General features: G+C 44.0%; 1 protein-coding gene across 3 annotated transcripts; it reads right to left on the reverse strand.

Moving 5' to 3' along the window:
- Positions 1–2,260: 2,260 nt before the first annotated feature.
- On the reverse strand, positions 2,261–142,672 carry creb3l1 (cAMP responsive element binding protein 3 like 1). 3 transcript variants are annotated; one of them, XM_033039215.1, is made up of 12 exons: positions 142,262–142,672; positions 65,587–65,794; positions 36,678–36,847; positions 34,445–34,523; positions 30,624–30,778; positions 28,369–28,518; positions 25,305–25,363; positions 16,522–16,590; positions 13,620–13,719; positions 12,101–12,227; positions 8,545–8,797; positions 2,261–4,342 (listed from the first exon to the last, which is right to left on the reverse strand). In XM_033039215.1, the coding sequence occupies exons 1-12, from the start codon at positions 142,358–142,360 to the stop codon at positions 4,306–4,308; spliced, it is 1,506 nt and encodes a 501-aa protein (XP_032895106.1). In that variant the 5' UTR covers positions 142,361–142,672; the 3' UTR covers positions 2,261–4,305. The 3 variants fall into 3 exon arrangements, with proteins under 3 accessions (XP_032895106.1, XP_032895105.1, XP_032895104.1); XM_033039214.1 differs by lacking the exon at positions 2,261–4,342 and having other exon boundaries at positions 7,368–8,797; positions 30,624–30,775; XM_033039213.1 differs by lacking the exon at positions 2,261–4,342 and having other exon boundaries at positions 7,368–8,797.
- Positions 142,673–275,153: the final 132,481 nt, after the last annotated feature.

Here is a 275,153-nt window from a genome sequence, read left to right on the forward strand (position 1 = left end):
TTTCTTCACACAGTAATGAGTGATGGCAATTATTACCAATGAGTCCTGTGGAAACATAGTTGTTCAGCACCTTCAAGACAGATGCCAGAAGAAGTTTTAAATATAAAGAGAAATCAAACATATGGGTTAGCGCAGAAAAATAGCACAGAGATAAAGGATTTTAAAACCGTTTGCGTTTAACAGTGGTGATCCTGTGCAAAAATCTACAGGGAAAGAAAGCAAGGTGGTGCAATGCAGCTGTGGAGCTGCTGTCTCATAGTTCTGGTGACGTGGTGTTATACGAGAATTTTCCCGAACAGTCTGTGACCCATTGCGCTGTGCCCATAGCGCTGCAGCCGACAGCTCTTTATTTAAATTTCCATGCGTTAAGCCAACAGCGCTCTGTTTAAACCTTTGCGCACCAAACCGGCACGCTGTGTGTGTTCCCTTTACACGTCAAGTCTGTAGCGTTGTGTGTACTGATTTGTATGCCAAGTCTGTAGCGCTGCGTATTGCTTTACGTGCCAGTCTGCGGCTGATAGCGCTTTGGTCCCAAGGGGAGGGGGCTTGCTGGGATGCAGTCTCCTCTCATTGGTTATAGTTTGAATTTGGGAGCAGCGCTATTGGCCAGGACTTACCGGCAGTTACTTCTTACCTGTATAAAGGCAGGCACCAGTAAGCCAGAAGTTAGTTCAAGTTCATGTATGAGAGGGGTTCACCGATGGACAGAGAGACAGAGAGAGGTGTGCTGCTGTAAAACTGGACCCTGCGCATACCAAGACAAGTATTGTTTTTGTCCTCTCTTGCCAATCAAACTGATTTACAACTGAACAGACGAGAGTGCCTTTTTTCTATTCTACTAGTCAGATCCTTGAACCTGTCTCTTGCAACACGTGGGTTCAATTCTAACCACCGGTGCTGTCAGTGTAGTTTAACAATCTCCTCGTAAATATATGAATTTCCTCCCACACTGTGTGTTTAGTTTTGTTTAGAGATACAGCACAGAAATTTACAATTTACACTTATACCAAGCCAATTAACCAACAAACCTGTATGTCTTCGGAGTGTGGGAGGAAACCGAAGATTTCGGCAAAAAACTACATGGTCACGGGAGAATGTACTAACTCTGTACAGATAGCACCCGAAGTTGGGTTCGAACCTGGGTCTCCGGCACTGTATGCGCTGTAATACAGCAACTGTAATACTGTAAAACTGTAATACTGCGCCATCGTGCCGCCCAGTGTGACTAGTGTGCGACTCCAAGGCTCGATGAAAAAGAATGCAGCAGCTGGAATTATGACAGTCAGAAAATTCTCGAGCTGCTCAGCAGATCAACCAGCAGCTGCTGAGAGAAGACATGGTTAACATTTCACACTGATAACTTTTCTTCATTTCTGAAATGTTCCTTCCATATTAGTTGAGTTCGTGGAGCGACTCTGTATTTAATCATTCTGTTATATTTGATTGTTAAATAATAAATCCCAAATCCATTCTGCTTAGAACAGTCACACACAAAAACAGACAGATTCTAATCTTTATACCATTGGCCCATTCGATCTAAACAGAACAGAAAAAACTATATTTCTGCACAACAGTGACCTGATTTTCATAACAATGCTGCTGCACCCGCTGAGTTTCTCCAGCAATTTTGTATACCTTCGATCTTCCAGCATCTGCAGTTCCTTCTTGAACACCTGCTGTCTCTAACAGCCAGGTGAAATGTATTTACTGAATTGAAAGGTTAAAAGTTAATGTGTAATTCCGGAAAACTTTAAGGAATTCCGCAGAGTGCAAGTGAAGTTATTGGAATTCTGTACAATGATAAGTAATTAGAAGGGAATGGTCTACTGCATATCCATAAAATGGGAAGAATTTAGGCCACTGGATCTCCGTACAGTGATTTGCAGATGGCCTCAATTGCATGCACTGTAAGGTAAAGGTAATTTTGTCTTGTTGTATTTTCTATTAGCAGAGCTATGAAATCAACTGTATCACATCAAAGTAAAACCATCAGGAATTTTCAGATCAATTAACTGAATTCACTCAGCAAGTAAGAATCAGACATGTGGGGTGGGAGATTGCAACCTTCACGTGGTCCACGCTGTTTCGACTAATGCAATCAACCCGACGTGCACAGACAAATAGAACAAGTTGGGACTATACCCACAACTTTAGGCTGCGCACGCCATACGTAAGAAAAAGACCAGACATGTGACACTTTACTCGTGAATTAATTGCAGACTTTTTCAAACTAATAATCATGGAGATTAACATTCAAAAGTTACTTGCACAAAGTATCCCTTAATTTTATTATTTTTCTTTAAATATCAAGATATAATAACATTTATTTTTCTGCATACAAAATCCTCAATTATTTCTCACAATGGCCACCAATCTACCTTCCCTCTCGATCAAGAGGAACCACAGGCACACCTAGAGTAATTTCATCAAGGTGCAGGTCATGTCTCGTGATTCATAGTGTTGAAATATTAGTCAATATACAGGAGGCCATGTGAGGTATAAAATCTATAGGCCAGTCAGAAGTCGCTAGGCCCAGAAACGGCCCATTAGGAACGTCAGTCTGCAGCATAGAAGATTTGGTTGGAACCCAAAACTTTAACAGTGACAAATTGCACATCTCCTTCCCCACACTGCAACTATGGGCTATCACAGTCACTGTTGAGAGACCTCAAATGATTAAACCCAGGTAGCAGCCATGGCTCGGTGAAGGTTGAAGGGAAATTGTCTGCTGAGCACCTTTTTGGGTACTTCTTTGGTTGAAGGTGGTTGGCTATACCTGACCTTTAGGTTTCCCTGTGAACCAAAAATTGGGACGCCAGAGGAGATAGAAAGTGGTATAGGGATATGCGACCATGAAATCATAACGTTAAGAATAAATATAAGTATTTGTAAAATCTGAAAATGAGGACTTTCTTTCTCCGTACAATCTAAAGGAAACAGAAAAACTCAGTGGCGATAAGTTCCATGACTTGCTGAGTGTGAGTCCCGTGTTAATGGGCTGGACACTGGTTTCACGTCTTACTCTATGCCTTGTGTGCAGAATGAAGATAAAGAGTGTGTGGAACTAGTGTTGCACCCTTCATCCCTTTGGTTTTGGAAGAACTGGTTGGGGTAAAATTGTCTCCTATGAATTCCTGACCTGTTCTGCTCATAGGAAAGCAGAAAAAAAAACCTTGCAAAAAGCACATGATTAAAATAGAATTTCATCAAAGGTAACAACCAGAAGAAGCATCAATTAACCCGATGACAACCTCATGAAATCAGCAAAGCTATCCCCTCCATGCCCTCTCCTCTCATTGGCACTCAGTTTAATTAAGATTATTACAAATTACTCCCCGTAACAATCCTGACATCGGGATAACTCTGTAAGATAGTTAACATTCCTACTTTTCCACTCAGGGTTATAAATATTTTCGTTCTGCACAGGTTTACAAGAAGGACTGGGGAAGGAGTACTATTGAATTTGGGGCTGATTCAATAACTCCGTCAAAGACCGAGTCGAGGCACGATAAACCAAAAAGGGTCCCATGATTGCAGAATAGCACCAGCCTCTGATTTACTAGGGGTTCCATGCTAGAGAATCGCCTTGCAGCTGCTGACCGTTCTGGCACTATGATTTGGCAGATATGTGACTTTGGCAGCATTGGGGAAAAGTCCTTGCTTTAGCTCAGGGGATCCAGTGAAGAATGCTACTCCAATGCACTCTCCACTAGATGAAAGGCACTACTGTAGAATTCCTATTGAAAGTGAAGCCATTTTAGCAAGGAGGTGAGAGCATAAGGGTCCGAAGATAGGCATGGGGAATATAGATTCATGGTAAAGCAGTGCAATTATCTGCCCTTTTTCTGCCCACCCAAATTCACTTCCATTCCACTCAACTGGACCAAACTTCAATGGGACAGAAAGCAAGGAGCTAATTGCATGATGCTAACACCCAAAACCAATTTCTACTGCAGTGTTTCTAGAATTTGGATATAAGAAACAGTATCAAAAGTTACAGCGAAGGAATGTTCTTTTTTTTTAAGCTTATGAAAATGATCTTTGCTTTTAGTCAGTTAAAACATTTTCTGTTTTTTTTCCCTCCCACTCTCCCAACTGGCCTCGCTGCCTACAGTACGGCCAAATGGTCCAACACAGTAAGTCCAACACAGTGTGCGCAGTGCGTTAGCAGGTTGGTATCTGATGTGTGCAGGGACGGGCAGAAACACTGGGACGGACTCGGGTCTGCTCTGGATAGCCTGCCGACACAAGCTGTCAGTCAGGAGTTGATCCGAGGCTTGCTCTAATGTAGCTCACAGCTGTTAATTACAAATAGTCTGCTGCACTACTGGATCCAATTTCCCTGCAAAACAAAAAAAATTGAAAAAAAAATTACTAAAATCTACTGGATCGGGACAAGAACAGCTCATTAGTAAATGCTGCACAGTTTTCAATGTTAGAGTCGGTTATTGCCTGTCATCTCACTAAAATAATTCTTCTGCAGTCAAGTTCCCTGGGACTTTATCTTGCTGGTTTTACCTTGTACTAAACGTTATTCCCTTATCATGTATCTATATATTGTAAATGGATCAATTTTAATCATGTACTGTCTTTCTGCTGACTGGTTAGCACGCAACAAAAGCTTTTCACTGTCCCTCGGTCCACATGACAATAAACTGGGACACTTTGTGATGTCACTCATCCCCTCTTGGAAAGGCTAGCTGAGACCTTCTAGCAAGAACAGCTAAGAATAGTTGATACAGAAAGTGCAAGAGCAGGTGTCTCCCTCATTCACCTCCACCATTTCCAAGAGAAGACCTGGAATTTGCACCACACCAGAATAGCCATGGTGCAACAAGGATTGGCTGCAAAGTGCAAGAACAGTTGTGTGTGACGTGGTGGGAAGTGGATGGTGGGTGCAGGAAGTATTTTTTTGGTAGATGTCTCTTTCTGTGGAGCAGGGAGTTGTTTTTCTGTTGAGTTAATGCACATTACACAACAGATATATAAAAGCAAAGTACGGCAGATTCTGGAGATGATCTGATCTGAAATAAAAACAAACACTATAAATACTCGGTAGGTCAGTAGCTCTTTGGAGAGAGAAACAGTTAATGTTTCAGGTCGATTACCTGGAGTTTAGATTTTCTACATTACAACAGCAACTTCAATGGGCACAAAAGCTCTTTCAGACAAATTGTATCCGTGAATAATCTATCTATATACTATTAAAACTCTGTGCCTGCCGCCTGCCGTCTGGCTGCCGTCCGGCTGCCTTTCGATTTGTTCCATCGTGTAATGTCACAATGCCCAATACTCGCAGATGTCCAATCGGAATGGCCGATGCTCGCAGATGTCCAATCGGAATGGATCCATTTACATGTACGGCAGCCGGCTGCATTTCTTCCTTTGATTCATTGCCACGCCGAATCCAGACGCTCAATCTCCGAGATCATTTCCATTTCGGTAGAGATTACGCTTTTCTTTCTAAGTATCCGTTCCTCATTACATTTCGTCGTGTTTAAGTACACGTTTTTAATCAAATCCTTCTCCCCCCCCCCCCCCCCCCCACCCCCCAATATTTCAAAAATAAACTGGCTTCTCACCCATAGAAGCAGCCATTTCGGTAGACATTTCACTTTCCATTCCAACTATCCACTCCTCATTAGATTTCGTTATGTTTATGTCCACATTTTTCATTAAAACCTTCTCCCCCCCCCCCCCCCCCCCCCCCCCCACTCACTCATTTTATCGCCTCCTGCTGGCCAGCAACCATAACGGCTGCTGGCGCCCGCATCTCGCCTCAAAGATGCCATTTAAAACCATCCGCACTGCTCATTCCTGGGCCGCTTGAGTTGGAGGACCACGTCTCCCGTGGGGGCTACGGGTAGGGAATGGCTGCGTTGGGGGAGCAGACCCAACCGGTGCCCTTGGTCTAGTAACATATAAATGTGAGTCTTTTTTTCTTTAGCAATGAAGCTGTCAGATCAGTAAAGCGTATCCCAACAGTGTTTAGTCAAATGTATGTTAAACAAACCAGTGGAGGAGGCAGTGATTAGCAAAACAGACTTTGGCTTCTCCTTTACTGTGACGTCATAATCAGTAGCATCCCAAAGAACTTCTACTGAGGGGAAAAAATACAAATTATTCACCTACGATTGTTGTTCCGCTTTTTTGGTGATCTAACCCATGAAGTGGGAATCGCAGGGCAAGCCTTGCTCATGTGAAATAAAGTACAGCCATTGCTTCTTCCCAGGATGAACAGTGGAAATGTTTTCTTTACTGAAAGGTTTGATCAGATAGGCTTAATCTTAAAGGCCTTCTTACCAGGTTGCCGTTGTGCCCTTTCTCTTCTGAACAACGATAATGTTTGTGGCTAGGCCCTATAGTGATAAGTGTTTGGAGCAACCTCTCCCTCCATGGATAAATATTACAAGCATGAGTTTTAGCTTGAATCCCAAGCAGATTAGCTCCTGGTGTATTCATTGAGGGTTCTGGTGAATGTTGTAACACAAAGGATCTTTGAGGGGAAGTACATTGTATTTTGAATGCGGCATCAAGGTAGAAAAGGTGGTCAAGAAGGCTTTTGGCACATTGGCCTTCATCAGTCGGGGTACTTGGTATAGAAGTTGGGATGTTATATTACAGTTGTACTAGATATTCGTGACGCCACATTTGGAGTATTGTGTTCAGTTTTGGTCATCCTACTATAGGAAAGACGTTTTTTTTAGCTGGAAGGAGTGCAGAGAAGATTTACAAAGATATTGCCAGGATTTGAGGATCTGAGCTTTAGGGAGAGCTGAGCAGGCTAGGACTTTATTTCTCAGTGCACAGGAGGATGAGGGGTGATCTTATGGAGGTGTATAAGATCATGAGGAGAATAGATAGGGTAGATGCCCAGTCTTTTACCCAGAGTAGTGGAATAGAGAACCACTTAAACCGACCATAGGATGTCGGTTTAAGGTGAGAGTAGAACGATTTAATAGGGACCTGAGGAGTAGCTTCTTCCACATAGGTGGATATATGGAACAAGCTGCTGGAAGGGGTAGTTGAGGCAGGTACTATTTAAAGGACATTTGGTCAGGTGCATGGATTGGAAAGGTTTAGAGGAATATGGGACAGGCGTGGACAGATGGGACACCTTGGTCGGCATGGGCAAGTTGGTCCAAAGGGCTTGTTTCCCTGCTGTACGACTCTATCCCATTGGAAATATGGGGTAGTAGGATAGGATATGATAATACCCTAGAAGCATGCAAGATGGCACTTGGCAGAGCTGCTGATCATTGTAGTCTGTCCGTAGTGCATACCTTCCACCACACCCTCAGTTTCAATCTGTTCGTGTGGAGTTTGTTACAATTCAGCAAAGAAATAATTACAGCAGCTCCACACAATCCGTTGAATGCAATGGGAAGCATTTATTTCTAAATAGCTGCTATAACATGTTAGCTGGATATTTTTTTACCACACTCTCCATTATCTCGCATGGCAGTTACTTTGTATTACAAAACTTCTAATTCGGCAAAGTGGAAATATTAACATACTATTGTTGGAAACAGTAATGTCCCCACACATCACCCCTATCGCAATGCCCAATTTATCTAAGCCACCTCAGTGGTTATTTTTATTTGTTGATAATACCCACAGCACGTGTATAAAAATAGGATGCTTCTTTAGTATTTGCATAATGTGATTTTTAAATTTCCATTCACGCAGTTCACCTTCTCACTTGCACATCTGCCTCTCAAGCTTTGTGCCATTTTACTCATGGAAGTGAAGGTCACACGATGCAGACATGAGTGAAGCATCCTGTACATAATCCAAAACCGCAAACCCCAGCCATTTACAGTGTGCTGATGAACACAGTGCGAACAATGAGTTTAGTTAGAACAGTCAGGAACTTGGTATTTTCAGCGGCAAACAAATTATGAATAGTGAGCATCAGGGAGAGCAAATTGAGGAAAACTGCATGTAGAGCAGGGAACAAGGTGACGTTAAGGAGATGGTGAGAAGAAATAGCCACGTTTTTAGAATCTTATTTTAAGAGCAGAAAAGAATGAAAATAGCTATAAATTCAGTGCTTTTGGTCAGATTTGGATTAAGATTGGTGAGAAAGTATGAGAAAGGTGAAACAGATGTTAATCAGTGCAGAATGAAAACCGTTGCATTAAACAGTGAGAAACAGAATTAGGATAATGGATAATTCAGTATTAATACCAAAGCAAAGAGTAAAGAACATCAAAGCATTGAAGATAATGAAGAGTGTGGAGTATGTAGCAAGTTACATGGCAAAGACAGTAAGGAGCATATGAATATAAGTACAGTGTTGAAAGTTGTTTAAGAATAGCAATTCATACACAAACATTCATACAGGGACACAATGGAAAACATTCACACATTGTCCACGTGTGCGCACACGTGTACACACATGCAAACATGCAAATACACACATACGCAGAAATATTGAACAATTAAGGCTTGCAAAATAGAACTATCTCTCTACCAAAGGGCTAGTTAAAGAAGTGGTCCAGTTACAAAGATTTTACTGTGATTACAGTCGCTGATGCCCACCTCTCATGATGTGCTTTCTCTTGGACAAACTTCCTGCGGTCAGTCTTATTGGAGTTGATCACCTCCATTTGGGCATTGCTTAGGTATTTGGATGCCTCTTGTGACCAGGCGATGTAATCATTTGACCTGTCGTGTGACCTCTTCTCTCTTGTATCCCTGGGTGGCGGTTCCCTGCCCTCTGCTGGGAAGAGAGTGGAATAATGATCTTCCAGGGACGACCCCTCGTCATAAAACAGCAGGCTCCTGGAACGAACTAGGAAAATTAATAAGTGATTAATTAGCAGGCTGAGTGATCCCGTGTTGTATATTTAGACAGCTCCCAAGAGATAGTTCAGCCAGACTGCAAAGGCTAGGTGTTCTACCTTGACTACAAAAGGACATCAACTGAGATGGTCAGTATGAAGGGATTTAGATTAAAAGTGGAGCGAAATATCACGAGCCAATGGATATGCTGTGGGACTCAATAGATTTTGGTAGCTTAGGTTGCCAAGGATTTTGGGATTCGGGTTCAATGAGTAGAACTTGGCTACAAATCAGATATGAATGATTGACAAACTCAATGGATTGAATAACCTACTCCTCTTCCAATAATAGGTCCTAATGGAGAACCATCAGTGGGGAGAAAACAGCCCATTAATGGTCTACAAGCAACAATCAAAAATGCTACAGCTTGATGTTAAATGGCTATGAACACTGCAGAGCAAAGTTTTACTTGGAATGTCACACATTCTGTCTTCAAAGTATCACTTTCAGCCAGTTAGTGATGCATTCACTGTACCTCAGCATTGTTAGTGCCGAATCAGAAAGGTGTTCCTCACCTCAAGGAGAGTCCCTGGACAGAAAGGGCAGTGAGATAATGAGAAGGGGCCTTTGTCTAACCATCTACCTATCCATCCCCCCCCCCCTCACCTATATCCACCTGCCACTTGTCAACTTGTCAGCCTTAGCCCTGCTCTCATCTCCTGACCTCAAAACATCACCTATCCATGTTCTCCAGAAATGCTGCCTGACTCGCTGAGTTACTCCAGCAGTTTTTTTTGTAAACCAGCATCTGCACTTCTTTCTGTCCCCCTCACCGCTTAGTTTGCTTTCTTTTCCTGCCAAAATGGCCAATTGCACATTTTCCCACACTATAAATCCATTAGCAAGATCTTTGCCCACTAACTTTCTAACCAGCCCGCCTACATCCTTTATATACGTTACAACCAGCAGAGGGCGCCGCATAGATCCTTTCGGAGCTCCACTGGTCACTGACCTCCAAGCTGAGCATTGTCTTTCCACAAAACTCCGTCTTCAATCAGTAAACCAGTTCTGAGCCATATGACCAAGTCATTGCTAATCATAGAAACATAGAAAATAGGTGCAGGAGGAGGCCATTCGGCCCTTCGAGCCAGCATCGCCATTCATTGTGATCATGGCTGATCGTCCCAAATCAATAACCCGTGCCTGCCTTCTGCCCTGTGCATGTTAATCTTCTGAGGCAGCCTACCATGGGGTTTTTATCAAATGCCTTACTAAAATCATGTCGACAATTCATATTGGCTCTGTTGATGGCTGAGGCTGGAAAAGGACTTTACTGTTATATCTAAAAGGCAATTAGTGCAACAAGGCAGCTAGTTCATGCACAACAAGTTCCCAAGGAAATAAAACGATTGCAAGCTGAAGGCTTGGCGTGTGACTATATAATATACTATATAATATACAGGAAAATACTGAAGCATTGGAGGTCTGAGGTATATGGAGGAAAGCAGCTCAGGGATGACCTAAGCCATGCAATGAAAACCCTTGTCTGAAACATTGTCTGTTTTCCAGTCGGACCTGATGAGTATTTCCAGATTTTTCATTATGAATATGAAAATACATTCGGAAGGAGCAAGAGACCTTGTGCCGTTACCAGGACAACACCATTACATCCCAGTGTACCAATGATTTTTGGGACAATTAAGGAAATTACAGAAACATTTTTGCCACTGCTGGCGAAACGTGCAGACTATTTAACATCCTTAATAATTGGAGGTTCAAAACTGGGCAATTTATTTCTTTGAAATTGATTGGAGTCTAAATGCAGCTCAGTTGGAGTTGGAGTATATTCTGACGGAATGAGAAACCCAAAACCCTTAACTATGGGTTTGCCAAATCCTGAAGCAAAACCTTGGACATTATTTGAGCAACCAGATCCAGGCAAGTTTCTGCAGCGATATTTACAAGAGTAAAACTTAAAACTAGCACATTTTTGTCACCAACCCACCACCAGTCACATCTTCCCAGTGTCACCCTTTTCCTCCTTCTGCCGAGACTGCCCGCCGCAACTCCTTTGCTCATTCATCCCTTCCCAACCTAACCACCCCTTCCCCAGGTAGCAACCCCGCATGAGATCTAACACTTGTCCCGATACTTCCTCCCTCACCTCCATCCAGGGACCCCAAAAGTCTTTCCAGGTGAGACAGAGGTTGGCATGCACCTCCTCTACCCTCATCCACTGTATACAGTGTTCCCGTTGTGGCCTCCTGTAAATCGGTGAGACCAAGCGCAGACTCGGCGACCATTTCATCGAACAAGTGCTCGGTTCGCCAAGGCCGACAGGAGCTCCTGGTTGCTTGCCATTTTAACTTCTCTTTCCATTCCCATACTGACCTTTCTGTCCTGGACCTCCCCCATTGTCAGAGTGAGGCCACAGACTAACTGGAAGAACAACACCTCATATGCCAGTCAGGCAGCTTACAACTCAACGACATTGAATTCTATAATTTGGGTTAACCACATGGACCCCCCCTCCCCCTCTCTCTAAAATCACCCCCTCTAAACATCCCCTTCCCCTATGCCCACCTGGACGCCTGGAAGTTTGACCTATTTCGCCCCTCCCCTTCCACTTACATTCCTTCCTCTAGCTTCACAGTTTGCATCTCTTTCGATCCTATTGTCTTTTCATCTGTTGCTTTGTGCACCATCTGCCTATCAATATCCCCCCTCATCTGCAGCAACCTATCACCTGTCAGGTTTTATCCTGCCCCTCCTCTCTTCCAGCTTTCTTCTCCCACCCCAGCCCCCCACCCCCCTCCCTTGAACAATCAGTCTGAGGAATGGTCCCAACCCAAAACATCGCATATCCATCTTCTCCAGAAATGCTGCCTGACCTGCTGAGTTACTCCAGCACAATGTCTTTACTTTAGACTGATGTTCCACACATGGCCCCACTTTGCTCTGGGGTGAATCCTTCCAAACACAAACAGCTCCAGTTGGACCAACTCTGAGATTTGATTGGCTTTTTCCACACACAATCTAGCCTTGGTATACGTTTATCTATTTCCATAAAATACATAGTTACGTGGATGGATAACTCTAACCATGGATATGTGATGGGCTTGTGCCCTAGAGCAAAATTATTTTCCTTTTATATGCACTCCTGGTAATGAAAGTTTTGAGCCCATGTTGCAACAGGTCTGGTTCCATGCTGGCAATATTTGACCAGCACACAACCCATGAGAGCCCATTTGCTCACAAGAAGAGGTGATGGATAAATGGAAGGAAATTGGGAACAGTGTGCAACAGTACTCACTCTGACTTGTGGTATAGGCATCAGGAGCAGACAATGGAGCTGTTTTGACTGTCTGGGAGCCGGTTGAAAATTCTGGGAGACAAGGCATAAAGGAACCCAAGACAAGGACAAAACAGACCATCACCACCTGTAATGACAAACAAAACAAAACAAGACAAATTAAAATGTCATGCACAAAACCTCTGTTTTTGTGGAAGGGAACAGATTACCAATAGATTGCCGATCTGGAGTACACTTGGTTTGAGATGGGCAAACACTGGATTGCTCTTGCACTGTGCCATCACGGACAGTGTTTTTAAGAACAGGCACACACCTGTTTACTGGGACAATGTAGATAGATGTAAAATGCTGGAGTAACTCAGCAGGACAGGCAGCATCTCTGGAGAGAAGGAATGGGAGATGTTTTGGGTCGAGACCCCTCTTCAGACTGAAAGTCAGGGGAGGGGGAAACAGAAATATGGAAGGGTAAGCTTTGATTTGTCATTTCACACCTGACCCTTCCATATCTCTATGTCTACCTCGCCCCTGCCTCTGAAGAAGGGTCTCGGTCCGAAACGTCACCGATTTCTTCCCTCCAGAGATGCTGCCTGTCCCACTGAGTTACTGCAGCATTTTGTGTCTGTCTTCGGTGTAAAGCAGCATCTGCAGTTCCTTCCCACACATACTGGCACAATGTGTTTACTGGTGCAATTCCATTGGATTTTGTAACTTCAGATGTGTCCTTGTGTTTATAGGCAATGATATACAATTATTTCATTTGCTCCCACATTTTTTCTTTTAAACACTACTTACTCTCCCATTGAGTCAAAAATCACTGATTTGTTGCAATTGGATTCCACCATTTTCTTGGGTACAGTTTGTTCCTGCTTTGCATCCTGTGCCAGGGAATATACCAGGCAGCAGCCAAGATTTACTGTCTGGTGAAATTCACTTCTAGGTCTCTGAATGTATGAAGTCTGTCTGCACAATCCTAATAATAATAATGGATGGGATTTATATAGTGCCTTTCTAATACTCAAGGCGCTTTACATCGCATTATTCATTCACTCCTCAGTCACACTCGGTGGTGGTAAGCTACTTCTGTAGCCACAGCTGCCCTGGGGCAGACTGACGGAAGCGTGGCTGCCATTCTGCGCCTACGGCCCCTCCGACCACCACCAATCACTCACACACATTCACACACAGGCAAAGGTGGGTGAAGTGTCTTGCCCAAGGACACAACGACAGTATGCACTCCAAGCGGGATTCGAACCGGCCACCTTCCGGTCGCCAGCCGAACACTTAGCCCATTGTGCCATCTGTCGTCCCAATCCTAGACCAAAATTATACTCATCGCCCATGATTTACTGCCCTTCGCATTCCACGGCTCTAAAAGAGCATCTCAGTGGCAGAAGATACAGGTGACAATGGCAATTCCCCCTCCATTCCCCACTCTGGGGTTACTGATACTCTCTTTGCAATTCCCTCCCTATTCTTCACCTTATGGTAATCAACGCTCCCTTTTCATGCTTGTTCTTACCATCAGGCAGGTTCCTGTTTGTGTTGATGCTATCCGGCAGGGCCGAGGCACTTTCCCAGCTACCAACGCCTGCAGCTTCTGCAGCTGTTGCAATAGAGTCCTGAAACAAGAGACATCCTTCACTAATGTAGCATTTTACCACTTGCACTGCGGGCCTTTCACCTACTGCTAGCAGGTCCTGCTGCACTTGCAGAACACCTCCCGCCTCTCAGTTCAAAACTCCTTTCCCTGGATAGACACAAAATGCTGGAGTAACTCAGCGGGACAGGCAGTGTCTCCGGAGAGAAGGAATGGGTGACGTTTCAGGTCGAGACGCTTCTTCAGACCTGAAACGTCACCCATTCCTTCTCACCAAAGAGGCTACCTGTTCCCGCTTGTGTTACTCCAGCATTTTGTGCCTATCTTCCGTGTAAACCAGCATCTGCAGTTCCTTCCTACTCCTCTGCCAACTTATCTTTAAATCAACTCACTCTTCTTAGCTTGTAGGATGGAACTGCAGATGCTGGTTTAAGCCGAAGATAGACACACAATGCTGGAGTAACACAGCGGGACAGGCAGCATCTCTGGATAGAAGGAATGGGTGACGTTTCGGAGTCTGAAGAAAGGTCTCCACCCGAAACGTCACCTATTCCTTCTATCCAGTGATGCTGCCTGTCCCGCTGAGTTACTCCAGCATTTTGTGTCTATCTTCTTGGGGTTGGTGCCTTTTAACTTAGCATTTGCCAGTCTGACAACTCAGCAGCATTGGTGAAGAAAAACATTACCTGAACACCTTATCCCAGTAGATGGCAGCCTACTGGCATGTTGACAATTTTCAGTGAAGGTGTATATGCCTGTTGTGGTTGTCTGTTAATTAACCTGGTTGGAATTTTGACAGATATAATTTCCTTCACTGCCTTTTGTGTTACTGGTTATGGGGAATAATCAGGATTGTCAATGGAACCCAAGTGATTATCGACTTCAATCATAATACCTCCTAGCCAAATGGAAACGAGCCCATTTTTGATCATTCCCATCTTTTCAATTTGCTTTTGTGACAAGTAACTGGAAGGTCTGAATTGGAGAACAAATATTATCTGACAAAGACGGGTGGAAGCAATTATCAGCAGATTAAAGAGCAGTATTGTCGAGATTCCCAGTTTAATGGCAGGAATTTTTACCGAAAATCTGGCACTAGGCACTTGGGTGACATGCAAGCGCAACTGTTAGCACAACGACCTCACCACTCCGAGAACCAGCTTACACAGTTCAAATCCTCATCCTCAATGAAGGAACTTGGTGCAGTCGAAGATTGGCTATTGGATTCCATAGGATGGATTCTATCTAGGCTTTCAAGCAGAATGGTAGCTTATGAAACAGTGACCATGGTCTATGCAGCTGCACCTGACAGGTGCCTGTTAATCAAATGCTGCCTCCCCTTCCTTGGTAAAGTGCTGATGCACCTCCGACCTGGGGAGTCCAGACCCAGGGGCCACAGTTTGAGAATAAGGGGTAAGCCATTTAGAACGGAGATGAGGAAACACTTTTTCACACAGAGAGTTGTGAGTCTGTGGAATTCTCTGCCTCCACAGTGGAGGATGGAGGCCGGTTCTCTGGATACTTTCAAGAGAGAGCTAGATAGGGGTCCTAAAGATAGCGGAGTCAGGGGATATGGGGAGAAGGCAGGAACGGGGTACTGATTGGGGATGATCAGCCATGATCACATTGAATGGCGGTGCTGGCTCGAAGGGCTGAATGGCCTACTCCTGCACCTATTGTCTATTGTCTATTGCTCCCTCTGAAAGGCAGAGGCATGCTGGTTTTGTAAAGTGCTGGATAACCAAGCTTTAACTTGATACTGTGACTGAAGACAGTGTTTCCAGAGGCTGGCATTGCCCAGCCTTACTTCCCACAAAGAAACTCAAAGCCTAAACATGCACCAAATTGAAGATCCACACCCTCTCCAACAGTCAAATTCTCGTTAAAGTATTGTGGACCATGAAGTGTCTCCCGGACATTTCGTAGCAGATCCCAAACCCAGGACCTCTGCCCCCTCGATGGGACATGGGAATGCCACCAACTGTGACTCTGCCTTCAAGATATATACACGCACATTCCAAATGTATATTCCCTATTCCATCTTCAGACTCCTGGAACTTCCTATTTATGTGCCGCAGAGTACTTTCAGCAGAAGCACTGCAAGAGTTCTAGAAGCAAGTTAGCATTATTTTCCCGAGGGCTATAAATTAAAAATGATTAGTTTTCCAATTTCACTGGAAACTGCTGGATTACTCAATGCTGCCAACAGAGGGAGAACTTGCTCATGTTAACCAGCTCACAATTGTGAATACCAACAACATGTGACATGGTGCTCTTTTTTGGGAGGCTCAGCAGGATGTGCGGGATGTCACCAAGTACAGGTAAGGCTTGGAAGTTTGGGAATCAATCTGCTAGATTTTGCAGCTAAGTGTGAACAAAGTAACTAATTGGAAAGGCAAAGTTGCAGTGACAACTCTGACCCCAATTTTTAACTTAACTGCTCAGTGAGAAGAGGATACGAGGTGGTCTGAGCCCTTTGGGTGCTTAGAGGGAGTGTGGAATTGGGTGGGCAGTAAATCATGATTCCTATCCCCAAGTTTGTGGGATGCCTTAGGTTAAATTAGACCCTTGTATTGGTGAGTCTCTTGAAGAGTAGGGGAACAGCTAGTGCATTACTTTCAACGGCATGGGACCCTGATGTTGGTGAATTCTTCGGTAAACTCAATAATGTTATCAACAACTGACATTTGTAAAGAACCTTTGATTCCCACAAACTTAATCTAAGAAAAATGACATGGCAAAGGAGTAAATACACGAGAGGTATGACTACGTTTAGTCACAGAGAATGAGGTAAGGAGCATGGATTGTACAAACACTCACTCACCGGTTTGCATTTTCCAGAGTCGCCACTTTTTTCCAGAGCTCATTGTTCTCTGAGGTGTAAGTCTCCACCCTGGCAAAGAAAAAAAAACCTGAGCTGCAAGATCACAGATACAATCCACTCATAATCCCTACATTTTAAGATTAATCATTCTATTATTTAAAATATGGGACACATTTTCTATTACTACTTTCTGAATGCACTATCAGCACCAAGACATCCCACCTCAAGTATAAGCGAGACCTGCCTGCATAGGCAAGACTCTGTCTTCAGTCCCTTCCAACATTTCTTTCTGAAGCAAAGCCATTCTTATTACCTATAATCTGGTAATATTCCTTGATAAACTGTATTCTATTATGAGTTTATAATTGGTGTGATCTTGAAGCCTGTTTTCTTGAATCAGAGCATCACATTGAGCGGTGGATCTAGATCCTGCCATGCTAGTACCTGAGGGATCTTGGTAGGGTGGATGTGGAGAAGATATTTCCTGTTGTCAGAGAGTCTAGAAATAAGAGTCACTGTGTAACATAAGTAGATGATAATAATTCACACTGTTGCTTAAATGATAAATGTACGAGCAGGGACAAGAACAGGCCTGGAATTTGCTGAATCCATATCACACTTACTGCTAAGCTCCTGGGGGTGAAATGTTATCGTGGGTAGGTAGGAATGTGTTGAGATTATGATCCGATCAGCCATGTTCTTATTTAATGGCAGAGCAGGCTCAAACGGTCAAGCGATGCCACTCCTAAACCTGATTTGTATGTTCTTATGTGGATCCACAGAATGGTGCTTCAAATGCGTGTCAGCTCCAGTTGAATCTGATCACGTTGGGTGTCTGTGGGGCCACCCCAATTTCCATGCACTCCCCTGCTTCATCCTTGTTCATCATAGACCCAGGTGAGGTTTGCTACTGGTGTCACAGGCATGTGATTTTACTTCGGAGTCACGTGAGTGACTACGTGAAGAAGGGCCGTCCGTCTGCGTGCGCGTGATTACGTCTGAACGCAACACGCACGACGGACTGGCAGGCACTGAGTCCTCCCAGGCCGTCGGGATGAGCAGGTAAGGAAAGTTGAATCACTTACCTGCGTTCTTTCGGGCTTGAAGTTTTTTTCAGAGCCCAGATGTCGAGGAGACGGCCCGCGGGGATGTCGGCTGCCGAAGACCGCAGCTTTCCAAATAGCGGGCGACGGTCTTGTTCCCGACATTAGCGCCGACAGCAGAATCGGCAGGAGACTTTGCGCGGGAGCAGGAGCTCCATGGTTGTCCTGCGGGACGTAATACCACCCGCAAGTCTAAACGAACCCGTTGACTCAGATGAGTCCAGGGAAGAGGGATACCCTCCCTCAACGGAGAGCGTCTGAGGATGATTTCTCCCACATGGAGCAACATATGGACAAGTTGCTCCAACAATGATCTGCTCCAAAGGAGGGAGCAGTATCAGCACGGCCTACAGCAGTGCCGGTGCCGGGAGCCTCGCACATGGGGCAGCCCAATGTCTTCCCCATTGGAGGGGGAACTACATGTGGAAGAAACCACTCTGAATCAGAGTACAAAGAAGAGGGGGGGGGGGAACCTTCCCAGGGACAAGCAGAAGAAAGGAAGTAAGTAAGTAAGTTTAACTTATATTGCACTGTTTAAGTCAACACCAAAATGCTTTACATAAAAGGAATAATAAGCTTCCATACAAACAAACAGAAAATAAGTGCTTCTGCAATCATCCAGGTTCCACTGGGTGCTTCCCTGGATGGAATCTAGCTCTTGACAGCCCGGGTATTATGGAGAACCCGCAGGCAGCAGCACCTGTTTTCAGGGCTGCACAAATGTCTCCTGCTCTGAATAGAGGAGCATTCATGGTCCATTTCAGTCTGACCAAAGCTAGAATCTCATTTAGGTCCACTGGAAGGGCCATGTCAGCACAGGTATCCTCAGGGGCCTGCGGCAGCACCTGATTTCAGGGCTGCCTACGAACCTCACTCTCAGTGGAGGGGAGTGTGAATGATCAGTAGGTAACTGATCTCGAATTTAAACTATGAACATACTGAAGCACATGCATATGGCCTCAAGAGCCAGCAGTTGGCAGAATATCCGCATAGGCGACAACACACCCCACACCTCCATAGGGGGTAAGCGGTTCACTGAATCCGGTGGTAGCTTGAAAGCTGGGCACGGAAATACGATCAGAGTCGTCTTCCAAGGCAGACTCAAAATAATGGCCAGAATTGTCCTACAAGGCAGACTCAGTATGATGAGGTTTTCAGACCAGACCCAAGCGGAGGTCGGGAGAAACATGGAATCCACACTCCTTACCAGTCCTACTCCCAATCAAGGAGAGAAAAGGAATCCGCATCAGAGGCCTTTGGGCTTACCACAAGACCACCGGTAGCCATGGAGGTAGGTGGGTCTGGGTTTACTGAAACAAGGGATTGTGGAGCAGTTACATGTTGGTAATTTACTCTTGTGTTCTTGTTCAAAATGACAATAACATGAAATTTCAGAACTGGGTTTAAAAAAAACCCCAAAAAAAAAAAAAAACAGATAATAACGTGATAATTTTACTGCACAACATACACAGGTTCCAAGCAGACTTGGAACTCGGACTGGAATTGTCTTCGAGGCAGGCCCAGTAATTTTGGGCAGGATTGCCATTCAGGACATGTGACAGATGGAGGATGTCACTTCATCCAGGTTTAACTCATTTGTGCAGTATAGACTTTTAGAAACAGTAATTTTGTTACGGTCTAACTACGGTTTTATAACAGCTTCCTATAAAATGGTCACATGGCATGCATCGACCTCAAAGATGCATACTATTCGGTGTCTATTCACTAAGAACAGGAGATATTTGAAGTTTAACTGGATGGTATGGATCTGCCAAATGGGTTGACATCAGCTCCTAGACTATTGACAAAACTACGGAAACCAATTCTGGGTCTACAAAGGTCTCAGAACCACATAGTAATGGCATATTTGGACAATTTCATTTTGGAGTGACCAAGAATTGGCAGAAGCATCAGTCAAAGCAAACCAAAACCCTGTTTGATAGAATTGGTTACCTCATCCATCCAGTTAAATCAAAATTGACACCTACAAGGGTAATTGATTACCTAGAATTTACTATCAAAAACAGTAAATATGTTGGTGACTTTGCCTAGGGGCAAACGACTATATTAATCAAGCCTGCTATGACCTGATAGTCAAATACTAGCCATCTATCAGGCAAACAGCGAGTGTAATTGGCAAATAGTAGCCGCATTTCCAGAAGTACATACGGGCCTTTGCATTACCAGAATTACAGCGAGCAAAGGAACGAATACTCAGATTCCATGCAGGCAAAATTGGCAAAACTATGGATTGCCAGCAGAGGCCTTTGTTGAATAACTACGGTGGATAACGAACGTGAGAAAGCTCAAAGTAAATTTGATTGAAAGCCATCAAGGGTTCTTCAGAACTATGCTAGCGGCTAAGGATGGGGAGCCACTAACACAGTCTAGAGCTGTGGGGGCAGATGGAATGAGCAGGAGTCTGTAATTCCATCAACACATGGAATCAATTACCCAGAATTGTTGGGGGCACAATTTGGACTCAAGGGCTTCTGTAGCAATATGCAACCGGTGCTTGTTCAAATTCAGATTGATAACACCACTGCGGTGGCACATATCCACTAACAAGGGTGGTGTAAAATCTGTATCTTACGATAGATTGTCGAACCTCATTTGGCACTGGTGTACCAAGAGGAATATTTGGGAAATCTACAAGGTAGATATAATACAGTGACAGATGCTGGATATGGATGTTTAATAACAACACAGAATGGATGTTGAATCAGGCAGTATTTAACGAAATAACTACACGATTTGGCATACCAGATTTGATCTATTTGCATCTAGACTAAACCATCAGTTACCCAGATATGTGTCCTGCAAGCAGGATCCAGGAACAAAGGCAGTGGATGCTTTCTCCCTCAATTGGGGAGGATTGTTTATGCATGCTTTCCGCAAAATTGTCTCACAAACCGATGCTTGACCAAAATTAAGCAAGACTAAGCCACAGGCATATTGGTAGTCCCAGATTGGCCTACTCAAGCCTGGTCCCCAAATATTTTGGGAACTATAGTCCAGCCAGTTATGGCTGTACCCAAGAGCAGGGACCTCCTAGTGAACCCAGTTACAGGGAGTAATCATCCACTACACGAACGTATTAACTTGTTGGTCTGCAGATTCTGAGGAGGCCATTTCAAGGCATAGGACTGTCCGAACAAATACAACACAGTTCGGATAACAGATGTCTTGGAGTTTCCTATCAACTCTGTACTATAACTATAAACAAAGTTATAGTGCAATCAATAGTGCCAGAGGCGCACTTTCCTCCTATCTGATGCTGCAAGCAGGGCACGGGTCGATACGAACGCACCCCTTTACAACAAAATCCATGAAGACAATTTACAATCTAATACCTCTAAGACCAAGGTACACAGACATGGGATGTGAGCGTGGTACTAACCCTACTTTGACAGTGGGGACCGCCTATAACTAACCCTGAAGGTGGTATGCTGACAAAGAGTCCAGATACTGCAAAAGCTACGGTTGGACCACATGACCACCAATATGAACAACATAACATTCGTAATCACGAACCTGATATAAACATAGCAGGCCAGGAATGCCAGGGATGGAGATCCAGTTCTTGGCATATCCAGAGGACCTACGGATGTGTGTGTGGTAACATACTAACACCACTATCTGAGAGTTACGGAGAACCACAGAGGCTCAGAACAGACCAGAAGGTGTCAACACAAACCATCTCCAGATGGTCAAAGGGGGTAATGGCGGTAACAGAGTGAACGTTCATATGGTTAAATCTCACTCCACCAGGGCTGCATCTACGTCGGCAGCAAGAGCAATGGACGTGCCTCTTGACAACATCCTAGTGGCTGCAGGATGGACGAATGAAATAACGGTCCACCGGTTTCATAACAAACCTATTACCGGACTGGGGGTGTTTGCACGTACCATTTTAAGTTCTGTCCCATAGTTTACCCCCAAGGTTGAGAGGGAAAACTGGTTTTAAAAAACTTTTCTTTCATTTAAAGCATCAGTGTCCTTACTTAACTACGTAATGTCTGAATGCTTTAATGATTACACGCATCCATGGTCAATCCATTCAGTGTGTGACGCCTGGATTCGTAACCGGCGTAAAATCACAGAGCTTTGAAATCTTCACGTAGTCACTCACGTGACTCCGAAGTAAAATAGTAAGATTAAACGAGAACTTACCAGTTTGAAGTTTGATCTTGATTTTATGAGGAGTTACGATGAGCGATTACGTGCCCACCGCTCCCACCCTCATACTATCAAGGTTCTAGTTTCTTCAATCTTACTATTCTCAGGTCTTCTTTTTATCTGTGATTTAACACCGCTGCTTTGAAGATTGACGCGCACGCAGACGGACGGCCCTTCTTTTTAGATTAGATTAGATTAGATTTCCTTTATTGTCATTCAGACCTTTCGGTCTGAACGAAATGCTGTTGCCTGCAGCCATACATGTAATAATAACAACACACAATAAACACAAATTAACATCCACCACAGTGATTTCACCAAACGCCTCCTCACTGTGATGGAGGCAAAAGTCTTAGAGTTACTGTCTCTTCCCTCCTCTTCTCCGAGGCGATACCCCACTGGGCGATGGTATCAGTCCCGCGGTTCAAGCTCCGCGGCCCGGGGGTGGTCGAAGCTGCCGCCCTCCAGTCCAGCGGACGCAGCTGTTGCAACGGGAGCTCCAGAAAACAGGCACCAGCCTGTGACCTGCGAGCTCCCGACATTGTCATCCACTGGCCCGCGGCCGAGCCCCGGATCCAGGTCGCCGCCGCCAGAACGCCGCCTCAGCCGCCGGAGCACCGTCTCCGCCCCGCACCGGGCCGCCCACACGGCAGCGTCTCAGCCCCGCACCGGGCTGCCCCCACGGGAGCGTCTTCCAGCCGGGAGCCGGTCCGCCCTCACCGGAGCGCCTTCCAGCCGGTAGCCAGGCCACCCACACGGCAGCGTCTCAGCCCCGCATCGGGTTGCCCCCACGGGAGCGCCTTCCAGCCGGGAGCCGGTCCGCCCTCACCGGAGCGCCTTCCAGCCAGTAGCCAGGCCACCCACACGGCAGCGTCTCAGCCCCGCACCGGGCTGCCCCCACGGGAGCGCCTTCCAGCCGGGAGCCGGTCCGCCCTCACCGGAGCGCCTTCCAGCCGGTAGCCAGGCCACCCACACGGCAGCGTCTCAGCCCCGCATCGGGCTGCCCCCACGGGAGCGCCTTCCAGCCGGGACCCAGGCCGCTCACACGGGAGCGCCTTCCAGCCGGCAGCCGTGCCGCCCGCACGGGAGTGTCTCAGCCCCGCACCATCCGCCCTCACCGGAGCGCCGAGTCGTGCCGCTGCCCGGACGTCGCCACAGCTTGAAGACGGCCAGCCTCGCGTTGGTGAGTCCTGGCTGGCTCTACCTCCGGACCCTCGAGGTCGGTCGCAGGTTGGAGGCCGCCAGCTCCGTCATTAGGCCTCAGCGCAGACGGGGGAAGAGAAGGGGGAAACGACAAAAAAGTCGCATTCCCCCGAAGGGAGAGACAGAAAGCCCTGTTTCACCCCCCCCCCCACACACACACATAACACCACCTAATAACCAAAAAATTTACTAAACTATACAAAAGAAACACAAAAAAGTAAAAACAGACAGACTGCAGGCGAGCCGCAGCCGTATCACAGCGCCGCCACACGAATCACGTAATCGCTCATCGTAACTCCTCATAAAATCAAGATCAAACTTCAAACTGGTAAGTTCTCATTTAATCTTACTATTTTGGGGAAATATGCCACATGGTGGCAGAGGATTGTGCAGGTTTAATAAATTAGCCAAATTTAATTTTGGACAGATTTCCAGGGTGGGTTTAAGGTTCATGAAGGGATGTAGTGCAGGGTTTATACTCTCTAGAATTTAGGAGATTGAGAGGGGATCTTATAGAAACTTACAAAATTCTTAAGGGGTTGGACAGGCTAGATGCAGGAAGATTGCTCCCGATGTTGGGGAAGTCCAGGACAAGGGGTCACAGCTTAAGGATAAGGGGGAAATCCTTTAAAACCGAGATGAGAAGAACTTTTTTCACACAGAGAGTGGTGAATCTCTGGAACTCCCTGCCACAGAGGGTAGTCGAGGCCAGTTCATTGGCTATATTTAAGAGGGAGTTAGATGTGGCCCTTGTGGCTAAGGGGATCAGAGGGTATGGAGAGAAGGCAGGTACGGGATACTGAGTTGGATGATCAGCCATGATCATATTGAATGGCGGTGCAGGCTCGAAGGGCCGAATGGCCTACTCCTGCACCTAATTTCTATGTTTCTATGTTTCTATGTAAAGAAAAGTCTTGTGCAGAGGAACTTTTCTCGTCAGTCTTTCTAATCAGAATGATGCATGTCCAGGTGCTCTACATAGATGGCCAGTGAACTTTAATTTTAGATCTTTCTTACATCCATGCAACTTCTGCTTTCACATTACAATATTAGCCTCAGTGCAACAAAGTAATGCTTTCAGTAAACACATTAGGAACTCCTGTCAAATATATATATATATATATATATAGCAGTAGAAAGATCAAAAACACCAGTGTTTGCAGTGAGCTGCAGCAGACACAAATCTTGTCCCAAAAACATGCAGAGTTTGGAAGAACACGATCCGGCCTGCACTGCTTGGGAGACGAAGATGCTGGTGGATGCTCCATTGTTGTCCTGCATCACCAACTACCCGACTGGACGACCACAATATGTCAAGTTACAGAACCGTGTCTCAGACATGGTGGTGAGCAACACGGGCCCACAGGGGACGGTCCTCTCTCCCTTCCTGTTTACCATCTACACCTCAGACTTCAGATATAACTCCGTCTCCTGCCACCTGCAGAAGTTTTCAGATGACTCTGCAATTGTGGGCTGCATCAGTGATGGGAGGGAAGCTGAATACGGAGGTGTAGTTAACGAATTGTTGAGTGGTGTGAGCTGAATCACCCGCAGCTCAACACCGACAAGACTAAGGAGTTGGTGGTGGACTTTAGGAGGAGAGGAACACCCCTGTCCCCCGTCTCCATCAATGGTGTGGCTGTGCCAGGGAGTACAAATACCTGGGAGTGTACCTAGACAGGAACGCTGAGGCCCTGTAAAAGAAGGGACAGAGCCGGCTGTACATTTTGAGAAGGCTCCGCTCCTTCAACATCTGCAGTGAGATGCTGCAGATGTTCCACCAGTTGGTGGTAGCCAGTGTCATCTTCTTCACTGCCGTGTGCAGGGGCAGCAGGGCGAAGGCCGCGGACATCAATAGGATCAACAAACTCATCAGGAAGGCTGGCTCCGTCCTGGGTGTGGAGTTGAAATCATGTGAGGGGGTCTGGGAGGGGACGATGCTCCTCAACCTGAGGAGTACCTTCAGCAACAGACTGGTTCCACCAAGATGCAGAACAGATTCTTCTTCCCTGTGGCTATCAAACTTTACAACTCCTCTCCTTTCTGTCATGGGGTAGATTGAGACTGACTCCCCTCTCTCCCACCTGCCCGCCACCATCCGCCCGCCCCCCTCCGCCCACCCCCCTCCGCCTGCCCGCCTCCCCTCCACCCCCCTCAATCTTTGCACATCCCCAAAGCCTTTCCACTCATCACTTTAATTTTATGATACACGTATTTTATGTTTGTTATGACAGATGGCAGATTAATTTCCCTGCTGGGATAAGTAAAGTTCTATCGTATCGTATCATAACCCCTTACTTTTTCTCTAGACTGTCCACGTATTCCTTCTTCTTCCTCCGGCTCTCTTGAGCGGAAATCTGAAGCAAAAGGAAAGAGGATTCACACAAACCCACAATACTAGGCTTTATTAAATTGTTAACTGGATGAATCTGGGAGTAAGGAGTGATTGTTGAATGTTGACAGTGAATAAACAAGTTATGCCGACTGCCTTCCTCCAAGGAATGAAGTAAGTTACAGGCTGGAATCTAATCAGTAGATTTGATACCTGGCAGTAAATGAATGATTAGAATCTAATTAAGTCATTTGGATGGTTTATGTATCGATTATTCGCTACATGAAAGTTAGACATAGGCTGGAAATTAATCGAGCCATTTGGGTTGAACGTGTATATTGAATAATTGATATGTGTGAGCTAGATTCAGTCTGCAATCTAATTGTGGCATTCAGATAGTTTGTACATCCAATAACCAACAGCTGTAAGTGAATTACAGGCTGGAATGAAATGAGAGGATCAGATGGACCACATTTTTCAAGCCAAAAGTCATGTGGGTCATTGATGTTGAGAACACTCCAGGCAGTGGAGCTGAAATGTCAGCTGTGAGGAAATGAACAGCAGTTTACCAGGCGATAATGTACAAGTGGTCAGCTGGAAGCAATAAGCAGTCTGAATGACAGCTTACATTGGGTAATAACAATCAATGTGTATTATATGTCAGATAATTAAGTTTAGATATTAAAAAGGTAATGACCACAATTGTTCATTATTTTACTATTGCATTAGTGTCTCATTATAAAACACTGAAAAGTTCAACCTACAAGAGAGATGTATGTTAGAGTGTGGCGTACATTTGGATTTAAGATTAATATAAATGACCAGGCAGGAAACATGCAGGATTAGAAGGAATTATAAAGTTGTATGCATTAAATTTAAGGAGCGCAAAATCAGAAATAAAGGAAAGCAAATATTGCATCCAATCCCATCAATTCCCCAATGGGCTGGTTAGTAAAATTACACACTGCATATTATGTCACTACAGTCTGTGGAGTATAATAATTTCATAGATTCATGCAGTATGAAAATAGGCCATTTGGCCTGTCACATCTTTGCTTGCCTATTTTGTAATTAATGGTGGCCATCCCTAACCTCAAAGAAAGTTGCTAACAGAGATTCAGTGATCTCTGCAATGTGTATAACCCTTCCCCAAGGTTATCTTAATTCTGTTTCTCACCCTAAAAGGAGCATTGGCATTGTGCAAAAGTGATATCATTTTGCTGAATACCTAAGCACACTGAAGAATTCTCATGGACTGCTGATCAAGATATAGTTAGTAACCAACCTTTCACATATTTTCAGATGTGAAATAATGATTGAAACAGACACTCGGTTAAGGCCAAAGCTGGAATATCATAATTGAACTCTAAAAAATATAATGAACAATTTTATAAAGCCATGGGCGTTTGAAATTAATATTGAGAGGAAATGAGATTGCACATCAGCCAGAGGTTATTTAAAAGTAATTGGGAATTAAGAAAAATAAACATTTTTTAATGAAAGTTGCACCTTTGTTAACAAGACTTTTTCAGGAGGTGATACAATCGGAACACTGCAAAAGTTAAAGTTTCTGCCTTTTCAGTGATTTCACAGACATTTCCATCTGCAAGCACTTTGATACATCTGGTGGCTGAGGCAAGTAGCACCAATGGCAGCTTCTGAATTTAGGCATCAAACTAACCATTTACAGAATCGGAAGCTACTGTTTCACAGTTCTAAGACAGCAGGTTCACGATCATTGCAAACACAGGATATAAACCAGTGTCTTGGTTTAATTATACATGGGAGAAACAAATAAAAGACACTTGCAGTAAATACCAGAAGGCATCTAATGTCCTTAGGCACTAGCCTCTGCAGATGATCATTGCATAAAAGACATAACTTCCCACACAAATACAATCAATACAGATTATGATAGTATGATAACTATTTAAAAGTTAATTACCACAGTTGTATACTGTGTTAATGCATTGCTGTGTTTGATTTTATAGCACTGCAATGTCAAATAGTAAGTAAATTAAATTGCCTTGAAAATGTGCTCATCGAGTAATAGAATCATACAGCATGGAAACTGGCCTTTCAGCCCACACTGACCAAGATACTCCATCTAAGCTTGTCCCATTTGCCTGCATTTGGCTCATATCCCTCTAAACCTTTCCTATCCCTTTACCTGTCCAAGTGTATTTTATATATTGTTATTGGACTTGTCTCAACTACCTGCTCATTCCATATACCCACCACCCACTGAATGAAAAAGTTGCACCTCAGATTCCTATTAAATCTTTCCCCTCTCACCTTAAACCTATGTCTTCTAACAAAAAACAAAATTTTTTACTGCACAGTATAACTGCCGGCTAATTCTGCTATGAAGTGAGAGAACTGGTGAGCAGTACTGCTGCCATCTCTCCATGATATCATGCAAAAAAAGTCTCTTGAAGCAAACCTGCAAATTTTCTGCTTTTCATTTTCCTTTAAATTAATTTTGTCCACAATTTTATACATCTCTTACAAGATCTCCCCTTAGCCTCCTGTGTTCCAAGGAATAAAGTCCTCGTTTGCCCAATCTCTCCTCATAGACCCTTGAATCCTGTAATATCATGCCCGTGATGCAGAAAACATCAATGAGAAGTGTGCACGCTAAACCACACCATCCCAGGTCTCCTTCCCCGAACTCCCTCTACGCGCTTCTGTCATCGTGACTTCCAACATTGCTCAACTTTCCAATTAAACTCTATCATCTTACATATATTGCACTTTGTATTACAGTTGCGCTATAATGCTAAGAACTATATTCTACACTGTATTTTTCTTTTCGCTCTACCTATTATAATTGAGTTTGGCTTGATTTTTGTTGTGTATAGTATTATCTGATTTGATTGAACAGCATGGAAAACAAAGCCTTTCACTGTACCTCGGTACACATAACAATGTTAAACCTAAACGCCACTTCTCCAACCATGATGAAGTACAAGTCCTGGGGATATTGTAGGCAGGGCCAGGGAGTGCAGGGACTTGGTTCTTTTTTTTTACCTTGTTCTTGATTTTTCTCCGGACTCTCTTGAGAGCTTTCTCCTCAGCCTTTGTGAGTGGCAGTTTGGTTGGGATAGGGTAGCCCTCAGCAATCAGGGTCCGCTTTTCCTCCTCAGTGAGCAGCAGGGGGCCTGATGTTCCTTGGAGCTTCTGGCAAGGGGCAAGAAAATACAACTCTGGTTCACAAGCCAATTTCCATCTCAGCTGAAAGTCATGAAGTCAACGGATCGTACAACTTGGGAACAGGCTCCTTGGCCCACGTTTGCACCAAACATCAAGCACCCATTTATAATAATCTAACACTAATTCAATTTTATTCTTCGCATTCTGATTAACTCCCCTCAGATTGTGCACTCACCCACGCACATTATCAAATCCCCTCATGATTTTATACACCTATCCTATACTTTGGCCCATGAACTTTATGCTCTCCCCTTAGATATCTATGCTCCAGGGAATAAAATCCTAGCTTGCCCAATCTCTCCCGATAGCTCAGGCCCTCGAGCCCTGTAAGATTACGCCTGTGATGCATAAAGTGTCAATGAGAAATGCATGCTAAACCACATCGCCCCAGGTCTCCTTCCCCGCAATTTACAATGGCCATTTAACCTAGTTACTTGCACCTTTTTGGGGATGTGAGAGGAAAACTGGAGCAACTGAAGAAAATTCACACAGCCATAGTGGGAGCATGTATACTCCACACAGACAGCATGCAAGGTCAGGATTAAACCCGATTGAAGCTGTATGGCAGCAGCTCTATTAGTATCACATTAAAAAAAAACTGCAAACAGCTTGGAAGGCATCTTTGCTCACTGCTTTCCCACCATCCTCAATAATATTACCATTTGACTGCCACGGTTCCTTCTGGTTTAAGTAACTACCCATTGCTCATTTTGTTCCAAGGTCGTTACATTTTTGTTTCTTAAGGAAATTCTGAAAGTGGAACCGAGGTAAAAAAATTGTGATGCTTCAAAGTTCATTATTTTCAGGGGAGGGATAGATTGCTTGAGCCTCATCTCAGCAAACAGTATATGGATGTTGTGGAAAATTAGGTTAGAATGGGATTAGGCCAAACTCATGCTTGAATAGCCTGCCACATGTTCACAGTCAAGGTTCACACTGAAAAAGGCAAAGACGTGGCTGAGCTACTGAGGGGTGAATGCTATCCATGGCAGGGCCGAGCAGTTGGATGCTCACTCCTGCCTTAAAAGACTATCTTGCCTGTCAGGTTTTTGGAAAGATAAATTGGCTTGGATATTGTAACCACCTACAACGGTTGTAAGAAATTAATTATTCAGTCAGTTAAATCAGCATTTGGATTAGATGATTGATTGTTTGCCTTTGTTGAGGGGAAGTGCTGGAAGACAGTTCTCTTTAGCCCACCGATCCTCCCTCGCACAGAAAGCAGTCCGTTCATGGGCCAAAGTCGACAAATTCCAAATGAAACAATTCTGGTGTAACAGGCTTCAGATCGCCCTTGCTTAATGAATAACATTGCCTGCTATTTCATCGGCTTCTGAAGCTATTCTTTTACAATAAAACTCCATTCCTCCCCTCCTCCCTCACATCCACAAGTTCCATCTGCTGCTACATTCTTACGGCCGTGTTTTCATTGGCTGCATTCCGCTTTCCTTCTGCCGCCGATGCTGAGGATCTCCTTGGAGTTCAGTACATTAAACAAATAAAGTCCACCATTTATAAGGCTTTCTCCAGACCGTGGGCTGCACCAAAGTGCCAATAAAGAACTTTTGAAGTGTACTCACTGTACGAAACGTGGCAAACAAGATGTGCCTGGCAACCTCTGACAAACATGAATGCAATAAAGATCCGATAATATTTAGTTATGTGCTGAGGGATAAATATTTAAAATGACACTGTGGAGAACACCCATCAATTTTCTAATGTTGTGCCATGAGCTCTTTTACAGTCTACTGAGAGGTGGACTGCAGTTAATATCAGGTCATCTGACAGTGCAGCATCCTTGCAAAGCTGCCTTGGAGCCTCCCGCCTGAACCATATGTTTACGTTTTTTTGGGCGGGACTCAGAACACATTCTCATCTAACTGAAGTGAGAGTGAGCCAAGGCAAAAAGGGTGGTTTCAAGTGAGTTACTCCAAGGTATGTCCAATGATTAGTTGCAAATGTTTTGCCTTGGTTAATGTGAATATTCTTCAAAGTACTCCCGAAGGCGGAAGACCCTGAGACTCTTCCTGTCATGGCATCTTATCTGCTAACTTGTGCATCAGTTGACATACGTGAGGAGCTGTGAGCAGAAGAGATGATGAGATGGCGCTGGAGGAGCGAGCCTGTGGTCGTGCTGGGCTGGATGGTGGGATGGAGCGTGGACTCTGCGAGCCGTCGCTGTCACTGCTGTGGCTGCTCGGGGGTGTAGGCGGCAGATGCACATCTGCTGGAGGACAGGAAAGAAAAGTCAAATCACAGCTCCCCGATTACACACCTCAGAGTTAAAGTCAAGGAGCAAGGCTGAAATACTGAGCAATCCCAACGACCTGGATGAGTTCTCTGAAATAATATCTTGGATGATTCACTTACATTAAGCAAACAGGATTTTTCCACAACTGCTATGTAGCACAATGTGTGGCAGGCTCACACATTGGAACTTATAACCATATAACCATATAACAATTACAGCACGGAAACAGGCCATCTCGACCCTTCTAGTCCGTGCCGAACACGTATTCTCCCCTAGTCCCATATACCTGCGGTCAGACCATAACCCTCCATTCCTTTCCCATCCATATAACTATCCAATTTATTTTTAAATGATAAAAACGAACCTGCCTCCACCACCTTCACTGGAAGCTCATTCCACACAGCTACCACTCTCTGAGTAAAGAAGTTCCCCCTCATGTTACCCCTAAACTTCAGTCCCTTAATTCTCAAGTCATGTCCCCTTGTTTGAATCTTCCCTACTCTCAGTGGGAAAAGCTTTTCCACGTCAACTCTGTCTATCCCTCTTATCATTTTAAAAACCTCTATCGTCCCCCCTTAACCTTCTGCGCTCCAAAGAATAAAGCCCTAACTTGTTCAACCTGTCTCTGTAACTTAGTTGCTGAAACCCAGGGAACATTCTAGTAAATCTCCTCTGTACTCTCTCTATTTTGTTGACATCCTTCCTATAATTAGGCGACCAAAATTGTACACCATACTCCAGAATTGGCCTCACCAATGCCTTGTACAATTTTAACATTACATCCCAACTTCTATACTCAATGCTCTGATTTATAAAGGCCAGCACACCAAAAGCTTTCTTTACCACCCTATCTACATGAGATTCCACTTTCAGGGAACTGTGCACAGTTATTCCCAGATCCCTCTGTTCACCTACATTATTCAATTCCCTACCATTTACCATGTACGTCCTATTTTGATTTGTCCTGCCAAGATGTAGCACCTCACACTTATCAGCATTAAACTCCATCTGCCATCTTTCAGCCCACTCTTCCAACTGGCATAAATCTCTCTGTAGACTTTGAAACTCTACTTCATTACCCGCAACCCCACCTATCTTAGTATCATCTGCATACTTACTAATCCAATTTACCACACCATCGTCCAGATCATTGATGTACATGACAAACAAAACTTATTTCAACAAGCTCTATGACAATAACTGCGTTTTGAAAATCAAATCCATTCTATAGGTATACTATGACATTTCCCTGATGAAATGGCCTGCCCCAGGCTGATTGTCCATGTTATTTATCAGGGGACAGGTAGGAAAACCTACAGTAGGTAAGAAGAGGTGACTGGGCCTGTGGCATATGATTAGCTTGACCGAAATGTACAATTTGCAAATTAGATACAAATATTTCCCAGGATGGATGGCAGAGCGCAGCAGAGCTCTGATCTTTTCTTCAGTTTCCACCAAGCCGAACTCCATCAACTTCAGGAGAGTCACAGTAAAAGTCAGGCACCAAGATTTCTGCATCCTCTCATCTGAACTCATGAGGGATGTGGGAGAGGCAGTGTTTCGCTCAGCTATTCAGAGCCAGGGTCAACATTATGGATTTAGGACAGAAAAACACAAAGGCGTTTGATAGCTTCATTGTGCCAAACTGTGTGTGGTACAACTTGTGTGTAACTGTTTCAGCTTTTCATCCCAAAATATTTCAGATTATAAAGCCACTTCACAGTCCAAAAGAAACTGGCTAAGATCAGAGTGCTGTCAGAAACGAAAAATGGACTAAAGACACATCCAAGAGTTTTGTGTGTCCTTTTGCATGACCAGACCAAATGACCAAGCAGATATGGAAAGGGTGACCATGGCCATGGCAATGCTACAGCTCAGCAATGTGTAGTCATCACAATCGCAGGAGACGAGCATCCATCATGAGCAGTGTTAGTACAGAAAGCCCAGACCATAGATTATTACTTCTGCCCACATACTTCACACCCAGTGGGAGAAGGCAGGAACTGATTGTGGATGATCAGCCATGATCACATCGAATGGTGGTGCTGGCTCAAAGGGGCAAATGGCCTACTCCTGCACCTATTTACTATATTTCTGTGTTCCTATGATATGATCAGCTAAAAACTGAAGAGACAAAGGTAAAGGGACTGCGAACAGTCATTGACCATTGGCACTGGCATTCAGCTTGATCTCAGTCAATGTTTAACCAGAGATCTTGAAGAGGGTAAATGACTAGGGTGGTTACGGTGGCGCAGCGGTAGAGTTGCTGCCTTACAGCACTTGCATCGCCAAAGACCCGAGTTCGATCCTGACTATGGGTGCTGTCTGTACAGAGTTTGTACATTCTCCCCATGACTGCGTGGGTTTTCTTCGAGATCTTTGGTTTCCTCCCACACTCCAAAGACAATAGGTTAATTGGCTTGGTGTATGTGTAAATTATCCCTGTCGTGTGTAGAATAGTGTTACTGTGTGGGGATGGCTGGTCGGTGCGGACTTGGCGGGCCGGAGGGCCTATTTCTGCATTGTATCTCTAAACTAAGAAAGTGGACAGAATGAAGGAAGGAGGGAAGAGACAGTTGGGTGATAGCAGTGGTAATCAAATTCCCAGTGAAATATCTGAAGTTTCCAAGATTAATTATCAGGACACCACTGTTAACAATTTAGAAAAGTTACCACACAGTGTTTAGTTCAGTTTGGAACTTGGAAACAGGCCCTTCGGCCCACCGAGTCCACACCGACCAGCGATCCCTGCACATTTACACTATCCTGCACACACTAGGGACATTTTTACACACTTTTTACACCTCATTGTTTTGAATACTTTAAATATCTTGGAGACGAGTGAATAATTAATATTCCAGCAGTTCTAGCTCACGTGATTAAAATGAGCTTATCTCACCAGAGTTACATCCACCAGTCTATTGCGTAAATTATATAAATAGTGGAACTCCGCAGCCAAATAATATATTCACTCCTATACCAGGGAGAACTCCAGAGCGTTCCAGATTCCCTTTGAATGTTTTTTTTCATGAACATGGAACACAAGGTTCAGAGTAGCAGCTTATCTGCTAGTCTGTACCTCTAGTGGTGAGGCATTCCTTCAGCACTGCACTCAAATGTTAGGAGAGGGTGCCTGTACCCGTTTCCAAGTTGGGTCTTGGAAAGCTAGGAGGCAAGGATGATGTTAGTTGAGTTTAGTTTAGTTTAGTTTAGTTTAGAGATACAGTGAGGAAACAGGCCCTTCGGTCCACCGGGTCCGTGCCGACCACCGATCCCCAACACTACCCCACACACACTAGGGACAATTGATACCAAGCCAATTTACCTACAAACCCGTACGTCTTTGGAGTGTGAGTGGAAACCGAACATCTCGGAGAAAGCCCACGCAGGTCACGGGGAGAACGTACAAACTCCGTACAAACAGCACCTGTAGTCGGGATCGAACTCGGGTCTCCGGGGCTGCAAGTGCTGTAAGGTTGCAACTCTACCGCTGCGCCACCGTGCCGCTCAGAACACACCTGATCTTAAACTTATTGAATACAGGCAATAAGTCTATCTTTTAGCCCAGTACAAATGGAGGCCTAAAATTAGAAGTGTCGGAGAGTGCCATGTGGGAAAATGCTGTCCTATTCAATTTCCTACCTGTGTGGACACAGAGGAACTGTTTGGATTCATTGGGTTCCACTTTGATTTGAGGCACGGTGCTTGGTTCTATCTGAGCCTGCGAAGAAGTAAACAGAGAAATTAGGATGACAATAAGCAAGTTCGGTATTCCAACTGCGCATGCCCAGGTCATAGGTCAATGGAGATTAACATTCTCGGCAGCTGAGCTACTGCATGTATACAGACCTGCACTTCCGGTCTACGGAACCGGGTCTCCGGCGCTGCAAATGCTGTTGAAATGCTACAGGAGTTAGTGACACTATTTCTCCCTTCTCCACTGGTCAATGCAGAAATCTCAGCAGTGACAATCTAATGAATCACGGTCCAGTCCCCCTCAGCCTGGCTGTATGGGTTCCACTCGCACTCGGGCTGCCCTCCCGGGTTATACAGGGTTATTATACAGTGGCGAACCACGCACCCCACTCCTGCATGACCCCAGGAGGCAGATTTGTGAGCAGTCTCACTACCGTCCCTGTCCCCTCCCGAGTGTCCCATCCCTGTCCGGTGGTGGCCGGAGATGTCCGGGGTGACCCTGGACTGACGGGACACCGGCCCGGAGCAGTGGAGGCCCCAGACTTACAGCCAGCACAGAGAAGAAGCGCTAACTCCAGCTCAACTCTGCTCCAACTCCCGAGGAACAAATGGAGAGAGGGATGGGGAGAGGGGCGGGGAAAGGGGCGGGGAGAGAGGAACTCGCTATCACTGCAGGTCCCAGACACCCCATCTCCGCGAGAACTTCCCGGCGCTAGGACTATCCCTCCACCACCCCACCCCCGCTCCAGTCTGGAGGGACTGGGGGACATTGCCCGCCGGCACTCCCTGGGAAATGTTAAACTAAACACATCTGTGAGCAAAACACAAACACACACGTCTTTCACCCTCCCTTCTCTCTCCCCCACCTCTCACCGTCTCTCCGCCGGTCCAGTCTCTCCCCGTCTCCCACCCGCATCTGCCTTCTCTCTCTTGCTGTTACACCCCGCTCTCCCGCTACCTGGCACCCCCATTCGCTTTTTTTCTCTCGACTGACCTTTGACAAATCCCATGATTCCTGGCGTTTTTCGGAATACCGAACTCACTTATTGAGCAAACACCCACTGAAATGCCTGGAGTAAAGGCTCCAAATTCATTTGTTTTCATTCTCTATTCTTTCCCACTTTTATACCCCATTAACAACACACACCATTAACCAGGTAAAAAAAAAGGGTATGGTAAATAACCAGACATTGCTTATGCATGAGAATAATGTGGCACTTGCAGGGTGGCTATAGGAGGCTATTTCCCCTGGTTGAGGAGTCTATAATACAGGGTCGTGGTCTAAAAATAACAATTAGGCAAGTAAGACTGAACTGAGGAGAAATGTTCTCACTTCAGTGGTGGGTCTTAGAATTGGGGCTGTGGAGATCAGTCATTGAAAACAGAATTCAAAACAAAATGAAAGTTACCAAATGAGACTAGCAGCCTGGACCATTCACGTGAGGATATAATTTCAAATCCTATCTCAACAACTGGGTTTAACAAAATGTAAGAAATTAAATAAATCTTGAATCGAATGCCAGTTACTCCAATGTCATTCATAACATCACCTGATTATCATTAAAGTTACCCATCTGATTCACTAATGTCCATTAAATATGCTGCCCTTGTGTGGTCTGGCGCCTTTATGTGACACCAGACCCACTAATATTGTTTCAGTCTTCACAGCCCACTAAAAATGGCCTGGAGACAATTAGGATGGACAATTATTGCTAAACAAATAATGTTCATATTCCATAGGACCGCAGAGCTTTTAATAGAAGGCTCTCTGTGTGCGGCACAGTGGCACAACAGTAGAGCTACTGGCTGACAGCGCCAGAGACACGGGTTCAATTCTGACTGTGGGTGCTTGTTTGTATGGAGTTTGTACATTCTCCCCGTGACCTGCGTGGGTTTTCTCGAAGATCTTCGGTTTCTTCCCACACTCCAAAGGCGTACAGGTTTGTCGGTTAATTGGCTTGGTATAATTGTAAATTGTCCCTAGTGTGTGTAGGATACTGTTACGTGTGCGGCGTGAATCTAATCAGTGTGGGCCGAAGGGCCTGTTTCCGTGCTGTATCTAAACTAAAACTAAACTAAAAAAGGCAGACAAGTAGAGGCATGGGTGCAGCTTCTGATAGAGGGATCTTAACAACAGATCCTGTGCCATTTTGCACTTTCACAGTCTCTTTAGACTTACCGGTTCCTCTATGGAGTCTGTCAGTTGGCTCAAGGCCATTTGCTCTCCAGAAGGAGCTGACGTCTGGGTTGATGGAAAAGCACAGCAAGACTCTGACAGCAGATTTGGCTCCTGTTTAATCATGATGTGGGTCAGGTCGGGGCCCAGCGCCCAAAGTCCACCATCAGCTTCTGTCGAAACAAGGAGAGGAGTCAGAAATTAGACAAATGGGAAAACACTAATATTTCCATAACAGATCCACATGCTCATGTTCAGGATCTGAACAAACCTTTGTATTAATGTGAAGTAATGTGAAGTATTTTCTGTCCGAAATTACAGCAATAAGGTGGCAAAGAGGTCAAGTCCGTTAAGAATCATTGGAAAATGAAAGTAACAAACTTGACTGCAGATTTTTAATGTGTAGGAAGGAACTACAGATGCTGAAGATAGACAAAAAAAATGCTGGAGTAACCCAACGCATTATCACCTTCATTATCACCTCTTCCACAGTCAACAATGAACCTTTGTAGTCTCCACCCATCCTTGGTCATTGGTGTCGGCTCCGATTTACAGTATCCTGTACCTTTTCATCCCTCTAGTTTTCCTCTCCCTTGACTCTCAGTCTGAAGAAGGGTCTGGACCCAAAACATCACCTATTCCTTTTGTTCAGAGGTGCTGCCTGACCCAATGAGTTACTCCAGCATATTGTGTCTATCACAAATCTTTAATGCTTAATAAACTCACCATATTTGTAACGCTCCATGGGTTGACAAGGGAAAATTTGTATTGTTATTAATTAGGAAAAGAGTGCAATGGCACATGATTTTTTAAAGTTCTCACCCAGTGTCATCCATACCTGTTATGAATAACTAATCCCATTCAAAATTCCCACCCTGTACAACACTCCACATTCCACATCACACTATGTGCATTTGCAGTTCCCTATTACATCCACTGCTAAATTCCCAATTCTCTCATTGTGCCACACTCTCGAATCTTATTTTTCCACTCCATCCCACTCCCTATTCCCAATTATGATTCACTGTCGTATTCAGCCTTCATAATTCCCACTCGGTGCCACACATATTTCCAGTCCCTTCACTGAGGGACTGGGAATTCACTGAGGGTCTGGGAATTTCAATTCCATCCTTCCCTTATCCCCTTTTCCATGCCAAATCCCGCGTTTCATCCTGTGCTAGGTTCCCATTCTAGTTCACCCCTGCTGCCATATTTGCCTAATATTGGTCTTATAAATGGCCGACCCCTTATTTAGGCTCTATAAAGCATAGTCTTTAAGACGGGCAGAATTTTCACTTCAATGTTATCTTTATTCTCTTTATGCTGTGAAAACAAAAAATTGTTTTGAATGAAAAAGCAAAAAAAAACAAACGTGTAGAGTGTTGAGCCAAAATATCATTGCAGAAGTGTGTGTGTGTGCGCTAACTATCTCTGGAAGCCAGTGAACAAAATGCTCTGATTAAATGGTTTAGAAATTGTTTTATGAGGGTTTTCTCACTGGCACTGAAGTGCCACCAATAACATTGGTGTTGGAAGGGTCTACATTTTTGAATTTGAGCATTTTTGAACACACAACAGCTCACACCAGGAGGTCCCCAAGCTGAATACCCAGTTCCAAACAGCATTTGGGCTTGTGATGAACTATTCCAGGGCCCAAAACAGCATTCTGTTTCCAATTGTCACTTGGTCCATCCCAAACATTGCTGCATAGTGCTTTTCTATCTTAAAGTTTACTTTCTAGATCCAATGTAACATTCTCAGTGTCTCCGCACCTCTTCCGAGAACTTCTGTTTCCACTGTACAGGCCTTGACCTCAACTCTGAACAATTGGAGACTTTTTAAATGAGCCACAAAAAGTCCTCTTTCAAATAGATGGCACTGCCCCAGAGCTGTATGTATATCCATTTTACAAACTAGCCGATCAAACTCTCTAAGTTCTACTGCCTTAGAGAGTTGTGTGATTATTAAATTGCTGAGCAAACTGAGGTGATTTTACTCGATGTGTTGGTAAAAACTCAGTCCAACTTAGTTATCTCATCAAAAGGCGGCACTAAAAAGGCAACTGAGTTCAGCACCTCAGTGGGCATATGTCTTAAGGCACTAAAGTGTGGTGGAATAAGCTGTTTGTGCAAACAGAATTCCCATCCGTCACCTTAGCTTACACAATCCTGAAATCAATCTCCCAACTTTCTTTTTAATGTTTTTACACTTTTTACAGGATCTGGGCATTGCTGGCAAGGTTAGTATTCACTGACCTTGTGGATTGATTCTGCTTCTAGTTTTTTTAATATATATATATAGATAGTAAATAAGAGAGAAAGAAAAAAAGAATTACAAATGTCAAAAAAGAAAAAAGAGTGGGATGAATTACTAATAATACGTCATTGGAGATAGGTTCGTAAATTATAAAGTATAACTTTAGCTGATCACTAGTTGCTCTCGATAAGGCAGCTGCCTTCCTGAACCACTGCACTCTTTCTGGTGATGGTATTCTCGTGTTGCTGTTTGGAGGAGTTGAACGGGCAGCAGACAACGAGAAAGAGGGAGCAGCCACACGGAAAGGGCTGGTATATCATTAGAGGTGCAAACAATGGTGAGAGAATAACTCTCCAGACAATAATTATACAGTCAGAGAGCTGTACAGCTCAGACGCAGGCCCTTCGGCCGAATTTGTCAATGCCGGCCAAGTTGGCATATTAGGTAGTCCCAGTTGCTGACATTTGGCCCACATCCACCCAAACCCTTCCTATCTAAATATATGTCCAATTTTATTTTTATGTCATAATTGTTTCCGCTTCTATAGTTTCCTCCAGCAGCTCATTCTAGACAGGGTCAACACTCTGAGTGAAAAAGTTGCCCCCTGAGCTTTCTCGTAAATCTCTCCCATCTCATCTCAAGCCTATCCACTCTAGTTTTTAAATCCTCAACTCTGGGGGAAAAGACCTCGAATTGTGGAGGCTGTGAGATAAGATAATGGCAATTGCAAGACTTTCTGAAGTGAAACATTTCACGTTGCATTGCTAGTTTTTAGCATGCCTCGAGTTCATCACATCACATCTTGCTTCCAGCCTTTGGTGGCCTGGCATGATGTGATCCACAGGTTAAGGGTAATGTGTACAGCCTATTTGATCACCAATTGGATTGTACTCATCTCTTCATTAGCCTCGCTTTCCATCTCCAATATTTTTTACTACTAATAAGCACTTATTTTAAAGAAACTAAAAGCAACTTCCGTTTAATTAAATGACCAAACAATTATACTGTATCTCTGGAATTGCAGTGAAGAGCTGTACTGGAGATTAACATTGAAAATGCTGATGCTGAAAATCAGAAAGAAATAGGGTGCTCAAAACATTCAGCAGATCAGGCATCATATGCGAAAAATGAAAGTCGGCATTTCAGATCTGTAATCCTTTGTCAGCATTGGAGATTATTCTTTAATATTGATGGAATACAGACCAGTCTTGAAGGATGGCTAATGATACATCATTAATCTCAACTGTAGAAAAAAGCATTAAAGCTGGGATTGCAACAACATTACATGTTCCTGCTAAAATGCTCTGCCTCCCTCCATGGGGCTTTACTTCACCTTGGCTCTGGTCCTTCCAGATATTAAAATGCCACAACTATGCGCACAATTTCTCTGTAATGTCGCGAGAATAATGTCATGCTTACCACTTGCATTTTGGTAAAATCATAAATTGATTTTGCTTTTGCCAGAATAGGAGATTTTAAAAATGCCCGTAGCATCCCTTCAGTGTGCTGCCAATACCATTGCTCTCCTTATTCAGTTTAATTCAAATTAGCTGATATTTCAAACATGACCTTACCTGCATGAAATAAGCTCCAGCATTTGAATGAGTAATATGCAAACTGAAGTTGGGATGAGTTTGAAGTGATGGTGTGCACATTCTACCCAGCAGGATTTGCTTCTAAAGAGTCAGGCACACTCATGGGCCTGTCCCACTTAGTCGAATTTTGGGTGATTACAGGCGACATGTTGAAAATTTTTCGGCGACATTGGTGACAGTTTTTGCTGTCGAAGGTTGACGTGGGTGTTGTCGTTGGTGCTGTTGTAGGTTGTCGCCAGGTGTCGTAGGTGAATTCCATTAAATCTCGTCCGTGGCAGTCACTAAAGAGTTGCCTAAGTGGGACAGACCCTTCAGTTTCACATCCAGCAAACCAGAATGCGTACACCATCACATCAAACTCATCCCAACTCATTGACAGCACACTAATGGATGCTCCGGGGATTTTTTAAATCTCCTACTCTGGAAAATATAACATCAATTTATGATTTTCACAAAATGCAAATGGTTAGCATTTCATAATTTATGCTATATTACAGAGAGATGGAGCATATACTTGTGGCGTTTGGATGTCTGGAAGGATCAGAGCCAAGGTAAAGTACTGCCCCTTGGAGGGAGGTGGAGAATTGGAGAAGGTCAAACCCAAGAATCCACCAAAAGCCCACACTTTGGAATGCTCCCTATTTCCCCGTTTTCTTCTACACCTAACATTCACTGAATATTATGAATTATCAGTATAAAACAGGATACAATGCGACTGATCTAACAGTGTTGTAGATGCTAGTTAATTGGACATCAGTAATTACTTGAATCTGCAGAGTCATAGAACTATATAGGATGGAAACTAGCCCTTCGGCCCAGCTTGTCCATGCTGACCAAATTGCCATTTTGGGCCAGTTCCAGTTGGCCCATATCCTTCTGCACCCTTCCCTACACCTGCAATTCAGTTAGCTGGTGGAATTATAGTATTTTCTGAAGAATTATGCCAACTGAACTAGCTTTCAAAGTATTTAAAAAGACGGGATCTGTGCATGAAAATTATATAATTTGCTGAAACATTTATTCATTTCCAGAATCGGATGAAACATCATTTTTATCCCTCATCGTTGTGGAGATAAGGATGGAAAATGATCAGAAGGGGGAAAGGATGACTCATAATATTGGCACGTGGCCTAATATAGGAAACCATATGGCTAATATAGATGCATTGGGATACATACGAAATCCAGACACCACTTTTGGTGTGTAATGCCCCTGTCCCACTTAGGAAACCTGAACGGAAACCTCTGGAGACTTTGCGCCCCACCCAAGGTTTCCGTGCGGTTCCCGGAGGTTGCAGGTGGTTGCCGGAGGTTGCAGGTAGTGGAAGCAGGGAGGAAGACTGACAAAAACCTCCGGGAACTGCACGGAAACCTTGGGTGGGGCGCAAAGTCTCCAGAGGTTTCCGTTCAGGTTTCCTAAGTGGGACAGGGGCTTTAGGATAAAGTCAAAGAATGGGTGACATTTCAGATCAAGACCCTTCTTCAGGTCTAGACCCGAAATGTCACCCATTCCTTCTCCCCAGATATGCTGCCTGTCACGTTGGGTTACTCCAGCATTTTGTGTCTACGGTTTAAACCAGCATCTGCAGTTCCTTCCTTCACACTAAGAGCACATTGTCATATGATCACGCATTGCACACCATGGTGGTAAATGAATGCTGAAATAATGCAGCTCAAATATATATATATATATCACAAGGAAATTTCTCACATGTTTATTCCACTGAGTTTTCAACTGTTAAAAAAAATCCTTGTACCAATTTCTATAATATTTAATTAATGACAAGGAAGGAAGTAAGAGAGAGGTATGGCAAGAATCTATCGTCTTCATCTACTATTTCTGAGATGAGTAACATCTGCTGGTGGTTTAATTTATTGACTGAAAGATTATTTACGATTGCTAATTTGCTCATATAAACAGCTATGGGCACTTGACCATCTCTCTGTTTCCTTTGTTAGTTCCAAGTGTTATAATCAAATATCCCTTAACCAGCTGCTCATAAAAAGTTAAAATCACTAGAGCAGCATCATAAAACACTATCCAGAGGAGAAGCACACCACAACCGCCTCCAGAATAGTCTTTTGTTCAGAGGATAGCACTGAATGTTGGGAGTCTCAGCAGATGATTCTCAGGGGATAAACACAAAATGCTGGAGTAACTCAGCAGGACAGGCAGCATCTCTGGAGAGAAGGAATACAATATATATCCAGAGATGCTGCCTGTCCTGCTGAGTGACTTCAGCAATTTGTGTCTGTCTTCAGTGAAAACCAGCATCTGCAGTAGTAGTTTTATTTAGAGATGCAGCGCAGAAACAGGACCCGAGTCCGCGCCGACCAGCGATCTCCGCACATTAACACTATTCTACACGCATGCGGGACAATTTACACTTGCACCAAGCCAATTTATTTACCTACATAGTTGTAGGAGTGTGGGAGGAAATCGATCTCGGAGAAAACCCCTGTGGTCACGGGGAGAACGTTCAAACTCTGTACAGACAGCACCCGTAGTCAGGATCGAACACGGGTCTCCGGCGCTGTAAGCGTTGTAAGGCAGCAACTCTACCGCTGCGCCACCGTGCCGCCCTAGTTCATTCCTACACATTGATTCTATGGGGAGTTGTTTTCACTTGTCACTCCCATCTCTTTCACAGGTCTAATCACAGTTATTCTGCAGACTGCTGCTGCTCTTCAAGATGGCAGAGGGAACCTTGCTGGCTCAATCACACTGGAATCATCCAGATAAGCATGTGCTCACCCTAATCAACAGAGTGCACCATCTGCAAATGCACTGCCATGACAAGCCCACCACCACCAACAGCACCTTTCAATCCAACAACCTTTGCCACCAAGTAAATTGAGGACACCAGGCACATTGGAACATCAACACCTGCAGATTCTCATCCAAATCACATGCCATTCAGTCTTAAAAATATATTCCTTCCCTTCATTATTGAGGGATCGAAATCCTAAAACACCCTCCCAACAGCACTATCGGAGTGCGTTCACCAGTGGAATTGCAGTTGTTTAAGGTGGTGGCTCACCGCCAGCTCCTGCAGTAGAGTTATGGGTGAACAACAAATAGTGGCCTTGCCAGTGACACATCCTGCAAAATGCGTGTTACACCTTTATCAATCCAGTTACGGATGCTGTGCACTGTTATTAACCTAGTTACACCATCTTCTCACTATTTTCCATCGAGTTACTAATGAAGTAACACCCTGCTGCTGAGAGTTACACAAATTCCAGCCTGTGCTCTCTATCCAGTCAGATTACAACCTGTCTTCGTTAATTACAGTCTGTTCTTACTATCTTCAGTCTAATTGCACTGTGCTCAATGTCATCATCTTGGTTACAGCCTCTGTTCACTGTTACAAGTCCAATTAAAGCCTACATTCATTAAAATGAGTCTAGTTACAGTTTGTGCTCAGCATTTTATAGACTGCACTTAGCCATCAGCTAGTTATAATATTTGGTCATGCTAATCAGCCTTGGTTACATCTGAATGCACTATAGTCAGCCTACTTACCATCATCAGTTTAGTTACATACTGTTCTCATTCTCAGACCACTTGGAACCTGTGCTCACCATAACCAGGGTGGCACGGTGGTGTAGCAGTAGAGTTACTACCTTACAGTGCCAGGGACCAGGGTTCGATCCTGGACGGAGTTTGTACGTTCTCCCCGTGACCTTTGTGGGTTTTGTCGGAGATCTTCGGTTTCCTCCCACACTCCAAAGAAGTACAGGTTTGTAGGTTAATTGGCTTGGCGCAAATGTAAAATTGTCCCTAGTATGTGTAGGATAGTGTTAAAGTGCGGTGGGGTGGACGGTGCGGACTCAGTGGGCCGAAGAGCCTGGATCTCTAAACTAAACTAGAGTGGTTTACTTTCATCAGTCCATTTGCAGCCTGTACTCTCTATCCTCAGTTAGCTTGCATTCTCTGGTCACTATTCTCTCTGATAAATCCCATATGACTAAAATTAGAGTCTATATTCATGGTAATAATCACCTAAATTACAAGATTGTGCACATTATCCTCAGTCCAATTACAATCTGTACCGTAAAAATAATGAATGAATTCAATTTTGTGCTCACCATCAGAGCCTCATAGCAAACTGTACTTACTACTGTTACTTGGGAACTAGAACGCCCAAGAATGAAGGAGATTACAAAAAGTGGTGAACACTGCCCGGTCTATCACGTGGTCCTGGCCATCCCGCCATAGATGGGACCTATAAAATGCCCTCATTTTACACCTACCATCAGGAAGAACAGACAGGTGTCAGAAACCTGCAACATTCAGGTTCAGAAACTGCTTCTTTCAAACAATCATCGGGCTATTGAACACCACGGACTCCAAGTAACCTCTAAACTGCCTGGGTTGCTCGAGGGACTCGGGGCTTTCTTACACTATATTGGATTATTTTACTCATTTAACCTTTTTTTTGTCTGTTGTTATTTATTGAGTACTGTGTTTACCAACCTGTTATGCTGCTACAAATAAGAATTTCATTGTTCCATTTCCAGACATATGACAATAAAACACTTGACTCTTGACACTAACCTCAGTTCAATTACAGTCCGTTCATAGTACGCAAGTTAAATTACTACCTGTTATGATCCATATATCATATGAAAGCTCATTCAGTCAGTAATCGCTGGTGACAACTGACATGCTTATGAAATTGTGTCTGTGTGGACTTTGCATATTCTCACTGTGACCGAGTGGATTTTCTCTGACTGCTCCAGTTTCCTCTCTCATCCCAAAGGCGTGTGGATAGGAGGTTGAATGGCCTCTGTACAATTTCCCATAGTATGCAGGAGGTGGGTGACAACGTGGGATAACATAGACCTTGTGTGAATGGCTGATCAATGGTCAGCGTAGACTCGTTGGGCTGAAGGGCCTGTTTCCATGCTATATCTCTAAACTAAACAAATCATGAGGAATTATGGAAAATGATGATGAACAAGGTGAATGGTAAACAAACATGATGAATGATGTAGAATGATGTTGGATTATGGTGAATAATAACGAATTATGGCAAGTGATAATGATTGTTGATAAATCCTACAATACAGAGGAGAGGATATTTCTGCTTTCTCAATATAATCTCCAAATATAATTGCATCATCTTGTGGGTGCCATACTTTCACTTGTCAAGAATCCATGGCCATGGAATACCTTCCTTAACATACCACTTCTCTACTTTTACGACATTCCATAAAGCCTCTCTTTTTGTTTTTTTTAGTTTAAAAGATACAGCGCGGAAACAGGCCCTTTGGCCCGACCAGCAATCCCCACACATTAACGTTATCCTACACTAAGGACAATTTTCCTACACTCTCAACTTTCTTCATTTACTCGTTTTCTTTTTTCACACACTATATATTTCACATCTTTCTATCCTTTACTATCTAACTTCTTTTTCTTATTCTAATCTTTTTTCAATGTAACAAAAAAAAAAAAGAAGTTGTACATAAAATGTATTATGAAAATATATATTAGGCACTTTGGTGCCATATGACTGTACTTACTTCTAATAAAATAAAATATTAAAAAAAAAAAAAAATCCTACACTAAGGACAATTTTTACATTTTTACCAAGCTAAATCAACCTATGAATCTGTACATCTTTGGAGTGTAGGAGGAAACCAAAGTTCTCGCAGAAAACCCACGTAGGTCACAGGGAGAATATACCAACTCCGAACAGACAGCATCCACAGCTAGGATCGAATCCGGGTCTCTGGCACTAAGTGCTGCGAGGCAGCAACTCTACCGCTGCGCCCCAGTGCTGCCCTTTGGCTAAACAATTGTCCATAAGCCATATTTGTTGGATAATATTCCTGTGAAAGGTCATGGACATTTTGCTATGTTGAAGATAATAAAGAAAATACAATTTAAATAAAAGCAGAAAGTGCTGAAAACCCTTATCAGGTCAGTTAGTATCTATAGAAAGAGAAAGTCTGGGATAGAAATTAAATTGAACATCAATTGGTAATGACTTGATGAAGAAGACAAAGTGGACAGGACCTTTCCTCAAAAATGGACATGTGAGTTTACAGCATTTTCTGCTTTTATTTCAAATTGTCAACAATTGTTGGAATCTGCATTTACAAATGTGGTGTTGTTGACAGCTTTGTGTTTCCAAATTGGGGAAAGATTAATAGTAGCACATGTTGACAGAGTTAGAAGAATGAATGATTGGGTTGGGAGGCAGGCAGTGCAGCTAATGTGGAGCACAAGGCAGACATGAACAATTTGACCAAATGGTCTGTATCTCAGTTTTAAATCTATACTATTACTAAAACTCTCATCTTGACCACTTCCGGTCTGCTTTGTATTTAACTTGCTCAAAAGCGATCTCCCATAGCGCTATGATTTGTGCAGCCTGTGGACTGCTTCCGGCTGGTCATGCTGGTCGCCACAGAAGCTGCTGAGTTGAACTGGAAGCCTCAGAGTGAAGCTGGAGTGGGACCGGGATCTACTGCATGAGGCCGAAAGCTGAAGGTGCGGGGTGAGCAGAGTGCGAGCCCCACCCCTTCCCCCACCCCCCCCCTTCCCCCTCCCACCCCCCGTCCCCCACGCACCCCCCTCACCCACACCCCCTCCCCCACAGCACCCCCCCCCTCCCCCACTCCCTCACCTCCCCCACCCCCCACCCCACATTCCAGTGTTGGGGACTGGGTTGCGTTGGGGGGACCAGGCCTCCCGTGTGACTGGGACCCAACTGGTCCAACGTAGTCTAGTAGTTTATTATACTCGCATTATCACTGACAATGTTATTAGTGAATAATAGCAGTGCTGCCAGTGAAACAGGGTTGCACAGGAAATATAAATGGGTGAAGGAGGTTGGTTATTACTTTGTCAACCAAAGCAGTTTTGCAAGTTGGCAAAGAGGACACTTGGTACTGTGTCCCCTGGTGTTGTGTAGGAGATTTTGGCTGGCATTGTGCAACTCCATCCAGCAATCATCATCATTCAGCTGACATATGGACTTATATTTATTTAGATTAGATTATTTATCGTCATGTGTACAGATACAGTGAAATACTTGTTCAGCATGCTATTCAATCAAATCATACTATACACGAGTACAATAGATGTGAAGGAAGGAACTGCAGATACTGGTTTAAACCGAAGATAGACACAAGAAGTTGGAGTAACTCAGCGGGTCGGACAGCATCTCTGGAGAAAAGGAATAGGTGATGTTTCGGGCCGAGATCCTTATTCAGATTGAGAGTAGGGGAAAGGGAAAGAAGAGATATCGACGGTGATACAGGGAGTTATAGAACAAATGAATGAATGAATATGCAAAAAAGTATCAATGATAATGTGAACAGGCCATTGTTAGCTGTGGGCATGGTGAAAACGAGTTGTAAACAATGCGACTCAACAAGACGACTTTGAACCTAATATAATAACTTGGGTGGGGAAGGGATGGGGAGAGAGAGAGAGGGGATGCAAGGGTGAAGCTAGATAAATCAATATTCATACCGCTGGGTTGTAAGCTGTCCAAGCAAAATAGATCCTCTTCTGGAAAAGCATGCAGAAAGTTCCCACTTTCCACAACTTCCAAGTCTCTGAAAAGTTCGATCTTGCCCAAGGAGATGCAAGATTTCTTCTTTAAGGCCTGGTGCCACTGGGGATCAATGATGTAGGGGATGGCCTACTCCAGAGTTATGCCATCATTTCCTTTCACTGCTACTCTTTGCAGCTGTCACCGGCTGCACTAACATTCACTCGCTCACCCGGTTGCTGTAGGGCCTTCTACAGCCGTCTCCACCTATACCACACCCCACAGTCACTACAAATGCACTGTCCATCCCCTCCACTTCCTTATGTTGGGGATGTCATGTCCCACTTCCCAGGTTGATCATGGAACGATAGGAAGCTTTCCGAGGATGAGATGAATTTGTGGACCGTTCACAGCTGCCGAAATTCCCCCTTCACCCTCCACCCCTGCCATCTTGGACGTTGGGGGTGGCGAAGTGAGGTGGCGAATAAGCAGCCTTGGCTGGCTAAAAACTGCCTTATTCTCCCAGAAGTGTCTCAGAGGCTATGTTAAACCAGAGATAAGTAAATGATTATCCACTCAGAACACAGCAAATCTTCCCATCGGCAAGAAGACAAATTACCAGTCTTTTGTCCATTAAGCATTGTTGTTGGTCACTATAGTGAGAGTGCTCCTTACCACCAAAAGCAGAATTTTCAGTATCCATTAGATTATTAGCATTTAAAAATATTACAAGAGACACATCTGTCACCAATCTGTCACCCAGAATATGTTAAAGACACAAAAATGGAAAACAATGGTGTTATGTATGAGCCAAGAATCAGATATGTACACATGAGATTCATATTAAATAATGTTCGATACTTTGAACTATTTTTACGGACCATACTCTGTCCATCAGATGGAAACTTGATGGAGTTTCCACAATGGCCTATAAATGTGCTCAGGACACAATCAGACTGCAGTATATTACAAGCAGGTCTGCAAAAGTGTGAGGGCATCATCAAAATAAACCTGAGGGTCTTTAGTATCCTAAATACACTACTATCAGAACTAAGGGTCAGTATGTGAATGCAAGATGATCATTGTTGCTATCACAAATATCAAAAGCCTATTGATTAGGCAATTTTTTCAGTGTATTGCTCTTGAGAATTAGAACCATTTTCCAGAGTAGAATGCAATTATGATAATCTTAGTTCAAATTTGATCATCACTTGGATTAGCAAATTACACTTAAGGACTGATGTGCCATACAGTACGATTCTATAGCCTTTGCGTGAGATTTGCAGAGAAATGAGTTCATATGGTGGTGAGTATCGTGGGGCTTCCTCATCGCAACCAAGTTTGTATAGTCGAGCTCCAATGTAAGTGGAATCCTGAGACACCCCAGCCTGACAGTGGGAATTCATCTCAAGTAAATTCCTCTTAATGTAATTATTTGCCTACGCTGCTTCACGCCCGCCACTATTACAGATTACAATTCTCAAATGGTCGTCAACCCTACTCACTGATCTCCCAAAACCATAAGCCCCAAACTGCTAGTTGTTGCTCACTGGCAGTTCCTAAACCCAAGGACCCAAAATGTAAATATCTTTCAGATCACAAGTGAACCAGCGCAACATCCGAGGAAGTTATTTGACCCTTCTCCCCTTAGACCCATCCATCTCCACCTGATAACTCAATCTGAAGACTTGACCCAACCTGAAACCCAATGGCCAGGCATCTTTTCACCCATCTGGCTCTGAGTACAGTCCTTACCAGCTAACATCCTTGGTACTGAGAGCAATGGCAGAATGTGCAAATTGAAGCAAAAGGGCAATCAATGTTCCAATATTTCAGTAGGACCATGAACTTTTATTGGATTTCTCGAGAGGCCGAGGAATTTCTAAGATCAACCATGTAACAAAATTTTAATCCAAGCTTATTTGGTGGCAGCATCACTTGATGTAGACTTGATGTTTTGGGTTCAATCTACACAACAGCTTCAGCACGCAATCGAGGGACCATGGGATCTGGCCTTGGCAGAGGTACCATCTTCAGAGTGAGGCCCCCTCCAGCTTCTCAGGTCAAGCTACAAGATTCCATGGGATTGGATGGAAGGAGAATCCCCCTGGTCCCTTGGCCAATATTAAGAGAATTTAAAATCATAATGTTTTCTATCACATTCAATCAACTAGGCTAAATTGTAGATCTGGCCAGCAATTTGAACAAAATGCCCTGATGTCTCTAAAGGGTTGACATTTCCTCTTGCCTTTAGTTTGATGATTCAATCTATGAGCAGGCATATTATGAGCAGGCATAAGATCTCTGTGCTCAGTGCTTGAGACTTCAAAAGTGGCACACTACATATTAGCATTTGCCAAGTTAAATAGAGCCTTGGGTGTATAAGTAGATCCACAGAACACCAATCTCCAGAGGAAGTAACACTGGCACTCTATGAAGCTGAAATGAGATCACACTTGGAACACAGTGTTCTGCCTTGGTCAATATATCCAGCGAAAAGTATAGCAACATTATAAAGGTGGATTGGATGCAGTTTCCACTCAGTGGGCTATGAAACACAAATCAGTGATACTAATGAGCCCCTTATATGAAAAATCATGTTGCTTTTTTTAAGGACTGTTTTCTCTCTTGAAAACCTAATCGTGGTTCTTAAAAGTAGACTTGAATCCTAAAAATAAAATCAGAAAATTTTCAATGGACTCTGACAGAAGTCTGTGTCTCAAACATTCGCATCTCTGCAGCAGTACTATTTTCCAGATGAGATATTAACCTCTCCTATTAAATTGATGTAAAAGATCCCATAGCATTGTATTGTTAAGGGCATGAGTCCCTTTCAGTATTCTGGCTGATGCTTCTTCTTCAACTCATATTAATAAAAATGCATTATCAGGTCATTATCATACAGCAAATCCCCACAAACAGTGCTATGACAATTTGACTATCACTCTTCCTTTAAGACAACAGCAACAACTTTCATTCATTATAGTTCATTTAATGTAACAGAGCAATTTAAAGTTCAAACTAAAATTTCCACAGGTATTAGGAGGGAAACCCAATCATAGATAAATTTCTTACAGAAAGAATTTCTTACAGAAAATACTGCAGCCTGATTATGCCAGGAGCATGTTACAGCGGTAAGGATCGAAGCATCTTGATCAGCATGATTGCTAAGTCGGTGCCATTAAAATTGTGTGAGGGAAAAGTCACCAGAATTAGAGGAACATTGAACTCTCAATGGCTTATTTGGCTGCAGGAGTTTACAGAGACTGAGAGCAGTGAGGCCATGGTGGGATTTAGGGGGGGAAAAAGGCACTGAAATGTTGTAAATCAACAGTCAACGTACACTGGATGATGGTGAATTGGACATGTTGAGAGACTAGATACAGGTCATTCCTAGTTTAAGAATGCCTGACTTTTGTACATCCTGTATGTATGTACACATGTTTGAGAGATTAACAGGATTGGTTTGAAGGCTGCTGCAGGTGACTTTTCTTAACACTAGCTTGATTTTTGCCACATCGAAACATGAAGAATACATTCCAATTACCATGTTGATGTTCATTTGCAAATCCTACCTAGAGACACACTGCCAGCAGCAATATTATAACCATCAATATCATGTAAAAACCTTGTCTACAGTTATATCTTTTAAAATAATATTATTACTAGCCCAAGATACACGGCTTAAATTTATTAACATCAGCGCTAATATTGATTACAACAAAAAGTGATTGAAAGCACTTCTGAAGATTATCTTTCCCAATAAGAAAACCCACCTCTGTAGGCATCTTCTGGCCGTGTGGGAATTTGGTACGCAGTCATATTTCTAACCTGCATTTATGGTAGCAAATGGTTATCGGGAATGGAAACATGCCATAATCAGGGGAGGACCTGTAGATGAGTGTGGACGGATTTGTTTCAGGAATGAAGAAGCCTAGCATTGGATCAGCTGAACTCAATAAGTGCCGGACATCCTATAAGCTGAGCTGAACCATGCGGTGTTAAGAGATGGAAACAGAAGGCATGGGCTTGTGTAATTGATTGAAAGCTCATCCTGGAGTCTGCTCAGCTGTAAAAGTTGCCAGTGAAAGAGATGAATACATCAGGAATTGTACCTGGATATCAAGATCTTATACATGTCTTGATGTCATGAAATAAGGGCAAGTACTTTTTTTTTTAGTTTAGTGTGGCTGTTTGCGAAAATCTAGTGCTGACCATGCACATGGTTGACGGTCAAACAGACACAGAGCTACTTTCTCAGATGACTAATCTGCAATCTTGTACCTTCATTCCAGTTGCTGAATTTCATTAATCAGGACTCTTAACAGGATACTGTTCATTTGAGCAGGAAGTGCCACTCGTGTGCATTTAAATCAGTATTTAAATGACCAACAACTCTCTTTAATTCAACTTTTTTATTCTCAGGAAAACTTGCAGGTGAGTCAATTATTGCATCCTGAAGGAAGCAGCTGCCAGCAGCTTTTGTAATTCTATTTATTGGTGCAGGTTATCAGAGGTGCATGATGTTTGAGAAGGGGTAGCCACAATGGTTATAGATGATAGACACAAAATGCTAGAGTAACTCAGCAGGACAGTTAGCATTTCTGGATAGATGGAATGGGTGCCGTTTCGGGCCGAGACCCTTCTTCAGACGGGTCACCCGTTCATTCTAACCAGAGATGCTGCTGGTCCCACTGAGTACCTCCAGCATTTTGTGTCTTTCTTCGGTGTAAACCAGCATCTTATCCACCAGGTGGCGCCGTACATGGCAGCCTCGCCAACAGCCTGTCTCGTCCCTTTCTTCTTTTGTTGTTTTTAGTCTTTTTTTATTTGTTTTAATTGTGTGTTTTAGTTTTGGTTTTATGTAGGGGTGGGGGAAACTTTTTTTGTCTCTTCCCCAACGGAGATGCGACTTTTTCCGTATTGTATTTCCGTCCATACTGCGGTCTAACATCGTGGAGCTGGCGGTCCCTTTGTTAGGGATCGACTTCGGGAGCTCCAACCACAGGAGCTTCGACCTCCCCAATCATAGGAGCCTCAATCGCCCCGAAGTGGGGGCTTCGATCGTCGACTGCGGGTGTTTCGATTGCCCCGACAGCGGGAGAAAAGAAGTTATAAGTTATTTGTCTTCCATCACAGTGGGGAATATGAGGTCGCTGAAAAAACAAGATGGACGTGTGGCCTACACTGGTGAGGACTAGGAGGGAGTGCCGTGAGTGCAGTGATCTCAATGTTTGCAGAGACATGGCTCCATGAGGACATCCCGGAGTCTTGTGCAAGTGTGGACGGCTTTCTGACTGTTCGGGGGGACAGGGACTGCAGAGAGAGTGACAGCGGTCGGTACAACTCTGGTCACATCACGGTGAAGGAGCATCATGGCGAAGGCCCGGAAATTGAACTGATGGCTGTGGGTCTCCACTTATGCTGTGTGCCCTGGGGATTCTCACACGCCACTGTAGTGGCTGTTTAAGTCTATGTTAACCTTTATGCAGTTATGTATTCTTGTTGCTTTGTTTTGTATGACTATGGCAAATCAAATTACAAAATGTCACCTCAGTACACATGACAATAACGCATCATTGAACCATCTGCAGTTCCTTCCTACACATGTTTATAAGGAAGATTGGGGGGGATGGTGTGCAGGACTGGTATGTCTCAAGACGGGCTAGAAGGTAGGCATGGAAGTAGGGTGAAAGATAAAGATAGATAGTTTGGTTAGGTTGAGAACTAAGGGTAGAAGGTTGAGGAAATAGTATTACGATGGGAGTAAAGGATAAAGGTGGTGAGGTGGGGGTGGTGTCAATTTTACGAGGGCATTAGGGTGGCTGTTGTGGCGAGATTAAGGTTAATAAGGGTGGAGATTAAGGTTAAAGGTAGAAATGGCCTATAGTTTAATGGATGGGGTGGAGGAGTTAAGGATGAGAGGTGGGCTACAGCAGGCCTTAAGATTGTGAGTAGGATGTAATCACAGTTAAGGATGAGAAGTGTTGAGGGAATTAGGGTTAGGAGTGGGATTTAGGAAAGGGTTAAGCAGTGGGCGGGGGGATAAAGTTAAAGTTCTGAGTAAGATAGAGTCAGGGTCAGCAATGAGCGGCGGTGTGGGGATTAGTGTTAGGATTTGAAATAGGAATAGACTAATGGGTTAGGAGGTAGTTTGGATATGGTTAAAGTTATAATTGGGGTGGGAGGTTGGAATACATTATGGGTTAGGGGTAGATGGGAATCAGGGTTGCCAAGCAACAGTGAACAAGATGAGAATGAGAATCTTCACTCCGATCTCCGAGAATGAGAATAGCAGATTGAATGAAAGCCACAGTCCTGGAACGTTTTACATTATAAATGTATTCTACATCACATGAAAGTGGTCATATTCCAGTGTTGCTGCAATCCTTTAAACACTTCCACTCTCCACAGCAATCTACTGGCCCTCATGCCAGGCTAACAGGCTTATTACTGATAATCAATTAGTGTCCTTGGTGCTAGGTGGCCTCATTAGTGCTTATCTAACTGTTTTACAGTGTGTTTGATCTGTAACTTTATTCTTTAATAGTTCCCAACAGAGATGCCTGGTGCTGACATTTTCATTCCCATGAGCAGTTTTTCCCCCACATAAAATGCAGCAGAAATGCTCCCAAAAGGCTGTGCCTGCTCGGCCATTTAGGTTAGGATAAAAAAAATTAAGTGAATAGAGTCGAGGAACAGACTGTCCATGATCTAATTGAACGCAGGAACACACTAAAGGGCGAATGGTGCATTTTGAATCACGCTCCCATGTACGATCACTTAGCCTTGACTGAAGCCAGTTGTATATAAACACCCCAGGCATCCTGTGTATAAATCTTCTAATTTCTCTTGTTGCAGTTGGCCAAATACCCCATATGTAGAACATGAGAGGAATAGATCGGGTAGATGCACAGAGTCCCTTGGCCAGAGTAGGGGAATCGAGGACCAGGGACACAGGTTCAAGGTGAAGGGGAAAAGATTTAATAGGAATCCGAGGGGTAATTTTTTTCACACAAAGGTTGGTGGGTATATGGAACAAGCTGCCAGAGGAGATAGTTGAAGCTGGGACTATCCCATCTTTTAAGAAACAGTTAGACAGGTACATGGATAGGGCAGGTTTGGAGGGATATGGACTAAGCGCAGGCAAGTGGAACTTGTGTAGCTGGGACATTGTTGGCCGGTGTGGGCAAGTTGGGCCAAAGGGCCTATTTCGACACTGTATCACTCTGTGACAATGCAAGTTTCACCTAAAAATTGGTAAGGCCCTCCTCATCCCAGTTTGTGCTTAATGTTGCCCTGATGTTGGTGCTTTGAAAATATCCATGGAGTTCTGATCTGCTTTATGGAAGCAAAGAGCCACATAAACTAATGAACCAAGCATTTATGAAGATATTACTGCATAGCTGTGGAAATAATCTATAATTTGGCACATTTCAATCAATAATTTCACTTTTGACTCAAAGGGAGGTGTCAATCGTTGATATACCTTGAAGCCTAATATATTTGGTTGCAGTCCAAAAACTGCAGCATATCAGTTTCCCTCTCCCCTGACTCTCAGTCCGAAGAAGGGTCTCGGCCCGAAACGTCACCTATTCCTTTTCTCTTTGCCTGCCCCGCTGAGTTACTCCATCATTTTGAATCTATCAAAGAACAGGCCCATCCCATCTCTGAAGTTCAACAACAAGGTATTTACATAGCACCTTCAAAGCAATAAAGGATCCCAAGACATTTTACAAGAGTATTATCACATAAAACTTGCCACTGACCTACATGAGGAGATAGTACAATGGATGACTCAAACTTTTGATGAAACCAATAGCTGCAAAGATTATTAAACTAGACTTGGGAAATGGAGTGATGGGATTTAGACAATCAGAAAAAATAATAAACGTGGTCCTGCCATCATCACCCACATCAAGAAAAAGTATTTTACACACAGAAAGGTTAGTTAGCTTTAGCACCTTCTGAACCATGCCAAAGGCTTGAAGAAGGTCAAGTCTCTTTAATTATAGTTCTCCCTGACCTCTATGGTCTGATAGAAATCAGAAGCTGAGAAATCACCTTAACACAAGCTCTGATAAACTATACTGAAAACATCCATCAACATACAGCGCATTCATATATTTTGGTAAGTAATCAAATGCAACAAGAACATTAGAAATCGGAGCAGGGAGTAGGTCACCTTGTCCTTTGAATGTGCTCTGCCATTTTCTAAAGAACATAGCTGATCTTCTACACAATTGAGACACCGCAGGCCTGTTGGTAGAAAACTCAAAGGTTCATCACCTTCTGAGTGAAAAAAATAATTGCAGACCTAAATAGTCCTCCCCTTATAATGAAGCTGTAACCCATGGTCCCATGTTCTTCATTCACAGGAAACATCTTAACCTGGTGCCTTTTAAGAACATTGTATGTTTTATTGAGATCTCTCATTCTTCTCGACAGGTCTATCTATTTAATCTCTTGTCATACAACAAGCCTGTTATTTCCCGGAATCAGGCTTGTGAATGTGTGTTAAATTCTCCCTATAGCAAATTACAGCTATCTTTCAGTAAGGAGACCATATTTATACATACAGTAATACTCCACACACACTCACCAAGGCCCTAAGCAATTGTAAATCCTCTCGTAATATCAGCTTACATTCCGTTTATACCCTTAATCACAAGCTGCAACTGCATGTTGCCCTGAAGCAACTACTGTGCAAGCAGTCCCTTTGAGCTTCAGTGTCACCTAATCTTTGATCAGTTAACAAATAGTCTGCTTTTCTGTATGTGCATTATCATGAATAATTCCACATTCCTCCACATTGTATTTCACTCTCAATGTTGTCACTTGCTCAGCTTGTCCATATCCCCTGTAAACCACCATCTGCAGTTCCTTCCTACACAGGGGAGTGTTGCTACAGAATAAATAGATATAACCATGAAGGGAGGGCGAATGGTCAAGTTCCCAGTGCAGTCTAGCTGATTCTAAGGGTTGAACAAGATTTGGGTGACTTCTACATTTAGAATAAGCAACAGATGTTGGCGTGGCCTGGAATAATCCTGAAGTTAGTAAACTAAAAGTGATCTCCATGGACAAAGACTCCAATTGTATTTGAGGTTGGAGGAGGTCAGCAATCTCACTGAAGACCAAGAGAATGCAGTTGGACTGTTGGCCACTTAAACAATACAATATCACAGGAAAGAGGGTTAGTGAAATATCACTCTGTCAGCAAATAAAAAATGTTGTTTGTCAAACCAGTCACATTGAAAATTTTATTGTAGGTGAATTTTGCCTGTTGAACAACTGTTTTTCTTTTTATGAAATGTTGGCCTAATTAAACGAAAATTTTTGAATTAGAAATCCTGTCCAGAAATGTGGAAATGAATTTGCTGACAGGTGCGAAGGCACCCAAAAACATGTACAACATTACTCTTATGCAGTTAGGCCACTCATCGACAGGACAGTACTGGTTTTATTCAATACTTTTGTAACTTTATCAGCGTCAAAAATGTGGTGATTCTTGTGTACTGCCCAGGTGAGGTCTGTTGTATGATTTTTTTACCAGGTTATATGCAAACACAAAGCATTTCACAGTACCTAGGTACATGTGCCAATAAAGTAAAATTGAATCATTATTTGGAGTTGTTGGATGGAATTCCTCATGCAATGCGGAAGTAAATATCAGGACAGACAAAGGAGAGTCAGTAGAAGTTGTTTACTTAGATTTTCAGAAAGCCTTTGGTAAGGTGCCACACGTTAGGCTGCTTAGGAAGATGAGAGCCTACAGTATCGAAGGGCAGATACTAGAATGGATAGCAGGTTGGCTGGATGGCAGAAGAGAAAGTGTGGCAATAAAGGGGGCTTTTTCTGGTTGGCTGCCAGTGACGAGTGGAGTTCCACAAGGGTCGGTGCTGGGGCCGCTACACTTCACATCATACATTAATGATTTAGATGAGGGGATTGAAGGCTTTTTGGCAAAATTTGCGGATGATACATAAAAAAGGTGGAGTGGGAGGTAGTGTAGAGAAAGTAGGGACTCTGCAGAAAGACGGACAAGTTGGGAGTGGGCAGAGAAATGGCAGATGGAATATAGTGTGGCAAAGGGTTGAGTTGTGTATTTTGGTAGTAGGAATAAAGGCGTAGACTATTTTCTAAATGGGGTGAGAATTCAGAAATCGGAGGTGCAGAGGAACTTGGGAGAGTGCTGGTGCAGGATTCCCGAAAAGTCAATCTGGACGTTAAATCGGTAGCAAAGAAAGCAAACTTAATGCTAGCATTTATTTCAAGAGGGTTTGTATACAAAACCAGGGATATATTGTTGAGGCTCTATAAAGCGCTGGTTAGGCAGCATTTGGAATATTTTGGGCACCATTTCTGAGGAAGGATGTGCTGGCTCTGGAGAGGGTCCAAAGGAAGTTTACACGAATGATCCCAGGAATGAGTAGGTTAACCTATGATGAGAATTTTTTTGGCAATGGGCCTGTACTCGCTGGTGTTTAGAAGAATGAGGTGGGACCTCATTGAAACATACAGTTAGTGAAAGGCCTGGATAGCGTGGATGTGGAGAGGATGTTTACACTAGTGGGAGAGTCTAGGACTAGAGGTCATAGCCTCAGAATTAAAGAATGTTCTTTTAGGAAGGAGATGAGGAGAAGTTTATTTAGTCAGAGGGTGGTGAATCTGTGGAATTGTTTGCCACAGAAGGTTGTGGCGGCTAAGTCAGTGGATATTTTTAAGGCAGAGATAAGGGCCTGTCCCACTGTACGAGGTAATTCAAGAGCTCTCCCGAGTTTAAAAATAAATCAAACTCGTGGTAAGCACGTAGAATGTACGTAGCGGTTACGTCGGAGCTCGGGACGTCTCTTAGCGGCTCGTAACACTAACGGCAGGGACTCGGGAAACGCGGTAAGCTCGTGAAGACTCGTGAAGATTTTTCAACATGTTGATAAATGTCCACGAGAGCCCCGAGTACCTACGAGCGGCTATTACCGTAATTCTCCGAGTTCGAATCAGGGGAAACTCGGGAGAACTCTTGAATTAGCTCATACAGTGGGACAGCCCCTATAGATATATTCTTGATTAGTACAGGTATCAAAGGTTATGGGGAGAAGGCAGGAGAATGGAGTTTGCGGGGAGAGATAGATCAGCCATGATTGAATGACGGAGTAGTCTTGATGGGCCGAATGGCCTAATTCTACTCCAATTCTATATGACATATATGACCAATGCTCCTGGCAACCTGGAGATACATCATCCTCTGGTTCTGCCCACCATTACTATGGAAGTGTCTTATCTCTATTTGTACGTGTCATTAATCAGATAGATGCCAGTATCACAACTGTGCTGGAATAGCTTGGCTTGAAGTGCAGCTTATCTGGAGCCCAGGTTTTCTGCACTATAGTCGAGGACACTGTCAGTCGGTGGAGATCCCAGCAAAAAGCTGAGATGAAACATGCAATGAGCGCTCCCGGTGAAGATGTTGCGACTCTGTCTCTGTTATGTTGCTCCACAAAGACATCTGTAAACTGTCGACATTTTGTTGGCCGTCAAGAAAGTGTTGATGCCACATCACACTTTTACTGTGCCACTATTATTACAATGCACTGCTGAGCATCACTGCATAGTCATAACCAGCATCGATCACTGGAACTTCAACACATTGCTCGTGCACATTGTAAATGCACCTCACTGCCATGATATTATAACTGATATAATAACTGCCTGATTCCAAGAATATATATCTCAATCTGGAAGACTTGTAGTTATAATGCGCCTCCAACAGCTTCAGGATGTCTCAATGCCCCTTTGTGATCAATGAGGTACTTTTATAGTGTTGTCGTTGCTGGATTGCAAGATACACAGCAGTCAGTTTGTGTACAACCACAACGAGCAGGGGTTTTAGTGATATCAATTGAGAACGCACCTTGGCTGAGGCACCTTTGCTTGCTTCAGAACAGCATAATAGGATTTACCTCAGCTGCTATGTGGAAGATATTTTTACCTGATAGTATCATCTTGGAGTGCATGCTCTGTGCTGGCATCGAAGGATTGGAATTTGAATCCATAGCTGTCTGTATCAGGGCAACATCTGCATCATCCATCTACTGCCAACCCTCTGTCTCTGCCACAGCTAACAGCACACCATCACCACAGTAATACTTTGCTCCAAGTTGCAATACATTGTCCGCCATTACTATTGCAATACACAAGACTGCCTGCACCATGACAACACCTAATGGTACTACTAAATTACCCTGCCTGGTGGGGCTATAGGTACTGCAGCTGCCTCAGAGCTCCAATGGCATGTGTCTGATCTTGGCCTCAGGCCCTGTGACCACTCCTGTGGCCCCTCCAGTCTCTGATGCACCCATACCAACGGTTACCGAGGCAGATGCAAGATCAGCTTTCCTGAGCGTGAATCCATGGAATGCAACTGGGCTGGATGGAGTCCCTGGCCATGTCCTCATCACACAGGCCAGACCTCCCATCATCAACATCACCCCATACTTCATGCTGCTTCAGAAAAGCAGCCAACCTAATCAAAGACTTGTCCCACACCCGTCGTTCCTTCGTCTCCCTGCTCCCTTCTGGCAGAATGTACAGAAGCTTGAAAGCGTATGCTGCCAGACCCTGCTACAATATGCTGTAATGCTGAGAACTATCTTCTCCATTTATTACACTTATGTTTGAACTGATTGCATGTATGCAAGGTATATCTGTTTGGATAGCAAGCAGGAACAACGTTATTTACTCTACCTTGGTACATGTAATAATAATAAACCTAAACTTGGAATTCTCTGGGGTTCCCCAGTTTTATCTCACACCTCAGTGAGATGCAGGATAAGTTAACTGACTCGGTAACTGCCCTAATATACATGGGCGGTAGGTTTATATTCATGTGAGAGAGAAAAGATTAAAGGGAAGAGAGTTAGATTTAGTTCTTAGGGTTATGGGAATATGGGGAAAAAGTCGGAACGGGGTACTGATTTTGGATGATCAGCCATGATCATGGCTCTGCTGGCTCGAAGGGCTGAATGGCCTACTCCTGCACCTATTTTCTATGTTTCTAAATAGGAATGGGACAGGTTGGATTGTTCTGAAAATCAACATGCACTCAATGGGCTGAATCACTTCTTTTGTATGAAATATGATATGGGGAACTGATTCTTGAACGGTACCCAACGGATACATAGAACCACCTCAGGTTATTCATCTGCTGAAGATTAGTTATATAATATCTTCTTTTAATTAAAAAAAATACATACTGCTTTTCTGCACTTTTGAAAGTGTGCAATCCAAACTAAAGGTCTCTAACATATGTAGCAAGGAATTCCAAGGAAACCTCAACACCCAGAGAGTCACTGGAATTTGGAACTCAAGACCACGAGAAGTAGTTGAAGCAAAGAGCATTGCTGCATGAGCACATGAATACAGGGATAAGTTGAGAGGGTAAAACCGAGTACAACTACATTGAGCTGAACCTTCTGTTTTTGTACTGTAGGTTTTGTGCATTTTAGGTATTTATTTTGAATATAAATTAATTGCATGGCAAGTCACGGTTCACTGTGGCAGAACTTACGCGAGACTGTTTCTTAAAGCAGGACGCATTTTCCGCAGAAATGCACCCTAGGCAGTGAGGGGCTAAGGAGGATGGATGGCTTTAAGGAGCTGCTTCCTGGTCTGGTCTCTTGCACATCCTGGTTGCTACAGGTTAAGGTTAACTAAAGTGCAGCTGTTCTTTATTGTTAACTGTTTCCTGGAGTGGATAACGAAAGGAGGGGTTTCACTGTTTTAATGACTGTGCCATCACCAGGACTGGCTCCTGGGCAGCAAGGCGGCCCATGTGCCTGGATCCAATTTATGTGACTAATGCAAACACTCCATGGAAAAATATATCAAACTCCAAGCTTTCCAATCTGTGGCTCTGTGCATGATGTTCTTGGCCCACAGCCTGGACTTCCCTTTGATGATGCTGATTTTTGGCAAGAGAGGGGATGTGCTTCATTTGCCTTGTCTGGTTGCTCCCTTAATATCACAGCCTGTCACAGAGGTGGCCAAAGCATTTATGAAGCAGGTAATTTTGAGGCAGAACAGGGTGTTTATATGACCCTCCAGAATTGTGCTGGATTCTCCTGGAGTTAATCTCTTGGACTCCTCTTTCATCATTTTGAGTGAAAAAAATTAATGTGCTCCTTCACTTGTGATTTATTCGTTTAAAATAAGGCTATTTGGCTCACAGTCAATCATCTCCAGTCGGGTGAAGGAAAGTCTATCCATTTCTGAATGGCTGGAGAAAGGCTATCCACTTTCTGACTGGCTGAAGACAAGAAGACATTGTGGATGAGGATGAGATTCCTGTGTCAGGAAATCAATGCTTCACCAGCATGTCACCTATTAAACCAGTGTTTTGGGCAGAATGGCTGGAATTTGGAAGAGGACGGGGTATCCTGTGTTTATTCCACCAAATATATCCCCAGTCAGAGTTCTCGATCAAGCTGAGAAACAACATTGCAAGCTAAAGTAGCTCTGGAAGGGAGAAAAACCGGAACAAAAAATGCACAGAAGGTTCATGTTTTAACGTCTTTCTGTGTTTTGAAGAGATGACTGGCGTCTGACACAGCAACCAATTTGCAAGGGGTCACCGTGACCTTGGTCTGCATTGCTCATGTGTGAAAATCCTTTGATGATCAGAGGCAGACATGGGGTTCAAATCAGTTTGTAACCTACATCTCTCTCGTGTGGGTGGGCGAGTTCAGGTCTCGCCCACTGTGGGTTTGGGGAAAAAAAAAACTACAGTCATTTGAAAATGTTTATCTACTGTCTGGGAATGATACGATTAGAATCAATGGGCATGCATGACTTGTACAAAGGACAAGAGAATGAGATGGAGTAGTGAAGCTGAGCAAAGGAATTCCATTACTCTAACAGTTCAAATGATCATCTTAGCTTCTTAGATCAGTTAACATGGCTGATGTAAATGAGTGGTGGTCTCCAAATCCTTTCATTGCAGTTTCATTGCTCAGGTTTTGCAATATTTTTCAAAGGTAATGCTGAGTAAATCTGACTAGGCTACATTATGGCAATACAATATAGACACCTGTGTGATCAGAAGTGCTGTTTTAGCTTTCGGGAAGGTTCATTATGAGGTGTGCTTCACGTGATCTAGCTTTACATTAGTATTTATATGCTGCACTTACAGTACAGGTGCACAACCTTTTATCCGAAAGCCTTGGGACCAGACACTTCTCGGATTTCGGAATTTTTCGGAATTCGGAATGGAAGATTTTTAGCGTAGATTAGGTAGGTTGAAAAGTCTGGAGCAGCTGCCTCCTCCCCGGAGACCGGGGAATCATCCATTACCGGGTCGCCGTGCGGTAAGCTCCGGAGCGCTGTGGCCGCCGACACACAACATCGTGGAGCTGGGGCTGCAGGCGTCCGGCTGCGGGTGGCGCTGGATTTGGAGCGCCGTGCAGCAAGGGGTAGAGTTGCCGGGGTCAGAGCTACAACCGGCGCCGTCCGCGGCCGGACGCCCTCAGCCCTAGCTCCGCGATGTTGGGAGTCGGCGGCCAAAGCGCTCCGGAGCTTACTGCACGGCGACCCGGTAAGGCATTGCCCGCTCCCCGCCTCTCCGACCAGGTAGGGGACTAAGAATTAAAGTTTCCCCCTTCACCCCCCCCCCCCCCCCCCTTCACATAAAAGCCCTCCAAACTAACTGACTAACATTTAAGCAATGATTTACAGATGTTTAAGTGTCTCCCCGGTCTCCGGGGAGGAGGCAGCCACTACAGTAGTACAGACCTGGGTTGACCGTGGGCCGTTTCGGGTCAAGTTTGGTGCCAAACGCGAGCTTTGGTGTGCAGACGACATCCTGGAAAAAAGTCCGGTTTTCGGAGCATTTCGGTTTCCTGAACTCCGGATAAAAGGTTGTGCACCTGTACCAAGATTTCATTGCACGAGTGAAATATCTGAGCATGGTTATATACCTTGCAAATATCTGAGGCAGCTGCCTGTCCCTTTTCCGGGATTACGTCTGCGCACGGGTTGTTGTAGAGAGGGGCTACTCGCTGTCCACGTGCACCCTGGAGGATTTCTGGGACCTCTGGGCACCTCGGGGGGTAGAATGTATCCTTGACAAGGATTGTAACATGGTTGTTCAATAGTATATTTGTTATTTAAGAATATTTGTACTATGGTGGTTGGTTTGTTGGTATTGCATATATTATTCTTGTAATAATTGATTAAATTTATGTTTGGTAAAAAAAACAATCCCTTGAGAATAAGTGAGAGGCAGCAGATCATTCTATCCCAGCTCATTAAGGCCAAAGGGTTACATGATGATGTTAGGGATCCCCCTTCAAAATAGCAGGGGACGGGCAACAGCCTTAAAGTTGGGAAAATAAAAAATACCAATCATAAATCCAGCATAACTGTGAAGGGTTAATGGAGAAAGCTGACTCTGAATGAATAATCGCTGAAAGCTAGCCCAAAAGCTTCATCTGTTTCCATTCAGTGAATCAGACGGTGCAAAAACCACAAAACAAATCAAGTTTACAGTTATTTCCAAGACTGATCCTCCTCATCACAATCCTCAACGCTGCAAGGTTCAACAGGAGAACCCCTTCTGTTAAAGTGATATCCATATCAGTTTAACACAAGCAAATGGCTAAATCAGCAAAACAATGTATGCTGGTGGTCACTGAGAATAATTCCATGGGTTGGCAATTTCATTAACAAAACATCACTGGACTGAAAGGCAAATATTAAAGGTGTGCTGCACATGACAGGAACTAAGCAGCACCAGAAAGAGCCTCACAAGACTCTGGAAGACATGCACTTCTGATGTACAAGCCACAGATTTACAGTCGTTAGCTTCCAAATGGACCCTGCCAGATATAATACTGCAAGAAAGGGAACAAATATCACACCAATTAGAACAGGAAAGACGAGTGACATTGAGAGAATGGATACCAAACACGAGGTGAATATCATATAGATTGTTTCATACAGAGAATAAACATCATACACAGAGTACAGGAGAATGTATGATCCTCACACAGTACAAGAACGAGAGTGGGAGAGTGAATATTACGCAAATAACACAGGATAAAGGGTGAATACACACGATGCAGGAGAGAGTGAATGTGACACACATTGCATTGGACAGAGGAAATATCTCACACATTGTACAATGCACTACCAAATGCCTCTCTTGTACAATGTGTAGCATTCACCCCCTTGGTATGATATTAACACTCTCTCTTATCATGCATCTGATATTAACTCTCTATTGTAATGTGTGAGCTATTAACCCCCTCTCCTGTACAGTGTGCGATGTAAACTCACATCTGTACAATGTGTATGATACCAGCTCGCTCTCCAATGGAGTGTGTGTGATATTAACCTTCTCTCCTGTATAGTGAGTGCCTAATTAATTCTCGTTCATAATTTTTTATTCCCAAACACACAATCTGGCAGAACACAGGTTCGGCAACACACATATGCAGATAATTGGCAAAGTCTCCTCTCTCCTCCACATCCCACGAGCAGCCTTTCTTACCTTTGCTAAATTCGTCCATCTTGATTGGCATGAGTGGACTTTGTGGGGCAGAGTCTCCACTTAGAGAATAACTGTGCTCTGCCTGGATGGCTGGCGTGGCTGGATCGAGCTCCATGTCCAGTAAAGAGTTCCTCTCAACCAGCAGCGGGTCATCAAAGAAACTACTGAACAGCTCATTGGAGAAGTCATCCAGGTTTTCTGAAAAATGCTGCGTGGATAAAGAGGAATGGTGTTACTGCATATAGCTCGATTAAACAATGTAAATACATATGGCCCAATAAATCTGCATTATGCATATTGCCTGATTCAACTGTATTGTACACCTGACTTGCTTAGTGTTACAGAACAGAGACCCCTGGCTAAATAGTATTGCTGCATATTACTGTAATAAATTGCACATGTACTCCAAAGACCTACAGGTTTGTAGGTTAATTGGCTTGGTATAAATGTAAATTGTTCCTAGTGTGTGTAGGATAGTGTTGATGCTGGGGATCGCTGGTCGGTGCGGACTCGGTGGGCCGAAGGGCCTGTTTCCACGCTGTATCTCTAAACTAAATGAATAAAATATGGCACAACTCTCACTTAATTGAACAGTGCATCCCCTAATTAAACAGCAGTAATAAATGGTGACCCTCACCCACTTAAACAGCATCACTGCATACGGCACGATTAAACAGCCTGTTTAAAGTGTTACTGCATCGGGCCCAATTAAATAATTACAGAGGAGTGACTTCTGATTAAGCCCTGTTGCAGCAGCCAGATTAACCAATGTTACTGTGAATGGTTTGAATAAACAATGTGACAGCAGAGCATCCAGTGTCAATGCATGCAGTCTTTATTTATAATACAGTCTTTTCCTGAATACAACGAGTTACTGTACACAGCTGAATTAAACTGATTTACTATATACAATCCAATTAAACAGCAATATGTAACAGTGGCAAATGACCCAATTAAGCAGTGTTCTGAACAAAGACTTCTGATTAAACAGTTGTTAAACAGTGAATCCCTGATTCAACACCGTTACTGAACAGTGTCCACTGATCAAAGCATTACTGTGTACTGTTTGATTAAACAGTGTACTGAATACAGGCCCCTGATTTAAAAAGTGAATTTGCAAACAGCCCAATTAAATAGTGTTGTACTGAGGTCTCCGCAGCTGCTGCTATTGATGGCTGAGTTCTTCCAGCAGTTTATTATTGATTCCAGCATCTGCAATCTCTTGTGCCTTGATTAACAGAGACCCTTATTTGAACAGTGATACTGCATGCAACCTGATTAAGCAGCATGACTGCACACCAGGGCCGGCGTTAAGCCGATTTGACAGATTGCTCCCAATTGGGCCCCGCGCCTAATGGGGGCCCCGCACTAATGTTCAGTATTTCGTACGGAAATACGAATTCTCTTTGTTAAATAAAGATTTTTTTTAATTCGCCATCCGGATTTTTTTTAAACGAACATGCATAACAACCGCTGCATGGCCATCATACACAAACGATTTGTTAACTAGTGCTGTTAGCACTTCTTAACGGTAAGTAGTTAACACCTTGTTATGCGATGTCATGAAACTGCATCTATCCACATTCCTCAGTAAATGTTATAGTGTTTTGAACAAGTATTAATGACGCCGTGTTCAAAAGGGAACTGCAGATGCTGGAATATTGAAGGTACACAAAATTGCTGGGGAAACTCAGCGGGTGCAGCAGCATCTATGGAGCGAAGGAAATAGGCGACGTTTCGGGCCGAACCCCTTCTTCAGACTCATTTAATGACGCCGTGTTCCTTTGAATAAAATTCACGCGGCGTCATTAATACTTGTTTAAAACACAATTACATTACTGAGGAATGTAGATCGATGACACGTTGAGAATTTCATTTAACTCACCATCATGAGTGAGGGCCCCGGACCGCGAGAAGGGGCTTCTTCCTGGTGTGCAGGTTAGTCATTCACCTACCGACCCACGTTGTGTCTCTATGTCTTTTGCTCACTCCCTCCCTCCCTCTTTCTCTCGCGCTCTCTCTCCCGCTCCCCGTCTCGTCTCTCTCTAGCTCTCCTACTCCCTCTCTATCACCCTGTCCCCTCAGCATTCCCAGAATCATTGATGTTTAGCGGTAGACAAAAATGCTGGAGAAACTCAGCTGGTGAGGCATTCGCCTGGCCCGCTGAGTTCCTCCAGCACTCTGTGTTTTTTGTTTGGCTCTGAAGTTGAAGGTGGCTCAGCGGGACGGGCAGCGGCTCTGGGGAGAGGGTTGTGTTTCTGGTCGAGACCCTTCTTCAGACAATCACAAGTACTCTCACCGACGCGAGTTCAGTTCGGTCTGAAGAAGGGTCTTCTCTTCAGAGTCGCTGCGCTGCCTGTCTGCTGAGTTACTCCAGCTTTATGTCTATCTTCAATTTCAGAGAAATACAAATTTTCACGGGGGGCTTATAACGTCTCTAAACCCCTCTGGGACCCTCTGAACACCTCTAAACCCCCTCTAGCCCCCCTATTTCCCTCTATTCCCCTCTAAACAATTGTAAACACACCTGAACCCATCTGAAGCCCTCTAAACATCTCTAAACCGTTTAAAGCCCCTAAGGCCGGCCATGCACGCACACACACAGACGCATACACACAAACACACACACTCAGTCACACAGACACAATCGCATACACTCATAAAAACACACACACACACATTCAATCTTTCAAAGTGCCGCTCATTTTATTAGATGTGTGACACTTTCATATAGTTTTTCAAAATTTTAGTATATCAAGCATTTAATGTTTTTTTTGGTTAAAGACGAGCATACTACACGAAATATAAACATACATACATTTTTACTTTTCTAGAGTAGGGGCCCCGCCATCAATTTTCTAATTGGGCCCCGCAATTCCTAGCACCGGCCCTGCTGCACACAACCCCCAATTAATTAGTATTAGCACCCACGGCCTGATGAAACAGTTGCTGAAAACAGTCTGAAGAAGGGTTTCGGCCCAAAACGTTGCCTATTTCCTTCGCTCCATAGGTGCTGCTGCACCTGCTGAGTTTCTCCAGCATTTTTGTGCACCTGCTGAATATAGACCCCTGATTAAAGTTTGTTACTGGAAACAGCCCAATTAAACACTGTTGCTGCATATGCACTTTGATAGTTGGTGCATGGAGCATAATTAAACAGTGTTATGTTATGGGGGGGGGGGTTGCACATAAGGTCATCAGGTCAAAGGGCATGATGCACGGAGTAGTTCAATCCTTCTGGAGTACAACGTCCCCATCAGCTGCAGCAGAGTTGGGGACAGTCTGGTCCCTCCGCCCACCCAGAGTCACTGACCGCCCAGCACCGACACCGGACCCTGACCCCGACCCCCACACCGGGGCGATTCACCCCCCCGACCCCTGGACCCCGATCCCCACACCGGGGTGATTCACCCCCCCGGACCCCGATCCCCACACCAGGGTGATTCTCCCCCGGGGTCCGGGTGTTTCGGCCGCCAAACACCGGCTGCGGGTACAGACGGCCCGGGGTCCATGAGTGTGGAACCAGTCATCATGGAGTCCGGATTCTGGGACAGAAGACGGGCCCACTATACTGGCAACCATAGTAAGTGCTTACCTGACGTTCACCGCTTGTACTCCAGTTGGCGTTGCGTGGCGACAGTACGGGTCACGGGTTGTGACCTCGACTGCCGTGCAACCTCCCTATACTGTCGAATTTAAGAGCTACTGAGCATAGAACACATATTGAACAGCATTACTGCAAGCAGTCAGAATACTGTTTAACTGGACTATATACATACAGGCATCATATCAGGTAACTGAGCCATCCATCCGACAACTACAGAGAGGCCCAGAGCTACTATCTACCTCATTGAAGACCCTCGGACTATCTTTAATCAGACTTTACTGGATTTATCTTGCACTAAACGTTATTCCCGTTATCACGTATCTGTACACTGTGGACGGCTCGATTGTAATCATGTACTGTCTTTTCACTGACTGGTTAGCACTGAATCTCAGTACACGTGACAATAAGCTAAAGTAAACTATAGTCCAGTTAAACTGTGTTTCTAAGCAAAGAACACTGATGAAACTGTGATTGCCTCAGGCCCCCGATTACACAGAAATATTGCACATAACCTGATTAAATGTTGCTACTGCATGCAGCCCATTTAAATTGTGCAACTGCTTATTAAACAATGTTACTGAACAAAGACCCCTGATTAAAGAGCATCATTGCATACAGCTTAATTAAACATTCCTACTGTATTCAGTTTTATTAAACTTAATTACTGTAAACCTCCCTCCTCCCACTAAACAATGGTACTGCAAATGTTCTGATAAAATAGTGTCGTTGTTTGCAGCTCAATTAAATTGTATTGCAGCTTGATTAAACAGTGTTACCTCATATGGCCTGATAAAACAAGCTTATTGCATACGGCCTAATTAAAATATATGATTGCGTACCGAGAGATTAAACAGTACTAATTGCATAGACTCCAATTAAACAGTATTACTACATACAACCACCATAAATTGTATTACTGAATACAGGCTAATGAAACAGTGTAACGCCAAAGTGTTCAAGAAGCTGCACGGACAGCAGTGGGCACTTAAATCTCATGGACATGCTATGCATTTAAAAATGATGTCATGCATTTCACAAGTTTACTAGTTATGGGAGTAGAATTAGGCCACCCGGCCCATCGAGTCTACTCCGCCATTGAAACATGGATGATCTCTGTCTCCTAATCGCATTTTCCTGCCTTCTCCGCCCTAAAAATACCCACTGACTTGGCCTCCACATCCCTCTGTTGCAATGAGTTCCACAGATTAACTACCCTCTGACTAAAGAAGTTCCTCCCACCTCCTTTCTAAAAGAGCGCCCTTTATCTCTGAAGCTATGACCTCTGGTTCTAGACTTTCCCACCAGTGGAAACATCCTTTCCACATCCACTCTATCTATGCCTTTCATTATTCTATAAGTTTACAGTCAGGTCGGGGGGAGTTCCCTCCGCCACGGGCACCATGTAATCCCTTGCTACCTGCTCCATGGTCGGATAGTCGGCGACTAAACCATCACCCCCACCTGGTTTGCCAGGTGTGGACCCCCAGCAGGACCGAAACAAGACCTGTCAAAGGGCGGATGAGCTCCTAGCGAGCCAACGGCCATCCACACTTCAGTAGAAGTTGCGATCACTGTTGTACATAGCATTGTCAGGCACCGTGCCCATTGATGTTTTCAACGATGATGATGATGATGAGTTAATGATTCTTGGCAATCCACACACAGTACCTTGCAGCAATGAAGAGTTTGAAGTGACGTCACTCTTATTACGTACAGAGCATGAAAGTCATCTTGTGTCTACAGTTCACCACAAACGTAACATAAAATGTGCAGATAACCTGTTTTAGTGACATTCATTGAGGGATAAAGGTCAGCCAGATCATCAGGGTAATTTGAAAGGCAAAAACTGCAGTTTAGGGAAATCTGAAATAACAACAAAGAAATGCTGTACATACCCAAAAGGATCATTTACATCAATGTGATGGTGCAGATGGTCTATGGTTTGCAAACTCAAGTGAAGGGTGGCATCTCTGACAAAAGAAACATAGAACCAGGAAATCCAGTTCATTCCTGAAGATAGACACAAAAAACTGGAGTAACTCAGCAGGTCAGGCAGCATCTCTGGAGAGAAGGAATGGGTGACGTTTCGAGGGTTGCGACCCTTCATTCCTGATATGGTCCAGCCTTAGACCACTTTCCTCACCAGTTCATGCTCCTGGTCCCAATTCTATATGGCCATTCTTCTTTCTGACATATCCAAATGTGGAAACACATTGTCTATTGGCATGCCTTTTAATTTGTAAGTTTCTCACCTGCTGTACTGAGATCAGGTAACTCATTCAGGAAAAGGGATTGTACCTGGTCTGTGGCAATTCAGTGCAGCACAGACTAAGTAACCTGCACAATCACTGCACGATCAATGAAATCCATATCAGACCAAACCACTGTCAGCCATGGCTCAGATGCAGGTCACTGGACCTCAAGTTAAAAGAGTTGTGCTGAGTTAGTTCTCCTGTTTAGGTTGGGACAATAAGTATTTAGTATTTTTAGTATTTAGTATTCACTTTATTGTTATTTCACCGAGTACTTGCATACACAGAATAAACGAAAAATTGTTTCTCATCAGTTTTTGTCAGTGCAATTAATAAAAACAGAAATAAATAAATACAAGTTAAAAATTATCATCTCTAAAATAGACCTAAAATAGAACTAAAAACAGACATTCAAACCGAACAGTGACTTTACCTTGACAGGTGTCTAGCTGTCAAGGTGTTGGGTGAGGTTAGATGTGGGGGTGTATGTGTATGGGGAGGGGACACAGTCCGTTAACCATTGTTATTGCTTGTGGGAAGAAGCTGTTTAGCATCCTGCTGGTCCCGCAGCTGATACTCCTGTACCTCTTCCCAGATGGCAGAATGGAGAAGATGTGGTGGGATGGGTGGTAATGCCCCTGTCCCACTTAGGAAACCTGAACGGAAACCTCCGGAGACTTTGCGCCTCACCCAAGGTTTCCGTGCGGTTCCTGGAGGTTGCAGGTAGTGGAAGCAGGTAGGGAGACTGACAAAAACCTCCGGGAACTGCACGGAAACCTTGGGTGGGGTGCAAAGTCTCCAGAGGTTTCCGTTCAGGTTTCCTAAGTGGGACAGGGGCATAAGGGTCCTTAATGATGGAGATAAACCAAGACTCTCATTTATTCTCTTTGGTGAAGGTAATTGATCCCATGGTTCTCTTTGTAGAATATTTTGCAACCTCACTCTGTTCCAGGGACAGGTTTTTATCCCTCAGTTAAAATCTTATATTATCCGGCCATTTTCCCGTTGTTGGAAATTGCTAACTACAAATCTGCTGGCATGTTTCCTATTTTACAGCATCACTTCACTAAAATACTTGGTTGGATGGAAAACACTTAAGAACATCCTCCGATCATATGGTGAAATTGCAAATTTTCATTATTCCCAGAGGTAATATTAACAGTATTTTGCAATATTTAATGCCAGATATTGTTCTTAAACTGTGGAATTTGAGATTGTGGACATTGAATTGCAAGTGCTTTTGGCTGCCTCAAAGAAATTGCCTCCGCTTTACATCAGTCATTTGAACAATACTGATCGTAATCTTAACCGGCCCACACCAGGGTCAGCATCCCCACGAACAGGGGGGTCAAGCAAATATATTCATTTTCCCAGCATTTTCCTCAAATTCTCTAATGGTGTTGCAACTTCTCATATCCAAGGATGTACAAACCAACTTCAGTAACTTTCCCAGACCAATATCTCCAACTTTGCAGCACTAATAAAATCAGACAGCTCTGCTGGGCAGGTCATTCACATACCCAACATCAGATCCCCGAAACCAACACTGTGTCTGTGCTGTCATAGCAATAGACTATCTGGTGGACAGAGGAAACCATTCAAGGATATTCCTCCTTCTGCAACTCCTGGGGATCCCTTGTTCTAAATGCTCATTGGGGAAGGAGCATTCCAGATGGTATTCTCCTCTTGCAGGATGTGGGAAGTCAGGGAAACTCCCAGTATCCCCGAGGACCACACATGTGAGAAGTGTATCCAGCTGTATCTCATGACTGACTGCATGAGTGAACTGGAGCTGCAGTTGAGCAACCTCAAGATCATCCTGGAAACTGGGAACATCATGGGCAGGGGTTATACAAAGGTTGTCACATCTATGGTGCAGGGAGAAAGTAGACGTGTGACCAAAAGGAAGGGTAAAGGGTGAAGGAAGGGAGTGCAGGATTCTCTTGTGGCTATTCCCCTCAAGCATAGCGTTTTGGATACTGTTGAGCAGGGGAATGAGCATGCAGGAGAAAATAGCAGCAGACAGGCCTGTGGCTCCAGTTTTGGCTGTGAGGCACAGCGGGATTGTGTGAACTTACACAGGGCCACAATGATAAGAGATTTTAAACAAGACCTCAGGTGGTGTTTTGATTCCCAGTTGGCAGGGTCTAGGATATTTTGGACCAGCTGCAGATCATTCTCAAGGGAGAGGGTGAACAACAGTACTCAAGACCTAGGTAGGAAAGGGGTACTTCAGACTTGAGTAGGAAAGGGGATGTAATAAGGTCCTGCAGAGTAAATATGGGGAGTTAGGAAGGAGGTTAAAAAACAGGACCTCAAAGGAGGTAATTTCTAGATTACTAATAGTGGCACGAAGAGAAGGATAGGCCTGGTGAATATGCAGCTGAATTAATGATACTTCATTATCACATGTGACATGTCACAGTGACATTCGTTATTTTGCCTACACAAGGTATGCAAAGAGCCGCTACATATAGGGCGCCGACAAAGATACAAAGTGTTCCATTTAGTCCCCAATGGTGACCCTTTGTTCTCGGCAGCCCCCCATGCTGGGTCCCCCTTTGTTCTCCGCAGGCCCACACGCTGGATCCCCCAGACAAGCTGGTGCAGGAGGTAAGGGGCGTAGGTTATTGGTTCATTGGGATCCTTAATATAGACATGGTCTCCCATAGTGTAAAGTGCTTGGATGAGAGGGAATTTGTTAAATGTGTCCTTCTGCATACAGTGAGCAAGAGCAAATGAAGGGGGACCAGAGGCAACATTTTCACTTGATGGTTAGTTCAAATCTAGAATAAACTACCTATAATCTAAAATAAGAAGAAGCTATAGAAGTAGATATAATTATCTAAATCTATATTATACTAAACGTCTCGTCTTGTTTGTACGTCTGCCTGTCTGTCTGCGTGTGTTGGAGCGATCTCAAGGAACTATGCCAAAATCATACACAATAGCACAAATGTTTTTGCAGAACCTTACTCAGCTTTTACCCATCATCGTTCTTACGTTTCCTTCAGATTTGATGCTATATTTCACAAGTTATTGATATTTAAATTTTTTTTAAAGCCAACTTTAAACATCATAACTGCCTTTGAGGGAGACTCTTCCAGCAGCTTCCAGTGATGATGTCACAATGGCATCTCACCATCGTCCAATCACAATGGGATCACATTTACACAAGCTGCCGTGAAGATTCCGAAAAATGAAAATGACATCACAACGTGATCTCCGCTGCCAATACACAAGCTATAAGGGTGTTTTTACATTGTTGTAAGGAGAGGGACATAGTGGGGAGATTAAACATTTTTAAAGTGGCATTTAAAAGTTGGATTCCTTCAAATCTGCACTGGCAGTTAGGCAGTTATGATGTCACAATGCCCTACCAGCTACAATGTTTCTATCCCAGAACACTGAGTCCATCAGGGAAAGAATCTGCCAGCCTACCCCGCACAGCAGTTTAATGATTAGATTTGGATAACAAATTGGAAGAATCTGCCAGCCTAACCCAGCACAGCAAAGTTTAATGATTAGATTTGGATAACAAAAGATGGCCTTGTCTGCGGCACCAACATCACATTAAATCGTTTAAAATGACCTGCACAGTTGGGTGCTATGGGTGAGTGGTGGAATCTTATGTTGAGGAATGGGTCGCATTGGGGACCAGGCCTCCCGTGTGATAGGGACCCAATGGGTAAGTGGATTTTTGCTTTGGGGGAACGGGTTACGTTGGGGGAACAGGTGAGTGGTGGAAACGGGTTGTGTTGGGGAGCGGGTGAGTTGTGAATTATTGCGTTGGGGACGGGACCCAATGGGTCCCACTTGGTCTAGTATATTACTAAAACTCTCATCTTATATGTTAGTATGTCTGTGATATGTCTGTGTGTCTGTGATTCTGTTCCTGAAGTTATGCCAAAACAGGACATGATAACACTACAATTTTTGGCCCACCTTACTCTTCATTGTCCTGTGGTGTGGTGTATCAAGTTTCATTCAGATTGATGGTATATGTTATAAGTTATCCACATATTAAACTTTACAAGAACAACTTAGACAAAAATCTCTTCCATCAGCGCTGGCAGCTAGCAGCGTATGATGTCACAATGGAATCTAATTTACATAAACTGCCCATCAGCAGTGTGCCACCACACAATGACATCACAATGGGATCTCGGTTTAAAAAACACAGCAGCTCACAATGACGTCACCGGGGGTAGGGGCAGGGAGAGGGGTTGTGGAGGGAGGTAGGGAGTGACTGAGGGTAGTGGAAAGGAGAGGGAGGGAGAGGTGAGGGAGGGAGTGGGAGAGGTGGGAGGAGAAGGGAAAGAAGAGGAAGGGAGAAGAGGAAGAAGAATGGAAGTGCTTGGGATGAGGGGGAATGGAGGAGGATAGGGGTAGGAAGAGGGATGGTGAGGCACACTTGGGAAGGGTTGCCATGACATGTGTCACAATGGGAATCTGTGGCGTCACAACGGGAACCCGTCAGCCGTGCCTGTGCAGTTGGGGGCTATGGGTGAGTGGTGGAATATTGCGTTTGGGGAACAGCCCTCTCCAGTGTGAAAAGGACCCAATAGGTCCCATTTGGTCTAGTGGCTCTTAAAAAGCATTTGGCCAAAAATATGGATAGGAAGGCTTTAGAGGGCTCTGGGCCAAATGCAGGCATATGAGACTAGCTCTTTATGCCAACTTGGTCAGCATGGACAATGTGGACTGAGAGGCCTGTTTCCATGCTATATATCTCTGTAACTTTATAATTCAGTAGAATTGAGAACCTTGAATTCATGCATCCTGTACACTTAAAACCCAATGTAAATAGTGGAAAGAATGCACCTAGCTCAGAAACTGCTCCTCCAAACCCAGCTTTCCTTTCACCGGCATTAACTGCTGGTATGAAAACAATTCAACATCCTGCCTTGCTGAATTTAAAGGGAGTGGGCAGGATCTTTCAAAAGCACTGGATCCGGCTTAGCAAAATAAATAATGATAGTTATGACTTGCAGTTGGGCAGCTGAGAAGACAACATATGCTGAATGCGGAGAGGGCGTGCTCAAGTTATCCAGAGCTGACTCATGCCATGGTATGCAAAGTAGCCAAACAAGATTTGCAGGCAGGCTCCAATTTATTCAACTTGAACACAGCTTCCTACCTACGTCATTGCACCTGTACTGGGTTATCGCAAAACCAATAACCTGAATGCAAATATGTTCTGGAATCTAAACCAGGATATCCTATACGGCTTTCTTTGAAAAACCTGTCAAACAGAATGCACCATCATTATCATAACCTAATGACAGGTAAGGAGGATTTAAAGAAACCCACAAAGAACACAATCACATTGTTTTGGCCCCTCTCCTTTCTTGCCTTTGGCGCAATGAATTAAGTAACCATGCGTCATTCTGTGGCTGAATTATACTCGTACTAAATACAATACAATCTTTTAAATACTTAAGTTGAGTGAACTGCACCCAGAATTTAGGCAGTGCACAGGCCACACCTAACTAAAGTTGACAAAAGGTAACTTGTGAACGATTAAAGGTCAGTTCTGTGTGGAACGCACAGCGAGGTCGACAAAAGCATCACTAATAACTGGCAGTACGTAGCTGACTCTCAGTCACTGCTAAACTACTATTAGCCGTTGTGAAATGACTGAGGTTTTTTAGTTATGTTAAAGTGTGTTTTTTATGTTTTTTTAAATGTCTTTATGTGGGGGAAGAGGGCACGGTGAGGGGGATACCGTCCTTCGGTCGCTTCCTGGAGAGGACGCGACTATTATTCGAGTCGCGTCCTCACCCCCCCAGCGGCCTACCTACTGGATTGGCGCGGCCTTTCCTGCCGGGATCGACCAGAGCTCCAGCAGCGGCGGGACAGCGCTGTAACATCGCGGGGCTGGCGATGCCTTACCGGGGATCGCCGTCTGGAGCCCGGAGTGCTGGGACCTGCTGCACCGACATCATGGAGCTGCGGTTTGCGGAGCTCCCAACGCGGGCGGCGCTGATCAACAACGCGGGGTCCTGCGACTCAGCCCGGCTCGGCCTGCGGACTCGGGAGCTGCGGACTCCGGCTGCAGGAGGCGGCTGATCAGGAGGTCCGTGCCGCTGAGGAGGAGGATGTTCACCGTCGGGGATCGGCGTTGGCGTTCCACCAGCCTGGCGTGAGGGCCTGAACATCGGGCCGCCCGGTGCGGCGACTGCGGGTGCTCGGAAGGCCCAGACCACGGATGAGCATCTGGGAAGATCGGAGGGGAGGCTGGCTGGACTATGGTGCCTTCCTCACCTTGGTGCCATTGTGTTATGTTGTGTCGTGGACGTTCTGTGTTTGTGCTTTTCTTTTTTTAAATCAATTTTATTTTTAATATGTTTTATTATTTATTATTTATTTATTTTTATGATACTGCCTGTAAGGAAAATTCATTTCGTTGTCTCTAATTGAGACAATGACAATAAATTTGAATACAATACAATACAATACAATACAATACAATACAACGAGACTGCAAAGCAGTGATAGACAAAGAATGAAGAGCTGGTATTTAACTTGGATTTTAAAAGCATTTAAAGGATGAGAGAAAGATCAGCGGTGAGGATGTTGTAACTCATGCAAAGTGGATCAACTGCATATCGAGCAGAATTGAGAGCTGATGTGGCCAATGTGGGAACAGGAAAAGAATGATTTAAATTTACTTTTGCCTTATCTCACCTCAGCACATCAGCAATTAGGTTATGATAATGTTTCTACCAGCAGCAATTCTGTTTGGTAAATCCTTGGCTGTCAATATACCTGGGGAAATCATTGACCAGAATTCTAAATGAACCAACAACAATCTTTTGACTACCAGATCAAGACAAAAGCTGGATATTTCGCAAGGACAGGCTCACCTGTTGACTGCTGTAAAGTAGTTCACTGAGCAAATGCGCAATTCAGGAACCTAATGGCACATTCTGAATTGCACCGGATGAACACAGCTTCAACACCATTGAAAGAGCTGAGTGCCTTGTGGCCTATACCCCAACCATCACCTGAAGCATCATTCCCTTTACGTTTGGCTACAGTGTGTACCATCTACACGCACCATTGTAACTTGAAGCGGCTTTTTCAACACAACACTCAAACCCTAACTTTTTCATGAATGATAAATGCAAATACATTTCGAATATACCATCAATTTTCCCTCCAAGTCATTCAGCTTCCTGGATTTAAAATATATTCCCATTCTTGCACCTTTACTGGGTCAGGACAGAAAGGTCGGATTCGGAATGGGAGGGAGAGTTGACATGCTGAGTCACCGGGAGATCAGGTAGGTTAATGCGGACCGATCAGAGGTGTTGTGCGAAGCGATCGCCAAGCCTACGCTTGGTCTCACCGTTGTAGACTCAGCACTTCAACTCCAGCTCCCATTCCAAATCCGACCTTTCTGTCCTGGGCCTCCTCCATGGCCAGAGTGAGGACCACCGTAAATTGGAGGAGCAGCACCTCATATTTCGCTTGGGCAGTTTACACCCCAGCGGTGTGAACACTGACTTCTCTAATTTCAGATAGTCCCTGCTTTCTCCTCCCCTTCTCAGCTCTCTCTCAGCCCACTGTCTCCACCACTTCCTTTCTTCCCCCCCCCCCCCCCCCCGCACATCAGTCTGAAGAAGGGTCTCGACCCAAAACGTTGTCTACTTCCTTGGCTCCATAGATGCTGCCTCACCTGCTGAGTATCTCCAGCATTTTTGTCTACCTTCGATTTTCCAGCATCTGCAGTTCCTTCTTAAACATAATAATGAAGTGCTATTGCTTTAGGGGCTGTATGCTGATGGGAACAATAGAGAGAACTCCTCCCCAAAATAGTTAAATGGGATTTTTATATATAGTTGAGAGAACAAATGTGATCTGAGTTTGATATCTCATCTTCAAGACAACACTTCTGATGTACATCTGCACGGTTTGGAAATATTAGCCTGGCTATGCATCTACTATGGGATTTGAACTCCCAAACATTAAGCTCAGCTGCAGCTGACACCTGAAAAAGCCTGTCGGGAAATGCGAAAGAGGAGATCATGGCTGATATTCAAACAGCAGTCTGCCAGCTGAGTGTGTGATGTGTGGTCATGACAAGATCCTACGACATTACAGATCTGTTCAGCATCTCAGAAGCCACATAGGGGACATCGGAGAATGGATATCATAATGTCATTAATCACTAACCTTGGGTTTGAGCAAACATGACAAAGCTTGGAAGAGGGGAAAAGGCAATCAACAGAATCATGCCACTACTTTCTAGACTGTTTGCGCGGAGTTTGTACGTTCTCCCCGTGACCACATGGGTTTTCTCCGAGTTCTTCGATTTCCTCCCACACTCCAAAGAGGTACAGGTTTGTAGGTTAATTGGCATGGGCTTGTACACTTGGTATAAATGTAAATTATCCCTAGTGCGTGCAGGTTTGTGTTAATGTGCGGGGATCGCTGGTCGGTGCGGACTTGTATCTCCAATAATCTCCACGCTGTATCTCCAAACTAAACTAAACTAAACCTCACAAAGTTGTCCTGATGCCGACTATCTCACACTCACTTAAAGCCCTGTGGAAATCTTCATAAAAATTCTTGCACTTCTGAAAGGCTCTAGATTATTAATTCATTTCAGTCTTAAATTATGATTCTGAATAAAGTATGTGTCTTATATATTAAAAATAAGCCACTGTAAAATGGATGACAGTATACTGGAATCTAGAAAATGCATTTATGAAATCTGAGATTCGTCTCACCAAATTGCAATGGGCTGCTGTAATGTAAAGGGTAAAACAACACAAGAAATCCAGTGCCTCAAAGCTGAATATTAGGAAAGACAAATGCAATTTATGTATAACTCTATATGCTTCCAGTCTGCCCAATTTACGCTGGTGCCTGTGTCGTCAGATGATTGCACACAGATACACAAGCAGTCAATGAAAATTTTAAAGAAATGAAAAATCTAAAATAAATTGTAGATGCTGGAAATCAAATTCAAAATGCTGGAAATACTCAGCAGGTCAGGCTGAATCTGTGGGAAGAGAAACTGTCAACATTTCAGATCATAGACTCTTCATCAAAACTGGAAAGGAGCCAAAATGAACACAAGAGACTGAAGATGCTGAAATCTGCAGCATCTGCCCACCTGCTCCTCACCGGGATCCACCTAAAGTTTGCCATCCCCTGCCCCACTCCTCACCCTTTCATCACTTTGTACTGTCCATCTCCCTTTACACTCAGTCCCGACACAGAGGATTGACTTGAGACACAATAATTCCTTTGACTTCACAGATGCGGCCCGACCGGCTGAGTTTCTTCAAGCAACTTGATTTTTGCCGAAGGATACGAAGAAGCTTGTTTAGCTGCAAGTGAGGGAAAGGGATGTTGGTGATAAGGTAAAACCAGGGTGACCACAGGGATCAGCTGGAATGTTTATCTGACCGATGAGTAAATGAGAGCAGCTGGAGAGAGAAAATATACGAAAGGCCGTGTGCATTGTGTATTGATCAACAGGTGGGCATGCTCAACAGATCAGAGAGAACCATAGCCAGAGGAACATATGTTTACAATATGCTGGGCTTCAAGGTAAGTCCCAAGAGTAATCTGCTGCAGAAAATGGTGGAGTGATTCATAAAAACTTTTTAGGTATATTGAGCAATGTTCCTCAGATTAAACAAACTACCAAATTATTCATATCATTGCTGCTTACTTATTCTTGTGGTGTTCAACAAAACCTGCTGCACAACATTGTAAAAGAGCACAGAATGCACATCACGGTAACTCTATGTTCCGAAGGTTTCTTATGATTTTGCGAGATGTGGCGAGAACACAAGATGAGGGTGAATCTTTTTCATCAAGAACAAATAGGTTTTGTCTGTTCCTTAGTAGTCAGTTCCACATCTTTACATCTGAAGGTTGGATAATTCTATCACTAAATTGTTATGCCCAATCACATGGTTGGGCATCACAAGGCCATCAAAAAGGCCAAAAGGGACTCCCGCTCAAAGCTGGAGGATGGGGCGGATGTTCGGCAACTGTGGCGGGGCTTGAATGCCATCACTTTCTGCAAGGTAAAATCAAGAGGCAGCTCAAGCGACAATGAAGCATCACTCCATGACGAGCTCAATGCGTTCTATGCACGCTTTGATAGGGTCAACACTGATGTGCCTTCCTGAGCCCCCATGCGCCCTGATGGTATTTCAGTCACAGTCACAGAGGCCGATGTCAAAAGATCCTTCAGGGTGCTGAACCCTCGGAAAGCATCTGGACCTGATGGTATACCCGGTCGAGTTCTCAACAAATGTGCAGACCAACTGGCTGGAGTTTTTGTGGACATTTTCAACCTCTCATTATTGAGGTCTGAGGTTCCCACCTGCATGAAGGCATGAATAATACGAAGAGTAAGGTGACGTGCCTTAAGACTATCGACCGGTGGCACTAACATCTGTGGTGATGAAGTGCTTTGAAAGGTTGGTTATGGTGCATATTATCTCCTCCCTCAACAAGAACCTCGACCCATTACAGTTTGCCTACCGTCACCATAGGTCAACGGAGGATGCGATCTCATTGGCTCTCCACTCCGCACTGGACCATTTGGACAATAAAAACACTTACATCAGGCTGTTGTTTACAGCGTTCAATACCATAATTCCCTCCAAGCTGGTTACCAACGCACTGTCCACGGGTGCCCTGGGGGATTTCCGGGACCGCCGGCCAAGGCGAGAGGTTGAATGCATCCTTGACAAGGAGTGTAAAATAGTTGTATAATAGTTTATCGTTTGTCGTGTATTATGGTGGTGGGTTCTGTTTTTTTTACTGTACTGTATATATTATTTTAATATTTTAATAATTACTTTTGATTTAAAAAAAAATTTTTTAAATAAGAAAGCTGGTTGCCAAGCTCACTGAACTGGGCCACTGTGCATCCCTCTGCAATTCGATCCTCGACTTCCTCATCCACAGACCACAGTCTGTTCAAATTGGCAGAAATACTTCTTCCTCATTCACAATCAGTGCGGGAGCACCTCAAGGCTGCCTGCTCAGCTCCCTGCTCTACTCACTCTATGCTCATGACTGTGTAGCTGGACACAGTGCGAACTCCATCTTCAAGTTCGCCCATGACACCACAGTTGTCAAATGAATTACAGATGGTGATGAGTCAGAGTATAGAAGTGAGATCGACCGATTGACCAAATGGTGACAGGACACAACCTGGCTCTCAATAGCAGTAAAACCAATGAACTGATTGTGGACTTTGGAAGAGGAAAGATGAGGACTCACAATCCTGATTATATCAACAGTGATGGTGGAGAGAGTCAAAAACTTCACATTTCTGGCCGTGCATATTTTCGAGGATCTTTCCTGGTCCCAGGCATGGAACTGAATCTGTGCCCATTGGGTTTGCAACTTAATTTGGGTCTTTAAATGATGTGGTATTTGATCACTGCATAATATATTTTCCATAAGAACAACAGTGCAGCCTCTGATCATCAAAGTAAACTCCATGTCTCTTACTGCTGGGCTCACAAATTACTCTTATGCTTCTAAATATTCATCTTACAAAAAAAAAACTTTCACAACAATGTTGCCATTACACATCCCTCAGTCCTCTCCTCCCTGGCCTCCCTGGATAATCAACGTGCCTCCTTTCATTAATCCCACTCACCATCCATTACATATGTCAAATGCCCAAGACAGCTGATGTTTGCTTTCTTCATGTATAAAAGTGGATGGCAGACTATCAAATATTGGGAGTTATGCTCAGTGACCTCTAATAGCTTCTGGCTGTACATTTTTCAGCAAAGAAATCTGTAGTGTTGAGGCATTAGATAGACATATTCTAACTGGAATGAAATATCTTTGCTCCCCTCTCGGAAAATCTTTCCAAAAATACACATCTTGAAACCCTAAGCATCTTACATAGAGCATCATAGAAATATACAAAGGCATTTAGCAGTGTATGAATGCAAGTGATGCTAGATGCCCTGATTGCTTCCAAAGTCAGGTGATTGTTTGAGATGCTACTATCACAGCTTGTAAAACATAGATTAAAACATTAGATTAAATTTAACAATAATCCGACCAGGAAGGCAAAGTATTCAAATCAACAAGGGAGGCACTATTTTTGTTGGTAAGAGAGGGGAGAAAATGAAGGAGGGAATTTAAAAAAAAGATCAGTATCTCAAAAATGCCCACTTTTTATCTGATAAATGAACCTATCTTAACAGTTGGAGAATGCCTACAATCACTCATTTACGAAAGGAACACACCAGAAGCACATACTTCAGACTATTGTTCACTGACTACAGCTTGGTATTCCCGTCCTCATTCTTCAGGGAACGGGGGTTCCCCTCTTCTACTATAGATGAGGCTCTCACCAGGGTCTCTTCTATACCCCGTAACGCTACTCTCACTCCACATCCACCCACTCGTAACAAGGGCAGAGATCCCCTTGTCCTCACCTTCCACCCTACCAGCCGTCACATACAACAAATAATCCTCCGACATTTTCGCCACCTCCAACGGGATCCCACCAGCGGCCACATCTTCCCATCTCCTCCCCTGTCTGCTTTCCGCAGAGACCACTCCCTCCGTAACTCCCTGGTCAATTTGTTCCTTCCCACCCAAGCCACCCCCTCTCCGGGCACTTTCCCTTGCAACCGCAGGAAATGCTACACTTGTCGCTTTACCTCGACCCAAGCAGTCTTTCCAGGTGCGGCAGAGGTTCACCTGCACCTCCTCCAACCTCATCTATTGCATCCGTTGCTCTACGTGTCAGCTGCTCTACATCGGTGAGACCAAGCATAGGCTTGGCGATCGCTTCGCCCAACAACTCCTCTCGGTTCGCATTAACCTACCTGATCTCCTGGTGGCTCAGCACTTCAACTCCCCCTCCCATTCTGAATCTGACCTTTCTGTCCTGGGCCTCCTCCATGGCCAGAGTGAGGACCACCGTAAATTGGAGGAGCAGCACCTCATATTTCGCTTTTACACCCCAGCGGTATGAACATTGACTTCTCTAATTTCAGGTAGTCCCTGCTTTCTCCTCCCATTTTCTACCTTTGATTTTCCAGCAACTGCAGTTCCTTCTTAAACAGATTGGTATTCAACACCATCATCCATTCCTGCTTGTCCCATGTAATTGGATCCTCGACTTCCACATCGGCAGACCTCAATCAGTACGAATTGGCAATCACGTCTCCTCTTAACTGACCAACAGTACAAAGGCACTTCAATTTTGCGTGTTCAGTCCCCAGTTCTACTCTCTCTCTCTCCATGACAGTGTAACCAGACATGATATCACCATTGTTGGATGCATAAAGGGTGACAACAAGTTAGAGTACAGGAGGGAAATCGATGATTTAGTGGTGCCAGAATAACAATCTTGCTCTCAACATGGGCAAGACCAAAGGTGTTGATTGTTGACTTCAGGAAAGGAAAGTGAGAGCTGTCTTCATTCGTGGGATGAGAGCCAATGGCTTCATGTTCCTAGGCAGATGCATCCCCGATGATCTGATCTGGGCCCAGCAAATTGATTAAATTACAAAGAAAGCTCACAAACCATCATTACTTCATTGGACGTTTGAGAAGTTTCAGCATGTCGCCGAACACACTATCGAACTTGTGCAGGTATATGGTGGAGAAAATACAGACTGGTTGCATCATGGCCTGGTTTGGTCATTTGAAATTAAAGCTGCAGAAAACAATAGATATTGCCTGGTTCATCAGCGGCATCAATCTCCCCACCTTCGAAGGGATCTACGGAAAGCACTCCCTCAAGCAGGAAGCTAATATTATCAAAGACCCATACCACCTTGGCCACATTTTCAATCTCACAGGTCATCGGCTCTGACCTTCCTTCCATCGAGGGGATTTATCGCAGTCGCTGCCTCAAAAAGGCTGGCAGTATCATCAAAGACCCACAACATCCTGGCCACACACTCATCTCCCTGCTACCTTCAGGTAGAAGGTACAGGAGCCTGAAGACTGCAACGACCAGGTTCAGGAATAGCTACTTCTCCACAGCCATCAGGCTATTAAACCTGGCTCGGACAAAACTCTGAACATTAATAACCCATTATCTGTTATTTGCACTTAATCAGTTTATTTATTCATGTGTTTTGTAGTCAATACCTACTATGTTCTGTTGTGCTGAAGCAAAGCAAGAATGTCATTGTCCTATCAGGGGCACATGACAATAAACTCACTTGAACTTGAACTTGAACAATCGGGATGAAGAGACAGGGGCTTGAGAACCATTACCTCACAGTTCAAGAACAGCTTTGTCCCCATCAACCATCGGTCTCTTGAACCACCCTGCACAACCCTACCTCAGCACCAAACTACTATGGACTTGCACTAAAGTTGGACTGCATACTTTGGGCAGCATTATCATGATCTGGTTACCTAGAATTCCTGATAGTTTATTGTATATTTATTTGTTGTATATTTATGTGTTGTTGCCTGAACAGTAGCAGCAAGTAAGAATTTTATTGCTTTGATCCCAGTGCGTTTGACAGTTGCATGACTCTTGAAGAAGTTATGATGTCCGATTAGAAAAGATTGATATCAGCATGGCACAATTTTTTCTGTTAGCAGTGATGTGGCAATGCAATGGTATTCCCCTATCTTGATAGTCATTTCATTTTGTTTTTACTTACAGGACACCTCCAGAGTCAAGCAACAATAATGTCAAAGAACTGAGCAGCCAATTATACTGAAAAATTCTCAGAGGCAACAAAGCAGGGAGAAAGTAATTTTGAATTACTTTTTAAAAGAAAAAGAAATTGGCATACAAAATTAAAATAAAGTTACCATTTTATTAACCAAAGAACATGGCATTTTGAAAGCACGAAATTGAGAGAATGAAATTCATACATAATATAATTTGTTCCAGAGGGGTTCAAAAGTGATTTCCACTTAGTACACCAGTAAAGACTACCACATCTCACTTAGCGGCTTTTTCAAGGGTTTTTAATGATGAAAAAAGTGTGTTTAAAAATAAGAGGAATGTTTCATCTATTCAGTGACTTGAAGAGGATTCCAATTAGTGATATTAACCTCACATCCCAAGAAAAAACAGAATATCACTGCCAAAAATGTTTAGATTTCCTTGTATCTTCAGGAGCAATGTCAGTTTCAATGGTTAATATTTATATTCTATACATTATTGCAATTTCCAAGTCCGTGCCACAATGCTAAAAGGCATAGAGGAAAGCCATCAGCTCAGTGCCAGATCTTTGAAGAAGTAATCCAACAAATCCTTCTCTCCTATTCTTATTTAATTGCTCTTAAATTTGTTCCATTTCAAACATAAATATCCAAATCCTTTTTGCAACAACTCCCTCTCAGCCAGTGGATCCTAGATTATTTTGGTTCACATTTTAACGTCTATTTATAATGGTTGCATGCGGTTATGTTATTAAATCTAGCTGTTTCCAATGTATACAACTGTAGTACCGTTGTCATGGTAATAACGTGTTCTCTGACATCTTAGAAGTCTAGCATTACTGGGGGGGTTTGGAATTCATTGCCGAGGGCCAGATTGACTAAGAGTTTGAAACAGCTCACAACTTTTATCATGTTAAAGTGGCCACTGCAATGTTCAACAGGACAACATTCCAGTTGCTTTTCCAAATCAATGACAACTAGCCCAGAGTAATTTTTACAGTGTGCAACACAATAGGTTTTCATTGTGCAATGAGTAACAAAGTTGGTCCAAAAAATAACAAATATACTTTGAAGGCAAAGTGGTTTTGATCAGCTGCTCCTCTATAAGATCCACGCAGATCTCTCTAGTATTCTTCATCTTCTGTTCCTATTCGTGCTATCTGCTTATCAAGCTTTTTGAAAATGTCTACACTCTACTATTTGTTTTGGTGGTGAGTTTCCAATTGTGATATTCACAATTTTGATTTTATTTGTCAAGATTTACCTTTGTGAAACCTAGTTCTGGGTTCCCATACAACTGGAACCATTTTCACTGCAGCTATAATGAACTGCCTAATTAATTCATTGCTCACTGAAGAATTTATATCCTATTTTCTCAGGGAGGGGATTTGTTTATCTTTGGATATTTAGTCTCATTGCTTTAAAATTATTATATTACCTGGAGAATTTGTTTCAACTAATTCAATAACAGCCATGTTTTTAAAAAAAACAAAAGATACTGCCAAGTCATACACGGAATGTGAGAGGTTATAGTGAATCAAGATTCCACTAATAACTGGATGAGAGCTAATGTAACCAGTGAGATCAATATCAGGGAACAATGACAGACAAAACAATGGTGACGTTTCAATCTAAAACTCTAGAAAATCCAAGTGCTTAATTTTAGGTTATTTTTTTAATGGTTGAAATTTGAAAGATATGCATACTTCTCAAATTTTAACTATTTATATTAGCACTTCAGGAATAGGCTAAGTTAAATGTGTAGTTTAACTGAGCTCAGGGAAATGTAAATGAAAGGTAAGATTCGAACTCCTTTATTTAATCAATATTAATTATTGATTGGTTCTACAAAAGAGAGGACCAGTTCCAAGGTGATAGGTACGGCAGATAAAAGAAGAAATATTAGGGACGTTTAGCATCTTCAAAAATAGATAAATCTTCACACCTAAATGAAATATTTAAGAAAGGTCTGAAGAATATCTGAAAAAAGGTCTCGACCCCAAACGTCACCCAATCCTTCTCTCCATAGATGCTGTCTCACCCATTGAGTTTATCCAGCTTTTTGTCCACCCTAAATGATAGTGTTTCAAAACAAAATAAGGAATCAGGAGCAGGAGTAGACCATATGGCTATCTAGGGCCACTCCACCATTCCACACGAACATGGTTGACAAGTTATCTCAGTACCTTGTTTCTGCCTTCTCCTTGAGTATATTTAGCAATTTGTTCTCCCCTATGTTCTTCAATAGAGAATCCCACAAGTTCACCACCACCACCACCTAACTGAGGGTATTTCTCTTGATCGGTTCCAAATAGCATTCTCCATATTCTCCTTACCACCTCAAACACACCCTAGCTTAGTATTGTGTGCAAACACATGGAGGGATGTTACATCTAGAATCGAGGAGGAAATTGCAGAGCCTCTGACTGCAAATATTCATTTCTCTCTGGTAAAGGAGTGGTGCTGGAGGATCGGAGGATTGATAACATCATACCAAAGGTCAGGGAATAAACGAAGTAATTACAAGTTTGTTATTTGAACTTCAATGCTGGACGACATTATACTAGACATTATACATTATACTCCATTCTAAGGGACAGTATGAATATTCACCTGGAAAGGCAGAGGTTTATGTGGGACAGACAGCGTGAATTTAATAAGGGGAAGTTTATCTGTCTAAGGAAGGTTGTGGCGAGCAGTGGACATGATGCAGCTTATATGGATTTTGAACAAAGGATTTGGCACGGCAGACTGGCCAAAAGGTAAATGCTTATGGGATCTAAGGAAAAATGGCAAATTGGATTGAGAACTAAATGCAGCGGGAGGCTGCAATTGGAGAGGTTTCACAGAGCTGAGTTCTCAGTCCCTTGTTTTGTTATTTATTAAATGTAGACCTAAACGTGGAGAGCACAAATAAGTTTGATACAAAAATGATTCAAAAGGATGATAGAAAAAGTGGCTGTCTAGGTGACTTTGAGAAGGAAAGTCTTAAACTACAGAAAGATATGAACGGTGTGGCCAAATGGGATTTAATCCAGTGATAGAGTATTCCTACATTATAATCACATTTGCATCTTAAACATATTTAATTTACTTTTGCCTACTGTGGGATACCTTAAAGCTGCAAAAGGCTGCGTAAAAATGCAAAATCTAATTTTTCCTTTATTTTTCAGAAAAGATTATTACTGTACCCGCGGCAGCTAGACAGACACAAAATGCTGGAGTAACTCAGCGGGACAGGCAGCATCGCTGGAGAGAAGGAATGGGTGACGTTTCGGGTTGAGACCCTTCTTCAGACCCGTCCCGAAAGGTCACCCATTTCCTCTCTCCAGAGATGCTGCCTGTCCCGCTGAGTTACTCCAGCTTTTTGTGTCTATCTTTGGTTTAAACCAGCATCTGCAGTTCCTTCTTACACATATTCTAAACGCTGGCTTATTAAACTAGTCTCACGGCTTTATTCTGTAACAGATACTGAGCAGCTGAACCACATATCTGAGGAATCAACCACAAGACCCTCCTCAGTTTGATTCCGAGTTGGTCGATTGCTGGTTTAATGTCAAACTCCTTGTTTTCATCACAGCAGTTAGTTTCTCCAGGAGAGCTGTTAGCCAATGAACCCCTTTCGATCCTTCCTTCAGTCCCTGTTCAGTTAGAATTGAAGGTATGTCATGCACAAGGTACTTGGGTCTCTCTATCCTCAGTCCAAACAAGTTAAACTTTGCTGAAAATAGACACAACATTTTGGGCTAACTCAGCGTGACAGGAAGCATCTCTGGAGAGAAGGAATGGGTGACGTTTCAGGTCGAGGTCTTTCTTCAGTTTGAAGACTGTCCAGTCCAGAGATGCTGCCTGTCCCGTTTGTATGTATCTTCGATTTAAACCAGCATCTGCAGTTCTTTCCTGCAAACTTTGCTGGAAGCCAGGGGTTCAACCCAATCCTTAGTGGAAAAAGGAGATTTGCAAAATCCAATCCAAGCTGACAGTCCTTGGAACATAACTGAAACTGGGCTGAAAGGAACTGTTGTGTGATATTGAAAGTGTCACACAGAAAATGAACTCACGACTGACTCGAGTGGATAGTGTTGTATATCAGAGTTACAAAATAATATTTTTATAACAAAACGACACGCAATGTTCAATAATTGAAACGGGATGCTGGTAGCTAACTTGCGTGATCCTTAAACATTCTGACTGTGTGCATGTGTGAATGAAGGCAGTGATCCAATTGAAATAATCTCAGTGTTGCAACCTGGCCAATGACATACAAGTTGTCCAACCTGGACAAGAAATAGGAAAACAGCATTGTCAGGATATGGGGGCGTGTTTGTAATGTGTTTGTGTATTATGGATGATGTGTATTTAACAAGCTGTAACGAGTTAACACTATTTGTGTATGTATGCGAATTGGGTGCAGTGTGTCCAGTATGGGAGATGTGTTTGCATCCAACGTATAATTTAACATATTTGTGCCTGTAGCCTTTGCCTAGGTGTGTATGGAACATGAGTGCAATATGTGAGTGTGTTGTATGAAACATTGTTTAACATGCACACGTCTGTTGGTATTGTGCGTGTGGTGTGTTGCATGAGTGGGTTTTGGGAAAGATGTGTGTATATCATGTGCAGGAAGGAACTGCAGATGCTGGTTTACACCGAAGATAGGTGCAAAATATTGGAGTAACTTAGCAGGACAGGCAGCATCTCTGGATAGAAGGAATGGGTGACGTTGTGGGTCGAGACCCTTCTTCAGATTGAATTCCTTCAGATTCCATTCCTTCTCTGCAGAGATGCTGCCTGTCCTGCTGAGTTACTCCAGCATTTTGTGTCTATCGTGTTTTGCTTGTGCATGTGTACATTCCCAAGCATGTTTATTATCTCCAGTCAGTGTGATCCTGATAGTTGTGAAGGTAGAACAAAAAATAAAACTTTAGTAGCTTCTCAGGATCAAGGATGACTTGCTTCCATACAGGTGTCCATGCATTAATTCTTTTGGCATTAAAAGCAGCTGCATACCAACCACCACCACAGCTTGGCAAAGCAAGGAGTTGGTCCAATGGCTCAAAATGATTAGAGCGTAGGCTGTGCTCCATCGACAACACACACGGATTTGTGACCACACAGTGATGCATTCCAGCTTCACGGATATGGACAAATACATGTTATTTTGATCATACGTTATAGGAGCAGAATTAGGCCATTCGGCCCATCAATTCTACTCATCCATTCAATCATGGCTGATCTATCTTCCCCTGTCAACCCCATTCTCCTGCTTTCTCCCCATAATGCCTGACATTCTTACTGATCTGTCAATCTGCACCTTAAAAATATCCACTGATGGCCTCCACAGCCGTCTGTGGCAATGAATTCCATAGGTTCACCACCCTCTCGCTAAATAAATGTTTCCTCAACTCCTTTCTAAAGGTACATCTTTTATTCTGAATCTATGGCCTCTGGTCCCAGACTCTCCCACCAGTGGAAACATCCTCCCTACATCCACTCACTCCAGTCCTTTTAACCCATTCCACAAACCTCCTTCTGGTACAAAGATACCCTATGAAGAAATCCCCAGTTATATGACAATCCTAAATCGTGATGACATTTACTTAGAAGTTCAAAACGTTTGGCCTTTGCTACACCGGCTGTAGCGAGATGCATACCAATCCTCCTGGCAACGGCAGGTCAAATGGAGCAGAAATTCTGGATTGTGCCCAACTCTGAAAAACATAGCCATCTGGCAGGCTGGAGCGGTCCCAACACCAATAATGAACAGTCCACAAAACAGGTCTTACTACAAGATCAATCTGATAGCATTATGGATATAATCAGATTTTGGGTTAATTACTGGACCTGTCTAAGACTGAGCACGACAACCAATCTGTTGTAACAGCCCCTTGAATAATGAAATAATATCTGCTTGCCCCGACTGGCTGATCTGAGCATGGTACAGCGTGCATTAACTACTCATTAACATGAATGCAGCATATTTGTGCTAAATATATATATATAACTTTGTGTTCCCTGCACCCTAAGAGGGCTCAGTAAAAATGTTGGCTGAGGAATCTAATATTGGGATTAGGTCATGGTGCGAGCTTTACACAGCCTCCACCCCATCCCTTCTCATCGTACATGCTTCCATGTACTAACAATGGTCCTTTGCAGCCCTGAGAACGCTGCTAATAATTTCAGCTAACTCAAGCCAAAGAACAGCTCACCCCCAGGCGGAGATTCGCAGATTCTTGTGTCGGAGGGAACAGTAGATGTTGTTTAACACTGAAGATAGAGGCAAAATGCTGAAGTAACTCAGCGGGACAGGTAGCATCTCTGGATAGAAGGAATGGGCGACGTTTCGAGTCGAGATCCTTTTCAGACTGAGTAAGGGGAGAGGGAGACACAGAGATATGGAAGGGTAAGGAGCGTAAACGAGAGATCAAAGGGGAAGTAGTTTAAGGAAAATGTAGAATAGATCATTGCTTGCTTAGATCATTGAGCGTTTGATGGTACTCGGCCTATATTCGCTGGACTTTAGAAGAAAGGTACGGAAAAGTGAAAGGCTTGTATAGAGTGGATGTGGAGAGAATGTTTTCACTAATGGGAGAGTCTAGGACTAGAGGTCAGAGCCTCAGAATTAAAGGACGTTCATTTAGGAAGGACATGAGAAGGAATTTCTTTAGTCAGGGGATGATGAATCTGTGGAATTCTTTGACACAGGAGGCTGTGGAGGCAAAGTCAGTGGATATATTTAAGACAGAGATAGTTAAGATTCTTGATTAGTACGAGTGTCAGAGGTATTGGGGAGAAGGCAGGATAATAGGGTTAGGAGGGAGAGATAGATTAGCCAAGATTGAATGACGGAGTAGACTTGATGGGCCGAATAGCCTAATTCTGCTCCTATCACTTATGGTCTTTCGATCTTATGATAGCTGAGGGGAAGCTGACAATGAGGGTTATAAAGATAAAATGTAATCAGGAGGACAGTCAGACTGGTCGGAGAACTAGGATGGGGGAGGGATGGAGAGAGAGGGAAAGCAAGGCTTACTTGGAGGTCAGTTAATCATACTGCTGGGTTGTAAGCTGCCCAAGTGAAATATGAGGTTCTTGATTAGTAAGGGTGTCAGGGGTTATGTGGAAAAGGCAAGAGAATGGGGTTGAGTGGAAAAGATAGATCAGTCATGATTGAATGAAGCAGTAGACTCGATGGGCTGAATGGCCTAATTCTGCTCCTATGATATACCAACCTATGAAGTGTGATGCTCGCAATGGTCAGACTGCCACATGGAGCATGATATTCAAGCAATGCAGTTTCCAGCAAAATCCCAGCAGTCTCCAGCAAATTTGTTAAGAGAGCAAAGATTGAAATGGGAAAAGTCTGCACAGAAGTTCTATAATTTTTCCAGCATATTGCTGTGCAATTTAACTCATTACATTACAACACCTACATAGCAACCCCCCCCCCCCCCCCCCCCCTCCCCCACCCCACCTCCCCCAAACGATGCCCTAGTCTCTGGTGATCTGGAAACTCTTTTTGAATGGGTAAAGTGGCCAATGTTCACAGACACAGAGGTCACAATGACCTGTGTGTACTTTGGCTAGAGTTCGCCATGTAGGCATGTGACAAGGTACAGGAAATCATCAAGTAGGCAACCTCATTGCCTTCTCTCTCAGGTCATTTTCCTCTTTTCGTTCTTTATTTATCATTAACTAATCCTGGATCAGTGTGGCTTTTTGGGTTAGTTTCGGGAAAGATAGCAGATTTTCTTAAAACACTTGAATGAACCGGAGTTGAGTAAACAACTTTTCTCTGGTTAGCAGCCCAGTAATATAATGACAATGTTACTGTTATCCTTGGTCTTAATTGAAGAACAGGTTATCATATCCCAGGACACCCAGATGTAATGGAGGCAAAATCTACAAATAAAGAAACAATGTCAATCGAAAATATTAATACGTGGAAAAAAGCCAAAAGCAGATTCGATTGACAGCATTTTTCTCCAATCCGTTTGTATCCCGTAGTGCGCTGAATGCCTACAGAAGCCTCCTCGTGGCGATCCCTGGAAACGACGACTCGATGCACTCTGTGACGTGTCGGGCGACAATTCTGTCAACATGTTGGACGACGACAGAAGCCAACAGCGAGCTACATCGTCTGACACACGAGCAAACGAACGAACGAACGATGTTTAAGCATTGTAGATGACATATGCATGTGACCCTTAATATAGTTACCTCATCACTACTAACCACTCCCCATATCACAAGTATAATTACAACCTCCCCACCCACATATCGCTCTCTAGTTTCCGTGACAGACCACGTACAGCTAGTGCTCTCTGTAATGCCACAGTATGAATGTAATAAAGAAGTAAAGTCACAGTGTGTCGATAACACTTCTTTACATAGTGTCAGAAGTGGGATGCCACAGTATGAATGTAATAAAGAAGTGAAGTCACAGTGTGTCGATAACACTTCTTTACAAGCATCCACTCAACAGACCTTCCTACTAACATGTATGAAATTCACGCAAAAGAGACAGGTATCCATTCACCTTGCACTGCAATTCCACTGGGTCAAAATTTCACTGTCAATTCTGAGCGGAGGCTGCAGTGCAATATGCAGGCCAAGTTAGAAGAATCATTGCACAGGCAACTTCCACTCCTCAGATTCTGCCTCAGAAGAACCTCACAATCAAGATGTTTCCTGACCTTATCTAAAAACCATGCCTCTGCCTTTTCACTAAGAAAAACTGGGCAACAGTCAGACATTGGATGATCTGTTTCATTAACTTTTCCAAATTTTGTAACCAGTTTTATCTTTTGGGGAGATCAGCAGACACCAGCGGGATAATCCAAGCCTGGGGCTTGCCTGCAGCTTTATTATGAGTCACCGCAGAAATCTTTGCATATATTTAATTCTGAGATCTAATCTTCATTTATGTAAGGGCAAGAGCGAGGATTCCTTCACTAAGTTCTGTTCCATGGGTGTTCCAGCACAGCGCAGAAGGGATTTGAAGTATCAAACGCCAAGAGGCCAAGAGTTTGAGTTGTAAGGCTGATATGGTTGTTGGATTTAGTTGCTCCCACTGGCCAAGTTGCACCAGTCGTCAAGGGGGCTGCCAATGTGAAACAGCTGCAGCTGTTCAGAAAAGCAGCCACCAGCCAAACCAGTAGGTCTCATGGGCCGGTGACGAACATGATGACCCCGATCGACCCTTCATTCTGAAATAGGATTAATCACTGGAGATTATAATAATCACCAGAAAACAAAAGTGTAAACAATAAAGTGGGTCTTGATGATCAAGTGTGGATTTGGTGGGCCGAAGGACCTATTTCTGGGCTGTTTGGCTGGGCGGATGTCAAGTGCTGTTGGAAGGTCATCAACTCGGTGAAAGACGCTCTTTGGTCTGCCCGACACTTGTTGACCTCCCAGCAGAGCAGGATGTCCCCGTCAGGGAATGTTGCCAACTGGCCTGCTCCAAACTGGAGGAGTACGTGCTGAGAGACACACTAAAGCTTGGTGCAGCCAACACCAAGGCTCTGTGGAGGAGGACCACAGTCAAGGGTCCTTCCGCTGCTGGACATTGGGGGCCAGATAAGGTGGAGACACCCCTCAAACGAGGGAAGGGATTTCACGCCAGGGGGCCACATGAATGGCAAAGGTGCCGGGTAAAAAGATATTTGTGAACACTACGATACAACGCTAACGAATGTATGTTTCGCCTCTGAGAGTGAAGGAAGAATTTTTGCACAGTTCGTGTTTTGTATATATTTTTTATACTGAATAAAGTTTATTTTGATTTTTTTTTTAATGACACTACTCGGGAATGCCTTTATTGTAGACTTATACAGCCTCATCGTGCCCTGAGATACTTTAAATAGAGTATTTTGAAGTCTTGTATTGTAATGTAAAGAACAAAGCAACCAATTTATATGTAGCTTTACCGCACAAGTAAGAATATGATCATTTCCAGGCCACCTGACCTGACCTGAATTAATGTCGGCCTGGGAAACAAGAAAAACTTTCCGACATGATTTAAATTTACATATAGTTTGCATTTATACTGTATATCATTTACATTCACATTTAAATTATATGTCATTTACATTTAAATGTAATCTGCAATTGTGGGTCATTTACATTTACCCGTGGAAAAACAGCCAAAGACATTTCACAGGAGTATTATCCGATGGTCATGGAATGCCTTGACGTTGTGAGAGTGTTGAATGTTTAAGAGAGTCTTCAAGATGGAGAGAGCAAACTCCAGAGTGTGAGGTTGAAGACAAGGTCACGAGCAATAGAGTGCAAAGAGGAGTATATGCAAGGTGCACATTGTTGCAAGGTGCAAGTTGTATGAATACATGCGATTATGGTTGATCTGATTACAACCTCCGCATTCCCCTTTCCCCAGTAATCTTTCATCCCTCTCGCTTATCGAGTACCTATCTATAAGACACCGCTTTAACGATTTAGCTTTCATCACCCTTTGAGGAAAAGAGTTCCAAAGAATGCGAGAAAGAAATTCTAATCTGTCCTAAATGGTCAACCCTTATTGAAATGTTCCCTCTAGATTTTCCCACTCTCCACATCCACCGGGAAGGGTCTTGACCCGAAACGTCACTTATCCATGTTCTGCAGAATGTTACCTGACCCACTAAGTTACTCCGGAACTTGGTATTTTTAAAATATTTACATGGGCGTCATCCTCACCTGACCAGTAGCCCTCTCCACAAGGCTCCACATTGTACAAGTCTTTAGTTCCCGTGCTTCCCAAGAACCCTCCAGATTGCACTTTCAGGTTACACAATGACAGACTAAAGGGCTTTGTAGGATTCAGAAGATCATGGGTTCTAGTGCCCCTCTAGAGATTTGATCCGGCACTCATGTAAGGTGCTGCTTGGGCTCACAGTTGGGTGTAAACTCTACAGCAATACTTCAAGCAATAGTCAAATTAATGTTACCCTGGATAATGTTTAAATTTCAACTAACAGCACTAAAATGACAAACCTGCTCACATGGGAATTTGGTCAAGTTATTTGCTGCCTTACAACTATGACCCAACCTCAAAAGTAAGTGATTCCAGAATTTCTGAGTCTGCGAAAGATGCTACAGAAATTCACCTTCGTCATTCCTTCATTATCATCCTTTTTGAAATGTTAAGGCCTTTCACGGTGAAAGAGATTGCAACAAGTCTCATCCACCCAGGACCACCCCTGGCATTGTATCTACTTGTTACCATGGTATCCCTTCCTCAAACATCTGCTTTCCAGCCACAGGTCAATGCTGTAAATTCAAAATCTATTAAGAAACCAGAAAACATAGGAACCCAGCCAAAAATAATATTCAATACACAACCACTCTCAGTCATATCGGTAAACCTCACAGATTAATTCAGCAAATTGGTGCAATACACTTCCTGACACTACACAGCAGTCTTTCTCTCTTCCAAACAGTTCATCGCCCTGCCATGAATGTTCCTCAAAGTCAGTTTCCATAATGTGCATTGAGTAGTATGAAAGACTGCATGGGAAAAATGGATGTATTTAGGCATTCTCTCCCATGTCGCAAGATTCATGTCTGCTTTGTGACAGACATTTAAAAGATATAAGGGAGTATTGGGTATGATACTCGAGTCTGGATTCTTAGACTGTGCGATGTACTAATGACCATATGTTCATCCAGGCATGTTTAGCTGGCGGATAAGGTAGGCCACTCATGCAGGAGATCTGGCTCCACTTAACATCCAAACCATAACTAGTACTGTATAGGTTTATCCGTTGTGGAGTCTCCCCTTCAGGCCCTCAGTCCTCTCCGTCCAAACTCAATGTAAACCTTGACACCCCATCAGGAATCGATCATAACCCCGACCGCCACCACCTCACCTCACCCAAGCAGTTGATTGCAACTGTGTCTTGATGTCTTATTCCAATCCTCAGGATCCCAATCCTCTTCTAAATGATTATTTGAGCTCAGGACAATACACGAGCCCAGTCTCCATCATCTCCGAGCAACGCCCCTGCCTTCCCCTTCCACTGGAGGCCATGTCCCAGGATCTACAACAATGGCAGAGGATCATGCAAAATGTCCAAGGTCCATTGAACTGTAAACTAAGTCTCTTGCGCAATAAGTCTTTGCAGCACACACCCATAACATAATTACAATTGGTAATCAACCGTGCATTAGACATTTTTGCAGGCACTAAAGAATTTCTAAGACACAGATTTTCATTCTTGATTAAGCTCACTTCCTAATAAGTAAAAGTTACTACACTGCCCCCCCCCCCCCCCCCCCTCCCCCCCCCACCACCACCTTTAAAATCAACCTCATCTCTACCCTCTTTCCTCCAAGCAGGTCTCCCAAGTTGCTACTGCACAAGTAAAAGATAAATGAACCAGGTCTGGGCATTGCTGATGCCTATGCCAAACCCAGCATTACCCTTTAGTGTGTACCATTCCATCCATTATATGTTTTCCTTTGAAACTACCACCATGACCCACCATCCAAATGTTTCATCAACACCTCATGTTATTTTCTCCTACTAAGATACTGCATGGCAATCTCTGCGTGGTTTTGTCAAATGGGTTGAACTGATACTAATGCTCTGCCTTCAGCAGTAAAGATTTCCCACAAAACTGTACCCGAGAGTCAAATTTTTAATCCTACTAAGCAACCTGTAACTGTCATCACGATCAAGTTTGCCTTTTAAGGCTGAAGAGTCATTGTTTAGAAAATAAACATTTATGTAGAGTTTTCAACACTTCAGATTGTCCAAAACTATTTTGAAGGTATTAAAGTACTTTAAAAAAGAAATGTGGAATACGCAGTAGCCAGTTGAAGCACAGCAAGGTCTCACAAATGGAAATTCATACCATCCACGCTTGACATTCAATGGCAATGCCTGTCCTACATCATACACCATCAACATCCTGAGGATCAGAAATGACCAGAACCCTCAACGAGACCATCCACATAACTGCTGTAGCTATGATAGCAGTTCAAAAGACGGGGAGGCAGCGGCAAGTGGCCCATCTCCTAACACCTTAAACTCTTTCTGTCATCTACAAGGCACAGATCCCTCAAACCAGGCAGCGCCTGTCGGCAGCGTGTCCGTCTTTTTTTCAACTTTTTTTATTTTTTTAGTATGTTTAAAAGTCAGTTTTTAATGTTTCTTTGTGTGTTATGTGTGGGGGTGGTGTGGGGGGGTAAGGGGGTAACCGTTTCGGCCACCTCTTCCATGGAGAGGCGACTTTTTCAGGTCGCCTCCCCCGTGGCCTAACAGCATGGATCGGCGCCGACTTTCCCGGAGACGCGCCTGGAGCTTCAGCGGCGGGCGCAGCGTGGACTCTCGGCGCGGAGCGGGTGAGACCTCGCTGGAGGGGAGCGCTCCGTTACGCTGGCCCGCGGCAGCCGGCAGCCTGAAGCAGCAGTCTGCAGAACTCCAGCTGGTGCGGCGTCTACAGCCCGGGATCTCACGTTGGGGACCCGGGGGAAAAAGCTTCCACCGCCGGCCCGCGGCCATCTTCTACCGCGGGTGCGGTATGGACTTATCATCTCCCCTGGAGGGGAGCTTCGACCGCCGGCCCTGCAGACTGCGGTGCTTCCAGCTGCGGCACGGCAGGTACTTTAAAACTTTGACCGCCGGCCTGCGGCCTACACCAGCCTGAAGCCGCGGTCTCTGGTTGGGAAGAGCCGATCCTGGACTCACCTTGACTTTGACTTTGTCCCTTACCATCTGGACGCCCGCAGCAACGGCTGTGGAGGGTGGTGGTCCCGACCACGGGGGAAAATGGAGGAGGACTGGCCAAGCTCTGTGCCTTCCACCACAGTGATGAATGCTGTGGTGGATGTTTGTGTAAAATTTTTATTGTGGTTGTGTTCTTTATTATTGTACCGCTGCTGGCAACCCAAATACCACCGACCTTGGTTGTGTGGCAATTAAATTATTTCAATTTCAATTCAATTCAATCACGAGAGTGATGGCATACTCACCACTGACCTGTTAGCAAATATACAGGACAAGATGTTAAAAGTCCAAAGTGCCAAATAACAACTTACTCCCGATGGTGATGGGAGCCTTCTGCTCAAATTCCATACCATTAAAACTAATACACATCACTGATGGACACTGTGGTTTAGTTTAGAGATACAGCATGGAAACAGGCCCCTAAGCCAACCAACGAACACGCGTTGTCTAGTTCTCTCTGACACATTAGGGACCATTTACAGAAGCCGATTAGCCTACAAACCTGCACATCTTTGCAATGTGGGAGGTAACCAGAGCACCTGGAGAAACCCATGCAGTCACAGGGCAAATGTATGAACTCTGTACAGACAGCACCCAGAGTCAGGATTGAACCCGGATACCTGGCGCTGTAAGACAGCAACTCTACCGCTGCGCCACTGTACTGTCCTGTATATGTTCATTCTTTCAGTAACTGGATCACGGTGCCTATAATGTACACCATCTACAAAATGTTCTGCATTACAGGCCCAGGCTGCTCTGGCAGCACCTCCAAAACCTAGAGGCCTCTATTGTCTGGAACACAGGAGCTCTTCCACCTCCAGGTTCCCCCTCCAATGGTTTAAAAATACATCTCCATTCCTTCAATGTCACTAGATCTAAATCATGGAATTTGGAATGGCAGAATCCTGGAAATACCACTAGTGCACCTTCTCCAGAAGGATTGCTATGGCTCAAAATGGTGGCTCACCACCACCTCCTCATTGATATTAAATGCTGGTGTTAACAATGACACCCAAATCCTGAAATAATTATCAAAATAGAAGTCACATTTTGACCAAATAATCTGTATTACTAGTGATGGTGGTTGCAGGATAAATATGAACCAGGATATCAGGCAGGCAGGACATGACACTTCTTCAACATAGTTTCAGAAGTTCTATAATATGATCTGACAGGGCAGATGTGGCTGTAGATTATTGGCCAATCTGAATGGTGACACTGGCAGCAAGGCACTGGAGTCCCAGCCTAGACGGGGTGCTCAAGTTCATGGGGTGACAATTGAAATCATGATCTTTATCTTCATGAAGTGGGAATGTTGCCACTTAGCAACGGGTCCAGACTAACATTGAACCCATTGACATTCTTAGGGAACCCAATATTATCATTGATATTCAGGAACACAGCCATGGAATAAAAGACTGAATTGTCATATTTTAACAATAAAGCACTTTTCAATTTGCCACGGATTCTTAAAGGAATGCAGTTAGATGAAGGGAGTAGAGTAGCCTGATGCTTTATAGGAGTGTGAGAAAATATTAATCTAGGCTAGAATCCATGCATCTCATCCAGCACAGTTTCAGAACAGTGATTGTTAATCGACATTAGCACACACCAAGTCCCTGTTGTCAATGATTTACAGAAAAATGCTACTGGTAATAGCGTGCTGCACTTCGGTGCTAGTTTACTGCATGCAATGTTCTACTGGAGATGGCAAACTGCACCTTTGCATGCATTCATTGCATGCTTCTACTCGTATGGGTATATTTCATGTCTCTTCTGGTAGTGTTTTATTTCATGAGATATGGTGATATCACAACATAGGAACAGGTCCTTCAGCCTACAATGTCTGTGCCGAACACAATGTCGTTAATATCCTCACTGTATCCATGATCTGTATCTCTCCATTTCCTGCATATCCATCCATGTGCCATCCATCCATCTAAAAGCCTCAAACTCCACTATCATATCTGCTTCCACCACGATCCCTGCAGCATGTTCCAGGCATGCATCACTGTGTAAAAAAACTTGACCCACGTATCTCTTTTAAACTTTCTCCCTCTGATCTTAAAGCTGTGCCCTCTAGTCTCTGACATTTCCCCTCCTGAAAAAAGATTCTATCTATCTATGCCTCTTATAATTCTATATACATATATCAGGTCTCCCCTCAGCATCCAACGTTCCAGAGGAAACAATCGAAGATTGTCCAACCTCTCCCTATGGCTAGTCCCCTCTAATCCAGGCAGCATTCTCGACCCGAAACATCACCCATTCCTTCTCTCTACAGGTGCCTCTAAGTTATGAGCCATTTAGCGTCTATCTAGCATTCAGGTAAAGCTCTTCTGCACCCTCTATAAATTCCCCACGTCCTTCCTGTAATGGGGCGACAAGAACTGAATACAATAAATACCACAACTGCGGCCTAACCAAAGTCGTATGAAGCTACAACATGACTTAGTGAGTTTTATACTCAATGCCTCAACCGGTGGAGGCAAGCAAGTACATTTCATGTCCCTGCTGGTAATTATCTATATTACTAAAACTCTGTTCTTGACCGGTTTTGGCTTTCTGTACTGCGATTTCCGAGAGTATGCCGCCCCCTACGGCCGTCATTTTTGGCCACCTCGCTCAGAGCCCCCCTCCGCCGCATGTGTGCCGAGGATTTTTCCCGTCGATGAAAATTGACAGAGATATTAATGTTTTTACAACATTCCCCATTCTCTCTGCTGCCCCTGCTGGAGGGAGGGGAGGAACTATAAAATCAGGAAGTGGTGTGCCTCAATCAGTCTCTGCAAGTGGTGTGCCTCAATCAGAGCTCTGAATGACACTGACAAATGTCTACAGCACTGTGAGTACCCTTAATTTGGTTTGAAAATGAAAATATGGTTAAAGGTAAAAAAGCACTGCCTGCAAATGGTTGTTTGGGTTTGGGTTGAAGTAAAAAGGCACTCTCTCTCACCCCCCCCCCCCCTCCCTCTCCTCTCCCCCCCCCCCCCCCTCCCTCTCCTCCCCCTCCCCCCTCCCTCTCCTCACCCCCCTCCCTCTCCTCTCCCCCCTCCCTCCCCTCTCCCCCCTCCCTCCCTCTCCTCTCCCCCCCTCCCTCTCTTCTCCCCCCCCTCTCTCCCCCCCCCTCTCCCCCCCCTCTCCCCCCCCTCTCCCCCCCCCTCTCCCCCCCCTCTCCCCCCCCTCTCCCCCCCCCTCTCCCCCTTCTCCCTCTCCCCCCTCCCCCTCCCTCCCTCCCTCCCCCTCCCCCCCCCCCTCTCCCCCCCCCTCTCCCTCCCCCCCCCCCCCCTCCCCTCCCTCCCCCCCCCCCCCCCCCCCCCCCCCCCCCCCCCCTCTCCCCCCCCCTCTCCCCCCCCCCTCTCCCCCCCCCCTCTCCCCCCCCCCTCTCCCCCCCCTCTCCCCCCCCCTCTCCCCCCCCCCCCCCCCTCTCCTCCTTCCCCCCCCCTGCTTCTAAGTATTGCTCTTCCATTTAAATGCTGTGATTCTCAGAATTCTGCACTCTCCCAGTGTGAAACCACCGTATGCTATTTTCAGCTTGTTTAGAAGCAGACTTTTACAAGCAAGGCCAAGCAGGCAATGGGAGTCCTTGTTTTTTTTTAAACATGGAAATGAAACAAGGGTTGTCTGTGTGCCACAGCCTTGCGCTTTCAGTCTCGGCTGCAAGCACCAGCTTCTCTCTCACTCTCAAACCTTCACTCCCAGCCGATTATCACCGTGCTCAACACAAACTCTCAAAGTGTTAACTGCTTGCCTTCGGAGAGAAACCCTAATGTTTCAGTCACTTCCCATTGTAAATAATGGAAATTCCTCTCATTCCTCAGGCTCAAAGAGTAAAAAGATCCTTCACTGGCTGCAGTGTAAGAACTGATAATGGAAAAAGCATGTACACACACACACAGCCCATGTGTCAGCTCTGACTTGTTGGCCTGACACTATCCTATATGCTGGAACCATGCAACTGCACTGCAGGCAGGAGTACTTGGTGGGGGGGACCAATGGGAGGACAAGGCAATCATGGAGAAACTGTGTCTCTCGGCAGGCAACTTGATTACTGTTTCTCTTCTCTTTACAGTAAGTCATTCATTTCATAGTTAATATTAGACACTTGGAAGCCACAGACTCGGACTTGCCCTGACCATGCAGGAAGCTCTGCTTGTTCCTTAGACAGCATAAGAAAGGCATCCACCATGGTCATTTGTCAGAAAGTCTCTGTGCAGTCAGAATCTCACTCCCAACTCACACCGCCCCGTGCATTTGTCAGTAAGGTCTGGAGGGAACGCAGCAGTTTATGTCAAAATTCATCTCAAGCAAATGCACTTGAGATGGCTGTGGGGGAAATGAGATGATAATTCACCTCTCTGTAGACTGCGTTTGCCAAGACTGTCTGGAAGGGGAAACAGTGGACTTTGCTGAGATTCACACCGAGCAGCTGCTTAATGGAGGAATCTGATCACACATGCTGTTCCCAGGAATGCATACCGAGACAAACATCTCCTGCTGCTGAAAGATCATCAACTTGGTGAAAGATGCACTTTTATCAGTCTAAAACCTGCTGGGTTTCCAGTGTAAGGGAATGTCCATAAGCAAATGCTGCTGACTGGTACATATCAAGGTGCAGAAGTACATGCTGTTATCGTACCTGCCTCAACTACCTCCTCCGGCAGCTCATTCTATATACCCACCACCTTCTGAGAGAAAAAGTTGCCTCTCAGGTTCCTATTAAATCTTTCCTCCCTCATCATATGTCATCTGGTTCTTGATTCCACTGCCCTGGGTAACAGACTCTGTGCATTCACCCCATCTACGACCCTCACTGCTAAAGGTGTTTTGTACACCTCCTGCGCTCCAACGAATAAAGTCTTAGCCTGTCCAATCTTTCCCCATAGCTCAGGCCCTTGAGTCCTGGCAATATCCTGATCAATCTTCACTGCACTCTTTCCAGCTTAATGACATCCTTCCTACTAAACACAATACTTCAACAGCGGCCTCACCCTCAACTTGTACAACTGTAACATGAAGAACCAACTTACTTTCTCAATTCCCTGACTCTATAGGTCAGGCCATTCCCAGGGACCCACGCTGTCTATCGTTGGAACATCATTGACTATGGTTAGCCTGAAACCTGATCTTCCACTGCATGGAGACATCCACATCGAAATGTGGCACTGGTACATTCCAAGGTGCTGGACCACATGCTGAGGGACACATTGAAGAGCAATGTGAGGAAAGGCATGGTTGAATCTCAGAGGCTGGAGCCTGAATAAAAACCCTTTAGACTTAACAATCATGGAATGTACTTGAAAGAATAGTCAATGTCATCCTGATGTAATCTATCTCTCATACGCAAATGTCTTGTATTATGAATGGTGGCAGAAGAACATAATCATATGGCATATTTTACAATCAAAGTTACATTTAGGGGTAATGTAACTCATTAACAAGCAGGAGAGGGAAAGGGACAAAAATCTCAACTTATCCACCCATCTCTTTGCTGAATTTTGATCATAAGATCACGCATAAGAAGAGTATGCTCTAACTGCCCTAGAGCAGAGGCTTGATCCCCACCAAACTAGTGCTGTCTCTGGTAAGAAGATGCTGCACTGTTCTGTGCAGCACAAGATAGTGAATGCCTTCCTCACTAGGATGCATCAGTTGAAGTCCTCGGTTAGTGGGCGGCGCGACTCACGTCGCAGCGGCCTCTGCAGTCCGTCTGTGTTTTTTTTATTTTTTGTCTCGTTTGTATGTAGTTTTTATTTTTATTTTTTAACTGGGTATGTGTGTGGGGAAACTTTTTAAAATCTTTCCCCTGCACGGAGAACCCGACCTTTTCTCTGTCGGGTCTCCGTTGTCGTTGGGGCCGAGCACCGTAGAGCAGCCTCCAACCGGAACGACCTGGGGCTCCAGTCGCGGAGCTGCGGACTTACCCACCATCGTGGAGCTGGCCGAGTTTGGAGCGGGAGGAGCGGTGGTGGTGCGCTGCTGCGACCCGACCCCCGGGGATTCGGAGGCTTACCGCAGGTCTGGTAGACAGTAACACCGGGAGCCCGCGGGTCCCTGCTGAGAGACCGCTTTACGGGGCTTCCGCAACGGCGACTTCTCCCGCCCGAGTTGCAGGGTTGAGGATGACCTGGAGCGGGGCCTTAGATCATCGCCTGGCGCGGCTTTAAATGGCCGCGGGACTTAACGCACGCCGGGGGCTCCAACACCAAGACCCGGGGCGCGGCTTTGCATCACCTGGCGCGACTTTATAATTGCCGCGGGACTTATTTACCATCGCCCGCCGGGGGCTTTGACTCTGACCGGGAGGAGAACGAGGAGTGCAGGGGAGAGATAAGACTTTGCCTTCCATCACAGTGAGGAGGAGATTCACTGTGATGGATGTTCGTGTAAATTGTGTTGTGTCTTGTTCTTCTTGTTTGTATGACTGCAGAAACCAAATTTCGTTTGAACCTCTGGGTTCAAATGACAACAAATAAATTGTATTGTATTGTATTGTATAGAACGCCCCACATTTACACACCAGATATATTGTCCCAAATGGGATTTGGGAGAAACCTGTACTTGCATCCGACATCAGCGCATGTCAGTGGGGGAGAAGCTGCTCCCTTATGGTCTTATTCATGTGCTCTATGAACCTTCTGCTTAAGCCAAGCAGAAGCTGTGTAGGAGGGTACAATACGATATGATACGATACGACAGATCTGCCAACAGATTCCTCACCATATCTGGTTGGAATTTAGTGATAAGGATTGGGATATGGTGCTGCTCCTGTGACCCAGCCCATTTCCCACTGTATCCATATCAACATTTCCCCAACTTTGTCTAGAGGGCTGATGTGGAATATATTCACAGGAACACTCCATAGTTACACTCGTTAGTTACAGAAAACTGCCAGGATCATGCTTTCCCATTCTCAATCTTCATTAAATATCCAGCACTGGCACTTTGGGCTGAATAGCCTCCTCCTACAGCATTTAAAATCCCAGGCCCTCTAGGAAAACCTTCCCTCCAGCTACTCCACCACCAGCAGAAACAGGGCGATCGCCTGAAGAGAAAATCAGCATGCTAAACAACAGATGCATTTGTCATAATGTGGCTGAAAGCCAGACCCACACAAAGGCGAGTGACTACACTTAGAGAGGCAGCGTGCATGCTTTTTACAAGCGGAGCCCTCAATGTTATGATAAGTTTCAGTAAACTATTATAAGACTTTGAAAGAAAGGGAGGCTTGTGTTAAGTGCATCTTGCGGCATTGGTTTTCCTCAAAGATTTTCACAGTCAATGAAGAATTTTTGCAGCCGTGGTCCCTTCCGTAATTAAGATGTTTGTTTTTCCAAACTCAATAGAGGATTGCGATAAATTGTACAACAACCTTTAATAATTGGGTCCGTGCATGAAGACCTCAAAACAAGAAATACTTAATTGGAAATCAAGCATCTGTATTGTTTATGAATCATAATAACACCGATTTGAACTGAAACATTCAGCTCCTGAGATGGATGAAAGCAGTTGTGATGAATAATTGTAATTTGGACTGCAGGAATTTGGAAAGTAAGTTTTCAGGAAGTTTTCCCAGGAGTCAGCCTATATCAGGAGTCTCATGCTTCTTCTGCTTCTCATGATATATACTAACAAGCGAACAACTTCGAAAAGTGCAGATAGCACAGAGCTATAGTAGGCACAGAGGAGGCTACTGATAAATGTTTAGGGAACTATACAGGCTGGTAGAATGGACAAACAACGCGGGAGATGAACTTTAATGCTGGAATGTGTAAAGAGATTAGTTTTGGCCGTGAGAAAAACTAGCTGGGTTTTCAGATAATAAATAAAATGTTAAAGTCGGTGTAGGAACTGAGACACAGTTCTCTAGATGGTGTAGATAGACACAAAATGCTGGAGTAACTCAGCGGGACAGGCAGCACCTCTGGATAAAAGGAATGGGTGACGTTTCGGGTTGAGACCCTTCTGCAGACTGAAGAAGGGTCTCAACCTGAAACGTCACCCATTCCTTCTATCCAGAGATGCTGCCTGTCCCGCTGAGTTACTCCAGCATTTTGTGTCTATCTTCGGTGTAAACCAGCATCTGCAGTTCCTTCCTACACATATCACTCCACATGATGTCGTGTGTATATGTGGATAAAATTAGACTGGGGAGACCTGGGATGTATATGTGGATAAATATGGATACTGGATAACTAGGGGTATTTGTAGAGAATGCTTTGAAGGGGTGGGGAGAAAAGGTTGCAAACCACTTGCAAACATGCCCATAAATAGACATATAAATTACAAGGGTAAAGAGATGGCACTGAACCTAACACGTGGGTCCAGCCACTGCTAGAATGTTCAATCCAGTTATAAGATCCACATTTTAGGATGGTTGTGAAGCTTTGGAGAAGGCAATTTCATCGAATAGTTTGAGACAAGGAACTGCAGATGATGGATTATGAAAAAAAAGTCACAAAATGCTGGAGTAGCTCACCGGGTAAAACAGCATCTCTGGAGGACATGGATACATTACATTTCTGGATCAAAGGGTTCCGACCTGAAACGTTGCCTGTTCATGTCCTCCAGAGATGCTGCCTGACCCACTGAGTTACTCCAGCATTTTGTGTCTTTTCTCACCGGAATAGTTCCTGGTGTAGGGGTGTGTGGTATAAGGGGAAAGACTGGAGAAGTTGTGATTGTTCCCCTCAGCCATCAGGCTATTAAACCTGGCTCGGACAAAACTCTGATTATTAACAACCACATTCTGTTATTTGCACTTTATTTGCAGTTTATTTATTCATGTGTGTATATATTTATATCATGGTATATGGACACATTTATCTGTACTGTAGTAAATGCCTTACTATTTTTCTGTGTGCTTAAGCAAAGCAAGAATTTCATTGTCCTATACAGGGACACATGACAATAAACTCACTTGAACTTGAACACTTGTTCTCTTAAGGACAGAGAATCTGAACAGAAATGTTCAAAATAATGAGGGCTTTAGATGGAAACAATAGAGAAAACATTTCCACCAGCAGAACAGTCGTGAACCAGAAGATGCAGGTTTTAAGTGACTGCAAAAACAAACCAAAAGAGGCATGTGGAAAATCTTTTTAAAGTCAGCGAGTGATGAACATCTGGAATGTATAGTATGACAGAGTGCTGGAGGCAGATTCAATTCTGATTTTCAAAAGGGGATGGATTAGTACTTGAAAGAAAAATACAGAAAACAGACTTGGATTAACTGCAATGTGCTTGCAGAAAGTCACTGGGTCCTTGGAAGGGGTGAATGGCCATTTAGGGGCTGTTGCCATTGAAAGATTTATTGATTCTCTTGGTGAGGCCCAGATGCATCCCATTAATGATTTACCACTATTGATTTCTGATAACAATGAGTCCATCTGCGCAAGGCGACACAGTGGTGCAGCGGTAGAAGTGTTGCCTTGCAGCGCGAGGGTTCGATCCTGACTACGGTTGCTGTCTGTATGGAGTTTGTACATTCTCCCTGTGACCATGTGAGGTTTCTCTGAGTGCTCTGATATTCTCCCACGCTTCAAAGACGTACAGATAGTGCTGGTGTACGGGGATCGAGGTCGGCGCAGACACGGTGGGCCAAAGGGCCTGTTTCCATGCTGAATCTCTCTAAAGTCTCTGAAGTCTAAAGCTTCTGTATCTTTCAAACTCTAACTAGATACTGGTGTTACTTTATAAACTTAAATATAAATGTCTTACTGTAGGCGATGATGGGTCAAACCACCTTCCCATGTATACAGGGTGAAATCCAGTGGTTAACATCCACAGCTAGTGGCCTATTCATCCCCCCAAAAACAACACATTGCATTTATATGGTACCATCTAAAATGTTCTGGCAGACCTCCCAGCTTCATTTTCAGATAAAATTTGACAACAATCCTTGGGCAGCAAATTTAGGGACAAGTGATCCAAAGTTTTAAGAGATATCTTGAGAGAGCCAGAAAAGTGAAGGAGTGAATCCCAGGTTGACGTGGAGAGCAGAAGGTGTACCAGACCATGGCACAATGATGGAGACCATGCAAGCAGTCAAACCTGCAGAGTTGTTGGCAAGGCTGGAGGAACTTACAAGAGATGGAGAGGTAACAGAGGGAATGAAACACGAGAATAAGAACTTTCAAGGAGGGATTGGACCTGAAGGTGGTTCAGTGAGTGCAGGGGCGATGGTTGAGTTAGGGTGTGGGCAACAGTTTAAGACATCTATGGGTTTTGGAAGGTTGAAGATGGGTGGCCCACCATGAAGAACTGGAAGGAAAGCAGTCTGGAGATGACTAAGTAAAATCTCCGTGTCTCTCATCAGCAGGAGTTTCTGCCAGTGCCGCACACAGTTTCAACATCAGCAGAGTTGAAGAGGACTACAGACCATGAAAGGCAAGACATTTGTAGGCTGGCGTCAGAATGAATTAGACATCACAAAGACCACATGCAGTAGTTAAGTGGTAGGGTTTTCTAGACTCGGAATCCAGAGCCCCAAATTCAAATCTCACCATAGCAATTTAAGAATTTCAATTATTTTTAAAAGAACATGTGGAACGACATGGTTATTACAGAATCACTGGATTGTCATTGGTAATGCATCTGATTCGCAAATGCCCTGCTGTCCTTATCTCCCTGGTCATGTCTCCCTGGCTCATCTCACAATGGAATGCTCACCCATATCGGTAGGAAGGTAGGTAGGTAGGTAGGTAGATAGATAGATAGATAGATAGATAGATAGATAGATAGATAGATAGATAGATAGATAGCTAGATAGATAGGTAGGTAGGTAGATAGATAGATAGATAGATAGATAGATAGATAGATAGATAGATAGATAGATAGATAGATAGATAGATAGATAGATAGATAGATAGATAGATAGATAGATATAATTTATTGCCACACAACCAGGGTCGGTGGAAATTTGGGTTGAGATATTGCAGTGTATGTAGGCAGAAACCATCAATTTTACAGGGAAACCTGGCAATAAAAGCCAATCCCGAGAGATACTGCATGTCGCTGCTGTTGACCGGCACACAGTTTTACGTCTGATTTGCAATAAAACTACCATTTTCTGCTCTAAAGCCAGGATAACTGCCCAAGTGTTTCACCCGCCACAGTGCCTAAGATAAATGGGCATCTCACACTCCATGGAGCATTCCATGAAAGCTGGCAATGTTACAAGTCTTGTAAAGCGTTGCAAGACTGCCTGGCAGACTGCACAGTGCTGACACACTGCCAGCGGCACTGCTGCACTCCCTGCCAAGAGTTCAGCCGGGGAGATTACAGCTTCAGGAATTTTGCAAATTATGTTGCAATAACAGGTTTCAATCACAAAACCGGAAAATTATGGGAGGTCCATCCAGCTAGATGTGGTAACATTGGCAGGTATACTGTACTAAAGAGAGTCACAATTCTACAAGGTTCAGCAGATGCCACCGTTAAAGCAACAATCAGCTCATGGCCTTTATTTCTTTATCAATGCCATGTTCTAAATTTTACCCACATTGATGACATGATCACAGAGGTGATTAGTGTTTCTGGGATTATCATGTGAATAGTAAAGGTGTTCTGATCACAATCTTGGTGTACCAGTCATCAGAGGCATTACATATATATAGCCCCCTTGATATGAACTATTCCATAGTAGTCACAGAACATTAGTAGACCATCTGACACTGATCCACTTAAGGAAATGTAAGCTTGACTGAAGAATTACGAATTAAGCGGTATCTTAAGGAATGAGAGAAAGGTAAATCAGTTTAGGGAATTGCAGTGTTAAGGTCCTCAGCTGTTAAAGGTACGGGTGCCCATGGAAGGGTGATTAAATTCAGACCAGGATCGGTGTCATGGAGTCATAGAGGCATAGAGTGATACAGTGTTGAAACAGGCCCTTCAGCTCAACATGCCCACACCGGCCAAGATGTCCTGGCTACACTAGTCCCACCTGCCTGCGTTTGGCCCATATCCCTCCAAACCAGTCCTATCCATGTACCAGTCTAACTGTTTCTTAAACATTGGGATAGTCCCGGCCTCAACTACCTTCTCTGGCAGCTCGTTCCATACACCCACCACCTATGTGTGAAAACGTTACTCCTCAGATTCCTATTAAATCTTTTCCCCTTCACCTTAAATCTATGTCCCCCGGTCCTTGATTCACCTACTCTGGGCAAGAGACTCTACCCGATCATCTACTCTATCTATTCCTGTCATGGCTTTATACAGAGGTGGTGCAGAGATGGAGGCTTGAAGGGTTAGAGGAAGTTACAGGGATTCAGTAAGAGTTTAAAGTGTTGTACTAGATTGCCGTACCAAAAAATGCAGCTCCATATTTTACGGGAAAATACTAGCAACTCCCTAATTTCGACCAAATTTACAATCCCTGTGCAACTGCAAAAACCTTTTACACAACATATGTTGAGATCTGCCCTGGGTGGTAGTGGAGGTATGTTGAATCACAGTGTTGAAAAGGTTGCTGGGTTTGTACAGAAACATGTTCACAGTTCTGGAGAGAGAAGCATTCAGCAAGACACTGAGCCCCTTCAGTTCTGCAATAGAGCTGCTGCCTCACAGCACCAGAAACCCAGGTTCGATCGTGACTACTGGTACTGTCTGTACAGAGTTTGTAAGTTCTCCCTGTGACCATGTAGGTTTTTTCCGGGTGCTCCGGTTTCCTCCCACATTCCAAAGATGTGCAGGTTTGTGAGTTAATTAGCTTCTGTGAATTGTCCCCACCATGTAGGATAGAACTAGTATATGGGTGATCATTGGTCAACATGAACTTGGTGGGTCGAAGGGCCTGTTTCCACGTTGTACCTCTAAGTTAAACCAAACCAAACCTCATTAAATTTCCCATGAAATTTCTCATGAAATAAGACTTTCCCAATTTATACACAAATCCTTTCGTAAAGAAAGAATTTGTGTTTAGCTAGCACAAGTTCACACCTCTTGGAAACATTTTCAGAGTGTCTTGAACACCCCGAACACCAGCACCCACAGGTAATTACGAGCAGTAAAAGCAGACTGATGGGGTTGTATTTGGGAGTAAATGTACTAGTGGAATAGCTCAATGTCATTGATTATACAGCTTATACAAATCTGAAATCTGCTTTTAGATGGAGCTGCAAAAGATGGAATAAAAATCTGCTGATCTTTGCAGAAGACAGCCACACTCTCATTCTCGCTGCAACGATCCTCATTCTCACCCTAACCTGTTTAAAGATCTTGGAATAAGTTCGACATCATTTTATGTGTTGTTTTGAGTTCACTGATCAAAATATTATATAACATAGCTTGAATTGGCCGTAAACTGTCAGTCTCACTATCAAACCAAATAGGCTGATATGGGAAGTTAACCATGTTATACAGGTCCCAGATGGAATAACCTAATGCAGCTCATCAAAACACAGACTGTATGAAAAGTCTTGGATTTGTAGCACGCATTTTCTGACCTCAGGATATTCTAATGTTTTTTACAGCCAGCAATGGACAAACTGTGATGCTTTCTTCTGCCATTCTTCGGTGATGGACACAGTTGCAAAATAGGTGAAATGACGACATGTGCAGGAAGGAACTGCAGATGCTGGTTTAAAGCGAAGATGATATTCTGCACGTATGCTCCAAAGGACAGGAGCGTGGTAAGATATGGGTTTTTTAGGACATTTACTGGGGGGTTAGTAAATACCCCATTATTGTTCAAAATATTTTTAATATCCAACTGACAATGAAAATAAATCACCCAAGCGAAAACATCTCTGGCAATGCAGCAACTCTGCAGAACAGCTTCACTTGAAACACTCTGCATTCCTGTGCTCTGTTGGTGCTAATGAGCAGGAAATACACAAACATACTTTCCTGATTTAGTAAGAATTGTTTAATTAGTTCGGCAATTGCCTTGAATCTAGTCAAACATAATTGAGAAATTTGAGGTTATAGCATATGATAGGCCGATGTTCATCACTGATACTGGTCCAAAAAGTCAGCAATAAAAGCATAAGCTAAATACCAAACCTTGAGGGTATGAGTGCACAGCTAGCAGAGCTACTGCCCCGCTGCTCCAGGGACCTAAAATCAGTTCTGAATTTTGGTGCTGTTTGTGTGGAGTTTGCATGTTTGCCCCATGACTGGGTGTGTTTTTCTACAAGTGCTCCGGCTTCCTCCAACATCCCAAACACGGTTGGCTTGGTAGGTCAATTGGCCACTGTCCCCATAAACTGTCCCTGGCCTGTAGACCAGTCGTGGAATCTGGGAAGATTTGTTGGGAATGTGAGAAGAGCAAATTAGTGTAAATGAGAATTTGCGATTTGTGGGCTGAAGGACATGTTTCCATGTTGCATGGTACAATGACACGTATCCAGACATGTGGTCTTCTAAGATACAGGAAGGATGACTTCATGTGCCTGGTTTCAGAAACAAACATTTGGTTTGAACAGAATTTGAAAGTTGTTTTTCTCAACCATGTTTCATAATTTGGTACAATTAGTGATGGAATAATGCTTTGGTAATAACCAGGGAAAGGCATTCCCCTCAATCCTACACCCAGAATCAACATCTGTTAACACCCAACTGACAGAATAACGTGAGGGTTAAAAAAGATTCTGTCATTGCTGAAGATTCTCTCCAACATGCATGCCAGCTGCATGCCGCATGTTATTTATATTAAAATCATATTTAGATAAACTTTAATATGATCCCAAAATAGCAAAATACTGCAGATGCTCAAAATATGAAATAAGCAAAACACTGGAGCTACTCAGCAGGTTAGGCAGCATCTGTGGTGAAACTGTTAATGTTTCAGGCTGATGACAGTTCGTTAAGCTTTAAAGGCTATTTTCAGGTTGAGAACAAAAGGCTAATTGTTCACACAGCTGGAAAGTTGCAAGCAAACATTTGGAAACAGGGAAAATAAGAGGTTCCCAGGGTAGGTATATGGAGGTGAACCACATGAGAAAACGTTTTTGCATGGATCATCTAGATAACTAAAAGTCTCATCTTGACCACTTCCTGTCTGCGCCGTATGTTGATTTTAGAAAAAAAGCGCTACCATATATCGCTATGATGTTTGGCCATCTTATTCGCAGTCCTCCTCCGCTGAGGTAGCCCTGAGGATTTTTCTGATCGATGAAAAATAAAAAAGTTATGAGTGTTAAAAAATCTTGAGATCAGCTAATTGGTCTTCTCGCCTGCCAATCACCACGATGAAGGTGGGAGGCAGGACTATAAAACCCTGGTTGCCTGGACATGAGTCATTCACTCTGGAAGATCATGAGGGATGCACTCTGCTTGAAATGGAATTTCAAGGAATAGCCATGAATGAACCGCCAGCCCACCAGCCCTGAGTGATTGAGCTGCCATTCCACCAGGCCTGAGTGACTGAGCTGCCAACCCACCAAGTCTGAGTGACTGAGTTGCCAGCCAAATAATCCATTCGGCCCACAATGTCCATACTAGCCATCTGGAAACCTGTCCCTTCGGCACACAACACCCATAATAGTGCTCCAGAAAGCCCCTCCCCCCCCCCCCCCCCCCCCCGACTGGCCACCAATATTTGATTTGGTGGAGAGGTGTGAACAAGGGACCCAACTGGTCCCACTTAATCTAGTTCCTCTTAAATTCAGAGAAGTACCAAATCTCCTTTATTATCATTGCACACAGCCCTTGCTGGTGGCATCAATGAAGTCGGCTATAGGTTGTTTGATAACATTTGATGATACACCGGAGCAAGAGGTCACGGGTCCAAATCTGATCTTCAGACTCACGAGCACATAACCCTGGCCGATACACCCAGCCAGCACCTTGCTGACAGAGCTGCTGGCTTTCAGATACAGTGTTAAACTAAGCCTCCAACGCTCTCTCATTTACAAGAGCTCTCGTTATTTTGAAAAAGCAGTCGAGTTCATCCCAATGTCCCAGACAATATTTTTCAAATTATATAAAAAAACCTCATCAACTAGCCACTGCCGGGTTGCTATCAATGTCACTGTGAACTTGCTGGTGTGTGTTTACTAGCTGTGTTTATAGGTCACACTGACCACTAGTTTATGGAATGTAAAGCACTTTGAGACTTCCTAAGTTTATGAATGTGCAAGCCTTTCTTACTGTATGTCAAGCCTTCTTGATTGTCTCTTATTCCTGAATGAAAACGGTGTAAAAGATTTTAAATATTGATCCACTCACTTGCTCAAGGTAACCATTACCTACATATGGTAGCCATGTGTTCCCCATGAGCTTGGCCTTATGCTGCCTGGACCGTGCCCATACATTTCAATGGCGACACTGTACATCCTGATCTAATTTCATGCTGTTTGAGCTCTTATATTGATAACACATTCTGACAATAGCTGGCACGGCTTTCTTTGTAGCCATTCCAGGCCAGCTGCAGTTGATCACTTATTGGTTAATCTTTCAGCCGCTGAACACGGAACTTGAGATGGTGCCTGTGGATTGAGTGAGATGAGAACAATTTATGCTTCTCACTTTTCAATCGAAATCCGCTACTTTGCAGTTAGTTTCATTCATCCTGAAGCAGAAGCTGGAGGTAAAGAGAACCACGAGTGGTTCTTCTACTGCATCTCTCAAGCCATTGATTTCCTCTGGCTGAAAGCCCAAGAGCAGTAGGCACAGGCATCATGATCTCTTTTCCTTTCTTCCAAGGTACAATTTATCCTGGAGCTAGCTACCTCGTTGCATTATTCAAATCCACTTTACCGCAGCGACTGAAGTATTTGAGAATGTTTCACTATCACCTTCTCGTGGGGTAGCAAGAGGTGGACAATAAAGGCTGGTCTTCCAACAATGCAGACATCCGGAAAAGGAACCACCACAAGTAACTGGAGACAGACACAAAAAGCTGGTGTAACTCATCAGGTCAGGCAGCATTTCTAGAGAAAAGGAATAGGTGACGTTTCTGGTTGAGGCCCTTCTTCAGACTGAGAGTCAGGGGAAAGGGGAACGAGAAATATAGATGGAACTTAGGAGAAATGAACAGAAAATATGCAAAAAGCAACAAGGAAATGTAGGGCACCCGCTGAGCCACCAGCAATTCGTTTTTTTGCAATAATGCAAGCTGATCAGGTGAACGTGGAAATGATGGATCAGAAAAAATTGAATGAAAGTCTAATGCAAACATGCAGTTGCATTTCTAGTCCTTTCACCAATCCACAGGGCTGCAGCCATCTTGGATTTAGAGTTTGGAATGCCGTCTTAAAATCTCTCCATCCCCATTCCAAATTCCTTTTAATTTCATCTCTTGAGCTTCTTCATGTCTGTCTTCCTTCCTTCTTCACAGATTACATTAAAGTGAAATAGTTTTGTTCATTTTGTTATGATAAAAAAAACTGTTGATACATATGTTCCAATGCTGTAATTTGCGAATGATTTTTGTACTGCACTCTGCAATTTCCATCCAGCGTGGAGGATTTGAAGGAACCAACGCGCGCGCCTAGGTTACGTGTAATGTCAGGTGATACTCAACTCTTCTGTTATATCTGTGGCAATGGCAACTCGCATTCCAGATCAAGAGGTGTGGGTTAATGACACTTAGGTAAAGCCTTTACCTAAGTGTCATTATTGATGTTTGGGCCTAGTGGGCTCAGAGGACTGAATAGTCTGCCCCTTTTTCTAATTCTTATGCGGTCAAGAGATTTCCCCGATGGAAGATTGATCTGTGGGCCAATGAGGCCATAAAGAAGCAAGAGAAAATGAACATTTTTTTTAAATAGCAAATGCTAGAACTGCAATTCTGATGAAGAATCTCAGCCCAGAAATGTTGTCAGCTTCTTTTTCTAATTGATGATGCCTGAACTGCTGACTTTCCTCCGCCATTTTCTATTTTTAATGTAGACAAATACAGATAGTTCCTGTAATTCTGAGGAGGCAGAACTAAAGGAAGATGGATTAGCCAAGGGCCGTGTCTTTAGACTTCAGAGATAGTGTGGAAACTGGCCCTTCGGCCCACCGAGATCACTCCGACCAGCGATCACCCCGTACACTAGCACCATCCTACACACTAGGGATAATTTACAATTTGCAATTTACAGAAGCCAATTAACCTACAAACCTGTACGGCTTTGGAGTGTTGGAGGAAACTGGAGCACCCCGAGAAAACCCACGTGGTCACAGGGAGAATGTATAAACTGTATAGACAGCACCCACAGTCAGGATTGAACCCGGGTCTTAGGGGCTGTAAAGCAGCATCTCTACCATTGCCCCACCATGCCATCTGTTTTGCATGTTCTCATGTTCATGATTAACAAAGTGATAAACCATAAGAACTGCACTGAGATAGTCGTGCACGCTCAGATATGCAACCCACCCAGCTGAGAACCCAGTTCATCAGACAGTCGTGTCAACCTGACCCAACTATTTGACGATAGCAAACACTGAGGGTCAATCTAGCACAGAACAAAATGACTAATCCACCTAAACTTGGCAATGTGGCAGCCAGCTTCAGAGAAGTCAAGATGGCCCTGATAAATGAGAATTGTTCAATACCTACCCTGCTCAGCTTTGCCCAACCCAGGATTCTACAGGTTATAGCTGATAGATAGACAGCCACATTGTCTGTTGTAGAAGTGAATATGAGCACTACTTTTTAACAATGGTGTTAATGATAACGTTTTGTTTTTAGCGTTAATAATCCAGGTCACCCATTCCTTCTGTGCAGAGATGCTGCCTGTCCCACTGAGTTACTCCAGCATTCTGTGTCTATCTTCTTGTCAGCCTTGGCTCAGACTGAAGAAGGTCCAGGCATGAAACATCACCCATCCAGGTTCTCCAGGGATGCTGCCTCACCCACTGAGTTACTCCAGAACTTTGTGTGTTTTTTTGTTGTAAATGAGCATCTGCAGTTCCTGATATCCTCAATGATTAAGTCTTGTCTTTCAGTAGAGCTACAAGCTCACCTCCTGAGATTCGAGATGGAGACAGACGTGATGTCATGTCTTCCTAATCCAACAAAGGTTAAAATAATTCCACAGCATTGTAAAATAATTCAGGACATCCTGATATTGTGAAAGGCACTTAAATAAACATAGATCTCTCTTTCCTGCTGTGTGGGAATTGCAGTCCTGACTAACACGCCCCAAACCACCTCACCTGAACAAAAGACATTAGCATTTTACACAATTATGTAAAGTTTCTCAATGAAGGACGGCACCGATAGTGAAACATGTTTATTGTAACATCGTTAATTAACACTAATCAGGTTCATCACCAGTTATTATTTTGCTAATATTCTTTGTAACTGCCAACCAAAACATTGTCCTGATGGTTGTTCAAATAAGTAATGATAGTGTCATCAGATCAAGAATCTAAGATCAGAGTCTGGAGCGCAAATCAGAATTAAGTTAATCGGCATGTTACCTCTTATCTGATCAATATCATTAATAATGGTATCCTTGAGTTAGTGAAATAAGTTCTAGCAAGGAGATGTAGAAACAAGGAACTGCAGATGCCGGTTTACGCAAAAGGACATAAGGTGTTTGAGTAACTCAGCGGGTCAGGCAGCAAATCTGGAGAAAAGGAATGGGTGATGTTTCCGACCTGAAACGGCAAAGAAGAGTTTTGACCCATAGCGTCACCTATTCATTTTCTCCAGAGAAACTGCCTGACCTGCTGAGTTACTCCAGAATGTTGTGTGTGTCTTCGATGTAAGCCAGCATCTGCAGTTCCTTCCGACACATCTCTGGAGAACATGTTACTCCAGTTACTCTAGCACTCTGTGTCCTTTCTAGCAAGGATATTATGTCCAGAAGAGTCGTGCACAGCAACATACATAACCAGGAGGGTCACATTAACCCACTATTGGTGAGTGCCAAACACTTTTGTCGTCTCCATGGTTGGCATGAAAAATAATGTAAGATTCCGAGGAGTCTGTCACACAAACTACACAGGCAGAGCATTGGCACCGTGAATCACCCCTCCCTCCACTCACACTGTGGATCATTTACAGCTTGGAACTTGCCACAATGTGGAATATGTGCCAATGGAAATGTGAGTGAGATGGGTCATATGTTGATCGAGTTGGGTTAGGAGAGCCGTATACACTGGATGAAACGTGACTAACATAATGTTACTCTTTTAATAACCCAAAGTAGGAGGGCGCTATAAATAAACCAGACCACAGTCGTGATTCCGTGCATTATCTCCAAGAGGCTTCCAGTTGCAAGCTTCTTCTAGACTATACATATTCCAGCAGAGCACTACCACGCAGGTTCTGTTTTTTATTAATGGTTCAACATTCGACAAGAGAAGTGTTGAAGTCAGGTTTGGGAAGATGGGAGGATGAGAGATCAAAATAGTACAGAGCACCTGAAAACAGGTGTGTGCAAGTCAAATATTTCTTAAAGAGTTCAGTCAGTATCTGGTTTATGTTTTGAATGCGTCAGCCATGAGTCTGTGATTTGTTGCATCCTATGGCTTTTTACATTCAGTTGAGATTAAGTATCTGCACAGCTATCTCTGCCGGAGTTCCAACTCACCCTTTATCAGAAATGCTCATGTTGAAAACCTGCATTCAATCATGTCGAAAATATAACACATACTTTGGTGGAGATGGGTGAAAAGAGAGAGTCAATTCTTATCCATCTCCTCCTATTGGTATTGTGAATGGAGATTTGCAACAGAAGATAGAGGGTAGAGATAATGTTGCAAAAGACTGGATGCACAGAGATCATGTTGTATTGGAGATTATGAGACATGGTCAATGGACAGAAAATATTGTAACTATCAGTTTTGCAAAGGGGTAACATCATCAAGATGGCTATGCCAGAAATCATTATAATAGCTAAGATTATAATGTGAGCTTTATTTCAAGAGTGCTATCACAAGGGTAATAATGGGAGAACGCAAGGTTCTGGAGTAACTCAGCAGATCAGGCAGCTTCTATGGAGGACATGAATAGATGACATTTCGGGTTGCGACCCTTATTCACAACCCAAAACATTGTTCTCCAGAGATGCTGCCTAACCTATTGAGTTACTCCAGCACTTTGTGTCCTTTGGTGTATTAACCAGCATTTGCAGTTCTTGGTTTCTACAAAATAATGAGAAGACACACTCCAAGGTAGTTTTACAATTTGGGGAAAGGATGTTATGGGTGAACCTCATAAGTGACAGTTTTTTGTACTCTTTCAGGAGATGCAGGTCTCGCATACAATGTCATCTCTTATTTCACTTGCCTTGTGGCTTTGACAAGATACCGTGAGGTTGTAGAGACCACTCGAGACCTCTAGGCTTTGACCCAATTACCTCAATGGATAGGCACAATATTTTCCCAGTCAAAATAGTGGGCACCCTACCTATCCTTCCAGGTGATCAAGCGTAATAGGTGTACTGGTGCCTGTACTGGTGTACTGGTGTACTGGTGTACTGGTGCCTGTACTGGTGTACTGGTGTACTGGTGTACTGGTGTACTGGTGTACTGGTGTACTGGTGCCTGTACTGGTGTACTGGTGCCTGTCAAGAGTTGCTGCAATTGTTAAGGCAGAGTAAATCAAATTGGCTGAAGACCAATTTCTTTTGAGGATCCCATCTTCGCAGAAGGCCAGTGGATTATCTACCTGCTACTTCCAGCTAGAGACTGCTGAAAACACCCAAACTTGTTCCTTTACTTGGAAGGGGTTTGACAATTTTGAGAATGAGTATGTTCTTGGAGTTCATGTATTCCATTCATTCATTATTTGTCCATCATTCGTGAATGGATGTGGAAAACCGTAACAGAGACAGATACGGTGGTAGACATTGTATATCTTGCATGTTAAATTAGAGGAGGTTAGGATGTATAGAAATATTTTTATAATAGAGAGGATTATTACTGCAAGGCATATTTTCTTGGTGTTATATTAGAAGAGATTATTATGAGGTGAATAAAGAGATTGTCTTATGGCAGACAGAATTACAGCAGGACCAACACATGGTGCCAGTATATATAACAGGGAAGGCAACTATCTGAATGTATGGGCGGCGAGACCCACGTCGCAGCGGCCTCTGCAGTCCGTCTGTCTTTTTTTATTTTCTTTGTCCCGTTGAGTGTAGTTTATAGTGGGTTTTTTTAACTGGGTACAGGTGGAACGCCTAATGCATAATGGCAGGAGAGATGGGGAGAATTCAGCTGGATCAAATGTCAGGTGAAGAAAGGAAAGAATATTTATATTACCAGGCCATCCTAGCACATATCAGGTTGGCTTGAGAACTTCCCGGGAATGGAAGGGTGTGGATTATGTGCAGGCAGATGGGAGTTGGTCTTGACGTCATGTTCAGCCCTCTCATTGTGGGCTGAAGAGCCCATTCCTGTATTGCTCTATGTTCTACTTATAAAGATTACAGGGAGAAGGCCAGAAAGCATGGGGTTGAGAGGGAAGACAAGTCAGCCATGATTGAATGGTGGAGTACACTCAATGGGTTGAATGGCCTAATTCTGTTGCTGTGTCTTATGGCTATGGTCTTATAATGTACAGGGGAATTACCAGTCTGCTGCCAGAGAGGTTTTATGACAATTTAACAGCTTTCAAAATAGTACACTATTGGCACAGTGTAGTTTCCCATTTTCTCAGGATGGCATATAGCTCAGCTAGTTGCATATCCAGGTTCAATCCTAATCTCTGATGCTGCCGGTGTGGAATTTGCACGTTGTTCCTATGACAGTGTGGGTTTTCTTTGGGTGCTCCCGTCATCTCCCGCATCCCAAGGACCCACAGTTGATAGATTAATTGGCCACCATAAATTGCCTTTAAAGTGCAGGTGAGCAGCAGTCTGGGGGGGACTGGTGAGAATGTTGGTGAGTGACAAAATGAGATGAGTGCAAAATTATAGTAAACTAGACCAAGTGCAGACCCATTGGGTCTGCCCCCCCACCCCCCCCCCCTCCCAACGCAATATTCCAGCACTCAGCCGTTCCCCCAACTCAACCCATTTGTTTTTTTTTAAAACTTTAACCATGAATAACCCGGGGAGAAGGGGGGAGAGGGCAGGGGGTGTGGCACTCAACAGCTTTAGAGCCCACTCTGCACTGGAGGGGGGTTGGGGGGGAGGTGTGGTGGGGGTGGGAGGTTGGTGGGGGAGTGGTGTGGGGGGAGGGGAGTGGGAGGGGGAGGGAATGTGGGGGGGAGGGGAGGTGGGGGGGAGGGAGGTTCGAGCGCTGGAATGCCCCACCCTCCTGGAGTGGCCCATCCTTCCTTACGAGTGCATTGTGATGTCACTCTGATTTTTTTTTCCAAAATGGGTGAGTTTGAAGAACTCGGGCTGTTTTTAAAATTTCAACGATTAATAACTTTGGAAATATAGGTGGAAATGTGACAGGAAGATCGCCACCACGGGAAAAATGTGAGTAGGATGTGTGAAAATGGGAAGGCTGTGACCTAGCATTTGGAAGAAGATAGGAATTAACCAGATTGACACACACAAAAAACAAACAAGATGAAGACTTTTAGTTATATATAGAGAAGAGATGGGTGCTAGATGACTCACACTGAAGTGAACCAAAAAAACTGTTTCAGTGTTGGGTAACTTTACGGCATTGTCTACATTTCTCTCTGTATCCTCAAGGTCAGTAGCTGATCAAATTTCTAGCCTCCATTACCAATTATTTTTTTGCCAAGCACATCTCCCTTTCCACCTGCCTCTTCCCCTGAATGCCTCATCTTTAACTCGGCCAATAGCCATATCCAAATTGTGATCACAATTTATAAAACATCAATGGGGGAAGGGTCTTTCTCTTTTGGAGAAGTGTAGACCCATGTGGAAGCTGTAAATCAGTTAGTTGGCTAGTTATTTAGTTAGTTAGTTTAGTTTACGCCACAAGTTCCGAGGTACAGTGAAAAGTTTTTGTTGCGCGCTAACCAGTCAACAGAAAGACAGTACATGATTACGACTCTGGAAGGTGACTCCGGACTGTCAAAGCCGCCACAGCCAGACATAAAAACAGCTTTTGTTCCACGAGCAGTAGCTCTACTCAATAACCAAAAGTCTGTAGTCTCCGTTTGCTCTGGTTTTTCATTTCATTCTAATGGTTAAACTATTATGTTTTATTCGTTATGTTTTAATGTTTTATGTTTTATTCTTAATTGTTTCCTTTATGTCATGTTGCTAGTTGTGAGCGGAGCACCAAGGCAAGTTCCTTGTATGTGTACATACTTGGCCAATAAACGTATCCATTCATCCATTCATTCATCCATTCATTCATCCATTCATTCATTCATTCATTCATTCATTCATTCATTCATTCATTCATTCATTCATTCATTCATTCATTCAATCGAGCCATTTACAGTGTATAGATACATGATATGAGGTCTGATGCTACTAAGGGGGGCTTTCATATAAAGGCTAATCTGAGCTTTAAGCCATTCTTGAAATTGTTCATCATTTTCTATTGCAAGGACTCTTTTCAGCTGCCATTCTCAAGGGCAGTGAGGGATAAGAGGGATGTAGCCAACCATTCCTGGTTCCTATTCCAGAGCTGCATTCCCACTCCACATCCACTGCTCAAAACTGTTCCCTCACTTCTAAGGCAGATGCCATGCCACCCACCCTGGCCACTCACATTCTCTATAAACACCTCTGCCCCTTGGCCCTGCTCCCACCACTAGAATACACCCATCCACCTACCCAGTCATCCACAGCCAGATACAGTGCTAGATATTATATCTTTTCCACAACCCTTGCCAACAACAATCCAAATTGGGGGATTGGCAGGAATGGGAAAGTGAAAAAGCTACTTAACTGGGAGGGTGGGACAGACTACTGTCTGCATATTTAGGAGGAGAGAGAGAATCCAGGGTGATATGTAATAGATCCAAGACAAGTATAAAACTATCACACAGTGCTCACACCTCCTATGAGCCCAATGGGTGGGTGGAGGTGTAGAAATAAACAAGATCTACTTCAGGAGATCATTCATTGCCTCCCTGTTGATTTTTTAAAAATATTTTTGTGGAATATTGGAGTTTCTGGCTTGAGTTAATATAACATCTGGTTTTAGCATTTAATAAGGACTGCTCCGGAAATGACTGCGCAGGGCCAGATGGGGTCGTGTAGCTTTCAATACAGCCTGTCGCTGGGGTGGTTTAACTCTTTTACCACCGCAAACTTGGCCGTCCATTTGCCCTTAAATGTATCTGACAAATATTAGCCGTAGCACAATGGTAGCTCTACCATCTCCAAGGAACGGCTTTGCAGCTTTAGGCACTACTCCAAGGACTGGAGCACAACAGTGGGGCTGACACGTGGGTGTAGTGCTAAATGGCCTCTATTAGGAGAGAGTTTAAACTCAAGGCCCACTCTGCTCTTTCTGATCCAATTATAGCATTTTGAAGAGGTGCAAAGGTGTCCAAACCTGAAGAAGGGTCTCACCCTGAAACATCACCCATTCCTTCTCTCCAGAGATGCTGCCTGTTCCGCTGAGTTACTCCAGCATTTTGTGTCTATCTTCTGTTTAAACCAGCATCTGCAGTTTCTTTCTACACGTTTCCTCTGCTCCATTGCAAAATCTCCTCAAGGCATGTCTACTTTGAAGAAGTTCTCCTTCTTTCTCTGACGAGAGTTCTGCAACACCCTCTCTCGTTGCTCCCCCTCTGTGATTCCTCCTGCTCCCCGACTCTACAACCACATTTTAACCCAGACTCGCTACCACTGCCACATGTGTTTTCTCGATGCTTGCCTGCGCCTCCATCTTCTACCTCGGGGATTCCAACTCCGGTTCCACACATCCCAGTTCATTCTTTTTTTAAAGTCTGAAGAAGGGTCTCGACCTGAAACTGCACCCACTCCTTCCCTCAAGAGATGCTGCCGGTCCCGCTGAGTTACTCCAGCATTTTGTGTCCATCTTCAGGCCAACACATCTCCTTCATCCAATACTGTGACAGTCAGATTGATTTGTGACCTTGAGATAAACGCACGCATCATAGGGAATGAAGCTAATGCAAAAATATAAGGATCACTTTGACAGCAATCATGTATGAAACCAAGTAAATCTCACGGAACACCAGAATCGTACTGACAACACACCAATGTAAAAACAACCAAATCTTGCCATGTAAAATAAAATACTGAAATGATATGGACAGCAGCCTCATGCAAAATTGAAAATCAAATTAACAAAAGATATTGACAAAAGCACCAAAACGGCACCAGCAGCAACCTATGACAACATTTGAATGTCAATGATCATGACTTTGTGTAAAAACATGGACTGCACCGAAGTAACCTTGAGCAAGGAAGAAAAACTACATTTACAGAAATCGCTTGTGAATACAAAAACCTCACCAGCTTCTTCCAAACATTGAGTTTATCAGAGTTAATCTTCTTCATTCAATGACAATTCAATTACCTAAATATTCAATAGCGTGAAAATCCATTGTCATTTTTTAATTTGTCCTGCCCAGAAGCAAACTAATGTAGCACGGGAGTGCAGCTTGTAGGACCACTGCTCACACCACCAAAGACCCGGATTCAATCCTGACGGGAATGCTGCCTGTATGGTTTATACGTTCTCCCTGTGGTCGCGTGAATTTCCTCTGGATGCTCAGGTCCCCCTCATTCTAAAAAGTGCAGGTTGGTAGGTTAATGGGCCACTGTAAATTTCCCCTTGTAAGTGAGTGATATAATCTGGGGGAATTGTGGTGGAGTGCATGCCCAAATCAGCATCAATGGTGCTGAAGTGCGAATGGTTGAGTGCTTCAATTTCCTTTGTGTACATATTGCCAAAAGTCTGTCATGGACCAACTACATTGAAATGACAGCCGAGAAGACACATCAATGTCTCTACTTCTTCAGGAAACTGAGGAAATTTAGCTTGTCTCCAATAACTCTAGCCAACCTCGACAGACGCACCATGGAAAAAGCGTACTGCTAGGTTGCATCACAGCTTAGTTTGGGAACAGCTCTGCCCAAGAAACTATATCTATGGAACTGGTGTGCTACAGCACTGAGAACTATATTCTGTACTCTGCATCTTTCCCTTTGCTCTACCAATAGGTTTGGCTTGATTGTATTAATGTACAGTATTATCTGATCCATTTGGATAGCATGCAAACCATTTTACCGTACCTCAGTACACATGACAATAGTAAACCTAAACCTTATAGAGGTATATAAAATCATGAGGGCATAAATAAGGTGAATAGCCACAGTTTTTTTAGGTATATTTAAAATGAGATGGCTTAGGCTTAAGGCGAGAGGGAAAAGGGACCCATGGGGCAACTTTTTCTACTCACGCAGGAGGGGGGGAGGGGTGGGTGAGAGGGCTGGGGGGGGGATGAGATGGGAGGTGAGGGGGGGGGGGTGAGATGGGGGGTTGGGGGGGGGGGGGTAGGGGATGTGCAAATATGGAATGAGCTGGCAGAAGTGGATCTAATTACAACATTTAAAGGTCATATGTAGAGGTACCTGGTTAGGAATGATTTAGAGGTCAGTTGGTCAGTATGGATGAGTTGGGCCGAAGGACCTGCTTTGTTGTTGTATAGTTCAATGTCTCCATGGCGGAGTCTAAACTGATTTGCCTAATTCAAGGGTATCAGACTAAACGTGGCTGAACTTGCACCCACAGGCTACGCAAGGCCAAGTTAAACACTCCCATCCCTGACAGGGTTGACTGCTTATCAAGCTTGAATTGTTCCTTTCGTGATTCTAATGGGCCATAAAGCTGCCTACGGTTTGCACCCTTTCATTCAGAAAATATCATGATTACTGACATTGAATACTTAGATAAAGTACCTAAACCAGGGGTAGAGACCTATAAATCTCAACAACAGTTTCAGCAAAATAATAAGATGCTTCACAACACAAGGTGTGCAGCGCTGTCTGCAAAAAAATATACGTTAGGACAGCAAGGAGCAGGCGCCAGTGAAAATAAGCAGGCACCATTCTGATGGGAGGCAGTATAGGTCTGTTAGAAGGTCTGGCATTCTGTAAATATCTGATAAAAGAGACATTGAACCAGGGCAAGATAAAGCAGATTCATTCTAGTCTAGACTCCCACATGGAGAGTGCAATGCCCTCAATATCCAACATTCCTGTTTACATAGCCTTGTTCATCCTGCCTTGCTTCAACATATTCCAACAGACTCCTTCTCCCATTATGGACCTCATTAACTTGGTTATCTTTGGGTGATAAGAAACTCTCCTGAACCCTAAGGCAGTGAGTAGCCAGACAGACTACTGAAGAAATGAATAATCCCTGTAGTTTATAGATTGGTGCAGCCAACATCTCAGAACAGTACCAATGTCTGAACACAAAACAGCGTGCACGTATTTATTTCTGTCATGACTCTCCTCGCCTCCAAAATGTTATGCCTAATATGCAGAAAAAATGTTTTCCAAGATACCTGTTAAATATCCGAATTTCCTTTTGAGTATTCCACATGGTAGTGTTGACGAATCTTTAATATTAGGAGGCTTGTTGACTTATCTAGCAGTGTTGACTTATTCATGCCCTTCTGAGTTACAAGAGGGTTCCACTCTCAAGATCAGTTTGTAACCCAAACAGTTCACGTCAGACATGCAGAGGCCAACCAAGTCCCAACACAGCAGAGGATGCCTGCATATCCATCTCACCAGTCTCCCAAATGCTCAGTCATATGTTTGGGCTGTATGCAAGTCATACGTTCATTAAGTGGGGAGGACTAGCTGTAATGTAACAATGGGGGGAGATAGTGCGAAATGACTGAGGGGCAAAAAACAAATTCAACTGCTCATCAAAATACAAACATCTCCCACCGCACAACCTTAAATCCTGGGACAAATGAGTAGTATAGATCAGATGCCATTCTGTCCGGTAGTATAGATACTACCAATGTCTCAAACTATTGAATATTTTCTCCATTATGTTACCGGATGAGAAGCAAATGAAATGTATTCTACTGAGGGTGCAGATAACATCACAAACAACGCCAATTTTTTTCTTCATATCTCTGCCCAATTTTCTAGGATCGCCAAGTCCTGTCATGTTTTCATATTTAAGCCCCTGTCCCACGGTATGAGTTCATTCCAAGAGTTCTCCCGAGTTTGCCCTGATTCGAACTCGGAGATTTACGGTAATGGCCACTCGTCAGTACTCGGGGGCTCTCGTGGACATTTTTCATCATGTTGAAAAATCTTCAGAGTCTTCCCGTGCTTACCTGCCGTTAGCGAGGCTTCCCGAGTACCTGCCGTACGCGCTATGAGACGTCCCCGAGCTCCGACATACCCGCTATGTTCATTCTCCGTGCTTACCACGAGTTTGATTTTTTTTTAACTCGGGAGAGCTCTTGGAATGAACTCGCACCGTGGGACAGGGCTATTACATCTGCCCCTATGCTCCATCTGCTGTGCCTACTAATGCAAAGCTAAAGTCGATGAAATATTGTGCAGTTGTCTTAATCCATGGAAAATTGGTTGAAGCCGACCAATTCTGACCACCCATTCACCCAAAAATATGGTTTTGAACGTTAAGTAGTTCCTGTCACAAGGATATTAAAAATGTGAAGGTTCTTTCCAAGTGATATAAAGTTATTACATTCTAGAAATAGCCTAAATCTAAGTGTAATAGTATCCTAGAGGGGCACTTAGTTGTCCATGATTTTAATTTAATCACAATATCACTATGAAACTATTGTGCCATATAAGATGCAGGGAGATAAGGAGTGGTTTTAAGGTAGGTGATGTTTTTTTTATCCCCATGGTGGAGTCTGCTGACAAAAAAAAACAATGCTCCAATAAAATACCAGAGGTAAAACCAAGCCAAGGAGGATATGAGGATTTCCGAAGAGGAGAAAATGGAAATAGGGGGTTGTGGGGATAATGGCAGGTGGGGACAGTAAGTGTAGTTTAACTCGAAACATAGGGTCCTGTAACTTCTCATAAGAATATACTAGTAATCTAGAGTAGGTGGAATATGGATGTATTCCCAAACTGGCACGGTTGCACGTTTAATATAAATGAGTGCTGAGTCTACTGTCGACTGAGTATCACAGGAGCCAAAAGATTCTGGACTGGATATTGTGAAGTTCTGATACTTTAGTGGTTAGTGCGTTCGCAATGTCCTAGTCTGTGACGCAGCAGCATTATTAATGAGGAATATGAGCAACTTCTACATATGAACAAAATGGGCAGAGGCACATACATGGGAACTCCACCACCTATGGCTTTTCTTCCAGATGGTGCATCATCCTGATTTGGAGATATATTGCAGGCCCCTCATTGTAACTGAGTGCAAATCCCAGCAGCACTGTGGAAGCACCATCATCAGAAAGACTGTTGTGGTTCAAAGCGGGAGCTCAGATCCATATCCAAGATCATTAAAATTAATTGAAAGAAGAAAGGTTTGGGTTGTGTAGCCTGGCATAGATTGAGAACTGAAAAGTCCGGCAAACAATATATATCATAAAGCTCGGCAGGGCAGTAGCCTGGCATTGGCTGAACTGCAGAGAGGATTCAGTGCACAATAACAAAACGTGAAGACAAGATGATTTGCTTCAGTCCCATTTTTTAACATCAGTTTTTAACATGGCCTCAACTTTTCATGATCCTCCACTCTTCCCTGTGCCAAATTTCTGGATGTGAGCTAGCAAGCAACATCCATTGTAAACTTACTTATTCTCCCACACTGTTTGCCACTTCCATCACATAGTTCCACTTTCCATGCCAATGCTTCAAATGGGGCTTTCTCCCTCAACAGCAAATTCCCTCAACAAGGATTTTCGTGACTGATTGCACAGAGTTGAGAGACCTTTCTTTCTCCCCCATCTTATTCATCCCTTCCACAACATCTTGAGAACTCACCTTCAATTCATCAGTCTCTACTCTCAGCAGATTATGCACTACACTATCCAGCACCTCTAGCATAATGGCAACATCTATTGCCATTCACCTTTCACCATTTTCTTCACCCTGGTTCTTCTCTTACTCACCACCACTTGAGTATAGCCTCAACTTCCACTTGAGTTTAGCCACCACTTGAGTATAGCCTCCACTTCCCCACAGCATCTTTCTCTATAATTGGAGGAGATTCAATGCTCTTTCTGGATATTCATCCCTGGTTGGGAGCATAAACATGCTGCAGTGATATGGAATGGATTTCAGAAACAAAGCAAACCCTCGTAGCGTGTGGAATAGAGTTGCTGCCTCACAGCTACAGCAACCCAGGTTCCATCCTGACATCTGGTGAATGTACTTTGCACATTCTCCTTTAACCACATAGGTTTCCTCTGAGTGCCCCAGTTACTTCCCACATTCCCGTCACACCGGTTGGTAGGTTAATTGGCAACTGTAAATAGCTCTTGCTGCAAGGGACCAGTAGAACCTGAGTGTAAGTTGACGCGAATGATGGGGGAATAAGATGGGATCAGAGTGTAGTATTAGTGTAACAGGGCATTTGATTGCCAGCATGAACTGCATGACTCAGAGAGCCTTTTTCTGAACCATCTGGCTCTATGTTTCATAGCTGCTGCATACAGCACAGTTAGCTCAATGGACCACCAATGAACATCTTTTGTAGCCTACATCCTACCAGGGTCCAATAAGTAAGTTCGATATCTCGTGCGCGCAATGAATCATGGGATTTTATCAAAGGTCATTCGGGATAAACAAAGAATGTATTGGATTCATACGGTGGGTCAACCACAACGCAAATCTTACCTGTGCCAACATGCCGATGCTGAAATATACTCTTTATGTTGGGATAACTTTTACGTTTAGTCGAAGTGGCTCCCATGAGAGTGAAAAAACGGAAGAAAATAGTAAGTTTAGGTAGCGGTTAAGTCTCTGGGAGCTGAGCTCATTCTCCACCTCAGTGAGCTGCTGATTGCTTGCCTTCATGGTTAAATATTTGCTCTGCTGCAGCAGCCACCAGCCAGTAGGTATTAATCAGAAGTCCTGTGCGATTAGGCCAACTGATTTTCTTCCACGATTTGACTAGCCCTAAGCTAATTGTAGCAAATCAACTGATCAGTCTGTTGACTCGTGACTACGTTTTGTACGACAAAACTTTACTTACACATGTACCAGTAGAACTCATTCATGAGTCAACAAACGTGCAAACAGCCCATGGCTGTGGACTAGGGTACCCGGACGTGGTGCCAACGGACGAGAAGTGGAAGCCAAATAACCGAATGGAAACGAGGCCGAAACGCCAAATAACCGAAAGCGTACGAAGCCGAAACGGCAACTAACCGAAAGGGCGGGACGCCTAAAAGCCAACTAACCGAAAGGCGGCGTCACCTACAAGCCAACGAACCAAATGCCGCTCAACAGAAAAATCAAATAACGGACATGACGTTGCCGGGTGGCGGTTCTTGTCAGTGATTGGTCCAGACCCCAGCGTCCATCACATCACTGGCCGATGGAGGTGGGAAGGTGGGGGTCATTTTCCCACACAAGCCATAGGTGACTGGGCAATCTGAACCCAAGCACCAAGTGTAAGCGGCCGAAGGAGCGCATCCCTCAGGACAGCCCCCACTCTCCCACAGCCACCCTCCGCCTCGTCTCCCCTGTGCGGCCGCACTATGACGGGCTGTGGGTCGGGTGGAGCGGAGGTGTGGGATAATGTGCATCCCTCCACAGTGATGTGATGGACGCGGGGGTCTGGACCAATCGCTGACAAGTCGCGCCCCCCGGCAACGTCATGTCCTTTATTTGACTTTTCTGTTGAGCGGCATTCGGTCCGTTGGCTTGTAGGCGACGCCGCCTTTTGGGTAAGTGACTTTTCGGCAGAGCGGCCATTCGGTAAGTTTGCTTTTAGGCGATGCAGTCTTTTGGTTAGTTGGCTTTTAGGCGTCCCGCCCTTTCGGTTAGTTTGCATTTAGGCATCCCACCCTTTCAGTTAGTTGGCGTTTTGGCTTTGTGCGCTTTCGGTTATTTGGCGTTTCGGCTTTGATTCTATTCGGTTATTTGGCTTCCACTTCTTTGCTTCGGCTTCTCGTCCGTCGGTGCCACGTCCGCATAGGGTGGACTAGTGTAGTAAGAGGTGAAAACCCCACAAATACTTTTCATATTATCCATTGATAGTTAAAGAAATCATACATTTCATTTCATTCTCTCCCTCCTCTCTAAAACAAAAGCAATAAAAAATGGTTGTCATTCATCATCACGATCTCGCTCACTCACTGAAGCGGGCCAGCAAGTGACCAAGGAAAAGCCAATAAAACCACAAAAATCATCGTAGATTTGTACAAATGAACCATAAATACACCTAGTTAATAGTTTTGAAAGCAATATTTTCTTACCTCGAAGAAGCAAAACTGGAAAATACGTATGAAACGCAGGTCAAAACAATTATCGATCGTAATGTATACACACAGTAGCTCAGCTGGCGAGAATGTTTATCCTGAATGACCCATGACCTGGGCAAACTCACGCATGCGCAGTTGTAAAACCGAATTCGCTTATTACACCTTCCAGCTGAAGTAAGACTTCTTTATACTTCTTTCAGTCTAGTGTAGTGCTTTTACGTTCTTGACTTCCCTAAACTAGGGAAGCCAAATGCATGCTTGTGACTGAGGATAAAGACACAAAATGCTGGAGTAACTCAGAGGGTATGGCAACATCTCTGGAGAAAAGGTATAGGTGACATTTCGGGTCGAGACCCTTCATCAGTCTGAGAGTCAGGGTGGGGGAAACTAGAAGTATGAGAAGGTAGAAAATAAAGCAGAGCCTACATTGAGGACTCAGAAAAGCTGGAGTGCACCATTGTCCATTGTTGGCTGGCGATGAAGTGATCACGCAGGAATACAAACAGTGAAATTAACAAGTGGACTAGGGTAGGGGAGGAATGGAGGGAGAGGGAACGTATGGGTTACTTGAAGTTAGAGAAATCAATATTCATGCCACTGGGTTGTAAGCTGCCCAAAGAAAATATGAGGTGCTGTTCCTTCAATTCCTCCACTTTGCAAGTTGGAGGAGTTTGAGGAACAGCATCTCATTGGTGAATATGGAGCTCTTGATCAGCCATCATAGAAAGATAGAAACTAGGTGCAGGAGTAGGCCATTCGGCCCTTCAAGCCTGCACTGCCACTCAATCATGATCATGACACTCATTTAGGGCCAATTATCATGTGATCATACAAGATACAAGATACAAGATAGATTTATTCATCACATGTGCCAGATGGCACAGTGAAATGTAATTCCCATACAGCCATACAATAAACAAAGGGACACAACACACTATAGGGTTTGACATAAAACATCCCCACACAGCAGAATCAAAGTTCCCCACTGTGTGGGAAGGCACCAAAGTCAGTCTCTTCCTCCACTGTTCCTCATGGTCAGGGCCTCCCCGTGCCCTCCGCAGTTGCCGCGACGGGCGGCCCGATGTTCAGGACCGCTCGCCGGGGTGATGTAAGTCCGACGTCGGGGCTGCGGGACGTCCTCAGCGGCGTGGACACCAGAGTGGGCCCCCTCCTACCGGAGTCGGCGGCTTCCAAAGTCCGCAGGCCGCGCCGGGTGGAGACTGCTGCTGGAGACCCTCTGCAAGGCGCCCCAGGACTCCACGATGACGGTCAGCGCCGCCCGCGTTGGAAGCTCTCCGCACCAGAGCTCCATGATGTTGGAGCAGTGGCCCAACGCTCCGGAGCTCCAAACGGCGACCCAGGTAGGCATCGCCCGCTCCGCGGTGACTCCAGCGCTGCGCCGCCGCTGTAGCAGCCCCGGTCCGGTTCCCGGTCCCCGGCAGGAAAGGCCACTCCGATCCAGCTGGTAGGCCGCGAGGTGGGGGGCGAGGACGCGACTCAGAGAAATAGTCGCGTCCCCGCCAGGAAGAGACTGGGAAACGGTTTCCCCCTTACCCTGCCCCCCTCCCCCACATAGAAAAGTTAAAGTTTCCCCCAACACAAAACTTTAGACTAACTAAAAATTAAAAAAAGATAGAAATAATAAAAGCACAGGGTGGCTGCAAATTGCTATTGAGAGAAGAGACAAAGAAACAGCCACATGCAAAAGATGTACATAGTGAAAGTTGAATAAGCAAATAGTTAGTTATAAATTCATACAGAGAGAATCTCACGCACATTTGCACTGGTAGTTTATAAGACTGGCATACCATTGGGCAGGCAGTGCAGAGATGTACTCGGGTAGCACATATGTACACATACAGATCTATAAAGATACCTGTGATATCTTCATACAGAATGGAACATCTGCACATGCATATTCAATGGTGGTACATACTGTATGTTATTCAGACACAGGTTGGTGCCAAATTTCAGAAGAGACAAGGATACACACCAGGAAGAAACCAGGACACTCACCGGAAACATTAAAACAATAACACACTGAGAACAAGCACAGGAACAAATGATGTCCAAACTTGAAAACATCTCAGTCATACATAAACTGTGGAATGGAGCAAAGTACACAGAATAGACTAGGCGCACTCACAGGCACATTGCAAAGAGAGGAAGTATTTTCATAGAGATCACCACAGTCTTAACTGCTTCGCAGCTGATGAAGTATTTTTGGTGTGTGGTCACTTTTGTCACATGGGAAATGTAACAGCTATTTTATCCGCAGCAAGATCGGTCAAACAGATTAGTCTTATTTATGAGATAAATAAGTGATTCATTTGTTTTAGAGGCGTTGACTGAGAGATAAACATTGTAAATGTTGCTCTAAGTGTCCATGCCAAAGCAGACTGCCAGGCTCTACTTACAGCCAAATGAGAGGCCAGAAGTCTACTCGGTTTAACACAAGTGGAAGATCACCTAAATGAGGCAGCATTCCCTTGGTACTGCAGAGGACCAGATTACTAGCTTCAGTCAATGGAGAGGGATTAGAATTTCTAATCCTTTTGATTCATGAGAGAGATTGCGCCCAGCAAACTGTTTGTACAACAGGAACCGGAACAAACCAGGAACAAGGTAGGAATACAATGATAAACTATAAATCAGCCAAAATAAACATGGAGGCAGCAAACCCGAGGGGGAAATAGCAGGTGAATTTGCCAAGAACCATCTGGCTGCCTGAACTCACCACCCCTGTTGCCCAAACCACCCAGACTGAGAGGTCTGGCTGAGCTGACCCTCCATAACTGATGGTCAGCCCACCAAGTGGAGTGCAACACAACAAGCAACAATGACTTGGAAGCCTAATCATCAGGCTGTACCTATGACAAGTTTTTCCTCGCACACTACTAGCAGAGGCTTTTGAAGTCAAGAGACATTTAAGAGAATTTATATAATCTCAATTTTTTTTTAAATGAAAATTGAATTAAAATACTTTTGCACTGAAAATTAATTAAAAACCTTGAAAAGAAAAAAATGATTTACCTGCATAGGGTCATGCAGCATGTGAGCAGGCTCTTCGGCCCAATGCCCATGCCAACAAAGATTCCCCCTCCCACACCAGTCCCACCTGCACGTGTTTGGCCTATATCGCTCAAAACCTTTCCGATTCATGTACCTGTCAAAATTGTCTTTTTAAATGTTGTTATCGTATTTGACTCAACTACCCCCTCTGGCAGCTTGTTCCATATACCCAACATCCTCTGTGTGAAACCCCCCTTAGGTTCCTATTAGAACATTCCACTCTCAACTTAAACCTATGTCCTCTGGTTTTTGATGCCCCCACTCTGGGTAAAAAAAATCTGTGTATCTACCCTATTTATTCCCCTCATACACCTCCATAAAATCATCCCTCATCTTCCTGCACTCCAAGGAATAAAGTCCGAGCCTGCCCAGCCTCTCCCTTGAGGCCTAGCATCATCCTCGTAAATCTTCACTGCACGCTTTCCATCTTAACAACATATTTCCAATAGCAGGGTGAACAAAACTGAACACAATACTCCAAATGTGGTCTTGCCAATGTCTTGTACATCTTTTACTCAGGGAATTAACTTCTTACTCAAGATTGGCAATCCTATTCTATTAATTAAATCACTTACACCAGGCATGACTAGTAGGAGCTGAGGGGGCATGTGTGAAGTGCATCCAATCCCTCAGCACAGCAGTGCTCAACTGAAGGCTTCCATGGTAAACTCAAGCCGTACAACAGGCAGACAAGGTCCACCGGCATACAACCTTCAGCTCGTGTCTGACTTCCCAGTTTCAACATGCCAACACAGACAGGGACAAACTGGTGGAGTAAGAAGGATGTTGTTGACAGTTCTTAGCATAACCTGGTCAAGGATAGAACATGATTTGGTCCATTGGCCATAAAGGAGAATAGATGGACAGGGAACTATAAACAGTAACATGTTATTCAAATGGATAGAAAATTGGCTTCATGGAAGGAAGCCGAGAGTTACGGTGGAAGGTTGCTTTTTGGGACTGGAGGCCTATAACTAGTGGTGTACCTCATTGTTTGATGCTGGGCCCATTGCTATAGTCAATGATTTGAATGAGAACATACAAGGCATGATTAGCAAGTTTGCAGATGATACTAAAGTAGGTAGTATTGTAGATAGCAAGGATGGTTGTCAAAAATTGCAGCAGGATCTTAATTAGTTGGGCAGGTGGGCTGAGGAATGGTTGATGCAATTTAATACATAGAGGAGCATTTTGGGAAGTCTAATAAGGGCAAGATCTACACAGTGAATGACAGGACTCTGGTGAATGTTGTAGAGTACAGAGATCTAGGAGTGCACGTTCATAGTTCCTTGAAAGTGGCATCACAGGTAGATAGGGTGGTCAAAAAAACTTTTGGCACATTGGCCTTCATCAGTCCAAGCATTGTGTATAGTAGTTGGGAGGTCATGTTAAATTGGCTCAAAACAGGATGAAGGATGAACAAGGTGAAAAATATTCATATTTTCTCACAACAATAGATGATTGAACTCTTGTTATAGATTAACACAAAGTGCTGGAGCAACTCAGTGGGTCAGGCCTTTCTATAGCTTGTATATCACCACCGGGTGGCACTTCGATGGCAGCCTTGCCTACAGTCTGTCTGTCCTTTTCGTCTTTTTTCGTTATTTTTAGTGTGTTTAAAAAATGTGTGTTAATGTTCTCTGGTTTGTTTTATGGGGGGGGGGGGGGGGGTCGGGGGAAACGTGTTTTCAATCTCTTACCTTGCCGGAGATGCGATTGTTTTCCGGATCGTATCTCCGGTCGCTCTGCAGCTTAACATCATGGAACTGGAGGCCTTGTTCGGGACTGACATTGAGCCCCACCGCGGGGTCGTAGACTTACCATCGGAGCCGATCCCTTGCCTGGGATTGACTCTTCAACCGCGGCCTGTGGACTTTAACATCAAGGGGCTCGCAGTCTCGGTTAAGAGACCAACGTCGGTAAGCTCCAATAGAAAACATAGAAAACATAGAAAATAGGTGCAGGAGGAGGCCATTCGGCCCTTCGAGCCAGCACCGCCATTCATTCACCCTTCACAACATTGTTTTACTTCATTTTATCTATCTCTGCTTTACAATTATTGCCACAAAAGAAAAAAAAGTTGAAAAGCCAAAATATAAAACTCTTTAACAGGTACATGCAAAACTGCCACACAATTTACTCAAAGCAAATAACTCACCCAGTCAGAGTGAAAATAGATTTGATGCACATATCTGCACTTCTGTATTTGGTGCGTGCACTATCTACCCGATACTCTTTTTTATATATCTAAGTAAGTTTGTAAGAGGCTGTTAATCAGTTATTAACACTGGATTATGGGGCAATCTCAGTCCAATCCACCCCCTTATTTCCCTATCATCCATTTTCTATTCTCTCCACCCCTGGTAAACAGCAGAAATATCAAAGCTTAAAAAACATTACTGTTACAGCTGATGGAAGTAACACCCAAGCACATCTATAATAGATCCACTGCAAGAGAGGGAAGGGATAGTTTCTAATAACACTCCACCGGGCAATAAGGAAAGGAAAATGTAAGAGAAGCAGTTTGTGATTTAACAAACTTTAAGTCATTGCCCCCATCAGGTCTCTCACTCCAATCGAGTTGCACTGTCACCCCCCTCACTCCTACACCAGGTACTTGGCATCTTCCATATGAGCCTCTCCCCCTCCCCCCCCCCCCATACCCACCCATCTAGTTTCTGTCCACCGCCATTCATTGTGATCATGGCTGATCGGCCCGTATCAATAACCCGTGCCTGCCTTCTCCATAGAAAACATAGAAAATAGCCGCACAACATTCAACTAGCCCCGACCCAGGGTAGATCGCCGGGTGCGGGGGAGCTGAGATTCCCCCCCCCCCCCCCCCCGATTCAGGAGCTTGATCACTTCAACGAGGATGGGCCGCCTCCGGCTACGGGAGTGAGATCGTCCCATCAACAGAAGGTTAGTGGCCCCCGACCGCTGGTGGACAAAGAACTTTTTTTTCGCCTTCCATCACAATGAGGTATGTGGAGGAGTCACTGTGGTGGATGTTTATGTCAAATGTATTTTGTGTGTTCTGTTGCTTTTTAATGGTATGACTGTATGGCAATTCAAATTCCCCGTATGTTGCAAAACATACTTGGCTAATAGAGTATGATTATGACTATGATTAGGGTCATAGCTCTTTCTATGTCACTCTCACAGAATTCCCATTCATCAACTTCTTTCTTGTAACCCATTCTCCCTCACACTACTTACACCCCTATCCCGATTCTCCTGCCACCCATCTACACCAGGGTAATTCAAAGTGGCCTAATTAACTTACCAACCAGATCATCTTTGGGTTGTGGGAGTAACCAGAACACTCTGGGAAACAAACAAACCAGAAACCAAGAATCATGTCATAAGGTCATAAATGATAGGAGCAGGATTAGGCCATTCGGCCCATCAGGCCCACTCCGCCATTCTATCATGGCTGATCTATCTCTCTCTCCTAACCCAATTCTTCTGCCTTCTCCCCACATCCCCTGACACCCGTACTAATCAATAGTCTATTTCTGTCTTATAAATATCCATTGTCTTGGTCTCCATAGCCTTCTGTGGCAAAGAATTCCAAAGATTCACCACGTTCTGGCTAAAGAAATTCTTCCTCAACTCCTTCTTAAAAGAATGTCCTTTAATTCTGGTCAATCTCTCTGCATATAAGTAAGGAACTGCAGATGCTGGCTTACAAAAAAAAAGGGGACAAGGTGCTAGAGTAACTCAGCGGGTCAGTCAGCATCCTTGGAGAACATGGATAGGTGACATTTTGGGTCGGGGCCCTTCTTCAGACTGATTGCAGGGGGGCGGGGGATGAAAGCTAGAAGTGGAGGGGTAGGACAAAGCATGGCAGGTTATATGTGAACACAGGCAAGGGGGGGGGGGGGGGGGGGGCATGGGCAGATGGCTGGACAAAGCCCAGAGATGAACAGGGTGTGAGACAAAATAATTAACGTTGTGAATTGTGAAATTGGACGATTGATGAGGTGCACATTGATTAGGAATGCAAGTGGAGTGGACGGGAGAGATAGGTGTAAGGTCAGCCTAAGGAGGGGAGGGAGGAAGGTTATGGGGAAGAAGGGGAAGTGTTCAAAGTAGTGAAAGTGGTGACATGAAGATAACAATCAAGGGATTCGGAATCAAGGAATATGTGGAGAAAACAGGAACGGGGTACTGATTTTTCTGATCAGTATGATCATATTGAATGGCGGTGCTGGCTCAAAGAGCCGAATGGCCTACTCCTGCACCTATTTTCTGCTTCTATGTTTCTATGAAAGAAACTGCAGAACAGTCAATTACAAAGGACATGAACAAAAATGCAAACTGCTGCAGAAACTCAGTGAGTCAGGTAGCATCTGTGGAGGTAAATAAACTGCAACACCAGGTCTGGAGCCTTCTTCAGGCTTAAAGAGTAAAGGGCCTGTCCCACTTGGGCGCCATTTGCGCATCATTTACGCGACATCCTAAAAATTGGTTGGCGCGTCATGACACGTGGTGAGGCTTGGTGGCGTATGCAGTGACGTGCAGTAGCGCGTGGCGCCCCAGGATTTTGGGATGCTCAAAATCCTCGCGCGCAACATGCGTGACGCTCAAATGATGTCCAAGTGGGACAGGCCCTATAACTGGTAGAAAGAGGCGAGCGGGGAGAAGTGGGGCAAAAGCAGACAAGTGATAAGTGGAAAAGTTGAAAAGCCAAAATATAAAACTCTTTAACAGGTACATGCAAAACTGCCACACAAAGCAAATAACTCACCCAGTCAGAGTGCAAATAGATTTGATGCACATATTTGCACTTCTGTGTTTGGTACTCTTTTTTTTATATATCTAAGTAAGTTTGTAAGAGGCTGTTTATCAGTTATTAACAAACTTATGGGGCAATCTCAGCCCAATCCACCCCCTTATTTCCCTATCACACATTTTCTATTCTCTCCACCCCTGGTAAACAGCAGAAATGTCAAAGCTTAAAACACATTACTGTTACAGCTGATGGACATGACCCCCCCCCCCCCCCCCCCCCCCCACCCCCGCCCCCGCCCACCCATCTAGTCTCTGTCCACCACCAATATTGTTGCACCAAGTGCAAGAATCTCACTCCATATGCTTTCCCAGGTTAAACATTTCATTAGCCCTCCCTCGACGCAAGTTTCGAATGTAGGTGTAAAATTTATGACTGAATCATTTTCAATAACAACATCTCTGTTGTGATTGGAATGTCAACTCCACAATTATTATAACAATCCATAACAATTGGCGCTGCTTTCGGCGTAATGTCCCACATATAAATGAAACAGGCATATCAGCTGCAGGCTGCACGGCGGGCTTCCTTTCATACCAAACTCCCACATGTTGAATGCAGCCACATTCTGTTGCTCAGACAAACTCGCGTTACAGACAATTTCTATAAATATTATCAATAGCCTTGCACATATTGCTTGAGTACGACTTTAGTTGAGGGCCACAAGAAATGAAAATTACTTGTGTCTATGTGAGTCAATGTGTACCTTGCTTTGAGGATGAATACGTTAGTGTGTGAAGATGCGCCTGTGGTGAGATGTTGGGTGAGAGGCTGCAAGTGTGATGGTGTGATTGTGTTAACAACTTGAATGCACATGTTTGCATATGTCACTGCATACTTTTACCTATTTGTTTATGCACATCTTTTTAAGTTCGTGTGTGGTCCTGCGTCTCTTTCTAAATGTTTCTAAATGCATCTGTCTTTTTGTGCCTGTAATCTTCCCATACGCCTGTATTGTTTCTCTGATCAACTATTTGTGCTTCTGTCCTCTCTTTTGCTCTCTGATTTCTGATTTCTGTTTTGTTTCCGAGGGTCTGTGATTATTTCAGCGTTGCTGCAGCGACGTGTATGTGTGTTTTATACTGTCTGTAGGTGTGTATATGTACACAAGTAATTGATGTATTTGTGCGCAAGTAAGGATACGCGCGTATGTTTTGATAAATATATGTATAGCTGCAGTGTGCGTGCACGTGTTTGTGTGTGCTTGGCTTTGAATGTGTGTATATTTTGTGTGCATGTTTGCGGATTGTGGAGAGGATGAAAAAAGGAAATGAACAAAGGGGCAGAATGAAGGGATGGTGTCTGTATGGATGGAGACGGGGCGATGGATGGGGCAGGAGGGCGAGCTGGTGAACCGGCCACATACCACATTACTGAGAAAATCAGCTTCGTTCAAGTCTTCCAGATCCACAAGGTTTGAAGCTGCGAAGAGTTTCTCTGCCCCGAAGTTGTCCAGGATATCCATAGTGTCCGACTCGCAGGGCTCGTCCGCCGGGGAATCCGTGCTTGGGGTCTCGCAGCTGTGTGGGGGCTTGGGGGGCGCAGACTAGTGAACACCCCCCCGTCCCCGACCTGTGCCACCGCCGACTGGGGGCTCGAACACGCTGCCCCGCTCCAAGGGCTCGATCTCCAAGTGCCTGTAGATCCTCCGGGCTGCGAGCTGTCTGGTGTCTGGGGTTGATGTGACAGTGCCCAAGCTCTCGGCTCGATCTCCAAGTTCTTGTCTATTGGATCTCTCTCTCTCACTCTCTCACTCACTCTCCCTCCCTCCCTCCCTCTCTCCTGGTGTGAACACTGCCCAGCTCACACCCCCTCTCACAACACCCCCCTCGCACCTCAAGTCACGCCCTCTCTCTACAATTAACCGTTTGAGAACTCCGGGCAGCCTTCATTAATATATTTGTTTAAACGTTCATTTTCAAGAGTTGCCACCGCCTGACAGTTGTTTCGAACTCATTGCAGACGGCGATTGGAAACTAAAGGGCAGGAAGGAAGACGCGCATTGTACCCCACCAGTATCCAGTGACCCCGGTCCCCCAGACCCCTCCGATGGAAATTGCACCCCAGCCACATGTTGCTATGCTGTGCGACACCATTTTCGCCCAGAGCAGCCAATTTAACACACACCGCCTCCCACTGTGCAGGTAAAACATACTTCACGTGTGCTGTGTTACAACTTAATTAATAATCAGAACAATCCCATACAGTCTGAACTTTGAAAGTTGCGAACACTGTCCAGTCCATCACGGGTGCTGACCTCCCCACCATCGAAGGGATTTACCGGAGTCGCTGCCTCAAAAAGGCAGCCAGCATCATCAGAGACCCACATCATCCTGGCCACACGCTCATTTCACCCCTGCCATCGGAAAGAAGGTACATGAGACTGAAAACTGTAACGTCCAGGTCCAAGAACAGCTTTAAAAACCATTAGGCTATTAAACACTACAAGCTCTGAACTATTACTGTTATTAGTTAAACACACAGTTTAAGGATAAGTGGGAAGTATTTTAGGACCGAGATGAGAAAATCATTTTTTACACAGAGAGTGGTGAATCTGTGGAATTCTCTGCCACAGAAGGTAGTTGAGGCCAGTTCATTGGCTATATTTAAGAGGGAGTTAGATGTGGCCCTTGTGGCTAAATGGATCAGGGGGTATGGAGAGAAGGCAGGGATGGGATACTGAGTTGGATGATCAGCCATGATCATATTGAATGGCGGTGCAGGCTCGAAGGGCCGAATGGCCTACTCCTGCACCTATTTTCTATGTTTCTATTATAGCACTACTATTGGTTGTTGTTTATGTGTACATATGTATGATCTGTATTTATGTGTATATGTGAGTATATGTATATACACACACACTGAACTTTTTTTTCATTTATTATATTGTTTACAGTGTACTATGTTTACATATTCTGTTATGTTGTCACAAGTAAGAATTTAATTGTTCTATCTGGTACATATGACAATAAAACACTCTTGACTCTTGACTCTCTTGTCCTAGCACACTTAGCCTCATGTGACCGATCAAACTGTTGGAATCTGCAACCACTGGAGACTGCACCATGGTGTAACGTGGAGGCCAAAACAAGGATTATAGAGTAACAATTGTTACAGCATGGAAGGAGGTCATTTGGTCTGCCAAATCTACCATAAGAGAAATCAAACCCACTTCCCCATTCTAACTCCATACCCCTGCAAATTCTTTCTCTTCATTCACTTATCCTGGTCCTATTTAAACATTACATCTAAATCTGTCTCCACTAATACCGCTGGAAGTACATTCCATACAATAACAACTTGCCGTGTTAAAGAAATATCCTTGGCTAACTTCTTGGTTATTTTTCCAACCTTCTTGAATCCATGTCTACCATTCTAATTGGAATAGTTTCACAGCGATCGCCACTGTGGAACCGTTTCTCTTTACCTATTCTATTGATATCCTTAATTGTTTTAAATGCCTCTTATTAGTTCTTCCCTCACCACCTCGGCTCCAACCCCAGCTTTTTCAGTGTCCAAATAAGTAAGAAAAGACACAGTGTTGGAGCAGCTAGCACTTGGTGTCTTCTTTTGTAAACCAGCATCTGCAGTTCCCTGTTTCTACTGTCCAAATAAGGTAAATCTTTCATTCTGGAGATCACTTTGGTGAACCTCTTCTCACCCCTCGCCAAAGCCTTAGCATCTTCCCGAGCGTGAGGCACCCAGAATTGGACATGGAATGCCAGATAATAGACAAACCAACATTTTAGTCCCTTTTTAAGTACCCAGTTGCTGACACACACAGCAAATTCTCTATGCCTTCACAAAGGAAACATCCTGTGACTTCTCCCCCCTCTCCCTTGGTGTCTCTCCCCATCACATTGAATTATGGCAGAGTTGGATACCATTGCTATCCCCAAGTACAGGACCTCCTCCTAATGGGCAGACCCCACAGGGAAGCTCTCTCATGCCCTCTGGTGGCTGGTGAAGTGATGCCAATCATGTGTCCTCGGGTGTCGTGTACCTGGGGGGACATTGACTTGACCAACATAGGAAGAGGGCAACAGAATAACGCGAGCATTGAAACTTCATGCAATTCTATTGCTCACAAACTTCAAAATTGCTTTTCATTTGCCAACACCATAAAAATGTAGAAAGTAATTTTGACTTTTATTAATAACTGTAGTAGTGATTTACACATGTCAACAAACATTTTGATCTCAGTAAGTAGGAGCAATTTGCCTTTATACCAAGCCAATCAGCCTACAGCCTTCTTCTCCCTCACACTGTTGCCATTGACTCCCTTTCTATCCCTTCCAGATGGGACAACAGAGAAAGGGAGCATGTCAGTGTGTAAGGGGGAGGGTCAGCACACAAGAAAGAGTCAATATGTGAGGGAGAGAGAGGGTGAGCGTGTGAAGGAGAGAGAGTGAGTCAGTGTGCAAAGAAGTGTGAGTGCGTGTGGGAGAGAGAGTGAATGGGTGAGGGAGAGAAAGTTGGTGCCATCATGCGAGGGAAAGAGACTACGCACCAATGTGTAGGGGGCCAGAGCAAGTCAATATGTAGGTGGGGGGGGGGGGGGTGAGGGGAGGTCCGCGCATGAGGGAGAGAGTGTACAAGGGTGAGAAAGTATCAGTGAGTAGTTGACAGAGTCAATGTGTAAAGAAGCTAGTCTGTGTATGAGAGAGAGTGAGTATGTGAGGGAGAGAGAGAATCAGAGTTGGGGGCAAAGAGTCAGAATGTGAAATAGAAGGAAAGTCACTGTGCAAGGCAGAGAGTCTCAGTGAGTGAGAGAGGGAGAGCGATAGTGTGTGAGAGGCAGTAGGTGAGTTAAAGTCAATGTGCAAAGTAGTGGGACAGTAAGTGTGTGTGAGAGAGAGAGGGAGAGAGAGTCACATTAGTTTGTGAGCAAGTGTATGGTGGGGCAGTATTCTATACTAAAAGTTCAGGCCAAAAAAAATCACGGTATGGGCCTAATGATGCATAATCCACAATTTCCGCAAAATCACCTTTGGGCATTCGCAAAGATTTTACAGCTGCTTTTCTGTGTAAAAATAGACGTGCATATTTTGAAACCGAAATAGTGTTTAAGCCCTAAATTGCCTGTGTTTATTTATTTCTGCTGCTATTTTTGCACAGGACTGCAAAATACAGTAATTCAGACAACCCAGCTAATCTTGGCAGCTTTAATTAATCTGAGGATGAATAGAACTGTGATTTCACACAAAACTAAAATATTATGGATGTTGGAATTCCGAATAAAAATAGAATGTGCTGGAAACATTCAGTAGGCTGGGCAGTGTCTGTTGAGAAAGGAATTGTTTCAAGGGTAGCCTTCTGGTGGAAAAAAAAAACCGCATTTGAATGATGATTTAAAAAAAAAAACACATATCAGATAATATCTTGGTGAGGAAAAGAGGCCATGTGTATTCTGAGTCATGGTTTGTCTCACAAATACACCAGCCTCCCCACGGTTTTGACAACGTTTCTGGATTTGCATATTAATTGATCATTTAACCTGCTACAAAAACTGTTTCTGTTTTGAATAACATTTACCCCGTCATCATATGATTTTTTTTAATAGATGCCATTTTAACCCAAAATCAGTCGTGTGTGGAATTTTCATACTGTTGAGCCATAATTTAGTAAGAGGGTGGTGAATCTGTGGAATTCTCTGCCACAGAAGGCTGTGGAGGCCAATAGAGGCCAGGAGTGGATATTTTTAAGGCAGAGATAGATAGATTCTTGATTAGTGCGGGTGTCAGGGGTTATGGGCGAAGGCAGGAGAATGGGGTTAGGAAGGAGAGATAAATCAGCCATGATTGAATGGCGGGGTAGACTTGATGGGCCGAATGGGCTAATTCTGCTCCTCTCACTTATGTAATTTATTTTTCCTGTCCTGCCCTTTTATCTCTCCACATTTTATCCACTCGTTCTTTCACTCAGTCAGTACGGGGTTTGCCATCATACTCACCTACTCTCCTTGCTCACTTTAATGATTATTTCCCACTCATTTATTTGCATTGGTTAAGAGGGTGCACTGTTTGACCAGATGCATGTGGAGAGTCCTGCTTGCAGCGTTGCCCTCACTCCCCAATCAGCTCACACACTCGACAGCGTTATGGGCAAGGATTTGCAAAGCAACATATGAATAAACAAATCTAAGAAACCAGAGCAAGCTGCTACATCCAAGGCTGTTGAACACACAAAGATTATTGGCAGTGGGTGTAGTGTAGACAGGAGCATAAGATTACAAAATGACAAAGAAAGATTAAGTGAAAAAACCAAACCATGGCAGATTTAATGATTAGGTCACTATTTTGGAACAAGGAAAAGATAGGCGAGTGTATTTCTAAAATGGTGAAATGCTTACACTATGGAGTCAAAGAGCTCCATTGGTACATACATAAAGACTGAAATGAACCAGAAATGCATACATAATATTAAAGAATGACAGCTTATATTTATATAAGTACTATAATCTGAAAGGAAAATCAGTTTTATACAAATCCCTGGTTAGACTGGATGTCTGTGTACTGTCTGGGCATTACATCTTAGGAAGGATATAATTGATCTTGGATGGAGAGCACTGCTGATTCCTCAGAATTTTGCCAGTTATTCCCAGGCTTCGATTAATGAGAGAACCTGCATGAACTAGGCTAGAATTCCCTTGTAAATAAACACCCAAAGGACAATTGATTGAGGTTTGGGGATTTTGTAGGGAATAGATGAGGTGGATGGGGAGGAAGCTTTTTTTCTGATGATGGCACAGTCTTGTCATGATGCTAAAGTCAGAGTTGAGCCATTAAGGTAAGAGGTTAGTGACGTATCTTCATCCTACAAACAGTAAACGGGTAGAACTATCGGAAACAAAAGCACCATATACTTCATTGATTCATTATTTTATATCAGAACCCAATAGGTTTGAGGTAGACAGAGGAAACACAATGAGGTCAGCAGTATGAACAGACGACGTTTCGGTTCAGGAGACTTATTCAGACTGCTAACGTCGAGAGGGGAAAGCAGGAAAAGCCTGATAAGTGATAGGTGGTTACACAGGAGGGGATTTTGATTGTCAGATGGGTGGAATAAATGACAAAGGCTCGAGTTGAAAAAAAGGTGGTACAGTGACTCAACTGGTGGAGCTGCTGCTCACAGCGCCAGAGACATGGGTTTGATCCAGTCCTTGGGTGCTGCCTGTGTGGAGTTTGCATGATCTCCCTGTGACCACGTGGATTTCCTTGTGGTTCTCCGGTTTCCTCCCACATCCCAAAGATGTGCAGGATTGTAGGTTAATTGGCACCTGTAAATTGCCTCTAATATGTAGGGTAGAAGAGAAAGTGGGATAACATAGAACCAGTGTGCACAGGTGATTCATGTCTCCATGGACCTGATGGGCCGAAGGCCCTGTTTTCATGCTGAATCAGCAAACAAAAGTCAAAAAGAGTGTTATATGGTGAGAGAAAAGGAGGAATGAAATGTAAAGCCGAAAGGAGGGATATGTGTGGTGGGGGACAGGTGAGATAAAAGGGCAGTAGGGGGCTCTGGAATGGGAGTTGAGCATACGGAGGTGGGGAAAGATCAGAGTGGCTGGTGAGGTCGGAGATGATGGGAGATATGTGTATAACTCGGGTGGTGGTGGTGATGGTGGTGGGGGCGTGGGATATATATGCGAAGTAAGGATGTTATTCTGTGTTCTTCCCAGCGTTTTGTGCTTTGCTCAAGGTACACAGAGATGTGGAACTATGGCGAATGTACAGATCTGAAGAGTTTAATGGCTGACCACTCCTGAATGCACTCCTTTATGCCCATCGGAAGGACTGGTCCAGTGAATTTTGTACTAGTCTCTCAGGTCGATGATTTTTCATTAGGGAAGAATGGGGCCATTACATTACCCTGGCCACATTCTCATCTCATGCCTGCCACCGGGAAGAAGGTATAGGTGCCTGAAAACGGTAACATCCAGGTTCAGAAGCAGCTTCTTCCCTGCAATCATCAACCTATTAAACACCATAACTTCCAAGGAAGCACCAAAGCACATAGACTTGGGGGTGGAGGGGAGGGGGGGGGAGAGAGAGAGAGGGGGGGGGAGAGAGGGGGGGCGAGAGAGGGGGGAGAGGATGGGGGGGGGGGGGTAGAGGAGGGGGGGAGATAGGCCCGGGGGAGGGGAGAGAATCCAGGGGGGCAGAGGGGCGGCTTCAGTCCAGGCCCGACTTCATCTCCGGCAGTGTCTTTTGAATAATGGGGGGGAGGAGGGAGAGGTGGGGGGGGGGGGGGGGGGAGAGGAGGGGGGAGAAGAGGGGGAGGAGGGAGAGATGGGGGGGGTAATGTCACTTGCAGAGCGTGGAATAACGGCACGCAGACGGGGGGGTGACGTCAACAGCGAAAGACAGTTGTTTTTAAATTCAAAGTTGTAGCAGATATTTGATACTTCAAGGCAAAAGAAGGTTTCAATATAATGTAAATTTGGATTTAGAGAAAGTGGAATTTGCTTGACCCTAATAACAGAATGCAAGAGAAGCGTAGAACATCTCCAAAATTATACATGTGCACCTGGAAATGTGGCCGAGGAAAGGTGAGCAGACATCAACCCATGGGCAGAAGATGGGCAGGGAGACAGCAGTTCTAACTCCACTGCCACCAGTGTCTGAGAAAGTAAACTTGCAAAGAGGGTCTGGAGAAGCATGCAAGGGTCCTTATCAAAGTTCCTCCCGATCTGCTCCGGACCAGAGGACTCTTTGATTTACGGACTATTCTCAGGGACACATTCGAAGATGGACATCAACTACTGCTGGAAGACTCTTGTTAGCCTGCAAGAAACCTGATGGTCTCCCAGCCCAGTGAGATGTCAGTTAGGGAATGTTGCCGGCTAGCCCCTTCCAGACTGCTTGCCCACATGCTGATACACGCACAATACTTTGGTGCAGCCATGAAACTATGTGGGGGATGACCACAATCTAGGGGCCTTACGCTGCTGAACATGGAGGAGCAGAGTCCAATAGGGACAACCCTCAAACAAGAAAAAATGATATTACACCAAGGGACTACATGAGTGGCAAGGGTGTTTTTGTTTAAAGATAGATGTGAACACTACTGAAGATGATTTAATACATTGACACTGAGAATGTATGAATTCCTTTAGCAGAGTTGGTTTTTTTTGTATATTTTTTTATTCTGAATAAAGTTTATTTTTGGGAGAAAAAGGAGTAGAGTTAGCGGTTACAATCTAAAGTTATTGCACGCCACACAAAGGTTGGAAGGATGTGAAATGCCTGAAAGATGCGTTCTTTTGACCTCGCAATGAGTTTGAATGGAAAGTACAGAAGGCCAGGAACCAAACAGGAGGAAGACAGGGAATTGATCTGGCAAGTGATCAGTGCTCGTGACGCATGCTTGCAGCTGGAATGGAAGTGTCTACCAATCTGTGTTGTGCTGTCCCTGTGTGGGGATGATCATTTTGTTGGTTGCAAGAATGGTATATTGAAATAATTAAAGTAGTTTGCCATTTCAGTGAGTTGTTGGATTGGAAGGAGATGAAAGCACTTGAGTTGCACCTCCTGCATTTGACCAATTGTTAAACAGCTAAAAGGAGCTTTAAATGTGCGTGTTTGGCTGACAGCAGCAAATAAATGTATTCTCATTACTTACATTAAAGATCAGGAATAGGATATTTACAGACTATTAAGATTTTTTTAATTGTTTAAAACACGGACAAAACCATTAACTGAACTAAGGTCAGAAGAGAAAGACGAAACAGAAGGCTGAGACAACATCAAGGAGAGGGGTGCCAGAGGCAAAAAGATAGGAATGGAGATAAAATACGACAGAGATTGTGATTGTGAGTAGGATAAAGATGATGGCAAAGCAGGAAAGAGAGAAACTGAGAGGGCAAGAAATTAACGTGTGATATAGACAAAAAGAGCATGCTGATGCTCAGAGCCTAAAAGAGAGCTGGAAACAAAGTATGAGGTGGACACAGAGACCGACCGAGGATGATGGAAACTGAGTGAGAAACAGAATGAAATTACACTAACCAGAAAAAACTGCAATGTTGAAATATCAAACAACTGACTGAAAGAAATTACTAGGAGTATCCTGCATGCACTTCATGTATTTATACATGAAATTCCTCTTCAAGAAATCCACAGCATATAAAAGTTTTATTGATGATAATATCAATAAAATTAGATAAATAAAATAGCAGGCATGGAAGAAGGAACTTGAACCTTAAAAAGTTAAATCTCGAAGTGCTAAAATGTGTAATTTCGCAATGTTATTTTCTGAAAATAATTCTTTAAGGGTGGCACAGCTGGTAGAGCTGTTACCTCACAGAGCCTGAGATCTGTGTTTGATCCTGACTTCAGGTGCCATCTGTGTGGAGTTTACACATTCTCCGGGTGACCGCTTGGGATTCCTCAGGGTGCTCCGGTTTCATCCCACATCCCAAAGATATGGCTTTGTAGATTAATTGGCCCCTGTAAAATTGCCCCAGTGTGTTGGAGGGGTGGACGAGAAAGCGGGATAGCAGTACTGGTGTGAACGGTTGATCGAGGGTGAGTGTGGACTTGCTGGGCCGAATGGCCTGTTTCCATGCTGTAACTCTAAACTTATCAATTAAACATTCACAAATTTTTATTTTTATTTAACCTTTATTTAACCAGGAGAAGTCTCATTGAGATTAAAAAATCTCTTTTACAAGAGAGTCCTGGCCAAGACAGGCAGCATGTATGGAATGTCTTGCTCAAATCCCAGACATAAAGTTTGCATTTGCCTCATGCTCATGCACAGCACAATGATCATTTTAGAAACATAGAAACTAGGTGCAGGAGTAGGCCATTCGGCCCTTCGAGCCTGCACCGCCATTCAATATGATCATGGCTGATCATCCAACTCAGTATCCTGTACCTGCCTTCTCTCCATACCCCCTGATCCCTTTAGCCACAAGGGCCACATCTAACTCCCTCTTAAATATAGCCAATGAACTGGCCTCAACTACCTTCTGAGGCAGAGAATTCCAGAGATTCACCACTCTCTGTGTGAAATATGTTTTTCTCATCTCGGTCCTAAAAGATTTCCCCCTTATCCTTAAACTGTGACCCCTTGTTCTATGGACTTCCCCAACATCGGGAACAATCTTCCTGCATCTAGCCTGTCCAACCGCTTAAGAATTTTGTAAGTTTCTATAAGATTTTATTTTCAAGTATTTATTGTATTAATATCTTCAAACTCCATATGCATAGCACAAGATGTCAGGGTTGAACCCGATCATCGGAGATGTAAGGCAGCAGCTCTAATAACTGCTTCAATAAGTTGCTCGTTCATAAATCAAATCAAATCAAATCAACCTTTATTGTCATCTTGCAAGCAACAGTTGTACAGTGCAAAATGAAAAGACGTTTCCCAGGGAATAGCGGAGCATCGCACATGAAATTTAAAAAGTTTCACACATAATAACACTAAAAACAATCCAGTCCCTGATGGAACAGTATAAATAAATAGTTAAAAGCAGGTAAAACACAACGATAAAATACAATAAACCAATCATAAAAATGTCCGGGGCAGCTGATTTGAGTGGCCAGTGCCAGTTATTAAAGTGGCCAGTGCCAGTTATTAAAGTGTCCGTGCCAAGCCGCAGAATCAAGTGACTGTGAATACAGAGTGACTGTTTAGCAGCCTCACAGCCTGTGGTAGGAAGCTGTTTAGCAGTCTTGTAGTCCGGGCTTTGATGCTTCGATATCTCTTGCCTGATGGCAGGAGATCCAGGTGTATGTGGAGGGGGTGCAGTTTGTCCTTAGCAATTCTCTGAGCTTTTTTCAGACAGCGGCTCTGGAACAGTTGGAAGAAGTAGCTGTGTTGAGAACACTGGAGCACAGACTATGATATTTCAGTGGTGCAATTCTAATCAAACAAAAAGCCAGCAGGGGAATTCTTCACAGTTTTCACTTGGCCTGGAAGCACACCACCACAAAACGGTCCCTGAAAAGAAGATGTATTAGATATCCAATTTTATTGAGGAATCCTGCCCACTTTGTTGAAAATTGCTCTTTCCTGTCGGAGGGAAATCAACTAAAAAAGGTGCAGGAAGAATTCATTTGAATCCATGGTTGACAGAAGGGAAAACTAAGAGGTGTCGTATGAGGAAGAGAAGTGACCGGCTGTTGGTATAAAGAGAAAGAGAAACAGGAAACAGGAAGAAAGACAGTAAGTCCATTCCAGAGCAAACAAATTACTTACTGAGTCTTTACAACAAAATGCCATTATTTTAAGCATCACTATAAACCCAACATCAAAAGATCGAACCACATCAGAGGGACTGGTGTCTAGGCAGGTACAACATCTGCCGCAGAGGAAACTTGTCCAGGCAGCCAGCAGTTACAGACAGTCTATACCCAGTGTTACAGAAGTAGGCCCAGACTTCTCAGCATGAGCCAAATGCCCTTTTAATTGACCACTGGCATATAAAAACACAAATCTTGGTGTAAGTGGAATGCCTGCAGTAACTGATCTGCAATGGCAGAGAGTGGCAGGGCATTTACAGCAAAGAGGTAGCCATTTGTTACAGCAGAGCCATCATGTGGGAAGTCTTCTTCTGCACAATGTCTCTTTGCATTTCTCGGAAATGCGCACACAAAACAAGTGTCAGAAGAGGCTCAGCAATGCACATCGACGCTTGTAAGCCAGCAGTCCGGGCATCAGACTCCAACAGGCCGATGCCCACTTCAGCAGGTTACCAGGCCTGGAAACTGCAAGTACAGCAAAACCCTTGACATGGGTGGGAAGAATCGACTGTAAGGAAAAACTAAACAGTATGTTCCATTTAATTTGATTTAATTAGTTTCAAATGTGTGTGCCTGCTGTAGTGTTTGAACATTTGAAGCATTTCATTTACTTTTGAAAAGAATAAAGGGTACAACATTTAGTGCAAGGTAAAGTATGATAAAGTTTGATTAAAGATAGTTCAAAGGTCTCCACTGAGGTAGATGGGAGATCAGGACCACACTCCAGCTGGTGAGAGGACAGTTCAGTTGCCTGAAAACATCTGGGAAGAAACTGTCCCTGAATCTGGAGGTAGGCGTTTTGAACTTCTGTACCTCCTGCTTGATGGGAGAGGGGAGAAGAGGAAGTGACTCTGGTGAGACCCGTCCTTGATTAAGTTGCAGGGAATTAAGGGGGTAATGGGACTAGTGGCAATGCTCAGAGCTGGCAGACACTCAATGGGCTGACTGGCCTTCTTTAACATCATAAGAAAATATGAATGGAAGTAAAGTATGAATAAACCCTCTCTGACACTGGGAAGCAACAGGAGTAAGGAAGTGTTTATTAGTGGCACCGATTTGCAGAACCAACACATTTTACGATAGCACCGATGTAGTTTGCCACAAGTTTTTTTCCGCATTTTTATTCATGTTTTTTTTCTTGGTTCCTGCACAGCCTTTCTAATGTACTGTACTTTAGGCCCAGGACAGAAGGTCGGATTGGGAATGGGAGGGGGAGTTGAAGTGCTGGGCCACTGGGAGATCAGCTTGGTTAAGACAGACTGAGTGGTGGTGTTGAGCGAAACGATCGCCGAGCCTGCGCTTGGTCTCGGCGATGGAGAGAAGTTGACACCTGGAACAGCGGATGCAGTAGATGAGATTGGAGGAGGTGCGTGAACCTTTGCTTCACCTGGAAAGACTGTTTGTGTCCTTGGATGGAGTTGAGGGGGGAGGTAAAGAGACAGGTGTTGCATTTCCTGCGGTTGCAGGGGAAAGTACCTGGGGAGGGGGTGGTTTGGTTGGGAAGAGATGAGTTGATCTGGGAATTATGGAGGGAATGGTCTATGCGGAGAGCAGAAAGGGGTGGAGATGGGAAGATTTGGCCAGTAGTGAGATCCATTTGGAGGTGGCAAAAATGTTGGAGTATTATATGTTGTATACGACGGCTGATGGGGTGGAAGGTGAGGACAAGGGGGACTACGTCTTTGTTACAAGAGGGGAGAGGGGGAGTGAGAGAGGAGCTGCGGAATATCGAGGAGACCCTAGTGAGACCCTAGTGAGAGACCCTAGTGAGAGGGGAACCCCCCGTTCCCTAAAGAATGAGGACATCTCCAATGCCCTGGTATGAAAAACCTCGTCCTGGGCGCAGATGCGGCGTAGACGGAGGAATTGGTAGGAGGGGATAGAGTCTTTACAAGAAGGATGGGAAGAAGTGTAGTCAAGATAGCTATGGGTGTTAGTAGGTTTGTAGTAGATGTCCTTCAATAGTCTGTTTCCTGTGATGGAGACGGTGAGATCTAGAAACGGTAGGGAGATGTCGGAGATGGTCCACGTGAATTTGAGTGCAGGGTGGAAATTAGTGGTGAAGTTTATGAAGACAGTGGGTTCTGCATGGGTGCAGGAGGTAGCACCAATGCAGTCGTCAATGTAGCGGAGGTAGTGTTCGGGGATAGGGCCAGTGTAGGCATGGAAAAGGGATTGTTCGACGTACGCTACAAAGAGGCAGGCATAGCTGGGGCCCATGCGAGTGCCCATAGCTACGCTTTGGATTTGACATACCCTACAAAGAGGCAGGCATAACAAGCCTCTGATATACTCTATGTTCAAGAAGGAACTGCAGATGCTGGAAAATCAAAGGTAGACAAAAGTGCTGGAGAAACTCAGCAGGTGCGGCAGCATCTATGGCGTGAAGGAAATAGGCAACGTTTCGGGCCAAAACCCTATATACTCTACTTCCCTGTCTTCATCCACAATTGTGGATTTAAAAAAATCAAACAAAACAAATATATGAAGAAAAAACGAAATATCCTTTTAGTTTACAGTGGTGTCTGGAAACAAGGGATTATTCATCCTACTTGATTTATTTTCCTTCTTCCCTTTTAGCTCAGCAAGGGACGCTGGAAAATTGAGTAATAAGTGCCATGGAATAGTTGTGGACATATTTTATACCACACCAGGAAAACACCAGATGTTCTAAGACATGTGAAACTCAACCAAATAACTCGATGCAGTGCAAAATGGAACGTGATTCATCTCTGCAATTGTCTTCTATTCAGTTGTCACTGTATTCCTTTTGATAGAATAAGAAATTGATTGGAGAACACAGCCATTGCGTCCTTCATTCACTGCCATCCATCCCCATATAAACAGCAGCGTGTCGCCGTTACCATGACACTTCTTGATGTTTTTTATGTTGAAATGGTACGTTTGCAATAGATAGGAGCTTAGCGCCTCTCTTGTACCTAATACATACCTGTCAACAAAATGAACAGGATAAAGGTGTTATCTTGACGTGTACTGGATGTCACATTGACCTTACATTAGCAGTCCCAAGATAATCAATGGCCACATGTTCTTGAAATCCACAGATTGAACGTTATGATTAGTTTGGATGTGTTGGGCTGAAGGGCCTGTTTCCATGCTGTAAGACGCCATCGCCATCCCCAACAGATATCCTGATTTGACCTGACAAGGTCCTGGCCTGATGATCTTCTTGCGTTTGAAGCTGCAGAAGTCCGCAGCAGGGTGATGCCATCCCGTTCGACATCCGCAGGTGCCCGCCGTAAAATGGGCGCATGCTCCGGGTTGGCGCCAAGCTGTGGCGCTGTTGCTGTCTCTGTTTGTTGTCGTTCGCCTGACTGAGGTCAGTCGACAGGGCTCACCACGGGGAGGTCGACAACATGAGCCCCGCCTGATGATCAAAGACCCAGCATAGCCACATGCACGCCCATGGACCCGACCTACCAAAGTTTCATGGAGTCAGCTCACTACTACCTTCACGAGGGCAAGTGAGGATGGGCACACAGATGCTGGTCAAGCAGATACACAGAAATAATGACTTTAACATTCATCCTTCTTTATGCAGCCCTCCTTTCTCTCTCACACCTTTTCCACTTCAAGTGGCCTAGCACCTGCCTGGTCTAGAAGCAAAAGAATGAAAACACATCAATATCACATAACATCACAGCCTCCAGCTTTAATACTGACACTGCGTGATATGGGTAATGCCTGAAACCCAATGCTGCAGCATAGCAGCAGACGCTCAGTATATGGATTCACCAGCTGTCAGTTTTTAAATGCTATAGATTCCTTGCAGAGGGATTGGAATGCCGAAAGATTCCTCTTCTTGCAGCAGGAGACACAAGACTAGTCTGGAGCAAAACAAACTTCTGGAGGAACTCAGCGAGTCAAGCGACATCTGTTGTGGAAAAGGAATTATACGCATTTTGGGTCGAGAATTACATCAGGACTGATAGTGGGTTGAGAAAATAGCCGGTATAAAGAGGAGAGGGGAAGGGGTGGGACAGGGACAGGTAGGTAACAGGTGGACCAAGGAGGAGGCGAGGGATAATGGGCAGATGGAACTAGGTGGGGGAGAGGATGGAGTGCATTTGGGAGACAGAGTCATGTGGATGATCAAGTAGAGGCAGGCAATGGGAAAAAAGGCAGATGGTCCAGGTGGAGGTGGAGGGAAGGGTGAAAGTGGAAGCAGCTGTTGGAGGCTGATAAGCGGGGACAGAAAAGGCTACTGGTGCTGGAATCTGATACTGTGGTAAAATGGAAGAAGTAGACACAAGGAACTACAGATACTGGTTTACAATAAAAGACACAGAGTGCTGGAGTAACTTAGTGGGTCAAGCAGCATCTCTGAAGAGTATGGATATGGGGACCCTTCTTCATCAGATCATAAGATCATGTGATAGGAGTAGAATTAGACCATTCAGCACATCAAGTCTACTCCACCATTCAATCATGTCTGATCTATCTCTCCCTCCTAACCCCAGACTGATTGTAGATTGGATGGAGAAAGCTGGATGAGAGGAGGGACAAAGACATAGTCTGGCAGATAATAATTTGATATGGGTGAAGAAGGCAAATCTATGGGCAAATGGTCGAACAAAGGCCAGAGATGAAAAGGTAGAAGGTGTGAGGCAAAAGGATTGAAGAGTTGAGAATTGTGAAGCTAGAGGAGGAAATGTAGTGAAGAAGTGATAATGGGAAGCATTAAGAGAGAGATGAAGGGCAGATAAAACCAGGAATCACCAGGAAACTAGTGAATGAAGTGGGTGGTAGGTGGATGTAATCAGGAGGGCGACAAAAATAGGTGATGGGGTCGGGGTGGCAGTGTGGGAAAGAAAATAAAAATGGGAATAAAGTTGGATCGGAGGGAGAAAGAGGGAACACACAAAGTAAAGATTCCCTGAAATTAGAACAATCTATGTTCACACCATTGGGTTGTAGGTGATCCAGGGGCCTGGTTTCATCTCTGTTCTTCCTTTTTTACTTGAAAGTGAACATGTAGAATGTAGTGTAGAATCCATCTATTTCATGGTAACGTTTCCAGATTTCAATCAATTTGGATAGATCTATACCACCTGATCAGATAATTGTGTGCATATGAATACTCACAGGCCATGTCAAGGGAGATGCATATTTGCATGTGGTTGTACACAGTGTTCTGTGAGAAAGAGAAAAACAATCTGCATTTATTGCCTTAGGATATTCCAAAGTACAATACAATTAATTAAATACTTTTGATATGAGATAATTGTTATAAAGCAATAAGCACAGCAGCCAATTTATGCATTGCAAGCTCCTACAAATAGGAGTGTTAGTTAAGGGATAACTGTTGATCATCGCACTCTAAACTCCTTTATTTGTCTTTGTATTTGAGCATACTTTAGACTTTACTTTAGAGATAGAGCACAGAAACAGGCCCTTCGGCCCACCGAGTGTGCGCCGACCAGCGATTACTCTGTATACTAGCACTATCCTACACACTGGTGACAATTTACGTAAACCTGTATGTGTATGAGGAAACCGGGGCACCTGGAGAAAACCCACACAGTCACAGGGAGAATGTAGAAACTCCATGCAAACAGCACCCATAGTCAGCATCAAACCCGGGTCTCTGGCGCTGTAAGGCAGCATCTCTACCACTGTGCCACTGATCTGCCCCCGCTTCTCCATCTCTCTTTTCCATCTCATCCATTCTTGTTTCCATTCATTCACGGGATGTGAACATTGCTGAGCAGACAGATTTAACTGCCCTTGAGAAGGTGATGGTGAGCTGCCAGTCTATTGAAATCCTGCCATGTGCCTTGTAGATGATATAAAGGCTTTGAGGTGTCAGGAGAGGAGGACATTGGATTGAGGATACCCAGTCTCTGACCTGCTCTTACAACCATGGCATTTATGTGGCTGGCCCCTATCAGTGGTAACCCCCAGAATGTTAAGTGCTGATAATGGGAAATTCCGGGACAGTAATGCCATTGAATGTGAAATGTGGGTGATTAAATTCTCTATTATTACAAATGGACATTGTCTACTATTATGATATGAACGTTACTGTGATATGAATGTTACTTGTCACTTATCAACCTATGCCTAACTGTTGAGTTAAGTTGTGATATTTTGAGGGATAGACTGGTACATTTTCGAGATTTTACGAATGAAAATGAACATAGAGAGTCATGCATCATGGAAACAAATCCTTTGACCAACTATATCCATGTCTACTATAAAACATCAGTCAAAATCAATCCTGTTTTTCCCCATGCATCCTCATTTTGCGTCTGTCTGTCTGTCTGTCTGTCTGTCTGTCTGTCTGTCTGTCTGTCTGTCTGTCTGTCTGTCTGTCTGTCTGTCTGTCTGTCTGTCTGTCTGTCTGTCTGTCTGTCCCCACCAGCCAACACATCTTGAGAAAGTGGGAGAAAATCAGAGCCATCGGGGGAAAGCAGCAAATTACATATTGCAAATTCCATTTAAATAAAACTTTAGGTTGGGATTGAACCAGGGTCTCTGGAGCCGTGAGGCAGAGGCCATTGTACAGTCATCAGCAAAAATTCTCATTTCTCATAGAAGAACTTTGCAGAAGCAGCTGAAAAATGCAGGAAAAATGTATTTGAGGGAGTCCAGATGTTGAGGGAGTCCAGAACTAGGGGTCACAGTTTAAGAATAAGGGGTAGGCCATTTAGGACTGAGATGAGGAAAAACTTCTTCACCCAGGGAGTTGTGGATCTGTGGAATTCTCTGCCACAGAAGGCAGTGGAGGCCAATTCACTGGATGTTTTCAAGAGAGAGTTAGATATAGGTCTTAGAGCTAACTGAATCAAGGGATATGGGGAGAAAGCAAGAACGGGGTACTGATTTTGGTTGATCAGCCGTGATCATATTGAATGGCAGTGCTGGCTCGAAGAGCCGAATGGCCTACTCCTGCACCTATTGTCTAAGATGCCTGCAATCAGGTCACTGCCCTGGGGAAAGTCCTGCAGTGATGTATAACTGGTCACTGGACTTCCGACAAATACAATTATCTTCCTGTATTTGAGATATGATTCCAAGAGCAAATTTAGTCTCCCTTCCACTATGAGAGAAGCAGAAAATGCTGGAAATACTCACTAGATCAGGCAGTATCTGTGGAAAGAGAATAGAGTTAACCATTTAGGTCAAATACACTTCACCAGAACTAGAAAGATAGAAAACAAGATAGTTTTAACTTCCAGAGACAGTGAGGAGGAATGAAAAGGACAAAATAAATATCTCTGAGACCAGGATTATTCTGACGATAAGATGACAATAAAGCAATTTAGTTAATAGATCAGGGATGGCAGTTAGAAACAGGGCATTTAAACAAAGGAATGTGTAAAAAGCTGTAAATGCCGATCAGACCTTCCCAATTCAGGCAATGTCTGGAGATAAAAATTGAACCAATATTACAGATGTGAAGTTCAGAAGAATATCAGTGTTCTATGTATGAAGGTTCACCAGGCTAATTCCTGACATGAGATGATTGTCCTATCAAAAGAGGAGAGACAGTTTGAATCTGTATTCCTTGGCATTTTGAGTATGAGGTGTGATTTTTTTCAAGCATGTGAGATTCTAAAGGGGCTTGACAGAGTAGATATTGAGATGTTTTCACTTGTGGGAGCATCACAAACAGAGGGACATAGCTACAAATGATGATCACTTAAAACCAAGGTGCGTTAAAAATTCCTTTCAGAGGGTAGTGAATTTTCTGGAATTCTCAATCAAAGAAGGAAGTGGAGGCCACATCATTAGATATATTTTACGGTGGAGATAAATAAATATTGGAAACAGAAATTGAAAGTTGTATGAAACTGGCACAGAAGAGTATTTGAGACCTCAGATGAGCCTTGTAGGACTAGTGACATACCCCTGCTGCTATTTTCTTGTGTTCTTGTGTATACAGGAACAGCCAGTTCTGTTACAAACTGAAAATGGCATTTACCTGAAATTGTAGAATGCTGTTTTGTTTGGGTTACACTTAGGGGAATTGACTGGAAGATTGGTTGCTTGGTGATCGAGGAACTAATAGCTCAGTGCTGCGCTGGTTGTGGAAATCGGAACGACAGTAGTTCAGAAGTTGGACCAGTAGGGGTGTTGGTTCTTGGTTCTTGGTTACTTGGTCCTCCAAAATATTCCAACTGGAATTTAAACTGGAGGTGGTGAAGGGAGGGAATAAGCCAGAAAGGGTTATTGGGAAGAAAGTGCTACTTTAAATTTAGTTGCATCTGGTTGGGTAACTATAGTTTGGTGGAGATTATTCCATGCTTTAATTGTGCGGGGGAAGAACGAATTGCTGTACACATCTGTCTTTGTAGCTGGGATCACAAATTGGACCGAATGCCCTCGTCTGCTCCTAATTGGTTTGGGGTTGGTGTAGGTCTTGTGATCTATGTGTAGCTGACCATTTAACATGATGATCAGAAGATGTAGATATAGACATTGTTCCACACTATTGTTTTTGCACTAACACAATGTTATGTTTCCATAACTGAGTTTGTGAAAGTTGCAAAAGGAGCAGGAATTTTAAATAGAAGGTTCTCAAGGCAGCATTGATAGGTTTCCAACATTATCAGTTTCAATGTGGCACTTGCTCATAATCTATCTCACGGTTGTCAGGGTGCAGGCTAGCAGCTGCGTTCTTTGCAACCAGCTCTTATAGGGGCTGGCCGCTATTTCACCACCACTCTCTCGACTATGTAGGAACGTTGCTAATGATAGTAATGGGCGGGAGGTTGTTGCCAGAAAAAGAACTATGCTTTCAATGGCAATGCAACCAAGTAACTGGTTGATGACTTTGGAAAAGGGAAGACGGATGTACACAAACCAGGCTTCATTGACAGGACAGTGGTAAAGAAAGTTACAAACTTCAAATTCCTTGTGCGTGCATATCGTTGAAGATGTCTGGACTCAGCACTTTGATGCAATCGTAAAACAAGTCCATCAACGTCTCTGCATCTTTAGAAGTGAGGAGATTAGGTATGTCAACGAAAGCTCTCTTCAATTCTACAGGTGCACAGTAGAGCCCACATATTGACTAGTTGCATCAGGGCCTGGTTCAGATACCCAGGATACCCACAGCCTGGTTCAGTGCCCAGGAATGAAGAAGATGGCAAAAAGCAGTGAACACTGCCCAGTCCATCATGGGTACTGACCTCCCACCATTGAAGGGATCTACAGGAGTCGCTGCCTCAAAAAGGCAGCCAACATCATCAGAGACCCAAACCACCCTGGCCATGCTCTCATTCACTCTTGGCATCGGGAAGAAGGTGTAGGAGCTTAAAAACTGTGACCACATCGTTAAAAACGCCCAGGTTCAGGAGCAGTTTCTTCCCAACAATCATCAGGCTATTAAACCTCCAGATAACCTCCGAACTACTTAGACTTGGGGGCAATGATTTTGTGTTTGCACTGTTATTGTTTGTTTGTTTGGTATATGTGTGTGTGTGTGTGTGTGTGTGTGTGTGTGTGTGTGTGTGTGTGTGTGTGTGTGTGTGTGTGTGTGTGTGTGTGTGTGTGTGTGTGTGTGTGTGTGTGTGTGTGTGAGTATATATATATATATTATTAATTATGGAATTTACAAAGTACTATATTTACATATCTGTTGTGCTGCTGCAAGTAAGAAACTCATTGTTCCATTTTGGGATATATGATAACAATTTTGAGATATATGACAATGTTCTTGTCTCTTGACAGTAGTATAACATTTCACTACTTTTGCTGCCAATTTCCATTCTGCTCTCACTTTACACACTTTACTTCTAACTGATTCCTTCTCTTCCCAGTCTCCCTATCAACTCAAGAAAGGTCCTGATGCAAAACGCCATCTGTCCATCCCCTACACTGATGCTACATGACCTGCTGAGTTCTGCAGCTGATTTGTTGTTCCCAGTTTTATTTCAGTTTTAAATCACGGTGTACCCAAGTCAAACTGCAATTGTCGAGCTTTAAAAAAATTGTATCCTGAATTCAAAAACCACAATAGAGAAAAATGAATCGCTCGCATCCTAGTAAAATTACACTGCACCAACCCTAGACAACCTCGCCCTTGGAATCTCAATTACAGCCCTCACCAAAATGGCTCTTTATAAGTTACAACACACTATTAAGGGAATTCAGACGACAAGGGAAATAACACTACCATCCAGAGATACCTTAACACTTAAAGTGCCAGTGAGGGGAATGAAGCTAAAGGCTTTTGCTGAGGACTGATAGCTTGAGATCAGCAAAGGGATGAACTGAAGGGATTTCGAAAACAATGCAGGGTGTGGAACTCTCTGGAGCGATGTGGTCAGAGGAAGGTGAAAAGGATATTGGCATTCAAGAGTTGTTGGAGTTTACGATCTTTGATGTCTCGAAGAAAGGAAAATTGTCGTGGTTGCAGCAATGAACGTGAAAAATAAAGTGGGAACATGCACCAAGACAGTTTGCAGAGAGGCCAAGTGTATGCATGCATGGATGTCTGGATACAATGACATCATTGCTTTTAGAGACTCTGGATTGTTTATCTACACTAGTGTGACTTTCAATTGAATCAATGTGGAATGATCGGCGATGGAGATGTGTACTCAAGAAAGAGCTATGTTTCTTGAAGCAAGTTTTCAGCGAGTAAACAAGACAAAAAAGCTAGTTTGGATTCCCTGGTTTCCAATTCCCTGGTTATGATAAATTTTACCATGAATGTACAATCCCTCCACACTACGATCCAAGACCAGATTGATCTAAAAACATGGCGCAACAGTAGAGTTGCTGCCTTACAGAGCCAGAGACCCGGGTTCGATCTTGACTACGGGTGCTGTCTGTATGGAGATCATACGGTCTCCCCAGGACTGCGTGGGTTTTCCCTGGGTGCTCTAGTTTTGTCCCACATTCCACAGATATACATGTTTGTGGGTTAATTGGCTTCGGTAAAAATAGTAAATGTCCCTAGTATATGGGATAGTGCTATTGTGCGGGGATCACTGGTCGGCGCGGACTTGGTGAGCCAAAGGGCCTTCTGCACTGTATCTCCAACCTAAACTAAATTAAACTGAACAGAAGCTCAGCCAGATTCCCTCAACCAACACATTCGTGTTTCTGGCTGAGTTTGGCCTCATGTTGAAGAAATTCCCTTCAACTCTTCTCACTTTCTTAAGATCATAGGTTTAGTTATGGGGGCAGCACAGTGGCGCAGCTGGTAATGCTGCTGTCTCACAGCGCCAGAGCCCTGAGCTTGATCCTTGGGTACAGCCCATGTGGAGTTTGCATGTTCTCCCACTGACCATGTGTGTTTCCTCTGGGTGCTCCCGTTTCTTCCCGCATCCCAAAGACGTAAGGGTTTGCAGGTTAATTGGTCTCTGTAAAATTGCCCTCCGTGTGTAGGAGGTGGATGAGAAAGTGGGATAACATAGAACTAATGTGAACGTGTGATGGATGGTCAGCGTGGACCTGGTGGGCTGACAGTCTGTTTCTGTGCTGTATCTCTAAACTAAATTAATCTGACGGGGCACATGCTATAGCTTTCTTTGTGAGATATTTGTGAGATGTTCGAAAAATATTTATTTGAGATCTATTTGGACCAACTTCATTAACTTTCTTTCTGGTGCATTGATGACTGATGTTAATATTGCTTCCTGCACTAATACAGTGGGAGGCAATTTCACTACATTTGCTGCCAATTTCCACTTTGATCTCACTTTTATGCACTCCATTTCTGTCTCTTTCCTTATCTTCCTGGATTTTTCCATCATTTCTGGAGATAGCCTAGTGACAAGCAATCATTCCAAACCGACTGTACCTCTTCCCACTTGGCCTTCTGTAAGGCCTTCATTCTATTTTCTCAATTCCTTTGACTCCATTGTATTCGCTGAAATGACAAGACTTTCCACAAAGGTGCCTCTGAGATGTTGCCCTTCTTTATGAACTGTGGCTTCCACTCTACCATGGTTGACAGAGACCTTGACCACATCTCATCTCTTTCCCATAATTCTGTTCTCATCCTCTCTCCTGCAAAACAGAGTATGGATAGTGTTCACTTGGGGAGCAGTTTTGGGCCCCATATCTGAGGAAGGATGTATTGGCATTGAAGAGGGCCCAGAGGACAATGATCCAATGGTGATTGGATTAACATATGAGGAGTGTTTGATGGCTTTGGGCCTGTACTCGCTGGTGTTTAGACGGATGAGGAAGCATCTCTTTGGTAAGCAAACTTACCAAATAATGAAAGGCTTAGAAAAAGTGGATGTGGAGAGGATGTTTCCAATAGTGGGAGAGTCAAGGACCAGAAGGCACAGCCCCAGGAAGTACTTTTAAAAAGGGGATGTGGAGGAATTTATTTAGCTAAAGTGTGACGATTATGTGGAATTCATGGCCAGAGATGGCTGTGGAGGCCAAGGCACTAAGTATTTTTAAAATGGAGATTGATTTCTTGTTTAGTAAGGGTGTTAAACGTTATGGGGAAAAGGCAAGAGAATGGGGTTGAGAGGGAAAAATAGATCAGCCAAGATTGAATGGCAGAGCAGACTCGATGGGCCAAATGGTCTAATGCTTTTCCCATGTCTTATGCTTGTTACTTTCACCTCACCATCCTCCAAGATCCAGGATCAGGATCAGTTTCTAACCAAGGAAGGTGGAAAATACTCAGTGTAGCATCTTGATACAGAGTGGTTGGTGGTGAGTGATTGATGTTGGAGGTCGAGGCCTCTGTTACGGGCAGCAGTGGATATTGGGATTAGATGATCTAATGATCGGAGAGTCAGTGGTTTGGAGACTTGACCCTGTGAGTTTGGTAGTGATGTCGAAGTATGGAGAATATTAGCCCTGTTCTGGAACTGGATTGAAATGGGATGGGATCGGAGTGGCCCAATTGTGTACACAATGCAGGATTTGTGAAGACCTAGTTGTCCTAGAATGGACGCTGAATTGTCCAATGATGGACAAGTGTTCTAATAAAGACTTTATTAGAATTTATTTATTCTAAGAATGAATCTAATAAAGACTACTAAAATCAGTACCCCGTTCCTGCTTTTCCCCCATACCCCTAGATTTATTTAGCCCAAAGAACTAAATCTAAATAAAACTCTCTCTTGGTAACTTCTTGATTCTTAGCCTCAGAATAGCTCCAGGCTCCTGTTGCTCAGCCCCATGACACCCCAAAGTTCATTGCTCACTGCTGCATTAGTAAATCCCCCAAGGATCATACTCAAGCAGGCAAGACTTCATCTAATTTTCCTACAGCTCATTGAATGATGCTGACTTGTTACAAGTATTTCCTATGATTGCAAGCTTCCCAAAGTTGAGGCATGTACATGCTATGTTGGTGTAGGTGTAAGTGTTCTAATAAAGACGTCCAAAGTAACCCTTTGCACTTTAAAGGATCTCGACACTCTCTTGCACACAGTACATTATACTGTCTCTTGCTGATATACTGTAAGTCCCACCAAACTCTTAATTTCTTTCAATTAATTTTGGAGCAGAATCTCTCCTCTCTCCTTTCTCCATGCCCCATAGCCCATGGCCCATGGCCCATGGCCCACGACCCCATGGCCTGCATCACTCACCACTACTGTCTGCAGCTCTGGTGGTTGTGTGATGCATGTTCCTCTTTAAGGACAGGCTCCCTAGACTGCATCTGCATGACTAAGAACTGGCAGCTGAGTGATGTTGCTCTACATTAGTTGATTAGCAAATACTGAAACTGAAGCAGTCGTCTGTCACACCGGGGAAGCCAATAACTATTTAATGATGACTGCACCTAAAGACTGTACACTTTTAAAAACACAGCACTTTAAAAAGTACAAGGCATCCTTCTCAGTGTCAAATGTATTAATTTCTTCCAAAATTTTGATTAAATTAGATTAGATCACCGTTTTGCTTTCTGAATTTCAGAAAGCTGAGAGGGGTTAAGGAAAAGTAATTTAATTTTTTAAGGTGCATATATAATTCCAAGGAAAATTCGTTTTTTTTCATGGGGTGCAGTATGCATTCAGAGTAGGAGCTTAGGATCTACAAATTGCTGCATGCCACATTCAATGGCCTGATTCTGCTTCTATATCTTATGATCCTAAAACTGGACAGCAGTTGCCTGAATGCTAGATGTGAAAGTCGCATAAACGGCAAAAACCTCAATTACAAGGCTCTCAGAACCATGTCATCAGGCTCACCTGTGAAACTCTGCCATTAAATTTAAATTGTCTGTTTCAGAGAGACATTTCCAATTGAAATGTTACAACTTCTCACAGCCGTCAACATATAGCAGCTGTGATCTTTGCAGTCAGCTCAAAATAACACTAAAATGTTATTTAATTGGCCTCAACCCGAAACGCCATCCATTCCTTCTCCCCAGAGATGCTGTCTGTCCTGCTGAGTTACTCCAGCATTTTGTGTCTACCCATAACACTAAAGGGGTTCTTCAAACTTCTGAAATGTGTTGCTACCAAATGCATTGATGCTGCAGTTATGGGAGAAGGGTGGAAGAGTGTTTCAAAGAGGACAGAGAGACTTAGAAAGTGACTGCAAAAGACATGCTCTTTGTGCAAGGGGGGCACAGAAAGCATTGAGCTCAGCTGGGAGTGGCCCCTTGCTCAGACCAGTCTATTGTTTTGTCTATTGTCACGTGTACCGAGATACAGCGATAAGATTTTAACACTTGAGCTACTGCTTATTTTGTCTTGTAGGAAGTGTCTGGGACATAAGACTCTTGACTCGATGGCATGCAAGCCCTGCCCCAGCTGTCGAGTGTACGCCTCATCCTCTACTTTAGACTGAAAGTGTTGCTTTGTTTTTCTGAAGAAGTTACCAAGGTTGTATCTGGACTTCTATAGGACCCTGTATCGCCAGACTTGAATGCCTTATATCTGGGCCTCAGTAGATTGGGGACCTCCTGGTTTATCCAAGGCTTCCAGTTGAAGAACAATCGGATGGTCTTGATTGGAACACGCTCCTTTGCAAATTTACTTATTAAATCGGTCACAATCGTGGTGTATTAATTCAGACCCGTTGCTGAGTCATTGAACATTGCCCAATCTGCTGATGCCAAGCAGTCGTGAAGTCGTTCCTCTGCCTCCCCAGCCAAGCTCTGTGCAGTCCTCACCACTGGGGCTGCACTCTTCAGTCGCTGTCTTTACGCAGGAAGATGCACTGCCAGGTAGTCCGACTTCCTAAAGTGAGGGCGAGAGATGGAACGATAGGTATCTTTGACAGTGGAGTAGCAGTGGTCGAGAGTATTTGATCCTCGGAGGCTGCAGGACAGGTACTGGAGGTAGTTGGGAAAACATTTTTCAAGTTGGGCTTGTTGACGTTCCTGGCTCTGATGGGAAAGGCATCACAGGATGGTGTTTGTTGTTTGTAGACCACGGCATGCAGCTCCTCCAGTGCCTGCCGAACATCTGTCTGGGGCGGGATCTCCCTTGGAATGTAGGAGGGATCGCTCCTCACTGTTGGATATTCCAGATGCTGCTATGTCTGAGCACCCAATGCTGCCACCCCACCCTTTCCCTGATCACTGTCCGATCCATGCGATGGATCAAGAAACCTTCGGGCTGGAGAGCTGAGTCTGGAGAGTTGAGTCTGGAGAGCTGGGGGTGAGTCATGTGAGAAACACAGCATTCGCTCTACACTCCCACACTAAGGCTCATTCTCGACCCCACAGAAAATCATGAAATAAGCCACAAAGATGTTTGAGAGACATAAGAAACAATGCACAAGAGAAACATGTGTTTTTCAACAAAGCCTTATTCAGTTTAATGCATCTCCCAGCACTCTGCTGCACCTCAGTCCGAGGACACCATCAGTATTTAAAGGCACACACCACATGGCAGATCGGCATAGTGACACATATTACGTCCACCCTGGAGGAGAGGTTGCAGGGGAGAGGGAGGGTGACTCTAGATTTAATGAAAGCAACCTGGACATTAACATCGGTGACTTAAATTCAGACAGCAGGTCCTATGCTGTGAAACAGCCAGGAGACAAGCCAGGGCCACCACAGGAAGTACAAGACCAGAGATGAATCTGCGGTGGCGAATCTGTGGAATTCTTTGCCACAGAAGGCTGCGGAGGCAAAGTCAATGGATATATTTAAGGCAGCGATAGATAGATTCTTGATTTGTACGGGTGACAGAGATTATGGGGAGAAGGCAGGAGACTGGGGTTAGGAGGGAGAGATAGATCAGCCATGATTGAGTGGCGAAAAAGATGAAAGGCCTAATTCTACTCCTATCACTTATGATCTCATGATCTTATGTCTCTGGCTATTCCCTTCCGGTGTGGGAATCCCCAGATACTGGATTGATGCAGAAGTAAATCTCATGTCTTTACAGGCTACATGATCATATTGAATGGCGGTGCAGGCTCGAAGGGCCGAATGGCCTACTCCTGCACCTATTTTCTATGTTTCTATGTTTCTATCAGAGTGAACAGCACATCACTGGAAACAGCTGCAGTGAGGCCTCTCAGGAACTTCATCAGGGAGTACATCACGGTTCTCAGCTGTGCAGGTGGTCCCGCAAAAGAGGATGTGAGAGATTATGATGTCATCTGGACTCCCTTGGCTCATTGTTGGTGAACTATGTTGGTGTTAATGTTTGTGGTTTCAAAAGGGACACTATGTCCGCACAGGATTCTATGGTTTAGCAACTCCTTTAGAAGAAGGGTTACTCTACCATGAAGTCAGTTCTAGCCGACGGAGTCACTATCTCCCTCCTCTGCTCTGCCGGTAGTTGAAGCAGATTATAAAAGTAGAATTAAGCCATTTGGCCCATCGTGCCTGCTCCCCCATTTGATCATGGCCGATCTGTTTTCCCTCCCAACCTCATTCTCCTGCATTCTCCCCGTAACCTTTGACGTCCTTACTAATCAAGAACCTATCAATCTCCACATTAAAATTACCCGACGACTTAGCCTTCACAGCTGCCTGTGGCAATGAATTCCACAGATTCACCACCTTGTGACTAAAGAAATTCCTCCTCATCCCCATTCTAAAGGTACATCCTTTTATTCTGAGGCTATACCCTCTGGTCCTAGACTCTCACACTACTGGAAACATCCTCTCCACATCCGCTCTATCTAAGCCTTTCAATATTTGGTGGGTTTCAATGAGACCAGTGCCGGTTCTGATGACAGTGTGGTTCCCTTTCAGCAACGTTCAGATGCTTTGGTAGGGGACCATAAATCCCACTGAGAAATGCCATTTGGATATCTAGAAATAAGTACAAAAATTAAATCTGTTCCAGGTAAACCAAATTTTCAGCAGCACAACATCATGTTTTTGTAGTTGTGGAAATTAATATCTGATGCTGGATATTTTCTTCATCATCTATTCTAACTATGCTTCATGCGTTGTACTCTGTGGTCATTATGTGTGCCATTCATGCAGAATGGAGCATTTTACTTCGGAGTCACGTGAGTGATTACGTGAAGAACCCGCCAGCCCGCATGCACTTCATTGCGTCGACGCATGGCGCAATGACTGGCTGGAAGGCGCGCTGCTCCTCCAGCGGTAAGTTTCAAAATCCTACAGGTAAGTTCAAACTTACTTTTCAGGTTGTCCTTTGTTACAGGAATCTCTTCTCGCAGAGTTTCCTGTTGGATATTGCAGGCTTCGCCGGTGGGCTCCAGCTACATCCCTGTCCTTGGTCAAACTCACTTACAAGTGGTTATGCTCATGGCGCTGGTTCAGCGCAACGGGTCCAGTCATTGCATAAGCTGCGACTAGACAGGATGGTTACATCTGCAGGCAAAATAACAATTTATGTTCATGGCTTAGTCAAGCGAAGCAGACCAGGGGCATCAGGTCTCAAACTAGATTTTGGGCATACCCCATGGACCTTCGGTTGTGTGTGGTCACATCAACTACAATACGTGAAGGTCACTAAGAACCTTAGGGGCACTGATCTAGCAATGTTTGTTAGTTACATAAAACCTCATAAGAAGGTATCAGTACAGACCATCTCCAGTGGTTAAATGGGTACTGGCTTGTGCAGGAGTGAACACTGACATTTTCAAATCTCACTCCACCAGGGCTGCAACAATTTCAGCAGCAGGGTTATGGACATTCCACTGTACCACATCCTAGCGACTGCAGGATGGTCAAACGACCGATCTTTCCAAAACATTTTATAACAAACCCATTGCCAGACCGGGGGTATTTGTCAACTATTTTTAGTTCTGTTTATAGTTTCCTCCCAGATGAGAGGCGTTACTATTGTTATTTTTCGTTCATTAAAAAGCATCAGCATGTCTAAATCAATGTCATGTCTGAATGCATTATTAATGTTCACTCATCCTTAGTCAATTGACGCAGTGAGTGATGCATGGACTCGTTTCCACGGCATAAAATCACAGAGCTTCAAAATATTCACGTAGTCACTCACGTGACTCCGAAGTAAAATAGTACGATTAAACGAGAACTTACCAGTTTGAAGTTTGATCTTTATTTTATGAGGAGTTACTTTGAGGGATTACGTGCCCTCCGCTCCCAACCCTCTCTCATAAAGATCAGCTGGTAGTTCTAGTTTCTCAAATCTTACTATATTCAGTTCATCAACTGTTATGTGTGATTTCACACTGCTGCTTTGAAGTTTGACGCGCATGCGAGCTGGTGGGTTCTTCACGTAATCCCTCAACGTAACTCCTCATAAAATAAAGATCAAACTTCAAACTGGTAAGTTCTCGTTTAATCTTACTATTCTACAACACAATCGACACTCAACACTCACACAGCACCTCAGACCTGCCTCAGCATTCATGACTCAATGCCGACTGGTATATTTCACGCTCTGCCCAAAAGTAAACCCTTTCCATTTCACCCCCTGCTCATCCTTATGACTGATGTGTTGAAGGTCTGTGGTGTCTAAATCTGGTTCAGCTGACTAAACAAGAGCCATACGTCACGAAAATAAAAATTCAATTGGACAATTCAATTTGTCAGCATTGTGCAGTTGAATATTGATTTTTTTTCCAGCATGAAACACAGTACATGCTGTCCCTGAGTAACACACGAGTTCTATTTTTAAAGTCGTCCATAACTCGTAAAATACACAAAATCATTAGATGTGGTAACCGTACCTCCACAGCATTGTAATGATGGCATAAAAAAAGCACATAAGACTGATAAGAAAGAACAATTATTAAACAATTATTAAAAGCGGAGAGCGATGGAAACAAGTTCTGTTGTTCGAAAGAATGAATGGTCAATGTACGTCAGATTTTTTAAGTTAACACTTTGGGTGCTCGTTCATGTGTAGGGATGTCCATTGGTTGAGCAATCGTAAACAAGAGATAGATAGATAGATAGATAGATAGATAGATAGATAGATAGATAGATAGATAGATAGATAGATAGATAGATATGCCTTTATTGTCATTCAGACCGAAGTCTGAACGAAATTGCAGCAGTCATACATATAATACGATAAAAAAACAACAATAAACACATATTAACATCCACCACAGTGAGTCCACCCAGCATCTTCTCACTGTGATAGAGGCAAAAGTCTTAGGTCTGCAGTCTCTTCCCTCCTCTTCTCCCTCTGCGCTGAGGCGATACCCCCCGGGCGATGTTACAAATCAGTCCCGCGGCTCAAACACCGCGGCCCGGGGTGGTCGAAGCTGCCGCCCACCAGTCCTGCAGACGCAGCCGCTGGCCCGCGGCCGAACCCCGGACTCAGGCCACCACCGCCAGAACACCGTCCCAGCCACCCTCACGTGAGTATCGTGCCGTCTTCAGCCTCGGGCTGGGCCGCCCCCGACATGGGCGTCGCTTCTCCCCCCGGCCGGGCCGCCCCGACTTGGGCGTCGCTTCTCCCTCTGGCCGGGCTGCCCCGACTTGGGCGTCGCTTCTCCCTCTGGCCGGGCCGCCCCGACTTGGGCGTCGCTTCTCCCTCCGGCCGGGCTGCCCTGACTTGGGCGTCGCTTCTCCCTCGGGCCGGGCCGCCCCGACATGGGCGCCGAACCCCCCTCGGGCTGCGAGCGCCGCACCTCCCCGAGCTCGGCCGCTCCGACGGGAGCCTCGTTCCACCCTTGGGCTGGCCGCCCTCACGAGAGCGCCACAGCCTCTCACGGGAGCACTGTTCCAGCCCTGAGCCAGACCACCCTCACGGGAGCAAGCTCAGGGCGAGTCCTGACGGGCTCTGCCTCCGGAGCCTCGAGGTCATCAGCTCCATTAGGCCTCAGCGCAGACGGAGACAGAGAAGGGGAATACGACAAAAAAGTTGCATTCCCCCGCAGGGAGAGACTGCAAACCCCGTTTCAACCCCCCACCCCCCCAAAACACAAACTAAAAACCAAAAACTGGACTAACCAAAACAAAATAAACAACACAAAAAACACAAACAAACGGGACTGCCGGTGAGCCGCTGCAGCCAGTGCCGCGCCGCCACTCTGTAACAGCCAGTTCCTCATAGAGCGATAGATTCATAGAGTGACACAGCATGGAAACAGGCCCTTCGGCCCAACATGCCCACACCGGCCAACATGTCCCAGCTCTACTAGTCCCACCTGCCAGCATTTGGTCCATATCCCTCCAAACCCGTCCTATCCATGTATCTGTCTAACTGCTTCTTTAATGTTGGGATAGACCCTGCCTCAACTACCGCATTTGGCAAGCTTATTCCATACATCCACCACCTTTTGTGTGAGAAGGTTACCCCTCAGATTCCTATTAAATCTTTTCCCCTTCATCTTATACCTATGTCCCCTGGTCCTCGATTCACCTACTCTGGACAAGAGACTATGCATCTACCCGATCTATTTCTCTCATGATCTTATACATAATTTTGAATTTTGCATTGTGATTTGATTTCCACATCACTGGTCCATTGGATATTGTCATTCCCTATCTAGTGTACTTCTTGAAACATTGTTGATCACACTTTTCTGACTGTTTCTAAATCATTATTCTGATTTTAGATGATTAGCCATGATCATATTGAATGGCGGTGCTGGCTCGAAGGGCCGAATTACCTACTCTTGCACCTATTTTTCCATGTTTTTTTCTATGTTTTCTAACTGTGACCTTAACTTCCACAGGCAAAGCAATCCAGGCACGTACAATGTGAGGCTGAATCTCAGATTGGAGGAGATGGCAGATTTCCTGTTGAATAATGGCCAATATAGATGGTGCTCCTGTTTAAGAAGGAACTGCAGATGCTGGAAAATCGAAGGTAATCAAAAATGCTGGAGAAACTCAGTGGGTGAGGCAGCATCTATTGAGCGAAGGAAATAGGCAACATTTCAGGTCGAAACCCTTCTTCAGACTGATCAGTCTGAAGAAGGGTTTCGCCCTGAGACGTTGCCTATTTCCTTCGCTCCATAGATGCTGCTGCACCCGCTGAGTTTCTCCAGCATTTTTGTCTACCTTAGATGGTACTCCTAACAGGAATCTAGAAAAGAAAGGTCTTATGTCACTGTAAACCCTTGGGTGGACACATTTTCTCATGCTGAACTCTTTGATTCCATCCCTATGGGAAACTCTGAGATTAACATTTCATCTCCAGGTCATCTAGCAAAGTGGAGTAATAGATCAATAGATAAGAGGCTTGTTATATGAGTATGACATGAACTGGTAAAAATGGAGCTTAAGTGTGACTTGTCCTCTAAATAGCATTGTTCCAGGAGTGATGGAGTTGGTAAAAATCAACTGATCCATGAGCAAAAAATAATAAATCTTAGATTTACAAACTTAATGAACACATCAAAATGCTAAAAGTTAGTGTTGCACTATAGTTTCTTTCATTGGAACAAGTTTCTCATCCGAACTGCACATCAATGCGAATGAAATTCCCAAAAGAAAGTATTTGTGTTACTTCAGGTTGCACTACAGTCTTTACACCATTCTGCTGTTTTGCATTAATTGGTGTATTTGTTGTTGTATCTATCATAACTGCATATTATCTATCAGCTTCATGTAAACAGGGAATTTCATTGCACTTTATATATATATATATATATATATGGCAATAAACTAATCTAAATTAATCTGAATCGGGAAGTTATTTGGCATAATAGGAAGTATTATTTGGATGAATTAATAGGGAGTATTCTTTGGATGAGAAGTAATTGCAATTTTGTTCTCTGTATTAAACCTATTTTCAACTGAGCTTCATTCAGTGCTAAAGGAAAACAAATTACTTGACAAACGTTTCTTCTGGAGATGGGACCCAGAACAAAGGGGTATCCAAATTAGAGCTAGGTCATGCAGCAATAAAGGAAGAAAATAGTTTGGGTGATAAAGACATGGAATTTCTTCTCCAAAAAGTAGTGGTATTTGTGGAAAAGTTGTAATTTTCACGAATGAGATTGGTCAATTTTTCAAGTTATGAATTAAATATCAACAATATGAATTGACGTCGCCATGCTTTTGTAGCCAAGCTCTTTTATTCCCCACTCTACTGTTTCCATCGAGCAAGAGGACTAATAATGACTCAGGGAGGATCTCAAAAGAAAATGTTGAGAACTGCAGCAGGCAGACCTAAAACTGAGATGTCAACCCAGAGAAAGAACAGCATAGGACTGTATGTGTAGAGGCTAAAGCAGCTTGCCATTGACAGGGTTACACAATTTCACAGCAAACAGTGTTGTACTTCCGGCGTCAGCTGGCGTCAGCTGGCGTCAGCTGGCGTCAGCTGGCGTCAGCTGGCGTCAGCTGGCGTCAGCTGGCGTCAGCTGGCGTCAGCTGGCGTCAGCTGCCTCCACCTGCAGCCCGGTATCTTTTTGTTTTTTTGTTTATTTAGTTATGTAAAAGTGTGTTTTTTTGTGTTTTTTTTGTGTTTTGATGTGGGGGAAGAGGGCACGGTGCGGGGGATACCGTCCTTCAGCCGCTTCCTGGTGAAGACGCAACTTTTATTCGAGTCGCGTCCTCGCCCCCCCCCCCCCCCCCCCACCACCAGCGGCCTACCTACTGGATTGGCGTGGACTTTCCTGCGACCAGAGCTCCAGCAGCGGCGGGACAGCGCTGATACATCGCGAGGCTGGCGATGCCTTACCGGGGATCGCCGTCTGGAGCCCGGAGTGCTGGACCTGCTGCACCGACATCATGGAGCTGCGGTTTGCGGAGCTCCCAACGCGGGCGGCGCTGATGGACAGCGCGGGGTCCTGTGACTCTGCCCAGCTCGGCCTGTGGACTCGGGAGCTGCGGACTCGGGAGCTGCGGACTACGGCTGCGGGAGGCGGCTGATCGGGAGGTCCGGGCCGCTGAGGAGGAGGATGTTCACCGTCGGGGTTCGGCGTCGGCATTCCACCAGCCCGGCTTGAGGGCCTGAACATCGGGCCGCCCGGGGCGGCGACTGCGGGTGCTAGGAAGGCCTCGACCACGAGTGAAAATCTGGGAAGAACGGAGGGGAGGCTGGCTGGACTATGGTGCCTTCCTCACCTTGGTGCCACTGTGTTATGTTGTGTCGTGGACTTTCAGTGTTTGTGCTTTTTTTAAAATTCCATTTTATTTTTAATATGTTTTATTATTTATTATTATTATTTATTTATTTTTATTTTTATGATACTGCCTGTAAGGGAAATTCATTTCGTTGTCTCTAACTGAGACAATGACAATAAATTTGAATACAATACAATACAATACAGATCAGATTTGGGTCTTTATTGCAAGAGGATTTGAGTACAAAAGTCAAGTCAGGATTTGAGTACAAAAGTCAATAGTAAAGGGCACTGGTAAGAAATATAGGGCTCCCCTATCATAAACCAGACTGTATACCAGTCCATCACACAGACCAAATCTCCCACCATTAGCTCCATCTACACTTCATGCTGCCTCAGAAAAGCCAACATAACCAAATACTTTTCCCACCCCAGTAATCCCGTTTCCATTCGGCAGAAGGCACAGAAGCTTGAAAGCACGCACCACCAGACTTGGCATCACCTTCTTCCCCTCCGTTATCAGGCTTCTGAATGGTCCTTCCATTAGCTAGGATAATGTTCCATTCACCTCAACCCCATTGTGGACATTGGACTTTGTCAATGGAACTGACGTGCTACAGTGTTGGGAAATTTGTATCTTCCCCTTTGTTCTATCTATTGTACGGGTTTGACTTTATTGTATTTATGTATAGTTTATCTGATCTGTTTGCATAGAAAGCAAACAAAGCTTTTCAATGCACCTCGGTAGATGTAACAATAAGGAACCTAAACCTAATACCAATCATAAGAAAAGTGATATCAAACAGCACTTACTCTCCAAAAACCTACTCACTGATGCCCACTTTGTGGTTTAGCCAGGCCATTGGTTCCAGACCGTATCACAAAATCAGTCCAAACATGCACCATAGAGCTAAAGAAGTGAAGTAAAAGGCAGCATTTGACAAGGCACTGCATCAAGAAGCCATGTTAAAACTAAAGTCAATAGCCATCAAAAAGAAAATGGCTGGTCATAACTTGTACAACAGAAGATGGATGTGATTGTTGAAGGCGACCAGGTCACCTTCCTGAAATGTGGCTGAAGTTCTTCCATTTTAAGTTAAAACTCCACTGCCCATAAGGAATTTCAGCTTCCCTTGATCTAAGACGGAGTTTAGCACTGTCTCTCTCCTGCTGCCTTGAGCAAACAGTACCTCAACTCCCCTGTCTGGGAATCTGTGATACAATCTTTGAAGTAATAATTTTGAGTTATGTTCCTGTTGGCCAAGTGCAATTCCTGTAGTTTCTACAGGTCACTGTACTTCAATCAAGTTTAGGTTGAGAAGAAAGGTCAGTGGAACTACACATGTACAATTGGATACACATCAGCTGTGGGATAAAAAAAATCTTTCAAACTTTTCAGCATCTGCTCTCTTGGGTTGAGCGTACAAAAGAAAAACAACTGGATTTTAGTATTCCCAAACTTTTATGGCAGAATTCAGACATAAACAGTCTACTTTACAACAGCATTGTGAATATTACAGTTCTAGACAGTCAAAAAGAAAGCGGGGATTAGGTAAGTCCCTTCCTCCCTCTGTTTTCCCAACTTGCACATGTGGACATTTTACAGAGACTCTCTGGAATAGTAGAGCACAAACTGCCTCATCTTGACAGCCCCTGCACAGCCCTGAAAACCCTGTTTACATACACATTCCTCCTTATACATACTTATACATAGTCATTCCTCCTTAAGATATCGCTTCTACTTGGTAATGAACACGGTTATTTTCTGAAACCAAGCAAAACTATTTCTGGATAAGATCCTAGCGTAATTATGGGATGAACTTCAGAATAATATGGTGTGTTGTGGACAAGGCAGAATAAATTGCAAGAAAGTAATATTTCCTTTCATTATTTTCAGTCTGGTGCAAGTGAAGGTGGATCTGGGTTCTGGGATTAAGAAGCCAGGCTGTGAATCCCAGGGAAAGAGTGGCTGAGAGGAAGGCTAGAGACTTGCAAGCAGTTTAGTAGAAGGACTGAGATTTGTGGCCCTTGATTCCTGTGACACGAATGACCTTGGGAGTGGCTGAAAGAGGGAGGCCAGAGACCCAGGGAGTGAGTAAGAGGGAGGCTGGAGAATCCCGGAATGCTTGTGACCTTCTGAATCATGGGGTCAACTTTCCACATGACTTGGACAACCACAGTAGACATCTAATGTTGCACCAACCACAATTTCCACAACCTCACAATTTTGGTAGGCCCCTGGTGAATGCATTTGCAGTAATCATATCCCTGTCATTGTCTCAATACTAGCGTCTGCACATACATGCAGTGCTAAATACACTATATGATTAAAAGCTGCTATCAGTGGAACTTGACATAAAACAGAATACACTCCCCCACAAGAAGTAATGGAAAATATTATATGAATAATGGATGCTATTCATAATTACAAGACTATGGTTTTGCTTTGGAGGCTCAAGTGACACAGGCTTTAATTTCTGAGGTTTAATCAGTAACCTAATCATTTCCATCACCATCATTGAGAGGTACAGTGAATCAATAAGACATGGTTGGGGGTTTTAAATGCAGAGAATAGAATAGCACAAGTGGGTGTATCCTCAGCAAGGATGCTCTATGCTCTCTGATCATTCCTCCCATTCACTCCCGACTCAGCTTCATGGAAGATGATAGGACATTTATTCCTTCTGTGAAATACATTCCACCTAGGCCTTCGCATCATACCTTATTAGTGCTATTCTTTGAAAGGACGATTCCTTTCTTGTTTTAATCTCAGACATTGCTTGAACTCACACTGTGGCTTTGACAGGCCAAACTCTCAATGACTCCACATGCCCTGTAACTTATATAACTCACTTTTGACAGTGTGACATCACCCAAGGATGATCACAATCATCCCAGTCTCATTAATCCCAATCCATACTGATTCAATTCCACACTAATCCCAGTTGCCACTGATGTCAATCTGCATTGCCCCCAGTCTCCACTAACGCTGCTTACTTTGATCCCAGTCCACGATGATCCCAGTCCACGATGATCCCAAGATAGACACAAAAAGCTGGAGTAACTCAGCGGGACAGGCAGCATCTCCGGAGAGAAGGAATGGGTGACGGTTCGGGTCGAGACCCTTCTTCAGACTTCTGAACCCCTCTGAAAGTACAGCCCTCCACTCACTCTACAGCAACCCTGACACTATAATCAACCCTGCCAACAAGGGAGGTGCCGTGGTAGTCTGGCGCGCCGACCTCCACCGGGCTGAGGCCAGGCGACAACTCTCAAACACCTCCTCCTACTAATCCTTGGACCATGACCCCACAGATGAGTACCAGGTCTAATCTCAAACATTATTACTGATTTAATCACTTCTGGCTGTCTGCCTTCCACAGCTTCCAACCTTATAGTTTCCCAGCACCACTCAGCCCGTTTTTACCTTCAAACCCAAAATCCACAAACACAACGGCCCTGGCAGACCCATTGTTTCTGCCTGCTCCCATGGAAATGATTTCCACATACCTCGACTCTATCCTATCCCCCCTGGTCCAATCTCTCCCGATCTTCGTCCAAGATGCCTCACATGCCCTTCGTCTCTTTAAACTCTCTCCCACGATGATCCCACTCTGATTCCTCACCACATGGATCCCACTACTCTGATGCCACACTCATCCCAGTTGGCATTGATGCTGATTTTCACTGATCAGAGTTTGCTCTAGTCCCACTTACTTTGATCCCAGTCCACTCTGGTCTCTCTCCACATTCATCTTACTCTGCCCTGATCCCACAGCCCTGATCCCACTCCACATTGATCCCACTCCACATTGATCCCACCCTGCCCTAATCTCGCTTCACTCGCACCCTACTCTGTTTGATTCAGGTCTGCTTTGATCGCACTCCACCTGATCTCAGTTTGCCTTAAGCTTATGCCTGTTTCATGCTGTCTGTATTTTAATTTCCCCTTTTTGCTCCTGATTTATACCTTTTCTTCTCTGATGATGGAATTGTTGCCTCCTTGATGGGCGACACTTTAACAACCTGTGCCTTTCCACAAAGTGTAATCCTGGTTAGGAAATTGCAAATGAGTTTAGAATTGAAACCCAGTCCTCTTTTAATACAGTGTCCACAAATACCATTATCCATGAAATAGAGATCAAAAGTAGAATTTGAGCCAGTTTATCTGGGATTCCTTGAGGCAACTCCAGTTAAGATTAGACTGCCAAGGGTTTAGAGCTGGTGCCCACTGAGCCCGAAATGCTGAACAACTCACTTTACTTTCTGTGTATCTCTGGACAGTATCCCTTTATAAATGTTAACAGAGCCAGGTGTCTCTGCAACAGTACTGTCCCAGCAGACATACGCTTCATGATCAAATATTGGCAGAATGACTATCACGACCTGTTAAGAACATAGGTAAAGTTTAATAATTCACCTGCTCCTTTATCAAGGAACGTTCTCCTGCAATCAGGTTTCCAATATATTGCAGAAAGGACACATCATGTGCTGCTCAGTTTAATCCAACAGTAACAGGGAATATTGGACGGAATGTTTTTTTTAACAACCAAACTAATTTGAATTATTTTTCACTTTGAACTTTTAAATCAGGATATACATGTTTTATGTGTAGGAAGGAACTGCAGATGCTGGTTTAAACCAAAGATAGACACAAAAAGCTGGAGTAACTTTGCGGGTCAGACAGCATCTCTGGAGAGAAAGGAATAGGTGACATTTTGGGTCGAGACCCTTCTTTAGACTGAGAACCAGGGGAAAAGGAAATGAGAGATATAGACCTGAGAGTCATGGGAAAGGGAAACAAGAAATATACATGTTTTATGCCAGGGTAATGTCTGCTCAAAGCACAAAGAGCTGTATTACAAAGCAGTACTTATCACAGTGAGTTTCAGCTCCATTCTGGTTCCCTGGATCCAATTGTGGTTGAAAACGTTCCAGGAGATCTTATCACATGCCCTCATGCTTCCAAACACTCCCATGTTCCACATTTTTCTGCATGGCAGTTTAGAACCTACCCAGCAACTGGCTATTTTAGATTTGGCCATGAGTAATGAGGAAGGATTAAGAAGAGACCTTGTGGTTAAAGATTCCCTAGGAGGTAGTGACCACAATATGATATAATTCCAGATGCAGTTTGAGGGTGAACACCACCAGGGACTGTCTACAATTTAAATAAGGGCAAATATAATGGTGTGAAGTGGGAGTTGTCTAAGGTAGACTGGAAAAATAAGCTAAGAGACAGATCAGTGGATGAATATGGCAGATATTCAAACAGCTGGTTCATAAGCCTCAGATATTTTTTTCCTAATTAGGAAAAGAGAATCCATGAGAAGGAGGCACGATCTGCAGTTAACAAAAGAGGTTAAAGATAACGTTAAATTTAAAAGTAGGATAAGGGTTGGTGGTCGGTCAGAGGAATGGGATTTTTTTGGGGGGATTCAGCAGCAAAAATTTAAAAAAGTTTGTAGGAAAGCAGAAAATTGATGTTGAACGTAAACGCGCATGAAATATTCAAACAGTAAGAATTTGATAGTTGTAAAAGTGGGAAAAATATGGCTAAGGTAGGTGTGGGATCTCAAGAGAACAAAGTGAATTAATCACATGAAACAAAGCAATGGTCCATATGTTAAATCGTTTTTTTTTTTTTGCAATGGCCTTCACTGTAGAGGACCCAGCAAATAGTCCTACGGTAACAGACGGACTACTTTCAAATAATATTGAAGAACTTTTTAAAATCTTATTCACAAGGGATAAAGCATTTGAGAAACTCACGGGGCAAAAGGTGGACAAATCACCAGGAACCAATTTGCCTGCACCAAGGGTTTTATGGAGGTGCCCACAGAGATAGTTGGTTGAAAAACGTCAGAGCTTGGTAAATTTAGGGAGGGTATCAGAGGATTGGAAAACAGCCAATGTTACTCCCTTGGTCAAGAAGGAAGGAAGACAGAAGGCGGTGAACTATAGGCCACTAAATTTAACATCTGTTGTTGGCAAAATGCCAGAATCAATAACCAAAGAGGAAATAACAAATCATTTAGGAAAGTTGAATATAAACAAACCCAGTCGACATGGTTTTCTGAAAAGTAAATTACATTTGGGAAATTTGCTTGGATTCTTTGAAGATGTGACGGGGAGAGTTGATAGAGGGGAACCCATGAAAATAGCGTATTGCAGTTTCCAAAAGCAATTTGGCAAGGCGCCACATAGGAGGCTGGTGCATAAATTAAGAGCTTAAGTTGGTGAAGGAAGTGTGTTAGTATGGACTGAAAATTAGATGTCACTCATGAAATAAATGGTTATGTTCAGGCTAATGGAGTTACCTCGGGGATCAGTTCATCACCCTTAATTACTTACTATTTCTAGAGGAAGCAATAAACTGTATGCTTTCCAGGCTTGTTGATGATATAAAAGTAGGCGAAAGGGCATGTTGTGATGAAGACATTGTGATTCTGCAACGGGATATAGATAGACAGTGATTCGGGAAAAACTTAGCAAATGGAGTTTAAGGTGAGGAATGGTGAGGTGATGCACTTCAGTTAGAGGAATTAAATGGAGATTATTGTCGAAACGGAGAAAGACTACAAGTTCAGAGGGATCTTGCTGTTTAAATGCATGAATCACAAATGTTAGTAGGCAGGTCCAACAAGTAGTTAAAAGGTAAATAACATACAATACAATATACAATACCTTTTATTTGTCATTTGAACCTCACATGAGGTTCAAACGAAATTTGGTTTCTGCAGCCATACAAAAACATGTTGGGCTTTATTGCACAGGGTTGGAATTTAAGAAATGGGAGGTTTTCTTATAGTTATGCAGAGTGTTTGGGGCCACCTGGAACTCCATGTTCAATTTTGGTCCCTACCTGTATATCTATTAAAATAAAACAGTAGCATTGGAAGCAGTCCAGAGGAGACTCACCAAGCTAATTGCTGTGATGAGCTGGTTGTCACATTAAGAGAAGTCTGTTTGGGGTGACCATATTAAAACATATAAGATCCAAAGGAGGCTTTACTGGATTTGTGTCGAGATATTTTACATTCGTGGGAAAGTCACAAACAAGGTGACATCGCTGAAAAATATGAGGCCAGTCATTTAAAATTGAGGTGAATAGAAATGTCTTTTCTTAGAGGGTAGTGAATCTCTGGAATTCTCTCCCCATGAGGGTATTGGTGGTCGGATCATTCGATTCAGATGGAGATTGATAAATATTGGAAAGATTAAGGAATTGGGGGTTATGGGGAACTGGCACAGAAGAGGTGTTGAAGACAATATAGATCAGTCATGACCATGTTGAATATTGAGGCTGGCTTGAGAGGCCGAAAAACCTTCTTCTGCTCCTATTTTCTTGTGTTCTTGTGAAAACCTAAATATTTACTGTTTATAGCCATCTCTCACAGAATGATTTGCTCGGCATTTTACGTCAACAACAATACAATACAATGCAATAATACTTTATTAGCCAAGTATGTTTTGCAACATATGAGGAATTTCATTTCCCAAGTCAGTCAAACAAATAAAAAGCAACGGAACACACAAAATACATTTTAACATAAACATCCACCACAGTGACTCCTCCACATTCCTCACTGTGATGGAAGGCAAAAAAAAGTTCAATCTCTTACCTTCTTTATTCTCTCACGGTCGGCGGCCTCGAGCCTTCCGTTGATGGGACGAACTTGACTCCCGTAGCCGGCGGCGTTTGGGTCCTTCGCGTCGAGGCGATTAGCTCCTGCATTGGGGGGGATGTCAGCTCCGACCACAGTTCGGGGTGTCGAACCTCTGCATCAATGGAGTTCCTGACTCGGCCTTTCCCGAGTGCGAGCTCTTGATATAAAATCCGCAGGCCGTGGTTGGTTCGATCCCAGGCAAGGGATCAGCTCCGATGTTAAGCCCACGCCCCGCGTCAGTCAGAGGAGGCCTCCAGCTCCACAATGTTAGGCCGCAGAGCGACCGGAGATATGATCCGGAAAACAATCGCATCTCCAGCAAGGTAAGAGACTGAAAAAAAAGTTTCCCCCTCCCCCCTCCCCCACCCCCCACATAAAACAAACCGGAGAACATTTACACAAACTTTTTAAAAATAACAAAAAAAGAAGAAAAAACAGGCAGACTGTTGGCGGGGCTACCAATTGTGCAGCGCCCCCTGATGGTATATATGCCAGCACATAACACGTAGTTAAGTGCTGGCATTCAGGTTACAGGTTAGCATGCCAGCCTTTCCTCCCTGGACGCAATCAGTTGGGTGTTTACAACATCTTCATTACTATTCACTGGTTATTTTGCCAAATCATAAACATTATTTAAATTCCACAGTTGCTGTGGTGAGAATTTAACTCAAGGCCTCGGATTATTACTCTGCTAATTTAGTCACCACACAGTTATCAAACCAAACTGGGCAGCACAGTGGTGCAACAATAGAGTTGCTACCTTCAATCCTGACTATGGCTTTTCCACATCATTTGTTAAACCTTTTGTAACCTGTTTGGATGGAAAATCATTTGTTATCACCAAAAGTATAACTGAGATGCACAGTAAATAATGAAGCACTATTTCTGTGAGCAGCCCATAAAATTACATTCATCTTGTGTTACATGTGGCAATGTATTGAAGATTAATCTTCAACCCTGATACCCAGGTACAATCCTAGAGGAATGGTAACTGTGCCATGACTATTGTGCTCACCAGGGTATAGCCTTGCGGTGACTAAGTTAATGGACCAGTAACCAGTGATTGTAAAACAATTTAGGAATTTGTGTTCACATCCCACCTGGGGAATGTCAGTTAATAAACTGGAATTCATCCTTTCCTCCCCCCTCCTCTTAAGGAGGGTTCCCTTGCTTCTAACCACAGAAGCCATGTCTCAGAGTAGGTATGTTGCAAAGCCTACCTGAAGCGTCGTTGAAGATCTGCTGCTGCGGGTGTGCGCGATTTTGGCGCCGTTTAGAGGGGGCGGGTTTAAAACGCGATTTTCTCTAAGCTGTTCCAATCGAAAATGTTCAGCCTAGTTAATTATTAACGAAAAATCGCTGGAAGACCCCGTCGCAAAAGCTATTATTAGGTTTAAAGGCCTTGAATAATAGTTATAGTAGTTTAAAAATCAATCTCTAAACCCGCGACCGCCAGCAACCGCAGGGTCTCATAAAGCAAATAGCAGAAGTTAGGTTGTATATTTTTACATTAAAAAGGGCTTCTAAAGATCCCTTTATACAAAGTTTAATATTGCGAGTAGCTCAATTTGGGCCCATTATATCGCGCAGTATTTTTCTCGGCATTTGGGGCACAAATCTACCGCAATGTGAACGTTCTAAACCAGCGCGTTCCACAGAGACCCACTGGAAAGCTGATTTAAATGGGCATTTATTTACAGCAATTAAACACTAAATTCCTTCCATTTGGCCTATAAATTAATGTAAATGAGATTTAAAAATCATGTTTTATTGTGAATTATTTGTGAATATTATTTGGACATTTAGGCTATTTAAAAATGTTAATCATTTATTAAGAAATGGATAGATGTTTAGATCTAGTAATTGAAGTCTGAAATTAGCTACAATTAGGTAACTAACTAATTATATGCTTTAATTTCAGGTCATCCAAGTAAGATTATTTTATATTTGTTTCAGAATGCTTCAATCTATGATAACTGAAAATTTCATTCAGTTCTCTTAATTTTTAAGAAAGTTATGGGCTTTTGACTGTTCACGATCACAGCTTTTTTGTTATGTCCATAGAAAATCAATAGGGAACAAGATGCTCATTTCCCAGTATGAAAATGGCCATAACTTTTTAAATACTTGAGATATGAAAGTGAATTAGGTGTCAAATTAAACTTATTTTTATGCTTTATCTGATGGGATAAATTACAGACTTGATTTTTAAAATCTCAAAATTTTGTAACATTGCTACTCAGAGTCCATGTTTGGGTCACTGCCACTCTCTTTGCCTCAGGATCCTCACACACTGCTCTTGGACATATGGCACATACAACAAGTTGTTGATCACTGCAATTCGACAATGCCACTGCTAGAAAATAGGAGAACCATTATTTTTTAGCTGAATGCTGTTTTGGCAATCCCACGTGAAAGAGGCATTTAGCTGCTGTGCAAGCACTCAGAGAGGGCACTCGAGCAGAGAGTTCAATCCAAACCTTGGGTCTAGTCCACGTGCAGATTATACATTCTCCTTACCGCTGCATGGGTTTACTTCAGGTGCTCCGGTTTCCACCCACATCCCAAAAATGAGCAGGTGGGTAGGAACATTGGCCATGGGTAAGTTGTCCCGAGTGCGCAGATGAATAGTAGAATCTGGGAGGAGTTGATGGGAATGAGAGAATAAAAAGTGGGATTAGCATAGGATTAGTTTCAATGGGTGGTTGATGGTCGAGTCTGACGATGGATTTGAGGGCCTAGTTCTCTGCTGAATCTCTCCATGACTCTTCTGATCTGATGGACAATGGACCACTTCTCCTTTGGCAGGGTTTTGTTTTGGCTGCAAGATTCTGCTGAAACCACCTGCAGGTGTTGCCACCGGGAGCTCTTTGTGGTTCCCAGGTTTATTTGGAGGAGAGTTGTGGATCACTTTGCCTATATCTGTGGGAGAGAAATACCCGGGTCCTTTAAATAGGTTTCAACCTTAAGCACTATTAAAAGCGGGTTCTCCTTATCTAAATGGTGGCCGACTAGGAAAAGGGGAGATGCAGCGAGACCTGGGTGTCATGGTACACCAGTCATTGAAAGTGGGCATGCAGGTGCAGCAGGCAGTGAAGAAAGCGAATGGTATGTTAGCTTTCATAGCAAAAGGATTTGAGTATAGGAGCAGGGAGGTTCTACTGCAGTTGTACAGGGTCTTGGTGAGACCACACCTGGAGTATTGCGTACAGTTTTGGTCTCCAAATCTGAGGAAGGACATTATTGCCATAGAGGGAGTGCAGAGAAGGTTCACCAGACTGATTCCTGGGATGTCAGGACTGTCTTATGAAGAAAGACTGGATAGACTTGGTTTATACTCTCTAGAATTTAGGAGATTGAGAGGGGATCTTATAGAAACCTACAAAATTCTTAAGGGGTTGGACAGGCTAGATGCAGGAAGATTGCTCCCGATGTTGGGTAAGTCCAGGACAAGGGGTCACAGCTTAAGGATAAGGGGGAAATCCTTTAAAACCGAGATGAGAAGAACTTTTTTCACACAGAGAGTGGTGAATCTCTGGAACTCTCTGCCACAGAGGGTAGTCGAGGCCAGTTCATTGGCTATATTTAAGAGGGAGTTAGATGTGGCCCTTGTGGCTAAGGGGATCAGAGGGTATGGAGAGAAGGCAGGTACGGGATACTGAGTTGGATGATCAGCCATGATCATATTGAATGGCGGTGCAGGCTCGAAGGGCCGAATGGCCTACTCCTGCACCTAATTTCTGTGTTTCTATGTTAAGAGAATGGTTTTCAAAACAGCTCAGAATATCAAGACTGAAATGTCATCAGAAACAATGTTTGGGTCTTGTTCAACTGTTAGCACCACTTGGCAACCTAGAAGCCAAAAAAATGTCCATATTATTAATAACTGTCGTTAATGCACTTTGCGCTGCATGCCACATTATCATTTGACTGCCCAACAGCTGTAACCAAATTTCTAGTCCATTTCTGTTCATGGTATACACTTTGCCTCAACAGCATCTGAGGTCCAGGACATTAACTGACCCAGAGCAACACTGCATTCCAATGGGATTTGAAACAGTTCTGGACCAGCTGTGGGGAATGGTGATGATTCCCAACTGGCACTTCCCCACGACTATAGGCTTCATTGGGAACCATGCCAGGAGCAGCATTGATGCAGTATGAAGCTGACAAGTTTCCTGTTCATGTCGTGCACGAGCCCAAAAGCATCTGTCGGTCCTTTGAACTCTTTGAGCAGAAAAGAAAGATCCAATGATATCCAGATCATCATTAACTGACACGGAAGATAGTTGGAGACAGGGTGCAACTGTCTCTGAAAGCAATATCTGCTTGCCTGGTTTTAATTAGTATCATGGAAAGAATCAAAATGCAGCTATCTGTTAAAGCCTTCACCAGTGGATTTTTTTTCCATAAAGAAGAGGCCCAGTGATTATATGATATTTCATATCCCGCAGTTCCAGAATACAAATCCCTAACTCCTTTTCCCAAATCGTGGAACATAGATTTTGTATTGAAAATCAAGCTGAATAAATGGGAAATGCATACTGTGCAAGACTATCGTTTACCCTCGTGAATGAATGGTACTTCCGAACAACTTAATAATGGATGTGAGCTATCCTTGCAAATGAATGGGAGCTCCTTACTGGACCATCATTGTAGTTTACCCCTGAGGATAGAGTGGAACAATAGTGGCAGAGAGTGAGGCTCATTTACGTTTCTGAAGAAAACAGTGCTCTAAAAGTCTGTGAGTGTGACATTCCTTGCCATTTCCATGGCTTTATCACCAGAGCGATAGAAGAAAATGTCAAGCAAAGTTATTTCCATCCATTGCTCATCATATATCACCTTCCCCATCTCACCTGCCATGATCCCTCGTGCTTTGTTATCCTTCTTCTCATACAGCTGCGGAGTCCTGGAATCCCCTATAGCTTTGGTCCCATTCCCTGATCCACTTACTGAACCTCAATATCCTTCACGTTGTTGGACTCATGCCCTCGATGTAACTGCAGACCTGGATTCTACAAGCTATGCCTTCCTTATCCAGTCCACTTGCAAAGCTGATATCTTTATTGAATCCCTTGAAGAGTTAACAAAGAAAGGAGATAAAGGAAATGGGTTTGATGTAGTTTAACCAGATTCTAACAAGGCTTTTGACAAGTTCTCAGGGCTGTCTGGTGAAACAATGTAAAAACTTGTGGAATCCAAGAGAGAGTAACATATCATCATATCATCATATATATCTTCTTCTATACATAACTAAAACTCTGATCTTGTTATCTTCCAGTTTGGTGGTTATTCTATTTGTGCAAAAATGGTACGCGATAGCGCTACGATTTTTCGCCATCTTACTCGCCGTTATCCTGTACTGCGATTGCACCAAGTTTCGTTCTGATCAGTGGAAGCTGGTAAGAGGTATTGAGGTTTAAAAATCTTTAAAAACGCACGTGCGCAGATCCATTGCCTCTCCTGCCATTCAGCGCCGCGCGGATTGGTCCCTTCTGCTGTCACTCTGCGGGACGGCCCTCCCCTTCCTGCGCAATCGCGTCTTTACTGCAGCTGCGGGAGGCTCTGAATGGCCGGCGGAGGTCTCCAATTTAACACAATTTTCGGAGTGAGGGACCGGAAACGGTCCAATCCAGCCCAGCCCAGCCCAGCCCAGCGCAGTTGGAGATGGCGCCGATGTCGCCAACGGAAAGCGGAGACTCCGATCCCAGTGGAGGAGAACGACAAGCAGCCAGCGACCAGCGCCCGCTGTGAATCCCCATAGCACCACTAACCCCTTCACCTCTGGTCCCCCTCGCTGGCTCCTGCCCCCCTACCCCGTGAAACCGCACTCTCCCCCATGGCTCTTCCCCCTGCCCCCACACACCACCACCCTTCACCCCGCCCACACATGACTACCCCCCACAACGACCCCTCCACACACCCCTTCCCCCCACACCCCTCACCCCACACCCCTCCCCCCTCACACACACCCCCACCCCACCCCCCACCCCCAGAGAGGTGGAATGTTGCATTGGGGGACCGGCCCTCCCGTGTGAACATGGGGCCCAACGGGTCACACTTAGTCTAGTTACTGATTAAAGTTTAAAACAATCAAAAGACTTTGAATTTAAAACGACCAGCTTCAACTGATGATGTCGCAATGGCTCGGCTAGCAGGGGAGGGCGGATAGCTTTGGCAACACGCAGGGCAAGTGCAATTGGAATTTTTTTTAAAGAGCATTGCTGAGGGAGGCAAGGGAGTGCAGGAATCTTACATTCGGGAACGGCTTGAGTAGGAGGACCACGACTCCTGGGGAGGCTACGGGTAGGGAACGGGTGCGTTGCGGGAGCAGACCCAACTGGTCTGCACCGGGTCTATTAGATCTAAAATTGCACAGCCAGTTAGGGGAGTACTTGTGGAGAGATAAACGGAGCTAACATTTCAGCTCGAGGACCTTTCATCAGAACTAAGCACCTGGTGGACTCATGGATGAAACGTTGTGTGAAGTAACAAAAGGAGATACAACACAAGAAGTCCATGTAAGGCACAACTTCCACGGACACAGTGCTAATTTCTCTAAATACTGACTTTGACATTTAGATTATTCACAATATTTTTGTTCTTTAGTTAGACTTTCAGTTCTCATGAAATCACAACCTAAAATGTTATCTTTCCATAGATGCTGGTCTGACTTACTGAGTATTTCCAGCATTTTTCTGTTTTGGAATCTCAAATTTCCAGCATCTGCAGCTTTTTGCTTTTCACCATTTGTAATGTACTGCCTCAGATAGTGACTTTCATGTCCATTCATTACAATATCCTATCTTTTGGTTAGAGTTTATCTTGACTGCTACCAGCTGTGTGATTTAGCTTCAAATCGTTAAATAGCCTTGTGCAGCTTCCCCACTCTCCCTCTCATTGTATTATTGGTGACTATATTGTACTGCCGACCAGGACTCACCTCCAATAACCCCGGCCTTCCAACTCCCTCCCTCACATTCAAAGAGCTCTTCAAAATCTTGTTCTAGGGCTGGAAGAGTTCCATAACGTTAAAGATGCTGAAGGAGAAATAATGTGTCATTGGTGTTGAACTCACAGCTGCCATTGATACTGCACTATTTCGTCCAAGGCTCAGTTTTAATATGAGAAGGCAATTTGGTGATCTTACCCTTTGGCCATGTTTACAAGTTCATATTATACTGGGAAGCACCATCGGGCTGTGATTGGGACAATGGGAATAATAATCTGGTGAACATTTTTTCAATTCATTTTCAAAAGCTGGACATTGCTGATAAGGCCAGCATTTATTGCTCATTCATAATTACCCATGTGAAGTTGTGGTGAGTCATTTTTATTGACCCCCAGCCGACAGTCTGTTAAATATACTGTGCTGTTGGGATTTGGACTCAGTGTCACTGAAGGACGAGCAACATATGTCCAAGTTTTGAAGCTTCAGGTGATGGTGTCCCCATGGACCTATTGTCCTTGACCTTCAAGATTTAATTTAATTTAATTTAATTTAGTTTAGTTTAGAGATACAGCATGGAAACAGGCCCTTCGGCCCACCGGGCCGCACTGACCAGCAATCCCCGCACATTAACACTCTCCTATACACGCTAAGGACAATTTACATTTATACCAAGCCAATTAACCTACCAACCTGTATGTCTTTAGAGTGTGGGAGGAGACTGAAGATCTCGGATAAAACCCACGCAGGATACGGCGAGAACGTACAAACACTGTCCAGACAAGCACCCATAGTCAGGATCGAACCCGGGATCCAGGGTTCTGATGCTGCAAGGCAACAACTCTACCACTGCGCCACCGCGCAACAAACGGCAGAAGTCATAGGTTTTCCTGAGCAAATAACTGCAGGGCATTTTACTAATGGCAGTGGAAGACATAATATTTAGAGTGGTTAATGAGTGCAAATCAAGTGGGCTGCTTTTTCCTGGATGGTGTTGAGACTTTGGTGCATCATTGGAGTTGTACTCATCCAGGCAAAAGTATTCTATCGTGTTCCTGACATGCCTTGTAAATAGTGGAAAGGCCTTGGGTTGTCAGGAGGTGAGTCACTTGCCACAGGATTCCCAGCCTCTGATCTATTCTTGCAGCCAATGTATTTATGTGGCTGGTTTCTATGAGTTTCATGGCAATACGTTTTTACCAATAGCGACTCTCAAGATATTGATGGTGGGGGACAGTGATGATAATGCCATTGAACGTCAAAGGTAGATGGTTAGACTCGTTCATGTTGGGGATGGTCATTGTCTTGCACATTTCGAGGCATAAATGTACAGGTACTTCTGTTATAGTCCATGTTTCCATAACAGGAATTAAATGTAATATGTGATCAATTAAGAAGCACAACCTGCTTGACGTGAGCTGGATTGATTATAAAGCAAATTTGATTGGGAACTAGAGAACCACGTTACTTTGGAAAGCAACAAGGAGAAAATAGGTTGTCATGGATTTAAACAGTGTAGGGGGAAAATCTGTTCTCATGTTTCCATTTCCTTCAGCAATCAGACACCATTGCCTCTTCAGATCATAACTTTGGCTGGCTATTGAAACTGACAAGTGACCAACTAACACCTTATTGCAAAGACCTTAAAATGTTTTAATCTTGCAGGAAAAACAACTTCAAACACAACTATCGAATTATAGCAGAACAACCTGTAATGAGGGCCGATGGCCTGTTGTCATCCATTTTGTGGCAATGCACAAGGTCAAAGCTACTGCAATGTCAACTCAGTTCACAAAATGAGTGGCTGCAAGGTTAAAATGATCAACCAGAGGACCATCTGCGATAGGCCTGCCCCATGGAGCAGAAATTCACACTTTGAAAAAGTGCAGAGATTTTCTCGTTTATGAATTTGTTCCACCAATTCCTGCTGTGGTGGAACCTTACTGAACCCAACATTACTGCTTTATTCAGTACTCATCACGACACTGACCACAGTTTGAAAGTGCTTCAACAACAAGGGTGAAATATTTATTGTGCATCTTTATTGGCTCAGTGAATTGAAGTCAAGGAGGCTGAATTTTGGAGGTAAAGTACAACAAATTATACAGTGTATTTAGTGCAAAGGGCCAGGGATGAATCTCTGGGCTGGTGCCATTAATGTAGACCAACTGGAGATATTTCACGGGCAGTATTTTTGGCCAAAATCTGATGCTAAGCCAAAAAATTGGTGATTAGGGCAAATTAGATGGATTGTGCCCAAGATAGCTTCAGGAATGGAATGGCTGTACTTCTGACTTTGAACTCTGAATGAAGATCTTCATTAAGATAGACACTAGGACCTGCAGATGCTGAAATCCTGATTAAAAAAGACAAAGTACTGGAGTAACTCAGTAGATCGGGTTGCATCTCTGGAGAACCTGAATTGGTGATGTTTCAGTTTGGGACCCTTCATCTGCCTGATTTAAAATCTTGACCCCAAATGTCACTTATCCATGTTCTCCAGAGATCCTACTAAGGTAGCCCAGCACTTTGTGTTTTTTTGCTCTTCATTAAGATACATGAGTTGAAGAAAGGTGCTATAACACTCTTGTCATTTATTTCCATCTTTATAAAAATGAAACATGGCAATGCACAATTGAGAGGTTTAGTTTACAGGAAAATCGTAAACTTGAAATCAGAATTAAAAGCGCAGAGATGAACTCATGTTGCAGGGCTGGGCTGTAGCTGTCAAAGAGCACATGCATCTGTGCACTAGCAAATGTTAATAATATTTGAATATTTACACAGTGATCTTTCAGGTTTATTAATCCGTGATGACGGAATTGGTGCTCCGGGTTCCCAGGGAAACAGAACGGATGACTTAGAACCATTAGAGAAATGTTTTATTGTCGCTGTTTTGATTTAAGGAAAGGAACTAAAATAAAAGCTTCTAACTCGCCTGTCACTGTCTGGGATGAGTCAGTCCTGCGTGGAATGACGGCAGCAGAAGACTCATGAAGCACTAAATGGAAAGGTCATCTCCTGTGATTAGCAACAAAGGCTCAGGTCTGGACAACTGGGATAAGCAAGGAACTGAACTCACCAATGAATTAATGTAATTTCTTCCTGTCCAGCAATCATCAGTTGAATGAACTGTGACCGTCGATGTCAAAATAATACGCACTTAAACTTCACTCCTTTCAGTCAGTCTAATGAACAGACATGCAAAAACCGTCACAGTGAATTGTTACAGCGCAACAAATGTCAAAACAGATTGTTTGAAGACTGAAAGTGTATCTTGTTCATAGTAAATACGTAACTGATGCTCTTTTTTTAATCATTTATCTGCGTAACAGTTTACAAGTTCGGCCATTTCTCGGGCCATTTCATATCCAAAACCTCGTTAGTTTAAACCATAAGCACACCTTTACTGCGTGATATCCACAAAGGACTACAGGAGCCTGTTACATGAATGATTCGATATTATTGAATCCCATTGCATGACTGGGCAGAAAGCACATGTATGTTATGAACTTAAAATGCACTGTCCCTTGTAATAAGAAATGATTAAAGGCCCTCGAAATTCCAAACTACCAGAGCTTTAATTCAACCATTGTATTTTGTTCCTGAGAAGTATGTGGACATGGTGTGGGATTATGTATACGGAATATAGTTTAAGCACCAGGCTCCTCTTGTCCACCCACAGATATCTATCAGTAGAAGTGAGTGATGGAAATCCAGAGCCTGTGACAAAAAGCCATTGTATCCTCACACCTGCAAATAAGGAACAGAATGCAAGATCGTTGACTTTGGCAAAAAGATAAGACTTTAAAAAAAACTAACTCCAAATAGGGCGGCTTAGTGGCGCAGCATTAGAATTGCTGCTTTACAGCTCCAGAGACCCGTGTTCGATCCATGGAGTTTGTACGTTATCCCCGTGACTTGCATGGGTTTTCTCTGAAATCTTTAGTTTCCTCCCACACTCCAAAGACGTACAGATTTATAGGTTAATTGGCTTGGTAGAAAATAATGTCAAATTATCCCTAGTGTGTGTAGAGTAGTGTTAATGTGCGGAGATTGCTGGTCAGTACAGATTCGGTGGGCTGAAGGGCCTGTTTCTGTACTGTATCTCTAAACTAAAATAAAATTAAAAAATGTCAAAGATCTCAGTCCTTTGCAAACCTAGCCAGTCAGCATCACTGCCTAACAATCCAACCGCAGTCCCAGCTGCACCTATCTACCCAAATCAGACATCTTGCTTTTTAGTTTAGTTTAGAATTACAGCGCGGAAACAGGTCCTTCGGCCCACCACGTCCGCACCGACCAGTGATCCCCAGACATTAACACAACCCTACACACACTAGGGATAATTTACACTTATACCAAGTATACAAACCAAAGTCAATTAACCTACAAACCTGTACGTCTTTGGAGCGTGGGAGGAAACTGAAGATCTCGGAGAAAACCCACGCAGGTTACGGGGAGAATGCACAAACTCCGTACAGACAGCACCCGTATTCGGGATCGAACCCGGGTCTCTAGCGCTCTCTACCACTGCACCACCATGCCGCTTCACCACCTAATCTCAGGGGCGGTGTGACCAGCAGGGGCATTCAGTTCAATCTTACCTTTCCTCACCAGCTTGTCATAAGTGTTTGCTGAGGCAATGTGCCAGGTGATTCTCGAGCATTGCTGATCAGCCATGGGGATGAGTGCCCTTAAATGAGAGCATTCAAATGTCATGACTTTATCATGACTGAATAAGAATAACGTGCGCTTGGTTTGTAAGTCTAACTGATGTGCTCAAATGCAATTGTAAGCAAAGTAATTATCTTCCGAGTCACTGTAAGTTTGCTAATTATCAGAAGTGCTATAAGATGTTCCCATTTCATATCCAAAACCCCATTAGTTAAAACCATGGACACACCTTTACTGAGTGATAGACACAAAATGCTGGTGTAACTCAGCGGGACAGGCAGCATTTCTGGAGTGAAGGGTCGAGACCCTTCTTCAGACTGAGTGATATGCACAATGGACTACAGGAGCCTGTTACGTGAATGAAGCTCCAATATTATTGCATGATAAGGTGATTCATATGAACAGAACATTACAAGGATGAATAGTTGGACTGGAGCTGCAGCTTGATTCCAGAGCATTTAATCAACTCTTATTATAGTGTCACCACTTAGATGAAGGAATTCCTCCTTTAATCATCTGAAAAGTTACTTTTGGCTCCAAGTGAACTCGTTATCTTCATTGGCTGCAGAAGTTAACCAGATGATTGTTGATATAGCCTTAGCTGTCACTCCTTGGCTTGAGGCTCTAGTCTCTTTGGCATTAGGCAACAGTTGAAGACACTCACCAGACCCTTAAGTCTGACACCACATCCCTTTCCAATGACTCATGTAACAGTAATGAGGGTGCCAATGTAAGCATCCATTCATATGTTGCACAGTACAAAAGCGCAACAAATTAAACTATTAGAAAAGCCCTGAACTGTGAAAGATTTGAATATCTGTCTACCAAACAGGGAATCTGTTTTTTTCTTGAGGAACTGTCCTGTGCTTTCAGCTCTTGTAAGTGAACGTGAAGCTTACATCCATGATGTTATCCAGCCATGGACCTCCCATCAGAAAATAAAGTACTACAGTAGAACTCCATGCATGCACGGACTTTGGTGGTGCCAAACGGGCAGATTTTCTGCGCTGTTAGATGTTATCCATATGGCACCCCGCTTTTAAGTCTTTTTTTTTGTAGATGTTACATGGTATGGTAATATAATTTTCCAGTGAACCTGGTCAATTTAAAGGGAGAGAGGAAATCGAGGCCAGGTGTGTGGGAAGAAAGCACGGGTACATGGGCTTGGCCAGTTGAAAGGAAACCAAGGACCCAGTGAAGTGGAAGGGAGTGGGGTCTCAGTGAATTTCAAGGAAGTGGTGACAAACATCACCATGTGAGTCAGATGCCCAAACCAGTGACATTTCCAAATAGTCAGATAGCAGATTATCAGTTTTACAGTACATGATGCTTTTAATTAATACACTTCAAAACAAGCTACACAATGGCATTTTGATTAATACTTCTCCTTCTCCTTCTTATGATTAACTTCTGGGAAAATGCAGCTTAGTGTAAGAAGCATGTTGGAATTTAGCTCTGGGAAACAGTGAGATCCCATGTAAATGTACAGAACCTATAAACATGGGCATACCTTGAGGAGATATCGCAGTGGAGTAGACAAAGTGTTCAAGAAGGAACGGCAGATGCTGGAAAATCGAAGGTACACAAAAAAGCTGGAGAAACTCAGCGGGTGCAGCAGCATCTATGGAGCGAAGGAAATAGGCAACGTTTCGGGCCGAAACCCTTCTTCAGACTTCAGAACATGGGCACCTTGATCTCATTGTAATCTGACGGGGGAACCGTACTTTAGAATGATCATTATCAAAATAGTGAACGCATTTGATTACCATTTTCATGAATTATATATGCTATGAACAGTTACTGAATTGTTATAGATTATGCAATAGAGTGACATGTGGCAAATGTAATCCCATCATTTACAAACAGAGGAAGAGTTAAAATGGGAATATATAGACTGGTTAGCCACACAATAATAGGACTTAGAAGGAGGCACAAGAGATTGCTGATGCTGGAATCTGGACCAAAAAAAGGAGAGTTGCTGGAGGAACTCAACAGGTCAGGCAGCCTCTGCGGAAGATATCAAAGAGATTTGATTGTCAACACGGATTTCTGAAAGGGAAATAATGTTTGCCAGACCTACTGTAGCTACTTCAAGATGTGATTGGTGGAATAAATAACGGCAAACCATTAGATGTGATGTATGTATATTATGAAGATTTAGTCGAGGTAAATTAATGGTATATTTCAAAGTTTGCTGATGGCAATAAACTTGGTGGGATGATGAATTGTGACGAGGGGGCAAAGATGTTTCCAGGTGATTTAGACAGATTGAATGAGTGAGGAAATATAGGGCAAAAGCAGTATAATGTGGATTTAAATGGGAAGTTATCCACTTTGGCAGGAGAAACATATATCTGAGTGTTTGTTAAATGGTTTTAAATTACGAAGTATTGATGTACAAAGAGATAGATGTTCGTATACACCGGTCTCTGAAAGCTGACATGCAAGGGAGAGAAGCAATTAAGAAGGTGAATCTTTGCAAGAAGATTTGAGTACAGGAGCAAGGATGCCTTGCTACAATTATACAGGCTGGGGGAGTGGGAGGGGGTGGGTGGGGGAGAGGGAGGGGGGGGGGGGGGGGGGGGGTGAGGGGGGGGGGGGGGGGGTGTGGGGAGAGGAGGGCGGAAGGTGGAGGGTGCAGAGTGGGAGGATGAGCCAAAGTTTAATGTGCTCTGTACAGGTTTGGTCTCCTTACCTAAGAAATGATAAACTTGATATGGTGGCAGTACCACAGAGTTTCACCAGGCAGAGCCCTGGGATGGCAGGGCTGCAGTATTGAGGACATATTACGTCAATTAGGTTTGAATTACTAGAATTTAGAAGATTGACATGGATCTAATTGATTCTTAGAAAATTCTGATTAGAACGGACAGATTGGAAAAGTGGATGACCTTTCTCCTTGCTGTGAATTCTAGCGTGAATATTCAACCTGCCCTCTTCTAGAACAAGAGATTTGAGATTGAGATGAGGAGGATATTTTTCATGCAGAGATTGAGGAATCTAAGGAATTCAACGGGATTTTATACCATTGGACATTGAGATGGGAAAAAGATTCAGTTTCTATCATAGAAACATAGAAACATAGAAAATAGGTGCAGGAGTAGGCCATTCGGTCCTTCGAGCCTGCACCACCATTCAATGTGATCATGGCTGATCATCCAAATCAATATCCCATACCTGCCTTCTCTCCATACTCCCTGATCCCTTTAGCCACAAGGGCCACATCTAACCACCTCTTAAATCTAGCCAATGAACTGGCCTCAACTACCTTCTGTGGCAGAGAATTCCACAGATTCACCACTCTCTGTGTAAAAAATGATTTTCTCATCTCGGTCCTAAAAGATTTCCATCTTATCCTTAAACTGTGACCCCTTGTTCTGGACAATTGTTATCTTGATTGTTTCTATCAATTCTGTGTCATTATAACGTGCCTCCCATACACACATACACAGGCATGTGGATAATACATGCACATGCATCCACGAACACAGACACACACACACAAACATTGACATATAGATATAAATATATGGATAGGTACACGCACAAGCACACGCACACACCCTCTGATTGCCACCATTTCACTCATCCTCCTAATTCCAGCTGAAAGCCAATTCCACACAAAAGGTTGATGATATCCTGCTGTTCCTCATCGCCACAACACTTGAGCATGGGCACTGCCACAAATGAAAACAATCCAGATTCTCACAGGATCAATTGTTCCTCCAACTGACTATTCATTGGATAGTTCCTGTACTACCAGGCCTAAATCTTGCAAACTGTGATGGCAAGCAAAGTGTAAATGTCATCTTCCTGCTTCTGGTCTTTAGTTCAGATTAGTTTACTTTAGAATCAACATTGATTCAGTGTAACGGACAGAAACATCCAACATCAAAACCTCTCAAGAAGGAATCCACCAAAAAAAACCCACTGAGGCAGATAAATAAGATCAAAAGTGTAAACTGAGTTTACATCGCAAACTCAATCTCAGTTTCACTCTGATCTCAGCCCTTGGCCTCTACCCTGTTCCAATAAACCAGAGACAGCATAATGTGCAGACTCAACAATGAGTCCAACGCTTTCAGATACTGAATGCTCTGGAGTTTTCATTCCACTAGCATTCCTTCTAAATTCCTGCAATAATTTCAGATAATTGTCCTGTATTTGCACCTCCTCCAGGCTCAGTAGCCATTCATTTTATTTTGCCCACCCTCTACCCTGCACAGACCTTCCTTTGTTCCCAACCGCCCATTTCTACAATTAACATCTATTTTGTCGCCCATTTATCAAAACTATTCCCAGTTATGAATGATCACGAGTTTGAAACATTAACTCTGCTTACACTCTCCACAGATGCTGCCTGCCTTGATGAGTGATTCCAGCATTGGAATCAGTCTATGGAACTGATGCACAGCATTGTGCTACAATGCTGGGAACGACAGTATATTCTGAACTCTGTATCTTCCCCTGTGCACTGTCTATTGCAATTATCTTTTCCAATATCTTGAGTTTGACTTGAGTGTATTTATGAATGCTACATCTGATCTGTTTGGAGAGCATGCAAAACAAAGCTTGTCACTGTACCTTGCGACACGTGGCAGTGAAAAACCTAAATCTAAACCATTTTCTATTTTTCTACCACAAGTACATAGGGTTCTTATAACAGTGAGACAAACAGAATATAAATGAAGCTTCAGGTACCAGTATGTGCAGTAATCAGAACATTGAATGGTGTGCTAAATTGAAAGCGGCCTGGTGTATTAAGTCAAGGATAGATACAAAGTACTGGTGTAACTCAGTGGGTCAGGCAGCATCTCTGGAGAAAATGGATAGGTGACATTTCAGGTTGGGATTTTTCTTTAGACTGACATTTTGGGTTTGGACCCTCCTTCAGACTTTTTCCACATATTGCGTCTATGCCTTTACTGACTACATTATCTTTCCAGGATGGCCTACAAACTTCCATTTTCCCGAAAACTCCACATCCAAAGCTTCATTGGCCATAATCTAACTTGCCCTGAATCTGTCGGACAACATCCTGATGTTCCTTAAACCACCCACATTGGGCTAGGTGGAAGTAATGCCTTAGGTTTAAACGTTCCATATTCAAATCCCTCATGTTTGCACCCCTGCTTTACTCTCTAAACTCCTCCAGCCCTACAAACTTCCAAAGCCTATGTTCTTGCCGTCCTGTCCACTCCACCAGATCCATTACATTACTTCAGTAGCTTGACCTAAAACCATGAAACTGCATCCCAGATCTCACTGCCTCTCTCTGAGATCTTGTTTAAAAACTATGTGTTTGGACATGTTTCTGTTCACCTATCTTAGAATTACTTTTTGTGCACAGTCTTATTGAAACGTTGAACAGTGGTTAGTGCTGCTACCTCACAGCTCCAATGAATCTGGTTTGATCTCACCTCCAGACAGTGCAGCATTTGCACACTCTCTCTGTGTTCGGACTTCCTTCAGTGCCCAGGTTCCCCCCCCCACTTCTCCAAAGTTGGACTGGTGGATTAATTGGCTTCTGTAAATTACCACTTAGTGTAGGACAGTGGCATAAAGATTTGAAGGGGAGTTAATGTGCATGTGGGAAATAGGATAACTTGCAGGATTACAGCAAAATTAGATGTGGAACGAGACTGATGGGATTGATCTGTTGGTGACTAGCATAGACCTGGGCAAAATGGCCTCCTTCCATGTTAACCATATAACAATTACAGCACGGAAACAGGCCATCTCGACCCTTCTAGTCCGTGCCGAACACGTATTCTCCCCTAGTCCCATATACCTGCACTCAGTCCATAACCCTCCATTCCTTTCCCGTCCATATAACTATCCAATTTATTTTTAAATGATAAAAAACGAACCTGCCTCCACCACCTTCACTGGAAGCTCATTCCACACAGCCACCACTCTCTGAGTAAAGAAGTTCCCCCTCATGTTACCCCTAAACTTCTGTCCCTTAATTCTCAAGTCATGTCCCCATGTTTGAATCTTCCCTACCCTCAGTGGGAAAAGCTTATCCACGTCAACTCTGTCTATCCCTCTCATCATTTTAAAGACCTCTATCAAGTCCCCCCTTAACCTTCTGCGCTCCAAAGAATAAAGCCCTAACTTGTTCAACCTTTCTCTGTAACTTAGTTGCTGAAACCCAGGCAACATTCTAGTAAATCTCCTCTGTACTCTCTCTATTTTGTTGACATCCTTCCTATAATTAGGCGACCAAAATTGTACCCCATACTCCAGAATTAGCCTCACCAATGCCTTGTACAATTTTAACAGTACATCCCAACTTCTATACTCAATGCTCTGGTTTATAAAGGCCAGCACACCAAAAGCTTTCTTTACCACCCTATCTACATGAGATTCCACTTTCAGGGAACTGTGCACAGTTATTCCCAGATCCCTCTGTTCACCTGCATTCTTCAATTCCCTACCATTTACCATGTACGTCCTATTTTGATTTGTCCTGCCAAGATGTAGCATCTCACACTTATCAGCATTAAACTCCATCTGCCATCTTTCAGTCCACTCTTCCAACTGGCATAAATCTCTCTGTAGACTTTGAAAAACTACTTCATTATCCACAACCCCACCTATCTTAATATCATCTGCATACTTACTAATCCAATTTACCACACCATCATCCAGATCATTGATGTACATGACAAACAACAATGGACCCAACACAGATCCCTGTGGCACCCCACTAGTCACTGGCCTCCAACCTGACAAACATCCATCCACCATTACTCTCTGGCATCTCCCATTCAGCCACTGTTAAATCCATCTTGCTACTCCACCATTAATACCCAACCATTGAACCTTCTTAACCAACCTTCCATGAGGAACCTTGTCAAAGGCCTTACTGAAGTCCATATATACAACATCCACTGCTTTACCCTCATCAATTTCCAGAGTAACCTCTTCAAAAAATTCAAGAAGATTAGTCAAACATGACCTTCCAGGCACAAATCCATGTTGACTGTTCCTAATCAGACCCTGTTTATCCAGATGCTTATATATATTATCTCTAAGTATCCTTTCCATTAATTTGCCCACCACTGACGTCAAACTAACAGGTCTATAATTGCTAGGTTTACTCTTAGACCCCTTTTTAAACAATGGAACAACATGCGCAGTACGCCAATCCTCCGGCACTATTCCCGTTTCTAATGACATTTGAAATATTTCTGTCATAGCCCCTGCTATTTCTACACTAACTTCCCTCAATGTCCTAGGGATTATCCTGTCCGGACCTGGAGACTTATCCACTTTTATATTTCTCAAAAGTGTCAGTACTTCCTCTTCTTTGAATCTCATAGTTTCCATAGCTACTCTACTTGTTTCCCTTACCTCACATAATTCAATATCCTTCTCCTTGGTGAATACCGAAGAAAAGAAATTGTTCAATATCTCCCCCATCTCTTTTGGCTCTGCAGATAGCTGTCCACTCTGACTCTCTAATCGACCAATTTTATCCCTTGTTATCCTTTTGCTATTAATATAGCTGTAGAAACCCTTTGGGTTTACTTTCACCTTACTTGCCAAAGCAACCTCATATCTTCTTTTAGCTTTTCTAATTTCTTTCTTAAGATTCTTTTTACATTCTTTATACTCCTCAAGCACCTCATTTACTCCATGCTGCCTATAATTATTGTAGATCTCCCTCTTTTTCCGAACCAAGTGTCCAATTTCCCTTGAAAACCATGGCTCTTTCCGATTTTTACCATTTCCTTTCAACCGAACAGGGACATAAAGATTCTGTACTCTTAAAATGTCACCTTTAAATGTACTCCATTTCTCTTCCACATCTTTCCCATAAAACAAAATGTCCCAATTTACTCCTTTTAAATCCTTTCGCATCTCCTCAAAGTTAGCCTTTCTCCAATCAAAAATCTCAACCCTAGGTCCAGTTCTGACCCTCTCCATAATTATATTGAAACTAATGGTATTGTGATCACTGGTCCCGAACTGTTCCCCAACGCATACCTCTGCCACCTGACCCGTCTCATTTCCTAACAGGAGGTCCAGCACCGCCCCTTCTCTAGTTGGTACTTCTATGTATTGCTGCAAAAAACTATCCTGCACACATTTTACAAACTCCAACCCATCCAGCCCATTTACAGAATGTGTTTCCCAGTCTATGTGTGTAAAATTGAAATCTCCCACAATCACTACCTTGTGCTTACTACTAATATCTCCTTACATATTTGCTCTTCCAATTCTCGCTCCCCATTTGGCGGTCTATAATGCACCCCTATAAGTGTTGCTACCCCTTTCCCATTTCTCAGTTCCACCCAAATAGCCTCCCTAGACGAGCCCTCTAATCTATCCTGCCAAAGCACTGCTGTAATATCTTCCCTGATAAGCAATGCAACACCTCCACCTCTTGCCCCTCCAATTCTATCACACCTGAAGCAACGAAATCCTGGAATATTTAGTTTCCAATCACAGCCCTCCTGCAACCATGTTTCACTGATCGCCACAACATCATACTTCCAGGTGTCAATCCAGGCTCTAAGTTCATCCACCTTTCTTACAATGCTCCTAGCATTAAAATATACACATTTAAGAAACCCACCCTCTCTTATTCTCTGTTTATTGTCTTTTTCTTCTCTCTCCCCTACATTTTGGGTCAGAGTGCTACCATTCTCTGCCTCCTGCCTCACACACTGACTGCTAGCTTTCCCAATTTGAGTCCCTCCCCCCAACCATACTAGTTTAAAGTCTCCCCGGTAGCCTTTGCAAATCTCCCCGCCAGGATATTGGTCCCCCTCGAGTTCAAGTGCAACCCGTCCTTTCTGTACAGGTCACACCTTCCCCAAAAGAGGTCCCAATGATCCAGAAACTTGAATCCATACCCACTGCACCAGTCCCTCATCCACTCATTTATCCTCCACCTCGCTCCATTCCTACTCTCACTGTCGCGTGGCACAGGCAGTAATCCTGAGATTGTTACCTTTGCAGTCCTTCTCCTTAACTCTCTACCTAACTCCCTAAATTCTTCTTTCAGGACCTCTTCTCTTTTTTACCTATTTACCTAGCATAGACCTGGGCAAAATGGCCTCCTTCCATGTTGTAATGAGTCAGTCCCAAAATGTCATTGATAACATGACTTTAAAGTGTTTGGGTATAAAAGTATTGATGGTTGGTTTGGTCATCATTATTAATGTGCGTAAACATTTGAAAATATCTGGTAAGCGATTATCTTTTCCAAATATTTTGCAATGAGTCAACCTTTGACGATAAGGGGTTAACATTTCCATTTTAACATCCATTTAAAAAAAATTATTGAACTTTCTTTTGTTTATTGTGTTATCTTTGGGTACAGTGTTTACAGATTTGTTAAGCCTCTGCAAGTAAGAATTTGAATGTTCGGTTTTCGGTACATAGGACAGTTAAACACTTTTGACTCTTGACATTTCCTGCTCTAAATCATATCAACCTTCCTTATTCTTTGATTCCCCTTGTTAATATTGTACAGTCTGTTCCTCTAACCTCTTAAATGTTCCTTTCCAGCAGCTTATGCAGTCTAAATGAAATTCATCTCAATTGTGATTTCCAAAACTCAGATTGAGGTGTTTAGAACCATCAAGGGATTTATAAAAAAAGCCCAACACTAAGCTGAGCAGTGAGGTAACTGTGCCCGAGTATAAATCAATGGTGAAATTGCACTTGAGATACACCAAGACATGGTGTCCATCAAAGCTATAGGTGGTACAGTGGTCAAAAGACCACTGAAGTGCAGTCACAAACGATTGAAGAGATCGAGGGACTGAAGCGCAGATCCTCCTCAGAAAGGGTAAGATTGAGAAGTGATGTGCCTGCTTTTAGGTTTCTAAATGGACGTGATAGTATCAACCATGATAGGCTCTCAAGGTTTCTGGAATAATGGAACCATAACAAGAACATCCGCTGAAGAGAGATAATTTCAAAGTTACCAACAATAACAGCGGGGAGAATTTTAACCTCAGAACATTGGATTACTGTGGATGGATACTTCAAGATCAGCATAGACATGGTGGACTTGTTCCATGTTTTATGACTCCATTTCACTCGACATTTCAGACCTTGACTTCACCGATGCCCAACTGTTCCTGCCTTGGACCCCCTTCTGCAGAGTGCTTCTCTGTTCAATCTGTCTGACCTCTTTCAAGCTTACTTGAAAGGATCAAATGTGTGCCACGGAGGCTAATCCTCTACTCCTTCAGTCTGCTCCTCCCAACCTCCATTCATGCAAGGCATCCAAGTTAATATTGGGGCCAGTATTTCAGCAAGCAAGTGCTTTCCTTGAGAGGTGGCAGAAGCAAGTGATATTGATTCATTAATGCACAAATTAGATGTCTTCTAGCACATACTATCTTAGGGCGGTCACAGTGGCGCAGCAGGGCGGTTACGGTTGTGCAGCAGTAGAGTTGCTGCCTTACAGTGAATGCAGCGCCGGAGACCTGGGTTCGATCCTGACTACGGGTACTGTCTGTATGGAGTTTGTACGTTCTCCACGTGATCTGCGTGGGTTTTCTCCGAGATCATCGGTTTCTTCCCACACTCCAAAGACGTACAGGTTTGTAGGTTAATTGGTAAATGTAAAAAATGTCCCTAGTGGGTGTAGGATAGTGTTAATGTGCGGGGATCATTGGTTGGCGTGGACCCGGTGGGCCGAAGGGCCTGTTTCTCTAAACTAAATTAAATATGATGTTTTGGATATGACTGGTGTTAATTACTATGCACAGGATGAAAATGACTGTGAGTCCCAACCACAGATTGATAGAAATTGAATACTTTGTTAAATTGACAAGTCCACCATCATTACCTCGTGGGGTAAATTGGATGTAGAAAGCAAAGAGACCTTGGTCTGTTATCACCAACTAATTCCTGTCCTCCTGCATCACTCCCAGGGTCATGTTCAAGAACTAGATGTAGCGGCAGATTTTCACATCTTTCGGGAAATTAACTCCATAGTCGCTAAAAGAATGCGCAGGGATAAGGGAATATCTTCGATACGCATACGAGCTGGCTCACATCAAATTTCTTCCCTCGTTACTACAATCTTCATCGAACTCCAGCTTATTACTTTAAACATTAGAAAACTCCTCGTGTCTCCGTAACACTGGCATAATCTCCTTTAAAATTCACATGATCTTGCATGGCCCGCATGGCCCGCATGCTCGAAGGGTTAACCTTCTTCCTGCGCTCTCCAAATTACACTAAAAACTCAACTTCTCTGCACGCATCTAGCTCCAAACACGCCCAAAAACACGTCATAAATCCCACCCACAATATAACGGGCAGTCTAAAATTTAAAGGTACATGCCATCATCAATGACATGCAAAACAGGCCAAATGGCCACTACACTAGAGTATGGAACCACTGGCTCGGTTATTGAATGGAATAATTTATTTAATCACTAAAGATAATGTATTATTTACCTGGTCACTTTGTCGACATCTCCAAGCTGTTATTCTGTGTTGCCAGGTAATCATAATGATTTGAAAACAAATATATATATATTTATATTTTGCTAGGTTTTGGTGACTGATGCAAATGCTGACCATGGGTAAACATGCTCATTGATATCCCCCATGTTTTTAACAGAAGACCATAAGAAATCCCACCCTATGCCTGCCTTACTGTTCTAGGAGATCATGGCTGATCTTCCATCTCAGTGCTATTTTCCTTCACTGTACCCATATCCTTTAAGGCTCTCGACCCGAAACATCACCCATTCCTTCTCTCCAGAGATGCTGCCTGTCCCGCTGAGTTACTCCAGCATTTTGTGTCTATCTTCAATTTAAACCAGCATCTACAGTTCCTTCCTACCATATCCCTTAATTTTCTTAACAACTAAAAACATAATGATTATCATCCATTTAGCAGGATCTTTCTCCCTCCAAGGAAACCACATATTCAGTTCCATCATAACTTTGACCCTTGCCATGAAGTTGCTAGTCTTTCCCACAGTTATGAGGTTTGGAAAGAGTCGTAGAGAGACACAGCATGGAAACAAACCCTCAAAAGCCTTCAACCCACCGGGTCCATGCCTATCATCAAACACTGATCCTGGACTAATCCAATTCTGTATTCCCCACATTTCCATTATGCCCCCCCACCACCCAACTCCAGACACCAGGAGCAACATAGCAACCAATGAACCCACAGACTCGCAAGTCACAGTGATGTGGGAGGAAACCAGAGCACTTGAAGGCAAAACCATCCAGTCGAAAAGGAGAAGCTGCAAACTCCACCCTGATAGCATCGGATTCCAAGATTGAACACGGGTTGCTGGAGCTGTTGCCACCGTGATGCCAATAATGTTGAGAGCTGATTTAAGCCTACACGTAAGTGTGAGGCGGAAGGTGACTTGTTCATCCCATGCTCTTGGGATGGAAATACTCTTGCCAGTGAAATCTGATGGGAATTTTGAAGATCCCATCAGCTTAGAATTCAATTGGAGACAAAATGAACAAAAATAGTCGAAACAAAAGAGGGGAGAACTGAAGTAAAAATGGCAGCCTCACTGCCCCCCAAAACAAAAATGTTAGAATTTATTTTAATTGTAACGGATGATGATTAAAGAGGAGTGATTGGGAACGTTGACTGTACAGATGGATGTAATTGTGCAGATTGATGTTTGATGTTGCCTGGGGAAGGGGGAGTACTGGGGAGGAACAACAGGAGATATGTCTCACATGGTATGAGTCAGTGGATGAGTATGCATTCTGTGAGCAGGCTAACTCTTTCCAATCCAATTACTCTGCCTTAATTTTACATTAGTTTGTTATGGTTTCCAACCGAGTATTTTAAACCTCTTGAAAAGGTCACTGTTTTCTTTATCAAAATGTACCGCATGACTCATTCCTATCAGGACGTTGATTCAACTCATTATCCACCCCCTTATTCCCCAACACCCTCTACTTTGTCTCTCATTCTAAATAAATGCGTCACTACTGAGGTCCTGATGGTGAAGGGGAGGCCCAGTTGGGAAGGAGCTGTGTTGCTCTGGGCATCCACTCAACCAACAGTTTTCATTCAGCGCCAGCAATGGTGTGGAAGTCGATGCTGGCCTGACGTTGCCACCTTGCTCCTCCTGCCTGTTCTGAAGGGTGAAGAAAGAAAATATAGGATATTATGAAATGCCTCTGATCCACGTGCTGAAAACACTCGGCAAGTCAGGAAGCATCTGCAGCAAAAGAAACAGAGTTAATGTTTCAGGTTGAGGGACCATCCGTCAGAACAGTGCTGAAGTTTAATCAATCAGAGGGCGGTGGACGCCGGTTCTCTGGATACTTTCAAGAGAGAGCTAGAAGGGGCTCTTAAAGATAGCAGAGTCAGGGGATATGGGGAAAAGGCAGGAACAGGGTACTGATTGAGGATGATCAGCCATAATCACATTGAATGGCGGTGCTGGCTCGAGGGGCCGAATGGCCTACTCCTGCACCTATTGTCCATTGTCTATTGTCTATTAATTAATTCATACTTTATTGCCACGTGTGACAAGTCACAGTAAAATAGTGTGCACATAGTCACCCGTAAAGAACGCTTACAAAGTTACAAACTACCCCCACGCCAAGTCCCCCTTTGTTCCTTCCCCCGGCAGTGACGTCCTCACTTCCACGTAGTCCATCCTCGTCCGTCCGTCGGCGCCATCATCGTCCGCCCCACTGATCTTGCCGCCGGGGTCCTCTCCGGACACCTCTGTGGTGCCGACGCAAGCCCCAGCTGTGGGCTCCACAGACACAGGGCCCATTGGCTGCGGGCTTCGTCGACTCGCGAGGCTCCACCTCCGACCCGTGAGGCTCCGGCCTAGTGCAACATAGATGCAACACCGATGAAGGATCTTCATCCCAAAATGTTAGGTGTTTCTTTTTCCACAGATGCTGCCTGACCTGCTGAGTATTTCCAGCATTTAATGTTTTTACTTTGCAAGTCCTGCACTTGCAGTATTTTTGCTTTCCAAGCTTGTGGAACTGTCAGTCATGGGTCATTGGAGTCCACTTTCTTCTGAGCCAGAGGCTTAATGGAGGGACATTGGCACTAACATTTACAGGGCAACAATGGAAAGCTCAGCGAGCCTGGGACTGCTGAAATACTTCATGATTTAACAGCAGGGTTTCATCATAATTAATTTCATCTTTGTTATGATCTGGTGGCTGACCAAGTTTACTGGCTGTTGGTTGCTGGGGCAACATCTGTTCAGAATGTGTAGGAAGGAACGGCAGATGCTGGTTTATACCGGAGAGAGACACAAAATGCTGGAGTAACTCAGCGGGACAGGCAGCATCTCTGGAGAAAGGGAGCATGTGTGTACTTGTGAGTATGTGTATCATCTGTATACACACTGAACTTTTTTTTCTCTCTCATTTATCATATTTTTTACAGTGTACTATGTTTACATATTCTGTTGTGCTGCAGCAAGTAAGAATTTCATTGTTCTATCTGGGACATACTGTATGACAATAAAACACTCTTGACTCTACTCATTGAGATTGAATGCTGCGATCATTCTACAATTCTATTAATACATGACTACCAGGATAAATCTAGAGAAACCTTCTTCCAATTTCCTCTTGCATTTTCTTTTGTTCCTAAACCCCATTCAGGAGGTTTGTGCACAGAATCTAAACTGACCCCTCAATGCAAAGCTGCTTACCTTTTGCCCTATCACAGGTGCCAGCACCATCAGCCCTATAAGGAGCATGTTAAAGGATCCTTCTTCATCTAGTTGAATGTGTCCTAACCCATATTCACCCATCACTAACATCACTGAAACTGATTATTTGGCAATTATCATATAATGGCGAAAAATTAAAAAAACACTGCAGATGCTGGAAATCTGAAATGAAGGCAGAAAATGCTGGAAACACTCAGCAGGTCAGCCAGCATCTGTGGCAAAGAGGTACACTTAACATTTCCGATTGAAGACTTTCTGTTAGCACATGGAGGAAAAGGTAAAAGTATAAGATAGTTTGAAGTTGCAGAGAAGGTGGCGAGAGGGATGGATAGGACAGAGAGAGGGACAATTCATTAAATTCTTTCTTCTGTGTTATGTGCTGTTACTGGCAACACATCATTCTTTTGTTGGAGTTATGTGTTGTAGTGGCAGGGCGGTGGATGCAGCAGTTCCTGTAAAATACACATCTCTTCATTTAAAATAAGATAATTAGTATTCCAGACTAATAAAGTAATTAGTATTCTAGAACAATGCAATTGTAGTTGATGACTTTTATGTTGGGGATGAATTTTAAAATATCAGACAACATTGTGGAGTGTGTCACAAAAAGCTGGAGTAACTCAGCGGGACAAGCAGCATCTCAGGAGAAAAGGAATAGGTGACGTTTTGGATCGAGACCCTTCGTCGGACTGAGAGTCAGGGGAGAGGTTAACTGAAAGATAAATAAAGTGACATACAACAAATTAATGAAAGATATGCAAAAAGGCAGATCAAAGTGGTGAATCTCTGGAACTCTCTGCCACAGAGGGTAGTCGAGGCCAGTTCATTGGCTATATTTAAGAGGGAGTTAGATGTGGCCCTTGTGGCTAAGGGGATCAGAGGGTATGGAGAGAAGGCAGGTACGGGATACTGAGTTGGATGATCAGCCATGATCATATTGAATGGTGGTGCAGGCTCGAAGGGCCGAATGGCCTACTCCTGCACCTAATTTCTATGTTTCTATGTTTCTAAAGCCAGCAAAGATGATCAAGGAAAGGTCCATTGTTGGCTGTGGGAAAGATCATAACGAGTAATACAAACAATGAAACGTGTTGTTAGCACTGGCGTTAGTTCTTTTACCATATTTCCTTGGACTCATCACTGATCAAATAACAGTTGTATACAAAGTGTTCCTCTCTCTGTGTGTTGCTCACCCCTTTGCCTATTCTTCATTGGCCATACTTGTGTTGCTGTGATTGAAATGAAGAACAACCCTAATTGCTTTTGAATAAAAATCTGTGATCAGTCCAATGTAACTGCTGGCCCTGCAGTGCTGCCACGCCATTAAGTGCAAAAATGTTGTATATTTTATGTGTATATATACAGAATACCATTCAGTAAACAAGGAAGTAAAGCATTTACGATAATTACAAACTCATTTCAAGGAAGTCAACAAAAAATATTTGGGCCTCATGCAAATGTCATTGGAAAATAAGTCAGGAGGTGTACGGCCAAAGGGGGTATCTCCTACATTTTGTATTTCCTAACCAGAGATCACTTCTCTGTAGCTGTGTCATTATATTTTGAACGGCTTTCTTTCTCTTTTTGCACTACCTGTTGTGGTCATGCATGGTCTGATTTGCCCAGATAGTACACAAACCATGATTTTTCACTGTATTGCAGTTGTAATAATAATAAAAAAACCAAACCATATAATTAGTCACATTTAGATTTCAAATTAACCACATGCTTAATGGTTGAGGTACTGGGCATCACGGGTCGGCGTCTAGAACGCCCAAGAATGAAAGAGATTACAGAGAGTTATAGACTGCCCGGTACATCACAGGTACTGATCTCCTCAAACCCCCCCCCCCCCCCCCCACCATCATAGGGATCTATAGGAGACCTTCCTCCAAAAGGCAAACCAATATCATCAAAGACTATGCTCTCATCTCGCTACACGAAGAACTTACAGAAGTCTGAAAACCATGGTTCATGAATAGCTTCTTCCCAGCAACCATAAGGCTTCTTCATCTTCTTGTGTCTGAGGCAGCAGAAGTCCGCAGCAGGGTGATGCCATCCGGTTCAACATCCGTAGATGCCCGCTCTAGAAAGGGTTGGCGCCAAGCTGCGTCGCTGCTGCTGTCTCTGTTTGTTGTCATTCGCCTGACTGAGGTCAGTTGACAGGGCTCACCACGGGGAGATTGACAACATGAGCCCCACCATAAGGCTTCTGAACACTACACAACACAAACCTCAGCAACTGTGATCTGCTGTGGACTGTGTCTCTGCTTACACTACAGACTTTTGTACTATTATGATTGCCTAGTATTATGGTTATTAAGTTATTGTTTTTTAAATTATTTTACTCCACAAAGCCAGGACCCGAGGTCAGGATCAAACTCTAGCGCTGTGAGGCAGAGGCTCTACCAGCTACACTACTGTTCCACCTTGCGTGGTCTGGAAACTGATATGCGTCCTGCAAATCAGCAGGTATCGAGGCCTAATGGTATAAAAGACAACTTGAACTGCAAATGTTCTGCAAATTGTTGAAAGAGGTTAAAATATCTTCTGTTGGGTTCCATTCTTTGTAAAGCTCAAGATTAGTTGAGTTCACATAGATAATGAATGCGATTTTGTTTTTAGCTCGGGACAAGAGGCTCAAATATATTCAACTGTGTACTGGAAGAAAAGGTGCAAGGGGAAAACTGATAGAAGTTTATAAAATTATGAGAGGCATAAATAGCGGAGACAGTCAGAACATTTTTCCCAGCATGGAAATGTGAAAGGCTAGAGGGCACAGCTTTAGGGTAAGAGGGGCAAAGTATGCAGGAGATTTGCAGGGCATGGATCATGTGCAGACAGAGGAGATTAGTTTAACTGGGCATCATGTACAGCATGGATATGGTGGGCCAAGGAGCCTGTTCCTGTGCTGTACTGTTCTATGTTTTAACTTCTATGTTAGTTGAATTGGACTGCACCAGAGGCTGCTCCACTTAACCCCACAAAGAGAATGACAAAACCTGTACTCACACAGATCCCATTGGAACACTTGCTGGTAGGTGGAAGTGAGTGGATTTAAAGGAGGTCGTTCAACATGAAGGCAGCTTCAGCCCAATGAAGGAGACCAATGTTGCATGGGTTCTTGTGGGTGTCATCTCAAGGATAAATCAAAAGGGCCAACAAGGCAAACAGATGGGCAACTGAGGATTGAACATCCATTGATGAAGATAAGATGGTTGGGGCTTGGAAATTGAAAATTATTGAAGTGAAAGAGGACATCAAGTGTGCCGTAATGTACGTTGAGAAGAGATTGGACAAGGGTTAAGGAAGGAGGCATTTTGCGGAACAAGATAGGCTAAAACGATGTGTACAAACAATCCACGTGGATCTTCCAAAAAAAAAAAAAATTGATCAAAAATCCATTCAAAGAATTGGTCAGGCATCTGGAATGTTATGTACTGATCTGTTCTGCTGATTCAAGGAAGGATGTACTTACAATAGAGGGAGTGCAGTGAAGATTCACCACGGTGATTCATTTAGTGGAGAGTTTGTTCCATAATGAAAGAGTAAGCAGATTGGGCCTATTCTTGAGAATTCTGAAGAAATGACAAGTGATCTCATTGAAAAATTATAATTCTCTCAGGTCGTAATAGGGTAGATACAGAGCTGATGTTCGTCCTGCTTGAGGCTTCGATCCAAGGTCCTTCTCAAAATTTGGAGATGACCATTCAGGACAAAGTTGAGAAGAAATTTGTTCACTCAGGTGATTATGAATCTTAAAATCTTTCTGCTCATGAGGATCGTGGGGGGAGGAGGGGAGGCTCAGGCACGGGGTATATTCAAGATAGAGATCAATAGAGTTTTAGATATTAAAGGAATCCATGTATAATAATCATATAATAATCATGTAAAATAATAAACAATCAGTCTGAAGAAGGGTTTCGGCCCGAAACGTTGCCTATTTCCTTCGCTCCATAGATGCTGAGTTTCTCCAGCACTTTTGTCTACCTTCAATTTTCCAGCATCTGCAGTTCCTTCTTAAACACCATGTATAATAATGTCAGTGCATGGAGATTAAAGAACAATCATGATGTTATTTTCTACTACCATGATCTGATCTGGATGCAATTGCTTTTATATATAATATGTGCACAAAAGATCAGCAAAAATGAGTCCAATTTCTGCATCCGACGATTCCCAGCTTGTCTTTGTTTCTGTCCAAATGCCCTCCAAATGCTGTCATTGTATCTGCTCCATTGCCGCCCTTGGCAGCAAGGTCCATGCACCCACCACTCCCCATGTAAACAAAAATCTGCCTCACAGATCTCCTCTCAATTGTTGCCCTCTCGTTTTAAACCGTAGCCCTTAAATATTGATATGTCTCGGAGTAAAGGCTCGAACTATCCACCCTGTATAGTTCTATCTGGTTGACCCCTCAGCCTCCAATACTCCAGAGAAAACAATAAAATTTTGCCAAACCTTTCCTTATAGTTACCAAACTCCAAGCGACATCCTGTGATGAACCTTCTCTGCATCCTCTCCGTAGCCACTACATCCTTCCTGTAATGTGCAACCAGGATGACACATAATACTCCAAATGTAGACTAAGCTCTAATACCACGCATTCCAGTCATGGGCAGTGATCGACAATTAAACAATTAGTGGGAGGCCGACGCTCTAAGAACATACCCATCCTCAACAATGGTAAGACTCAGCGTGTGAATGCTAGAGTCAAAATTGAAGTATTTTCAGCCATGTTCAGCCAGAAGTGCCAACTGGTGATCCATCTCAGCTTCTTCCTGAGTTCCCCAACATCGCGGAAGCCAGTCTTGAGCCATTTCAATTCACTCTCCATGATCTCAAGAGAAGTCTGAGGGAGCAGTGGATACAGCAGCAGTGACAGGCTGTACGGTATCCCAGCTATAATACTGCTCTTTTCAACTAGTTGTGCCTCTAGCTAAAGGGGCTGTTCCACTGCGGCGACCTAATTGGCGAGTTTAGAAGCGTTTAGGAGAGTTTGAAAAAGTGTCATGTTGAAGACCTCCTTCAACTATGTTGAAGACCTCCTTCAACCTCCTTCGACTATGTTGAAGACTAGCTTCGACTAGCTATGGGAAAAGTAGACACCGAATAGCGGAGAGTGAAGACGACCTCCTTCGATCGCCTTCGACTATGTTAAAGTCTATCTACGACTACCTTCCACTACCTCGATTACCTTCAACTACCCTCGATTACCTACAAATAACATGCCGACCTACCTCAACTAAACGTACGAGTAAAAAAATATCAATTTTTTCCATGGCGACCTCTTTTTACTCGCGGGCATTTTTCAGCATGTTGAAAAATACGCCGCGACCTAGCTGAGGCCTCGAGTACGCGAGGACTACTCTCGAGCATGAAGGAGAGTTACAAAGACCTCCTAGGACCTCGTGACGACCATGCTGTGAGTATGAGTCGAGGGCAAACTCTTCTGAACTCGCCAATGAGGTCGCTGCAGTGGGACAGCCCCTTAAAGCTGCGATAGTAGAGTTAGAACTGGTTGTCTCCCAATAACCTGAAAAAATTCCCAGGTATATCCTGTCCACAAAAAGCAGGAGAAATCCAATAGGTCTAATCAGTCTACCCTCTGTCATCAGTAAAGTGGTGAAAGTTGTTATTGAAAGTGCTATCAACTGGCTTATACTCACCGGTAATCTGCTTAGTTTGGGTTTTGCTAAGACCCAGTTGGAGGCCCCATCAATGACTTTGTTTTCACTGAGGTCAGAAGTGGGGATATTAGCTGCTACAGTGCTAAATTCCTCCAAGCCTTGGTATTTCCTCTGGATATGCCTGTATTGAAGCATCCTGAATTGAAATCATATCCCCGCTCCTTCGTCATTGCTGAGTGAATCCTAGAACTCTCACTCCAATAGCACTGCGGGTGTATGTTTGCTGGAGGGGTTCAGTGGTTTGATAAGGCAGCTCACGGCCACTTTCCCATGGCCAATTAAAATGTAGAACAGGCTCTTCAGCTCACTATGTCTGTGCCGAACATCATGCGAAGACCAGCTCCTACCTGCCTGCGTGTTCTCTGTAACCCTCCAATCCTTCTATATCCATGTGCCTATCCAAAAGTATTTTGAATACCACTATCGTACTTGCCTCAACCACATTCCAGGTCCTCGCCAAACTCTTTAAAAAACATACCTCGCTCATCTCCCTTAAACATTTCCCCTTAGGGATGGATAACGAATGGTCCAATTACCAGCAGTACTCAGAAACCCCCAAAATAAGATTAATAGAAAGGCCCTGATTTGAAATATAATTTCAGACTTCAGTCCCTGACCAAATTCCAAGCAACCCTCTGGATGGGGTTTCAGGATTTGATGGGATCTATTAAACCTGGTCTTTGGCCGTCCCTCAACCAAGATGCCCAACATCAATGATGTGATTGAAGGAATCTCTCCATGAAGATAGGAAGAAGAACAAACATGCCACATCTCCTGCATAGTTTGCCTGGGCTCCACAGTACCTGCAGAAATGGAGCATTTCACACGAGGTACAAAAATAGAATGAAAGAACTTGCATTCATGTACTACCTTTTCATGACTTCAAAATACTGTACAACCAATGTGCTTTTGAAGTGCAGTCATAGTGTCACAGAGTCTTAAAGCCCTGTCCCACTGTACGAGTTCATTCAAAGAGTTCTCCTGAGTTTGCCCTGATTCGAACTCGGAGATTTACGGTAATGGCCGCTCATCGGTACTCGGGGCTCTCGTGGACATTTTTCAACATGTTCACGAGTCTTCCCGAGCTTACCTGCCATTAGCGAGTCTTCCCGAGTACCTGCCGTTAGCGTTACGAGCCACTAAGAGACGTCCCCGAGCTCCGACGTACCCGCTATGTTCATTCTTCGTGCTTACCACAAGTTTTTTTTTAAACTCGGAAGAGCTCTTGAATGAACTCGCATCGTGGGACAGGGCCATTGCAGCCCTCATTGTTTTAGAGGGAACAGTGTACTAAACTTGTAGATAAATTACAATGAATACAGTAACTGAGCAGACAATATTTTAGGTGTTCCAAAGCCTCACTCCTGTCACCTCCTTCAACCCTCTGATCTTCCAAAATATCTATACATGGCAACTCCAGCCTCTTGAACTTCTCATTTTTAATCACTCCTCCTTTGTTTCCAAAACCTCAGCCAGCAATGCTTTGGAATCTGCTAAATCTTTCTGCTACTCCGTTTCTCTTTCATACAAACCTATCTCTTCAGCCAAGATTTTGGCCATCTGCCTAATCTCTCCTTATGTGTCTGGATGTGGTAGGAAGCAGGCAAGAAAAAGTCCTGCCTTACTTTTTTGCTGACATTTTTGCTGCCTTGCTATTACACCCCATTCTCTTGGTAAATTTAGTTCCTTTTGTGTTTCCAACAGCTTCCAGGCAAAAGGAAAAAGGCAGCTCGTGAGTCTGGATGGCCAGATTAGTCACGGGCATTCCTTTCCGTGCAAAGATGCCTCATTCGGTAGACAAGGGAGCCTCTTGACATACAAAATTTAACGAGCCAGGCTCTTTGTGCAGTGGGTGCCAGAACACATTCACCACAAGGAACACTCACCACTTTTGACAGTCTAGGAAAATAAGAATATCAAATATCACATGGGAAGAGTGGCCATTGGCGGAGGAACCAAGGATTGCGAGTGGCCTTGAAGCTGATTTGGAAGGAATAAGTGCCTTTGAGAGAGAAGGATTCGGGGAGGAAATTGGCAAAGAAATTAGGACAACAGCTGCTGCAAAAACCGTTATATGACCTAGGTTTCACTTGAAATGGAATTATCTTTTGGCAAACCAGTTGTTTGTGAAGCCAAGTAATGCAGAGGGAGCCAAAATCAGCATCCACCAGACTGATAGAGACAAACAGACGGAGCAGATTAGGTATCTCACCATACAGCACTGAGAAAGGGAGGGTGGTGGTGATCGGTCTGGCCAGGGAGAGGGAGGTGAGAAGGAAGAGTGATCATCCCATTGATCCTATTCCCCTGTAGCCCTGCAACTTATTATCTTTCTTTCAGTTGCCCTTCCACTCCCATTTGGCTATTTTGCCTTTTTACCTATGGTAAAGGGTATTTACAGTTGCCAATTGGTCTGGCTGCACTCATTAGAATTTGGCAGGAATGCAGAGCAGGTCAAGTATCCAAACCCATGCAGCTTTGAGGGATGAATGGGGTTCGGTGGGTTCAGTATGTGTTGGCTGAACAAAGAAAGGGAGCGGGAAAGATAGGATAGGAGAGATGTGAACCGGGCTGACTGAACTAAAACAGATAGGATTTGGCAGTCTTACGTGCCTCCTGTCCTACCCCCAATCCACCAGTCAATATTCTGGGCCAGACAACCCCTACTTTAGATGTTAACTCGGCAACCCCATCCCACCACCCAACACCCACCAAATATTCAAATCTGCATTCCCTACATCTCTAGCTACGGAATGAGCTACCAGCATAGTTTCAAGAATGGAGGAACATCATGTTGGTGTACAAGAAATGACATAGTGTTGGAGTCATTCAGCAGCTCAGGCAGCCTGACCCATTGAATTACTCCAGCACTTTGTCTCTTTTTTATTTCAAGAATGGAGGACTGGGTGGTATATCTTCGTCTTGGTTCCCCATGCCTGTGCCAATTTAACACACCAAAATGGGTCTGCCCCATTGTTCCTTCGCCTCCAACAAGTACTGCCTATATAGTCTTTTACCTGTAGAATTCACCACAACAACCTACCATGTCTTCCTTGACAGCATCTTTCAAATCTCTGCAATCCCCACCACCTACTCAGTTTCAAGCAGTACTAACATGAAAATATCATTGTCTCCTTGTTCCCTTCCAAGCCAGGTATTAAATGACTTTAATTTTTAGCTCATCAAAAAATAAAGTGTTAAAAATTCTTTAAATTTTTAAGAATTTAAAGAATTCTTATTTCTTTCTTTTTTACTCTTGTTTTAAGCGTTTTTTAGGACAAGAGCAATAATAATGGTTGTTGCCCATTTCTAACTTCCCTTGTTTCTGGAACTATGTCAGCAATGAGACCAGACTGCTCAGTATTGTACCCTGGAGAAAATAAAAACACGAGTCGCTTCTTGCCAGGGGGCAGAGGCCATGAGAAGAGAAGCAGCTCAGTCCCAACCCTTCCATTTGCATGAGGTGCCAAAGAATTCCCATAATCCTGACCTTACAATTGGATTTTGTAGGAAATAGCACAATGATTGATAGACCCACGGATAGTGTGGCGATGGGAAAGAATAATTAAACTTAGCTGTTACTGTATTGTATTAAACTGGCGTTATCCATGGAAATTCCAGTCATGTTGAATAACAGTGGTGCAGCGGTTAGTGCTGCTGATGTACAGTTTGTGTCCACAGGTTTGATCCTGACTATGCTGTCAATGTGGAGTATCTGACCCACTATCTGTGACCATGTGGGTTTACAGTTTAGTTAAAATCTTCAAGAAGGAACTGCAGATGCTGGAGAATCGAAGGTAGACAAAATTGCTGGAGAATCTCAGCGTCTATGGAGCGAAGGAAATAGGCAACGTTTTGGGCCGACTTGTCACCGGGTACGATTTGTCCAGTCTGAAGAAGGGTTTTGGCCCGAAACGTTGCCTATTTCCTTCGCTCCATAGATGCTGTCGCACCCGCTGAGTTTCTCCAGCATTTTTGTCTACCTTACAGTTTAGTTTGTTCAGTTTAGTCAGTTCAGTTCAGTTCAGTTTAGTTAATTGTCATGGGTACCAAGGTACAGTGAAAAGCTTTTGTTGCGTGCTATCCAGTCAGCAGGAAGACAATACATGATTACAATCGAGCCATTTACAGTGTATTGATGATGATAAGGGAATAACGTGTAGTGCAAGGTAAAGCCATCAAAGTCTGATCAAGGATAGTTTGTGGGTCACCAAAGAGGTAGATGGTAGTTCAGCACTGCTCTCTGGTTGTGGTTAGATGATCCAGTTGCCTGATAACAGCCGGGAAGTAACTGTCCGTGATTCTGGAGGTGTGCGTTTTCACACTTTTACACCTTTTGCCTGATGGAAGAGGGGAGAAGAGTGAGTGGCCAAGGTACGACTTGTCCTTGATTAAGCTGCTAGCCTAACCGAGGCAGCATGAGGTATAAATGGAGTCAATAGAGGGGAGGTTGGCATGTGTGTCGATCTGGGATACTTCCACAATTAGCTGCAATCACGCGGTCTTGGATGGAACTGTTCCCAAACCAAGCTGTGAAGCATCCTGATAAAATGCTTTCAATGGTGCATCTTTAGAATTTGGTAAGAGTTGTAAGGAACATGCCGAACTTCCTAAACCTTCTAAGGAAGTAGAGGCATTGGTGTGCTTTCTTGGTCGTTGCTTCAATATGGGTGGTCCAGGAGAAGTTGGTGGTGATATTGACTCCATCTCGACTTTGGCACTGTCAATGCAAACTGGGGTACTTCCTGAAGTCGATCACTAACTCCTTTGTCTTGCTGCCATTGAGAGAAAGGTTGTTGGCTGGACACGAGGTTCTCGATCTCCTTCCTTTACTCCGTCTCATCATTATTTACAACACGTCTTCCACTTTCATTCCCACATACCAAAGACATTCAGGTAGGATAATTGGCTACTGTGAAAATTACCCCAAGAATAATTGAGTGGGAGGAGAAAGGGGAGAAGGCAGGAACGGGGTACTGATTGTGGAAGATCAGCCATGATCACATTGAATGGCGGTGCTGGCTCGAAGGGCCGAATGGCCTATTCCTGCACCTATTGTGAGAGAAAATAGGTTGCAGGGAGATAAATGGGGAGATTGGACTGAGTGCGGTGTCCCGGGTGGCCCCCTTCTCATAAGAAATTAGAGATGTAGCAGTAGAAGTGGACTGGTTTCACTGCAGGATCCACATCAACTGATGTGCAAGGGTTGCTATTAATAAAGTGCCACAGAACCATTCGCGTGACCACTCAATTTCCCCTGGTCCATAAGACAATAAGACATAGAAGCAGGATTAGGCTATTCAGCCCATTGAGTCTACGCTGCCATTCGATCACGGTTAATCTATATTTTCCCCCTTAACCCCATTTTCCTGCCTTCTCCCTGTAACCTTTGACACCATTACTAATCAAAATCAAAGAACCTATAGCGGAGCAAGATAGACCCCACCTTCTAAATGCAATGGGCTGACGTGTAGTACGCAACGGAGCGGAACGTGGGCCTTTTTTTCATCCATTTCAGTAACCTGACCCGACCCGACTCGCAGTGTAATCAACATTGCGGGGGAACAGTTTGTGTTAATAAATTATAATTCTGAAAATGAGAAGATTTTAATTTTTCCGAGGATGTTTCCGTAACCGGCTTCGGTCTCCGCACTAGTTATCTTTGCTCCGCTATGGGATCTTTGGTGCGGAGACGGAAGCCGGTTACGGAAATGGGGCCAAAATTTACCCATGAATCTGCCCATGACCGTACTATGTCTTTTTCGTCGAGTGATCCATCTTGCTTGCTATAGGATCTTTGATCAAAATCCTATCAACCTTCACTTGGCCTCCAGCCGTCTATGGCAACGAAGTCCACAGATTCACCTGTGCCCTCTGGTTCTAGACTCGCCCATTATTGGAAACATCCTTTCCACATCCATTCTATCCAGATGTTTAATTATCCAGCCGTTTCAATGAGATTGCTCCTCATCTTTGAAAAGTCTGGCATGTACAGGCCCAGAACCACCAAATAGTCCTCATACATTAACTCAAACATCCCCAGGATCTTTCTCATAAACCTCCTCTGGATCCTCTCCAATGCCAGCATATCTTTCCTCAGATATGGTGCCCAAAACTGCTCACAATATTCCAAATATGGCCTCACCAGCACCATATAAAACTTCAGTATTACATCCTTGCTTATATATTTTAGTCCCCTTGAAATGAATGCAAGTATTGCATTTGCCTTCCTTACGGCCGGCTCAATCTGTAAATTAACCTTTTAGGAATTATGCACCAGCACTCCTTTGCACCTCCAATTTCTGAACCCACTCCCCATTTAGAAAGTAGTCTATGCCTTTATCCCTTCTACTAAAATGCATGACCGTTCACTTTGCTACGCCATATTCCATTTGCCATTTCTTTCCCCACTCTCCCAACCTGTCCAGGTCCTTCTGCATCTACCTGCCCCTCCATCTACCTTTGTATCATCCGCAAATAAGGCCACAAAGCCATCAATTCTATAATTTAGATCATTAACATGAAAATTATCGGACCCAACACCAAGCCTTGCGGAACACCATTAGTCACCACTGGTCACCAGCAGCCAACCAGAAAAGCCCCCTCTTTATTCCCACTCTTTGACTTCTGCCACTCAGTCAATCTTCTATCCATGCTATTTCCTTGCCTCTAATACTGTGACCTATCCTGTTTAGCAGCCTCACATGTGGCAGCTTATCAAAGGCCTTTTGAAAATCCAAGTAAACAACATCCACTGACTCTCTTTTGTCGATCCAGCTTATTACTTCCTCAAAAAAACGGATTTGACAGGCAAGATTTTCTCCTTAGCACAACCATCTTATCAAGTTCTTCCAACTACCCCAGAACCTCATTCTTAATAATGGACTCTAGAATGTTACCAATCTCAGAAGTTGGACTAATTGGCCCATGTGGCTAGTCTGGCCTCAATAGAGATCAAACATACAATGCTGATTTATTCCTTCAAGTAATTGAAGATCATTGTTAAAGTCCCAGTAAGTGAAGGGAATGACATGGAGTGTGGGCTTTCAGATGAAACTTCATTCACAGTGCTGTGCCAGATTCGAGACTGAGAACGCCAGAGCTGATGAATGGGCTTCAGAACAAGAGCAGCACCGGTCATTGAAACCATGCAACAGATTTTGTCTTTTGGGTGCCTTTTCTCTGCGGGAAAGAGTAAGGTGCAAATGGGTCATGTAAGGTCTGGCATAAAATTGCCATCTCCACTAGACTGGATCAAAACCAAGCTTTGACTGCTGAGGTTGCAATCTGCAGTGATGGGGGCAGCTTTGCAATCCATTACTCAGCTCCAGAAGCCAAAGAAAATTTAATTTCCACGTCACTTTGAGTGCCTGGGCTTAAATTGCAAACTCGTTGGCACACAATCACTTTGAGAACAGTTTGAAAAGTTATCAGAAGAACAGATTATTTAGCTGCAGCATTTGTATTGGTTGGAAACATGGAGATTAATCCTCAATGAAAAGCAACAACCACTTCTGCAAATTCAATAACAAGACAATGATTCCAAAATACACCATCTCTTTCCTTCTCCCCTCTCTGCCGTTCTTTTTCCACTTCTCTCCACTCAGTAAATGGCCTGGTTGGTCGGCCATCAAGTGACCTAAACTGGTGCTATACTAAAATGACCATTTTAAGAACCTGTTTAAGAAGGAACTGCAGCTGGAAAATCGAAGGTAGACAAAAATGCTGGAGAAATTCAGAGGGTGAGGCAGAATCTATGGAGCGAAGGAAATAGGCAACGTTTCGGGCCGAAACCCTTCTTCAGGCTGATGTGTGGGTGGGGGGGCAGGAAGAAGAAAGGAAGAGGAGGAGCCAGTGGGCTGAGGGAGAGGTGAGAAGGGGAGGAGAAAGTAAGGACTACCTGAAATTAGAGAAGTCAATGTTCATACCGCTGGGGTGCAAACCGCCCAAGCAAAATCTGAGGTGCTGCTCCTCCAATTTACGCTGGGTCTCACTCTGGCCATGGAGGAGGGCGAGGACAAAAAGGTCAGATTCGGAATGGGAGGGGGAGTTGAAGTGCTGAGCCACCGGGAGATCAGGTTGGTTATTGCGAACCGAGCGGCGGTGTTCGGCGAAGCGATCACCAAGCCTACGCTTGGTCTAAGAACGTGTATCCTTTATACAATTACTGGTTTCAGCTACCACTAATAAGACAAGAAATAGCACTAAACATTTTATGGTTCTATTCACCCAATTAACTAAACTTAACAGACAATATCAATTAGTAAACAATTAGAAGCAAGACATAAGTCAAGCACATTTTCTGAAATGTGCTAACAGAATTGGCACATTGTATTTCCCGTTTGAAATAAGTTGCTGTACCTAGTAGGTGTTCTGTGCTAACTAGCTAAAAAATATTCATTACCGCCTGATATTCGATTCACTACTGAGATGCCCGTACCAATGGTATGGTATGGCATATGGTATGCTTGCCTTCATAGGTTGGGGCGTAGAGTAGGGTCAGGAAGTCATGTTGCAGCTTTATGTTTAAGTCGCACCTGGAGTATTGTGTGCAGTTCTGGTCACCCGAACCGATCCCCCCCTCCCCCCTCCCCCCTCATGCCCCACATGGAGACTCTGGCGAAGGTGCAGAAGAGGTGCCTGGATTAGAAGTTATTCAGTTTAGTTTGTTGTGGTACCAGATAGAGAGAACTGGGAAGATCCTGGGTCATTTGGCAGTTTTTACAAATCTGTGTTTATACAGGATAATATTGGGTGCAGCGATTCAGTGTGGCCAATTAGCTGATCCATTATAGCGAGCACATAGCATCCAGATAACATGAGCGTATTCCCAGAAGCTGTGTTGGTTAGAAGGGGAGAAATATTTTATTGTGGGGCTGAAAGAGACAGCAGAGGAAGGAGATTACAGAGAATTACAGAGAGAAGGGATTTGGAGAGGGAAGAAGCAGAGCAAGTTGGGTAGGTTATTAGTTAAGGGTGTATAGATTGGACTGATTTTTTGGAGGGCGGGGTAATGGCCTCACAGATTGAGGCAGGTGGGCTCTCTCTGAGTGAAATCCAGGAGGAACGGGGTCTATGGCCCAGTCTAGGGCTGGGGTATAATGGAGAGGCAACCATAACTTGAGGAACCTGCTAATCTGCTGACATTCAAAGCAGAAACGGCTATAAACATTTAATTTAGTCACTCTACTGACTGGAAATGCGAGGCTGAGGTGCTTCTTCTTCTTCTTGCGTATGGCGTGCACAGCCTAAAGTTGTAGGACAACTTGTTCTATTTGATCTTATTTGATTGTGCACGGCAGGTTGGTTGCATTCGTCAAAACAGGACGGACCACGTGAAGTTTGCAATCTTCCACCCCCAGAGGTGCTGATTTCTCTGACCAAAGTGATGGTAGGGTGCGGACTAGTTTTACCCATCAGCACAGCCAAAGCAACATCCACTGCCACCAACAATGGTAAACAGTGGCAGCGATGTGTACGACCAAAAAAAATTGCAATGTCATTACTTAACAGGCAAGAGAACACCTCTCAAATCTGGAACCTCCACCACCAAAAAAATATGAGTGAACTGCACACACTCTGTGTCCCTCTCCAAGTCACATACCAACCTGACTTGGAAATATCTTGCTGGTCCTTCATTGTCACTGGGAACTCCATCCAGAACCCCCTCACCAGGACTGCATCTGTTCACGAGGTGGCTCACCACCGCTTTCTCAAGTGGCCCCCTCCCCTTTCACCTACATTCCTTCCTCTAGCTTCACAATTTGTAACTCTCCTCTCCTTCTCCCACAATTTCGGTCTTTTAATCTCTGTTTTTTGTCTAACCATCTGCCCACCAACCCCCCCCCCCTTACCCCCCCCCCCCCCCTCAATGGTATCTACCTATCACTTGTCAGGGTTCAGCCTGTCCCTCTTCTCTTCCAGCTCTCTTTCCCATCCCACCATAATCCATCTGAAGAAGAGTCCAGAACCGACACATCAACTACCCGCGCTCTCTAAAGATGCTGCCTGACCCGCTGAGTTACTCCAGCACTTTGTATCTTTTTTTTGTAAATCTGCTTTTGCGGTTCCTTGTTTCTGGAGCCTAGGTTAGTTTAGTTGAGGTGAGAGGTATAGTTTGATAACAGACCATTCTATGTTTTCCCACTTTCTCATCACTCCCTGCACAATGGGCAATTTTTACAGAGCCCATATATTCACCTATAAAACCCGTACGTCTTTGGGATGTGGGAAGAAACTGGAGCCCCCGAAGGAAATCCAGGTGGTCACAGGGAGAATGTGCAAACTCCACACAGACAGCACCCAAGGTCAGGATTGAACACAGGCCTCTGGTGCTGAGCAGAAGTTAAGATGGGCAATAAATGCTGACCTTCCCAGACCCTGAATAATAAATAAAAAACATCGCTCACACAAAATAGAGACAAAGTGCCTCAAAATCCACCTCACTGCCCAATAATAATACTTAAGATATCAAATGTAGTTTTATAGACTGAAAAAATGTGTGTGCTCTCTGCCTGATGTCACTACTGAATTGGCCCTCTTTTTCTCAGTAGGATTAATGATACAATACTACCCATTAGAGATTTTAAATCTGCTGATCTGGTAGCAGCACACACAGAAATATACTGTGTATCTGCCATATTCTGGACAAGAAACTGAGCTAACAACTTTTGTAAAAAATGGAACAGATTTTTCACACAGTGAGTTGTGAGTCTGTGGAATTCTCTGCCTCAGAGGGCGGTGGAAGCCGGTTCTCTGGATACTTTCAAGAGAGAACTAGATAGGGCTCTTACAGATAGCAGAGTCAGGGGATATGGGGAGAAGGCAGGAACGGGGTACTGATCGTGGATGATCAGCCATGATCACATTGAATGGCGGTGCTGGGCTCGAAGGACCGAATAGCCTACTCCTGCACCTATTGGCCATTGTCTATTAAAGTAATCAACCAACAGGAGCCCAATGTGGAAAGTTTACAGAGTTGAAACTGTACTCAAACCTCATTCTAAGGATTTGAGGGATTAGGATATATGAAAATAATTTCAGACAGCTAAAAAAAACTGCAGATGCGGCAAATCCGAAAGAAAGATGGAAAATGATGGAGATACCCAACAGTTCAGTGGAGAAAGAATCAAAGTCAATGGGGTCAATTATTTTTTTAATCAGAAATATAAAAGAAAGATGAATTATGTTGCAGGGAAGAGAATGGTGGGGCAAGCGATGGGAATGTTTGTGAATGGGCGTAGATGAAAGTTGTTCAAGTGAAGCAACTACAATTGGTGTCAACTCAAAGATGGTGGTGATCTGTCTGCAGTGGTGTAAATAGAGGAAGATGAATAAGCACAGTGGTGAGAAATAAAACAACGTTGGTATTTTGAAGGTACGCACAGTAGTTGCTGGAAAACTCCAACAAAGGATAATCAGGCGGCATCTTTGGAGAGAGAAAAATTGAGTTGATGTTACTGATAATTTTATATCAATTTACATTGCAACTGGCCAGTTCTGACACAGACAGTAAAGGACGTTATTCCCTTATCATGTATCTATACACTGTGAATGGCTTGATTGTAATTATGCATTGTCTTTCCACTGACTGGATAGCACGCAACAAAAGCAACATAAGCTACGAAGCTGCATCTGTGGCTGGGAAAAGATAACTTCAGAGAAGGGTCTCAAGATCCACCAGGGCAGGGAAAAGTGCCTGGGAGAGCTTGGTGTGGGGCCTCGCGTTGACCATTACCTTCTAAGAGGTAGGCCAAATCAGTCGAGTGAAGCCCAGTGGCAGGTTAACCACCACAGTCCACAGGGTATCAGCACCCCAGGCGAAGCTCAACCAAGTACTGTCCCACCAACGGACACGAGTCCAGAGCCCAACCAGCCACAGTCAGCGGTAGAGAGGAAGATGGAAGGAAAAAAGCAGAATGGAGCAGTCACTGGCTGTGGCTGAAGAGAAAAGATGCTGTCTGGGCTGCCACGTGACCATCTAGAGGCTAACCATAAGACACACACCCAGGGCTGATCACCCTGCGGTGGGCCTGCCTCGACTGAGGGTGTCTTGTGATAAAAGGCCGAAACACCCAGTGGTGTTGAGGTACACAACTGAAGATGTGTCTGATTGGTAGCAAAATCACCTAGTGGTCACCCCCAAGAATACCGGGTGTCAGTTGTGGTGACGAACCTGAGGGATTGTAACATCCAGTCCTACTAATCTATATTCACTGTACCTCGGTACATGTGGCAATAAACTAAACTCAACACAGTTAGCAGAAATTATTGAGTTGAATTCTGAACCCCAGATCTGCAGTATGTTTCGACAGATGATGTAGTGCTATTTCCTCGAACTTACATGAATTGGTTGAACTTGTGAGTAAATTGCACTTCTTCTAACAATTGCATTTGGTGCTCACGATCTGGCCCCCTCTCCATTGGAGAAACCCAACACAGATTGGGTGACTGCTTTGTAGAACACCTACATTCAGTCCACACAAATGACTCTGAGCTGTGAATAACTTGTCGTTTATCATTCTTCATTCCTTTTTGACCTCTTTGACTTTGGCCTTTTCACTGCTCCATCACAGCAAACTACAAGCTCAAGAAATAACGTATTACTGTCTATCCAGGAGGTATTCAACCCTTGCCACATAGAGCAGTACAGCACAGGAATGGGCTCTTCGGCCCACAATGTTTGTGCCGAACATGATACCAAATTAAACTGATCTCATCTGCCTGTACATGATACATATCGCTCTATCCCCTGAACTTCCATGTGCCAGTTAAACATCATTATTGTATCTGCCTCCACCACCACCCGTGACAGTATGTTCCATGCCCCCACCATTCCCTGTGTAGAAAACTTGTTCCTCACATCTCCATTAAGCTTTCCCCTCTCACCGTATAGCTATGCCCTATAGTGTTAGATATTTCCACCCTGGGGAAAAAGGTTCTGACTGTCTACCCTATCTATAGCTCTCATAATTTTATATAATTCTGAGCTGAAACTCTCTAATCAGGGCAGCATTTTGGTAAACCTCCTCTGCACCCTCCTCAAGCCTCCACATCTTTCCTGTGATGGGGGGGGGGGGGGGCAGATTTACACTCAATAGTCCAAATGCAGCCTAAACAAAGTCCTATGAAGCTGCATCATGACTTCCCAACTATTATATTCAATGCCCCTAGCAATGAAAGCAGGCATACCATGGCCTTCTTAATCACCCTATCTACTTGTGCTGCTACCTTCAGTGAGCTACAAACTTGGACTCCAAGATTCCTCTGCATATCAAGGCTGTTAGGGGTCTTGCCATTAACTGTATACCCGCTCCTCACACATAATCTCCCAAAGTGCAACACCTCACGTTTGCTCAGGAAAAACTCCACCTGTCATTTCTCCTCACATTTCTGTAGCTGATCTATATCCCGCTGTATATATGTACATTCGCACATCCTTCCTCACTGTCTGCAACTCTTCCACTTTTGGTGTCAACAAAAAAAATCAGAAAGCCTCTGTTAGATGGCACCAACAACATGTTTCTCACATCGAGCACAGACCTAGCCTATAATCCCCCCCCAACTCGCCTTCTCTACCACTTATTAAACGAGTGTTTCCACATTCCCAGTTCTAAATTAAGTGATTGATTGATTGATAATTTGCTCATTAACAAAGCATTAATTCTGTTTCTCTCTCCATATCCGCTGCCTGACCTATTGAATATTTCCCACATTTTATAATATTACATTAAAAGAGAGTAATATTCCATGGATTAAAATTAATTATGCAGTCATAAGCCATAAATTTGCTGCTTTTGTAAAACGCTAAGAAAAAAAATATTTCTCCGTTTCGTCATCATGAAAGAAATCTAGTTGGCAGGCACGTTTTGTGAGGATATGCCCTTAATGCTGCTATCATCAGGACATGAAAGGGCTGAACAGGTGACCCTGCCCACCATGCTTGAGACACCAGAACAGCAATGTGTGTGCCAAAGGGGGTTTGAAAGTTAAACAAGGCTTTGCTGAGCTGCACGCAGTATCTCGTGTTGCAGTAGGTACTGCCACGTAATAAACCAATGAGCGACAGGTCAGTGTGTCCAAAGTATTAATGATTTCACTGACATTATTCAGTCATGCAATCTTTGTCTGTTGTAAACAGCAGAGTGAATCTCTTAACCATTCTCATCAGAGCAACTCCATTGCAACAAAAGACAATTGTTTTTAAGTCAACATTAGTTTAGTTTAGAGATACAGCGTGGAAAAAGGCCCTTTGGCCCACTGAGTCCATGCCGACCAGTGGTCCCCGCACATTAACACTATCCTACACACACGCGGACAATTTACAATTAAACCAAGCCAATTAACCTGCAAACCTGTACGCCTTTGGAGTGTGGGATGAATCTGGAGAGCACCCACACAGGCCACGGGGAGAACGTACAAACTCCGTGCAGACAAGGGTCAGATTCGATCCGAGGTCTCTGTCACTAAGGCAGCAACTCTACCGTTGAGATTCCGTGTCGCCCAAATATTATTATCCTTGTACAAGTCTGGTTGCTCTTCGATATTAGCCAAATATGGTCTTGTTTGTTCACACATAGAACTTGCTGTATTGTGAAATAATCCCACAAAGGCTAAATATCTTTGCCACCAACTGATGTTACAAAGGTTCATCAAATGCATCTCCATTATTGGCTAACAGTTCTCCTGTGGGTTTACACTTCGTGGCATGGTTCTACACTGCAGTTGGTTTTCCGAGGAAGTACGAACTCAACAATTTCACTGTTATAAGTCTGTAAACCATCTGCATGAATTCAATCTCATTGGCCATGTGAAACCAAGATGCAGGGCAGAATGCCACAGGAGATCCTTCTTCCCTGCAGCTATCAAACTTTACAACTCCTCCCCCTTCTGTCATGGCGTAGACTGAGACTGACTCCTCTCCCTCCTTCCTCCTCCCTCTCCTCCCCAATCTTTGCACATCCTCCAATCCTTTCCACTTGTCACTTTAACTTCATGTTTCATGTATTTTGTGTTTAAATGACTATTGGCAGATCAATGTCCCTCCTGGGATAAATAAAGTTCTATCGTATCGTATCGTAAAGCATCAGGCAGCAATGAGGGCCTACCAAAAGCTGGTCGCCATTGGCAGCATTGTTGGACTCCGAGCCTGGGAATTCCATGTGGTGCAAAGACATGGGACTGATAGCTGCACCCACTATCAGGGTTGTGTCTGACAACTGGGTAACACTGTGGCACAGCCAGTAATGGTTCTACAACCTGTGCACGGTCACTGTGGCAGACGTACGATCAGCCCTCCTGAGAAGTTGCTGGCCGCATCCTCAGGACCTGTGCAGATCACCCGGCTGAGGTATTTACAGACATCTTTAACCTCTCACTACTCCGTTCTGAGGTCCCCACAGCTTCAAGACCACTATTATCCCAGTGCCATAGTAAAGTAAGTTAGTGTGCCTTAATGACCACCTTCCATTAGATCTGACACCCACCATCAAGAAGTACTTCGAGAGACTGGAGATAGATGGTGCACTTTAACCCCAGCCTCCCAGCCAACCCTGATCCAGACTTGCTGGTACGTTAAATTTTAAACCATCTGCATGAATTAATTTGTAAGATTATTTGTAGGCCACGATAAATTGCTGATTAGAATAAGTTAATGGAAAAAGTATTGAACAATTTTTCAATGATGTGGAGGCTTTGGAGAGAGAGAGTGTGTAACAGAGGTTTACCAGAATGCTTCTTGGATTAGAGGGTATTATCTATATGGAGAGATTGGATAAATTTGGATTGTTTCCTCTGATGCGTCAGAGGCTGATGGAAGCATACACAATTATGAAAGGCCTAGATAGGGTAGACAGTCAGAGTCTTTTTCTCAGGGTGGATTGCAGGCATAACTTTAAAAGGAGAGAGGCAAAGTTAAAGGGGGATGTGCAAGGCAAGTTTTTACACAGCAGTGGGTGCCTGGAATGTGCTGCTATGATGGTGGTTGGGGTAATGCAAAGAGCATTTAAAAGACCTTTGGATAGGCGCATGGTATGCAGGGAATGGAGGGATATGGATCACATGCAGACAATAGAGATTTGTTTAACCTTGTATCATATTTGGCACGGGCACTGTGGGCTGAAGGGCCTGGTCCTGTGCTGTATTGTTCGATGTTCTAACGTGTCAGGGAGAGAATGGCTTCCTGATGTGTCACAATATGCAACACTAACAGTGCTGTGTCTGAGAGCAGCACCCTTTGTTAAGGACGAAGAGTCCCGATTAATAGAAGTATCCATCTGAAGAAGGGTCTTGAGCCGAAACCTCGCCTACCCGTGTTCTCCAGTGATGCTGCCTGACCTGCTGAGTTGCTCCAGAACTTTGTGTCCTTTTGTGTATTAACCGGCATCTGCAGTTCCTTGTTTCTACTCTTTGTCGATACTGTGACAGATAGCTGCGCCCAGTATTTGCAGTATATGGCTATATTTTATTTCATTTTTTGCTGAGTGCAGTGGTTGCGCTCATTCTGTCGAGTGCCCGCTGTCTATTTCAATTTGCACCACATGTTAAATGTCCATTTCTGTGGGTATAGAGTCCCTTGTGGCTGCTGTTGGGTGTCTGTGCTTTGTTTGTTTCTCTGTAACCAGCTGAAGTGCCCTCTTTTAGGTCTGCATGTTGAAGAGCAGCATCCCCCACTGGTGCTCAGCCCCCTCTATCGACAGCTTTGTGTTTGTGCTGAACCACTGTGCATTTTCTTTAGTGCACTGTTTTACTGTAAGTGTTACATTGAATGCGAGGTCAGCTGGTACTCTAATGGCAATTGTGCACACGTTAATTAATAAAGTTAACTGATTGGAGTTAACGGAACAAACTTCTGCAAAGTTGAAGTTGACTTCTTTTTTCATTTCTAATTTCTACTACTAGTAGTAGTTTTGACCACAATCAGGAGTTGCAGATATTACACATGTGCTTTATGATAGCTTTAGAAGTTTTCCCTGAAAGATAGTTTGCATTCTTTTTTTAAATAATAACTTTCCCTTTTTTAATTAGCTTTTGTTTTTAACAGAAATGACTGATTTAATTAATTGCATAAAGTTAAATGTAGATAGGAAATGCTCTCAGAGTGAAGCTCCTTGGTGTTGCAGTATAGGTATGCCTTACCCCTGAGGTGACCTCACTATCTAATACCCTCTACCTGGAGTAAGCAGGGGACTGAGAGGATTGCCCCTTATGGTCTCAGCGAGGAGATAGTCACAGAGTCATTCAGCACAGAATTAGGCACCAAGTCCTGCCGATCATTAGACACCCACCTACACTCAGCCCGTTTACCAACTCTTCTATGCCTTGGTGATTCAAATGTTTGCTTAGATACTTCTTAAGATGTGCAGTCCTTCTAATTATGACACAATTCATGTAACAATGGCAAAATCAATTCCGAGCGTTATTAGTGTCATAGAGTCAAGAGTCATACAGTACGCAAACAGGCCCTTCGGCTCAACTTGTCCATGCTGATCACGTTTTCTAACCAAGCGAGACCCACTTGCCTCCGCCTGGCACATAGCTCTCCAAGCCTTTCCTGTTATTGTACCTGTCCATGTGTATTTTAAATGCCTTTATTGTGCCCACCTCTACCACTGCCTCTGGCAGCTCGTGCCATGTATCCTTCTGTGCAAAGGTTGCACCTCGGGTCTATTTCAAATCTTTACCCTCTCACCTTAAGCCTATGCCCTTTAGTTTTGGACACTCCTACCCTATTGAAAATTCTGGCTGGTTTAATTTAGTTTAGTTTAGTTTATTTTTGTCACATGTACCAAGGTACAGCTAAAGCTTTTTGTTGTGGAAAGTCAAGGAAAAGACTACACATGATTATAATTAAGCCATCCACAGTGTACAGATAAAGGATACAACATGTAGTGGCAGATAAACTCCGATTCAAGATAGTTTAAAGGTCTCCAATGAGGTAGATGAGTGGCCTGGACCACACACAAGCCGGTGAGAGGCCAATTCAGTTGCCTGGCAACAGCTGGGAAGAAACTGTCCCTGAATCTGGAGGTGTACGTTTTCCAACTTCTGTACCACATGCCTGGTGAGAGAGGAGAGAAGAGGGAGTGACCAGGGTGAGACTGGTTCTTGATTAAGCTGGTGGTCTTGCCGAGGCAGTGTGAAGCGTAGATGGCATCAATGAACAGGATCCTAAGCCTTCAAAGGAAGTTCTTTTTGGCCATTGCTTCGATGTGGCTAGTCACATTATCTGTGCCCCTCTGTAAGGTCACCCCTCAGTCACCTACATGCAGGGAAAATGGTCCCAGCCTATCCAATCTTTCCTTATAACTCAAATTCTCCAGACCTGGAAAACTCCTTGTAAATCTTTTTGCACCCTTTCCAGTTTACTGACATCCGTGATGCAGCCCCTGTTTGTCGGGAAGATCCATGTCTGGAGGGGTGAAGGATGGCTGTTTTACTCTAGTAGAGGGGCAATAGTCAATGCGTTTTTTTGGGGATTCTTCCTGACAGACCACAGCAGAAAGCCAATTTAATAATATATCCAGGGGATTCCAGGCTCCCATTTCCAAGCCCCATATTTCCCTTTAGGCTTTACATTTCACTCCTCCTCTCCTCTCTTTATCTAACACTCTTTTGTCTCCTTCTCACCTTTTTGTCACTTACTATGCCCATTTCCCCTCACCTATAGCTACCTTCCCCTGCAACGGCGGGAGATGCAACACCTGTCCAGGGACTCCAACAGTCCTTTCAGGTTAGGCAGAGCTTCACTTTCATCTCCTCCAACCTCATCTATTAAATCCGTTGTTCAAGATGTGGACTCTTATACTTAGTCGAGACCAAACATAGACTAGGTGATTGTTTCGCTGAGCACCTTTGCTCAGCCTGGACCTACCTGATCTCCCAGTTGCTAAACACTTTATTTATCTTTCCCATTCCCACACTAACCTTTCTGTCCTAGGCCTCCTCCATTGTCAGAGTGAGGCTAAACACAAATTGGAGGTACAGCATCTCATATTTCACTTGGGCAGCTTACAGCCCAGTGGTATGAATATTGATTTATCCAACTTCATGTAATCCTAGCATTCCCTCTCTGTCAACCCCTCCCCCACCCAAGTCACACCAGCTTCTCATTGTCACCCAACAAACAGCTACCATTGGCTTGTTTCTTTATCATCGTTACTTTTTTACATATCTTTCATTCATTGTTCTACATCTCTCCACATCACCGTCTATTTCTCTCGTTTCTCTTTCCCGTGACTTTCAGTCTGAAGAAGGGTCTCGACCCCAAACATCACCCATTCCTTCTCTCCAGAGATGCTGCCTGTCCCGCTGAGTTACTCCAACTTTTTGTGTCTATCTACAACCTATGACTTGCTAGCCTTTGCCCCAGCCCCACCACTCTTCCACAGCTTTCTCCCAACCCTCCCACTCCAGCAACCTAAAGATGGGATCTGGCCTGAAACCTTTTCTGTCCATTCCTTCCCCAGATGTTGCCTGGCTCTCTGAGTTCCTCCAGCAGTTTGATTTTAGTTCACGATTCCAGCACCTGCAGTTTCTTGTGTTTCCACCAATGTGTTATTCCCACCAGAACACTGAGCCTTACAACTAAATCACAGCTCAGTATCTGGATGCCAGGCTGCCCTGAGCAATGGTTCTTCAAGCCACCCACCGCACAAGTCTCCTGGCAGCCTTATCCCTGCATCTCCAGGTAAGTCTATCCTCCAAATACCCTGAGAAACTTTTTTTTAAATTTACAGTCTCCATTTACTCGCCGATGCTCTCGGGAAAATTGGACACCGAATCGTGGAGAGTGAAGACGACCTCCTTCGACTTCAGACGACTACACCGAAAACAAACTACAACAAGCTATGAGTGGCTACAGCTCAAATGCGATAGCCTTCGATTACTTTCGACTACCTTCGATTACCTTTGATTGCCTTCGATTACCTACGATAACATGCCGACCTACTACGACCTACTTCGACTAAACCTACGAGTAAAAAAACATCGATCTCTTTTTCTCTTTTTACACACACTACACGTTTTTCTACTTAGTAACTTTCTCTCTCTCATTTCTTTCAAAACAAAATGAAGTTGTACATAGAATGTAACATGTCAACATATATTTGGCACCTGAAAAAAGGCACCACTGTATTGTACTTACTTCTAATAAATAAAATTAAAATTAAAAAAATTAAAAAAAGATCCTTTACCCCCACTTCCCTGCATTAAACCCTATATTCCTTGATTCTCTTATAAAATCTGCTGATCTCTGACACTTGATCTTCATCAGAGTGAGAAAACGTGGACTAGATCATGCCAAACAAACCTGGCCAAACAAACCTGGCCAAACAAACCTGGCCAAATTACAGAAGAGGGGTCCAGAGCAGTGAGAAATGATTTGCTACTTTGAGAAAGTTCAATGAGTTCTCTCAAAGAAACCATTTCTTCCGAAAAGGAAGAGTTTGGTGTACTTTTCAGCGAAGAGAAGTTAGTAATCTAGGATCAGGGATACATATCCAAAAAATTAAAACCAGCCTATTTACAAGAGATCCCACTCATCTAAAACATCGACTGTTTCTCTTTCCACACATGCTGCCTGGCCCCTGCTTATTTTTCCCAGCATTTCCCAATCTCCATTTTTATATCATGCTGGGCTCAGTTTATTTTTAATTCTACTTGTGCAAGTCTTGCCTGCTATAGGTCCCACCACAGTTTCATTACGCAGACCAAGAAGGCTGGTAATTACTGCCGTTCACACAACTCCCCTTTTCCCCTACTGAAAACTAACCTGTGTCTCTCTCTTTCCCAGTTCTGTTGGAGGGCTGTAGATCCGAACCATTGGCTGTGTCTCTTTTCCCATGGGGCTGCTTGCCCTGCTAAGTATTTCCAGTATTTTCAAGTTTTGTTTTTAAAAGTGACGCTGCAAAAGTCTTCTGGAGTGATAGAGTTTGGAACGTCGGTGCACAAATTTCAAGGGATGCCGGAAATACTCAGCAGGTCAGGCAGCATCGGTGGAGAGAGAAAAACAATTAACATTGCAGGACCTGGCCTGGTTCACTGGCTGCCATTTAATACAGCTGAGATTAAAAATATAACAACATTTTAAATCAGTGTCCTTATTTTTAATTGAAAGCACTCAAATACATTTAAAAACAATTGAGTGGATTTAAGATAACTGAAGTAAGTCAAGTGAAGGTCGACTTACTTTTCGCCAGCAGCCATTTCTCCTCATTGATTTCAGAGTGAGCGCTGGGTTAACCTGGCGCAGGTTCAGCATGTGGATTCCCAGCCTGACAGCTGGAAGTCCGATCAAAACTGAACCACTGCATTAGACCCATGAGGAGTTCACCAGAACAGCTCGGTTGTCCAGGGCGGTTGTCCAGAGCAGTTAATCAGAGCCTGTCTTCAGGAATCCGCAGCTACTATTCAGCGACACTTGAAAGCCGGGAGACCCCGGAGGACTTGCCACTGTTTAGGCAGCAGTTCCCCTCGGTGAAAGGACCAGACGTAAATACGTCTGTGATGCCTGTGTAGGAGGGAGCTGCAGATGCTGGTGTAAACCGAAGATAGACGCAAAAAGCTGGAGTAAATCAGCGGGAGGACAGGCAGCATCTCCGGAGAGAAGGAATGGGTGACGTTTCGGGTTGAGACCCTTCTTCAGACTAGTTAGGGAAAAGGGAAACGAGAGATTATAGACAATGATGTAGAGAGAGGGTCGGGGGGCAGGAGGAATCACAGAGTGGGAGCAGCGAGAGAGGATGTTGCAGAACTCTCGTCTGTGATGGAGGCAGCTCATGACCACAGGGCAAGACAGTATCATGGCCAGGCTACAAGGACAGAGAGACCCTCAGTGTTTCTTGTGTGGGAAGGAACTGCAGATGCTGGTTTACACCAACACAACACACCTTACTAACTCAGTGGACAAAAGTGCTGGAGAAACTCAGCGGGTGCAGCAGCATCCACCCGAAACGTTGCCTATTTCCTTTGCTCGATAGATGCTGCTGCACCCGCTGAGTTTCACCAGCACTTTTGTCTACCTTCGATTTTCCAGCATCTGCAGTTCCTTCTTAAATACTAACTCAGTGGGTCAGGCGGCATCTCTGGAGAAAAGCACATGGGGACATTTCAGGCCGAGACCCTTCTACAGAAAAGAAGACCCTCCTTCTTCACCTTTTCTCCAGAAATGCTGCCTGACCCGCAGAGCTACTCCAGCATTTTGTGTCAATCTCTGTGTTTCTTAATGCTCAAAAGATGGACAAAAAATGTACAGCAATGCTCCTCTGTCATGATATATTTCCTCCGTGAAAAATATACATAAAATATATTATTAATACAATGTTGGCATATGTATCCTCTGCATTCATTCTACCATCAAGAGTGTCAGTGGTTATGGGGAGAAGGCAGGAGAATATGGTTAGGAGGGAGAGATAGCTTGAATGACGGAGTCGACTTGATGGGCCGAATGGCCTAATTCTACTTTTATGACCGTATGATCAAACATCCTTTTATAATGTGTCAGCATCACTCTCTTTCCTCCTTAAACAAAGCACCAGTGAGGTGTTTGTGAGGCTGTTACGGACAGCGCAGTCCCTCAGTGCCCAGTGGCAGCAGGGCCTAGTCTGTGTGGTGGCTGCCCTTCACCCTGTCATGGCGTCCCCTCTCATTGGGAGGATGTTGTGGATTCTGGTTGATCCCGAGGTTCAGAGCTCTCAACCACCTTCCACATGGGACAAAAAGGCTTCTCGTAGGAACGGTATTCCTGGAACGCTCAGCACGAGGTTCTGCCCTCCTGACGGTTTTGTGCACCATGGTTTGAAAACATAAGACGCTAGTATTTCACGTCATGCCATTAAGGAACGGAATAGAAAATATTACATATAGACCCTCAAACGTATGGAAAGGGTTCCAGCCCGAAACGTCTCCTGTTCCTTTTCTCCATAGATGCTGCCTGAATCACTGAGTTAAGTCCAACATTTTGTGTCAATCTTTGGTATAAACCAGCATCCACAGTTTCTTCCTACACAAACAAATCGCATGTCCGCCCTCGCGCAAATTTCCAGGGTTTCTTGTTTTCTGTTGATATTAATTTTAATTCATCATAATTTAATAACTATAGATTAATGTTGTGAGTAACCTATGCTAACAAATGCACATACAAATGAACATACAACATACAAATTAGAAGCAGGAGTCTCCTGAGAGCATCAGGAGCCTGCTCTCCCATTTAATAAGATCGTAGCTAACCTCAGTTCCACATTCCTGCCTACCCCAATAACCTTTCACCTCCTTGCTTATCAAAAATGTATCTGCCTCTCTGTTAAAATTATTCAAACTACTTCCACTGCCTTTTGAGGGAAGAAGTTCCAAAGTTTGTGGCCGTCAGAGAGAAAACATATTTCCTAATTTCTGCCATAAACGATCAACCCACTATTTTTAACCACTAGTTCTAGAACAAAAGCGGGGATGCTAGCTAGCCTTGGTTCTATTTCGGTAAACCTCAAAGAAAGAACCACCTTTGATGAACTCAGATTGTGCCTCTTTGCTATCGAGACAGTGGCACAGCGTTAGAGCTGCAGCATCACAGCGCCAGCGACCTTGGTTCAACCCTGACTTCAGGTGCAGTTTGTGTGGAGTTTGCACGTTCTCTCTGTGATCTCGTGGGTTTCGTGCGGCTGCTCCACTTTCCTCTCACATTCCAAAGACATACAGGTTTGTGGGTTAGTCGGATTCTGTTAATTGCCCTAAGGATGAGAAAATGGGATAACATGGAACTAGTGCAGGGGTGATCAATGGTCGCTGTGGAGTCGGTTGGGCTGAAGGACTTGTTTCCACGCTGTATCTCTAAACACTAAACTCGAAGTAGAGTTTAATAACAGCTCAAAGTCGAGTTGCAGTTGTGAATGTAGGAGAGCACTCTCTGTTCCTCTCAAAAGTGTACGTTTATTTAAAGAACCGTTGCGTTTAAATCATAGGTTTTCGAAATAGGGCCAAGACTTCAAACGTATTTTAGTTGAGTGAATTCCATCTGTTTTTTTTAATCTATTTTACTGAGATCTCAGACATGGTGATCGGCAGTCAAGGTCGATACAGAGGTTCAACCGAGGCCTGAAACTTTGTAAAAAAAAATATACCGAAGTGTATTTGGTGGAAGTTTAATATCATCAGAATAAGAGGATTGAGAATCAGTGTGTAATATCTGGAGTTTACTGGTATATTTGGGAGTCTCCCCTTGCAACCAGGGGAATACTAAATAACAAAATTCACATTGCAATCTGCCAAAGAAACATCTGCTTAAAATTTACTGTACCAGAGAGAGAGAAAAAAAGCTTGCAATAAAAACAAAAATCCCTTATGCATACTTTTGGCACAATGTGGCTAGAAGAAATCTACTCAAGCTATTGCATCAGAAACAGAACTCGGGGTCATGAGGAAGTCAATGAGTATCCAGACTGAGGTTGGAGCTGCAGTCTTTGTTGATATTGGCCCATCAGCACCAGGTTGGAATACATTAATAACTCGGCACGAGTTTTCTCTGGCAATTACTCCAAGAAGGGGGAGGGGAGGGGGGGGCGTTTTTTGGGGGGGGGGGGGGTCTCCCATTTTTTAACGCATCAGAGGAGACTTTAATAGGACATCCCAGAGCCATTTCTACCACGTCAGCTGTGGCACAGTGGGACGCATTCCCACCTCAAGGCAGATGTTGTGAGTTCAAGATCCCAGTCCCAAGGTCTGAGCTCGTAACTCAGGCTGACAGTCTGGCCATGTGCTGAGGAGAATGAACTGAGCCCTCATCTCCCTCAGGTGGCCATAGACAGTCCCACAGCATTACGTTGAAGGAGCACTGTTATATCATCCTTGGCAATGCGTGGCTGGCCAATGTTTATCCTTCAAGCAACACCGTCTAAAACATGTTTGCTGGATATAAATCTCATTGCGATCTTTGTGTGGAAATTAGCAGGTACAAGGTACATTGAAATTACAACAACCCTTCACAACTTCATTGGTTAAGGCTCTTTGGAATGTCCTAGAAGAGGAAGTCCTTCTTTCTCATCTGACAACACAAATTATTTATTGTATCTAGTCCCATCGGACACGTTAATGTGATCTTGACAACAATAAAATATTGTAAATCATTTGGAATTTCTGATCCAGAACCTTGGGCAAATCATCTTTCACTCTGATACCTACCTCACAGTATTCTGGTCTCGCTGTTCAGATGCAAAGTGAAACTCTCAAGAGCACTCACAGGTTGGATGAAGCCAGGTTAGGGGTCAGGGTAAGGTTTTCTACAGTCACAAGGAACTGTGCACAGGAAGTTTTTAAGAAAGAACTGCAGATGCTGGAAAATCGAAGGTACACAAAAATGCTGGAGAAACTCAGCGGGTGCAGCAGCATCTACGGAGCGAAGGAAATAGGCAACGTTTCAGGCCGAAACGTTGGCTATTTCCTTCGCTCCATAGATGCTGCTGCACCTGCTGAGTTTCTCCAGCATTTTTGTGTACTGTGCACAGGAAGGTGGCTCAGTATTAACATTGAAATATACAAAATGCTGGAGTAACTCAGCGGGACAAGCAGCATCTCAGGAGAAAAGGCATGGGTGATGGCTCGGGTCGCGACTATTCTTCAGAAGATGCTGCCTGTCCCGCTGAGGTACTCCAGCTTTGTGTCTATCCCCTCACCTGTATCCACCTATCAGTTGCCAGGCCTTGTCCTACCCCATCTCTCTTTTCCAGTTTTCTCCCCTGTACTATAACTGGTCTGAGGAAGGGTCCAGACATAAAAATGTCATCTGTCCATTTCCTCCACATGCTGAGTTCCTCCAGCATCCTGTGTTTTGCTAAACCTTTTTTGCCACTGTCTTATCAATCATATTCAGGCCCAGAAATTGTACTGACTTGGAAATGATTGCTGCCCTGTTCTGCTTATCAACCTACTCTTCAATCAAGCAAAAGATAAAAAGTAAAAAACCTATTTTAAAAATACCTTGTACATAAAACTCCATTAGTTCTGATTTATTTTGCCATGTACTCATTATAGAGGTAACGCTCCTTCTAAATGTTTGATTAAGTTTTATACTGAGCACAGTTATGTAAGCAAATAAATATAACCCATGAATTAGGAATGATCATAAATTCTGGGATCTCAACGATCCACAGCTGGATTTGTATGTTTGTTTCGATGTCCGGTATTACACTGAACAACATACTTTTCCTGTGATGTGAAAATGTCTTTGAAATAACTTCTTTCCTTAAACCCCTGTCCCACGGTACGAGTTCATTCCAAGAGCTCTCCCGAGTTTGCCCTGATTCGAACTCGTAGATTTATGGCAATGGCCACTCGTCGGTACTCGGGGCTCTCGTGGACATTTTTCAACATGTTGAAAAATCTTCACGAGTGTTCCCGTGCTTACCTGCCGTTAGCGAGTCTTCCCGAGTACCTGCCGGTAGCGTTACAAGCCGCTACGAGACAACCCCGAGCTCCGACGTACCCGCTACGTTCATTCTTCGTGCTTACCCCGAGTTTGATTTTTTTAAACTCGGGAGAGCTCTTGGAATGAACTCGTACCGTGGGACAGGGCCATTATTACTGTTGCTACATTCCTGACCTGACTCAGACACCATCTGGGGAGCTCAGTTTTCCACCTTGAGTGTCTTTTGTGAGCTGACCCAGTTGGTTGTCCACTAACGATAGCTCTTGATCCTGACGCAGCCTGGTTCCAAAATTCAATCACTCTGTTTATCACCGTTTTTCGAGTCTTCTGTCTCTACTTGTGCTATCTTGAATGCTGACAGATCCTGAATAACCAGAGAATATTCATCAGTTAATTATTAAAAAGCAAATCGGCTCACGATTAAACCGCTGCTGGCATGAACTGAATACCCCAAGATCCTCTCTTTTATTAGAAGTACAAATGAATTCATTGCGTGGCAGATGATTAGGACAACGATCAAGAGGTTTTCAAGGTGTCAGAGGTTATAGGTAGAAGGCAGGGAAATGGGGTTAGGATGGAGCGATAGATCAGCCATGATTGAATGGCGGAGTAGGCTTGATGGGCCGAATGGCCTAATTCTACTCTATTCTATTCCTTATGACCTTATGACAAGTACCCCAAAAGGAGCAGTGAGCAAAACAACTCAACGTAGAAATAAAAACAGTAAATGGTGGAAACACTCAGCAAGTCAGGCAGCTTCTGCGGAAGGAAAAGCTGATAATTTATTGTTTTATTGATAATTTATAGTATTATTGTTTACTATATTATTTGTTGTGTGAAGTTCTGTTCCCGGTGCATATGGCAATGAAATACACTTGACCCTCTTGAGGATTAATGTTTCAGGTTGAAGACCTTCCATCAGAACTCAATGTGGAGCTGATGAAGGGTCTTTGACCAGAAACATTAACTCTGTTTCTCTCTTTGAAGATGCATTTTATAGAATAGGTAGGGCAAAACTTGTTTACCTAGCAGGAAGGTCAGTAATCAAATTTAACATAAATGAGGGCTTTCTCTTCATGATCAGAGTGTTAAGGCTGAATTGGAGTTATGTGTTTGACATTACTTCACTGAGTTTAGTGGTACCATCAATTTTCCAGGTGTTGCTTTATAATAGCTGTTGAGGAAACCAGAGGGTATAGAACAAGCAGAGGTATTGTGCTGAAATGTCTGTGATGAGTGAACAAGGAACAACTGCAAGTTTAGGGCAAGGGTCAGTTCCACTGTAACTGCAGGAGGAAGCATGTTTCAGCAGCTATGTCCCATTAAAATTCCTGCAGGCCCAAAAATTCCTGTGTTGAAGCCTGGAATTCCTTTATAATAAATAAACCAGCAATGCAACAGTTAATTTAGTGAAAGAATGAGAGCTATCCCTTCTGGCAAACCACATCTGTATTGTGTAAATACAAGCATGCTGCTATTGTGTAAACCTTGCAAAACCAGCTGTGTGGAAGAGGCCAGCCCCGATTAGTTAATCAAACAGATATCAACAAAATGAATTAAGGTGGAAAAACCTACGTCCTCATTTACCACGTTTCCACCTTGTTGTCAGGCATCTTGTATGACATCTCTGCCTGAGCAAAACAAAAGTGCTGGAGAAACTCAGCGAGTCAGCCAGCATCTATGGAGGGAATGGTCAGAGATGTTTCAGTTCTGGATCCTTCTTCAGTCTGACGGAATAGAAGGGACCATGTTGGAAAAGGCAGGTGGAGGCAAAACCTGACATATGGTAGGTGGATACCAATAAGGGGGAGGGGGGGGGGTTGATAAGCAGCTGGGGGGGAATGGTGGAACAGTCGTAGAGTTTCTGCATTACAGCTCCAGGGACCCAGATTCGATCCTGACTAAAGGTGTTGCCTGTACGGATTTTGTACGTTCTCCCTGTGACCACGTGGGTTATCTCTGGGTGCTTCAGTTTCCTCCCACAAGGGGGAAAGGGAGAGGGAGAGTTAGTTAGTTCAACCCCTGTCCCACTGTACGAGTTCATTCAAGAGTTCTCCCCGAGTTTGCCCTGATTCGAACTCAGAGATTTACGGTCATGGCCGCTCATAAGTACTCGGGGTTCTCGTGGACATTTTTCAACATGTTGAAAAATCTTCACAAGTCTTCCCGAGCTTACCTGCCGTTTGCAAGTCTTCCCGAGTACTTGCCGTTAGTGTTACGAGCTGCTAAGAGACGTCCCCAAGCTCCGACGTACCCGCTACGTTCATTCTCTGTGCTTACCACGAGTTTGATTTTTTTTTTAAACTCGGGAGAGCACTTGAATGAACTCGTACAATGGGACAGGGCAGTTAGTTAGTTAGTTAGTTAGTTAGTTAGTTAGTTAGTTAGTTAGTTAGTTAGTTAGTTAGTTAGTTAGTTAGTTAGTTAGTTAGTTAGTTAGTTAGTTAGTTAGTTAGTTAGTTAGTTAGTTAGTTAGTTAGTTAGTTAGTTAGTTAGTTAGTTAGTTAGTTAGTTAGTGTGAAATCCAGAATTCAAGCTCCTGAGGTAGGATGAATACAATAGTGAAAGTTAGGTACAGTTAAGACCCTGTCCCACTTTCCCGAGTTACTCACGAATTCTCCCAAGTTTTCCCCTTGATTCAAACTCGGAGATGCCAGCCATAGGTACTTGGGGTTATTTCTTTTACTCTTGGACATTTTTCAACATGCTGAAAAAACGTCCCGACTTACTTGATGCCCTGAGTACCTACGGCTGGCATTACGAGCCGCTACAAAATATCTACGGACTCCTACGGCCTCCTATGGACTCGCTACAGACATTCTCCGAGTTTGAATCAATGGGAATACTCGGGAGAATTTGTGAGTAACTCGGGAAAGTGGGACAGGGGCTTAATCATGGAGGATTGTAGGTTAAGGGAGGAAGGGCATAGAGTGGAGATTTTGTACTGTGAATGAGCGGGATTTAATGTGGGTTATTAAATGCTCAGTAAAAATAAGGAAACAGCAATTACAAAAATTTATGCCATAAATTTAGCTTATATTTCAGGGTATGGTGGCAATAGCCATGAGAATTGGATTGAGAGAGGATAAGAAATTCTGGCAATTCCTTCTCTTCAGCAGTTTACGTGTCAATATATACTTCTATCAAAATGTTGTACCCAGTGTGTCGGGACTGGAGCAGAGGCATTCAGTACATCCACGTGTTATGTCTGGCACTAAAGTTACACTGGATCAAAGCAATGCCGGCAGTCACCTTTAGATGGAAGCTGCAAGGCTCTTTGCCAGCTCCCACAATGAGGAACTATTTATGCAATGGATCTGGCCATGCATGACCCACACCCTACCTCAGGGGCCCTGTGGGATCCATTGACTTCCTGCTGTGACCTTTCCATGAGGCAATGCAGGATTCATGTGGCAACCAGGCATCAGCCGCTGGAAGGCAAGATGCTGCTCCCAGGACCATCCTGATGGATTTTCACAGCTCACTCCTGTCAGAGGCTCAATTCTGCATTATTAAATTACTGTACTACCCAGAGACATTCACTATTGGCTTTCACTATTATAAATAAATTAATATGTTTTAAAATATAGCAATAAACATAGTTAAAATACAGTAAATATTGGAATAAAAGCTGAAATAAAGAAAAATAACCAAAGGGGAGTGTGTCTGGCCCCCTGTCACATGACCATCCAGAACCTCTCCTCGGGTCTCAGGTGACCCAGGTACACAGTGGGTTCTTCCAGGCCCTGGGTCATTATATGGGCGGCACGGTGGCGCAGCGGTAGAGTTGCTGCCTTACAGTGCTAGCAGTGGGAGAGACCTGGGTTCGATCCCGACCACGGGTGCTGTCTGTACGGAGTTTGCACTTTCTCCCTGTGACCTGCATGGGTTTTCTCCGAGAACTTTGGTTTCCTCCCACACTCCAAAGACATACAGGTTTGTATGAAAGTTGGATTGCTATAAGCGTAAATTGTCCCTAGTGTGTAGGATAGTTTTCATTTGCGGGTGTCGCTGGTCGTGGGGGACTCGGTGGGCCGAAGGGCCTGTTTCAGTGCTGCATCTCTAAACTAAACTAAACTAGTCAGCTGAACTCCAGCTCATCTCCCACTTCCACATAAAACCTGCTTACATAGAGATTAGGACATGCTGAGTGTTGAGGCCGGGCTCTCTGGCCCATTGAATCATTGCAGTAACAGTCAGTTAGTGGCCAAGATCTAGATATTATTTTTCGTTTTCTGAGGCGATGAATATTTTGAAATAGAAACCAGAATAAAGATCAGATTAAAAGAGTCACTGCCATTTCTAAGAAACCTGACACAGAATTTATTTATACTGAATTAGCAACAAATTGATTAATTAGCAATTGTAACTGAATAGTGTGTGCATCTGTCTTCTGGGAAATACTTCCTTGCACCTGATCTTTCAAGTGCATCGTACTTCTCTATTTCACCACTCTCTGTGGTTCCCTACTATACAAGCTGGGCACACAGTGACTGCACACACTGACTATACACACAAAAATTGTGCACACACTAAGCGTGCACACTGACTGCACACACTGACTGTACACACACTGTACACACACTGACTGTACACACACTTACCGTGCACCTATTGACTGTACACACACCGACTGCGTACACATTGACCACACACATTGACTATGCACACACAGACAACTCACACACTGAATGTACTCACGCTGACCGCCATATCTCCTGCATTACAAAAGTATTTTGTTGGTCACACACTTTAAAATGCCAGAGCAATTAAAACCAGCTCTACAAACGGAATAATCGTGAATAAAGAGTCATGATCATAAAATAAGATTTAGTTCAGTGCAGAGTGAGCAATGACTGGACAGCTAGATCGAACAGGTAAAAAATCCAAGACTCGAAGGAATACATGGCTAAGAACAAGGATTTTATTTGAGAAAATTAAGGGTCAAAATAAGAAAATGGACTCAGTGCGGTTAGATAAGTGTTCGGTGTTGCATTTCGGGAAGTCAAACCAGGGCAGGAACGTCTCAGTCAACGGTAGGGTCCTGGGGATCTAATATTTGGAAACCATTCCCAGGAAGTGGTGCCACGGAGAGATAGGGTGGTGAAAAATGCTTTTGCACAATGGCCTTCATCTGTTAGTATAGAGGTTGGGCTGTTACATTAATTGTATAAGTTACTGTATGTGGTGAGGCTACACTTGGAATATTGTGTTCGATTTTGGGTTGCCCCTGCTGCAGGAAAGATGTCATTAAGCTGGAATGGGTGCAGAGAAGATGCTGCCAGGACTTGAGGGCCTGAGGTGTAAGGAGAAGCTGGACAGGCTAGGACTTTATTTCTTGGAGCGCAGAAGGCTGAGGTTTGATCTTATAAGGGTGTGCAACATCATGTGGGGAATAGATAGGGTGAATGCATCCAGTCTTTTCCCAGGGTGGAGAATCAAGAACCAGAGGGCAAAGATTTAAGATGAGAGGAAAAAGATTTAATAGGAACCTGAGGGATATCATTTAACGTGTAAATATCCGACCAGTAGTCTAAGAAAAATGTGACACGAAGGAGCAAACTAAAGAGAAGTGTAATTAAAGTGAGGAGAAATAAAAAATGACCAAAAGACAAACTTCTGGAAGAACTTGGATGGTCATCCAGCATCTGTGGAGGCAAAGGGATGATGGAGGTTTTGGGTCTCGACGTAGGGTCTCGACTTGAAATGTTGACCATCCCATTATCTTCACAGATGCTGCTCTACCTGCTTTCAGCAGTTTCTTTTTCACACCAGTTTCCAGCATTTAGAAGGCATAGGTTTACATGCGAGGGGAAAGATTTAAAGGAGTCTGGAGGGGAACTTTTCATACAGAGGTTGGTGGGTATACAGAATAAGCTGCCAGAGGTCACGGTGGCGCAGCGGTAGAGTTGCTGCCTTACAGCGAATACAGCGCCGGAGACCCGGGTTCGATCCCGACTACGGGTGCTCTCTGTACGGAGTTTGTACGTTCTCCCCGTGACCTGCGTGGGTTTTCTCCGAGATCATCAGTTTTCTCGTGCGGCGATCGCTGGTCGGCGCGGACCCGGTGGGCCGAAGGGCCTATTTCCTCGCTGTATCTCTAAACTAAACTAAACTAAAGGAAGTTGTTGAGGCAGATAAACAACATTTAAAAGACAGACAAACATGAGGAACTGCAGATACTGGTTCACAAAAAAAGACAGAAAGGTCCGGAGTAACTCAGCAGCATCTCTGGAGAACATGGACAGGCAATGTTTCGGGTCAGGATTCTTCTTCAGAAGAAAAGTCCCGACCCAAAATGTCGCCTATACATATTCCCCAGAGATGCTGCCTGACCCGCTGAGTTAATCCAGCACTTTGTAACATTTAAAAGCCATTTAGGCAGGTGCCTGGATAAGGTTTGGAGGGAAATGAGCCAAACATGGATAAATGGGACTAGCGTAGATGGGCATCTGGGTCAGTATGGACGAGTTGGGCCAAATAACCTGATCTGTACTGTAAAACTCTAAGTGAGATGGCAGATTATTATTTAGTGGATAGTGTGGAAAGCCGAATCAACAGGTCTAATTTTCAATCAGTCTGAATAAGGTCCTGACCCGAAACGCACATATCCATGTCCTCCAGAGACGCTGCCTGGCCCGCTGAGTTACCCCAACAATTTGTTTTTCTTTTAAACCAGCATCGTCAGTTCCTCGTTTGTACGTCTAATTTTAAGTTTGACAAGTGTTAGTGAGTCACTTGTGCTTGGTACATATTTCAGTGTTGATTCCCAATGACCAGTTGTACACCAGTCTCTATTCAGTGCTCAACAATCATTCATTCGTGCCTCGTGTTGAAGAACACTTACTGCTGAGTGCTACAACACCTGACCAGTAGATGGCAGTGGTCTTCAGGTCCAGCCAGTGGTCTGCCTCAGTATTAATGCACAGCACCACTTTACTATCGGAAGCACCAGTTTTTCGGTTGCAAGAGGTGCTGCCTGGGCAAAGTAAACATCCACAACACATGCAGAAGGACTCACACCTGTCGGGGCTTGAGCACGTGTGCGTTGAACAGCTGCTGGGGGTTTGCAGTGTAAGCAGATTAGATGCCTACACAGCTAATTTGATGCTAAACACGCAAGCTACCGTCGTTCTCAACTAATCACATGTCCAGCAGCAGGTGAGATATTCACCATGGGTTTTAAGAAGATCAACTACCTACAGATTAGTCACTCTTTGTTTGCTGGCTGTTGCTGCAATTCTACAGGTGCTGGTGCTTTCAATTCCATAGCCCTGGTTATTCTCATCCAACTGGTCCTGGAGTCTTGGAGAAACCAAGAGTCTCATCCCAGCTGCCAATTATGAACACTTCTATAGTCTGGGAGATCACACGTTGGCTGCTTAGCATTATGAGAACAGTTATCTTTGCGGTATCCTACATTAATCTTCTTACAGCAACATGTGTATGTAGGAATTGTAGATGCTGGTTTACACCAAAGATAGATACAAAATGCTGGAGAAACTCAGCCGGCCAGGCAGCATATCCGGAGAAAAGGAATAGGTGATGTTTCGGGTCGAGACGAGTCTGAACAAGGGTCTCAACCCGAAATGTCACCCGTTCCTTCTGTCCAGAAATGCTGCCTGTCCCACTGAGTTACACCATCATTTTGTATCTATTTTCGGTTTGAACCAGCATCTGCAGTTTTTTCATACACTGGGTTTAGTTAAGTTTAGTTTAGAGATATGGTGCAAAAACAGGCCATTCAGCCCTGTGTGTATACATACACATACTCACAAATACACATATATATATAGATCACATATATATGTATATATATACACACACACACATATATATATATATATATATATATATACACACACGCACGCACACATATGTACCCACAAAAAAAACAATAATAGTGCAACAATAATAGTCTATGTAGCTCAGCTTATTTGATATTGTAGAGTTTTGCTGCCCGATGTTAGCAGCAAAAAGAGAACATGACATAGATCCATGATGATAGATGATGCCTTCTTGAGGTGTGGTCCCACTTAGATGCTATCTATGGTGGGGCAGGCCGCACCTGTGATAGATCAGGCTGAGCGACATTAGTTCAGTTTATTATTGTCACGTATACCAAGGTACGGTAGAAATATATTTCAATAAGATACCCTCTCATCCTTCTAAATTCCAGAGTATACAAGCCCAGCTGTTCCATTCTGTCAGCACATGACAGTCCTGCTATCCCGGGAATTAACATACACTGCACTCCCTCAATAGCAAGAATGTCCTTCCTCCAATTTGTTGATCAAAACTACACACAATACTCCATGTGTGGTCTCACTAGGGCCTTGTACAACTGCAGAAGGACTTCTTTGCTCCTATACGCAACTCCTCTTGTTATGAAGGCCCACATGCCATTTGTTTTCTTCACTACCTGCTGTACCTGCATGCTTACTTTCATTGACTGATGAACAAGGATGCCCAGATCCCGTTGTACTTCCCCCTTTCCCAACTTGACACCATTTAGATAATAATCTGCCTTCCTGTTTTGCCACCAAAGTGGATAACCTCACATTTATCCACATTAAACTGCATCTGCCATGTATCTGCCCGCTCGTCCAACCTGTCCTGGTCACCCTGCATTCTCATAGCATCCTCCTCACAGTTCACACTCCACCCAGCTTTGTGTCATCCACACATTTATTAATGTTACTTTGAATCCTTTCATCTAAATTATTGATGTATATTGTAAATAGCTGCGGTCCCAGCACCGAGCTTTGCAGTATCCCTCTAGTCACTGCCTGCCATTCTGAAAGGGACCCGTTAATCCCTACTCTGTTTCCTGTCTGCCAACCAGTTTTCTATCCATGCAGCACTCTACCCCCAATACCATGTGCCCTAATTTTGCCCACTAACCTCCTATGTGGGACCTTATCAAATGTCTGAAAGTCCATGTACACTACATCTACTGGCTCTCCCTTGTCCATTTTCCTAGTTACATCCTCAAAATATTCCAGAAGATTTGTCAAGCATGATTTTCCCTTCATAAATCCATGCTGACTCGGACCGATCCTGTTACTGTTATCCAAATTTCATCTTTTATGTTTGATTCCAGCATCTTCCCCACCACCGATGTCAGGCTAACTCGTCTATAATTCCCTGTTTTCTCTCTCCCGCCTTTCTTAAAAAGTGGGATAACATTAACTACCCTCCAATCCATAGGAACTGATCCTGAATCTATAGAACAATGGAAAATAATCACTAATGTGTCCACGGTTTCTAGAGCCACTTCATTAAGTACCCTGGGATGCAGACCATCAGGCCCTGTGGATTTATCAGCCTTCAGTCCCATCAGTCTACACAACACCATTTCCTGCCTAATGTGGATTTCCTTCAGTTCCTCTGTCACTCCAGATCCGCTGGCCATTAGTACATCTGGAAGATTGTTTGTGACCTCCTTAGTGAAGACGGATCCAAAGTACCTGTTCAACTCATCTGTCATTTCCTTGTTCCCCATAATAAATTCTCCCTTTTCAGTCTTCAAGGGTCCAACTTTGGTCTTAACTAATGTTTTCCTCTTCACATATCTAAAGAAGCTTTTACTATCCTCCTTTATATTCTTGGCTAGCTTACCTCATCTTTTCCCCCCGCATTGCCTTTTTAGTTATCTTCTGTTGCTCTTTAAACATTACCCAATCATCTGGCTTCCCACTCATCTTTGCTACGTTGTACTTCTTCACTTTTATTTTTATACTGTCCCTGATGTCCCTTGACAGCCACCGTTGCCCCTTACTCCCCTTGGAATCTTTCTTCCTCTTTGGAATGAACTGACCCTGCACCTTCGGTATTATTCCCAGAAATACCTGCCATTGTTGTTCCACTGTCATCCCTGCTAGGGTATCTTTCCAGTCAACTTTGGCCAGCTCCTCCCTGATGTCTCCATAGTCCCCTTTGTTCAACTGTAATACTGACACCTCCGATTTACCCTTCTCCCTATCAAATTGTAGATTAAAACTTATCCTATTATGGTCACTACCTCCTAATGGCTCCTTAACCTCAAGTTCCCTTATCAAATCCGGTTCATTACACAACACTAAATCCAGAATTGCCTTCTCCCTGGTAGGCTCCAGTACAAGTTGCTCTAAGAATCCATCACGGAGGCACTCCACAAACTCCCTTTCTTGGGGTCCAGTAACAACCTGATTTTCCCAGTCTACCTGCATGTTGAAATCTCCCATGACAGTTGGCAACGCCCAAGAATTTGAAGCGACTAACTCTCCCCGCTGTTGACTCCCCATTCACACTGGCATATGGTCTCACAAATTCTCCTTTCTGCAATTAATGATTAATTTGTTGGTATTGTTGAAGTTGTGTGATTGATTGTTGTTGAGGCACTACTCCGCTAAATGTGCAATCCTATGAGTATCGGAGTGCTGTCTGTGTGGAGTTTGTGCGTACTCTTTGTGATTGCGTGGGTTTCCCCTGAGGGCACGGGTTTCCTCCCACAGGTTAATGGTCTGCTGTACATCACCATTTAGTATTGGTTAATGGGGATCTAAGGTGAGTTGATGGGCATGTAGAGAGAATGTTAGAGGAAGGGGAATGTGAAACGACATGCAATCAATTGGTTGAGTTGGGCTTCTTCCACGTTGTATCAGGTAACTGGAAATAGACACAAAATGCTGGAGTAACTCAGCGGGACAGGCAGCATCTATGGAGAGAAGGAATGGGTGACGTTTCGGGTCGAGACCCGCCTTCAGACTGGAACATTGCAATTGCCACCTGCAGGACAATGAGGTTCTGGGGTAGAACAATGAGAAGGAGGAAGCAGAAAGACTTACTTCAAAAGTCCCTTTCTGCCTGGGCTATGCAACAGCTTATCCAATGCAGTTCCTGCAAACACAATGCCAATTCTTCATTCACACTCTCCTGCTTCCCTTTGATATCAATCATTACATTGTCTGCTTCACCACACTGCTGGAATATAAACACCGCAAAGTTAACAAAAGTAAAATGGTGTGAAATCAGGTCATATTATGCATAGGCATAAACTAACTGCCACTGACAGGCAAAGCCAACAGAAACAAGGCACTAAAGAACAGACTGGAGCGTTTTCTTGGGGCTCAGCCATCCCAGTGCTCTTCCTCTGCTCAGACTGCAGATGGGCTTGATCTTGGCTTGGTTGCAGACTGCACCTCCTCTGTGTAGCTGGCAGCAGTCAGACGTGGCTATGAGGGAGGCAGTGCAAGAGTAATGGTACAGTGGCAACGCTGAGAGAGTCCTTCTTATTCCTATGAAGAAGGCTAATCAGTCCATCGGGCCGCAGTTGGTACACATTGTGTGGAGCCACTGCACATCCTCAGGAGAGAACATTTTCTATGTTTTTTATTTCATTGCAACGTAAAGGGAGGCCATTTAACCCATCATGTCCATGCTAGCTCACAAAGAAATCTCATCCTCCACTAATATGCCCCGTAACCTATTCTCCATTCATTCCTATCAATTCTGTCCTGATTCTCCTGCTACCCAGCTAACATCTGGTTTAGATTACCATGGCCAATTATTCTACTAATTCATTGTCATTGGGATATGGGAGTGCCCACATGGTCACAGGGGGAGCATGCAAGCTCCACACACCCAATACCAGAGGTCAGGATTGAACCCAGGTTACTGGAGCTGCGAAACATCTGTTCTGCCAGCTGTGTAACTGTGCTGTAACAGCTCCATCAAAAACCGCAAGTAATCGCAAAGAATTGTGGACACCGCCCAGACTATCACACTATCCAAACTCTTTTCCATGGACTCCATCTACACTTCACACTGCCTCAGCAAGACCACCGGCATAATCAAAGATAAGTCTCAACCCAGTCACTGCCTCTTCTCCCATCAGGCCAGAGGTACAGAAGTGTGAAAATGCACACCTCCAGATTCAGGGACAGTTTCTTTCCAGCTGTTATCGAGCAACGGAACCATCCTATCAACAACTAGAGAGCGGCCCTGAGCTACCATCTACCCCTGAGTATTATTAATCAGACTTTACTGGACTCTATCTTGCGCTAAACATTATTCCCTTTATCCTGTATCTGTACACTGTGGATGGCTTGATTGTAATCATGTATAGTCTTTCCGGTGACTGCATAGCACGCAACAAAAAGTTTTTCACTGTACCTCGGTATATGTGACAATAAACTAACTAACTAGCTGACTAACTAACATCACCAGCAACTCAACCACATCCATGCAGCTAGTTCACAAACTGCATTTTGATATGGCTCTGAGTGTCATTCAGAGTCTTCAAAACCTACCATTTATAAAAAAGATTTGTATTTTTTTAATGGCTTAATAAAGACGGTCTATCTTTACAGCCAGTGAAGTAATTTCTAAAATGTGGTCAGTGTTAAAATACAAAGAACGCGTGGCAGCCATTTCATGCATAGAACATATAAATGGCAATTTGATAATGAATAGATCATCTGCTTTTAGTGATGTTGAGCCAGTGAATAAATATTGGACAGGGCAACAGGTTTGGGTCCTTCCCCCCTCTTCACAACAGTGCCATGGGAAGTTTTACAAATTTCTCTTACAAAAGAAGGCTTCAGATAATGCAGCACAAAAGGACACAAAGTGGTGGAGTAACTCAGCAGGGCCAGGCAACAGTCCTGGATTAGTGACGTTTCATGTCAGGAGTGAGTCAGAACATTTTTGACTTGGGACTACGTTATAATGGCAGACCCAGGTTTTGTTAAAATTAAAGTTCTTGTGGCTTGAACTAACAACCTTCTGACTAACAGCTAAGAGTCAGACAACTGAGCACAGCAATCATCGGGCATTGAAGAATCGCTCCGGGATAGAATGTGTCATCCTGGCACGTGTGCAAGATGCAAGTCCCAAGTCAAAAATGTTCTGACTCAAGATAGACACAAAAAGCTGGAGTAACTTAGCGGAACAGGCAGCATCTCTAGAGAACATGGATAGATGATGTATCGGGGCGGAACCCAACTTTGGATTCAGTCCTGACCTGAAACGACACCGATCCAGGCCTGCTGCCAGTCCCTGCTCAGTTACTCCAACACTTTGTGTCCTTTTGTGTAAACCAGCATCTGGAGTTCCTTGTGTAACCTTTTAAAACAACACATTGCCAGCTAACCAAAGCACTTTCGGTGCAGAATCAAACATCTCCATTATCCATTCTGCCAAATTCAATCACAACTCTGCAAGTCAGCCTGAGTATCCTTCAATCATTAGGACGTGGGACAGTCAGCAAGGAGCTGGTTCCCACATTGCAGTTACCAACATTTCAGTGTGCGCAGCGGAGGGCTTTGGTGTGAGCATCGAGCTGACAGTGAGATCCCATTGTGGAGGTGATGAGATGTCTGGAGTTTAATCTGAGCAAGTATGAGGGATTGCAAGGTCGTATGTAGGGAGAAAATATATAGTTAAGGGCAAGACCCGTAACAGCATTGATGTACAGAGGGATCTTGGGGTCCAAGTCGACAGTTCCCTGAAAGTGGCAGCACAAATAGATAGAGTGGTGAGTAAGATGTATTGCCTGTATGCCTTCATCGGTCAGGGCATTGAGTATAAGAATCAGGAAGTCATATTACAGTTCTATGGGACGTTAGTTAGGCTGCATTTGAAGTATTGTGTGGAATTCTAGTCACCCTTTGCAGGAAGGATGTGGAGGCTTTGGAGAGAGTGCAGAAGAGGATTACCAATGCTGTCTGGATTGGATGATACTAGCTATAAAGAGAGGTTGGACAAACATGGATTAATTTCTCAGCAGCATTGAAGCTCAGGAGGGACCTGATAGAAGTTTACAAAATTATAAGCGGCATAATTGAGGCGTTGGTCGAAAACAAGAAGGATGCATGGGACTGGTATAGGCAGCTGGCATGAAGTGCATCCCTGGAGGAGTTTCGGGAGCTAAGGAGTAAACTGAAAAAGGAGATCAAAACGGCAAAAAGGGGCCAGGAGATAGCTCTGACTGATAGCATTAAGGACAATCTCAAAAGATTTTATAACTACATAAGGGGGAAAAGGGTAACTAGAGAGCGAGTGGGACCCCACAGGAATCAAAGCAGTCACCTCTGTGTGGAGCCACAGGAGATGGGCAAGGTCCTCAATGAGTATTTCTCCTCTGTATTTACCGAGGAGAAAGACAGTAGGATGGAGGAACTTGGGGCAGTCAATGGAAGTGTCTTGAGAGCAATCAGTTTTACCGTCGAATGAGTAGTAAAGGCACTGTCGTGTATGAAGGTAGACAAATCTCCAGGGCCTGATCAGATATATCCGAGGACATTGCGGGAAACTAGAGAGGAAATTGCGAGTGCCCTGGTTGAAATTTATGAGTCGTTCTTATATACAGGAGAGGTGCCGGAACACTGGAGGGTGGCAAATGTTGTGCCTCTTTTCAAAAAGGGCTGCAGGAAAAATGCTGGGAACTATAGGCCGGTGAGCTTAACATCTGTAGCTGGAAAGTTACTAGAGAGTATTCTGAGGGATAGGTTATACAGGCATTTGGATGGGCAAGGGCTGATTAGGGATAGTCAGAATGGTTTTGTGCATGGGAGGTCGTGTCTCACAAATCTGATTGATTTTTTTGAAGACGTGACTAAAAAGGTTGATGAGGGCAGAGGTGTAGATATTGTGTACATGGACTTCAGGAAGGCATTCGACGAGGTTCCACATGTTAGACTGCTCTGGAAGGTTAGATAGCATGGGATTCAAGGAGAGATAGCTGAATGCAGAGCAAATTGGCACTATGGAAGGATGCAGAGGGTGATGGTGGAAGGTTGCTTCTCGGACTGGAGGCCTGTGACTAGTGGTGTGCCTCAGGATTTGGTGCTGGGCCCATTACTTTGTTATCTACATCAATGATTTGGATGAGAACATACAGGGCAAGATTAGCAAGTTTGCAAAAGTGAGTGGTTTTGCAGATAATGAAGATGGTTGTGAAAGATTGCAGCAGGATCTGGATCGATTGGCCAGGTGGCGGAGGAATGGTTGATGGAATATAATACAGAGAAGTGTGAGGTGTTGCATTTTGGGACGTCGAACAAGGGCAGACCTACACAGTTAATGGTAGGCCTCTGGGGAGTGTTGTAGAACAGAGGGATCTAGGAGAACAGGTGAAAGGTTCCTTGAAGGTTGAGTCACAGGTGGATCAGGTGGTCAAAAAGGCTTTTGGCACTATGGCCTTTATCAGTCAGAGTATTGAGTATAGAAGTTGGGAGGTCATGTTGCAGTTGTATAAGACATTGGTGAGACCGCATTTAGTATATTGTGTTCAGTTCTGGGCACCATGTTATGGGAAAGATATTGTCAAGCTTGAAAGGGTTCAGTAAAGATTTACGAGGATGTTGCCAGGACTAGAGGGTGTGAGCTATAGGGAGAGGTTGAGTAGGCTGGGTCTCTATTTCATGGAGCGCAGGTGGATGAGGGGTGATCTTATAGAGGTTTACAAAATCATGAGAGGAATAGATCTCAGGTAGATGCACAGAATCTCTTGCCCAGAGTAGGAGAATCGAGGAGTAGAGGACATTGGGTTAATTATATTGTATTGTATTGTTGTATTGTATTCAAATTTATTGTCATTGTCTCAATTAGAGACAACAAAATGAATTTCCCTTTACAGTTAAGGTGAAGGGGAAAAGATTTAATAGGAATCCGAGGGGTAACCTTTTCACACAAAGGGTTGTGCGTGTATGGAACAAGCTGCCGGAAGAGGTAGTTGAGGCTGGGACTATCCCATTGTTTAAGAAACAGTTAGACAGGTACATGGATGGATAGGACAGGTTTGGAAGGATATGGACCAAGCGCAGGCAAGTGAGACTAGTGTAGCTGGGACATTGTTGGCCGGTGTGGGCAAGTTGGGCCGAGGGGCCTGTTACTCTATGACACTCTGTGACTTGTGGAAAAGGCACACAGTTAGATCCTTTTTCCAAGGCTGTAAATGTCAAACACTTTAAGATGTGAGGGGCAAAGAAGATGTACAGGGCATGTTTTTTACACAGAAAGTGATGTGCTGCCTGGGGTGTGGTGGAGGCAGAGACAATGTGGCATTTAACAGGCACTTGGATAGGCTTGTAGATTTGCAAGGAATGGAAGGATGAGGATCACGTACAGGCAGAGGAGTGTAAATTAACTTGGCATCATGTTTAGCAAGGACATTGTGAGCCGAAGGGCATCTTCCTGGACTGCTCTGCTCAATGTGGCATGTTCACACTGACAAACAGTCTTGCAAGAATCACGAGTGGCACTGCCATTGAAAACAGGTCCAACACGGCTAGCACATGCTCATACGGGTTGCCAGGTGTCTCGTGAGCTGCAGCCTGCACACTCCTGCCAGAGGCTGCACCCTCTTTAGTTTAGAGATACAGCGCGGAAACAGGTCCTTTGGCCCACTTAATCCGCACCGACCAGCGATCACCCGCACATTAACACTATCCTACACACACTAGGGCCAACTTACACTTATACCAAGCCAATTAGCCTACAAACCAGTACGTCTTTAGAGTATGGGGGGAAACTGAAGAACTCGGAAAAAAACCCACGCGGTCACGGGGAGAACGAACAAACTCTGTACAGACAGCACCCGTAGTTGGGATCGAAACCGGGCCTCCGGCGCTGCCTGCGCTGTAAGGCAGCAACTCTACTGCTGCACCACTGTGCCGCCCGTGTTTACCTCACATGAGCCCACACGCAGAGGAACAGATGATCGGTGCACCCAGTAGGGCCTCAGGACAAATGGGATCACCTTTTATGGGGCATCTTGGTCAACAAAGGCACTGGTCAAACTGAGCACAGCCGGGCAATGTTTCAGTATTCCTTGAGAAATCTGCCTCAGTAAATCCCAAATGAGTGAGTCAGAAGTATCAAACCATGCAATCCAGTGGCAGTGACTCAGTGGGACAGATAGAAGAAATGGGTGATGTTTCAGGTCAAGATCCTTCTTCAGACTGAAACATCTCGACTTGAAATGTCACCCATTCCTTCTACCCAGCGATGTGGCCTGTCCCGCTGAGTTACTCCAGCGTTTTGTATCTATCCTCAATGCAAACCAGCATCTGCAGTTCCGTCTTACATAATCCAGTGCCAGTGTTTGCTAAAAACCACTGAATACAGTACGTGATTTAGGATATAACCCTGCAATCCAGCACCAGTGTCTGGATGGTGGTGGGTCGATGGAATGAGCTGCCAGAGGAGGTAGCTAAGGTAGGTACAAGAACAATATTAAACAGAAACTTGGACAAGTACATGAATAGGAAAGATTTAGAGGGATGTGGTCAAATGCGGACAAATGGAACTACCTTTAATGGGGCATCTTGGTCACCGTGGATGAGTTGAGCTGAAGTCCCTGAGTCTATGCTGTACGATTCTATCTAACATTTGTTATATGGGCTACAGGTCTTTGCTAGGTGGGCTCAACCCGCCCTGCTGAGCACATCACCAGGAGCCCGGCCTGGTCAGTTTGGTTCAATTCCGAGTGTAACCAAGGCAGATCAGATATTACCTATACTCTTCACTACAATGTCAACTTCACTGAGACACATCAAACAACAGAGCCGTTACTTTTGGGCAAGGGTAAGAGGGCGATCTGCCTTCTGCCAGTGGTTCCACTCCCACCATGCCTTTGTGCCACTTGGCACTGGGGCTCCAGCAGGGAGGTGAGAGAGGAGGCAGCAGATGATTTGATAGAAGATCTTCTGAGCTGCGTCCAACTCAATTCCCACCATTCCCTCCTACTTCCACCATTCCCTTCACTGACCCCACTCCTCCAACCATCTCCTCCACCCCATAGCATCCTCTCCACCCTCCTCCTGTTCTTCCATCACCACCATTCCCTCCAGCCTCCTCCAGCCCCTCCACCCCCCACCATCCACTCTACCCCCCACCATCCACTCCACCCCCCACCATCCACTCTCCCCCCACCATCCAGTCCACCCCCCACCATCCACTCTACCCCCCACCATCCACTCCACCCCCCACCATCCACTCTACCCCCCACCATCCACTCCACCCCCCACCATCCACTCCACCCCCCACCATCCACTCTACCCCCCACCATCCACTCCACCCCCCACCATCCACTCCACCCCCCACCATCCACTCCACCCCCCACCATCCACTCTACCCCCCACCATCCACTCCACCCCCCACCATCCACTCCACCCCCACCATCCCCTCCACCCCCCACCATCCACTCCACCCCCCACCATCCACTCCACCCCCCACCATCCACTCTACCCCCCACCATCCACTCCACCCCCCACCATCCACGCCACCCCCCACCATCCCTCCACCCCCCACCCCACGCCCCCCACCATCCACTCCACCCCCCCCATCCACTCCACCCCCCACATCCACTCCACCCCCCACCATCACCACCCACCCCCCCCATCCACTCGACCCCACCACCATCCACTCTACCCCCCACCATCCACTCTACCCCCCACCATCCACTCTACCCCCCACCAGCCACTCCACCCCCCACCATCCACTCTACCCCCCACCATCCACTCTACCCCCCACCATCCACTCTACCCCCCACCATCCACTCTACCCCCACCATCCACTCTACCCCCCACCATCCACTCCACCCCCACCATCCACTCCACCCACCCACCATCCCTCTACCCCCCCACCATCCACTCCCCACCCACCATCCACTCCACCCCCCACCATCCCTCTACCCCCCCCAGCCACTCCCCCCCACCATCCACTCCACCCCCCACCATCCACTCCACCCCCCACCATCCACTCTACCCACCCACCCAGCCACCTCCAACCCCCCCCATCCACTCCACCCCCCACCATCCACTCCACCCCCCACCATCCACTCCACCCCCCACCATCCACTCTACCCCCCACCATCCACTCTACCCCCCACCATCCACTCTACCCCCCACCATCCACTCTACCCCCCACCATCCACTCCACCCCCCACCATCCACTCTACCCCCCACCATCCACTCTACCCCCCACCATCCACTCTACCCCCCACCATCTCCTCCAATCCCACCATCCCCTCTACCTCTCACCATCAACTCACCTAAACCACTCCAGCTACTACAATCTCCTGTAACCGCATCATCCCCTCCACCCCTCTCCATCCCTCCACACCCCTCCACACCCACCATCTCCCCCAACCTCCACTATTCCCTCCACCCCTTACCATCTTAAGGGGTTGGGCAGGCTAGATGCAGGAAGATTGTTCCCGATGTTGGAGAAGTCCAGGACAAGGGGTCACAGTTTAAGGATAAGGGGGAATTCCTTTAGGACCGAGATGAGAAAAACATTTTTCACACAGAGAGTGGTGAATCTCTGGAACTCTCCGCCACAGAAGGTAGTTGAGGCCAGTTCATTGGCTATATTTAAGAGGGAGTTAGATGTGGCCATTGTGGCTAAAGGGATCAGGGGGTATGGAGAGAAGGCAGGTACAGGATACTGAGTTGGATGATCAGCCATGATCATATTGAATGGTGGTGCAGGCTCGAAGGGCCGAATGGCCTACTCCTGCACCTAGTTTCTATGTTTCTATGTCCATCCCCTCCCATCCCTATCATTCCCTCCACCCCTCACCGTTCCTCTACACCCACCATCTCCTCCAACCCCCACCATTCCCTCCATCAATCCCCTCCACATAGCACCGTCACCTCTACTCCGCTCCATCATCCCCATCCCCTCTACCCTCACAATCCCATCGCATCCCCACCATCCCCTCCACCCCTTCCATCCCCACCAACCCCTCCCTCCAGCCTTCACTGTTCCCTCCAACCCCCACTATTCAGTCCACCTCCCACCAGCACTTCCACCCCTCCATGCACCCCTGCCGCTTGTAAGGCTCTAAAGCTCCAGTATCTACAATAAGGATCAGTGCTAGTTGGGTGCAAACACTCTGTGCCCACAAACTGACTGGACAGGGACCAAGCCTGTGAAACTGGATGCGTTGTTTTCACTAATAATAGATCCCAGCTTCCTTTGGGGGAAACTCACTGCAGAGCAAAGCTCGATTCCCGTCAATGTTATTGTTGAACAGAGGAACTGACTCCTCACATCATCAAGAATACGATACACTTTGCCCGGTAGCTATCCACTTCCTGTTAGATGGTGATTGAAAAATAATTGAGATGACTAAGACAGTACGTGAGAACAGCCATTTGATTTTCTTCTGTTATTAGAGCCCCACTCTCACTTTTATTCACAGTCTAAACTTGGAGTAAAGATCTGCCCAGAATAATAAGATAGTTACAGTTTGGTAATGACTAGAGAAAGCTTCATTGAAGTCTCTCCATGGTTTGACTAATTGTTTACTCCTGTTCAGAATGGAATTAAGCTTTGAAAACGTTGCAATCAATATACCCTGTTATTTAGTGAAGAATGTCAATGGTGGATTCAGAGGAAATGGGGATTCATCTCACTCATTAATCTGAGTCTTGGTTCACGAGTTACTTCTCCAAATTCACAGTTCATTTCTCAGGCTTGGTATTTCTTTTAAGCTGCGGCCATGTTTCACCAACTCAGGCCACATTTACGTGCCGTCTTCAGCACTTTGGAGAAACAGTTCCTCAATTCGCCTCAGGAACTCAAAGCCTCCAATTTTCTCCCATATGAGTCTCCCTGTCTAAGTTGATTTGTTTTGTTGATGTTGATTGAGGGATGAACATTGTCAAAAGTTATCAGGGAGAAAACCCCTTGCTCCCTATCTAAATCCGTCCTAGAGGGCAAACTAGAGTGAAGATTAACACTGTATGCAAGAGATGGTGTTTCCAGCAACGCGTTATTCACTCAACACTGCACTGTGACAGTCTGAATTTGTGGAATTATTATAGTTCTGAAGGAGGCCTTTCAGCCCATCACGTTCATGCTAGCTCCCAGTAGAGTATTGCCATCAATCCCCTCCCACTGTAGATTGTTCTTTCTCATAGGCCCACTCAATCCCCCTTTTGTTTCCTTTGCCACCTACCACCACAAGGCGCAATATATATGGCCAATTAATCTACAAGTGGGTCTTTGGGATGTGGGAAGATATCAGAGCACACAAAGAAAAGCCATGTGTGTACTGGGAGAATTCTACACAGCCAGCACCAGAGGTCAGGATCAAGCCAAATTCTCAGGAGCAGTGAGGAAGCAGTTCTAACAGCTACAGTGAGCATTGAAAAGAAGTTGTAAATCAATAGACCCTGGTAATCAATCATGAAGAATGTCACCATCCGACTCAGAGCTCCAAGAGGAATCCCCAAATTGATTAGTGGAACACAATGCACGTCTAATGGTTGGACTAACATGGCACCAGACAATGGTTTCATTGCTGTTTATACATCTCGTCCATTGAAAACCGGAGGCACAGCTTTACACTAACCTTCATCTTACTTGATACTTAGAGATACAGCATGGAAACAGGCCCTTTGGCCAACCGTGTCCACACCGATCACTCGTTCACACTAGTTCTGTGCTATCCCACTTTCGTATCCACTCGCTACACACTCAGGTCAATTTACAGTAGCCCATTAACCCTCAAACAGGAGCACCCAGAGGAGCAGTCACAGCAAGAACGTGCAAACTCCACAAGGACAGCACCCGAGGTCATGATTGAACCCAGGACTCTGGAGCTGTGAGAAAGCAGTTCTATTCGCAGGATAGAAAGTGCCATTTGGCAGGCATTTAAATAGTGGTGGCAAGCAAACTTTGGGCTTTCCAAGTAACTGCATGGAATGGGACAGAATCAGAGAGGATTGGAAATGGAGGAGGTTGATGGGGTCTTTGATCAGAGAGTCTCCTGTGATAAGGCCCAGTGAATGGCCTATGAAATGCAGAGAGAACAAGAGCTGAGATAGGTCTGGATGGTTCAAGAAGAGCAGAAAGCTTGTGACCTGAACTAAAGGGTGCGACTTGTTTGCTTTTAGATCATCTTGCCCTTGAGTAAAGACTGTGGGGTCAAAGAGGAGAACTACAGAAAATCATGTCAGAAGCAGGTGAGGGAACATTAGCTGAGAAGGGCACCAGGTTAGGAGATTTTGAGTGAATCTGCTAAAACTCAGAGTCATTGAGACATATAGCAGGAGAATAGACACGGTTCACTGAATCAAGGTCAACCATGAACCACTCATTTACACTAATTTACACTTATTTGGATCCCACGTTTTCATTGTTTCCACATTGTCATCAACTATCCCCAGATTCCACCACTCACCTACACACCAAGACCACTTTACTGTAGCCAATTAACCTGCCAACCCACACATTTTTGGGACATCAGAGGAAAATAGAGCACCTGAAGGAAACCCACACAATGTCTGATGTTGGGACTGACCCTCAGTCTCAGACATGATGAGGCAGATGCGTTTTTGTCTCATTGTTTGGTTTAATTTAGTTTGGAGATACAGTGCAGAAACAGGCCCTTCGGCCCACTGAGTCCTGGCCGACCAGCGATCCTAGCACTATCCTACACACTGGGTACAATTTACAACTTTACCAAAGCCAAACAAACTACAAACCTGTACGTCTTTGGGAGTGTGGGAGAAAACCAGAGCACCCTGGAGAAAACACACACGGTCACTGGGAGAACGCACAAACTATGTATAGACAGCAACTCTAGTCAGGATCGAACCTAGGTCTCTGGTGCTGTAAGGCAGCAACTCTACCACTGCACCACCATGTCTCCCCTTCAGAACTATCGTGCTGGATTTACATTTTTTTACATTCCAAAAATAATCTTTATTCAGAATTTTGTTTTAATATATTCAATAGAAAGCAGTGCAAAGCTCTTAATACATTCTTTTTTTTTTTTTTTTAATATTTTATTTTATTAGAAGTAAGTACAGTCATATGGCACCAAAGTGCCTAATATATATTTTCATAATACATTTTATGTACAACCTCTTAATACATTCTTAGCATCAGTTTATACATTCAATGTTGTTGGTTCTAAACACAAAATATGTAGTAGAATATCTCTTTTTTCTGTGTACATATCAGCATGGTCACTCATGTGGCCCCTTGGGGTGATATCCCTTCCCTTGTTTGAGAGAGGTCTCTATTGGACTCATGCCTTCTGAGTCCATGTGTGGAAGGACCCAAGACAGTGTGTGCTGAGTGATTTGATTTTTAAAAATAGAGGAGGTTTGTGTGTTTTTTCATAAACGAGCATCTGCAGTTCCTTGTTTCGCTGACTTTTTATATGTGTTGGCAGAAGGTTAAAGCAAGAATGAGGCTGTGAAATAGCAATGTATTTACTCATTCATTCATCCATTCAAATGATTAGGGGTTTAGATTTTTGGTTCAATTACGGGTTTCTTTTCTCTCCTTCGGCAAAGATGAGCAATTTCCTTTACTAAAATATTTCAGTCAAGGGAGGACGGCCACACGAGCACACTGATGACGTCATCATCAAAGCCACCACACCCATCACCATGAACCCTCCTACACAAAAAAATATTTTACACTAAACTCAAAATCTGGCGATAAAGCTTGTTATATATCTGCTCGGAAGTAGCTGTGAGAAAGTTCCCATAAATATAAGTAATACTAATTATCATCAAAATAATGCAGTCGAACTATTACATAATGGCCGCACCTGAGCAAAATATTAAACGGTCCTTGCGTTTCTATTTTATTATTTGTATAAAACATTACTTCAGCAACAATGAACATCTTCACTCCACCGATCGCATGTGGTTGCCATGGGAGGTGGAGTTATCCACACTAAAAACATTTATCTGACCACATCAGACCAATGGCCTCGCCTCTATCTAACATTTTGAAATAACTTACTTTCCTGCAGAAGATGAAATATTAATGTTGTTGATTATTGTGACTGGAATCCAAAGCCAAAGCAAATTTCTGCATGGATTTTAGATGGACAATTATTCATTGGAGTGGAATCAATACAAAATGACACATGATTAATAAAGTTTCCACAAGCATGGCGACTTATTAACTTGCAATAATTCTACTTCTTAAACAGCCTACGACTTTATTCCAGTGCCCCATTCCCACATACGTGTTCACGTACATGCAAGGATGCATGCACACACATGTACACCCACACATATCCTTACCCCTGCCTCTGAGTATCCTGACCACTATCTCATCGTGCACCCACACCAACACCCTAGATCACAGGGTGAGTCAGAACCAGTCCCTTCTCAAGGTCTCACCCAAAAACACAATAAAATGGGAGCAGGAATAGCCATCAGGCCTTTCAAAGCTACTCTGCCATGTAATATGATCATAGAAACATAGAAACATAGAAAATAGGTGCAGGAGTAGGCCATTCGGCCCTTCGAGCCAGCACCGCCATTCAATATGATCATGGCTGATCATTCAACTCAATATCCTGTACCTGCCTTCTCTCCATACCCCCTGATCCCTTTAGCCACAAGGACCACATCTAACTCCCTCTTAAATATAGCCAATGAACTGGCCTCAACTACCTTTTGTGGGAGAAAATTCCAGAGATTCACCACTCTCTGTGTGAAAAATGTTTTTCTCATCTCGGTCCTAAAGGATTTCCCCTTTATCCTTAAACTGTGACCACTTGTCCTGGACTTCCCCAACATCGGGAACAATCTTCCTGCATCTAGCCTGTCCAACCCCTTAAGAATTTTGTACGTTTCTATAAGATCCCCCCTCAATCTTCTAAATTCTAGCGAGTACAAGCCAAATCTATACTGGCCTCAACTGTTCTGTGCCACTTCTCCATGCCATTCTATTGCTGGATCCAGAAAATATTTATCCACCTCCACTTTAAATACTTCTAATGATCCAGCTTCCACCACCATTTGGCACAGAGGATTCCAGAAGCAATTTCCATGCACTCCAGTTTTAAATGGCCCACCCCTTATCTTTATGTTATGTCCATTTATTTGTGACTCCCACAAGTGAAAATATTCCTGCATCTACCCTGTCAGGCCCCCTTAGGACCTCATATGTTTGAATAAGGTCACCCCTCATTTGTCTTAGCTCCAAGGAACACAGTCCCAAACTACTTCACCACTCTGTCATTCATTCAGAAGCACTCTCAACTCCAGATACGTTGATACATCTCAGCAGATCTTAGATCACTGAAAGGGAGGTCTACCTGCAATCACAGAGGATGGGCGATGAAGCTCCCAGCTCCTATGGTCTACTGGCCATCTAGAGTGTGGAAACATAAGAAAAAAAAACAAGAGTAGGCGATTTGGTCATTCAATACAATACAATCATGGCTATACACAAAATGCTGGAGTGACTCAGGGGGATAGTCAGCATCTCTGGAGAGAAGGAATGGGTGACCTTTTGGGTTGAGACCCTTCTTCTGAAGACTGAGGACCTTCACCTATTCCTTTTCTCTAGAGTTGCTGCCTGTCCTGCTGAGTTACTCCAGCGTTTTGTGTCTATCTTCGATTTAAACCAGCAGTTCCTTCCTATAACATCATGGCTCAGATTTTACCTCAGAGCCATTGTATGCACAAGTGCCATATCTCTTGATTCCCTTAATATCCAAATATCTTTTGATCTCTGTCTTCAATATACACAACAAACAAATCCCCATTGGCTAGAGAATTGCAAAGATATTCCTCCCTCTGAATGAAGAAATATCTCTCTCCTTCAGGACACAAGGAATTGTTGGCGCTGGTATACAAAAAAGACACAAAGTGCTGGAGTAACTCAGCGGGTGAGGCAGTATCTCGGGTGGGCATGGATAGGTTGTACATGTCCTCCAGAGATGCTGTGTGGCCCGCTGAGTTACACCAGCACTTTGTGTTTTTTCTTCTCACCTTCCTGGGAGAAGTCAACTCTGTATCGACCCTATAAAACTTCTTAAGAATTTTATACATTTCAACAAGATCATTTCTCATTCTTCTAAGATCAACGGGATATTGGTACAATCGCCATCACTCAAAAACTAGGAATCAGTAGGGTGAACTTTGATTGAACTTCCTCCATTGTAACTTCCTTAGTTTGGGGAATCAGACCTGTGCAACTTGGCCTTATTTGCTCCTTGAAAAAAACCCTTAGAATTTTTAGCACAATTAATCTCCCCTTAGCTTTTTCTTTTTGCTTGCGTGGCTAATCGCTTGTCATTCATTTCTTCTTATTCTTCTTTGTCTTCTTTTCCCTTCCTATGAGATCAAGGATCCCTTGTTTCCATTCTTCTTTACTGAGTACTAGGTGGGCCAATGTAGGAAGTGCTGACTTTTCCACAAGTAGGGCAGGAGGCAGGTAGTTTTGAAGTTGTGCACTCTTTCTACCATTTACACAGAGCTACTCTGTATACGGGCTCAAGGTTTTCAATAACAGCCCAAATATTCCTTCCCCTGTACGAAATGATAGCACGATGAGAGTGCACAGAATGCACAATGGATAATACAAGCAATCTCTTACACTGTAAACCCCTGAATACGCACTTAGCATCACAAGGGGTTAATTTTTAGGCTTCTGGTTCTGTGCAGTCACTAAATACGAAGTGCCTACAGAAAAAAGTAATTGTAACAAAAGAAGGTAAAATTGTGAAAAGATTATCCATGCCACCTTGCCTTGGTGTAACTATCCGCAAAGCCACCTGCTAGCTCCATTTCAGATACTTCCTGTGTGGAACTTAATTTGTTTAGGCAAACGGGTCATTTCTGGTTGTGATTTGTTCACACTTTAACCCGATGGGAAAACAGAAGCCTGACGACATTCACACTTTCTCCAGCTCTCTCTTCTCGCATTCACAGCAAGATGCAAATTCACCCTCATGCTGTTGCCTACCACACCATGAACCAAATCTCCCATCCGTGTACACGCCATGAATGGGTGGACCGAGACTCAAAATCATTATTTTGCTATGTGTCTTGAATAGGAAATCGCCTGCATTATCTACTGTAAACTTCCCTGCAATTTCACCACGTCATGCAGCTCAATCTAAAGCATTTCTAAGAATTTATAATTGCACAGCAAACACGACAAACAATTCATAGCAGTGATTCAACGCTCACAAAATTAGGAACTGTGACGATTGACACAAAGGGGAGTAACATGAGAAAGAGAATTTTAAAATGGATGATGCTGTGGAACTAGTGTAAGAATGATGTGTGAATGTGACATGCTGAGGGAAGAGTGTCAGCACTGTGGCTGATGTTCATTGAAGATTGAGGCTCATCGAAGGAGCTTTAAACTAATTGAGTCCGGAAAGGAATGGAAACATACAAGAGATGAGCAGGGGGAGGCCATTTGGCCCTGCTCCACCATTTAACACAATCCTAGCTGATCATCCACTTCAGTACCATGTTCCCTGCTTCTCTTCATATCCATTCATCCCTTTGCCATGAATAACTACCTTGTTAACCTATAACCTACCTTGTTATTGCATTCCTCAGAGAATTCCACAGTTTCAGCACCCTCTGCATGAAGACATCTCTCCTAATATCATCTTAAGATGACAAGGCACTGACATCAGTCATCATGAAGTGCTTCCAGTGGCTAGTCAAAACTCACATCTGCTCCTCTCTCCGACACTTTGGACCCTCTTCAGTTTCCGTGTAGACTAAACAGGGCCACGGACGATGCCATCGCCATGGTAACTCACACTGCGCTCACCCACCTGGACAAAGGGAATACATATGTGAGAATGCTCTTCATTGACTACAGCTCGGCATTCAACACTGTAATTCCCTCAAAACTAGTCCCCAAGCTCCTAGATCTTGGACTGGAGACCTCCATCTGTGGCTGGATATTCGACTTCCTGACGGGCAGGCCCCAGGTGGTGAGAATTGGCAGCCACACCACTTCCTCACTGATCCTCAACACAGGCGCACCACAGGGCTGTGTGCTCAGTCCTCTCCTGTACTCCCTGTTCACGCACGACTGTACTGCTAAGCACAGCTCCAACATCATCTTAAAGTTTTTAAGAAGGAACTGCGGATGCTGGAAAATCGAAGGTACACAAAAAAGCTGGAGAAACTCAGCGGGTGCAGCAGCATCTATGGAGCGAAGGAAATAGGCAACGTTTCGGGCCGAAACCCTTCTTCAGAATTAATCATCTTAAAGTTTGCTGACGACATGACCATCTTGGGCCTCATCACAGACAATAATGAGACAGCCTATAGAGAGGAGGTAAAGGCACTAAACAGCTGGTGCCAGGAAAATAACCTCTCTCTCAATGTCAGCAAAACTAAAGAGATGATCGTGGACTATAGGAGACAGCAGGGGAGTGGACACCTCCCCATCCACATCGGTGATGCTGCAGTTGAAAGGTTCAGCAGCTGCAAGTTCCTCCGTGTGCACATCACTGAGGACCTCTCCTGGACACTGCACACGGACACAATAACTAAGAAAGCCTGCCAGTGGCTCTTTTTCCTGAGAAGACTGAGGACGTTTGGCATGAACGCCAGAATCCTCACAAACGTCTACAGTTGCACCATCGAGAGCCTGCTGTCGGGCTGCATCACAGTCTGGTACAGGAACTGTTCTACCCACAGACGCAAATCACTACAGAGAGTGGTGAAGGCGGCGCAACACATCACTGGCAACGGTCTCCCGGCCATTCGGGACATTTTCCACCGGCGGTGCCTGCGGAAGGCACACAGCATCATCAAGGATCACAGCTACCCAGCACGCAGACTGTTCTCCTTGTTGCCGTCAGGCAGACGATACAGCAGCATGGCTGCACGTACCACCAGACTTAAGAACAGTTTTTATCATCATGCCATCAGGCTTCTGAACTCATAAATGCATCATATATGTTGATTATTTTATTTATTATTGTCTTTTACCTACCAATGTCACTTTCTATCTTATCTTTTTTTTACCTTAATTTTATCCTTGTAATATCATTGCTGAGGTGACCCGTTGTCTTGTCGAACACATTTCATTGTACCGATGACCCTGTGTTAAACTACAAATGGCAAATAAAACTGAACTGAACTGAACACCCCACAAGCTGCGGCTGTGACCCCTGGCTCTGGACCCAGAGGCAAGATTGTTTGAGTTATATATTCAGAAGCTCAACTTGATATCAGATTGCTCAATGAGACTGTAGACAGTCAGTTTCTTCTCAAGCTAGGGCTTAGAAACAGTTATAAAGTCATAAGTTCATGTTATCAGAGCAGAACTAGGCTATTCAATCAAGGTTGATTTATCTTTCCCTCTCAACCCCATTCCCCTGCCTTCTCCCCATAACACCTAACACCTGTACTAAACAAGAATCTGTCAATCTCCACCTTAAAAATATCCATGCACTTGGCCTCTGCAGCCTTCTGGAGTGTGGAGTTTATGGCAGAAACTAAAGATGAGATGACTCAATTCTTCCCGATGTTATACGGATGGAAAGGAATTAAGGCTCCAGCAAAACTTGATATTGGACGAATGGCCTGATGGTATGGAGGCAAGGGTTTGAGAGGTATAGCTGGCTGTCTCCTGCCGACTGATGTAACCTAATCATATTATTCCAGTTGCCAGGGTGGTGCAAATAGCAAGGAAGAGGAAGGGATTGTCAACTTTTTAGAGCTGGTAAGTTCCTGTGCTAATATTGCTGGCAGATTCATCCTATGAAAGCAGAAGAATCGCCACAGTGGAGTGCACTTTGCCAAAGATTAGATAGTAGCTTACAAGAAGGGAATGATACCTGTTGCATCCAACTACATTGGACCGCCACAGAAATTAGAATCCACAGAAGCATGTTAAACCTGCAGGGATAATTTGCACAACTGCCTTGCATAAACAGGTTGGCTTCTGTGATGTCCTTGATATTTGGCAGGTGAATCTGGTCAAATTAATCATTATATGGCTGGCTAAAAGAAAAACTGTGTGTGTGAGATTGGTTCCCTGTGATTCTGGCAGGATTAAGCATGGAGTGACGATGGGTGCCTTCCTTTGCCAGCAAGATCTACTCTGATATCAAACACGACATTGAGTAGGGTCATTTCATGACTTAAGCAGGGTTGGAACCTTGCAGGGAACCCAAATTTTATTTTGGTGGGTCTGCAGAAAAGATAGGTGCAGATTTGAGAAGTAGGAATGCTTGCAAAGATGTTGGAGAAATTTGGGATACTACTGCTTTGGTGGATGCTTTTGAGGATATTTTGGGTTAATTTTGTGAATTAACAGTGAAACAACACTAAAAAATATACTTATTCTGAGAGACATGTAGTACAAAAAGAAAAGCGGGATAGTAATCAATCTAAGGTCAAGAAAACAGGAATTAGTTTCATTGTCAATAATAGTTTGTACATTTTTACGTTTGTAACACCCAACTCATATTTTCATCTATTTTCTTTGCACTTCGTAAGTATTGCTTTCTGATACATTTTCATTATTTATATTCTACACAACTTCCTTCCATTCTAACTGATTCTGCTTGATGGCACGCATTTCCTTTCTATTTTATTAATTCATCAAAGATCCTCTTAAGTGCATAAGAGTGTTCTGTAGTATCCGCCTTATTAGCACATTTGCCGATAATGCAAAGAAAGGTGGGAAAAACAAGTAGCGTGGATAAAAAGTGGCGGCAAATGAATATTTAGATCAGGTGAGTGAGAGAGAAAAAAATTTTGAGCTGGAATATAATTTGGGAAAATGTGAGATTATCCACTTTGGTAGGAAGAATTCATAAATAATATTATTTAAATGGAGAGAATCACAGTACAGAGCGATCTACAAGTCCTCATTCATAAATACAGAAAATGCAAGTACAGCAAGAATTTAAAGGGCCTGTCCCACTGTACGAGGTAATTCAGGAGTTCTCCCGAGTTTCCCCTAATTCGAACTCGGAGAATTACGGTAATAGCCATTCGTAGGTACTCGGGGCTCTCGTGGACATTTTGCACACTGCTGAAAAAACTTCACGAGTTACCGCGTTTCCCGAGTACCTGCCGTTAGCATTACGAGCCGCTACGAGACATCCACGAGCTCCGACGTACCCGCTACGTACATTCTACGTACAAACTCCATGAGTTTGATTTTTTTTTAAACTCTGGAGAGCTCTTGAATTACCTCGTACAGTGGGACAGGCACTAAGTAAACAAATGACTCCTGGCCTTTGCAACAGGGCAGATAAAAGTAGGACGATCTTACACTTTGCTAAAACAACGATATGCATTTCTTCTCTCTTTATTTAAGATAAGGAGTCTGAAGTCAGTTTAGAGAAGGTTCTCCAAGTTTAGTTCTGGGATAATGAAGCTCAACCTTGATGACCAGCTCTCACTGAGTTTAAGGGAATGAGGGATTTTTTTGTAACTGAAATTTGATCGGGGGTTTGTCAATGCAGATGCTGACAAACTATCACGGTCTAGTTTTACTAGGATAACTGCTACTTTCTCGTTTGCTTTTTTATTGTAGTATCTGATGTGCTGTGAAGTTGCAGCAAGCAAGAACGTCACTGCTCCGGTTGGTATCTGGTGCAAGTGACAAATAAATACAATAGTAAAACTAAATATAAACCTAAAGAATTCTTGAAATAATGCTCCCTACAACTAGAGGGCATTGTTTCCGAATAAGGGATCATCGATTTAAGATGTAGGTGAGAAAGAATGTCTTCTCCCGGGGGTCATGAATGTTTGGAATTCTTTAGCCCAGAGAGGAGTGGAGGTTAAATCATTCAACATATTCAGGGCTGAAATAAAAAGAGGGTTGGCCAATATGAGCATCAAGGGTTACAGGAAACAGGCAGGATATTTGAGCTGAAGATAGACACAAAAAAGCAGGAGTTGTTGGATAGGCAGCATTTCCGGAGGGAAGGAATGGGTGACGTTTTGTGTCGCGACCCTTCTTCAGACTTTGTGTCTATCTTCTGTTTAAACCAGCATCTGCAGTTCCTTCCTACACAGGATATTTGAGCTGATCGGGCATAATCGTATTGAATGGCAGGGTAGGAGTGAGCGCGGATTTTGCTCCGATTTCTGATGTTCTTATATGGTAATGAGTTCCACGTTGTTAAAACACCGTGCAATGAAAGCTGAATTTCTTTTACCAGTCAGTGACTCTTATATTCATGTTCCCTTGCCCATCTCTCCTTGCGAACATTGCACTAAAGTCCTGTCAGCTTTCCTCTGGTGGCACCTTATCAACGCTGGGAAAATGTTCGCATATGTTCTCCTATTTGTTTTGCATATGTTCCCTTTTCAATTCTCACTTTGAATCTCTTGCCAACCACGATTTCAGATAAATCGCAATCCAATTTTTGAAGCAGAAAGTTTAAATACAAAGGGCTAAACATTGAAGACCATAGCTTGTGTTCAAACTTACAATGAGAAAAAAAAAGGTCATAATTATATAAGCGAGTTGCAATAGAGTGGGCATACACCAGCCACTAAATGTCTTCGATACACGATGCCGAAGTCACATTCTCCACCCCCGCAGCTTTCATTTCATCGTACTGTAATGTGTCACTTCTAAAAGTCGCACGCTTGCTCTAAGGTGGGAAGGCTGTGAACTTTCAATGTTGGACTGACAATCCCGTTACTGAGAGTGTGACCCTTCAAATGGGCCGTTGGGTCAGAAGAGGAGGAATGTTATCCCCATTTCCCAAACTAATATTTACTCTGAAGAAGGGTCCCGACCCGAAACGACACCTATCCATGTTCTCATAAGGTCATACGTGATAGGAGTAGAATTAGGCCAT

The sequence above is a fragment of the Amblyraja radiata genome, chromosome 20 (assembly GCF_010909765.2).
Source record: "Amblyraja radiata isolate CabotCenter1 chromosome 20, sAmbRad1.1.pri, whole genome shotgun sequence".
Classification (NCBI taxonomy): Eukaryota; Metazoa; Chordata; class Chondrichthyes; order Rajiformes; family Rajidae; genus Amblyraja; species Amblyraja radiata.

Coding starts and splice junctions, on each gene's coding strand:
- creb3l1 (XM_033039213.1), bottom strand. CDS start 142,360: ATGGATATCCTGGACAACTTCGGGGCAGAGAAACTCTTCGCAGCTTCA. Junction 30,779..34,444: donor GTTCCTCTGTGTCCACACAG/GTAGGAAATTGA, acceptor CCTGTCCTCCAG/CAGATGTGCATCTGCCGCCT. Junction 16,591..25,304: donor GTGGACAGTCTAGAGAAAAA/GTAAGGGGTTAT, acceptor TTTCTTTGCCAG/GGTGGAGACTTACACCTCAG.